We start from the raw sequence: 288,358 nt of genomic DNA, 5'->3' as shown, positions 1-288,358 counted from the left end.
TTTATAATGGGATTTAATTTCCCCTTCCCCCCAAGGTCATTCTAGCTCCCACTGATCTGATCAAATCTCTTTCAAACTTTCTTCTTGCCTGATTACCTTTTCAGCGTGTGGAATGAGTCTTTGTGTGGGTCGTTTCTCCAAAATCTGCTCTCTTTGGTTAATTTCTTTCTAGTACAACTCTTTCAGTCTCTGAAATGATATTCCTTGGCTCTTGTGGCAGAAACCTGAAATAGTCCTGTGACATTTTCTGGGTGACCCCATGGTATTCAGAACCATCTTCCAAACTTTATTCGGCCTGTTCTTTCCCATAACTCTGCCCACACCAAACAAAATACCTCTTCTAAAAGTTCACTGTTGGAATGTGCAAGAAACCTTTTACAAACTGAAAATATCTTCTTCAGCAGAAATGAGCATTTTTTTCAGTTTTGCCATGTAGAAGGCTTGTTCAAGATCCACATTTCTGTGTTTCTTTTCAGGAACCACATATGAGAATTTATGAAGGACCTGAGTTTACCTAGCACTTTGGAAAGTGTTGTGATATATTTCACTGTCTTTTTCAAGTGGTTTTGGGTTTTTTTCTATTCAAAGGAATGGAATATGCTGTTCACAGTCTATTTTGGGAGGTTTGATGCAGTAACCAGATGAACTGCTATTGAACCTTCCTATTACATGATCAGATTGCTGGTGCAGAGGCAGGTGGGGAATTTCTAGATACTCAGAGTGTAATAAACCAGACAAAACTCTTAGAATTCAAAGTTTAAAAGGCTTGGGGGCATCTCCAATGTTAGTGTACCTGTGTGTGCCTATTTCTTTCAGGGAGCACACATGCTAGTTCTTACAGTGTGAGGACAGTGTTCACATATGAAGAGGAAGGAATGGGAGCAGAATTTCTTGCAGGGAAATAAATTTCCCAAGGAGAACTTGTTACTTCACCTGGCAGTGCCAAAATCTGTATCACATTTTGTCTATGATTTGTATGTAAAACCCTGTGCAAGCAAAAACTCCACAGAAAAATTGTATGTTGAAAAACATTTATAGAGCTGAACCTTAAAGAGAACCTTCGTTTTCTTTCTGTAAGAGGAGATTTGTCCTTCCCACTGGATTTCATAGCAAATATCCCTTTAAACTAACTCACGTTTCTTTGCTTTCACTTTTCTATTGACAGGCCACTTGTTTGGCCATCAGAGAGCAACAGTGAAAATAGAAGTTCTGCTCAAGGACTTTAAAATGCTCTGTGGTGTTATTTGGATTAAAAAAAATATCCTGACTCTGGCAGGCTCAGCCATTTAAACCTGCCCCCTGGGCCTCCCAGATGGGACAGGTTCTTTACCCAGAGTTAAAAGTTGTTACTTTACATCACTACAGGTCTTGTTCTGGTGTATTTTATCCTCATTAGGGGCATTTTCCATTTTTAAGACCAACACATACAGACAGGGTGTACCCCATTCCTGAACATGAACAGGAATCCTGTACCATTCCCTAGGGTAGGGTGTCAGTGCTTCAGGCTGGATTGACCCCTCATGCCTGCTCAAGGCAGCTCCTTCCTGAAAGTTTGTTTTCCTCTGTCCAGCTCCCTGGGTAGAAGAGAAGCTTCTACTGAAGGCGCACGATGCTTTGTCTGGCCAGCCAGAGATATAATGGTCTTGGCCAAGAAACAAAGAAATTTCATAACAATAACTTCTATCTGGTCCATTTTCTGATTTTTCTGTGCTTGCCAGATTTTCTTTTCTCTCCTTCTCTCTCTTGCTTTAAAAAAAACAAAAAAAAAATAAAAGAACTGAGTTTCATTGTTTCCCTGTTAGCTCAGAAGAGCCATGAGCCAAGTTAGAGTCCCTGTGCTTTAGGCATGCCAGGGAACAAGCTGTCTGTCAGGGATCACAGATAACATCTTCCAGCCTCCTTCCTACAGTGGACCCTCCTCCTGCTAAGGGACTGTTGACTTGAAAGCCGGAGCACCACAGCAATTTCTTCTATGTCCTGAAGTATCTTAGGCCTTTCTTCTCTGATTTAAGAAGCGTGTTTGAGTTCAGGAAAGCATCCCTAAGTTAGTCTTTTATGCCTTGTAAGTCTTCATCTGAATCCAAGCCCATGTAAGCTGAGATTTCACAAGACTCCTTGGACTTTCTTCCTGTTGCTTAAGGTCTCCTCTTATGCTTCCCATCCAGCTGTAACCTGTTCTTTGTCCAGTTCGTATCTCAACCAGATTCAAATGAACTTACAGGTGTGTACACAGTCGCTGTGTACAACTTTGGAAGTGGGATGCTCAGGGTGATTCAGTTCAGACTAGCACATAAAACCCCCAATCAGCCTCAGATGTGAGATTGGCTGAGGTATGTATGCCTCCAGAGAAGCCTGACCCTGAGCTGACACATGCCTTCCACCCCATTTGATCTTCCCAAACAATCTGGAATAGAAAGAGCCACCAGCGGTGTCTCTGTGAAAGTCCTTTAGATGATCTGAGTCTACATTTTATTTATTTAGAAAGTAGGGTTTTTTTATTCTTATTGTTTCTTTTCAACTCCTAAAGCCCATGTGACACCCGAAATGCATTAATACATTCCAGTCGAAAAAGGTCTCTCATTTTTATGAGAAGCTTTGTGATCCATTGTACCTCATTGCTCTGCATTATGTTGACCCGTTACTGGGTGCAACTCAAAAGTCCCTCAACATCTGAGTGCCAGAATCTATGACAGCAGAGCACAGGTAGATGAATCACCTTACGGTTGTTTTTTTTTTTTCACACTTCTGCTGTAAACTTCTAATATTGGCTGTTGTCAAATAAAGGATACACAAATTGTTAGTTTGTCTTAGTGCAGTTTTACAAAGTTCTTTTTCATGTGCTGATCAAAACTGTATTTACATTAGCAGGGTTTTTCAATCTGCTCAGGCACACTTCATTCTACCCCCAAAGACTTGGTCGTATTTCTCTGTCTTTTCTGGGAAGCTACAGCATCTTGACTCAGATCAGGCTCCAACAATTGTTTAGATCTTGTTTTAATTATTTTCTGGCCATTGCTGAGCTTTGTGAGTACCTCCATTGTTTGTTCCAGGTTGATTGCAGATATCAACTCATCCTTTCTCTTCTGGGAAACTTGATTCCTCTGGTGATATTTGCCTGCCTCATAGCCAATACTTTTGGTGTGGAGATTGTTTTCACTGGAAGGAGAAATTGGTGACCTGTATTTCTTCAATACAATTATGTTTACTTATAGAGAATGATGGCAGAGACCCACAGCAATGAGCTAGGAGTCAGTGTCTTTGCTCATGAAGCCATGTTTCTTCTTACATAATTCTACTACTTTTTGGTGGTTTTATTTTATAGATACTCTTTGTGATGTGTTCTGCCTGCCACTAGTCATTTCTGTCGCTTGTGCAGACACATATAGGTCTGCCATGCCATGAGCAGTGTTTACAGTGTGTGTTCAGTTCCCAGCCAAACCACCAAAGACAGATCTATGTGTCATGTGGATTAGTTAGATGGACAGTAATTTCTCTTGTAAAACAACAGAGCCTCTTTTTTTGCTCTCCAATTTATCTTGAATAAAAGGCTGCTACCAAACCCATAAGCTTCAGAGAGGTTTGGAAATATCCATATGCCAAAGATAGTACTTTTGACACACTGAATCTTCCAGTTGAATAATGAGAGAGATTTGGGCTCCATCACAAGCCTTCATACAGACCTGTTGGTTAGTTGATAGTCCCTTAGACTTAATCTGCCTGACTTTTCCCTCTTGGAGGTACTGAAATAGCAGCAACTAATTATTCAATAGTCACAAAACTACAGTTATTAGTCTCTATGAAGTGTATTTGGATCTTATACTGTAATTAACCTAAACCGCAAAACTAAATTAATTAATCAGAATGGTGACAGGCACACTTTGTATGTTACAAACAGATACAGGCTTTCTGGTTTGTTTTTTTTTTTTTTTCCATTTTTATTTTTTATTTTATTTGAACTGGAGGAGGCATTGCAGCCTTCAGAGGTGGCTTCTTCTTCCTGAGCCTTTAAGTCTTTCCTCATTGAGCTTGTGGGAAATGAGTTCTGCAATGTTGCTTCACCTGGAAAAACTATTTGAGGAAGTCAGATTGGCCCTTGCATGCCATTCCCCCCTCCCCTCATATTGAGAAGTTTTGCTCTGTTCAGTATATGTAGGATAATTATGTAGCTACCAGAAGGAATGAGTTAAATCATTTTAGTTAGGCAACAGGGGAAAAGCAATACCCTTAAATGCACAACTGGAGAAATTTAGAAGTTTGCAGTAGCACATTTCCTTTAATAAAGTTGTGAATGTCTGTTTGTAAGGTAGAGAAACCAGGAGGTGCTTTCTCAGTAGTGTTTTCCCACATGCCAACAAGAATAAAAAGAACTAATATATGGCTTATTGTCTAATGGAAACATGAATTCTAATAAAGTTTCCATCTCTATGCTGACCTGAGGGTTTGGAGAGGTGAGTGCCGGTCCTTGGTACCCAGAGATTTTTGCAGAAAAGCTGTGGTGTGACTTCCCACCAGGTCAGTGGGATGTCTCTGCTGATGCAGCCAAGTGCCAGCTGCTCTTCCATTGTCATTGGCACCAGTGTGACCCCTCTGTGCCACTTCCCTGGGGTCAGTATGACCTGTGGCTGAAACAGCAACTTCTGCCCATCCCCACCCACTGGCCCCAGACAGGATATTTGTCACTACAACTCATATTTTTTCTGCTTTGGCCTGGCAGGTCCTTCTTGTGATGAATCTCTAATCTTGACCCTTGTTCTCTGCTTGATCTGAACAGATTTTTTTTGCACAGCTAGTGAATTATGGAGAATAGTGTTCTGCCTCCAGCTCACCAATAGTTCTGGTTCCACCCTTTATGCCCTGCTTGAGACTGAACTCCTTCTCTAACACCTCTCCTCTCTCTTGAATGTTATAGATATCCCTGCATTTTTTTTGTTTCAGATTTTCAGCTTTATGTCTTTTCCCTTTTCTATGATGTTCTTTTCGACAAACTGTGAACCCTTTCTTTAACTTTACTATTCTCTTTTCCTTCTTCGAGCCCACAGAGACTCACTCACTCCTCTACTCTGAAAAATCTTTCTTATCCAGAATTGTCTCTGAAGGAAACTGGCTCTGAACTAACACTTACGTTTTCCCAAGGGGCCAGGACACATTTTTGAATTTCATTTCCCTTATTTCTTTTTCTTTCAGTGACATTTTTTGTGGTAACATCTCCAAAACACAGATAAGTTTTTCTAAACTGCCACCCCTAATTGTTTTCAGATATAAATTATGCATCTTAAAACTCACAAGTCATTAGTAATTGAAGGAACTTTTGGCATGTGAAAAATGATGTTTAAATGCTGAGAGGAATCTGGCAGAACATTACTGTCCTACCTTTCCAAATGTTGCAAGATATTCTTGGCTTATTGCATATTATATAACAGAGCTTTTAAACACAGATTATCTTTAGAAAGAAAGTTAGTGATTATTGTCAAACCACAGTGATGAATTAGCTGAAGCTGATGAGATGCATTTGCAAAAGGAACTGACCAAGAGAAGTGAGAAGTAGCCAGCCTGTTTTGGGAATAACAATGTTCCTAAAGAAAGTAAATAATGCATGTGATTACACATTTATTGTTCTCTTGGAATGACTTTTCTGACTTCAGAGTAAACAGAAACTATTTACATTATGGCTGTCTGCTTTTCATAGGGCTAACTGAGGACTTCTGCCTGTCAGTATAGCAAAGCAATTGGCCAAAACTGGGGCCGTGGTGAGATAAAATCAGTTTCCTGTTGGAAGTCCTGCCATACAAGCAATTTCTGACTGATGGAATCACTGTGGCTGATGTTTTTTCTAGGACTCTTGCTGGCATTAGGAGAAGACCTGTACTGGGAGTAAAGTTAAAGGAATAGACTTTTTATGCCTTGGTTTGCTCATGTATTTTAAATAGATACTATCTCTGAGCGCTGAGATTTTAGGCTTCAAAAACAATAGAGGAATGTGCCTTGGATCTTGGATGAACATACTCATGCTTCTTGTAGGGGTATTTGTGCACCCTACTCAGACTTCAAAAAGTTCTTTTAAAACTGGTAATACTTTACCCAATTTTTCACTTGACATATCATTGCAGACTTATGGTTTCTGGAAGGAGTAAATTATAACCCACTTCTGTTTGCAAATATTTAATAATTTGACCTTTTTTGAACATTTAATGTGCAGATTAAATATGAGTCCAGACAAAACTCCCACTGTTGGTGAGGTTTTGCCCTATTTGTAACTAGCAGCTTGCCAGAGAATGTGGTGGATTCTCCATTGCTTATAGACTTTAAATCAGACTAAATATCTTTCCGAGAAAGATGCCCTGCATCAACCACAATTTATTGGAAATAATTTAGGAACTGCTGTACAGCCTCTGGGCTATGCAGATGTCAGAGAAGGTGACTGCAAAGTTTCCATAAGATCTTTAAATCTACAAATACATGGCTGATCTTTGAAATACCAGGGTCTTAAATAAGTTTTTCTTTTTTTCATTAGGGAGGTTTTGAGATCTTTGATGTGCTAATGATCCTAGTTGTCTGGCTAGATGATAAATCTCAGATGAAAGAAGTAGATGGTGAGTTAAGACTTCTTCCTCACCTCTGCCTGGGAGCTATGGCACATCTTAGTAACTTCCTTAATAAATAGTATGTGTGTTCAAGGGATTGGGCATGATTTTAATGGCAGCTCAGTAGGAAACTGTTTTCCTATTTTATGAAAGCTCTCTTGATTTTTCAAAAAAATGTTCTCATGCTCCATGGAGCTGAAATTGTACCAGTCTTACACCCCCTTCCAGCAGAAAGCCCAGGGTTTAAGGCTCTGGGATTATAATGCCGTGTCCTTGTTCTGGGTCAGGCAGAGCAGGAAACTTATATTTTGTCTTCCAAATCATTCTGAAAGAGTTGGGCTGGGGAATAGGGCCTGTTCTCCTGCAAAAGTCCTCCTCCTTGTTGTTTTGAATAGCAGCTCAATCCTGGACCCCGAAACTTCCCCAGGAAAACTGGCCAGTGCTTTCTGGTGAAAATGTCACGTCTCACAATTTGATATTTCTTGGCAGACACCTTCCTTCCCAAATAGTAAAATGTTTTGCCAGAAAATCCATGACCAAGTTCACTAGCAATTATCGCAAACAAAGTTACACTGGGATAAAGAGAGATCACTTAAAGCTGTGATGCTTTAAGAATCTCAGAAGCTCTGTGGATCATCAGAGATAGTAAATCATAGCAACTGTGAAGGCCAAGATGAAAACACTATCAAATAGAATACAAACTGTGTCTTCTCCTTTAAGTGTTCAGCAGTTTTTTAATGAGTATGTTTACATACTTTTAAATCAGAATTTTCTTTCAATGCTAGTGTATACATAAGAGGAGGAAAAAAAAAAAGAACAAAACCTTTTCTGCTCAAAATCAGATTTATTAAGTATAAACAAGTGTCCTTCCTAGTCTGTCTGAAGCCGACAGCTCTAAATTTTGCCTTTGCAGAAAGTATTAAACATAATGTGTGTAAATATTATGCTAAAGGTTTCATGTCCTGTTTCAAACAGTGGCAAAAAATTTCCTTTCAGGCTTTAGGTTTTCCACTAATTTATTTCATATTAAATCAGAGCAGGCTAAAAAAACTGCTGATCAGATCTTTACTGAGCTTCATTGTAATGCAGTTTAAGTGGATGCAGACGGCTGGTTTTTCTTTTTCTTTATTTCTTCATTTTTCCCTCCATGTCTGAAATATTATACAGGAGACTGAAGTTCTTGTGGCATTAACATGAGAGTCTCGAAATGGGCCAAAAAATAAATATTATAAAAATATATCATCCAAATCAAATACTGTGTGAATAAGGGAAACTGGAGAGGTTACAATTGTGGTTCAAGGTTTTACATGCAAGGTACCTCAAAAGTCAGCTAAATACGTTTCAGATGGATGTAAAATGCAGAGAAAATGTGTTAAGTATCTTCCCTTGGTGAGATCTCAAGCCTAGCTCAAATAACAACCTTGGAGGCCAAGCTTCTATGTGTACCTATGGAGTGATGGAAATAGTGTCTGATTCCCCTCTCCCTTTGACAACAGCATGTCCCTGGTAAAAAGGCAGAGGATCAGCTATGCCCTGACAGTGCACCATGAACAGCCTTATGCTCATCAGCAGTCAAAAGCCCGGGGGTGCCCAAGAACAGCATATGAAACCTTTAGGTTTCTTTACACTGGGCAAAAACTTTGGCTACTGACTGCCCATGGTGCTTAAATGTATAATTGTCTTAATTATGCTAAATTGCACTGTGTAGTCCCTTAACAATTATGTGGGTTGGCAACAGTATTAAATGACAAAAATGGCATTAATACAGTCATAGCAATGCCTAGCAGAAGCATGAAAGTCAGTAAATACCAGAGTCTGCACTGGTTTCCTGTGAGGAACCACTCTCAGCACTGCACACTCTGGCAGCTGCAGGAGACTTTAGCACAGGGGGCGATCATAATATCACTGATTATGTAAAAAAATCTTTGCTTATGGGGCAACTCTAAGAAAATGCTTACCTTGAAATGTTCAATAAATAGTGAATGTTTGGGGCAAACACTTTTTGCCCAGTGGTTCACGTCAAAGGGCTGATGTTGGCTATAAGAACTTGACTGAAGGTTTTTCAGCTGGAGTACAGCTGTGAAGTCTTACCATGGCTATCCAATGGTGGTGGCTGGTGGCTGGTCCAATCCAATATTCCAGGACTGTTTCCACGAGCAGATTATTTTCAGGGTGCAGTTCTGTTTGGCCATATTGCTTTGCCTGGAAGCCAGGGACACAAATCCCTGAAACGAGTCTCAGCAGTGAAAACTGAGGAAGAACTTGCTCAGGAATTCTGGGGACTAAAACCTCGATATTTTTTGCAAGTGTCTAGTTTGTGACTCTGCTAGACCTTCCTATTGACTCAGGTGCTGCAGACCATTTTCCTTCCACTCCTATCCAAGGCACCAGAGCTGTCTGTGGCAGCCCCCTGTACAGGTGGGTTCCTGCTCCCAGGAAAGGTGCAATTCTTCCTTCTTTTCCAGAAAGATCAACCTGCTGCAATACCTCCAGTGTGGTTAAGAGGTTCCTTCCCTCTTGCACTATGTGAAATATTATCTATTTTAATATAAACATAGCAATCATATTTAATAATTTAAATATTTTATATTTAGTGTTTTTACAAACTTAAAATATATTGCATTTGTGCAGCAATCTGTGAACTACAAATGTGGCTCCTCTGCCACCCACTACTTTCCATAAGACTTATCAGAGACCTGCCTTGTTTCAAACCCTGTGAACGGCACCAATAAATACAGTAGCTCAGGTGAGCAACCAGAGCTTCAGGGAGCCCCAGGAAGTTACAGAATTGAGTGCCATCTTTTGTGCTGAACTGCTTGAAGGAAAAGAAAAACAGGCTGTACATATTTGACCAGCTTTGCTTTGAAATAACATCAGGAATGAACAGAAAGGAGCTTGTTCTGATAGAGGTTTTGTGTTAGGATTTTTTAAGGGGTAATGTAGAATCCTCTTCAGTTAGCACACTTTTTATGTGTCTGTTTTTAAAGAGATGGTTAAAAGTTATGGGCATGAAATAGCATGGCCACATCAAGGAATCCCATCCTAAATATTAGTGAGGCATTTATGCTTGTTGTCCTAAAGTGCTGCTAAAATCCAGAGCAAGGCCTTTAAGCTAAGCTACCTGATTGACTGTCTCTGCCAGTGAACCCATTTGTAGAAGCCAGGAGTAATTTACATTATCTCAAAGTAATAACAACTTGTGCAGAAATATTTTTTCATATAACCATCTGTGGAAAAATCGGTGCATTCCTCTCTTCATACTCTGGGCTAACCTATAAATTAATTCCTTAGGTATTTATAAGGATAGCTCAGTGTGTGGGATTTGCTAACAAACCCTCCTGAATTCTAGTTTGGGTTTCCTCTGGTGAGGTGAACATACATATCCCCAAGTAAGCCATCTGGACAGACCTTGTTCAATCTGAAGAATTTGACACTCCTGTAAGGTTTAAGCATTCCTAAAAAACTTTGGATTCCCTTACTAATTATATTTACATTTTTTGATAGTGTGAGTGTAGCCAAGACGGACTTTATCTGGAAGAGGTCTCCTATTTATCAACTGAATACCTACTCTTTGAGCAGTGAAGAGGGTGAACCTTAGGAAAGCAAAGAAAATCTCTTTGAAAGAAGGAAAGAGAGGTATTTTATTAAGCTGGCATGCCTTCTTGCATTTGAAGTCGTATCTTATAGTATATATGGCCAAGGTTCAACATGATGTGGTTTGAAGTTGGTTTCCTTTAGCAAATAAAAGTATATATTCAGTGGATGAACCTTTCTTTCATTGCAAATTCAGACACAAACTCCCTCCAGATTTTGGGTAATTCTGCTCCCAGGGCTGTGAGCAATAAGATGAAAAAGATGAGAGCTGTATACAAGGCTTCAGGACCTGAGATTTTGGTTTAAGGACATCTCTAAAACTGACAAATCCCTCCACATACAATCTCCCCCACAAGTAACTATCTAATAATCTACAAAGATTTACAAAAATGTATTGAAAAATGAATGCTCTATTTGTATCTAGGTGTTAGCATTCTAAAAATAACCTCAGCCTGTCCTCCTGAACTCGCACTCAGTAGTGCTCCTAAAAGCACTCAAATAAAACTTTACAGTTAAAGAATTGCTTTATCAGCCAAAATTATCTATAAGAATCTTGAGGAATTTTCTGGTAAATAAAATATTGCACTGCAAATATTTGCTCTGCTTTAACCTGGCATTGTTCCTGTTCTGGTTCTATTGTCACTTTGAGGGGAAAGACACGTTATCATTTTGAGCTGTGTCTCAGTATTCCTGATCTAGTTTCTTTACTGAATATGTTACAGCACCAATTATCTAAAAAAATGACATTTGATACTTTGATACAAGTGTAACAGTGTGTCAGCTCTGTTTCTTTTCAAAACAACTTCGATGAGGACACAGAATTCAGCAAGTGCAGCTCATTTAAAGTCAGAAAGCTTTCACCAATCCCGGCATTATTCAGCTTCCACATTTATTGTGTCCATTGGTTTCACACTTGACAACTACTTCTGTCCATAGAGATATTATAGCAAAAAAGATAACTTACTTGTTGAAGGAATAGTTTACATCAAAGAACACATTCCTGCAGTGCATTATAGGTATAGCTGAGGAGGGTGTAGGGTTTAGGAGCCTTGCCAAGGTCCTGAATGGTGCAGCTCCGTGACTCATCTCACCTGCAGTTTTATCTCTTTGTTTTCTTCATTTTGGGCATCTGCTGCAGGCTGTGGTTCCCTCTGGGTTCGTGACAGTTTCAGAAGGATCATGGTCAGACTCAACACCTGAGGCAGTCGCTAGAGAGGTGCTCTTTGCTTTTTCCCCTCTGGAAGACACAACTTCCAGCCTGAAGTAGAGGGGAACTTTACAGTCCATGCTCCCTCTTGCCCTACCACTCTCAAAACTTAATTTTTAAGGGCTCCTAGGTTAATTTATTTGTTTACAAAAGACGTTCCCTTGAGAGAATGGGCTGGGTTCACATCTCACACCCGTGCAAATCTGGAGTAATGGCTTTCGTCCTGGAAATCACTTTAGTTTATGCCTCTGCAATAAACCAGGAGTTGGCTACTGTGTTCTTCCCTATCATCATTTTATTTCCAACACATACTTGTATATGCTCTGCAGTAAAAATTAGAGAAAGAAACATCTGGCAAACAAAACTATTACCAAATAAATGTTGCCCGTTGGCCCTGATTTCACACTCAGGATATTGAAAACAAATGTTCTGGTGCTATTGAGATCTTGACATGTTTGTGTTTAGCTTGTTGGGTCAGCTGAAATTGCCTGTGTTCACAGTGATCCCTGATGAGAGATGCTTTGAGTCATAGATTATTTAGACTATTCTCAGCATGGGGTACAACTCAAAGCTCCTTAGCAGCAGGACTCTCATAACAGTGATATAACCCAACAGCAGGTCCTCTGACCTGCCAACACACTCACCACTTCCAGGGAGTCTGTGTAGCTAAACAAAATATTTGTGAACTAGTGGGAACACAGGAGTCACCTGCTATGAATCTGTCTTTATTTTAAGGACAGACACCACTCTGTGGCCTGTTCTGATTTCCTGGAATACTGTACCAGGGTTTTGTGTGGAAATGGACCACATCTCAAGAGATGCCAACTGTTTTCTTTTCCTCTTGTCCACTCATTTGGAAAAGAGTCCATACACAGTTTGGCACCTTTTGTTCCAGTGCAGATTTTAAAGGTAGAATGGAACCAGCATCTCTGCTCAGATGTTAATTGAACAGTGATAAACTAGGCAACAGAGTCCACAGAAGAGACTCACAAGTAGTCCAAATTGGCATTTTTGCTGACTCAAGTCAACAAAGTCTGCGTGCAGGGACATGGGAGGGAGAAGAAAAGAGTAAGAGCAAATATTTGGGTGAGGGCTGATACCTCAAAATCTGAAGACCAGTGACTTCACCAGGAATACGCACCTGTGTGTGCTCCAACCTCCCTTAGACTTGTCCCTTGCAGCTGACTCCATCTCTTCCTTTCTTCCTCTTCCAGCACAGAACCTCACAGACAAATCCAGCTTCCCCAAACAGGACCATCCTTTCATCCCAACACAGTGTAGAAACTTGCTCTTCCCGCTTGCCCAGACTGAAATCAGCTTGTTGTTATTAACACAAACAGGAGTAGGGAGCTGATACATCCTGCAGAAAATGCTTGGTTTTTCCGTGCATGTGTCACAGAATCACAGAATATGCTGAGTTTGAAGAGACCTACAAAGATCATCGAGTCCAACTCTTAGTCCTGCACAGGACTGTCCCCAAGAGTCACACTATGTGCCTGAGGGTATCATCCAAAAGCTTCTTGGACTCTGTCAGGCTTGATGATGTGACTTCCCTGATGAGCCTGTTACAGTGCTCAACCACTCTCTGGGTGAAGAATTCCCCCTCAGAATATTCTGTGATTCTGTGAACCTTTTTCTAATATTTAACCTAAACCTCCCCTGACACAACCTCAGGCCATTCCCTTGGGTCCTGTCACTGGTCACCACAGCGACGAGAAACAATATCTGCCCCTCCTCTTCCCCTCAGGAGGAAGTTGTGGAATGTGATGAGGTCTTCCCTCAGCCTCCTCTTCTCCAGGCTGAACAGACTAAATATTCTCAGCTGCTCCTCTTACAGCTTCTCCTTAAGGCCCTTCACCATCCTCGTTGCCCTCCTTTGGATGCTCTCAATATCTTTCTTCTATTGTGGTGCCCAAAACAGCACACAAGATTCCAGGGGAGGCCACCCCAGTGCAGAGCAGATCGGGACAATCCCCTCCCTTGACCTGCTGGTGATGCTTTGTTCAACGCCCCCCAGGACACAGTTGGCTCTCCTGGCTGCCAAGGCACTGCTTATTCAACTGCCACTGACCAGGACTCCCAAGTCCCTTTCTGCAGCATTGCTTTCCAGTATTTCATTCCCCAGTCTCTATGTAAATCTGGGTTTGCCCCATCCCAGATCCAGAATCCAGCACTTTCCCTTATAGAAATTCATGGGGTTGGTGATTGCCCAGTCCTGTAATTTGTGGAGGTCTCACAGCAGGGCCTGCCTCTGAGGGAGACAAGAGCTCCTCCCAATTTTGCGTCACCTGCAAACTTGCTCAATGTCTCTTCCAGTCCTGCGTCCAAGTCATTTATCAAGACGTCAAAAAGCACAGGGCCTAAGAAGGAGACTTGTGCAACCCCACTAGTGACAGGTAAACAGTCTGATGTCACCCCATTCACTCTCATCCTCTGTGCCCAACCCATGAGCCAATTGCTCACCCACCACATGATGTGTCTATCCAGCTGTGTGATGGACATTTTGACCAGGAGGATCCTGTGAGAGACAGTATGGAAAGCTTTAGTGAAATCCAAGAAGATTACTTCAACTGCCTGCCCTTGATCAACTTTTTTTTTCATAAAAGGAAATCAGGTTTGATAAGCAGGACTTTCTTCTCATGAGACAATGCCTGGTGTGATCAATGACTACTTTGTCCATCAGGTGTTTTTCATACCTCCCAGAATAATCTTCTCCATAACTTTACCAGGCACTTAAGTGAGACTGGCAGACCTGGAGTTTCTGGGCTCCTCTTTCTTGTCCTTCTTGAAAATGGGGACAACATTCCAGTCAGCTTCCAGTCAGATAACTCATTCCTCATACACAGTATGCATCTTTGTCTCTAGACAGTCCACCTTTTCGTCCATTTCTATCCTTCTTATGGTGCTGTGGAGAATGCCAAATACACTGCCTGGTGTAGGCTGTATCCATTAACTTCTGGCTGTGTAACATGTTCTTACCAGATACCTCTCACCTTTCTGGATGACAGTTACAACAATGTTAGTGTTGTTTGGTTTGGGCTTTCTGTCTTTATTGGAATAATTTCTCTATTCAGGAAGGACTAAGTCAGTCTCAGTAGCCTTAGAAAAAACAAAGCATTCAGCCTCAGCCACTTATAATCACTTTAGTGGATCCATTATTCTACCAGCACATGCAAATTTGGTTAAAATGAAACACTTCAGAAAATGTATTGATTTTGTCAGCACTTTGGTTAAAGAAAATAAGAAGGGGAAAGGATTTCAGTCCTGTTGAAATGTGCTGTTTTTAAAATACTGCTATTTTAGGTTTGGGTTTGCTTCAGAGAAACTTTTATTTGGTATTTTAATATTGTGTTGTTTTTTAAATAAAATTAAAGTAAAAATCAGAAAATAAACTGTCTTTTGTCAAATTCTGAATGCAGAAGGTTTAATTTTAAAAGAGAATAAAATGAATATCTAGGTCAGCAGCAATCAGAACTTGTTTCAGCAGAGATGTGCACTAAGCCAAAAAAGCTTAAGCAATGTCCTTACCATCTCCTATCATCCAGCTCTATCTGGGGAAAGTGGAGCTGCAGGAGACTCAAATAACAAATTAACATGGAATCATTACAAGTAATTTAACTTCTGAAATGGGATATTTCTGCATGAACAATAGATACAGACTGAACCCCCTTCTTTCCCACAACTGTCAAACATGCTTGTTTTTATGAGGCCTGGGATAGAACTCAGTTTGACTTCTTGATAACATCTTCTTTGTATCCAAGCAAGTGAATGTGACATAGATTCTGAAAAATTCCTGTATACATGAAAAATCCAAAATGATTTTTATGTCAGTTTTTTACTTTCTGTCTGAATTTTTCTTTGCCTCCTCTTTATACAAAGATTTAAAGACTTTCAGTTTGAAAATTTTTATATAAAAAACACCTACTGAAGAAAACATGTTTTTATTTATGAAAATCTACTGATGTTGACAATATTTGATGATTGAGTGATAATTTCTAAGTGATCACTTTTAAATAAAGCATTTGATCATTTTTTCAGGCAGTCTTATCAGTAACAAGGGAGAGTACATGTCTAATTCTTCTTATGCCATCATGGTAAAATCTGTCCTTAATCATTTTATAATTCTTAGCAACATGGTAGAGTATGGGACAACAGAAAAAGCTGATTGAGTATGAGAAATGTCCGGTGACCTTACAGTTCAAAAATGTCATCATTAGGGAAGTCTGGCAAGAACAAGGTGGTTGTGTGTCATCCCATTAAGTCTGCCTGTATTAATGAGCAATTAAAGTGTAGTCACATGGATGTAAGTGAAAATGATTAGGAGTGAAAACTCACCCTGCCCCATAAAAGGAGCCAGTTGTTTAATTATGAACACACAGAGGATCAGACTTACAATCAGATCCACTATGTATTTTAATTCATGAATCAAGCTTTTGTGTAACTTAGAAAAAGAAAAGCTGTGATTTAATTAGTGGCATGAGAGTTGGACAACCCAATCTCATTAGGACTAATCACTTTCCAGGAAGTGCCGAGTGCCCTGTATCACACAGCATCTCCCAGAAATGATCACTATTTTGCAGGACTGAGCTCAGTGTTTAATACAACTGTTGCAAGAAGATGTCATTAGCTGTGTCAAGGAGGGCAAAACAGGGACAGAAGGCTGCTATTTTTGAAATGAGTATGGGAATCCAGGCTGTTCCAGCTTCCTTTTAAAGCTCATTAAACCCCACAGTTTGCCACCTACCCCCAGTACAGACTCGAAGAGCAAAGTGGATTTTATTATGAAGGGAAATAACAGAGGATAACTCCAAACAAACAAGGTAGTTAGGCAGGAAGAGGTCAGATTTGGGGAAGACGATGCACAGATGTTTTCAGGAGTTAATACATCCATTGTGGGAGCAGCCACCAAAGGAATCATGAAAGGCAACAGAGGGTGCCATTGTGCCACTGTGCTGATGGTGTCAGCCTTGGCAGAGATGGTTTCCCTCCGAGATCTAGTAGATAAAACACAATCAGATATGCATTTATTTATAAATCTTTGAGATATTGTTTGCATGCCAGTACTGACAGTGCAGGCAGGAGGGCATTGCACATGTTTTCATGTATAGATATATTTACACTAATAAATAAATATATTGTTGGGAGGGATGAATAATACAAAAAAAGCACATCTCCTAGGTAGGCTGTGGTAAACGTGTTCAGCACACATTCTTTCCTAGCTTCATCTGAAATCTATCCACTGATTTCTGGATCTGGCAACATAAAGGCTCCAAGTTAAGCCCTGTCTCTTCCTCCCTCCCCAGTGCTTTGTCATTGGAATATTTCCTTACAAATCTGCTCTGGTTCAGGGTCTAGCAGATCAAAGTACTCAGTCATTGGCAGCATGTGTTTATAGTAAAAAATGCCATAGCTTCATATCCAGATTTAGCTCTCGCCTCTCAGTGCTGTAGAAAAGGGACATTTTTAGATGTCGATGCTCATTCCTGGCTCTCAAGTTATCAGAATTTACAGTTGTAATGTTCTTATGAACAGAGTAACCTATTTTGGTCAGAATGAAAGCATGTGATGGACCAAAACTATTAAGGCCCCTTTGTTTATTAACAGGATGGTAAAAAAGTAGTCCTAATTAAATATTTTTCAGCTCTCCTAAACACTCCCAAAATAGCCCTGTCCGTAAGGGAAGGGGCATAAGCAGAGGGTGTGACGGGGCAGCACGACTCTCGTGGCGCTCCTTTGGCTGCCTGCATAATTCATACCACTTGTTATGTGCCCAGCCCAGCATTCATCTGACAAAAACCTCTCCCCCCTCTGTGGTGTGTTCCTTACCCGCGTCGCAGACAGGTGCTTGCACACTTCATGTGGCATTTGCTTCACAAGGCAGAAGACACTTAGTGAGTAAAATCACTGATGCCCTTTAAATCACTGCAAAGCAGGTCGAGGTCTTAAAAGCTTAAGGGGAGAAGCTGAGCCGTGCAAACGTAGGGTGTAAAAGCTCCGTTGTACAAACAAGAGCCGCGTTCCAAGGATGCTGCCACCTTGGATTTCACTAAAAACAACACCCCCCTCTACTAGTGCTGAACTATTTAGGCTGTGAATCCTCAGGACAGTCAACCTTTATTTTGAACCCGGTATTTTACAGTCCTGCAGGCTTGCAATCCTTTCTCCCATGGGACCACAGACTTAGGTACATGTTGTGTTTTTGCAATACGGATTTGAATACAAGATTTGGTTTCTTTCTGTGTTTGAAAGACAATAAAGACCTGGCTAATTACAGGTCCCACTTGGTGTCTGTAGAATATATATGTTCCATAGAGTTTGTTTGGCATTCAGAGGGAACAGGAAGACCAGTTAAGCTCCTGACTAGTTTAGGAGCATTGAAGCTTTGACCCTGGAAGACTTTATTTTGAGCAGAAGTGTGTGTTTAAGGAACAAAACCATATGACATGCAAATTATTCCTACTATAAACAGGGTATCTCATCACAGTGCATCAGTTACAATGGACTGAAAACTATGCACAGTGTTTCAGTGACAACCAACATGAAAAAAGACTTATGTCAGAAAATAAAATGACTCTTTTTGTGTAGACTCATCTGAAACTATTGTTTTCCCTCGAGTTTTGCTTTGAATGTGAAGAGGATCAGGTCTGAAATAAAAATGTCTCATGGAGAGAGAAGTAGAATGATTCAGACTGAAAAGGTCCAAAATATACACAAGAAGGACTCCAGATTGTCAATGGCTTGGAGGTAGAGGGGCATACTTCTCCTCCTATGGCGAGTGTCCCAAAGAAGACTGCAAATCTTTCAAACTTGAAAAATAGAGGTTTTGTTTGAACACAGATTAGAGTGATTAATTTCTAAGCAGTGAAAACTCAATGTGGTTAGGGTAACCAGAAGGGAAAGAACAAGGTTTCTGTGCCTACCATATGCCAAACAGCAGTACATGAACATGGAAGATGAACTGTAAGCTCAAACTATAAGCTTCTCTGGGGCAGTCTCTAATGGCCAGGGCAAATGAGAGAGCAGTATTTTGTTCCAATGATCTCCCTGGAAATGTTCAAGGCTGGGTTGGATGGGGCTTTGAGCAAAGCAATCTGGTGGAAGATGTCCCTGTCTGTGGCAGAGGGGTTAAAGTAGGTGGTCTTTAAGGTCCCAAACCATTCTGTGATTCTATTAACTTGGTTGTGGAGGATGTCCATCCACATGGCTTTCCTTGCCAGCAAGCACTAGTGTGTTGGGCCAACAAAGAAACCATTCGACTGACCACTGCCACACCACCATTGGCTGCCAAAAGAGCCCACAGTGCAAAGGAATAACTGTGTTTTCTCTGTTGATAGACCTGATTAAAACTCATGTTGCTGCGAGGAAGCCGTGAACCTTCACCTACTGTAAATTCGTAGGAGTTGCCATGATCAGCCAGATTTTTCTTTGGAACAAAGGGAACTCCCCCTTTCTGACCTTCAAAAGTTAGCCTGGTGTCTAATGTTGCCAGCCTCACCCTTCCTGTGCCCTCCTCACCCACCTTTGATGGTAAACCAGGTATTGTTTGGATGATTTATACACACAGGTTTGTTTCTTCACCACTGAAATGCCATCAGTTACAATAGATCAATTCTTTCTTTACCTGAGCACATTGTATGCATGAGGACTGATAATTTTAGTTGTTTTCTGTAAATCCCATGGAATTTATGTTCACAAGTGCTCTCTGAAAATGCAGTAGCAAAGCATCACCATGGTCCCTCTGAGTCAACTGCAGGGCCAATTAGTACTAGAGGAAAAAGTGGTATCCTCTTGGACATGCACCCTTGAAAGAGACCTGAGCACTTCTATGGTTTCCCCTTGTCCTAACAAATTGCTTCAGGTCTGAAGTGCCTAGATTTATCCTTTACAAGTGTTTACATTCTGTTTTACTGTAACTTTTCATCTTAATTTCTATCCCAGTACAGAGCCAAAACTGGAGCTTCTATCCCATGGAAAATTCTGATATATCATGTTCTGTTTCTATTCTCAGTCAGAATTAAAAGAATATGTTTAGAAATTCCAACTTGGAAAAACCCCCTACCTCTACTACCCATCACCTGAGTTGTCCCTATTTAGATATAGCTGAAATGTTTTTGGCAATCTGTTTGTTTTTTCTCTCGTTCTATCACAATAGATAAGAGATTTGAAAGTTTCCTATAATCTCTGTAAACAAGTTAGAATTGTCAGAAAGATTTTCATTTTGACAAAACAGTATAATTTTAACAAAAGAAGTTATTAGTTACATAAGTTATGTTAGATAAATATGTTATAATTCGTCTAGTCTTTTTCTTCCTTAACTTCTGTCAAGTTCATGAACACAGAGACACAGAGGAGACCCACACTCTTCTTCTAAAGTCCTTTTTGTCTCCACAAAACCTTTTCCCACAAAAATCTTTAGCTGTGAACGATGCCATTCACTGATTTGAGACATTGGCACTTATGCCCCAGTCCATAGAGAGTCCTTCCCAAACAGAGGGAAACAGCTGGCTGTGGGCAGGATGCTCAGACTTTCTCACTTTACACAATTACACCTTAACTTGAAACTCTAGCACTTAACACCACACTTAGTCTGCCTCACTACATTCATCCTGTGATCTGGAATACCACAAAAACCCAAACAAAATGGTGCATTGCCTCTTCTGTAACAAATGCTGTGTAATCATTTCCCAGAAAGGGCTGCTGTCATTCTGTGTAAAAGCACAGTCAGGATTGCTTTCTTAATCCCAGAGGTAGTCTTGCCCTTGCCCTCCCAGGAACGTTTGGAGAAGAAGAGTGGTAAGGAAAAACAGAGGCTATGGTATGAGACAATTGCACAGCACTACATTTATTGTAATTTTCAAATAGGATAACAGTAAATTACATGAACAACATGCTAAAATTACAAAACTGCAAACAGTCACCACTTGTTTTTTTATTGGCATACTCCACCCCTGAACATACATCTTGAATATACCCAGATCATGATGCTACTTCCACTAGCAAAATGATTTGGCCTTTTGCTTCCTAGAATTTGGAGAGAAGGCTTCAACCTGGGTAAAAGGGAGAAGACCCAGATAATTTTTCTTAAGGAAAAAATATTTAGGAAATCATCTACAAGCCATAATCATGAACTTTCTCCAGGACATTCAGGTTAAATATGAGACAACTGCCATCATTATTAAATAGTATAGAAAAAAGTGTATTTAACCTTGATGCCTCTGTGTATGTGCTCTTCCCACTGAAAAACCTGGAGGTGGAGGTGTGATGAAGTGATATCTCTCTGCCATGCTACATGTTCCTCTGGCAAGGGGCTCTGCTGGTGAACCTTACAGCCCAACCCTGCCACATCAACTTAGCCAAAGTGCCAAGGACAAACACTGGTGTGACCAGAACATGAGGTCACTGAAAGAGAAACACATTTGCTTCAGTTGGACAGTCCTTTAGATAATTATCTGTTAGATCTTGAAACTCTCAAATCCTGTGGGGCTGGCACACAACAGGAAGGTGGTACCCTTCCCATTCCATCTTTCAGCATGGGATTCATGTACTTTCTTTGGAAGATTATCCACATGCCGTTGTCCATCCCTGCATTAATCACGTGCCATTATTTAGTTGCCATTGGTTGGAGTCCTGTCTCCAGGGTCTTTGGTGGAAAAGGCCTCAAATGACCTGGGTCAGGATCCATGTAAGAAGATCTTATCTTACCATGTAAGAAAAGAGCTTCTCTCAATTCTTCTTGTTTCAGGCATAGTCCCTCACTAGACACACATGGAAGATATATTTTAGTAATAATTATCTCCTGATGCCAAAGATTGCTTTTTAAATTTCTCTGAATCAGCTTTTTAGCACACTGTCTCTGTAGCACTCTCTGTATATTTGTGTGCACACACAGTTACACGTAGCATGGGATTGCACACTATCTAAACAAGAGCGTGTTTTGTTTTTGTCAGAGCCCAACCATAACACAGTAAGAGTTAATCTCATCGTCCAAAACTCAGCACTTTATCCAGCTTTCTGTCCTGCACAGTTGCTTACATCACCTCCTGAGCTATGCAGGGCGGGTGATCGGCCACATCATTGCACCACGAGCTGCCAGGTACCAACCAGCCGCGGGAACGCGGTCGCCTGGGGTGGAGGGAGTTACTACTTGTTCCGTGGCATCTGTCAGCATATTGCCACGAGCTTGCATTCTGTATTTATGAAAAGGTACTGAGGCACAGCAGGCATTATGCATGATCTTCAGCATAAAAAAGGATCATGCCCTTATCAGTTTTCTGCAGTAATTCACTAAATGTCATTGCTGTTAACCAGGTCTCCCTGGCACGCTGTGGTCCTGCTGAAATGCAGTGCTGTCCTCACACCCCTGTGAGTGTTTGCTCTGTCATGAGATCTTCTGAATGCTGGATGTTTGATAGGCCAGTTAGCTGCCTGAAAAAATATTTTCACTTTCTCTTACTCAATGCTAGAGCCACTATTTCAACTGAAAATAGCTTGGAGTAAGTATCAGGTTTTTTAAAATAAATTTTATAATAGATTCTGTTTGTGGAATCACTGATTAGTGTTTCTGTGCTGGCTTTTAAAGTTCAGCATGGAATATTGCAGAGAAATGACATTTTTACCACGGAAGTATTATATTTTAGTTGTGTCTATTTTTGGAAGGCTATCCTAAACTGTACATGAAAAAGCAAAGCAAAACATTCTAGCTCAAAACCCGAGATATATGTCTACCTCTAACAGAGATCTGATTGTTTTACCTTAATGGTTCATTGTAGTTACTAGCTACTTTTTCTGAGGCTTAAAGACATTGCAAATAAAAAAAAAATTAAACTTCACCAGCTGCAGATTTAAGGAGAGTATTTAAAACCTCAGTAAAAATTCTAAAAATAAATAACAAAAAGGTAAGATTCTAGTTTGGACGGTGAGTTATTTTTGACATTATTTGATACAAGAACTCAACATGGATATTTTTGAAGTATGGTTCTCATTAACATTTGGATAGAGTACATTTCCTTTTCTTGATTCAATCACGAAAAAATTCCACTTACAGATAGCCCATATAATAGTGCAACCTCTTTCACACATTACTACATCGTAACCCACTTTGGCTGCACTTGCTTCAAACAGGTCCACTCTACCCATATGGCCTGGCTTTAGTATTTCTTGCTCCCATCTGTTTTAAGTTATCTTCTTTGGACTATGTTTTACTCAGAGATGCTCTTCAGCTACATATAGAAAGGCAGTTTTTGAGAGAAAATGTGAACAACAGAGGATCTTTATGCTCTTGCACCTGTGAGAGTTCATTGGAGTTGACTGATCCTACTGCTGTAGATTTTGGCTTTGCAGAGTTTGTTAAACTCCACTTTGTCTGCACGGTCTAAGTTTACATTACGAAACCCTAGGGGCCTGGTTTGGAAATCCGTGATTCATGTGAATATGAGATTCATGTGAGAGCAGTGTCTTGAAAAAAAATGTCTTTTATTTTCATTTTCCCAATCACCTCTTTCCCTCCTTGCCTCTCCCTCCAGGATGTGAGTACTGACCACATCCTCCACCCTGGAGAAGTAAAACAACAGTCCTTGGCCCAAGGCTTTTCCATCCTTAGTAGGCAGGTTAACTCAAAATCTAGAAGAGATTTCTACTGTCTTCCCCAACCTTTTGATGTGCCTCAGGATGGGCTGGGAAGCCAAGGGAAGCAAATCCAGCTCACAAGACCTTTTCCTACCATCCAGCCTCACTCCACGCTTATGAGATGGTTGGACCATTGAAGTCAGTGCCTTGTTAGGAAGTCCACAATCTTCTCCTTTCTTGTTCTCTCCTGAAACTCGATGTTCCCGACACAGTGATGCCACTTGACATTACTGATCCCTCCTAAACACCTGCTATCAAATGCATCAAATCTTTTCTTGTCAGCTTGCGTAATGCCCCAGGTCTTTGCAGCATCGAGCAAAACTGATACCACACAGCTGTTGTAGAGTCTTATTTTTTGTTTTGCGGACATGTCACTGCCCCATGCTTTTGCCCTTGAATTTATTCACATCGATATTCACCTTATACTGGTCAAGCTTAAAATGACATCAGATAAAATCCGGGCAGAGTGGTCCAGAGTACTGGGAATGGGAATAAAATACGAACGCGGCCATGACTGTAGCTGACCTCAAAGAGGAAGGACAAATCCACTGTTTCTTTTCCTCGATAGATGCAAAGCCATTATTTAACCAAAAGCTTTGTTGTTTGTTTCTACTGAAAGTTTCAATTTTTAGGATTTTTCTTTTAAGGTGATCACTGGCCTTATCATCATCATCATCCGAAGATGAGCCAGAGGATTTTCAATTCTTGTTATTAGCTGGAAATGCTGAATTTATGAGTCTCCTTAGAAAGGAGGGATAGAAGGCAACAGATCTTAAATAATCTACTAAGAATGAAGGATGAATTTTCTTTTTCAGAATGGAAAACTTGTGATGCTACTGAATTTATTGATGAAGTTCTGCACAAAAATGTAAAAAGGAAATAACACAGAGAAAAAAAATTGGAAGTAAGAGCTCTGTGTATAATTGTTTTCAGTTTTCCTGGGAGAAACACCATTTATAACAATTTTTAAAGAAGTTTCTGACTTTTTATAAACTTACATAAAGAATGTAAAAAAAAAGTTGATCCTCTTCATTTTTAAATTAACCTTTTCTGATTTGTTTTGTCTTCTGTCAAAACTTTCTTTATCGGTGTCAGTATGGAAGACTAGAAAAATGTGTGTGTATTTTTCCATAATGTGGAAATAATTTGTAATAATTAAAAAAAAAAAATCTGAAAAAGGCTATAGTTGTGGGAAATGTATTTTTTTTATACACAAATTCCAGGAAATATCCACATGACATACAATCAGACTATGCCAGCCCATATAGAACAACACATATATTCAGTAAATGTAACATTATGTCACAAAATAAAGATTCCTTCCTAGACTTACAGAATTTTATGAAAAAAAAAAATAATGCTGTATGACCTAGACATAGAAGCATATAGTAAGCATAAGCCATTAAAAAAAAATTAACCTATTCCCCAATACTGAAGTGGGCATTAACAATACAAAAAATATATGTTAAAATATTTATAAAATATAATTATTGAATATTGAAAAATATTGAAAAATATGTTAAAATATGTAATTTAAATTAAATTATGCAGTTACTTTATATTAATAAAGTATATGTTTTTATATACTTTATAAAGTATATATATTATATATAATACATATATTATAATTATAATATTATATTTTATAATAATAATATTATTCCAACATAATAATATTATAATATTAGAATTATAAATAATAGATCAATAATATGCTTTTGAAAAAAACTATTGAGACAAATATATATAAATATTTTTTAAGTAGCTGTTCTATATTATTAATTTTTAATTATATTTTTGCATAGTATAGTACTGCATACATTACAGATAATATTGTTAGCTATTACAGGTAGGAATAAACTCTACAGCTGACAATGTCACATTTCTGGTAATTAACATAAGACTGTATAAAACTTGGGTGTATTTTAATTTTTTTCCTGTTTATTAAAAATCATGTGAACATAGAATTATCCTTTCTCAGGTTGTAATTTTGTAACTTTCATGTAAGTTTTACTAACCTAGGCTAGGCTCACCTTTTATAAGAATAACAAAATATTTTTATCTTCCACAGGAATAACATTAGTACGGAAGTAAGGCACAAAACAACTACTCCATTCAACAGTTCAACGTGTGAACCTTTACTGTGACCATTTCTACACTGCTTGTTCCAAAGATTACTTTTATACTTTACATATCTAAATACCTAAAAATATAAATAAATATAAATGTAAATATAAAATACGTAAAGTCTACGTGCCATTAAAAAGCACATTTGAGAAGCTATTCCTTAACTATGAGGTAGTTAAACGAGTTTAAGCTGAAAAGAATTCCAGTCTGATCTACAAAACCTCTGTAGAGAAAAGATTTCCATTCACAGGAACAGATGTTATAAGTTCTGGGGTTTTAGGGTTGCTTTTAGATTTTGGTCCCAGTGAAGACAGGAGTAATAGACTCATCATTACTATAGGAATAAAATCTGATCATAAACAGATATCGCAATAGTTCTTATATTTATTTTTTTTTCCTGGAAAACAACTTTGCTATCCAAGATTCAAAAGTTCTATTCTTTTGAGGTTAATAACATGAATAATTTCAATCAGAATTTTTAAAAAAGTATTCAGACATTTGAGTTGCAGTTTTAAATAAGAATTTTTTAGGGGACAAACATTATTTTCAGTGCAAGTAATAATACGGATTACCACTACTGCAACTTTGGTTTTGCAAGTAAGTACACATTCTTTCTCTATGAAAAGCAAACTACTTTATAAAAGTGACAATTATTTTTCAACTCTATCATGTTTTCTTTAAAAATGGGACTTTTGTCTATTACATTTTTAAGTCCCTCTTTGGCCGAATTTGCTTTGAACCAAACAGTAGCACCATAATGACAAAGAACATTTTAAAATCTTTAAAATGTGTGCTGGACACTGTACAGAACATCTCCTTTAATAGCAACAGTGACAGGAGGTAGAGGTGCCTTTCAACTGTCTTTTTATTTTGCCAAGACCATGTCAAATGAGCTAAAAGAGGCCAAGTGACATTGAGCCTGTGTGTGTGTCTGAGGCCACCATTTCTGGGCAATGCACAAACAAATTCTGAGCAGGAGTTACCTGCAGAAACAGCAGTAAGCCAGATGATTTTAACTGGAGTGTCAACAACATGCAATGTGATATTTCTTCAGTGTAAATCATGAGGGTTCGGATTTTTTTACCCCTCTGTTTTATTTTTTTTACATTCGAGGTCTGTTTGGGTGTGGCCAAAAAGAGCAGCACATCCCTGGGCCATAACAGGCTGCGAACGACCCTTAGCCTGGAAAGAGGTCCCGGCATCCAGTGGAGCAGAGGACTAACTCAGCCTAGAAAAGGTTAGAGAATAAGAAGATAAATACCATACCAAAAGGAGGGAGAAACACAGTGAAGGTGATACAGAGGGTCAATGGAAAGACATCTCAGTCCCCAGCTCTGAAGGATGACCGAGCTGAAGTAACTGCTCCACCAGTGAGATGAAGATGTCAGACTTGGAAACATGATGCTCCATGAGACCAAGCATGGGCAGACCTGACTACCATCAGCAAAACTTTGATTTCTTGAAGAAATGAGTTTGGAAACACAGATACATAAGGACACTGTGCCCAGAGTGAAAGATTTGATCTAGAATAACACCAAAAGAATATCTCTGGGTGGGGAATGCAATGTTGTCCAGCTGAATTGTTTCTCAGGGCACAGGCAGTATGGGTAGGTGTCCTCTGTAGACACTGATGACCATAAGGGTGGTTGGCTGAATCACTGCCCTTCTCCTCATGGGATACCCTACCAGCTTTGATCTCTGGAGCCAATGCCCCCCTGGCTGAGCAGCTGCTCACAGGGGATTTTCCAAGAGGGCTCCTGTCTCTGTGCTTGTTAGCCCTTCTGAGCTCATTAGTCCCTCTTGGCCTAAAGCAGACAAGCCCCAGTGACATTTACTGCTGGATGAAAAGCCCCTCCCATTAGTTGGCTCTTCTAGTGAAGGATGAGATTAAGAAACTCATGGCATAATACAGCCATGTGGTGACTTTGGATAGCCAGCTGGAGTCATTTGGGGAATAATGCCATGTGCATTAATTTTGATTTTGTACTTTGCTCAAGAAGCCCGGTGAGCTAGAGGCAGACAAAGGGGTAATCAGCTATGACACCAAAACTTCAGTCTCAGAGTTGTTTTTTTCCATGTGAATCTGCCAGAACCCACAACAGCAAAATACAAAACTTCCCTAACTTTCAAACTGCTCAGACTTTGTCTTCTCTCTATCTCAAATAGGAATATCATTCTTTTTATGTGAGCCCCAAAGGGAGCTACTATGAAACCTCCCCCACAGGTGAGCATGGTTGGTGGATTGCAAAAGAAATACCTTAACAATTGGTCCTAAGGTACTGTAGTAGAGGGAAGGTCAATGAAAATTTAACTGCAGCAAGTGGAACAGAAGTTGCCAATGCACAAAATAAAATACCATCAAGATAAAGCAGCTTGGTATACCTTTACTCATAGCTACACCACAGATTAAACTACACAGGTATAGAGAGCTCCAGCTCAGCATGGAAACTCTCCTTTCCCTATTCAGTATCCCATAGCCCTGTACCCACCAGTGTCCTCTCCCTGTGCCAAGGGTGTCAGTAAGACTGAACCTTGTTATTACTCCTCTCCAGAAATCCCATGGGACTGGGACTGAGAAAGGAACAGAAATTGGCTACTATCTTGGATTGAAAAGAAAGCTCTGAGGTCTGAAGGAGCAGGTTTGGTACCATTGCTCTTAAATGCAAGAGACACCAGGATCAGCAGGGCGAACTCTGGAGACATTGTGGAGGAATTATGTTGTGAGTTCTGCCCTGTAGAGCTTATTCAGGTGGACAGACTCATTAACAACAATTAACATCCCATTTCCAGGCAAGGTTTGTAAAAGTACAAGGGTAAGCACTGACTCAAAGTTGAAGTAACATTTAAAAGTCAATTTTCCTGCACATCCAAGTCAAAAAATCCAGATCTGAGTTTCTGCAGACACCCAGCAGTCTCATGTGCTGTTTCTGGGCAACAGGGAGGCTGTTACACAAACAGCCTTGCTACAGCTTCCAGCAGGCTGAAAACAGGCTTTATTCACACCATTGCTGAATGCTGCCTAATTGCATTCTGTCTCCCTGCTTATTTATTGGTTTGCGTCAGGCGACCCTTTGGTGGTGCAGCTTTGCATGGAGAACATCAAAAGGAGGGTCAGAAGTTATCGTAGCTTTCTCATCTTGTAGCCAACATGTTTTTCCCAAGCAGCACACATCTGCCTTGCATTTTGTAAATTTTAGCACGTTGAAATCATTGTGGCTCAGAAAATCTTTTCTGGAGCCCACTTGGTTGGTGTACACTGAAATCACTGCAGCTTCAGGTCCTGCTCTCCAAATGCTCAAGTACTTGAGTTACTTTGCACATCTGAGGAGTCCCATTGACCCAGTGGGAATGTCTGGGGGGTAAGTGTCTGCCAGACCCAGACCCTAAAGCTGAAGTGAGGCTGAAAAGCGTGAGCAAAAAGGGGTCAGAGAGAAGGAAGGACATGATAAAACACAGTAAGCAGCGAACAAGCTTGGGCTGTGAAATCAGGTATTACTATTTAACTTCTCATAATAAAACAATAAGGAACTCCTTGCAGCACGGGTAAGATAACAAACTGAGAAAAAACAGAGGCAAATACTTTGAATCAGGTCACATAATTCTCTCTTGATCACAAAAAGTAGTTAATGTTGGAAATTAATAAAAAATGTAATAAGGGAATGATTATACTTCCTCCTAGCTATGGAATATGGATACATACATTGGATGTTTAAGGAACAAAAAGATATAATGACAATAATGGGACATTTCCGCAGCACAGACTGGAAGATATTGCTAAACTGATTGACACTGATTTTAGACACTAGCTAACACTTATCACAGGTTAAAAATAAAACATCACAAAGTTTGGTGGTTGGATAAGAGAGAACAGTGGCAGCTGACGCAAAAGTTTGTACACATTAGACTGAAAAGCAGTTTGGGGCAGGAATTTGTGTTGTGATATATTTCTACACCTGCAACCTATTGCCAAAAAGTATTATTAAGCCATAAAAAGTTGGTTAAAAAAATGAAATCAATTTTTTGTAAATAATACTGTTGAAGACCTGCATGTTCGGGAGCACCGTTGCTCATTCAGGGTTTAAACTGAGTTTCCAGGATTAGAGACACAGTAAAATAAGCCCTTCCATTACCCTGGACAGCCCGCTGCAGGATGCAAGGGTGACTTGCTCTTGACCTGGTCTCGATTTTGGAGTCATGCCCTGATTTGAGTAAAGTGACTCACTAGTGTACTACAAAAATACAGTTTCCTGGTTGTTGCATGATTAACTATTTGTCCTGTTGCAATCCTTTCCACTCACCCCCCCTTCACAGTGTGACAGGAGGGACGAACTGTAAATTTGCTGGAACAACACCACCAGCAAACACAGCACAAACACGCTGGAACTTGCATATCCTGAAACCCCAGTGACTTCAATTTAAATTGAAAAAACCCCACTTTCTCCCTCAATTTGAATAATTGCCGTAATAGAGACACTGAGGAGTTAATGCTGAATGTGGCTTTGGGTGGTGTCAGAGCCTTTGATATCCCATAGTTTGTCAGTTTGTGGTTGTTGCCGCGGAGTTCCCGCATTCGAGACCCCGTGGGGCTGGAGCTTGTGAGCACGGGCAGAGCCCGCTCCCGGCATTAGCAAATGCAATGAGAAACACAGACAGATAGGAATAGGGAGAGCAGCAGCCTCTCAGTGGGAAAAAAAAATGCCTGTTTGTCCCAGCTGAAATGCTTTGCGGCAGCTTTCAGACCTTGACAACCGCCTGGGGAAGCGTGGGGAGAGTTTGGGGGGGATCCAACCACTTCGCTTCTCTTCTGACCCCAAAATGTGGGTCAGATGTGCTTGTGTGTAACAGCCAGAACGAACCTGCTGCAATTTTGTAAGTTTTTTTTTCAAGAGGAGCAATAATCTGGGTGGCTCCGTGATCTGGGGATCACGTTTGGATGCCCCGAGGGGCTGAACATTGAATCTTTGAGTAATTGGGGCTCGGTAGAGTCAAGCAAATGCAAATCCTTTCGCTTATTTGTTTTTGAAAACCTTGGAGAACTCCCCTTTAACATGACACCAGGTTTAGGTGAGAAACTGCTAGTTTCTGTGCATTGGCATAGATTTTCAAAAACCTTATCAACACACCCAAGGTTTACTATTTTCTCATTATCACTTCTTTCCATCATGCGACTGGTTTTTGTTGTTTGTTTTTTTTTATGTCAGGATTTTTCTTCTGAAGGTCATACTGTCGTTTAACTATTTAAAACTGCTGCATACCAATGTATGCAAATTTCTCTTATCTATTTCCATGATGTCTGAGGTATTTAATAATTTTATAAATTTAAATTATCAATTACTTTGTCCACACACTATCTCAGACATGACTGATTAGGTGAAATGGAGCATTTTAAAATTAGGAGACCTCAGGGGTTTTTTTGCCCCTCTCTTGAGCTCTCTGACTTCTTTAGGTAAGGTGCTGGGCAACTCACTATAACTTTTTGCACCTCTTTTTTTAGATTTCATCTGTTTTGCAGAGCTCCAATAATTTATTTCTCAAAATGTTATTGTGCAACTAAACTAATTAACTTCCTTTTGGGTGACAGAACACAAACTGTGATCACTTATTGAGCCTGGTAATCGAAGATAATTTGAATATAATGTGGCCTTAAAATTAGTAGCCCTGAAACAAATAAGAATAACAGACTCTAAGGAAAATTACCAGAATAGGAGCACAGCAGGCTCTCTTTAAATGTGTCTTTAAAATTAAATTGCACACTAATAATCCTATTATTCAATGGAAAAAAAGAATATCTTTCTACGTTTATTAGATGCTCTGGAAAAGCCACAGACTTTTGTAATACTGCTTCTCACAAATCACTTCACTTCAATGACAACTTACTGTACGTTTCATCTCACATTTAAGTAAATATGTTTATTTCATCCCAGAGAGAGATTTTATTTTAACTTCAAGATTATAATTTCTCAGAAGCCTGTCAGAACCACATGAGCACTGCCAAATGGAAAGACATACCACCACCCCCCAGTATGTTTAAAAATTAAGGGTTTTTTCCTCCAGCAAAGAAAAATACTTATTTATTCTGACAAAGAAACAAAGAACAGTGATCAGGGACACCAAAGTTAACTGCTGCCTGAAGTCATAAACATCTGGTGGCTATTTTAATTGCATTGTGAACTAACCACAAAATCCTCCGCTAAAGAATAAAAATATTTCCCCTGTGCAATATTGTATTTTAGAATTCCTCTCTTCTGAATCAATGTCAGACGTGATTACAGCACAATGAAGTCTGTGTTTCATGCCTGCATCTTCTTGAAAACGCCACATACCCTCACTACAATTGCAGGGTTACTCAAAGATTCGCATATGGACAAATTTTTCGGGTTATTGCTGTAAACACTCAAAGATAGAACATAATGCTCACATCATTGTCATTTGTTTGAAAGTAAGTTAGATGGATTAGTATGTCTGCATACAAATACTGGACATTAGAAAGCACACAGATAATCACACAAGCACACAAATTCGTGTATATGAGGATGTATGTGTGTGTGTATATATATATATACACACGCACATACACAAAAATGCAGATATTCGTACATATATATGCATATACATGTATATATAAGATGCATTCAATAAGTAGTAATACAACCTACCTAAATGTGAATAGAAATTGCTGTTAATAAAATACTTGCATGAGTTGTACAGGGACCTTCTAAATGTCTGTGCTTCCTGGGGAGACCAAATGACCTCTTTTTTACAGATACCAAGATCAAAGCTCTTGGTTTAGATACTCCAGCTGTCCCTCTCGTTGGCATTTGACATGCAACCCGGTCCATTTAAAAACAGGGGGCATGTAAACATTTTAACCCTTGGCAGCAGTATCTGAGAAAGATGTTAGCAATAAATGGTCATAACTGCCTGGGCCAAATCACATTTGGTGTCCTTCCTTTGAAGTCCATGCAGGCACTGTACCCTATGGTTTTGACAAAGAGCCAAGTCCAAAAAAAGGATGTAGGCTCTCAAAGCTGTCCGGATGCGGACTCTGGGATCCAGAGTGGCTCCGTGCAGCTGAACAGTTGCCTCCGAGTTCGCTGCAGGCCTCCCTGCCTGACCTTGGAGGGCTTTTGCCAACGGCTCTGCCTTGGTGCGCTCCCTGCATCGCCCCAGCACTCAAGTGCCAATGTTTTTGCATAAGCAAAGGGGCACCTTCATCCCTTGTGAAACCTCCTTTAGTGGATGTACATTAGAGTAACACATGCTGATAGGATTAGGCCCTGCTCTTAATTTAGTCACAGCTATTTTCTTTTTTTAAACCATTGCCACAGGAGGGTGCCATTTTTCTGCTGAAGCCCCAGTTGGTCGGGTCCCTTGACCAGAACCGAGTCATGGGGTTCAAATACTTGAGCTCCATCATGCCCCAGGAGAGCAGGAGATGATGGATGTGAGCCCAGGACAGGTGTCCTTGCATGCTCACACCCTTTCCACCTAAGTCAAGGCAGGTCCCTAGGCATGCGTAAACAAATATCAACAAGATCCTGTGGGTATAAGTGCTACTTTTGGTCCTCACTGTCAGGTTGTTTTCTGCCACATTTTTGGAAGAGAGATAGCAGTGGAGAACCAGCACCTTTCTTTTCTGCAGCCATGCTTTAAAGAAAAGTGGTGAAGCCCACCTCATTTGATTCATGAAGGTACTTGGCTTTGGCACAAGGTACCCATGGTCTGGAGAAAGGATGAGCTACATACCTAAATAAAATATGACCCATGGGCTTGTGCGTGGCCTGAATGTCGTTCTCCCAGGTAGAGAGCCCAGCTGCTTGACTCACCTTCATTTTGGGTTTAGGTTTAGCTTAAATATGTTTAAATACGTTTTGCCTTAAAATACCAAAGTGCCCAAAGTGCCCCAGGACACCTGTGCTGGTGAAGCCAGGTGTGGTACAAAGGCAGCCTGATGTGACGCTGGTTATCAGAGGGGCAGAGCAGACCTGTGGCACAGGTCCATGGGGAAGAGGAGGAGGGTACTGCAGACCAGGGTACCTCCCTTCCCAGGGACACCTTCCTGGTAAGGTGGGTGCTGCAAAGCCAGCTCTGATGGTTGTTGTCTGGCAGTGGAATGGGGAGCTGGATGAGATGACAGGAACTGGTTCTCATGGGGAGACCCAAGAATCCATTTCCTTCTAGGAGAACAGTTGATGTAGTCAGCTGAAATGGTGGAAATAATCCCAGTGGCAGAACCCCAGGAATTTCCTTTCTCCAACTACCAGACAGTCTCTGCCTCATTCACCCATTTGGCTTCTCCAAACACCTGAGTTTCAGACTTGCCCCCCTTCTTGCTCCTCCTGGTGCCATTTTCTTTTTGGACAGCCACTTTCATGAAGGATTTATCTCCCCCATGCCAGGACAAGGAACAGCCCAGTTAGACACGTACCCCAGTGCTGTGACCGTCCCCCTCAGATCTCTGTGGGTAGCAGTCAGGCATCCTCATGAACACCCCTGCGCTTGAGTCTCACTGTCTCTGGGTAAATGTAGCTAAACACAGACATTTTACATAGCAATCCCTGAGTTTCAGGCCAAATAGAGCCAGCTGCTTTGTACCCACACTGCTCTCCTTCCTGTTCTTACTCTAAGGGATTCATGCAAGGTAGAAGTTGCTTCAGCCTTGTGCATCGCTCCCCTTGGCACGCTCACAACTGCTCAGGCTGTGATGGCTCCTCCATTATTAAGTTCATGAGTACATAAAACTACACTCAGAGATGAATTAGTAATATTTAAATCAAATTAACTGCAATTGACTTTCAGCATATTTGGGTATTTAAAGGCAATGGCAGTCACTATCCACTGCAAATAAAGTTATTAATGGCATTGTAAGTACTGGAGAATGTATTTGCATTCAACATCTATTGTCACTAGTCATGTGAGTCTTTTATACCAATAAATATCTCAGCAAACATGATCTAAAGGGGTCATTGAAAGGGAAAATGATAAAATAATGCTAACCTCTTAAGTTTTTTCCCCTATTATTCTTTCTTACAGAACAGCAGCTATTAAAGTGTCTTGTTAAATATGTGGCTTTTAAATAAGTGCCCACTTACACTAAAATCTACTGTGGATTAATATTCTTTTAAAAGTTAGGCTTCTACAAAGAGATAAAACAATCTAACTACAACATTTTAGAGTTTCAACACATACACTTGCAGCTGCAGTGGAAAGATTTGGTTGTTATTAACTGACAGTAGTTATACCAGTGCATTTATTTACACCAGTGCATTTATGTTAGAGAATGCTATTGGGGAAGGATTTCCTAATAGTGCAAACATAGGTGGAAATATTAAAAGAAACAATGTGCAGAATTTCTATAATTAATACAGAGTTGACTATAGGTATTGGTAGTCAAGAAATTGAAGACATTGACCAAACATCTTCCATATTGGTGTTGTTTGAGAATTGCTACCTAACCAGAAAGACTAAAACCTGGATTCCAAACATACCAATCCTGCACTTCCTATCAGTTGCTGATATGGATCACTGGTCACAGCTCTAATTGACTGATTACACAAAAGCTCTTTGCAAAATCAAGACTAAGTCTCTACAAAGTACAAGCTGCAGTTCCTACTGACTGGCTCCAACATAGCTTCAAAGTTTGCATAGAGCCACCCAAATTGAATTTGCTGTCTAAAAAGCAGAACTTGGGGGATTTGTCCTGTGCATTTACAGAGTCTGAGGGAATAATGAATAGAACTGGAACAACCAGATGAAACTTTAATAGCCAGGATATAAAATGAACAGCAGTGTTTAAAAATATAATTTGTGTCTGGCTTCAAGAGAAAAAAGGATTCAGATCAGAATTGATGTTAAGGCTGGAATGCCAGCTTTTGATTTGCTGATAACAAAATTCAGATGAATTTTGGGGAAAAATGATAGCACAAACTAGCATGCCTCTATAATATGATTTCAGTGATGGGGCTGTGAGCTTGTTTTCCTTTTACCTATTTCAAAACTAATTAAATTAACTGGTACCGTGTCTACCTACTTACACTGTAATCTCAAATCTAATTCTGCAGATGGCCTTGAGACATCTTTTCATCTGTTGCCTTGAAAACAGGAATAAAATAAAGGCAGAGAAAGGGAAGTGTAATCAAAATTCCTGGTAGCAACTGAAGATCTGCTTATCAAACTGCTTCATTGTCACAATTATGGAGAAACAAGCCATCTCACTTTCAGTGTGTGCTATGATCTTACGTGGCAAATGGTGGAATATCAGATCAGGAGTGCTGAATTTATGTAAAAAATACATCAAGCATAATAAGATTTTGTGTTCTATTTCTACAGCATCACACTTCCCATTTCATGAGGGCTAGGATATGTTTAAAAAGACTCTCAGAGTTTTTATGGACATTTCAACAGCTCAAGAATAGAAACCATTGTACCATTGCAACATAATAAGTTCTACCAAACCTATGGTTTTCTTCTTCTTCTTCTTCTTGCTCATCTTCTTCTTCTCCTTCTCCTTTCTTCCTTCTTCCCTTGAAATTCAGAGAGAAGATAAATGACTTAAAATAACAAGAAAGAAAATTACCTTCCTGTAAATCTTTGATGACTCCTAGTTTATGGAAAAAGACAGATGCAATCTGGGACAGTAGATTTGTGTTAAAACATGACCCTTTAGAACTGCAACGTCCATAATGGGTAGCAGTTGAAAGATCTGTTTTATAACCCTGTCACTTCTTTAACAGCCTTGCATGCAATAATTTCTGCATTCAATTTCCTGTACATGTGTACAACAGCTTGCTCAAGGGAATTGTGTTCCCCTACAATCCTCTTTTTCCAGACCATTTGCAATTTCCAGCCACTGGAGGAAAAAAGGAGGAAAAAGAAATCCCATTAAAAAACCCTCCCAATAACACTTACTGTAATTATGAACCAGTGAACAAATCTGTATTCCTTACTTCCAGGGAAATGGGAAAGGTCACAGCCTGATTGCACCAGGCTGTGCCACAGCTCCAATGGCTGGAGGACAAGCCTCTGTCTCTGCTCACTCACAATGGAAAACATCCTCCAGCTCACAGCTACAGACACATAGTCCAGCTTAACACTGTTCCAAGTCTCTGTAGCCCCCAACTGGGGCAGAGGGGCAGGCAGAGGGCTCCCCAGAGGGCTCCTGCCCTCTCCTTGTGGCTCCTACAACATGGCCACTTCTCCTCCTAACCAAACTACAACTCTTCTCTTCCGTTTGCTTGTGGTATGTTTACATTTCGCAAGAGTGCCCATTGGACAGAACCTCAAAACTTCCAGGGGTTTCCACCCCTTGGGGTTTTACCACTTTCTTAGCCTCTGGGGGAAAACAAGATTCAAACCACTACACCTCCTCACTGTGAGAGCAAAGCTGTCCCTTGTGGCAGCCATCAGATCTGGATACAAAATGTTGTATTCCCCTTTCCCCTTTCATCTCTTCCAGTTGAGAATGGAAGAGGAAGGGAAAGGGAAAGAGTTAAACTCAGTCTTGCACCTACTGGGGATTGTCTCGAGACAGTTATGAGAAGACATGGTGAAGATGTCATTCAGTCTTAATATTAATCTTCTTCACAGTAGTCCCTAACTGTCATGGCACACACTGTATAACTTAGAATTTATTGTTTGGTATGGGAAATCATAAGGAAATCCTTTACTTAACAATGGAAAGTGTTTTCAGCCCTTTTAATAACTGACACTTCCTTGTCTATTGTTGTTGGTTTTGATGCGGGAACTGTTGGAAGGAATTAGTAGCCCAGGCTATGCCCAGAGGACTGACTAGACAACTGATAAATCTCCTCTGACTGTGTAGTTCATTCAGTGCAATAAAAATAAATCAGCTACAGAACTACATAAGGAAATTTTATACACTTGGTTATCTCTGCTAACTGAAGCTCCAGGCTTTTGGAGCTGGCTTTTGGCAGATAAGGAGCCTTAGTGCTTTCAGGAAAACCATTTATGCCCTGCACTAGGCATGAGAGTCAGCGCTTGTGGGCTTGAGATCATCTATCTTGGATGATAGTACTTCCACCCAAACCACTGCCAACAGATGAAATGGTAGTCATTCCATGAACATAGGTCATCTATATTTAAAATCAGCATGTGCATATAGCTCCCGGTCTAATGCATGATGTCCATAATATTTAACAGGTCCTCAGCATAAAGTGTAATACTGGTGTTAAGGCTTTGAACTGACTAGATCCCTTTTGGGTTTTTTAACAGACATCAGCCCTGGTTTTGGCACAGTCACATTCTCCTGGAGAAATTTAAGGATCCTTTGCCTTTTGGGGAAAGAGGATGGTCCTCCTGGATGGCTAAGCATTGCACTGCAAGGGACTTGCAGACGTAATTGGAGCACAGATGGTGGTAATAGCTCCAGAAAATTAAACACTTTTTTTTTTTGCCTTTCCTCCTATTCTTTCAATAGACAACAACCACCTTAGAAATCATTTGGCCAAACAACGCTGCTCACTGCACCCAAATACAATAAGAAATCCAACAGAGCAGTCAAGATATCAATCAATGCTTCCAATTCTTTAAAAAAAAACATGGAGTGTTGTGGCAAAATAAATAAACTCCCATCTGGATAATTTTTGTTGCCACAAGCTGCCTTCTTTGATTTGTTTCATCCAGCAATGAGGTAAATGGGTCTTAGCTCTCCAGCTGCATTATCAGGGAGAGCATTAGCATGACTGGTGTGCCATTTATCTCCTGTGCTTCCTGACACGTCCTTCGTCCTCCTGTCACAACAGATATTTCTGCAGCTGCAGATACACTGCAGTGAGCGTGGTAGCCCAAACCAGGCACCTCTACAGCAAGAGGAAAGTGGGAGGCCTAGAATATCCATTAAAAAAAAAAAAAAGTTGTTGTTTTGCCTTTACCTCCTGGGAAGGCAAGAGCATTATGACAGCACCCTTTATATCACAGAAACTACGTGTGCACCCACGAAGGGCATTGCCCAAACACCTCTCCTCTGTCTGAGCCAGATGAGGAGCAGAATTATAAACAATTTTTTTTCAGCACTTTTGGCAGCTGTAAAATTGTGTAAGTCTTTTAGCAAGCCAGTCATAGAATCACAAACTGATTGAGGTTGGAAGGTACCTCAGTAGTTCATCTTGTTTGAGTTTCTTGCTAAAGCAGGGGCACCTGGAACTGGTTGCTCAGGATTGTGTCCAGGCAGATCTTGAATATCTCCAAGGATAGAGACTCCACAACCTCCCTGGGCAACATGTGCCAGTGTTCAGTTACCCTCACAGCAAAAAAGTGTTTCCTGATGTTCAGATGAAGCCTATTTCAGTTCATGCCTGTTGCCTCTGATGCTGATACCACTTAAAAGACTCCAGCTCTGTCTTCTTTGCACCCTCTCTTCAAGTATTTATATATACTGATAAGATCCCCTTGAGCCTTCTCTTCCTCAGTCTGAACAGTCCCAGCTCTTTCAGCCCTTCCTCAGGAGGGATACTTCAGTCCCTTAGGTATTTTCATGGCCCTTTGCTTGACTATCTCCAGTATGTCCCTGTCTCTCTTGTACTGAGGAACCCAGAACTGGACCCAGTATGCCAAGTGGGACCTCACCAGTGCTGAGTAGAGGAAAGTCCCTATGGGAATCAGATTGTCCTTTCTTTTCTTTATACAGGCTTTCATTTCGTGGACTGAAATAATGAAGAGGCCCCAGAATGCCGAAAACTTGTCCTTTCACCTCTGTCCATAACCCTTGCAAGCTGTCAGTCCTCTTGCTATGAGTTTGTTTTTCTTGTCAAGGACAGTGCTGAGCACTTTTGCTGGCTTAAGAACTGCAGCACTTGGTGCCAGAGGCAAACTTGCAACTGGACTAGTTACAGCTGTTGGGCCTTAACACCAAAAATCTCCCTTTGCAGAGGCACTGGCACGCAGCACATGTCCCTTTACCCTGCCCAACCCATACCATCACACAGGTCTGCATTTCCATGGTGGTTTCAGTGCAATGTTAGCCCCTGTGTTACTGGGCTCAGCATCACCCAAATCCCTCCAAAGCCCTGGCAGCAGGGAGGGAATCCAAATCTGGGCAAGATGGACAATTTTTGCCATTTTTTTCCCCTATCTAAAATGTGCCAATTAAAAGCTGCATTCAGATGACCAACACGCAGAGTCCCCAGGATGGACATGTGTAGGTGGTACAGTAGCACAGTTGGCTGCTGTCTCTCCACCAGATCTGGAGCTACCAAAGCACAGCGTGGCTGGCCTGAGGCTGCCACTCCATGAGGATTCAGCTGCTGTCTCTACAGTTTTCACAGTCACAGGTTAACGTGCACAGATTTTTTATACAATCGTATAAATAGAAGATGTCAAAGTCATAACTGCCAATTTTATGTCACCAGTCAGGTAGTGTAGCATGGGTAGAAATTGGACATACATTTACAGGCAGGTACCAGGTAGGTAAAAAAAAAAAAAAAAAAAAAAAAAAGGCAGTTTGATAAAAGTCTTTATTTCTGAATTTAAAAACCTCGATCCTGGTTATATATTGAACAGTCTACATCCTGCTTAGGAAAGCAGTAGGGATTAAAATGCCTGAACAAGTGACAGACACTAAGCACCTTTTTGCTCCTAGGCCTAAAATGTTATTATTACAAGGGATTGCCAGCAGACTTATTCTGAGAAACAATTTATTCAGTCTTTCCGAAGTCTTACAGTTTGTTCTGGTTGTGGATGCACTAGTGAAATCAGAAGGGACAACCTGCCCTTTCCACCATGAATTAAATACTAATGTCCTTTGGAAAGCAATAGGGAGGGATGGTGTGGGATTTAGCACAACTGGGTTTATTTCACATTCATTCTCAAATTCTTTATATATTTATGGGCAAACCATCCTATTAATATCAGTCTTTATTGCCTAAAGTATAAAAATATTTCCTTTCTCTGCAATCCTTTGTGTCTCTTGTCTGTTCAGCTTTTAAGCTTTCTCTGTATAAATGCAGTGTGCAGTACCCTTAACAGGACTCCGATATTGGATGCCAATTCTAACACTATTGCAACAATAACTGCAGCCATCTCACACTAAATCACCATTTATTTGATGCAGCAGTGACAGTTTCAGCAGAATTAGGCAAAAGAGATATTTATATAGGAGTCTTTAGCAATGGTTTGGACACAAATGCCCTTTTTATGTAAAGTGATAGGTGGAAGGATTAAGATTGGGAGGTTAATCTTTCCTAACGGCTAACTCATTGTTTTCTCATGATTCCAAAATTCTTTGGTAAGAGACATGGTCTGGACAGCTCACCATGAGCAATTTTGGAATGGAAAGTTAACCGCAAAACAGTCAGAGCTGGATATCTTGCAAAACTCGCTCAAATACTGATTTCCTTCTGAGTCTTTCTTCTAGAGATGCCAGACACATTCCTATCCATGTCCAACAACTCTGTTTTCTGAGGCAGGAGAGCTTACACATACACACATATCCACACAGAGACAGACACGCACTCAGAAGAGGCAAATTAAAGCCTCTGCCAAAGAACACGTATGCTGGAAAATATATTGATTAAATAACTTGTTTTCTTATCACAGGCTAAGAATGCTTGCCCTTTGTAAGAAAGGGTGCTGCTCATAGGGGAGGTTCATTAACAAAAGTTAACATCAAAGTTAATATTGACTCATTAGAAATTTTAATGATTTTTTTTTTTCCTTTGGTTTCAGAAATGGGAAGTCATTCCAACAAATATTTGGGACAGGAAGGAATTGTGCTGCTAGTCCTTCCCAAGAGGAGAAATGCTTTCTGTCAAAGAACTGGTAGAAAGCAAAGAGGGAAGGTGCCGTGAATACTTTTTGACTTAAATCCCAATGACTGGAATTTAGAACGAGGCCTCTTGGTGTTCTGCTAATACATATCCAGTTCAAATTCTCTTCCAAACTCTGTTTTTAAATTTTGTCCTTAAATCCAGCTATGGAACAAGTTAACAAACCTTTTTATTTCAAACAGATTTCTCCTTGGTCCTGCTGAGACAAATCTGTGGCGCAGTTCTGTGTCCATCAGACATCCTGTCCGTCTACATTCCCTCCAGGGCACTTTTATTATGGTCTTGCCATTTGGTGGTTGCATGGCTGTGAACTCAAGGAACCCTGGTCTTACCTGGGTAAACCTTCTCCATGAAGGTTCAAGCACTTATAGGCAAGTTTAGAGACATCTGTGTTTTTTTGGGGTATATCTTTCATATTTTGAGGGTCTGATGAATTCAGGGCATCTTGTGTTCAGCAGTGACCCAGTATAGAGGATGTTGTTCATCCCAGTGACCCAGTATAGAGGATGTTGCTCATCCTTTCACATAATCAGCTCAAACCATATGCAGAATACTATTAGGGGCAGTATTTATCAAACAGCCTTGTAGTAGGCAAAATCTGCTCCCATGGTCATATCCAAGTGGTACCACACACATAAATGGAACAATGCCAGGCCAGTGAAGGGCGCTTTTGGAAAACTGTCAGGCTACAGAGTTGTGGGATGACACTTCTCAGCCACGCTCTGAATTCTCATGTTCTTCCATCCTGTTAGAAGTGAAAGTCCTATTACTTGGAAATTGTTAGTTGGGCTTCCAGATTCTAAAAAACTATTTAAAAGGAGCTATCTTGGGTTTTTTATGGCACTGCTGCAGTTAGGAAAAAAAAATGGCTGTAAAAGTATAATGTTGGGTATCTGGTTCAGGAGCAGATTTCTTCACTCTGTTTATATGGGAGTTTGAGCTTCACAAACTAACCAGGGAGCAGAGGTTTAAACTGGGCAATTTCTGGCTCAATAATCATTAGCAGTACTGAACTTTCCACCAGATAGAGTCCTCCATTTAGGCACAGATTTATATCAGTAGGATCAGAGCCTCCAGCACATAAATTCTTTCGAGGCTAGTACTGCGTATATTTATGTTTTTAAAGTATCTCACTGAAAGGGGCCTCAGAGCCATATTATATTGGAATTAAATGTTATTTTTAAATCAATGTGTTCCTGAGTTTTTTATGCCATTTTGGCCAACCCCAGGCATCACTGTTGATAGAAAAACAATAATTTAATTTTACTGGCTAAATCATTCCAGACACCTTTAGATGAGGCAGTGACCTGATGTCCTCTGGAGAAACAGAGAAAATACAGCAGCAAAAAAATCTTTGAAGCTTCAACTAGGAAGGCCAAATTTGGAGGAACAGATTTTGTGCCATACAAATTTGGTTATTGCAAGTTTGTGACTGAACTGTATCATTATTTTTTATTAGTGCTATAAAATGAAAAACTGTTTTTAACGAATTCAGTTCTAGCTGTCCCTTCTGGCTTGTCAAGTCCAGGCGTGCTGTGCACAGGATATAATTAGCCTGATGCACAAGCTAGTGAAATAAATGGGCTTTTAATGAAGCTCAGGGTGCTCAAAGAAAAGAGTAGCCAAAGTAAAAAAAAAAAAAAAGGCGATAGAACTGGAAGTCAAACTTTTTTGCCTTTTTCTTTTCTCATTTTGTCAATGGATGTTTCTTCTTGTTTTCTTTCTTTTCCCCCACTTTTTCTTTGATTGCATTATTCTTCATAGCTTCCAGGAAGGCAAACCTGCTGCAGGCACAAATTTCCCTGACTAGGTGATCTTCTCATCATGTCCTAAAAAGCTACCATTTTCTATGTTCCCTCAAAAAAAAAAACCTTACTTGCTCTCCTCTGACCCACTGAGTTGCATCCCAGACTGCTTGGTGAGGGTGCCCCTGGGCCAAGTGGGCTCCAGGTTGAGGAGACTGAGCCTCAGCAGAGATGGGAGTCAGGACCTCTGAGCTGGCCCCCCTTCACTGTGCAGTATTGTCATTCAATTTTCTGCCTGCCCTTTTCCTTAGAAATGAAAAAACTTTTCTGAATCCTGCTGACTTCTGTTTCTGGCCCTTTGTCTTCAAGAAAGTGCAAGTTCGGTCCTGAACTTCATGAACCATTTTAAGAGGAACTTGTTTGACTTTAAGTGATTCAGTTCTTAAGTGCATATAATTTGTGAAGAGCATAAGTCCCATGCTAACTATACACATCCAGTGGATGTTCCTATTGAAAGGCTTTTCTTCTTCCACAATGTACCAAAAAAGGAAATGAGTCAGAGAACACACGTATGCATGAGTTGGACAGAGAGCAAGTTCCTCCTCATCTTGGTTCAAAGAAACTTTTGGCTCTGAGATCTAGATCCATCTGAGCTGGTGGCAACCTTTCCACAACCTCCAGTGGCACTGAATTTGGCCTTTGGATATTTATATTGTTACATGGAGTTAAGATCTTGGGTGAGCCAGGAGAAGGTTCTCCAGCCCACAGGGTCAAGGGGTCTGATTTTCACTTAGTTAAACACAGAAAACAACAGTATCAAAAGCTCATAACAGAGGCAAAGGTTAGAGGTTAAAAGAACTGTCTGCCTGCTTCACAGAAATCCCAAAAAGGTTGTGCAACTGCAAACACATTAAAGTGCGAGTCAGCCCAGCATTCGGAGGGAAAACATATCCCATGGTGGACAGACACAGCAAGTAGATGGACCACATGGCACACTACCATCCTAAACTATTGCCATTTTAGGTCTCTTATAATGTAATGTGCAAAACAACACTTTTAAACCAAGTTTTGTGCCATGAAGGGGAGTGTATGTGCCCTGTAGGTTGTGGTTTCACCCCAGATCTCATTATTTCTCCTGTTACACTTAGTTTTTCACTTTATTATAACTCTATTCCCATTTGTCTTAATGCTGCCTTCTTTTCCTCTTTTAAACTGCCTCTTCCTCTCTGCTCACATCTCCTGAATTCCAATGCTTGCAGTTACTCTCTAGTTAATTTTCCACCAGTGGGTATCCTTCTGACCAGTCCAACAAGTTAGTTAGGAGCTCTGTTTAAGTGTTGCTTTCTTCTTACCTGATCCCACACTCCCTAATTTCTTCGACTCTGTGCCAGTATTGATGCTCGTTTATTTGTATTTGTATTATCAGCTGCTGTGCTAGTTTTTTTCCAGTTCAATCACTACCCTCATCTAGCCAGTCTGATGAACCCTTCCTTTGTTTTTCAAAGGACCATCTTTCTTAAATGCCCTTTTCTTTAATGCATTTGTGCATTAAAGCATCCTGGTGGAAGCTCTGTTGTTAAAGATCTGCTTTCTTCACTGGAAAAGTGAAGGTGAGTCAAGACACAGATGCAAGATTGCTTTGCAGGAAGTATTAGGCTGGTCACCTACTGACAGGTGAAGTCAGCATCCCCTTGCTCACCTTGTCACGCAGCTGTAAACCTCATGCAGCTTGTGACAACGCCTACAGCAGTCAGTATCTGGGAGAAATATAATTTCAGCTCTAAAATTTTACACACTGCTGTTATGAACTGTGAAACTATGGCAGGTTTCCATCCGGAAACAGCTGGATGAAGTAAGCCCTGTATTTTACATCTGTACTTGTCTTATCTACCATAAGGTAAGGATTTCTGGAAAATGAATCAGTCACTGCATTAATACACAAAAGCATATTTCTATCCTCACAATAAGTTTCATAGAAAGTCATGAAATTATCACACATATCCCATGATCTGTTTGCATGTAGATTTTCAAACTTATCTTGGCACGTTTTCTTGGAAAATGTGAGGTTTCAGGTGAACGAGCCATTTAGTTGTTAAAATATTGCCTTTTTGCAGAGCATGATTAAACGTATCTTGGATGCCAATCAGCTCCCTCAGTGAAGAGAAAGAACAGACAAAGCTCTCGGAGTGTTAAAAAGCTCCTTAGCTGCTCTCCACCTTCCTGCTTTTCCTTGAGCAGCCAGCCTGGTGGGGAGCTGGCTTTTCTCTTAGTGCAAAAACACTTGGGCAAAGCAGGCTTCGGCAGAAGCAAGTTGCTTCTTACCTGTAAGCATGACTAAACTCTGTGGAGACAGAAATGAAAAATGAAAGGTTAATATTTTGGCTCCAAGGCCCTTTTGGCAGACTTGAGATTATCTTTGGATGTGTCAGTAAAAGCTTTCAGGACAGAGTCCAGAGCCAAACATTTCTCAAGTGGCGAGCGGTTTTGGGAAACGCAGCTGTGCTTGAGTTTCCCTTGAGAAAGAGGGATCTGATAACTCACCTTGTGAGTAATCAGGTCCCTTTGCAGGGATGGAAGGAGTTCACTCAGTCCCCCACTCTCCATAACTCCCTACACATAAAAGCAATGAGTGAATCCTTCTCAAAGGTGCCTCCATTTCTCCCCAGTAAGATATCTCTGCAAGATGATTCTTGTTTCAATATGAACGTCTGGGCCACTTTAGCATTTGAGGTGGTTTTGTATTTCTGTTACTGAGGTCTAATTGCTTTCAGTGAAATCACTCCTGGTAGAAAATCAATGGAACTTTTGTCATTTATTTCAATTGCTCTGAGATTTCTCGCAAGTGAGAGCTCAGATGTCAGCCTGTCTCTTCAGAAAGGCCTAGTAAACCACTGACCTGAGGACACACCATGCTTGAACATGTGTTCATTGGTCAGACCTCACAGTTGGCTTCATGTAGGAAAAAAGTATTCTCCCTTCCCCATAGAGCAAATGAGGAGTTCTTTGCTGAGATCAGTGTGGTAAAAACAGCGTAACTGAAGAGAAAGTCTGCTAAAAAAAATCAACCTTTAAAGCGTATTCTGATTTTATATACATTAGCTCGGATCTGGAGTGTGTCTGAGACAAGGACTGCACGGCTTAAAATTTGCACTTTAAAGTAAAGGGAGATCTTGGTAGTATGGGAGGTAAAACCAAAAAAGCAAATTAAACATTGCTGTGCAGTTAGGTACTAACCCAGTTGTGAATCCTCTGCTACTATAAGGTCTTCAAGTCTGGTCTGCCTTTCCTCCAACTCCCTTATATATCCATAGGGTGAAAAAACACCCCTGAAATGTAGGAGACTGAATCCAAGATTTGAAAACAATATTCCTCCTCCAGCTCATCTCTCTCTTTCTTCCCTGACCTGACGGATATTTGACTGCGTAGAGAAAGTGATAGAACTCCAATAGGGTGCATCTCTTCAATTACCTAAAGGCTATCTGACCTTGCAAACAAAGCATGAACTGACAGCCCAGCCTCAGATGAGCTGGAAGAGAGGTTCTCTGCCTGGCCACACAAGTCACACAGCTGATCTCAAAATGTCCCTGCATTATCTGAAAATCCCTTGCACTTTGGTCCATAGGCAGGAGAAGGAGAGGAGTGGCTGGTATGGAAATCCTTTGAGATTCATGCATGTCTCCAGGCATCTTAGCTCTGCCAAGTCTTGGAAGGTTTACTTAAATTTTCTAACAGAAAATTAGGCATCTGCTGTGTCAAGTGGCAGCTGAGATGAAGTTTGGAGCATCTCAGCGGAGCCTGTGTGCTGAATTCAGGCACCTCGTCATCCAAACCATTTCTCAAGGTCTATCTGAAATATAATTCCTTCATTTCCCGAAATGTTTCTCTGAGTTCAGACTTGCAAAGAGGCAGAGCTCAGATTCAGATGGTAAAACCCCAGGGAACTCTGCTGCACCACCACTTCCCACGTGCCATGGTCCAGAGGTGCACACCTCTTCAAAATGGTTGTGTTCTGCCCAGCACTGTACAAGCTAATTATAGTTATTTCACTGGAAAACATTCCCTCCACCAGCTAATCAGGGCAGGGATAGCTGCATCTGTCAATTAACATTTGATTATTGATCCTTTGTGGATGGATTGGAACAATAGCAACTCAGTTATTGCAGCTACAGACAAGCTTCAGACTCCAAGCTGTCACCTCACACTTCTCCTATACCCTCGACACTCAGTCTGTGTGAGCCTTTTTTCTCCCCCAGACATTGGCAGCAGAGCAATGGAAAACAGAACATGTTCAACATGTGGGAGTGTTTACTCTTGTCATGACACAATTTGGGATTTTCCATCTAAGCTTGAAAAACAAACCCTAAACAGAATTCATTAGGAAAATAGTAGCTATGTGGTAAACTTGCATCAATGAACGCCAAGAGGTCAAACAGACGACACATGACATTTTGGTTGAATATTCTGTGTGTTCCTAGAAGCAGTGTAAAAACTGGCTCACAAAGTATTTGCTGGAGAGTTATAGTGACTTGGTAATAGGGCAAGTCCAGAAAGTTCCTGAAAGCAAAGCCTTATTCTGCTTAGTTGGGACAGAGGATTTTTCTTTATACACCAAAACTGAGCGCTCCACACGCCAGGACTAGGGAATGGCAGGGGATGCAGACAGCGGCAGGGCCACGTCATCAGCAGGAACTAGAGGATGCAGGGCAGGCTGGTGCTGCAGACATCCCTGCTCCAACCTGGATGGAGAATAACTCTGGTTTTTCCCATGCTGGTCCCAAACTAAGCAGTCATAATTCCTCCAAAAAGTAGTCCTAACTACCCCACTAAAGTGAGGGATCCAGAGTTGCTTCTGGTGAAGGTGCTCTGCCCTCATTAACGAAGGCAGAAAACCATTCAGCCAGCAAGAGGGGAAGCAAGACTTATGCAGAAAGCTGAATATGAGGAAGAGGAGAGTAACCATCCATCCCTGCTTCAAGTAAGGTTCATATCACAGAATCGTAGAATCATTAATGTTGGAAATGGCCTAGAAGACCATTGAGTCCAACCATAAAGTCATTTAGTGGTTGTTGTCCTCAGTAATTATGAACCTGTATCATGTACGTTCCTCATTTTTACATCATACTCATTTTTACTACTGCCTTGGTTTTTTAACTCCATGAGTTCTGTTTCTACAAAGAATTTCACTTGTCTTTAGACTCATAATGATTATCCCAAATCAGGCCATTCCTTTATTCAGGCAGCATCTGGAGACTGGATAAATCCTACATTGTTAGAGCTCTGCATTCCTGGGTTATTAGCTGCCTACCAAAATCTTACCCTTGTCCATCTGCAGTATGCCTTGGAATAATCTGAATAGAAGTATTGAATACACAAAATATCACACATAGCAATATATTTTAATAGTTATTCTGATTTAACATATTCCCATAACTCTGCAAAATTAATGTTTATTCATTGTGTCCCCTTTCTTGCTGTTAATAATGTCATTTCCAGTTCTGCATTTCCAGAAATTATTCTCCCTGGTTTACATTGCAGCACAAGGTGTTTGCAGATGATGAATGAAATATACTGGGATTATGAGAGGGGAATTAGAAGAAAGTCACCAATCGAGAAAGGGCAAATTATATTCTCTGTTATCACTAGAGCACCCCAAAGAAGTTGAGGCTTAAGTGTTGTGTAGAAGTATTTTGCAGAGAGGCAAAACACTTCAAAATGCCTCTCCTCTCAGTAAACAGGGAAAATATTTATACAGACACATGCTGTTCACAGTTAAAACCCAGTGATTTAGGAGAGCTCACATACCACGATTAGGTGTGCTAGTTTTCATGGCTGTGATAACCACACTGGGAAGGGCATATCCCAACAGGTCTCTTGTAGGCTGCAAATACTACATAACATTGCAGAGTGCACAGGGGCCCCTGGAAGATGCCACTATGCAATTTAGCATTTTTTTGCATACCTCTCACATGCATTTTAAATTCATATGCTTTATGAGAGTTAATTTACACTGCTGAGAAAGTGGAAAATTAGGAGGAGGAGAAAGGTGGCAAAAATAAGATGTTTCAGATGATGGAAAAAATTTCCAGCTGTATCTGTGTGACCTTGGAGGGTAAAGGCCACAACTACACCAGCACGTTTCCATGGACAAGGCTATAAACAGAAGACTGGATGTACAGATTATGGGCCACATCATGATGGCTGACTGTGGGAATGCTCCAGTGTGACAGCTAACCCCAGCTGCCTTGATTACCTCACCCACTGTCACAGGTAAGAACAAACATTTACCCAGAGTCAGAGGTGAAATAAAGCCATTTCCTGGTTCACTCTGTGATAACCTATTTGTGCAGCCCTAAATCTCAAGTCACAAAACTTAAGTTAACTTAGAAAAATAGGACTTTGGGTAAGCTATAGTCTTTTTTTTTTCCCAACATCTGGTGTGTGGGTACCTTAAGATGCCCAGTAAGATTTCAAAGTTGAAATCCTGTTATGATCAGAGCATATTTGAGCTTCCAGCCTCCAAAAGAATGGAGGTGTCTGAGGTGTGCCTATGTGCAAAACTTAGGTGTACTGAGTCTTTCACCTGTAACTCTAAAGCTTTCCTCTAAACATTTTGACTAATACTATCAATTACATTTCCAACAACAGCCTTTGCCAGGCAACTAATTCAAACTAAGTCAACCACTGCTCTGAGCAGAGGTCCAGTAGCAAGCTCCCACTCAAACCTGTTGGGATGTAAAGATATAGCCAGCTTCCCCTGATATTCCAGTTGGCTGAAGAATAAACTTTTACGAGAAAAATAAGAAGTTTATATCCTGGGCTCTGGTAACTTTTTACACATATGTATGTCATACAGATTGAGATGCAAGGACCCCCATACTTCGATCAGCATGGAGCTGAGATACTTTAGTTACTAGGTCATCACTTTCCAAAATTTCAGGAGGTGCAGGTGTTAATAAGGATGGCCCCCCATATGTTGACCTGTCCACATCCTTTCTTAAGTTATCTGTGCAGTATATAATCCACAGCCCCCAGCTCACAGGTCAGGATCTGTCTCTAGAGGTTAAGCATTTAAGGCAGGTCCTTAACTGTCTGACCTTCTTCTGTCTAAATCCTTTATTAGTTCTATCTCTGAGTCTTCAAATTCACCTGAAAATTTGATAATTAAAGTCAGGGAAACTCTTACACTATCCCTGTGAACAGCTGCATCCACATCTCTGCAAAACCAGCACATCTTTCTTGCAGCGATGAAGTGTCTGTTTGAGGCATCTGTCAGTAGCAGAATCTGATTAAATTTTAACTATGGAGCATTTAGAGCTTTAAAAGGTCAATTTTGAGCAACTAGGTCTAGCAATTGCTGACATGGGGTAGCATGGAGCTCTAGGACTGAGATGAATAGGATAGCAGAATCCAGTTCTTTTTGATGCTTGGGAGCACAGAGCTTCTAGCAGAGGCCAAATCCTGCCTTGGGCACCCTGACCAGATCTGACTGGTGTGTGGAGACATTCCTAACAATCCCACAGCAGATCCCAACAAAAAGACAAATGGAGGTCAACACAGTACCCCACCCTCCCATTCTTTGATGCTAAAGCACCATCCCCCTCCCTTTCACCTACACCAACCCTTGATGCAAATGGGTCAAGACTCACTCTCCATATGGGGCAGTGAATGCTATTTTTAATTTTTGAAAGTTAAACCATCTCTGAAGCTGGATTAGTGATGGCAGATCCCCCTAAACTATAGGCACGTAAACTGAGGGTGGACAGCTGCTCCGACGTTCCTGGCTGGGAACCCAACCCCTAAACACACTGGATGCACATACATGGCTTCTTGGCTGCCCCTTTTATGCCCATCTGTTATGATGGCACCCTGCCTGCTCAGAAGTTGGTCAGATCTTTGCCCTTGGGTAATATACCAGGCAATGATGGATGAATAAGGACAGCCTGCATATGGTGGCAAGAGATCTCTTCCCCAGGAAGTGCCTTCTCCTGCTCTGCCTGAACCTTGCACAGATTGGTGTGGTGGTACATCCCTGCGCTCCAGGCACACCTGTTCCATTACTACCCTCCTAATAAGTAAGGAAGCCAATAAGAAGAAAAGGAGCCTGTGGACTTCATGGAAAGTTCTGGCTGCCAACAATGAGCCAGGTTGTATTACAGAGCATTCCCAAAATACATGTGGTCACCAATGGGGACATCAACATGACAGTCCCACCCACTGCCACTCTGCATAACAGGCAACAGGACCAGGGGACAAATCAAATTTCAAAGGATTGCTCACATTTGAGCCCAAGATACCACTTGTACATTTGCCTCAAGAAGAGAGCCAAGGGACACAATCCTTCCTCATCTTCAGTAGGGTACATGGTGCCCTTTCACAGGGGAGCATGATGACATGAATAACTGTGTCAGGTCAAAATCAAGGATTTTCTTATTTTCCTTTCATTGATGTCCATTTCCTTTTGCATAAAGTGGATCAACCCCCTTTGAAGACCAAGAATTTTAGGGATTTCCCTTTTTCCTTGCCTCAAAAATTTTTTTTCCAGAAGCAAAGATCTTGAGTCTGTAAGAGAAGTAATATCTGGCTTGATGTTGAAGAGGGCATGCAGTGATCTGCCTTTGTATTTGCAGTAACACTTACAGACCTCACCTGAGATAGAAGCCCTATCCAGCTTCTGTCCTGGGAAATACAAAATATAAGAACATTATATGGAAGAAGGCAAAAGAATAATATCTTGCAGCTGACTACCAAGAATTGGATAAAATGGCTTATTTGTACTCACAAAGAAGAGTTTAATTTTAGTAAAACCCCTATAATTCTTCACTCATGCTTTATCAGTGAGATAAATCCTCCTCAAACACATTTGCATCACTTCAGGTTTAGACAGACTTTCTGTCTAAACCTTTCCCACCACCTCATGATTATGTTTCAAGTTGATTTACTTCATTCAGCAAAAGCTTGAGGAAGAGAAAACTGTTTTGAAGTCACCTTGGAGTCTGCTGTCAGGGAAATGATCCCCCAAAGATCCGAGATCCTGACTCCGGAGACAAGGAGCATGTTGGAATCAATGCATGGTGCCACTGAGGATGCTACAACTCTCCCACCTATTCTAATCTCCCAGTAAATCTACTCTACATTATTCTGCACCTATTTCTACACTGTCTGCAAAGCAGTTCGAAGCCTTGTGTGAGCCCTGGTGCCCAAGTGACTGCAGCAAGTCAGTGCACTTTGGCTCCACCACCTCGTGGACAGGCGGCTGGCAGCCCTTCAGAGGCCATTCTTGCACAATGATGCACATGTCCCCAAGGGTAGGGCTTGGAAGGGTAACTGAATGTCTAGATCCCACTGAAATCCTATAGTCTCCTTGTCCCTCGGGCCTCCACATAAATTGGGAATAACAGGAAATCTCCAGCTTAGAGGAGCGCTGTGAGGCACTTAGATGCTGATGTAATCACGTCTATTTATGCACTTCAGGTGGAGGGATCTGATGTATTACCCGCGATGGCCCCCTCGCTGTCCAAACCAGCCTCCAGCCTGTGTGCACTTCTCTGCAACACACTGGCCCCTGTCCCACCACTGACAGCTCTTTAGAGCGCACTTTGAGACTTTCTGGTGAAACCTCTGTTGTTCCATCACCAGCATGGGAAAACATTCTGATGGAAGTCCGCAGTGTTCTCACCACCAGCAGTGAGAAGCCCTTGGTGTGAACTCCTGGCTCTGGGACTGCGGTGCAGGGCGCTGTCCCACTGACCTCTGAGTCTGGCTCAGCCCCAGAAGCCAGGAGTGGACAATGTGTGCAGTTTCTGACCGTAGGCCATTTCTCTCACTCTAATTAAGTCTGACAAGCCTAGTTTCTCCTTGCGCGTTGAGCTCACATGTTCCCATATGAGAAAATTTTATTCCAGCTGCCATTGTATAATCAGAAGTATTATAGGTTTTGGTTCTTTCTTGCCAGATAGTGTTTTTTCTCTAATTAGATCCATAAGAATGCCCTTACCTCTGAGATGAGTCAGGCTTTTGCCAAGTTTAATGTCTGCAGAAGGGACCTAACCTCATTTATACCTTACAAAGCCATGCTTTTAATCCAAGAAAATGATTTTAACATTGTGTTACTTGGATGAGTGACATGGGGTAGAAGCCACCTAAGTGACCTCACAACTCTTAAGTAGTTAATGACATAAATCCTTCTCCCTAGAAAAATCTTCCTTCAGTTTTGTGTCTGCTGACTGCGTTTTGAAAAAGGCCAGTCCTAACAGATGTCTAAACAGCAGTGGGTGCACACCTTGCTGGTGAAACAGCTAGAGAAATGCCTCTCCTGTGCAGTCTGGCAGGATTTAGCTGTAGGTGAGATGTGTTGGTGTCCATCAAGTTCAAAGGTTAGCTGGATGTGCTAAATATATATATATATCAAAGTTTAGCTGGATGTGCTACTGATATATATATATATATATCAGTATCCAGCAAACCATGTTCCAGGTAGTTCACAACACCTACTGTCCCAGCTCTCCAGTCTCTCTGTGTCCTTAGGCACAAGAAATATTTATGTAAAGGACCCTTTCTTCCCTGTGGTGGTACCTCTCTGTATGTCTGGACCACTGTGAAACTCATACCATGGGGTGAAATATGAGGTCTTTCACACATCTGAGCTCCTGAAGGTCCAAGTCCCCACGCAAATCATATTCTGAGGCTTCAGCAGCACACACAGACAGCAGCTGAGCCAGGGCTGGAGGATCTCAGTTTTGCACTTAGGACCACAGGGAGTTTCCTGTTCATTTTGTGAAGCTAAGTTGAGAACACAGATGCTTCTTTTTCAAAACGCTATTCCTACTTGTTAAATTATATTTCTGTTGGCAAATGAAGGCCTTTGACCTCTCCAGCAGCATGTTCTTTCCAGAAGAAAGTTTATATGTAGACTGGTTAGTACATTACCAAATGAAGATCATTTCATTGTTAAGAATAGATGGTACTTGAGCACGGTTAGAAACAAAAACATAAAGAAAACTTGTCCTTTTTGGGCAGAAAATCATGGAAATTCAGCTCTGAGTGAAGTCACTGAACTCCTACTCTTTACAGTGACATGAGACAGGAAAGGTATGATACAAGGCTGCAATGTGATGTTGCCAGGTAATTGCTGGGGTTGAAATCACTCTTGAACCAAAGACCCAGAGAATCAAAGGACTGCCAGTGTTTTCTGAACTATTTCTTAAAGATTTAAATGCCAAACAGATCTAGCAAAGCTTTTTAAGTTAATGTAGGTTTGAGAAGCTCTACCCTACAGAATACTTGAATGCAGCTATACTACAACTTCAGGCTGACTACAGGGATGATGCAGAAGGGAAGGGGGAAAACACAGGGATATGTCCAGGATGTCTGCCTTACACAATACCTTCCAGAAGAAAGGCCAAGATTTCTAACTTCTTGGACATACTCACCCAAAGATTTGCCAAAGCTTTTCATTCTCTGTGCTGTGAACAGGAATAAGGTAATGGTAATGGGAGGTGAAATTCAATTAGGTGGAACAAAAGGGACCTTTTATGAATTTTCCATCATAAATCCTTTACTCAGATTTTTATTTTTTGGGGGGGTGGGTGTGGAATCATACTGTTTAAAGAAATGAGGCATAACATATAAACCAGTAATAGTGATTAAATAAACATAAATCAGCACTTAGTGAAAAGTTGGTGTAAATGCAATAGTGGCACAATGTGCTGTTGTCCTTTTGCCAGGAAGATTGTTTAAAAGTAAAGGGTAAGAAACTGTTCTTATTTAGGCATCATCTAGACACCAGATGGATGCCAAATGGTATTTGGGATTTTAAATCACAGCCTATGCACTAAGTTCAATGAATCTCAAGCAAGGGACCACCTGATTCCTTAGAAGCTCTACACTTAATTTAGGCTGACTTCCATCTTTTCCTGTCCCAATAGGATGAGGAATTACAAGGCATAAATCTGGGCTTTGTCCACTAATATTGAGGGCATGGACTGAAATCCTACTGATGTCAGAACAGCTGCTTTAAATTTAGACCCTAAATACCCTCTTCATTATATTAGTTTGAAATTTTCCCTGGCACATCTCAAAACCCTCTAATGATATAAATTTTGTCACACTGATGTTTTTATACCACTGTGTAAATAAGTGGTACTTCTACATCACAAAAACTGTTTTCCCCAACCCTTAGAAAAACCCAAATAATAAAATGAGGAAAGTGAGCAAGCAGGATCTCTGTTTTCTCTCCTTTCCTCATCCTTGGATGGTAGATCCAGGAAGAAAAGGGTCATGATCCCACAAAGATTTCTGACAGGTGCCCCTACCTGGGAGTGTGTCTAAGGCAATGTGAGAAGTCTATGGGCTTTGGAGCTGCCAATACTGGAGAGTTTTTTGCCCCTCTCTACTGGACCAGGGAGGAGGATGACACTATCATCTCCTACATCCCACCATCCAGTTTTACATTACTCCAAGAGCAATAATGCTTCTCCACTAAAATTTTGTCAGAGCTGTGGTGTCCATGCCACCCTTGGGAACCTTCATGGCCTTTGGGTCACAGATTTTCCACTTCAGCCACTGTCAAAGAAGTGGATCACTACTCAGGATCTTTTGCATAACCAAGGCCTGCCAGATCCCCTGGCACTGTAGTCAGACATGGAGGTGATATGGACGTTGGATCTGTTTCTTCAGGTGGTGGATGAACCAAAGCCATGGCCCCCAAGAGCCATGCAGGAGTGAGGGTGGTGGTCCAGGAGGTGGAGCATCCAGATATGATGAGGATGAGAGTGTCAGTTCCATCACCAATAACCAGCTCCTCTGCCGAGGTTTGCAGAGGCAGGTAGAACTAGAGTTTGCAGGTGTATCCCAGTGTCTTTGGCACCTAAAGAAACATTGAACAGTGCTGTCAGGAAGAGCTGTTTGCATGGTTAGAGTGTTCTACTTCATGGGGTGGACCTACCTTAAGTGATCTTCCAGTTTTCCTCTGGGAGAGTGGTTGCCAGCAGGAAAGAAGATATTTTGAGCTTAATGAGGAAGAGCCCAGGTCAGTGTTATGTGGATCCAGACACTAGATCATGGGAGTGAAGTGCCTTTGACTCCATCAATAGCAGAAACTGGCCCAAGGAGCACTTCTACTCTTTCGAGTTCAGTTGTCTTTACTGTGCATTGCTAGAACAACCACTGATGTGGTTTTGTCTGGGACTAGCATTGCCACAGACAACTTCTGGGCATAGATCAGGAATCAGCAATTCCCAGTGATCCAGAGACTGTAGAGAAAGAAGGGCTCTCTACACTGTCTCTGCTTTTAGCCGTATGATTTAGTTATAGGCAGTCCTGAGAGGAGCAGGGAGTTGGAACTGATGATTCTTTGCTTTCACCCTTATTGCCATGCAGGGTCATGATAATTCCTATCTCTCTCAGGAGAAAAGAAAATAGGTCCTGCTGCGATCATTTAGCTTAAATTTCTCTTCCCTAAAGAAGCACATACTGCAACAAGAATGTCTGTCTTCTTGTAGGGTCCAAATCCCTTAGGTAGAGCAGTTTTTGTACACAAAAATAACATGTACACTCTATTACAGAAAATCACACTCCACAGACATCAGAAGAGGGAACCACATATTTTGCCTCTCCTCCAGAAGCCCACAGTAACCCAGTCCTTGCATGGAGGGGATGTGACCATGGCAGTCACCCATCATCAAGCAGCATTTACTGGTCCTGCCCACAGACATGTTGGTCACAGGTATGCAAGAGCTCAGAGAACGGCCCATGCCAAAGTGTACAATTTAAAACCCATCCAGTTACATTCTTGGAAACATTCTCCCCCAAGTCAAACCGAGGAAAACATGTATTCCAAACACAAACAAGAGGCACAAGGAATTGCATCACTCTCCTCTGGCTTCAGAGTTGCAGTGTGGGCAAAAAAAAAGGAGATACGGGAAGGGAAGGATGAAAAACTGCAGCCCTTACTGTTACCCTGTAGGAGGCTTGAGGGTCCTTGGGTTCAAGGAGGAGAGGTTACAGCAGCAGAGCTCTTCTCAGCGTATGACCCATAAAGCTGGCAGGATGATTTCATACAGGACTCTGTCTTGCTCTTAGTGAAATCAATGTCAAGACTTCTCCCAACTTACTTAATTACAGGCTCATGCAGTGATGCCTGAGTACAACTGGACTTCAGTGTGTCCACAGTGCTGATCTCTCCTCAGAGCACCACACCTATGCACTGGTGACACAGTGAGCCCACCACAGACACACAGTTACCTATCCATGTATTCACACATTCAGAGGAGTCACATCTGTAAATGATCTGCTTTTAAACATGATGACATGATGATGGAAATGAGACATATCTTTAAAAAGGTGGGGGCTTCTTTTAGACAATCAAGGATTTTTTTGCATCTTTTCAATGCGTAAGCAAAAGAGGGGTAGGTTGAATTAATGTTCTTTTTTTTTTTTTTTTTGCAGGCGTCATTATTTGCAATTTCAAGAATAGAGATCTTAAAACAAAATCAAATTCAACCTGTTCTTTAGTCATCCTTTCTTTGAATCTCTCCTTTCTTTGTAGACATGTCCACTAGTCTATAACCTAATTTATGTGATTGGTCAATTGTGAGTTAACGAAGGGAATAAAATGTTTTCTGGAATGCTGGGATAATCGACAAATAGCAATGACCAGTAACTGGACCATGTCCAAGACAGGAACTTAATCCCCTGAAGTCCAAGGGTATTGTGAATTTGCATTGAAGTGGGAACTGAAAGAAACCAGTTACATCATTCCATTTGTTTCTTTAGATTGGGACAAATGTGCTCCCTCCAGAAAGCATATTTGAAGACTAATTATGTAGGGACAAAACAAGTTAGGAAGGAATTTCTCTACTTCTAGGCATATGTGGTTTCAAGTGCAGTTTAAGTGTTTTAATCCTCCTCATTCCTGGCAACATTTTGCTGTTTGATGCATTCAGTGCAGGTTGTTTCTCTCAGAGGTCACACACTCTTGTCCCATACCTCTGCCTTCCTTAATGATGCAGAGCAGCTCCTTCTCCCTCTTTCAAACTTTTCGCCTGAATTCTCAGTGGCAACACAGCAGCTGAATGGTTCAGCTGCAAGGATTGAAAAGGTAGGTTTAAAATGTATTTATATCTTTCAAGTGTAAAATTTAGATTAGAACACAGAGGTACCCTTGCTTGCTCTGCCATGAATTTCATGCAAAGGTCAGAATTCATCACTGCTGGAGCCTCACCGAATTAAGCAGGGATGAACTTGTGGCTGCTCATTCAAGCCAAAGCTTGGATCTTTTTGATTTTGAACACAGACCTCAGGACACATTGTGGGGGAGAAAGGGGAGAGAGGATTTTTAGGTGGTTGGTACACAGTCACTGAATTTAAAAGTTGAAACTATGCACAGGAAGCCCTGATCAAAGCTCACAAGTTCAGCACCTACACAGGGACTGAAGCACAGCACCAGGACAAAGGGTGGGATATGGGCAACCCACTAGTGGCAGTGAGAGGACAAGTGGGACACTAAAATATCCCCTCTGCCTGTGATGGTTATCACCAGCACTGAGCAGCTTGCCAGGAGTAGAGGGAAGACAATCTAATTTGCCCCAGGACTCCAGTTTGGGAAGTTATACCAGTTTCCCAGTGAGTTACAATATATATGTCTGTACGAAGAGGTTCATTGACTCAGTCCTTGTACTTAGACTGTGCAACACATTTCCCAGAGGGTATTCTGGGTATACTGCAGGATGACCCCTGCAGTATCTAGTCAACAACCAGATGCTCAGTAATGTTTTCTCAATTACACATCATCTTCACAGATTTTAGAACTTGCTGGAATGAAAAAAAAACCCTACAAACAAACTGAAGTGACAGAAACTCTTCATGGACTTCCAAGCTAACACCCTCCCATGTGTTTCTGTGCTGCTTAAGCTCACTTTTCTTTCAATGAGTGGTTAATTTTTATAGCATTTTAAGGATATTTTTCTGACAAGAGGCCCTCGAGGGCCCATGTTGCGCATGCAGGTGGATTGTGAATTCACTGGGGAGAGGACTGAGGTTTATTTGCCTCATTTGCACCTCAGACAGTGGGTCCTGATTTCACTGCTATGCCTAATTCATGTAATTGATGGACAAATAATTGAACAGCTTAAAATGCCTGGGAAGGCCCAGGAGAAGGTTCATATGGAGCCATTGCTTTCCTTACAAGAACAGTTGGGGTCTGTAATGATGTGAGCTTCGAAGGGAGCAGGAGATGATGTTTGTGGTAATGAGATTTCCAGAGTCAGAGGCCCACAGGGAATCGTAAAGGAGAGAGTGAAGTGAGACATGAGGAGTGAGGAGAGATTAATTAGTGGTAAAAAACATCCTCTTGGTACATTTTAATAAGCCAAAACACTCATATATGTAAGAACTGTGTTAATAGCCCATGACAAAGCACTGGATGGGCCAGCATCAAGGTTCTACATCCAAATGTAGAAGCTCTTGGTCAGTCCTGCTGCTCCTCTCCCTGTCTGGCTCTGATCCGAATTTGTGGACTCCTCACCACCCCGAGCTGACTGGCCATGATGGAGGCAGGTTCCCCTTCCCTATCCCCCTGGCTCCTCAGCACCAGTTTCTTTATGCCTTGCTCTGTGTATTGCTTCAGCAATTTTGCCTCTTCATTAGCATTTCAGCAAGCTAATTGCTGTTCTCCCACAAGCTGGCTGGAGAACTGTATCCGTCAGGCAGCTGCATCTCTCCTGTGTTTAGGGATTTGTTGATTAAAACAGTTACCTCATCCAGTGTGACCCTGTGAGCTCCAGCTTCCCCTGCTGCTGATGAGAAGCACATGTTGGTGGGTCTGGAGCATTTCACAGCAGAGCTCATCCACAAGACAAAGGGACGGACAACAAGCAGGTGGGCCCTGGCAGTGTAAATTCCTCCTTGCCATGGGTTCAGGATGGATCTGTGGGGACTGATGGTCATCACCAGTATAGAAAACACTGTCAGTAGCCCAGGATCCCATTTAAACAAAATTCAGCAACAGTTGGCTTCAGAAGACAAGGTCCTTCAGGAGAAAGACTGAAAAAGGTGTTGTTGTGTTGGTTGGGTGAGGTCTGGGAAGTTAAGGGAGAAGAGGTGGCATTTAGCTCTATTTTGCTAAAAAACACTTAAAAGAATTATTGTAGAAATGCCTGGGGAAGAAGCAGAAATTATTCTTATCGGGTTTGTATATGGTGTACTAAGACATCTACTAATGTATTGCACAAATTTGGGAGAGCTCTGTCTGTTTGGTGTGTCAGAGGTTTCAGATGAAGCTTTTGTTACTTGTCAGCTTTCCAATGCTCTGAACAAAGCTAGAACTGATTTGGTTACAGCCCAAAGTGCTAAATCTCATCCCTACACACTTTTAATCACAGAAAAGGCTTGGAGGAGAAATTCAGAAAGGTTTTAATTATTTGTTTGCCTTCAATCCTTAAATGCCATATTAAGGTACAGACTATTAAGGTCTAATCTGAATAAAGTGTAAATCAGCAAGAAAATTGGCCTCAATTATACCAGGGGAGGTTTAGATTAGATATTAGTAAAAATTTACTCATGGAAAGGATAGTCAAGGCTGCCCAGGGTAGTGGTAGAGTCACCATTCCTAGAAGTGTTCAAAACCCATGTGGATGTGTCACCTGAGGACATGGTTTACTACTGGACTTGGCAGTATTAGGCTATTGGTTGGACTCAATGACCTTAGAGGTCTTTTCCAACCTTAAAAACTCTATGATTCTATTAATTTCTCTTAAAGACAACAAAAAAAAGCTGTCTAGCAATGAGTGTCTACAGTAGCTCAGTTCAAAGCCTGAGTCACCTATTTCAGGTCTCTCAAAAAACTCCCATCTATGATTTTTTCATCTATTTTCTCTCCTGTGTTTTGGATCTCTTGTGTCTGGAATACATATTACTAAGATTGTAGAACCTGAAGCTGAACAAAATGCTCCACATGTCTCAGATATGCCTCTCTCAATTAACCATAAACTAGAACTACCAAGTAGTGACTTAATAACGTATCTATTAATAGTGACTGCTATCGGTGAAACTGGAAGAACAGCAGACTGATAAAAGGAGAAAAACAGTATCAAATGAGACATTTCTCTGAAAATACACTCCAACTTAACCACAGATATAGTCAGATAACCTACAGAGTTACGGCTACAGTTACATGGGTGATAAGTCTCTCTTCAATTTTTGCACAGGAAACTGTGTTTCAAATTAACTTTTCAGAAGTGATAACAAAAGTGATTTATTCCTACATGCACAAAACCCCACACTAGCATGCTTATGCACTGCCATGGGCAAAGTGCCTTCCAAACACTCAAAATCATTCTCTTTTCTAAGTACTGGGCAAATCAAAATCTGGTTTTTTTTGCTTACTGAACTATAGCAGAGCTGATTATTAAGTTTGAAACAAAATCTCAGGTAACATGAATATTTAGAAAGAGCAATCCAGAGGGATTAAACCAACAGAGAGCCTAATTCTGACAGGATTTACCCAGTGCTGTTATTTAACTTGCAGAGATAGGAAAACCAAACTCTGTGGCGCTCTGTTAATTACTGCCAAAGACTAAATGCCCATATGTATGGTACTAGATTCACTGGAAGGGTTTAAGGATCAGTACTGGACCCTGTTCCTAAATCCTGACAAAGCAATTCCCGAAGAAGGTAGTTCACAAACCCCAGTGCCCTGAGCATGACTCTGCCTCTATAAAAAAAAAGTAAAATCCTGGGGAAGATAAATTTCATGTGGGATTAACATCTGGAGGTTTTTTGTTAAATCTAAGGAGTGAATCAGGTCAGCAATTCCTCTCCCTTCTTTTAAAGAATACTAGAATTGAAGTATCCTGTGCAGAGCTCTCGTGCCCCAAACAGTAGCAGCCTACTCATTTCAGACATGAGGGAGCCCCTTCAGTCTCCACATCCGCTCTAGAAGACCATCTTAGAGTTGGATCATTACATTTTGTGGTATAATTATTAAGGGTTTTTCATGCAGAGGGGATGGGCTTTTGGTGTGGTGAGGATTGCAGGGAGAGGGGAACAGCGTCTCTGCAATAGCCCGTGGAATATGCCCTTCATTCCTCACATGCTTCTCCCATCCACAGCCTGAAGAAAACCTCAAACCCAGCTCAGAGTGGGGGGAGGCAGCTTTACATGGTGAGCCACTGGGTTTATACACAATGAACACTATTTTGGATGGAAAAGTTTCAGCTCCAGCTCCAGAAACATGCTGTCATCAGGGGACTGACCAAGTTATAATTGAATATCTTTGTGCTATTGGTCCCTTGGCCTCCCTAAGCTGAAGCAAGCTACATTTGATTTCTTTGGCATTGTCCAGCATGTGTTCTGCCAGCACTTTGCCCTTGGTGTCTTGTGTAAGCCAAACTGGCCACTTGTGTGACCTCTTGTTCCTTCTATACATGGAACATATTTCAATGAATTTATAACTCCTCAAATAAAGCCTCTTTTATTCTAATCTGAATGCCCTGTTAACTTGGGCTTGGATCCTCTCCCAGTCTCCAGAATACCTGATGCTTTATATTTTGGATATGCCAGACTGCCTGTTGCTCCAGGTTGTGACAGGGGGGTTGTGGTTCCTATACTTCTACCTTTAGATGTTAGACTGTTTATTCCAGTTCCCCAACAAAGCTTTAAAAGAAAAAGAAGTAGGGGTGGAGGGGGTGGGAGGAAGAGCATGAAGTCCCTGCAAAAGTTGCCCAGCAGGTCACATATGTTACCTCATCACCTAGCAAAGCAAAAAGTCCCTCTTGCTGATCAGGTCACCTTGTCCAGCCCATGTAAGTGGACAGATTTTGAATCAAGAAAGCTTAGTGTGGCTTGCTTCCACACAGGTCTGAGGGCAATGTCTCAGGCACAGGGCTACCTACAGAGATGAGGATCTCCCAAGCAATGCAGGAAACTGGCACAAGAAAAGCCACATTTCCTGGAAACTGGTTTGTCAGAAGCCAACCTGCTTGCAGGAACATTTTCAACTTGCCATAACATTCTCTCTCTCCTTTTTTTTTTTTTTTTGCTTAAACGAAGAATTTCTTTTGATTTTAAACTACCTTTGAAATTACAGTGTACTTAAACTTTTCAAAAGTTTTTCATTATCTTTAGATATTGAATTGAAATAAACTGAGATCATATGCTTCAGATTAAAAGTTGCAGTGGAACAAATCTGAAATTGGAGGGGGAAAGTTTGGCATGCAGAGTTTTACTCGTTCTTCTTTTTTATTACAGGAGGGGAAAAACAAAAGTTCTGAAACCTCTCAGAGGGCAGGAAACAAGTTTTCTATTCACTTGTGGGGGCTAAGTTCCCCAGGCAGAGTGTCTCTCACAGCAAACCAGCCCTGGTGAAGGTTTCTTTCCACCAACAAATGGAGAGAAAATATTTCTCTCTCAATTGAAAAATGGTCATAGAGTGTATAATGAAAATCATAGGGTAGATTAAGCCAAATGATTGACCCTTTCTCTCATTCTCAATTCAGCTTCATCCTCTTCTTCTGAATTAATTTGGTTTTTTGTAACTCTCCTGCTTAGTATTAAGCATGAAAACTGTAGCTCCTACGGTGGTCGAAGAGAAGGGTGCAGTTATATTAAATTGTAGCAATTGACCCCCAACTTCCCCTGCTTCTTATGTTCTTATGGTTCCTTTTGACTTCTCCCACTGTCCCTGGCCTTGGCCATGTATTTCTTGAACTTCACCCTAAAAAGGCCTCTCAATTCCTGAAACAGCTTCTTGTGTCTCCCTCGTCTGCAGATTTTCCAGTTGAAGTATCCCAGACCATGTCAAAGTGAATGTTTTAGAAAAGCCTCCTAGAGGGGAGATTCAAGTGCTTCCCTATGCTCTCCCCCCATTCCTATTCACACCTTTTTTTTTCTATGGTTTGAACTCTGGGCTGCATCATCTCTGCAGCCAGTAAATTATCCAGGAATTCAGCATAAATACATTCAGCATGTGGGTTCCTATCAGTTTCTGTGTCATGCTCTACTGCAGCAGTAGAAAAGAGGAGAAAACAGTGATTTCAGCAGAAAAAAAAAGTAGGATGAGCAGCCCTGAGTGCCTTGCTGGTTGTCTTCTCGTCTTCTGTGATGTTGTGAGGTGCTTAGCAAAGGCTACTGGACACCTAAGCCTTCAGCTTCATTATGGACATGACTGATGAGTTTACAAAGGGTCATGAGGTCTTGGAAGTGCGGACAAGACTGCCATCCTCAAAAGCTTTTACAAAACCAATGTCAGCCTCTCTTCAGGATTTACCATGAAAATATATGGTTACTTTAGTAATTTCTTGTCCCTCATGAACTTCCTTTTGCACTCAGATTACTGCATTTGTGCTTCTTATTGCCTGTCCCAAGCTTTCAGTCAGAAAGAAAGTGATGGCTGAGAGCAAAGGACACACTGCCAAGAGATCACACCACTCACCATCCCAGAAAGAGCAGCTGAGGCAAAACGGAGCCCAGGCTGATTGTCCCCACATCTGTCAGGACAGTAAACATGGAAAATTTCTCCAGATAGCAGATATGACTGGACAACTTGAGGCTGTGCTCCAAAAGTCATGACATATTGGTAGAGGAGGACTCAATGCCATGTAAAGTGCCATCCAGTGCACTGAAAGCAGGTGCTGCTCACAGAAATGCCATGACTGACATCCATAATCAGCCAAAATTACAGCAATGAAGAATGCTGAATGACCAGGACAGGTCAAGTAAGACTTCAGCGAGTAGTACTACGAGCAGTAAGACAATATTTGTAAAAGTATCTCTAAAATCCCATTTGCCTTTTCAGCTCTACACCCTTCTCTTTTCAGAGAGGCCCTGTTGCGAGGACAATCCCAAAGGGCCAGGGAAGTGTGAAAGGCTAAGAGGAAACCATGGACACAAAGAGGACTAGTCTGGACTGGAAATACAAGTCAACTTGGAATGCAACCTTACCCTAATCTCTCTGGTAAGGATAACATCCAGGTTTTCCAAGTAATCTCCATTCAGAAATAAGAAAATCAGAGATTTGCAATCAATCTATGTCTACATGGCACTGATGTTCTGGCTTAAAACAATAGCCTGTAGTCTCAAGTGAGAAAGCAATTAGTAATTATAAATGTAATATAGAAAACATGTTTAAAAAGAAATCCCAGTTCCTTTCTTCTTTTCTCACAAATCATTCCTTGAATTTTGTACGTGTGGTTTCTATTTGTAAACCCTCAATAAAGACTTTGAGAAATAACTATTAGGCAGAGGGATACCTCTGAATTACCCTGTTAGATTAGTATATGTCATTTCTCAGCAAGAGATGACCTGATACTGGTGGCCTTTGCAGTGTCAGAGTGGCTGCTAAACCTCCCAGCAGTATCTGCACAGGAGTACAGGGTACTGCTGTAGAATGAACTACAGCATGAGGTGTGCTAAAGGCTGAAGGAAATTATTCTCAGAAATGAGTGGTCAAGAAGATAAGAATATTTTAAGAAATCCCCAGTGGCTGCCACATGTGTTTGCAAATATGATGTTTAATTATTTGATGGGCTCTGGGTTGCTATGGAAACTTGATGAATTTGGAGAGAAACAGCAAAACAATGCCCCTCCACTTGGGATCACGATGCCTTTGGTCCCGAATACTTCACGGTGCATTGTAATTACTTGAATACCAGCAGAGCAGTGATATCATGCAAAGACATGACAGATCACACTTTTCTCATATTAGGAGAAGGAGCTGGAACATGTGAGTATGTGTACAGGAGTCTGTTTGTAATGAAACTGCCGTTATGAGGCCCTTGGGTGCTCACAGTCTCATTTCATCGAGTTAGGAGTGCTCACTTTTCTTAATGCTTGCTTAATGTGTTTACTTAAATATATTTAATAGCCCATTGAGTCCATTTCCATTTACTGTCGGAGCTTTTTTAGAGCATCATAGTGGCAAGGCTGAATAAGACACCTGTAAAACACATAAGAAATTAAAACATATTGAAAGTGCTGAGAAGTGCAGGTTCAGGATGTAAGAGGGCAATATTCAGTTTTGTAATGAAAATAAGTAAATGAGGAAAACTGTGGGGACATATTAAAATAGAGCAACCAGATAGGAAGGCAACAACTTACACTATGTACCCAATGGGAAACAGTGAAGAAAACCAGTTTCTTTTCTTCTGATGTTGCTCATTGTGGACATAATAGATGCCCAGTTTGGAAAAAAAACATAATAGTAGTACAAGATATTGCTCTCTATGTTTCTAGTTTGCCATCTGACCTCATCATAGTTGCATTCCTGGCTGTAAAACAGCTCAGCTTCAAGGTAAAGACTGGGCAGCTCTCAAGAAACCTTATGACCTGGTGGTTAGGACACTTGCTTAATCTGAAAGAGAGAAAGATTCAGTGGTCTCAAAAATCACCTGAAATCACCTCTTTCTCCTAGATGAAGTCAGTAGCATGCAAACAGCAGCCACCACAAGAGCAAAAGGTAGTGGCTGTCCTGACCATGCTCTGGGATCTTCTCTGAGAGGCCTTGGTTTGGTGTGTTTGACTGGTTGAGGCTGCAGTGGAGCTCTAGCTGGGAGATCATCCCCTGGTTTTACTATGACAGGTTCTTCTGACCCTGTCTGAGAACTAAAGCTGAACATCTAGGGAAATTTCAGGTGAAGTTCCTGCAGCCATTCTCATTTCCAGGTCACTATACAGGAAACTCCTTGCTCAGTGATCTGCAGGAAGAGAGGCAGTGGAAGAGGCTAACAGCAATGAGGCAGAGATACCAAGAAATTGAGAATCCACCCTTAAATTGCAGGAATGGCAAGGGGATTTTGCACTCACCCCTCCTGTGTTGCTCTACTGGGAGTCCTGATATTTCTGTTAGAGATATCTCTATGCTGGAAAAGCAGGCTGTGGTGGCAAGGGACACAATGATCTCTTCAGAAGGGTCCCAGCTGCCTTTCCCTGTTCAGTGTCACTCATACCACTGGGCCTGGGGAGCCAGTGCTCATGCATGTAAAATCCCCCTTTTTAATTTTCTGTTTCTGTAACATGACCTATTACTGTACTACATCTTCATGAGGCAGAGCTGTCTGGAGAACATCTGTTGCAGTCCCAGCTGTTCGGGTACTTCCTCTGTCTGATGTTTCAGCCCTGATATGTGCAAATCACTGACAGTAATACATCCCCCAGTTCCTCCTACAAATCCCATTTTCTCTGTTCTCACAGGGAGAGGGGGAGAAAAAAAAGAAAAAGACACTTTGCGTGGTTAAATATGGGATAGACTCTTTATTCTCACCAAATCGCACCAGTAGGGTCATTGTGGACTGACTCATACCAGACAGACAGTAAAAACCATCCCAGTGTTTATTCCCTTTGGAGCCTATATAATTAAAGCTGCCCACCTGCTGCTGAATTTTGCTGTCATTTTTTGATGCTATGGGCAATGTGATACTCGGTTATTATCATAAACTATGTTAAGCTCTACCCACTATGGGGTTTATGACAACAATCCTTGAGAAAACTGTAATCCTCTGTGCTCAAGTATATCTCCTTGTTATAATGCTTATGATTCTTGGCTTGAGATGATGGCAGATGATGGCCATGAAAGACTTCCAAATATGGGTCCTGGCAACTTGCTCTGTCCCCAGCATGCCTGTGTTAGATATGTTAGATGAAGCCATTTCCAGCCCATCTCCTCCAGCCCTAGAGCACAGCCGTCATTCCTGTTCAGAGATGCATGGCTGAGAGGTGACAGGCTGCCCCAGGCTAATAGTGCCCCTCTCATCCCCAAAACCACCTCACACGTATCTGCTGAGGGTTCAGGGGGAACCAAGGTGGCTGTAGTGTCATCTGAACAGCTTCACCCTGGACTTTGAAAGTCACTTGTCTCCTTTCCCTGCCTGGTCCACAACTCTTGTTTTTATCCCCACACAAGAGCAAGCTTCGGGACGCCTAAGTCAAGATTTGGGCCAGTTTACAGGACTTTGGCTGGAAAATTTGCAAAGACTGCAATATGCAGTCCTTCTCCCACACCTTGAGTGAGCATTACAGCCACATGATTGTCACATTAAAGGGTGGCAAATCTTCTGGGTGTGTCTTAAAAGAAAACACTGACTGAATTTTGAGAGAAGGGTTGTACAGAAGAGCACTCCAGGCTGTGGTTCCCATGCAGACTGATGGATTTTGGGTGCTTCCAGTTTTGATATTTTGCCTTGGAAAAATGGGAATTATTGACTAGTCCTCCTTATATACTGCACAGGCATTGCCAGAGGCAAAGACCAAAATACATCTCTAATGCTAAACATTTAATCTGCTACATTTAAAAAAAAAAAAAAAAAGTCTAGCTTCTGAATTCCAAATTCTGTGAAATAACTGAGGGACAATAACACACAGTATGAAAAATACTACCATTGGACTGCTCAAATATCCAAGAGGGTTAGAAACAATAAAATTACTTTCCCTGTTGACCAGTACTGGTGACACATATATTAACCATCATAAAATTATAACTTTATCATTGAATATGTTTTGTCTCTGTAAACTCCCTTTATTGGTTTCCGTAAAATTAAAAAAAGCATCAAGGTTATTTTTAAGTACTGCTTTGACCTTGATTTGCCCATGTGATTTTCTGCCTCTTGATTTCTAGGTCCTAGTTCCAACAAAGATGGCAAATTGGACCAGCACTTTGAATGCTGACTGCAGAGTCATGTTTGCACAGAGGCCCCAGCAGCACTGTCAAAGAACCAAAAAGCAAGTGCAAACAGAGCTGTACTGACTTTATGGCCCCTTACAAATCTTTTCTGGCATATGGGAGTATAAGGCCTTAAGAACCAAAATGAGAGGAAAGTGTTTTATCACCTCTCTGTGATAGAGGGTTGAACCTGCCCTTACACGCAGCCTCTATCACACGCACACTTGGAAGGGAGTTTCAGATAAACATCAAAACGCCTCTTCTGATGTCAAGTGGGAGAGCTCTTTGCTCTTACTGAACCATGGCAGAGGGTAGTTCAGGTTCCCCTGGCAGCCCAGAGCTGGGGCCAGCACACAGCAGCTGGAGCCGAGCGATGAAAGCTGGATCTTGTACCAGCAAGCAATCCCACCCTGCAAGCCTCTCCCCTCTCATCATCTCCTTTTGTTTCCTATTCCTGTGGGCAGGGACCACCAGCCTCCCAGGCCCAGAGGGATGCTGCAGAACACAGCAGCATAAGGAAAGTAACCACTATTTGCTGACATCTCTCTACCAGATTTGGGCAAATGTAACGTAGATAGACACTTCACCTATTTTCTCTTATTTTTTTATTTTTCTGGTGGTGTATTTCACCAGGTTCATACTTCTGTTTGATGGTAGCTGGATAAAAACTTCAGCTTATCTTGTCTTTAGAGGAACAGGAAACAACATTGGGGGTCTTTCTCTCCACCCAGGAACCAAACCACCTTCAAGAAGTGCCAGTTCCTCTTCCCTATTTAAGGAAGCTCATGATTACTCAGTCCCTAATTTGGCTAATTTGCTTAAGAAATATGAATCTAGGTCTTAAAACATTCATATTTGTCTTTGAAAGGCAGGCAAGACAAGAACACACTTAAAATGAAAGATGATCTGCAGAGATGTGCTCAAGGGAACTTGCATGTTACATAGTGGGCATTGACTGCTCTGGTTTGTCCTGCGTCTGAGGAAGTCTCCCAAAGCTGCTCCAGCTGCCTCCTGGGCTCCAACACACATGGAGTGACCAAAGTAATAACTTTATCCTGGAAACCTCTGGTGACATGATACTGCTCCTTCTCTTTTTTAATTGCCCCTCCCTACCATTCACAATTCCTTTTTTTCACATTTGTCTCCTGTCTTAGACAGCATTAGTGAATATATTAGTATTTTCAATTTTCAATATTAATAACATTAATATTAATACTGGGTTGAACTTGTCCTTACATGCAGCATAACATTAATATTGAAATAACTCATCAAAATTCGCCTTAAACCCTTACCCAGGTCCTCAACAATATTTCAGACCCCAGCTCCCAGATGGTTTCATCATCTGGACCTCCATCTTTATCTTTTTGATTAAATCATTAGCTTTAAAATCCTTCATCATTCTCAATCCTTCACCATTCTCAACCCTATAATAAAGCACAGGAAAAGGTGGCTGTAAGCTTCATGAATATTTATTTATTCAGCAATGAAGGAGCAAGTTTACCTAACAGCTTTTCTAACTGATTGTCTGCAGAACAAGGAAGTTATGGCCACGTTAACGCAAGCAGTAGTAGTTTCTTGTTTTAGTAGACACTTCTTTTTCCTTCCTTTCGAATAAATACACCGCAGGGTCTGAGAGGACGTGTGCCAAGAGCATTACTGAGCGCAGCAACAGCCGAACAAAGCGCAATCCTAATCATAACAGAGCGAGCAAGTATTGTTACAAATGTTCTCTTTAGTATGGAAATGAGCCAGGGGTAATAAAAACACCATAAAAACGTCAAAATGACCGATCACCATGAAGCACTGGCCTTTTTATAACCAAAACTTGCAGTGAACTTAAAAAATTCCTGTGTTAAGAGAAATGCCATTTTTACTTAACGTTATTGTTTGACTTATCCTCAGCTGGCTTCACAGTTAAATGACTGCAGAAGAGAACAACTTCAGAAGGGCATCAGTAAAGACAAGACCTGATTGATATTAAATGGCATTCGAGAATGATGGTAGACTCTGGATGGAAACAAACTGTTAACCAGGGCATTAGCATTAACACTGCTACTGCCTCTTTATGAGAATATGGGGCATATTTAGGTGCTAATTGTTTGAACAGCATCAATAAAACATAATGCTTAATAAGATACAAATGAAGGGCCGTGTAACTTGTGTAATTCCATCAGAAAATGCTCAGGAACAGCAGTTTGACTTTAATTACTCAGATCAAAAGAAAAAAGGCATTTTGAAGTCTGGTCTAAAGTGTTATTTATTACTCCTTTCACTTGAGCATAGACAAGCTTGGATAGAAACAGCACTTTGTACTGGATGTGGTTAGTGAAAATGGGAAACAAAGAATATTCATTGCTTTGCTGATGTCCATGTATATTGGAGGATATGTTAAATCCTAATTACAGCAGACTGGCAGAAAGGAAAAGAGAAAAGAAAGAAAAAGTGTATAAGCTAAAATAAGGACAAATAAAGGTCACAACTCTGTGTATTGCTCTCAGGGACCTGAAGCTGGTAAGCAAAGTGCCTTGGCTAAACAAAAATTTAAAATGGGCATCCTCTTTCCTCTGGGCTCTACTCTGGACAACATATATGTGCCACTTAACAGTCAATATAGCACCAGCATTTTAAACGTGGTTTTATCAGTCATTACTTCCTATTTTTTATTACAATAATTCACACTTCTGGTGCTGGCATTTATTGTTTTTCTTTTATGTTTGTAGTAAACTTTTAAAAGATGAGAATCTTGGGCCAAGAAATGCTTTCTGGTAAGATAAGGTGAAGGGAAAGTCTGCAACACCTACAGTCTCCTAATTATTAGCACCTTCTGCTAGGTCCAGAACACAGAACTGATCTGGCAGGTGGCCTAGATGCATCCCAGCACAGTTGGATGACTGACCTTAACCCATCCCAGCACATTTGGATCAGAGAAGCAAAGAATGGTTTGGTTGGAAGGGACCTCTAAAGGTCTTCTAGTCTCATTCCCTGCAATGAGGAGGGACATCTTCAACTAGATCAGGTCGCTTAGAGACCCATCCAACCTGGCGTTGAATGTTTCCAGGGATGGGGCATCTACCACCTCTCCGGGCAACCTGTGCCACGTTTCACCACCCTCATTGTAAAAGAATTTCTTCCTTATATCTATCCTGAGATTTAGAGATTTAAAGATTTAAAGGGTAATAAGTAACTGGAGGATGTTCAGAGGATATGCTTGATCAGTGGTCTTACATAATTTAACTCATTGGTTTGGTTCTGTGTCCTGGTGCTCTCTGCAGTTACAGGATCGTCAAGGTTGGAAGAGACCTTCAAGATCATCTGGTCCAACAGTCAACCCAACACCACCATAATCACTTCTAAACCCAAGTGCCACATCCAGATAATTCTTGAACATTTCCAGAGACAGTGACTACACCACCTCCCTCAACTTATTCCAATGCCTAACTGCTCTTTCAGTGAATTATTTTTTTTCACAGATCTAGTCTGAACTGCCACTGGTGGAGTTTAATGCCATTTCCTCTCATCCTTTGACTTGAGACCGATCCCCCCTCACTACAATCTCCTTTCAGGTAGTTGTATAGAGCAATGAGGTCCCCCTGAGCCTCCTCTTCTCCAGACTAAGCAACTCCGTTCCCTCAGTTGTTCCTCATAAGGTAAGTAGAATGACAGACCATGATCCATCCCAGCACACTTTAATTACAGACTATAACCCTGGCCAGTCTCTTCATGCCTCATCTCTTCCTCTGTGAAATCATTGCTGAGATCGACAGGTGAAACCCATCCCCTAAAGTTTGGCATTTTTGTTACTATGCTGCTCACACCCTCACCACACCCATCAACCCACAAGCAGAGAAAGGCACACAACTGCTCCCTCTGTGGGCTATCACCCACTGGGATCCCATGGACATAGGAAACCTGCAGGGTCACTTTGGCCAACCTGTACAACCCAACATACAACCCCTCATGTCTGAATGTGAGGAGGGATCTGTGTCCACCCTCGGGGATGGGCAATGACAGGATCCTGGCTGGCTCCCACACATGGCAAAAAGGGAATAGGAGATACTTACACCAATAATGAGTTTGTGCAACTGAGCAGGTCATTACATTCAAATTCCCATGTAAATCCTCCATGGCACTAACTGTAGGCACTGCAGTGAGATTTTCTGCAATGCTGATCACAGAGAGAAGGGGTGTGAGTACACAGGGGGCTGCGCCACTGTTTACACAAAGCGGCAGTAAATGTTGATGCAGAGCCCCAGTTTGTGTAAATAATGCCATCACTGCAGCAATAAGCTGGGAAGTGCTGAGATCGTACAGTCTGGTGGCAAGTGGAGCTGGGTGTGCAGCCTGAACAAGGCAGCCGTGCGCCCAGTGGTGCCGTAAGGTCTGTGGTGCAGCTACGGCGCTCGCCAGGAGCTGGGACACACTCTTGTGTCTCCTTTTCTCTGCATCTCAACTGCATTTCTTTAGGGCCAGAAGGGCCTACCAGATGACCTCATCTAGGCTAGAGGTATCCCTCTATCCTAATCGCATTCCCAAAATCTTCAATTCAACCAAACACACTGTCCGCAAAGCACCCAGCCTTGTTTTGAAGATTTTGAGAAATGCATTGTCTATGTCTTCCTTTGGTAACTCCTTCCAAAATGTGTGCATTTCCCATTTATATGTGTCTGGCTTCACACTCAGACCATTGACTCTTGTCACGTCTTTCTCTGCCAACGAGCCAGCCAGCACAAAGATGTAAAAACCTTGCAATGACTTCATATGTCCCATTGATTTCCCAGTGGACATTGCAGGGATTTTTTCCCACTGGCATCTGCATGAGCTGGAATAAGCTCTGCATGGGGAATAATTCAATGACCTTGGGAGTCTTTTCCAAGCTAAATGGGTCCATGTTAATCATTGAATTTGGATGATCTGGAGTCCTGGGCATGCTCAACATACCTCATGTAGGCAGAGGTGTTGCCCAGATAGGAAAGCCATGATAAATTCCCCATTAATATTTGACCACCTCCTAGGTTTAACTCACTGATACATCTTCCCCAGATCTTTATTCCAGTATTTCAAAAATCTGAAGAGTTTTGGATAGGCACAGAAATGGAGTCAACACAGAAATATTTTTCCCACCCCAAGTGTGCAATTTCTGCACAGGGCTCTTTGGGTCAGAGGTCCAGGTCAGGTCAAGATGAAGTTTGTGTGAGGGCCAGCTTTCCTGAGCTTCACATGTCACAGTTTCGACATTTGCTGTCTCTAGTGTGAGTGGTGAGACACTCACAGGTTTGACTCGAAAGGGGGAAAGTGCTGGGCTTGACCTTGAAATTGCTGCCCCACTCCAGGTACCCCAAAATTTCATCTTGCTAATTGCATCTTGGCTCCTGGTGCAGCTACAGCATTTGGCTCTAGAAGTGAAGAGATCAAAAATTGCCCCTTTTCACTAAAAACCAGAAACCTTTTCCAACCATTTAAGAAATAATACCTCTGCTAGTTTCACAGAACCTACACAAAATATCAGACCAAGTTGTGGTACCAAAGTAATTTTGTAATATTGTCTGCTTTGCCCTGCCAGCACATATTCTTGATGTGTGCTATTACATACACACACACACACACACTCACAAGCACAGGGAGACATCCTTTCCTTCCAAACACAGCAGGTTTGCAGAACTCAAACATCTATTAACACAATTTCAGGCTTTTATTCCATTTCTTCTGTAACTTTTATTACAAAGCCACAGACGCAGACATGCTGTGCCATTCTGTCTCCTTTTGATGTGTTCAGTTACTGTATTTGTCACCAACTGAAAATCACAGAACACTTTAACACTTTTTATTTTCAATGTCTGATAAGTTTTCAGTTTGAAAGGGGCCAACCATAGAAATATTGTCCATATAAAGTTTAAAAAAACCACACACAAACTGGCAGGTAAGGCCATGTTTGATCTCTAATGCAAATAAAATTAACAAAGATAGTGAGTTTTAAGCCTAAAATTCCTTTGATCTTTGAAGCTCCATGGGTTTAAAAGTACAACTGCCTTCTGTATCACAGCCTGGTATGTACATCTATATGCCTATATGTATATGTATACAAATACATGAAATAAAAACTTTTGTGTTCAAAATAGAGTCCTTAAACACCCTATATTCAGGAATGAAGATGCATCCAAATCTTTCTCCACTGAAAAAAAAAATTCATACACAAGCACAACCTGGCTGAATTTCTTTGAACTAAGCAAGACTTTGCAATATATGCAAGGCACAACCAAGCCCAAAAAATCAATGGCATGCAGTAGGGCATGGGACAGAGTGACTCGAAAGAGCCCTTACAGGTACCCTGTGGAGGTAAAATAATTCCTCAAAAGCATGAACCTCCCTAGGCACAGCAAGCCAGCAAAAGGCCCAGACAATACCTACAGCCCCTCTTAAACAGGGCATATGACGATATTTTCCTGGGGGGAAATTTCACACCAGTTTTGGTGCACAACAGGAGATGCTCATGAGGGAGTAGATACCCAAGGCAGGATGAAATCCCCATGCTTTCTGCAAATCAAGACCTTCACAGCATCTCTCATGGCACGTCCAAAACCAGAGCTGCCTTCTTGGTGTTGTGGTTGGGAGCTGCAGCTGTGCTGGGCTGATGCTTCATCCACACTGGGTAGTTCACTGCAGCCTTGCTTTTGGAGAGCTCTGCCAGCATCACTAGAGATTTATCTCTAATGCAGGAGCTTTAAGGGGCAGGAAGAAAACACTCCTTCCACTTGAGCCATGTGGCAAAATGTGGAGTTTTTGACTGGATGATAAAAGACTATGGAGCTGGATCACAAAGGGCAGAAGGCACTGGTGGAGAGTGCTACACACAGCCTGGAAGACTGTGCTGCGTGGAAAATGCAGGACTGTCTCTTTTAACCCACTAACCCTCTCTCTGAGGGTCAGAGATATAGCTGCCATTTGAAAAAGTGCTGTAAGATAATCTCTCGGGGTTTGCTCAGCTGAACCATACAAGCCCAGTGTTCACCTCCACCTTTGAAGCTGGTATCAGTACCACTAACACAGCATGTGTTAGAAGTGTCCCCTTGCTGCAGCACTGGCCTAGAGAGCAGAGAAGGGCCACGGCCTTACAGGGGAATCCTGCCCTTTGCCATGCCTCTAATGTTGCTGGAATGTGCAGTGGCTTGGGATGTACCATGGTGCAGTAAGGAGCTTCCCAGGTATTACATATGAGATGTAGCCCTTAGTATCTCTCATACACTTACTGTCTTCTTGAAATAGAGGTGATGCACTTAGTGTATAAAGCCTTTTTTTTTTAATGAAATTACTCAGTATACTAGAGCCATTAAAAACTCCTGACTAAATCATGCCTTATATCCAAACAGAGTTCTCAGTCCTCAAATTTAAGTTTCCCTGAAATTGAGAGGATGCATATGAAGGTACCCTTAATCTGAATTTAGCTTTTAGGGACCTCGTCAATTTGTGTTAACAAAGTTTAACTGAACCCTCCTGCTGAAAAAGAAACAATGGTTAGCGATGGGTTGCTTTATTATAACCTCTGTAGGAACACTATGGTGAGGAATGGTCTTCCTGTAGAGGTTATTACATGGATATCCCACTACTAAAGCAAAAAAGGGACCTTTTGGAGCAGCATGTATTGATGAAGAAAAGCAGGAGCTGATGTATTTCACTGAATCGGGGCCCCATCTCACAGCACTGTGGCTGAGCAAACAGGGAACTGTTTGGTTTGCTGGTGATTCAAACAAACCACCAGAAAAATCACTGCAGGTCAACACAGAGCAAATACCTTCAGAAATGTTCAGAGAAAAGCAAAGCCTAAAGCACTGCTTTGTTTCAGATTAAATAAAGTGTTTCACTATTAAACAGAACAGCTGGTTTGGTGGGGATCTCTTTCACAGAACAGGCTTGAGAAGGAAGTAATTTCAAACTTAAAAACTCTCATTTTCAAATTTTCAGGTTTGTTTGGTTTTTTTTACCAGCAAACTTTAAATGAAACTCAAGAGAAGAGCATTGCTGAAGCATGCAGCGTTGCTGAAGCTGCCTCCTCTAAAGAAAATTTTGGCCACTGAGGAGTTGGGTGCCTCTTGTTAGTGTGCAGAAGAATGAAGGTTCAAACCCCACTGGAGGGGAGCAGCTCCAGTTCTTCTCATTGCTCCCAGCTCAGCCTCCACTGCCTCCTGAAGCTACAAATTGTTTCACCTGCATTCCATAATTTCCCCTTCCAGGCACCCACCCGGAGGCCAAGGTTCCTTTTACAGCCTCACAAATCTTACGTTTTGATTTACAAAATTTTCTTTCAAGAAGAAGACCCACTGCAGATTTGTGCTTAAAAATCTAACGAAACCTCCCCAACTCCCCCAAAAATGCATAGTGTGAGCACAGAGCTCTGCTACTGAAGATGAATGGGGTCCATGAGTAGTGAACTGGCCATTGCAGACCCTCACAGTCAGAATATAAGCTGATGAAAAGGATGGCACCAGCAGTACTTGAGGTGATAGGAGATTACACGTGGTTAGTGTACAAAGGCATAGAGACAGGTGACCAACAGGTTACGAGAAGCACAGTTGGTCACAAGCTACATGGAGCATACTCTGAGCATGGTATCTACAGAACCTGGAAAAAAAAAAAATCTTTATTTTCTTTGATCAAAAATACGTATAGAAATGCCTGTTTCGAGGAAAATATCATACATTTTTTTTCTTGTTTAACAAAATAAATTAAATATACATGACTTCTGTTTAAACTCTATATAGAATTACAAAGGTTTTATATTTTGCAATTGGATTCATTCCCAGTCCATATAGGTATTTAATATGGTCCTTATTTATTTTCTCTTCTTTCTGTTTTTACTGTTGAACTGCAATGAAGTTTTATCATTTCCAAAATGATATCTGAGGGGATGGGGCAACCACACACAACCTAGCTGAGTATTTCTCAAATGCATTTTTTCCTACAAGATTATTATTTCATTCTCTTTGTTTCTTACACTTTTTTCTAATGCTTTCATGTATTTTGCATTGATGTAGAAAATCCAGTAGCTTGTCGCCGTAAGCCATCAGAGAAGGACAGTGTGTTTTGCTTTCTTCACCTTCAGCAGTTCAATTATTATTATTATTATTATTTATTATTATTTCTTAAATATAAATATAAAGGTGTTCTGTACAATGTTCCTCATTCCTTCTCTCCTTTTTCCTGGCAGTGGCACTGAGTCCTAGGACCAGAGGAGTGGCGCTCTTGTGGCTTGATCTGCAGAACATCCCATGGGAAACAAGATGTCTTCACCTTGCAGAAATAGAACCAACCAGCTCGGTTAGCTGGTTGTGCTGACTGTGACTGAGAAGCATTCAGTATTTCACCTTGTGAATGGAAATTGGTTTTTCCAGACCCTCTTGTGTTATTTTTTCCCCCTGGAAGAGATGAATTGGTCATGTCTCCTGGTGCTTTGGCTCTAAACCTCAAGTACTTGAGAGCTCGGGTCACTCAGAGCAGGACAGGTCTGGGGACTTCCCACCAAAACAAGTGATGTGTAGCTGGCACAGGAACAGCATTGTGCATCCAGAAAAGTACCACACACACCTCTTGCTCTACTTGCTCCTCTTAGTAACACAAGGAAGGAGGTGGTGGTTCACATCCCTCTGTCCTGTCTCACTTGTTGCCACCTTGATTAAAATATCCAGGAAGGCTTTGCTGTTGGAGATGGCTGCCTCTCTGCTGTGATTTGGAGATCCTTCATTATTCCTCAGCTACATCCTGATTGCAATAATTAAAAAAAAAAGAAATCTCTTTTCTCTGTCTTTCTCTATTATATATATATTTATATAGATAGATATAGATATATACACATATATATATACACACATACACACACGCATATACAATTATATATATATGTATATATATATTTAAAATTATATATAAAATCTTTTCTGTCTGCTTTGCCTGTTGCTGGCAGTGAGAGCTGACTTGGAGCAGTCTCTTCTGAGGTACCACGAGGGAAAGCCCAAAAACGAGCTACTGTACAGGGCCAGCTCTTAGCACTGGTACTGGATGTGTTGGTGCTGGTGGACTTTGCCTTCCACATGCGAGTGGGTGTGGGTGTGGATGTCCGTGTAAATCTTTGGGTACATTTTGGATGCCATGGCTGGGGCGAGCGCAGGCCCTTGGGACAGCAAATGCTGCTGCTGGGCCACATATTCCTCATAGTTTATGGAGGAGATGCAGTCTTTGTCCGGGACCTGGGAGACACAGATCCTGTCCCGGGGCTGCGGCCGATGCACAGGGGCAGCAGCTGGAGGGGAGCAGGGTTTCTTCTTGGACTGGCAAAGCCACAGGAGGATCGTCCCAAAGATGAAGACAGCTCCGGCGGGGATGCCGATGATCACAGGCCAGGGCAGGCTGCTGGCCGAGGAAGGGGGCACAGGTGCACTCGGAGGCTTGGGATCTGGACATTATGGCAGGAGAGAGACAGAAAGAGTTAATTAAATGCAGGCAAAGTGGATTCAAAACAGATGTCACACTTGGGCTGGCTGTTGTACAGGCTGTCTGGCAACCCTGCCAGACCAAGTAACGAGGGAGAAATCAAGCCAGCACATGATGTTTGGTAACTGCTTTGCTTTTCAGTGCTCCTGGAAGGACAAGCAACTCATTTTCTCTGGTTTAGGGGTCAGGAGGGGAGCCTTTGGAGGATTTTTTAACTTTCTTATCCAACCTTTAATGGATGCACTACAGCCAGCCCGAGACAGTTTCCTAACACTCTCACTCTGTCATGGAGTGAGCTTTGCTGCCCAGATTGGAGGACACAACACAGGACATGTCAGTAATACCTCCATGTCAGCAGCCCAGGAGGCATGATGGGGTTGTGCAGAGACACAGCACATTGCCCACCTGCCTCTGCCAGGTGTAGCTCTGTCTGCTGGGCTTTAGACACTCTTTAGTAACACCGTCTAGCAACACTGGAGCTACTTAGCAATGCTCTGCCATGGCAGGGAGCATGGATGTTGGATTTTAGAGGTGTTTTCTTGAGTTTCTTGTGTGGCTGGGAGGAAGTCTGAAGGATGGGGAAAACGTAGGCGAGCTGGTGTCCCCTCACTGGTGCCCAAGCCATGGAGAGCTGAAAGTTCACACAGCATTAAAGTGTGTCCACAGCTCCCTACACCAAATGGGCACTACCCCCACCAGTCTGTTTGGAGCTGCTGTCGGCTTTTCAAAGGCAGTAAATTCAACTATTGTGGAGGAGACAAGATGCTTCAGACATCATCTTTCACACCTACCTCCTCTTCACCCCTCTCTGCTGTTAGCAGCCTGTACATCCCTGAGTAGCCACTCTGGTTTCTCAGCCTGATCTCTTGATTTATATACCCAAAAGGAGCCTTGGGGTAGGATTCTAGCTATGAAAATCCTTGTATAGATAGCTACCAGCTGGGAATTCCAAAGCTTGGAAACATACCTAGGCACAGAATTCAGCTTGCAGGGAGACACTCAAGAATTTCAAAAACCACAGGCTATCTAAATCGCTCAATATGTTATATTCAAACATATATCACTTAACTTTCAAGCCAAACATCTTTTATGACACTAATGTCTTTTTCTCTCTTTGACAAATAATCCTACGGCTGGACTGAAATGTTAAATATATACCATGTGGTCTCTTTGAAGTTAGAAGGACCTATACTGTTGACCTCCATAGACAAAACTTTGATTCACTAACATTGGAAATTACAGAATAATTTAGGCTGGGAGGGGAGTCTGGAGGTCATCTGGTCCACCCTCCTGCTAAAAGCATGACAGGATCATAGAACTGACCCGTCAGCTGACCATGAAAACAAGAGTCTTCATGTTGGTTGGCAGAAATCCTTTGCTAGGCTGAAATGAAAGTGTTTTGATATTCATCCATGCTGTTCCTCAGAGCTGTCTACGTCAAAACTGATAGATTAACAAGAAAAATGATGTTTTTAACTCATGGCCTTACAACCACAACTTTGCCTCTTAGGGCAAGCTGGGCTCTCCTTCTCCATCCTTGCCAATAACAACAGGCCTGCAGGTGCTGGATCTGGCATTAGGGCTCATTACAGTCCCATTTAAATCAATGGAAAGTCTTTCACTGATTTCAGTGGGAGCTGGATCAGTCTCCTATAGTTCAGAAAGTCCCAGAGGCTTTGAGTTATATCCCACCCATGCAGCCTTTTCCTTGGGATTGATCAGCTTTTCAGTTAGAGTTTAGTCCTAAATCCAAGTGATGCAGAGGACAGTGCCAAGAGCATTCTCCTACTTGGCAACTTGCTGTCAGTATCTAAGTTCAAGCCAGTGACCCTCGACGGCTGCTGAGACGCAGAGCTTTGGCAATCAGGGAGTAGAAGAGGCCATGCTGCCTTAGTTACAGGATTCATGAGCATTTCCCCCGCTATCTACAGAGAAAACCAGTTCATGATCGCTGCCTCTCACTGGTGTCTTGACTGGAGACACTCCATTGCACCTGGGAGCTAAAATGTTCTGATATTGGCTCCAGCTCCTGCACTCTCTTAGCTGTGTTGGCTTTGTGGTGACAAATGGAAGAAAAAGCAGTACGATTTATTTTTGTCATAAAACTGGTGGATCCGAAGCAAGATTCACAAGGCAAGATGAGGCAGAAAAAACCGCTTTTTTCAATAAAAAAAAAATTATCAGGGTAGAATTGGACAGTCAAGAGGCAAAGGAGAAAACGGCCAAGCAAAGATGGTGTGTCTCAAACACAGTCTCAGCCAGATGTGGTCACCAGCTCTGAGGTCTGGGGAGAGAAGGCAGCAGCTGTGAGTTTGTCACAGGGACCCCAGGGGACCATTGGGTAAGAATTCAACTAATCAATCATTCTGTTTTTCACACTCATTCTTTTCATTTCCTTGTGACCAGAACAGTTTTTATTCTTCTCTCATTTTATGGGCCTGTATAATTGTTTCCTTTTACCAGCAAAAGCAATATAAATAAGGGCAAAAGAAAGGAGAAATGTAAGGGAATGGGTTTGCAAACTGCACTGTTATTCAGTTCCCCTCTCCTGTCCTGCACCCAAACCTGAAGTAATGTAGTGTCTGAAACTGTAGCATCCGTTCTCAGCTCCTCTTCCATATAGGAGCAGATAATTCATTTTATTCCACCCAGACAACTGAGAGGAGACCTCATCAATGTCCATCAGTATCTGAAGGGAGGATGCCAAGAGGATGAAGCCAGGCTCTGTTTGGTGCTCAGCAGTAGGACAAGAGACAATGAGCAGAAACTGATGTATGGGAAGGTCAGCCTTAATATGAGGAAGAACTTTACTTTGTGGGTACTGGAACAGGTTGCCCAGAGAAGTTGTGGAATGTCCCTCACTGGAGATATTCAAGAACCTTCTGGACATAATCCTGTGCAACATGCTTTGGGACGACCCTGCTTGAGCAGGGAGGTTGGACCAGATGACCCATTGTGGTCCCTTCCAATCTCACTTATTCTGTGCTTCTGTGATCATTTCCCATGAAGGGAGAAAAGGAAACACCTTCAACAAGATTTCAGCAGGGAATGTTTTAAATCAGGGCTGATTTAGTCCCCCATTCATTCTTACCAGAACTGAACAAGCGTAAATCAGCATGGCATCACAGAGGGTCAGGGAGCCCAATGGGCATCAGTAGTTGTATAATTAATACCATGAGGCAGACTGTTGGTACAAATGGGGGCAAAAAAGTGAAAACTCACCTGGCAGGACTGTGAGAAAAGCGCTGCGAAAGCTGTAGCCCATGGTGTTTGCCCCCAGGCAAATGTACATCCCTGCGTCCTCCTCCTTGGCTCGAGTAATCATCAGTTTGTTCAGGTAGGAACCATCTGGGCGGGACCAGACCTCCCCCGTGGGCAGCACAACGAACTTCTGCCCCCCGACATCGATGGTGGAGTTGTACTTGCTCTCTGTGCCATATTCAACCCTTTTCAGCCACTGGATGACGGGTTTGACGTCGCTGCGGACTTTGCACTGGAAGGATGTGGTCCCACCATAGTCCACCGTTGTGTTGACAGGGTGTGTCCCTGTCAGGATGGGCTTGGACCTTGTCCTCTCTGCACAGAAACATAGGGTAAAAGGTGTTTGTCAATCTCAGTAACTTGCAACTGCAGAAACATAGGAAAAAGGTGTAGGAAGGACGCAAAACGACAGTGTAGTCCAACTCCCTGCCCCAAGGCAGGCTGAGACTGCTGCAAACCTCCACTGATACAAATTTGCCCAGCCTCTGCCAAAGCCTCCAATGGTAGATGCTCTCTAGTCTCTCCAGACAACTCTTCCATTGTCTGAGGCTTAGCAAGTCTGTTTTCATGCTCAACCTGAATTTCACTGTTTCTAACAAGGAAGTTACTTTTCTACCCACAATCAGACCTGGAGAAAAGTATGATCTCCCTCTGAGTCTCCTTTTTTTGGAAGATTTTCTTCATCCCTCTCTTCTGTATGCTGAACAACTCTCCTATCTGTGATTCTGTGATGTTGTGTCTTACCACCACCTCCAGTAGGGTGCAACTTAAAGGTGAATAAGACAGAACTTTATGTCTTCTCAGACACAACCTCATGTTTTTACCAGATTATTTATAAGTACTTATCTATTAAGACACCACACCGTAACCACTGTGGCTGCCCCCAGTTCAGAGACAGTGAGGGGTAGGGTATTTCTTTCTTCAGTCTGATCATCACCACACTCACTATGGAGAAAATTTTTATGGAGGAATAGCTCAGAAGACATTTGATTTTCTAGCCAATAACAAAATCTTTGTTTTCTCACAATGTTTTTTTGCCTCAAGTCTCAGGTGAGGAAAGAAAGAAGATGGTAGGAAAGGAAATCAAACAGAAGAGGTTCACAAGAACACTCTTTCCAGCATGACCGTAAGCCTTAGGTTGTGTCAACACCACATAAAGCAAAAAGAAAAATATCTGCCTCATTCTGAGGAATGTTTGGATTTTTTTTAGTGTTAGAATCAGATAAATCAGTCACAGTTTCCAGACAAGGAGGTACTTCAAACCTCTATCCCAGGCACAGAGAGAAATTATGGTATCACAGTGGGTGGTAACTGCTGGCAATCATCATCTCCTTTTGATGGCAAACACTGTTGGTTTGAGCATGTAACAAAACAGCTCCCACCAGCACTGGCTTTGGGGTGAGAGGAAGGAACAATGGACCCTTCTTCAAAAACTCAGGATACGTTCAATAATGAGGGCTATAAAGATGTGCTTGGGAAACAAAAATACCCTAGCGGTCTCTGTAGGCCTTGCCTTGGGACTACGAGCAGCAATCACAGCTGGGGAGACTGAGATTCAGATAAGCAGGACTTAGGAGCAGAGGCTCAAGGGGAAAAAAAAAGAAGGAAATTGAATAAAACCTGTAATGTTTCACAGAATGATGTTAAAAATAGAAAGATGTCTGAAAACTGCTTAATGCCCTTATCTCCTTGACTCTGGTTCCAGCTTTGGTTACTGTTTTCACTCCTGGCCAGCAAAAGCTAATGAAAACAAAGGTTACATACATCTTTAAGTTGATAAAAACCAAGATAAACAGGGACACAGAAAGGGGTTTGTTCCTGGTGCTGTCTGGTTTTGATGAAGTGAAAATGCCACAGCTGCCATTAGGATGGGGCTTGATTCATTTCCCTGCCTCTGCTCCTGGTTTTAGTGTAAACACATGTTTTTACTGTCTCCACACAGCTGCATCTTTATCAATCCCAGATGTCCAGCAGGTTTGTGCCTTCAGAGCCCAACAGAGCTTCCCACATGTGCTTTTAATTCCTGTGATTCTAGAGAAAGGACTTATCAGAGAACAGATCTTTACCTTTGAGAACAATCGCACTGGGATAAACTTTCTCATGCTAAAATGTATGCACAGACAAACAACATGCTTTCAAAGTGGCTGGAAATAGCCCTCCATGCCCCTGCTCCTCATTAATGAAGGCTATTCAATCTTCCCTCCACTCAGCTCATCTTCTCCTCTTTCTTGAGTTGGCTGCTCTGTAATCATTTCCATGACAACTTATGATGATGTCATAGACAAAGCACAATGATTTAAGAATAAGAGCTCTTCTCTGTTAAACTTAGGTAGGATTTGAGTATAATTATCTTTGGTAATAATAGGGGAAAGAGGAGATTAGAGAGCAAGCATCAGAATAGCTAAATAGTAAGAAGAACAATTTACCTCACCACAGTGCAGGGTAATCCCCCACATCTCATCTTCTAAGGATTGAATCTTTAAAGCTATGTGGGCATCTAAAGATACAGACAGGACCCTAATGGGAATTTTTCAGGTTTGTTTGTGGGTTTTTTTAAGTATCTCATTTGTACCCACCTGGACCTTCAGATGGCCAAATGTTTTTTAGAATCTGGCCCTAAAGCCTTGTCTGGCTAATCACTCCAGACATAAGATTTCTGCTAATTCCCTTTGGAGTCTTCTAGATTAAATTTTCAATTGATTGGTTTCACCCATTCTGACAGAGTAATCTGGGCTATCCTAAATATTTTCACTCCTCCTCTATGGTACTTGAAAGGCTTTCTCAGCTAGTTCTCAGTCTGTCCTTGAATTGACCCTCTTGGTAGAATACAATTGAACTGGGCAATGGTAAAATTTTACCATGCAGGTGCCCTTAGAGATGACTATTTCCCAAGTACCCATCCTCATTTCAGCTACTAAATTGTGCTGTTGCTCCTCTGTCTTGCCCAGGGGCCAGGTTAATTCTAGAGTTTCAGTAATGCTTTCTTTGTCTCTGCTGATGTTTTTAACACTTCCCCATTTCTGCTTCCAGCCACCAGCACTGCACATTTGCCATCATGATCTTTTTACCCAGCCAGCCCCCTTCTCAAAGGTCCCTCCCTGCCTTTCCACCCCAGAGGCTGCACTTACGGATCACTTCAACTTTGTACGTTGCATTGATTTCTCCAACTTTGTTAAACACCCGGCAGGTGTATTTCCCACTGTCCTCCGGCTTCAGGTTCTTCAGGTTCAATGTCCACTTCTTCTTCTTGTTCTCCCCAATCTCTTGGGGAGTGAGGGGCTTATTGTCCTTCAGCCACGTGATGTCAGGCCTTGGGTTCCCGCTGGCCACGCACTTGAGGCGGATGGAGCTGCCGACAGGACGGGCGATCACCCTCCGTCTCATCTTGGCAGGCTGTGTGAACCTGGGCCGGGCTGCAAGAGGCATGAAAAATTGACTGTGGTGAGCAAAGAACACGTAGAAAAGGATAATGTTGTCAAGTGTTGTGGGCAAATTTGCTTGAGAGGCACCTGGCAGCCCCATACACATCAGTGCATCACTCTCCCCTCATATCAGCTCAAACCGATTTCCTTGGAAAGGAGACACTACCCAGCCTGATGCATTTGAAAGTCTACTGGACTGCTATGGCCACTGTATCAGCCTTCTGCATAGCACAACCCCAGAATTTCTGTGTCTGTAAGGCAACTGCACCAGACCACCTCACAGAATAATACCAAAATCACACTGTTTCAGCTGTAGGCAAAATGTGGCTCCATAATCACACTGTAATTGTTACCATATTTCATGCCACAGAGGCAAGTCCTTAGCCAAGACCAAAGGAAAAAGCTCAGATTCCTGTCAGGCTGACCATTTTCTCAATTTTTTGCTTGTCACATGAAGCTTCATTCTCCAAAGATGTTTTGCCCCTCAGTTCTCACTGGCTTTAAAGGGACTTAAGAAGAGTCAACATCCTTTCAATACATAGGAAAGTCTCAGAAGTGTGTCAGACTTCTGCACATTGATCTGAACTTAAATGTGTGCAGTTCATTCAACTTCAATTTACAAAGCATTCGTGTTGAAAGGCCCGAAGAAGCAAACAAAGAAATGGAAAGACATAGTAAAAACCCCTAGAGTTTGTTATTAGAAGGTATTCAATGCCAGTCCATCCCAAAAATGGAGAATCTGAAACAATAGCTGCTGGTGGACAGAACCACGGGATAAGCTACTCATCTTGTCTTAGCAAAGAAATCACCTGTATTTTCAACAGCAGTGACAAGAACATTAGGGAAATGCAAGGTCCCTACCTGTAAAATCTGAACCTTAATGAAAAATCCAAAAGAAATTACAAATTTCTCACAGTTACTTTAACTACACAATGCCAGTCCAGGGGCACTTCTAGTTGCAGGCTCCTGCTTAGATTAATACCACTTCTGACGCCCACTTGACACTCTCCCCTGCATCCAAAATGCTCCTGCCAATTTCACCTATCTTCTTTTTTTTTATTTTGGCAAAACCAGTTTCTCCTCCAAGTCTGTTCAGAATTTCCACAACAGGTTTTTACCCCTGCTTTTGAACCCTACTTCTTGATTACTGTGGTGTTACTCCTCAGCCCCAAAGGACAGTCACCCTGCACTTTTGCATGCTCCTGGTAAATATTCCCTGACTCTTTTCTTGGGAAATATGAGAAACAGGTAATGAGTGGCCAGCTTTGTGGCACAGTGTTGAATTATGCCCATCATAAAATCATTAAAGTTGGAAAAGACTTCTAAGATCATTGAGTACAACCATTTATCTAACACTGCCAGCTCCACCACTAAACCATGTCCCCAAGAAGCATACCTACATGCTTTTTTGAACACTTCCAGGGATGGTGATTCCACCACTTCCTTGGGCAGCCACTGGCCTTCACCAATAGCAACTGGAAAGCCACAACCTCAGTAGCATGCAACACACCAAAACAAGCTAAGAAAGTCGTGCTTCAGGTATCAGGGAATTCAGCTTCAGGATGGTGGGACTCTCTACCAGCCAGCCCGCCCTGCTGCTCAGGGCTGAGGGCCAGAAGCTCCAGGATGTGCACTGTCGTGGGGCTTTCCTGAATGGAGGAGGCAGGTCTGCAGCTTCCTGTCTCCAAACACTGGGGAATGGCAGCCACTGCCCTCTGAGGTTCGTGAACATATCCCTTAGTCCTCACCCCCCTGCAGCTTTGGCCAACATCCCTCCCTCTTGGAAGAGGACACCCTTTGGCATACCCCTCTCTGCAAAGTTCTTTTCCGCAGGGGAAACCATCTGTCTCCACAGCCTTCCCTCGCCCCCCTTGGCTGTCATTTTGGGTCCCAGCCACTTCATGTTATTCCAAACTCTTGCTCAGAAATGCTTTACTCTCCATACAGAGTCTTTCATGTGTAATCCAATGAACCGGAGTAACTCCGGCACTGGAAGCCTTTGCCGTGACAGCTGAGCAACAAGTGTGACATACTAACCCACTCCACAGGTCGTGGCGCCTAAATTACTGGGTGTCCCCTTTGGGGTCTGCTGCAGGAGGCCCCCTCCCAGCAAAAACAATCACCCTCCCTGACAATGAACCCTGTCAAAGCTGCAGGCTGTGGGGCAGGACATTCCGAAGTCTGAGTCTGAGCCGAGGGAGACGTGCTGATAAGGGCTGTCATTGTGGAAATTGAGTAAATGTCTGCAAGGTGCACGGAAAGGTCAGGAATCAGCTGTGAAATGGGTTCATTTGCAGTTATCCTCTAATATGGCAGTAATTTACCCCAAGACCAGCAACTCCAGGTCCAGGTAGGGGAAGATGGGATTCCTGGACTGGGACTAACATATCAAAGAGCAGGCTGGAGCCAGGACAGTCACACTTCCCCAGCAGACTGAAGAGTCAAGGCAGTGTTTCTGAGCTCTCAGAAGGACTTGGCGGTGTCCCTGCTCAGTAAGGGCACTGTAAGACAGAAACTTTCTTTCCACCCAAAAAAGCCAGGCTTCAACAATTCTGATTTTCCTCCCACTGTGACTCCCATGAATCTGTCTGGAGATTTGCATTCACTCCTTGCACACGGTCGCACAAATTCACACCAAACTACAGGTAAAGCTACACTTCTTAGGCTCTTTCTGCCTTTTTTTCTTCCCCTGTTCAGGAAAGGTTAAGTGACTATGTGGTCTCAAGAGCTACTCCAGGCTATGTGCAATATGCTGAAACCAGATCCCATTTACACAGTTCTGAATGTTTCCTTGACAAAAGCCTGAATTGGACAAGTTTAGAAAGGCCAGTTAACAAAAAAGGAGAAAGAGAGAGAGAGATACACACATAAGAGAGTAAAAGAGACCCAGCAAGCACAAAGGCGAAAGAGGAGAAGCAGCAATGTGAGAGAGAGGCAGAAAAAAAAAAATCTCTTTTGAGTTGGTTCTAGTAAATGTCTGTCCCCAAATCTGTACTGTTTACAGACATTTTGCTTGTTGGAGTGCCAGCAAAGGCCATTACAAAGTGCCTCTGTGTTATTTATGCTTCATACGCTTGTTCTCCTCTTCATCATTTGGCATTTGCTTCATAAACATGAACCACACATTTATACAGTGTAAATTATGTCATACTCAAGAGCAAGGGAAAACACAAGTGGATGGGGACAAAGAGACAGTGTTGTGCATGGGTTCCTGGCTGAAATGCTGTTTGCCATGAAGATTTACTCAAGCTAACAAAAATTAAATGAAATTGAAGCCTGTCAGCACGAAGATCTGTGATGGAATTCTGTGGTCTCCTCTCCCTGTGGGGCACGGATCAGTCCCAGAGGCTCCTGTCAGGTGTTGCTCATATGAAGTGTGGTGATTATCTGAAATATGTTGTCTGCTGTGATCCACCACAATTACTTCCATGTAGTGACAGTCACTACGACTTTCAGCTTTAATGATACTTACAAAAAAAGCATCATGATGTGACCAAGTATTGAAATACTTCCAAGTCTTTTGGGTAAGAGCTCAATCAGTTGTGGAAAGATGTGGATGGGGGTATCTATCTTTCCTCACATCAGTTCCCTGCTCTTGATGGGGACAGGACCTCTCCCCAGTGATACCATGGTGGTACATGGCAAGCAAAGTGGACCTTTTTTTATCATGCTTCTCCTCTTACACTTCTCCAGGGCCCAGGACTGTGACAACACAAACTGCTTCTTCACCCATCACCCTCCAGAGACATGCAGACACAAACTGACCCTCCCTTCACACCAGCTCCCACCAGCAATTTGCTGGTGAACACTGCTGGATGGAAAGGGCTTTGGTAGGTGTGTGCCTGCCCCAGGCATTTCTCTGCTTGGGGAGAGGAGATAGCAGGGAGGGAAGGGAGGAAAAGGAGAGATTCAGGAACACTCTGCAGCACAAAGAAGGACTGGGCCAGGGCAGCACAGAGCGACACTATAATATGACATTGTCAATGCATAATCCTTTTAGTAGGGCTTACATCTTCTTTCATAATATTATTGTTGTATTGATCCATCACCCAGCAGCTCTACCAGCAGCGCATCTGCCCCGTCTGCTCCTGTCTCCACCATGGTAATGAAGAGTGGAGAGATGGCAGCTTTTCTTAGTAGCTGCTGAATCCCTTCTTGAAGTACTCCTGACCTGTAGTTTACGACACTCCTTCTCTAACTCTAGAATGTCGTCATCCTTTTTCAGAGTGAGTGAAGGTTACCTTCCTCTCCCTAAGCAAGCTCAGTCTCAGACAAATCTGTAATTCAGGTGTAACCTGGACTACACCACAGCACTTGTTTGCCAGCTCCTGAAGAAAACTGGCCTCATCTTAAGTGGTGGGGACTCATATGGCAAAAGCCTGTCAGGTTCCACCCCTACCACTGCTACAAGGTTTCTCCTTGGCCACAAATGTGGTACAAAGCCATCTCTATATTAAGGAGAAGGATGTACTGTATGAGCAAAATAGAAATGCTGTTCTTCATCCATCAAGCTCATAAACTCACATCACACTCCTGTCAGTAATGGTCAAAAGCTGTTTGGCATCAGCTCCTTACTGTCGTTCAAGGAGTGCCTGGACCAAACTTTGGACCTGCAAGTCTTGCAGTGATTCTTTCCAAGTCAGATTTTAGCAGTTCCCCAAAGCTCTGCAACAGCAACAAAATCTTATGCCTGAACAGTCCAGGGCTTAGAAAAGTTCAGGCAGGTGTGTAAAAGAAAGGGAGATTTTAAAAAATACTCAGCTTGGCCTAGTGCTAATTCTCCTGAAGTGAAGTCAGACCTCCCATTTGCCCTCAGTGGGAGCAGTGTTATGTTGGCACTGAAGACTTTTGGAAATACTGCTGTAAAAGTCAATATGCTTTTTATAGGGAGTCTATGAAAGCTATAATAGCTGCACATGCAAAAGAAAGTCCCTGCCCAGAAAAACAAATACAAGGGAGAACCATGCTGGGCTATATGGCAGGGGGCCCTAGGGCCGACCACAGGCTGCATTTCGCAGGACCCTTGGATGCAATCCATCCACACCAACATGTTCAGCTGACACTCTGTTTATTATTTGACCATATGTAGGGAGAACTCCCTCCAGTTGCTCTGCCTTTCCTCTCCTTCAGCGACTGAGAAATGTGCCACATGAACAGCAACGAACCAAGAACTGAGGAAAACCAATAAACATACACTGCTCCTTACCCCATTGCTTCCCAGAATGATCTTCATATTCTCCGTTGGAGCCTTCAGGTACCTGGCTATCCTTTCCTGAGCTGGCATCATCTGCAAAGGAAAGGAGAGGGAAGATGTTAGGAAGGTCTCCTGCAGTGCAACAGTACAAGAGTTTGCATTTCCTCCTGGAGGCACCATGCAGCTGAAACACACTCAACACACATCAGGCATGCGCAGCCTGGCCAGTTTAATGAACAGTTTAGTTTAGTGCTTTATGAGCTTTTCAGCAGGCTGCCAAAGCAATGGGAGATTAATCAATGTTTGCATTAATATCTCAGAAAAGCCTTTTTGTTTATTTTTACAGGTTGCTGTTCCCTAGGAGGAGCTGATCTGTTGTACCTTCTATGCAAATAGTGGTATAAATCAAAATTAAAGATAAGTAAACCTTGGAGGTGGGGGAAGACCTATGTGATCAGTCATACAGAGCACAAGCAGTGGAATTACAGCCACTAATTCACCTTTCAGCTTCCATGCAAAATCAGAAAAGCAAGCAGTTCTGGGGTTAAATGAGTTCTCAGGGGATACTGAATGTAAAGTTATGGCTGGTGAAAAGAATATTGAATTGAAAAGCTGTTTATGGGTATTCTTTTCTAATTGAGACCACCTCATCCACCTGCATCAACACACCACTTTGTCCCTTATCACTCTAGTTGCCTATACCACTACCACAGAGCAGCACTAAAATTTCGACTTTGTGCCCTGTCCTCCTAGGAGAAATAGAAATCTCAAGGTAAAACCCCCTTGTTTCCAACAGTCTCTACCTCAAATTGCCACTGTGATATGGTCGCCTGGAAGGTCTCCCTGAGGGCCAAGGGAGAAGGAGAGTACCCTGAACGTCCTTCTGCAAGCTGGGTGATGTTGGTGGCCTCACACCTCTGGAGTGCCCAGATGTGAAGTCTTTTTCCTCCTCCAGTAACAGCTCAACTTCTACTGCACAAGTTCTCAGCTCCAAGCAACCTCTTATAGCAATGCATCACACCAGGAGGAAGGTCCACCTGAGGGACTTTGGGCACCTACAAGTGATGGTGTAGCAAAATATGGCTCTTCTAAGGTTATTTCTGTGCTCTACAGGTGGCACAGCCCTATACAGTAGCTGGAGGTGGTGATCTTGATCAAGAGCTCTGCAGGTCCTACCCGAAGTGCACTGAAGTGGGTGAAACTCGATTTTCAGAGACAGGTCAGATGAAGGTTGGGAAAAAGTTCACCTCTATGAGGAACACAATGGTGTAAAAAAAAAGAGAGGTGGAAACATCTGATCTAAGGAATGAATCCCTCTAAATGTCCAAATCCTAAAAGCCATTAAAAAACAGTCTCATGAGTGAAAAAGAAGAAAATTCTTTCTGTAGTGTTTGTGACAGAGAGGACTTATCTGAGCTTATAGATGAGCATGCCCTCCCCAGAAGGTATAAATAATAAAACTGCTCTTGACAGTTGCTTTAGAAGTTGGGTTGCTCTTAAACAGTGTTTAGTGTGTAAACTTGTGTCTTTGTGAGACAGGAATGTGTGTTTAACCCCATCCTCACCTCAGGTTCTGCTATTTTGGAAACTCATCCCATCTCTTCAGTAAGGGGCATTATATGCCAACAGATGCTCTGCTCTCTTTTGCCTCTGTCCCTTGAGCAGAGAGGCTGCAATGCCATATGGGTTTGTCCCCTCTTGACCTGACACATTTTTCTCTTCTGCTTTTGGTTACTTCAGGGCAGTTTTCCCTGGAGGTATGTACAGCTGTCACTCTGAGGGGAAAAGAAAACTTTTGGGGCAGCAGGTCCCTGAAGCAGCTCCATTATATATGATGGGTTGCATGTGACAGATTGTCTCCCTTCAGTCAAAATACAACATCAATTTTCTCCTGGCACTTACATAATTTTTCCCATAAATATCAGTAGTGCTACAAATGAAATCTTGGATGCTCTCTGAGAGAGAACTTATTAAATCCCTCTGCACAATCAGACAAATGTATTGGGCAATGGAGAATAAAGAAAAACTGCAGAGAGATGTAGGATTCCTGTCCATTGTTAACTGCTGAATATCTTAAAAGTGGTTATGGCATTTAAGTGGCAATGTTCTGTCAATTGTATCTTAATCCTGCTCAGCTTGATGTACAAAGGGCAGTATATCTCCCTTGCCTGCTGCCTCATGTTACAGTATGTCAGCCCATGTACACTCCTCCTGCTGATACACATGGACTGACTGGCAGTCTCCACACCTCTTGACATACTGCCAAGCTTTTGATGTAAGGAAAATTGCTCAGAATCTGTTTGATCCTTTGAAGATGCTTCTTCAGTTTTTATCCTACCAAAACACAAACCTGTGGAATAACCTACCAAACCCAGCAAAAAATGTTTTGGGTGAAAGAGATCAGGATAACTAATGCCATCGTGCTGAGCTGATGGAATAGTTAATTTGATGGAGGAGCAACACTGAAATAAATAACTGCATGCATTTAGGCACATTGGTTTAGATATATTGGAACTTGTTTCATGTGTGCTAGGAATGTGGAAACGTTAACAACAATAGCAGAAGTCTTGAGGCGGGGAAACGTCATAAACATGGAAACTCTTGCAGAGCAAGAGTTCCTGCTCCTTCCCATCCCTAGAGCCACACAAGGGGTGAGAGACGTTACAGCAGTCTCTACCTTCAGCATGACTGTGTCTGAAAAAACTCACACTTGAGAACTGTACCAAAAAGAGTTGATTCATGAGATCCAGAAATTGGGTGAAACTCATTTTGGGAAGATTCCCTGAAGTGTGTGAATCTCCAGTTGAATTTAAAAGCGTGAGTGAGGCAGCAGAGTAGCCAGTGATATAATGATGAAGTGTTAACCTGTGATGTGAGTGACCCAGGGTCAGGTCCCTCTTCTGCTGAATTCAGAGAGGGATTTGAATCTCCATTCTTGTACCTTGGGTGTGTGTCTTAAGCTCTGACCTGTGGTCTCAGAGAGCCAAAAAAGACCTTAATATTACATAAAGTAGAGTAGCACTTCAGGAGACAGATATTTCAGGAATACCCTGAGGATGAGAGACCCCTGTCTAAGTCAGATATCACCAATATTTGACTTCCACCTGTCTTATCCAAAGTCAGTACTGTGGCTGCATTGAAAGAATATATCTCTCCCTGTTTTGAAGAACTTTCTTATTTTTCCAATTTTAATACTCAGTGGCTTCCTAGGATAGAGAAACACTTTTACAGTTGTTCTAATCCCTGTGCTGGGAAGGAAGTGTATCTTTCTGTAGCACAAATACACTTTGCTCTCTTCTGCGGAGGGGTCTGTGACACTGACAACAAAGCCAAATATCCTGCAAATTCAGAAGCATCTGGTGCAGCCCAAACCTTTAGTCTGAAGCCTGGTTAATAGTGTCAGATCTGAAGACCTGCTGTTTGCATTTCACCCTGAGTTTCACAAATGTAATTGGCCTGGCAATATTCTTATAAGACAGAGAGAGGAACTTAAAAAACAAGTCACATATGACCAGTATACAAAAGGATAAGATAGTAGCAGAAATCACATGAGTCTTAGTTATATTCGAAAATTACCTAATAAGCCACTTACTTGATCATGCTCTTGTCACCTCCCCCCCAGAGTTGGGTAGGTTGGGGTGATAAGTACATACAAAAAAATCAGCCTACAGTCTAAGGGCAGTAGGGACCAGCCATGTAACACTGCCCACTTTGCTGCCAGCACATTACTGTGAAAGGCAGTGCTAAGAAGGATGAACTGCTGAAGTCTCCTACAAGCTCTCATTTCTGTGACCTATATTGGGAGGTCATCTTGTACTGGACTTCTTGGACAGTATCACAGGCTTAGGATAGCAGCCAGTTGGAAGATGAAGTGGAAAACCTGCCTTGAAAAGCAATCACTGACTAATTTTATGTCACGAGTATCTGATGCTAAGAAAACATACACATGGTTTAGGTGTCCTCACAGTACAGTTTGGCTCCACAGTGCTACAAAGCAGGCTGGCTGGTCGAGAAACCTGAAGGGCAAGGCTCCAATATCATGTCAGGTGATAGACTTGGAGATATGGGAGAAACTCGTGTAACCCCTTCCCCCCCTAAATACAGCACATGGCAATACAAGACAGAGCCAGGATGGACACAGAGGCATCAGCCCATTGTTCAGGAGTGTCACCCCACTGGCATCATCCCCAGACATCACCTCTCTCTTGCTTCAGGATCTCATTCCAAACTGGCTTTTAGGTCTGAGATGCCACAGGACTGAGATGCTGCTGATGTTGGGGATGTGTGTGGTGGACCTGAAAGGGACAGTCACGGATTTGTATGAGACTGGACACGTCTGAGTGTATGAGGCCATGATTATCAGTGCTGATGTCATGGGACAAATTACCCTTTCTGACCCCAGAAACCACGATGCTCTATGCATATTGCCTGCCATGTGTTTTTTTGGTCTACCCCCTGTCCCAAAGCAGGCTGGATTTCTGCAGAGAAGGGATTTCTGTATATAACTCCATCAACTGACAAAGCCCATTGAGGATCCTATGGGACAAGATTGCCACATCAGTGGGGTATAGTTACTGTTTATTACCATAGCAGAATTGTTCCATTCCCTCTTGAAAGTTAAAACAAATGGAAAATTCTGCATAACAGTCAAGCTTGAGAGAAACTGATGGGAAATATTCAGACTGTTACTGAGTCAGGATCAAATTTTCTTTACCCACAGACTCTTTATGAAGGTTTCGTGTTTTAACCATGACTGGTTTTCAGGCCAATACCATGTGCTGAGTCCAACCACAAGTCAAGAAAACAGTCCAGTTTGTGAAGCAAAAATTTAACCATCATATTTCTCTATGATTCACAAAGTTGCTTTAATTTGTTATAATGCAAGGCCCGTCCCTGCTCTGACTTGATGGGACCAGCTTTGGAGTCTTTGATGTCAGAGGCCTTGAAAGCCCCATTTCACAGATGAGCCAGCTTTGCATAAATAAACAAAGTGACCTCTGAACTGGAGCCTGAGACCTGAGCACACTTCAAAGCACTGGGGGAGGTGATGGGGGGGCAATGGGGAATGAAGCGATCAGCATCCATCATTAAGGCAGCCCCAGCTCAACACTGCACTGAACAAGGGGTGTAAATAAAAGGAGGGAGGCAAGTGGGGAGGGAGTGAAATGAGGGGGAAAGTGATGTAATCCAGTCAGGCTTGAACAATTATAATGAGGCCTTCTCCCGTGGATGAATGAAAGAGATCTCTCTGAACTCCAGCTTTAAGAGCTGACTTTCGCATCATATCTGCACATCATATTTGCTCACCAATGTCCCTCACTGCTGCAGATGTCTAGGGAGTGGCAAAACACAAGTTGCTTGTGGGAGGCAGGTCTTGGGCATACCTAGGAGTTAAACTAGAATTTTTTCTGTTGATCTAACCAATAAAACTTGGACCACGAACTTTGAAGAGGAGGTGATTGTACCTATTTTTCACTAGCCTTAATGGTGCAGTAGGTAGCAGATAAACACATGCAAAAGCATGTACTATCTGAAAAAGTAGGTCTCTGCAGTTTATCTCGGATACATTCAGGTTTTCCTGTAATACTGACTGGAATTTAAAGGAAAACACAAGGCAAAGATCATTCAGTATTTTGTTTTAGGGACTCTTCTGCTATGCTTGTTGGTTCATCTGCTGCCCAGATGAATGGTCCATGAGGGGTATGTGGAGGACGGCAGCAACAACTTCACCTCTGGGTTTATGGGGATTAAGGCACTTGCTTTCCCCAGATCTCCTTAATGTGGATTAACACTCCAGGTTTCACTAGAATTTCAGCTGATGTTAACCCCCAATGGCCAGGAAAACAGCCCCACTGGCTAGCATGATTCCCATCTGACAGCTACCACTGCCAGCTGATGGGGGTTTATTGTTCATGTTGTGATATTTGGGATGTTTCTGGAAGTCCTTGATCATGATCTTGACCTTGAAGTGACTACTTTAGAATCTAGGCTTTTTTGTTATTGAATAACAATTCTTAACATGTCTGATTCTGAAGAAGAACTCTCTAAAAATACACTCTAAAAACTTGGAGGGAAAGGAAAGAAAAAAACCACTATTTTTTGAGATTTTTGTGATTTTTCAGCTTGTTTTGTGGTTTTTGCAAGGTCTGAATTATGGCTTCAGGACCCTTGGGACTGGTGATTCATAGATGAATCCCAAAGGCGATTTGAAATAATGAAGATTAACATGCAAAGTCTTCATTTTGACTAATTCTGAATTTTCTCCCATCATTGAGATCTAATTTAGCAAACCTCCTCTCTGAGCTCTTCTTTCTGCTAGAGGCAGACAGGACAAAACTCCAAGGAACTCATCTCACTAATGCAAACCTGGTGCAAATCTCAGAAAGTACTATTTTGAATATTTTTCACAGATCTTCCATTAACCCTTCATCTCATGCTCACTACTCCTTGACCTGCTACTATAGTAACAGTGTCACCTACTGTATTAACAGTGCAGATGCTATAAAAAGACAGGAAATGTGCTCAGCATTTATTTGGAAGGGCTCAGTAAAACAAAGGTATCAGGAATATTTGGAGATAAGAAAAAAGACCTCATGGAAGAAACACCTCCCCTTGGGCCCAGTCAGACAAAACCTCTCAGGATGAAAAAGCAGAAACCCACCTAGAGGAGGGCATAGCCAATGATGACTCTACTTTTCTCTCTCTCTGAAAAAACCCAAACAACAAAACCACTTAAAACCAAAAAATCCCCACGATAAAAACCAACAGAAAGTAACAGGTTACTGACAGAGATTTTCCCTCTGTGACAGGCACTGAAGACTTTACTGTTTATTGATTTTGACTCCAGTTGGGCCAAAAATAACCAGAGGTATTGATACTGGAATTTCCTGACAACAAAAATAAAAAGAAATTCGTGTTGGTGGCTTTTTTGGTATTTTAAGTTCAGGCCATTTTCATGAGAATTTCCATGCAAAAATTTTCATGGATTTCAGTTCAGGCCAAGCACTGGGAAACTCTTGGTAAGCAAGATGCTTTGCAAAAGAAATATTTGCAGCCCATCTGCCTCCTGAAACACTGAAGAGGCTCCACAGTCTACAGACAAAAGCCCTGGCTGGGTAATGAAGAAACAAGACCTCTGTCCATAGCTGGATCAGTAACTCACATCTTTAAGTTATGATGATATACAGGCCCATTCTATCACCTGCAGATGGTAAAGCTCTAAACTGATGGTTATTGCTGCATCCCACATCTCAACACACAGAAATGACTGCTTTAAGACCAAGGAAGACGTAACTCCTTTCCAGAGAATGAGAAAAAGAGTGACTATGGAGCAGCATAGACATTTCAGAGCCAGTTTATTTTACTGGTTGGTACCAATCTAGCTCTAACACACAAACCAGTCCTACATCTATGGAAAGTTTTAGCAGTCCAGAGAGAATCTAGCACTGCTGTGCATAAGCTGCTACCAGCACCTGAACTAACTCTTTTACCACCAATTCCTTCTTAATACTTCATTCTCTGCTGGGAGAACAACATGAATGTATCCCTGTTCTGTACTGTTGCAGACCCCTAAAGGATGCTGTGGTTTTTTGCTTGGGCTTGATTTAAAAACTTTGGTATGGAAGGAGATCACATATTTCCTTAAAGAGGTAAACGTGTAAGGTGGAGAGATGTAACTTCAGAAAAGGGGTATTTTAAGCATATAAAGGGCTTAACACAAAAAAAAATGAGATACAAAATAAAAGCATTTAAATTGAAGATGTGTGAAAGCTTCATCTTTGGACTATGGAATAGTCATGCAGAAGAAGAGAAAGAAGTTCTATTTCACAGAATCATAGAATCACTGAGTTCAACTGTAAACCTAACACTGCCAACTCCCTCTAAACCACGTCCTTGAGGGCTATATCCACATCTTTTAAACACCTCCAGGGATGGTGACTCAACCATTTCCCTGGGCAGCCTGTTGCAATGCCTGAGAAACATTTCCGTGAAGAAGTTTTTCCTAATATCCAATCTAAACCTCCCCTGGTGCAACTTGAGGCCATTTCCTCTCATCCTACCACTTGTTACTTGTAGACAGGGAGAAGGTCTCCCCTGAGCCTCCTTTTCTCCAGGCTAAAAACCCCCAGCTCCCTCAGCCACTCCTCATCAGGCTTGTACTCCAGACCCTTCCCCAGCTCCATCGCTCTTCTCTGGACACGCTCCAGCACCTCAACGTCTTTCTTGTAGTGAGGGGCCCAGAACTGAACACAGGATTTGAGTACAGGGGGACGATCACTGCCCTTGTCCCGCTGGCCACACTATTGCTGACACAGGCCAGGATCCCACTGGCCTTCTTAGCCACCTGGGCACACTGCTGGCTCATGTTCAGCTGGTTCTCAAACAACACCCTCAGGTCCTTTTCTGCCAGGCAGCTTTCCAGCCTCAGACTTTGGAACATATAAAATTGTAATGGTCTAACCATGGCTGAACTATAGATTTCATAAATCCATTTGCTAAAGTTGGCTCATGTAGTTCTCAAAGAGAGCTTTAGTGACTCCTTTAATGTTACTGTGAATACAGGAAGATTGATAAGAAAGAAAAAGCACAACAGAAAAGAGTGTTAATGAAATAGGAGACTTTGAAGACCATGAAGAATTATCTATTGGCTAAATCTATGCAGAGGAATTCTGGAGGTCTTCTGAGTCCATGCAGAATGAGACCTGTGCATAAAACGTTCATCTCTCTCTTCCCTTTTTTTTGTGCCCATGACTCTCTATCTGGTTCAGATCTGCATCTGGTTTATAACTTTCTTCCCCTCCTTCCCCAACCACTTTCCATAATGCTGTGGAAGGAGAAGCCTTTCTGAAGGTTTAGCTCTTGCCTTGCTTTTTGTGGTCTCCCCTTACCCACAGAGCTCACAAAGTCATCTGAGGCACATCCTCAGTCGTGGCTCCATCTGCTCATAGGGATGCTCCAGCTCCTGCTGTAACCACACAAAGAACCACAAGAAGAAACAGCTGGAGCTTTTCAGTCCACCACTGCAATTCCCTGGCCTGCCATTATAACAATTACATTACAAAGGCAATCACAGCCCTTCCGCCACGCTGACTCCTCCAGACACCAGGACCTCCCGCCTGACTTCAGGTCTCCATTCCATAGGGGGCAAGAAAACAACTCTTCCTTCTTTGTTGTTGTTGTTGAGGTTACTTTTTTTATCAGCGTGCCCCAGCACACAGAGACAGCAGCCCTGAGAGCTCTGTACCACAGGTACCAGTCTATGGTAACAGTCTTGATCTGGTAGTGGAGAGGACGAAAGGGAGAAGAAATCAGAGAACAAGACGAGTGGTTAGGCTTCTGCCTTGTCCCCAGCACTTTCTGAGCATGAAATAGCAGCCCCAAAAAGGCAGCAATTACCAACCAGCTGTTCCAGACCCAGAACAAATTGATAATATTTCCCAGTATTTTTTACTACGATAGCATCAAGGTTTTCTTAGAGACAGGGTCCCACTATATTAGACATTGCTCATAGATAGCAGAAAAGATAGACCCTGTTTACAGAGTCTACTGCCTGAGTAGTGCAGGCACAGAGTGGATGTCACATGTATTAAGGTTCCTCAAAAACCATATTTTTAGCATCCACCCATTTTGACCTGGCGGGGGAATGATGGAGGTCTTGTATTTTTATAGAGTTGAGAAGAAAAGGTTTATTTATAACACCAATCAGCTTATCTGAATAACAAAAATTTCATTTGCATTTATTATTTATAATAATGAATCATTAGTTACTTACAGAAAGTTTATAAACATTGGGAAGGATTCTGTGACTTTAAGTGTTATCTGACAAATAAGCTTAAACAGTCCTTACTTTAGAAACCTAACTCCAGTGGCCAAGTTCAGAATAAGAATGAAAAGAAGGTCAGGTTGACATCTACCTCTCTTCCTTGACTGCAGAAGAGATGATGGCCACACACATTGGATGCCAAAAGCGAGGCAGTGTGAACACTCCACCCAAGAACATAGGACAAAATTCCATCTTCAACAACCCTAAATTGCTTAGGGCTAGGGGAGGGAGGCATGCCACCAAAAGGACTAACACAAGGTTAATGATAAGAAGAAGATTACAGCAGAGACGAGGATAAATGGATAAGACTTGGCTCTCAGCCTTCTATTTTAGCTACTATACAGCTGCTGTTTCCTATAAAGTTATACCTCTATCGCTCCCCTTCCCAGTAGCACTGATCAATGTTTATTATTTTCTTCACCAAAAGTGTAGAAACATCAATGATACATGTTCTATCTCCCCGAAAATTCACATGGCCAGAATAGTCAGCACAAAGAAATTTCCAGAGCAGCTAGAAGGAAAGAGAGGTCATACATGACAGTGACTGAGCACAGGCATTATTTTTGGATGGCATTTATAATCAAACAAAAATAATCAATTGTACAGTCCTGTCGCATCCAAACACTGAGATAATTCCTTAGTGTGGAATTACCCAATCCATCATGATGAACTGGGAATTGCAATATCAGGCTTTACAGCCAGGAATGTGGATCCAGCTGTTTCTTCCACACCAGTATGAAAACTATTGAAACATTCTCTGTGGGCTTACATATTTCACAGTCTTCTGGTAGAAAAGTAAAAATAACTCCAATGGAAGAAAATGAAACATCCTATGACAATTACCAAATGAAGCAAACTCACAGAGAGGACTGCTGCTCAACATCTTTAACGGGAAAAGTGTGTCCCATGTGTGCTTGTTTGAGGTGAAAAATCTCACCTCCCCAGGATACATCGTTAGTCTATTATGTTTTAACTTTGACTTCAAGAAATAAGAGGCAATAGTGCTAAGACAGAGTGCTAAGAAATTAACAGATGATGATAGCTTTTAACTGGACGTTGCAGAACATCTAAAAATCTCAGTGTCTAAGATGCTCATTATATTCAGTGAGACACAAAATGTTGTTAGGGAATCCTTCCTCTCAGATTTCAGAAGAGAACTATTTCAGCAGTCCATATATGTAATAAACATGGATTGTAATATGTCATTGGCAGCAGTCAGCTCCTCCTCAGTCACCAACACCCAAATATCTTTTGATAAATGGACTTTCCAAAGGACAGGTAAACCACTAAATCAGAAAGTCCAGAAAAGACACTTGAAAGAATGAAAAACAAAAACTCTTTTTAGAGAGAGAAAAAACGCTCTCTTTTTAGGGAGAAAAAACAAATTTTAGCTTTTTTAACTTAGATTCAACTGTTATAAGCAAACTGATATACAGCTGTGCAATAGCAATATTAGGCAGTGGTGTAATCTCTCTGACCACTATATTTTACAGCATGACAAGAAGCGAAAGAAATTGAGATTTTGGGGTCTGGTCATGAAAGAGAGAAAATAGCCTTGGTGTCTGGTATTAAAACTTGCAACATTGCCCCCATATAATTTTATTAGAGAAGTGCCATATACCTTCTGCATAATGTTCAATACATACATCTCTGGGTCACTGTCAGACCAATAATAAACTGGTTAAAGTAGCAAAATGTTACCACTTTTACAATTCTGTCCAAGAACAACCCTGGACAAGTGGCAATTTTGTTGGCTCCCAAAACAAATGGAATACTTGGCACCCTACCTAACGTGAGGATTACAGTATATTACACAGGATAATACGGGCCTATGTCTCGCCGAAATTAAACCTAACCTAATTACTTGGAGTAAATCATAGCTTTCCATGTGGGGTAAAACACAAATTGTAAAAATGGTTGCTCCACAATTAACTATATAATCCCAGTGCTGTCATTACAGATTTCTAAAACATGCTTCAAAACAATGACTAGTGTAGTACAGTCATTCCTGTGGGATGGAATTTAATTCCTTCGTGGTTTTTTGCATTTTCTTTTTATGCCTGTCCTAGCACATGACCAGCAGTGCATAAGAACAACCACCATCACAGGACCAGAAAGGACCAGAAAGGACCAGAAAGACAGAAACTACCTAAGAAAACATACAATCACAAAATCATTGAATAGCCTGGGTTGGAAGGAGCCTTTAAAACATATGAAATCCAAGTTTATTTTAGGTAGAACTCAACAGATTTTGGGTGCTCACTGGCAGAGTTACTGCATATCTTTGAAAGTGAGGGTACAGCTTTCCCCAATACTCAGAACTCTCTACAGTTAGAGACACAACACATTCCATGTTAGTGCACTTCATACCTTGAACCTCATTTAAAGGTTTCACTGAGATGAAGAAAGAGGGACAGAGAGTCTGCAGGAGTAATACTGGTTTGCAGACAGGGAAATGCACTGAGGAGACAGACTAGGGCTGCAGTTGGAATTCAGTGCTTGTCAGTGAACCAGAGCTAGCTAACACCTAACCAGAGTTAGCTGTCACCTAGGACCTCGCCTAGATGACCCATAAACAACATCTTCCATGAGGTATTTCACCCTCTGATATTTAGAAGCTAAAGCAGGTGCAGTTTATTAGCTTCCTATGCAAGTTATCCCATATGGACTGCTCTTGGAGAGCACTGGAAGCCACAGTGTGCACCAAGGGGGCAACTAGGAACATTTAAGTCCTGTATTCAAGATATAGAGAACATCTCAGTATTATCCGTGGAGAAGAAGTATTGATTTTTTTACTAGTAAACAGTGCTTTCTCCAAAACCTCTAAATATTTACTCTAACGAGCACTGCTGTTACACACCTCATTTTTTACTGTGATAATGTGTATTTTTATTAACATACTCATATGAATATTGCACACTGAATGTATTCCACACGCTGTTGGCTATTTTAAACAACAGATGTGAGAGGGATTTAAATGCCAATTTTAAAACTGTGCAGTTGATTGAAATCCTGTGAGCCATTCATAGATTGCCAGATATTCTATTTACATGATTCCTCCCATGTAAAATATTTCAGGGAATACTCTAGACTCTGGCATATGGTTTAGAATGATGATAACTGATGTTGGAGATGCCACACAGACAACAGGACATATTATCTGGTTACATCTGTGCGTAAAATGCTTTGAGATTTTTTGATGGAAGGGGTTATGAATGTGTAAGGCTGAGATGCTACATTTATGTCCCTCTAAATCATGCTCAGAGATAACAAGCAGTTAGAGACCCATCAATGCAAAAACAAGCACTTTTATGAATGCATTTCATTGCAGCCATGTGCTGTTATCCCCTTGGGTAATTATGACTTGTGGGTGAACCTTGAAAAATTGCAGAGGATAGGCTTAAAAGGAGAACTCCGATGCCAAAACACATCCAAACCTTGAAAACGGAAACCTTGTGAGAATAGCCTGTGCACAGTCGGATTGCAGCACACTCAGGGCAATCTCCAACACTCTCCCTTCTTCCAACACTGGGGAAACCCCTCTCCACGCCACAAATCTGACTGACTTCCACTTCTGCATCTGCAGCCTCACAAATCCCACAGGCCTGAAACTCCCACGCTCTATAGCAGAGGCCCTGCCTGACAGATTACATGCAAATGTTACAAATACATCATAGGTTATGGTGGAGGAATGTTCACAGCACTCAGACTCACTCGGGGAAAAGGATTCAGCAAGACCCCTTGGTGAAGTCCCCACGGAAATACATCCTGAATGAGGAACTCTGTCGTGTGAAAACATTCCTAATAATTCCTCCTGTTTTCATTAATAATATTAAATTTCCTGCTTCTGGGGTATCCTTTGTTTTAACAAGCACAGCTTTTTGTCTCGTCTTCTGAAACACTGCGCCACTGTAAGTCTATTATTACTATTTATGCTGAAGTCGTTTAAATGGACCAGCCATCCATATCCAAAATCAGCAATTTGCAAGCCATAATCTCATACCAACCAGATTAATGTGACACCTGAGATGTGTTTTCTTTCAAGACATAGGAGTCTGAATGGCTGAAAGTATCAGAAATGCACGAAGAAATAGTCTTTCTGCTTCAGAAATGTATAACACAGTTGTGCTTGTGAACAACCCTTGGTGATTTTTTTCTTGACAAAAAGTCAACTAAAAATTGAATCAAATTCTAACAGGCCAATGGTTCGAAATCACTAAGGGGAAAAAAAAAGAGTTGCTTTCTTACTATCTGAAATACCTCATTCTGGCCCAGAAATAATTAGGGGTGGATAAATTATCTGGGCTACGATTTTCTCTGGCATATTATTTTACCCATGTCTTTCTTCTTCCTCTGCAGGGGGTGCTTGTGGTCATATTGTTCTTTTATTTATGGCTCACAGCCTTTTCAGCGGCAGCACGCACACCAAAGTGCAGGCACAGAGCAGGAATGCAAATTCCTTGCGAGGTAACTGGGAAGGGAAAAATGTCCCTCACCACGCCAAATCTTTACAAGGATGGCAGTTAAACAAAAAATTATACCCTTAAAACCCGAAACCTGTGAAACAGCAATGCTTAATCATAGTATCATGATTTGTGTGTTTACGAGCTTTACGTGTAAGACCCGTCTCCCTGCTGAAGCCTAACTGGTTCTTTTGAAATTCTGCTATAAAACAGCGCCCCTTTTACCCAGCTGATGCATTCCCCTATTTATTTTTGCTCGACGGTGCCTTGCTTCCACTTTGAATCGGTCGCTCCCAGGGCCGCTCTCTGGCTCAGCTTTCAAGCTGATTTCTCTGACAAGCTGGCAGCAATAAAATAATTCATTGCAGGGGCCGGGAGAATCACCCGCAGCATACACTGCGAGTATCGTCTGGCAGCAGTACAGAGGCCTACGCAATGGGAAGCCTGGGGTAAACCCTGCCCTGGGACTCCTGAATGCCACGGGAGGAGGGAAAGGCTTCGGTAATTCGACTAGGAATAAAGGCAGCCTCACGGCAGTGGGATGGGAGGAACGCCAGAGAGGGGTTGCTCTGAAGAAGATTCACTGAAAGGAAGAAGGAGCAGCCAAGGAGAGGAACATTTTGAATAAAATCAGAATTCTGAAGAGAAGAAGCAATGAGATGAGTCAATGTGGTGCAGGTCTGCATATCCATGACTCCTTGTGAAAGACCCAGGGAAGATATCTGAGGACAAGTCAGCCGGTCATAACCGTGCTTTTGCAGTGATTTGATATAGTTTTGTCTGTATGGAAATGCCAGGGATCCACAAGCTGGAAAAAAATAATCCTCTTGCTAAACAATATGATGTAGGAAATCTAGTAACTATGAAAATCCAGAGGAGAAAAAACAGCAGATCTAATTCTGCTTGAAAAAATAAGATAAACTCAGAATGCAGGAAAAGCACATGGTTTTGGATCACATCTAAGGCTAGGGTTTCTGTAAGAAAAAATAGACTTGAGTTACTGCATCTCCCTGTGGAAGCTACTGAATCTCTGAATATTCAAGGCAATCAGGACTTTCCTGTATCAGCATGGCCCAATATCTCACTGAACAATCACCAGCCTGTTGCAAGGAAGTCTGATTACACATCCCTGTGTACTTACAAACCAACCACAACTGGGTGGAGATTAGTCACTGTTTTTTTAGGAAACTCCTGCTGTCTCATGTGTTTCTGAGGGCTAGAGACCCCACTACCTGTATGGCCTGACATCAGCACAGCACCAGCTGACTCCCACGTTCTGCACTGAAGTCCCATGTAGGGGGAGGCAAGTAAGGGGGATTTGGCAAGTCCTCTTTGAGACAACACAGCAGGAAAACAGGGTTTGACTGTGCTGGCTTTGCTCTTTGAGCATTCACAAAATTATACTGTTGGAAAACTATCCCAGCCTCTGAATAAATCTTATTAATTTGACTTCTGGCTGTTGTAATCATAATATACCAGCATTTCACACTTGTAACAGAGGGAGGCGGCCCTCCTGCACAACCCAGTTTGTTCAGCTCAGACGGTAGATTTCCATTGCCTCCGTTCAAACTTGCCCACATCATCCTGGCCCAGTTTACACAAAGTTTATTTGATCCCTAAGGATAGCCTGGTCAAGGTCAACTGCCCAGCCTGCAGCCAGGATGGACCTCCACAGAAGCTGGAAGGTGATGCACCACATTGCCCCTTCCCAAGTAAGAGGCAATGCAACCACACTGTCAGTACAGCAGAGATGCAGAACTGGCTTCAAAACATGACACTCAATCCCATACTGAAATCTTTTCATTGAATTGCCAGGCTGAAGCTGGCAGAATTTGGGATTGTGTTTCTAATTAAGCAGAAAATTGCTTCTATTTTATTTCTAAGCTACGTGTTACTCAAGTGACCAGCTATTCCAAATGAAAACTGCACTGGAAAATTCCCAGAAACCGAGGTGTGGCATTAATTCTCTATAAAGCAGAGCAGAAGGCAGCTGTCTCCTTTCTATAGCATGAGCAGTTAGTTGGTGCCCAGCAGTCTTAAGAAGATTAAATATCACCTTAATTTCAGAAGCCTCCTGCTCTGGCTATAAAAATGCTACAACTGCAATAATAATACAACCAATTGTAAAACTTCAATGTTTGCCTTGGATTAATACCACTGCTACTTTATTCCACAGGGAAAGTAGTGCAGTGAGTCTTATGTGTTATCTTCTCCACAGAAGAAGGGTTAATTACCCAATATTCATTACAGTAATTGTGGTTTTGCTTGCTCAGTGGAAAAGACCACGTTTTCTGCTTTACAAACAATGGGTTAATCTTATCAAAAGAAAAAAAATTCCTCTGAAAGCAAATTTTGGTTTTTTTCCCATTAGTTGTTTTTAAAAAGAAAAAAGTGAAAAAGCATTTTTGGCTACTGATTAGAAAAAAAAAAGTTAAATAGTTAATCTGGAGACAGTAAAGCTGGGGAACACATGTCCATCTCCATAGGTAAATACACCATATGACTGTTGTTCAGGGAACAACTCAGAAGAGGCTTTCAGGAGATGTTATCTCAAAGCTATCAAAGCCCCTTTCCCTTCCTCACCTTCAAAGGAGAAACGTGGAGCAGACAGCACAGCACTATCCAGGCTCCAGGCTCTTCTCTACCACTGGAGAGGTGACCTTCCCTGCCGATGGCCCAGGACCTCATCTTTGAATCCGGGAGCAATGAGTTCCCACCAACTGGGAGTAATATGAGGATAAATACAGCCCAGTTGTGAGCTTCTCTGGTACGAGCATTGATGCAGAGAGAGAAGCATGTTGTTTTAGTGTGTATAACTCACTTAAATTTGCCATGCAGTTTCAACTTGCAATCCCCTATTTCCTGTCCTAATCTCATACACAATGTGGGTTTTGTACTGTTAAACAGTTTCTCTGTGGTTGCTCCACAGCGATGGGCAGATTGATTCTTATATGAAAGGCCAGACTCTGCTGTCAGACACACATACTGCTTCCACTGGTCTGAAATGGGAATAGCTCATGAACAACTGGTAGAAGGATAAGGCCTAGGTATAAGGCATAGAGGAACTGATTGCTCCTCAGCTCTCCCCAATGCCCCTGAGTAAAAATGAGCAACCTATTTACCCTCTTACTGCCTCAAATTTTTAGCCACGTTAATATTAATTCTGCCTTTTCTGTTGGTACTAAAATTACCTATTAATGGGGCAAGGATTGCACAACTGTCCACAACCAGTTCTGCAACAGGACCCCTTCAGGAGCTAGAACTAAGAGCAACATTAACACTCCTTTAGAGGAAAGGCTAAATACAAACTCCTTTTAACAACTTGTACAGCATGACAGCAGCCTTACACAACCATCACAGGCCTGATCAAAGGACACTAAAGCCAATTAAAATGTTTCATTGGCTTCAAAGAATATTAATGTTCAAGGATGCATGCGAACAACACTGAAAGACCCACTAACTTGAAACTGGTCTCCAAAGACATCTCCCTAAAAGGCTAAAGTGTTCTCCATCATATATTAAGGGATTATATCAAGACTGAATCAATCCCCCCCCCAAAACAAAAAAAGGCCATGGAAAGCATAAGCTGTAGAAGGTCCCAATAAAAGGAACAATACAAATTACCACCTTCGCTCTTCAAAGTTTCTGCCTGAAACCAAATCTAAATCACACCTTTTCTGCACAGGGGTATTACTGGATGGGAAGGTGAAATACCCAGTTAGCAGCTGCAATGCAAAGAGCAGCACTGAAAGGTGCAAACCCATCTGTTTAGTAACATGTTGCCTTAGGACAACATATGTTATGTAGGTTATTTGTGCGAGTTCTTTCATACCTGATTTGATCTACACCTTGGGGTTTTTTTTTTTTGAGCTTAACAAGTAGTAGGCCTTATGATAAATCCTGATCTGTACATACAGTCAATGGGCCCACAGGTAATTTGTGGTTAGAACTTAGGGAACATGGTTTTTACAACTATTGCTTCAAAAGGAATCTATTTTTTCCAAATATGTTATTGCTTGTCTGCACATAGTAGATAAGCAGACATAGGTCTGTGCTTCTGTCATTTAATCAAAGGACGAGCTTCCAGCATCATCCACCAAATCAGACAGTACATAAGCACCTTCCTATGTGTTACTGGGAAAGAGACGTAAGAGAAACACCACCTGGCCCTAAGTGCTTCTCTGAGCTTGTGATTCTTAAAACAAGTCAATCATCCTCACTTTGCCATGGTCACAAAGCATATTTCTCAGGAATCTATCCAACCCTTCCTGCCTTCCAGAGCTGGAGAAGTGACAAGTGCTATGTGTTCAGCAACAAATATCCTGTGGGAATAGTGGACAGTGTGAAGCCACTCCAGCACTAACAATTCAGCTGATAAAAGGGTGACGATCCTGCAAGAGGGACAAGGAGACAAGCTTCTCCAGGAACAGATGAAATCCTGTCAGATTGTAACTGAGCAGGCACCGACTAGTGAGAATTCAGTTGTTTAGACAGCCTCACTCCACGCAAGGAGAGAGACTGGACACTTAGTGTAACACCTCCCACCTTTGCCATTCCCCTAAGATGAAAGAGAAGTTGAAGGGTTGCCTTTTCCAGCAAAATCACTGCACTCCACTGCGGGTCCCAGGTGCTGGATTTTTTTATCACACATCCTGAAGATCTAAGAGCAGGAACTGGTTATTAAAACGGCAGCAGCTATGAGTGAACACAAGTGACAAGTTGACAAGTGCAGCCAGAGAGGGAGGGGAGACCTGGCTTTTATGTCATACATTACTGCTTCTGAGCAAGGAAAACACAACTGGCAATAAATTAAAAGAAACAAGCTGATCAAATGCTAAAATTGTCATTAAGAAGGAACTGATTTAACCAGCCACAGTGCAGTGCATTGTGACACATGAGCTTTGCCCTGTGAAAAGGAAAGGAAAAGGAGCTAAATGTCTCACAACTTACAGACACCTGTAGTGTAAAGTCACAGCTGAGAACATTTTCAGTAGCAAAGCCAGGCTCACAAATAGCAGGACAGAATAGAGCTTTCTTCTTATGTCTCAACTGTTGCATACTCAGAATGAGAAGTTGGTACCTGCCTCCTTCACTCCAGCCCAGCCAACCTCAGAGCCAAGCAAATGCTCAGAGAGAAGTGGGGCATCAATGGGAAATTAACTACACTAAGACTTGCCTTAAATCCTCTGGGATAATCTAGCAGGTCTAAATGCTCTGATTTACAGTACAAGCAAGGGAAGATTAGACAAATTTGACAGAAGCCAAAACACTAGAAAAAGAACCCAAAAGCCAGTGCAGTTGCTCTGAAGAAAGGCTGCTGCATTGGCTGCCTACAAAAGCAGTCCCTTTATCCAAAAATTGTTCGGTAATAACTTTTTAATACTGCAGAAAGGATTATTCTCTGATATGGCAGAAAGTATTGGCAAGGTAAAGAATTTCAAGACAAACCTTCCCCCCAAAAATCCCTAGCCTTTACTATTAATAATTTCTTATCTTTCAAGAAGATAACCCTGGAGTCTGGGAACATTCAAATCTGTCTGAAATCAGACATATCAGACCTGCCTGCCTGCCTGCCTGTATCAGACTTAAAGCTCAAACAGTAATTATCTGCCACTGTCTGCAGATAAAGCACCTATTGCAATTTTTCTCTCTGGAGTTATGTGTGTGGTGGGCTCCATCTGCACAAGTGTCTGTTAGCACAACATGCAGAGTGCTCCGGGAGAAAAGCGGAAGGATTATGCTACAAACAGTTCAGCAGCCTTCAAAAGCCTTCACTATGTTAATAGCCTTTAAAGGGACATTTCACAGCACCAGTGGCACCTGGTCCAGCTGCTCGCGGCTCCGCTTCCATCTAAACCCCTCACTGCTCATCTCCCAACCCCACGGGCCAAGGTGAGGAGGGCTTGTGCCTGCCTACTCAGTGCTAAAATTTATTGGTTAGGCAAGAGGAGAGGACACAGGATTCTCCTTCGGTTTCTTGTGCACATTCTCCTCTACAGCTGCTGAACGTAACTTTAGCAAACATCAAGGAGAACAGGAGGCTTTACTGAATTAAAATATTTAGCATACTGGCTAGTCATCGTTCCCTTTGAAACCAATACCCATCTGGGATTTGACTTCATGAAGACTGCTACAGTCTTTCCATGCCATGTCCCAAAAAAGTTCAGAAGGGAAGCACATTGTTGTATACTTTATGTAGGCCCACAGAAAGATTTGGTTTGGAGTGCACATGGACACAAAAGCTTTTTATCTCCAGGGACCTAACCTTTGATAACTGTCATTGCAAGCATTTTATTTTGCTCACTTAAGTAGCACTATCAATAACTGCCTTTTGCTCTAAAGGCAAACGTGGCCTGCTTTTCCAAGCAAATGAAAACAAATTAAAGACTTAAAACACCCATCAGTTGTTCACTTCAGCAATTTGATCGCTATCTCTTTTTTTTTATTTATTTCCAGAAGGCCCTTCAGGCCAAATAATAGTCACTCGCTGCCTGCAACGCTGCACTGCAGCCCACAGCATGTGTATTTTTTGAGAGCTTCAGTGAAATATGAGCAAGAAGCACAGATTAGAATCTGGCCTGGAATTACGGTTTGAACTCTGCAAAAAACGGATACAGCAGGTCAAGTTCCCTCTCAGTTACACCAGAGTAGCATTCCAACAAAGAACAGAAAATCCATGTTTTTTGCCCTCATTTTTTAGGTTATTTATACAACCCGGAATGATGGGGGGGTTTCAGAAGGATTAAAATAATTTGTAAGAAATTCATGGCAAACTGCATGTATACAGCTCACTGGTGCATCAGCTGAATGCTTGCCTGAAGAATAAAAAAGTGAGACTCTATGTCATTTGGGAAAAGGCAGGCAGGTCTTAGTGCCTTGCAAGTCCTGTGCTTCTCTCTGGCAATTCCTGGACCCTGGCTGAGTGTAGAGAAAGATCTCCAGGGAGCAGCAGAAATTTAGTTACAGCAGCACAGAGCCCAGCAGAGGTGATTTTACTCAAATACCCAAAATTCCTCAGTTATTCTGATTTACTCTGCCTAACAATATGATAAGACAGGCAGACTTTCACACCACCATGGCTACGTGGATGCTGCTCCCCATGGTATCTGGTCTAATTGCATCTGTCAACACTGAAGACAGTTGTGGATGCATATTCAAAAAACAGTGAGAGGAATTTGACATTTTCCTTTTCAAAGGAAAGAATCAACATAAACATGGTGGCAAAAAACACCAACAAGAGAGTCCTGTGCAATACAGGCTGGGGAGAGCTCACATGGGAACAATACTTCTGATTTCTGAGTGTGCGCTCAGTAAAAACAGCATTTGGGGCCACAAACACATGAGGACACGAGTGGGTTGCAAGTGTGAGTGGCACCCACGTGTATGTGAGAAAGGGAATGGGGCACATGCACCTCTGGAGTTATTCAAGAGACAGAATTTATTGGCCCTGTTCCTCCACTTGCTTACAGGGGGGACACATCAGGGATAAATTTCATCCTGTGATTCCAAGCAGCTGGCCAAAACAATAAAAATGCAATCTGCAAACTTGCTCAGACTTTTTTTTTCCTCCCCCAAAAGGTAGTAACTTCCCTTTACATACACAGATGCACATTGTTCAGAAATATTAGCCATTTCTCCCCTGCTTCAGCTCTGGTAAGTCAGGTAATTGAAGCTTCAAAGGAGAATCACGGTTTAATGGAGTTGTGCTTGCCAAAGAAGACAAAGAACTTTGATTAGATTTCTTCCAGCTTATTTACATGACTTATCTTTTTATAAATTCAACTTCCTTCCAAAGTTGATAATGAGATGCCTTGGAAAAAAGAAAGAAATGGAATGGTTTGTTTTGTCATAAGACAAGTGATTATTTTTGTGATAGACTATGTCTGGTGTAAAGTTCAAAAACAATGGAAGTAATAGTCTTTAGGCAAAACACATAACTGTTCCTGATAACAGTCTACAAGGAAAAAATGGCATTTTTCAGAATTCTGTATAATAGCATGGACAAATACCTTCCAGGAGCAGCTGTCATGGTTAATTTCTGCTCTAAGACCTAAAACCAGGGATGGCTTTTTGATTAGATGTTATTCATAACTTTTTTTTGCATTTAATTTCTTTTACCAGAATAGAGAATGGACATTTCCGAGACAGGAAAAGAACCATTAACATACTAGATTAAAATGTTTCCATGCATTTCAGCCCTTGTCATTCTGACTTGGACACAAGTCTATCCAATTTCTCCACCGTGGAATCCTCAGAAAATCACAGGCATGTTGGTATTTTCCTAAACTGGCCTCTGAAGTGTGGCAATGAGCCTTGTAAACATTGAAATTTTAGTGAAGGAAAAAGAGAGTAATTGCATAATTTGAAAAAACAATGGAAGTTTCTTTCCAGGCAATAAGTAACCAAAAAATAGACAAGGTGATTTGCCCTGCTTTGCCATTCAGCAGCTGGGATGCATGGAGATTTACCCAAAAGAACAGAAGGATGAGGACAGATGATCAGAGAAAGGATGGAGCAAAGCATCCCTCTCTGCAGGGAGTCAGCTTTAACACTTAAACTATCTGCCTCTTTATAGTTTGCATAAAACCTGACAATTAAGTACTCACCCATGGCATCTGACAAAATAATCTGGGGGTCTACCCATGTGAATTTATCCTAAATAACTACCGCAGTTAAATCATGCCTTAGCTGAATCTAAACTCACTTGAGAAGCACTGAATTCTGGCCCCAAACTTTTTCAATATTTACATCAGCAAAAGAAAGGCTTGTATGTTTGAGCTTCACTCAAAAAATACATATATCCTGTGTCATGAAATAAAAACAACATTAAAGGAAAACTATGTGTGCAATAATTAAACAAAAATAAAAAGCTCCAGTATACTTGAGCAGCAAACCTATAAATAGTTTCCAAAGAGATACTCAACATTTCTAAAAATAAAAGCTGTCATAATAAGAGCATATTGCAATAGAAAATCTTGCTGGAAAAAGTTCTGAACCTTATGTCTGTGAACTAAGAGAAACTAAAAGAAGAATTTTTACAAGTCACTTGACTCAATATTATGGTACATTAACCTTGATTTTTATTACCGCTCAGCATTTTTGCTTTTGAACAAGACCAACCCCCAGAAATACTGATGAATACACAAATGGGGGTGGGGAGGGGAGAAATGGGAAGATTCGGGTTGAAGTCAGTGAAAAATTGCAGCATGAGTTCTGTGCTAAAAACCCGAGTGGGTTTTCATTCTATTTAACTGATTAGCTCCATCCATAATTAAGCCCCCACTTTTCTCCCTACAGGCCATGAATCAAAACATGTGTCTGTGAACTGTGCGGGAGGCACACCCCAGGATGGGATGTGGGCTCAGCCTCACTCCATTGAGACTGGAGTCCAGGAGGAAAGTAACTTGCCAAAACATCCATTTAACTGACCACCTCTTATTCAGTGGGATATCACATGTTTGCAAATAAAGTTGCTAAAAATAAAAAGTGCAACTGCTCTGCCTTTCCACTGATGGGAGAGGCAGATGTTGCCTGTAGCTCTAACCCACCACAATTTTATTCCCAATTTACCCACCATCCCCTGTTTTATGGCTCACCCTGTGCTAAGATACTGGAAGTCAGGGCTGCTGATTGCCAGTACCTTGTGCTGGTGTTTATAGTGCCTTGTACCGACTGCCTTTGCTGGAAAACAGTTTGGAAAATATTGGGAAACATTCTCCAGTCATTCCAGTGAAACCTCATAAGAGCTCTGAATTAACCTTGGCCAAAAAGGAAGCAAAAAAGGGAAATGAAGAAAACGAGTGAAGATAGCATTCCTGATAATGCATTTAGTTTACATGCCTGAATCCTGCCCTCTGACAGAAATAGGCGACTCAGTTGCTAAACAAATGCACAAACGCTTGAGCAAAGAATTTGGCACCCACATTTCTAACCACAGGTCATGCCCTTCGCAGCACTGGAAAAGGTGATTTCCCAGGGGTGTTCTGAGCGGGCCAGGACACCCCAGAAGCACTGTAGCAGAGCATGAAAGGCAGTATGAAGTAGCAGCAAAGTTAATTCATCTCAATCTTTTCATAAGGCAACTGTGTCTTTCTGTATCCTGCCAGGTATGACTAAGAGCTGTTTGTGTGTGACAGACTGGGATGCCAGTGGTGTGTTCCGACCTTTCCAGGCTTTCTCTCACCTTCCTCATTAGAAGTCTACTGATATCATGATCACCCCAGATTCATTCCATTTCACAGATTTTAAGCCATGCCAACATAGTTTCAGGTGCCCTTTCCCACCCTCTGTTTGCATCCCTCCTGACTCAGACACACCTTTACACTTGTCTGCAATCAAATGTCAGGGTGTTACCGTGGGACCTTTCTAAAATAAATATTTGAATTATGATTTCTCCCAGTAACAGAAAGCTCCTGCACTGATTTGTGAACACTGTTCTTCTACAACATGTAAGATCAGGAGTCAATGGGCAGACGGGTCTGAGGAAGCCAAACAGACTGCAGCAAACACACTGGCGCTCCAAAGGAGGAGACAACACAGCAAAAAATGAGACCAGACTTCTTTAGTCAAACTGTCATGTGAGTGGTTCAGCTGTGGCTCACCTTAAGAGGAAACGCAGCATATGCTGAGTATTTCAGAGATGTGGTGAATGCAGAGAAATGCAAGCCCAGAGAAACACATGGCTGGGTTTACAGGAGACGCAACACAGTCTCATCTCAGTCAGACTCCCTCATTCTCAACCCACCTCCACCTATTCAAATATTTTAAAAAAATGCCTAAACTGCCTAACGGTCAGCTGTAAATCCCCTGATGTGCCTTTACTGGTTAGGAAATCACAGGAGGGTGTACACAGGTGAAAAGAAACAATTGCAAATTCTAACTTTTTTTTTTTTTTTGCTCTTAGTTGGAGGTATTTTTTTGTATTACTCATTTGTGGCTCTTTCATTAAGCTAAATTATTTGGATGCCTTTATGTACGCAGGCTGGCAATGTGAGGCAGCAAGACCGGACCTCCAGGCCCACCAAAACTCCCACTGCTCCAGAGGAAATAGCTTTGAGAGCATCTGTGCTTGAAGCTGGTTCCAGAAAAACTGTTCTGCCGCCAGTCCCATGGCAATATACTTATTCCCAAGCTCTCAATCCAGACGAGGAATGAGTGGTGAGCTCAGACCCTGGAAAGATGGGTTTCCACTCCAGAATCAATGTTTAACAATTAATTTATGCCACAATATCTTTTCCAGAATTTCCGAGCAAGGGAAGCAAAGCGGGCTCCCCAGATGGCTCTCTGTGCCAGTGAGACCCGCAGTAATTCTGCATTTGATCGTATCCACCTGAAAGAACAAGAACTGTTTTGATTGAAAAAGGAATTTTCCACAGGAACAGCAGGAGGCAAATCATGGAGCCTGGATTTGCCTGTTATAGTGGACGATACCTATTCGAGGTTCTCAGCAAGGACAGAGAGAATTCACCTGCACAAAAGCTTCACATTTTGGCCCCAAGGGACTATTGATACCTAAAAAACAAAACCCTTTCTGCCTCCAAAGCAGAGGCATTTGGAAATCAAGGGCAAGTCTGAAAGCTCCTAACGAAGGGAAACATTTCTATGGAGAAACTTCTCGGTGTGAGCAAATTAGAAGTGGAAAAATATCAAAGCTCCGGAGGGTTTTATGCAACAGTAGCCAAAACCTTGAAAGAAAACATTGTTAAAGGTTCGTATTTTCTCTTTTCTTTGGGGGGACTGTTTCTTCTGGAGTGGCCTACATTCTCAGGCCTGAATGCTCCCAAATTAATTGCTTTGCGTCTTCTTTCCCCCCCCCCCATCCTTTTCTTTCTCTCTCTTTAGCTTAGTCCCAAGCCAATGAAGTCTTGGCTGGGGCTTGTAATGAACTGGCAGAATGATAAAGAGATGCTGTGTTGGAGGGAGGTGGGGGACCCAAAGCCCACTAATAAGACCAGGATCCCCTACTTACACCGTGCCCCACCGCGGGGAAGCCATTAAGGACCCGCAGAATAGAAGAGAAAAGGAAGAAAGTTCTTACAGGGAGCCCTCCCCTCCCCGGGCCCTCTCCAGTGCTCTTTCAGAGCAGAGCTCTCGACATGGCTAATCCCTCCACCGCTTAATGAACTACAAGCTTCCCTTTCACTCGGACAAAAGTTTCTTTCCTTTCTCGGGCCTAATCGCAGACAAATGGTCCCCCCACCATGATGCCTGTTAAAAACCCATTCCCTTTTTTGAGGCTGCGAGGCAGGAGGAATGCCACTGGCAAGAATAGGTACCCTTGAAATGAGGTCCTTCTGCACTTCTGTGAGAGATAAGTGGGAGATGACATTGGAGCCATAATGGAAAAAATATTTTCACAAGGCAGCATCTGTTGTTTCAGTGGATGTAGCCCCATTTTTGTTCCAGAATGCTTCTGTGCATCTGTCTATATCTTTTCTGTCAGTGAAACAATTACTGCCTGCCCGCCCTCTCTCTACACACACATATATTACTGGTAGGAATGTTGCATGGCTGCACAATAAAGCTGCCACAGCCTGTACCGAGTTTTGTATGGACAACAACTTACTGCAAGGAGGAGTTATCAGTTCCCTTCCAAAATGAAATAGTAGGCTTGACTTGTACAATTTATTACTTCACAATGCAGGGCATGAGCTCAAATATTGCCAGTTCCATACAGAAACAGGAAGATATGCTGTCTAGTTGTGTATAAAATCCTCGAGCGTCCAAATTTTACTTTGGTATGTAAATAATTATCCTTATTCCAGGATAATAAAGAGGCAAAGTGTTTTCAGCTCTCACTTCTGCTAAGCAACAACGAAACCAGGCCACTTATTTTAGTGTTTGATGTTCCAAATGTAGTATGAATATTTTGTCTTGGATGTGTTTTTAGATGACCATTCAAGGTTGTTTTCTGCAGGTTTACACAACACATCAGTATTAGACCTGGGAATGTACCAGGTCTGCCAAGCCTCCTTCCAGAGCTATGTTTCACACTCCTGTGTGACAAGAAGATGTATAGGCTTTAAACAAGTAGGGTCTGTTTGAACATCTAATCTGAACTCCCATCTAGTCAGTGCTGCTGTATTTGGCAAAAGCATTTTCCAGGAAAGCTTCCAGAAATAAGCTGAAGACATCAAAAGATGGAAAATCCATCCTTTCCCTCAGCAGTTTGTCCCAGAGGCTTTCCACCTCCACTGCCTGGCTAGATTCTGCCTTGCTTTTGTCCAGACTCACCTTTCAGCTCTGCTATCGGCTGATGCCTTTCTTTTCCTAAATTAAAGAGCTGTTTAATATCCTGTATCTTCAGCCCATGAAATACTTGTACACTGCAATTAAGTCACCTCTCAATCTTCCTGTTGATAAGGTTTACAGCTGAAGGTCTTTAAATCTCTTTCTTCAATGCCCTATCCTCATCCTGTCAACATTTTGGTGACTTTTTACATAAGCCCCATGGTATGTCAATGTGGTTTATAATGCATGGGCCCCTTGTTGTGTGCAACATCCCTCTGTCTCACCACTGCTGTTCACATGGTAAAACAACCTCCCACTCCTAACAAATGAGACACACTAGCCCTTTTGCAATGGCACCACTTATGTCAACATACAATCATATTTAACAGACAGAGAGAGGTATTTAGCATATAGAAATGCTTTTCTGGGCTTTCTGTGGTAATGGATACTGCTTCTTTTCTGCACCTGAACCGAGGGAAAAGGTAGACTTCAATTTGTTTGCAAGACAATATGTAGTTATTGGATTTGACTTAGAAGGGCAGGGAGAAAGAAAAATTCCAAAAACGATTCCAGCACAGAGCCTTGGGACAAAGGCTTCTCTTCTGCTTCCACAATAAAGAAATGCTGGAGTTTGAATCCATATTTCAGTAGATTTATTATCCAGTTATTTTATATTTTTAAAAGGGAAAATAAAATCATTGTGTTGATTAAATGACCAGCTGTTAATCAATTAAGACCAAACGCTCACAACAGATTAGTTTACATCAATAAGCAGGTCAAATAAGACCTGAAGCATGGCTCTGGGGCATCACACATTCAGTGTTTCCTTTCCTATTACAAACCATCCCAGCAATAGTAACTGCAGTTTCCTAACAGGCCCCTGAGTAGATACCCAGAACTTTGGATAAGTCACCAGCAGCCCAGAGCCTGTCTGGCAACACATAGATGCATTTTCCCCTGCAGGATTCCCAGCAGCTCTTGCTCCTGCTCTTCTCTCCTACAAGTATGCTCCTGTCTGTGCTCTGCATAGAGCAAAAAAAAAAAATGCAGAGGCAATTGAGGACAGTACAAAGAAGACCCGTAACACCTTCAAAGCTGCATAAAGCAATTTCACATCACCATGTACTGCAGAGGAGAGAGAAGCGGAAACCCTCTGGTGTGAATAGAAGCTTTGTGGCTCTGAGCCCACCTTGAACAACCACATTTATCTAAAACAAGGGTGATGACACACAGTTGGACCAATGAGGCTTTAAACTGAACTAGTAACAGCTATACAGAATCAGGAAAATGTATTTTTGATAGAAGAGGTCTTTTCTAAGGGTATTTCCCTCTATGACAACATTGAATTATGGCTGTCTTAGGAGAGGATCTCCCTGTTCTAGTGGCAGAGCCCCCTGATATTCATGTTACTCCGGTAGCACAGATCTTATCATCACCAACTTGCAGCTGGATTCACAACACAGTCTGGGTGAATCTTTGCCAATGTCTGCAAAGCACCTAGGATGTGAGAAGTGACAAGTAGTAGTACTTTCAACCACGCATTTCTGACTCTCTGGAGTAGGCTCAGTTTCAAAGGGTTGGATTTGATTCTTATTTCTCCAAGCTTGTCTGCCCATCAGTACTTGCAGGGTCAGGCATGGGAGGAGGGGACTTCTACTCAGAAAATCAAGCAGATACAAAACAAAAGGAATCCCATTCAATTATTCCCAGCAAGCGGATTAAGCAATGAAAGCGACATACGAGTCTTTTGTGTGGTATTTTTGCAATTATGTTCATTTTTCCTACATTACTAACATGCTACTAGAAACCAGACACCATGCCCAATAATGTGAAAACAAGACAAAAGAATAGAGCCAAGAAGGGGAAGAAACAGAGTGGAAAATGCAATACAGTAAACTATTCCTCTTAGCATTTATTAAGTATCAGCAAGGGCACATTATAGCTGGGTCCCCAGGCTCACACAGCAGTGAACTAAAAGCAGAGCAGCAGATGGTGATGCAGAAGATTAGAAATTGCTAACAACTGCCTGCCTGGAGAGCTTTGCTTGGGATTATGAATTTGAGGATAGAGTAAAAACCTGTAGTGACAGTCATCAAAATGTAGGCATCCTTGAAATGGGAAGGGTCCAGGCTTCATGGAGATTTAATCTGCCTGTGTGTACTCTGCCCTGCCAGTGTTGGAGAAAGCAGATAGAAAGGGTTTGTGAATGTGTTACTAGAAAAAGTAACTAGATCATGTTACTGTTGTGAATCAGTGCAGCTGTGCTGGCACCAGCAGATCTGAGTCAAAATGTACTATCTGAGATTCTGGCTTCAGAGCCCAGGCAAAAACTGATGAAGGTAACTGTCTTGTAATGGGTTTACAAAGGATTGGGAATGAAAAAAACCACCATGGTCTATGCATGCCCTAGAAGGAAAAATTAAAAACAGATTGACTGCTTATGTTTGTAATTTTTTTTTTAAGACCACTTGTAAACTCTGACCAGGTAGAATTGAAGCAGCTCTGACAGGTCTCGTAGACCTTCTCTGCCCTTTCAGAGAGCCTGGTGTGCAGTGTGCTGAACTTTCCATGTATCCTTCTGGTTTCTTGCCACAAGGATTCAACACTTTTTTCCTAAAGTGTTGATAAAATTATGTACAGGATTAGAGAGATGATCATCTGTACTGCTGACTGCTTGGAATAGCGGCTGCAGCACAGCGAGGGAGAGCAGAGAGCACTGCAGCACTCTTTAGTGTGTGCTAAGTGTCTAATAAACTATTTCATTCAGAATTTCATTCACAAGGTCACCCTCATGCTAAATGGTTCTCAATTAAATTCCTGTTAACTACCAGCAGCCACTAGTTTATCAGTCTATCTCTAACTACAAGGTGACAGACAACACACCTAAGCTTGAACTAAAGAGAGTAAAGGAACTGGCCTCCCACTTCACTGGGTATGGCCTTTCCCTTGTGCCACTAGAGGTATTTTACAGAGCAACAGTTTGCCGAAAGCCTGGGAGGAGAGCTACTGTATTAGGATGGGCAAATGTGCATATATGCATATATTTATCACCACAGTCCTCCCAAGGACTCAAAGCCCCTTCTGCAGAGGGATACAGTTTCTTTACTGGGTGATGTCCAAGCATCTTCTGCATTGGTTTTAACTAATGAAACATTCTGACAATAAACTGCAGCAACCCACATGCCACATCCATCGTGTTGAACAGTGTGTGTTTGCACATGCATTTTTGAAAGCACATTTTCCTTGATGAGCCTGTAATTTGACTCAGTGGATCAGTGCAATGTGCACTAGATGAGATGGGAGAGTCCTTCATGGTATCACTCACATGGCCAAAGATCTGAAGCAAATCTATTAAACACATTATGTTATTCCAGATATTTAGCTGTGGAAACAAGATCAGGACCTGGCTTATGATCACAAGAAAAATGTTCCTTATGACCTTTGTCTTTTAAGAGTGAAGGGGAAAATCTGTCACTTGAACATATATAAGGTTTACTGATATAGATTTCAACCTGGAGCAAAGAGAACCTAATAAGTGGGCCAAATGTTAAATCAAAATAAGTATTTTACAATAGTTCAGATTTGGAGTTACAGTTGTCAGTTCAACCACATGTTGACCTCTTTCTATTCCAACATCTTCCAATCAAAGAAGTACAGGATTTCCAGTCTCTCTTGAAAATTTAAAGCTCCAAATGACCTTTTAGTTTTACTATAAAATACCTACATATATATATATATTTTAGAATTGCACCTTTGCCTCAGCATAACCCCTGTTTATGAGAAAGTATCTTCACAAAATTATTTTTTAAGAAGTGTGATAAAGGGAATCTTCTCCCATAAGTACTGCTCCACAGTCATGAAGGAAGCCCAGTCCCCATCAAGGTAGATGGGGAGTTGTAGAGGGCAACTATAAGGAGGTGAAACAACTGTCTAGTTCAGCAGTATTTAATGCAGTATATATACATATATATAAATATACATATAGCCAAAAGTTGGACTTGATGATCCTTGTGGGTCCCTTCCAACTCAGTATATTCTGTGATACTGTGAGATATATATATATATACATAAAAATAATGGTGTATGTGTATGTGTATATATATATATATATAAAATGTTTTCATTGTATATATATAACACACAAACAAAACCATTTTCCCTCAGTACAGGTGCTCCAAAAGCTTGGCTGACAAACACTATTTTCACATGGTGTTTGTCAGCCAAGTAACACTTCACTGGGCAATAAATAAAACACACAGGCTACCCCACACTAAGGCTTTTTCTAAGAAGACTGGTGACGAGAGCAGCAAGACCTGTCACCAGTTGCAGCCATGGGGGACAGTTAGTGCATCAGATCCTGCCAACAATGCCATGCAGTGTACCCCACCAGTGCACACTGGGAGCTGTGGGAAAGGAGTAGTTGGAGTTTATTTCCATTTCTATGAGGAATAAACCCTGGCTCTACTGGCCAAGGTAAACACTGGCCTTCCCTCCCACCTGCCACAAAGGTCAGGGCTGGTGGGGCCCAGCCAAGTGCTGGCCGTCATCTGCTGAACGGGTGCCATCCCACATGCAGACGAGGCTTTTCCAACACACAGCTGCAGCCAGGCCTGGCAGATGCTCTGCGCTGGTGATGCCAGCACTTTTGCCTTGGCTTGGCTTCTCCCCTTTGGATGGGAGTCATCTTTAGCAGTAGACAGACGGACGCCTGACGAGGGTCTGCCCTGCAGGCAGGATGCGACCCATCGGTGATGGCCGAGGGCTCCCTTTTCTGTGGCCTCCGAGTCCACACTCCAACTAAAGAGGTAGAAAAGGGACAAGGCTGTGGTGCACAAGGGTGCTGGATCTACCTCTCGCTATTCAGCAGATGAAGGCATGAAATGTGGTCACTTCACTCACTGCAGAGAACTCAAGACTGTAACACAGCAGAGCTGGCAAAGTTCCTCTTAAAGCTGGTGCTCTTTGCAATGAATGCAAAAGAAATCCGCTAAATGAAACCCCCAATTATAATGGTACTTTTACATCAAAAGAAAATGTAGTAACTTTGTTGCTTCCACAATAATAATAGAGAAAGAAGCACTTATCAGGAGACACAAATTAAATATTTGTCTTCTTTGCTGATAGAAAGGGTGAGGTTTCTCTCATCTGCTGCACGAGTAATTTGCGTGTGCTCCCCTGGTGTAACACTACCCCTCTCCGCCATCAAAGGAGTGTGAGTAGATTCTAATCACTGCCCCTACTTGCTCTGCTTACAAGCCTTGCCTTAGAAGACAAGTCTCCCTTTGGAGATGGATTTTACTGTCAAATCCCTCTTTTCAGTGCCACACCCACAGCACAAGATCACAAAGAAAGGGGATTGTTTAAACACAAAACCACAACTGTTTGATCACAGCAGTGTTATCACTTATAAACACTGCAGAATCTTTCAAATCTCCAGGTATTTATCTAAGAAATTTCTGTTTTATGTCTTAAAGACTTTATTCCCTCTTCTCCAAAGAGAGTTGACTTAAACTCAGAAAATTACAACAGCCCTTATATACATAACACATATAAATATATTATACTGCCCTTTCCGTGCATTACAGATCTATTCAAAGATCAGCCCAAGTCCAAAGTCAGGATCTAAACAATCTCAGGCTGGGAAAACACATGGATCCAACAGAATTTATGCCAGTCTCCAGTAACACATCAAGGGGATACACTTCAGCAGTGAGAGAGGGACCCCTTCCTCCTCTGAACTAGGCATAAATTTTAGCTGGCCTTAGAGTTCTTCCTTCAGGCTAAATGGTTTTCTAGAATATCAGTACTTGTGTGTTATATTTCACGCAAGAACTATGTAAACCTTTCAGTTAACTGAACTAAACAAGGAAAATGGAAAAATTTAAGGAAGAAATATACAAAATATCTTGAAATAAATGACTGTAAGGCTAGAGCCTCGTGACATTACGAAGATATAGGTTAAAAGTATGAAAAAGTAATACCACGGAGCTTTTGAGACAGCTTTGAGAATTGAATAAATCCTCAAAGAGCATAGAAATATGCAGAATTTTGACATTTGTTTTCTATTCTGCATCTAAAATGTTGACACCTCTTAACATTTGTCTAATGGACCAAAACATCAAACTGTTTCATTTTCATGTTGCCAAATCAAAACAAAACATCCTAATATTCTCAAAAGTTCAACACTCCATTTTGATGCATTCAAAGAGCCTGAAATGCTTCATTGTCCAGCAGGCCTAGGGAACTGATTGTCTCCCTGTACTTGGCACCGGTGAGGCCATACCTTGAATCCTGTGTTCAGTTTTGGGCCCCTCTCTACAAGAAGGACATTGAGGTGCTGGAGTGCCTCCAGAGAAGGGTAACGGAGCTCGAGGAGGGTCTAGAATGCAAGTCTGATGAGGAGCAGCTGAGGGAGCTGGGGGTGTTTAGCCTGGAGAAAAGATGCTCAGGGGAGACCTTCTTGCTCTCTACAATCTTAAAGGAGGTGCAGGTTGGTCTCTTCTCGCAAGTAACAACTGACAGGACAAGAGGGAATGGCTTGAAGTTGTGTCAGGTGAGGTTTAGATCAGATATTGGAAAAATGTTCTTCAAGGAAAGTGTTATCAAGCATTGGAACAGGCTTCCCAGGGAAGTGTTTTGACTCAACCACTTCTCTGGGCAGCCTCCATCCCTGGAGGTATTTAAAGATGTGTGGATGTGGCACTTAGTGACACGGTTTAGTGGTGGAATTGGCAGTTCTTGGTTAAGGGTTGGACTTGATGACCTTAGAGGTCCTTTCCAACCTAAATAATTCCATCATTCTGTGATTTCTCACTATGTTGACATTAGACACTTCTCCACATTGCCTTATGGGAGCTGTACCTCCTGACCATACTTCATCTTCTAATAGGTCTGCAGATTACTGATTCTTGCAATGGATCAAACAAGAGACACAGGTATTGTATTACAAAAATAGCCCATGGTAAAGAATGTAAGAGTGCCGTATAACTGGCAGAAGGTGCTTGCTGCATTATTGGAAGCAACTTAATACCTTATTCAACTGACTCAAAAGTAAGTCAGTTGAGCCAGATTCAGCAAAACAACATAATTTGAATCACATACACTCTTAATTTTGTCGGGATTTTCCCAATATTCTTAGCATAATTAGAGGTTTTCTGAATTAATATATTTTTAATGTTATGGAAATTCCATTTTTCCATTAGAAAATGTTGCCAGGAAAAGTTTCCAAATAAGTTTCATAAACTTTGTTGGTTGAAGCAGCAACTATCTTTCTGTTCACTGTACACCAGGTCCTAGTTTGCACTGGGGCTCTTAGATGTTACCTTTTTGCCAATATAATTAAATACTAGAAAAAATATACTCCCATTGCCTTGCTTTGTGACAGCTTTTTAGGTTTATCGTGGCATATTTCTTTCACCTCCAAGCCATAAGTCAGTTTTACATTCATGAAGTTTCTTGCATTGCCAGATAAAGAACTTGTCCTTGGATCACAAAAAAAGCTGGCAAGGCTTACTACCCCTGGCAAAACTTTACTAAACATGGCTCAAATGCCAAATTTACTACGAAAACACCCAGAAGAGAAGACTCATTGATTTCTTATATTTCAACCATACACCATCAAACAGGTCTTCTGTGGCGAGCAATTCACAGGCAAGTGAATAAGGGATATATTTTATGCTGGGCTTCATTCTCACAGCACACACCTACTCCTCCAGGCAAGAGAAGTTATTTTCTGGGCCTGGGGGAAAGTATTTGACAGTAACTGATCAGGACGAATGGCTGCTGAGTGCCTCCCCAAGCCAGTGAAACATGGTAACGCGCCATCCAGAACCCGTAATACCGCAGCTTAAAACACATTAGGAAAATGGCCCGATCAATAAATCCTCAATGAATGCACCAGCACATTGCTGCGTTATCACACAAGTGGAAACAACAAATGTGTCACTCCAGTGACTGTTTGATGTGAAATCATGTGGAACGCCTCATTTGGAGAGCGGCCCAGTCGGCCTCTCTGAAACCGATCCCCCTCGCGCCATGTTAACGAACGCCGGAGCGTGAAATTCAACCTCCCATCTGCGCTGCCCCAACCTCATTCTGTGCCCGCTACGTGTCAGCGTCTGTTTTTATTTTCTGGCACCTTGAGCAAGTGTTGGCGACTCTAAATAATAAGTGACATAGAGACACTTTGCTGGAAACAAGCACCTGGGCTGGAGCACGGCGTTCATTAAAGCTTGACACATTCACCCTCTGCACTCTTTTTGGTGCCTTCCTTTCTTTCCCTTACCACACGATTACTCATGTGCCTGCTGGCAATGTGAGAAATGGAAAATACAGCATGCCCCACTGGCCTAACAACTGGACCATGATTCCAGCAAAACTCTCCTCTTCTACGGTCCCTTTCATCCTTTCTGCACAGCATATTGAATAAAACCAGAGGCACACCTTGGTCAGCTTCCTCATTAGAGAAAATTAGGCACTTGTGTTTTCTTCACTGCATCAAAACCAGGGATGCCATATGCAGGTGCACTCAAGCTACTGTTCTGCTTTAGATGAGAAAACAAATTTCTGGGGAGGTTAACTCCATCTCCACGGCTTTGTAACATGCAAAGGGTCTGAATTTTTGATGCATGTCCTCAATGAAGTTGAACTTCAGAGAAAATAATAACAGTGTGCACTATGATGTTTTTCAGACTTGTTTGTGCTCTCTCACCCTGTGCAACTAACTGCTCACTCACCACCACAGCATGAAGGAAAGGGGAAGGAAAGGAGAAGGCATACTGGTCAATCATTTAACAAACTTGAGGAGGTGAATTAACACTGAAATTTGTATTCTTGTAGAAAACAAAACAAATGTACCTTGTCAGCTTGACTGGTCTAGCCTAGGGCATCCTAGTTTCCAGTAAAACCCAGACAAACTAAATCTAAAGGGGTTTTCACATTTAGCTTGAGATCCCAGTTTCTACAGCTGACGAGGCAACAGAAAGGAAGATGCAGAAGATGTGTGTTGAGTAACTTGTGGGTGATCAGGACGTTGTCAGCAGTAACACTCTCCATAGGAGTTCCTCAATTAAACATCTGCTGTCCTCCAAAGAGAAAGAAGTGCCTGGAAAGCTTTAGGGATTGCAATGGCCGTGTCATACTGCACTAGGTAATGCAGGACAAACTAAACATTTCCAGACCATGTGAAGGAGGAAAAAAGGCTTATAACCTTTACCTACAGCAAGCTCAGCCCAATGAGCTAAGGATGTGACAATCCTGATGATTTTTCACAGAGCATCTACTTGGCAGACCATCCACTGCCATTAGCAAAGACAATGACTGCTCCTTAGACTTCTAATCATAACATGTGTGGGTTTAGTTTTTTGGGAGACTTGTTTGTTTTTAAGAAAATAATCTTTCCAGGGATAACTTGGAGTATTTACCTGGGCAACCTTCCTAGGGGCAAAAAACTGTCTTGGCTGAAATGATGTGTGAAAATACTAAACCATTAAGATAAAGCATTTATACACACACACACACACACACACACACACATATATATAGGTTTCCTGAAAAACAGGGAGAAGAGAAGATTGATGACAAAGAATGTCATTAGTCTTTAAAAAACACAGCCTGCAAAAAAGTCAAGTTAAAGGAGTGAAACACCAGAGACTCATCAAGCCAAAATCAATAAAGCAGCAGTTAAAAATCCATTTCCAGTTCAGGATAAGCCTGTTGCTGTGTGGGGAAGGAAAAACCATCAGTGGTAACACAGAAAAGAGAGAAGTAAAAGCAAACTGTGGAGAATGCATTATAGCCTGAGGAAAGAGATGACTGTTAGAGCATAAACTGCATCTCTCACTGAATAGGTAACCATTCAGCAGGGTGATGCAGGGAACATGTATGTGAGGTTGCAAGAGTGCAAAGCTTCAGGTTGTGAGACTCAGACTTCAAAAGCAGAGACTGTAGGATAACCAGCTCAACTTGGAATTCTCAGGCAAAATCTGTGGCAAAAACAGCTAATGCATTATTTGGACACAAAAAGAATACTACACAGAAGGGGGTAGGTGATCTGACTTTATGCACAATAGTATCTGAGATAGCATCTGGGTCCAGACTCGATGCCATGGCTCAAAAATTATATGGGAAGAATGAATTTAAGAAAGAGTACAACAGTGAGACAAAAAAAATTAAGAGAGCAGGAGAAAACACTTGTAAATGTTAAAGTATTCAACACTTTCCAATAGTCAGAAAAAAGGCTGAGAAGTGAGTTAAGTTTCCTTAAAAGACAATACTACCTAAGAAACATAGAAAATTGTTGTCTCTGCAGTCTTGGTGAACCAGGCAAAATATAAGGCAGTGGCTGGTGGTGGAAGTCAGCATATGGCAAGGAGCATTTGCAACAGTACAATTCTTTACATTTCATTCATGCCCTGAAGTAAAGAATTTTCCAGCCTTTTCCCAGACACATAAATGGATGTAGAGTTATAATATGGGACCAAAGAAGTCAACTGTTTTTTACAGCAAATCTTTCATGGATTCCTAGACCTGACATTTTTCATTAATCTCTGCAGGTAGAAATGTTTAACACTATCTTCTTAAAAAAAAAAAAAAAGAGAGAGAGAGAAAACCAAATAAACAAAATCTAATCTTTCACTATTTTTCAAACAAAAGGAGCTAAGGCAGCATAGGTAGCAATTGTGATGACATTTGAGATTATCCCATAATCCACTTTCAATCTTCCAGCTGGATGAGTGGAGACGGGATGGTTTGAAATCTGTGAATCTATTTGATTTTAAGGCTTCACGGGCAAAATAAAAGGCAGTGTAGGCCAATGAAATAAAATTTGCTGAACAACATGTACTATGCTGTATCCAGATTTATACATGTCCTCTGTGTGCTTACTCTGATATAAACAGTTACAGCAAACCAGAAATACGTGCTGTCCTGTGGCAAGATGCACTGGAATTCTGTCCTTGCTTGTGTCTGATCTGTTCACAGAGAAGTCAGAAGGATCAGCCAAAGGAAGAGAAGTTCTCAAGACAGAAGGTATTCAAAAACAACAAAAAACCCTAAAAAATTTGATCATGAAGGAAGAAAGGTCATGGAGAGCAGAGTATGCATCTTTATATTCTTTGTATCATATTGTTGTGTGTGACTAGCTCTTGTCCACTAACTTAATCAGGAAGACATATTTTAGACAGTGACAAGCAGGAATGAATACAGTCAGTCTTGTTTTCACTGCAGGATACAGAGATTGCCTTGGATGTCTTTCTGAAACATTCATTTGCCAGGCAGAATGGGAGCCTGAGGGCAGAAGACTTCAAAAAAGAAAAATATATACATCCCAAAAGTCATGTAAAATACAGGCTACACTGTCACTAGTGTAAATGAATGTAACCTCCACTAATGAGAAGGAGCATCTACAGTAAAAACCAGAGAAAATCTGTCCATGACAAACTGAAATTGTGCCCTTGGTCCACTCCTGATCTATTCACAAAAATATGCATGCCTTATGGGGTAAATTTACTATGTGTCAAGTTTGTTTGGGGACTATGCGCAGCTATGTCTGCTGGGAGAACCAAGAGGGGCAGAGGGAGTGCTCTGGCATAAAAAGCACTACATCATTAAACATCTCGAGAAGCAAATTTCCCCCTTCAGCTGCACACAGGGACAATCAACCCCTCCAGAGCTCTGCTCCAGATGATCATTCCAATGTCCTGTTCTCACCCTCTTGTAGCTAAACTCACATTAGAGCCATGCTCTCCAAACACTGTGTTGGCACAAAACACGAGCAACTTTGCTGAAATAACCATCATATCCATTCTACCATAAAGCTGAGCTGCCTGCAAGGGGAATACAATTAGAAATAAGAGAGAATTTATCTGTCATGAGTGGCAGCATGCTACAGTTCAGAGCAAATTCCTTGTCATTTACACATGCAGCTCTGTGTGGTTTTAACCTTAGCACAGTCACTGGTAAGTCAATAGTAACAGAAGGGGTGGAGGGGGGAGGATGATTTATTTTTCCTTCCTGCTGCTGCAGAGCAACTGCATATTTTCCTCGTCAACAGCTGTGGTTCATATACACTAAAGAGATAGGCAGAAAGAGGGGAAAAACCCCACCCAACAAACAAGATGTAGGACTCCAAGGAATCATTATTACATGCTGAGCATGCCAATATAATGCTATTCACAGTGTCCTCTCTAGGTCACTAGAGATTCCAGCATCCTTTGTCCAAAACAGTTGCTCTTCCCTAGAATCATGTCCAAACCCCTTTCTGCCATACTGCCAAACCTGATGCAGGTTTTAACCAAGCAAGGGTGAACAAGTCTCACTTGTGCACCCAGCTGAAATGCCTCTGGCTCTTCACATTAGATTACTATGTGCCTTTTCTGCTTCTTTTCTGCTGCCTTCCACGTGACTGCTCGTGCCTATAATCATTTCCGAGTCCCAGTTCTCTAATGCCTTCCACACACTTCTGCTGGGAGGTTTTATTGATGTTAAAGTCCACAGGAACATGTAATCTGAACACTGACAGGCATTGGACACTTTTACTTGCTTTGCACCCTCTGCATACACAGTGTTTTCTTATGGCTTACAGTATTGGAAGCTCCAAGAGCATAACTCTGGCTACGCTCTCTTTTTGCGTAAAGGCTCACAACCAAAGAGAGCAGAGTTGCCAAGTTATCCCTGCCACCTCTTTATCACAGTAAATAAACACTCAGCCTCTGTCCAAATGGCAAATTAAACATGGAAATCAGTGTGAGGGTGGGGAGGCACGATAATCACATCTGCATTGTTCAACAAAAGCCTGGGATTTTAGGTTTCTTGAATTTAGCTGTAGATTCACTACCACCTTACTGATATGAAAATACAAGTGCATTCAGACTCAGCCCTCTGCCTCAGCTTTCATCTGGGTAGGACAGCAAATACCATCAGCTGTCTGTGAGCACAGAACACAAGTGGTGACCTAAACCTTTACACACCATCTGAGACAAACTGAAATTGTATTCAAAGAGCTATGAAGTCCTTGCTTTACTCTAAAAAACTGTCTTGAATTCCTTCGGCACTTTCCAAGAAAGCTGATGTCACAGTTTCATGATAGAGGCTGATCACTGAAATGTTGATTCACATTTACATTGTGACAGTGCCTCAGAAAAACCTCTGTCATGTCCCCACTGTCTGCATCCCTCTCTCTAAAATCATTCAGCCTACTGAAACACCAAACCATTTTAGCAGGCTGGAGAGGGGGAGGACAAGAAATTTTCATCAATTATTTAGAATTCCAGTGAAATCCAAGCAAATCCAATACATGCAGTCTTAAGCTGGAGGAGCTCAGCAGAAGTTGAGGACAGTAGAAAGAACAAAATTCAATTTTCCACTGTCTTGCTGTCACAAGAAAGAAGATTTCTTAGGGAAAAATAACACAGCGCCGAGTGTCTCACAGCAAGCATGTTATCCAAGTTTTTGAGATCTCATTCATATTTGTAATACTGGCTCTGCGAATGGCTCTTGGAGAAAATCACGTTACAAACGTATCAGGAACAGATGCTGTCCTGCAGGAAATTAGCTGTTCCAGGTGGAGCAGTAAGCACCTAGAAGCACCCAAACCAATTTTAATATTCATCGTCAAAAATAATAATATAGTTAGTGATAGTCACAGTGGTCCTGCAGCCAGGCTGAAACCTTATTTCAAACTAAACACTATGGAAAAGTGAGCAGCATTGCTGGCATTTCCACAGCTCAGGTTGGAAGGAACTCCATAACCACTTACTGATACTTGACTCCTTCCCAATAACCTTCACAAGTCTCACAAAAACAACATCTCCCTGCACCCACTTGCCTTCCACTCCTGCTCCCTAGAGAAGAGCATTGCATCCTCCCAGATGGACTGAAGTTTGACACTGGCAGCTGCACGGACCAGAACAACAAAACACAACAAAATCTTGCTCTCCTGGGCTAGGCGCTGGGCTGTGCCTACGTGTCTGGAGCCAGATAGTTCCTGCCTGGCTTTCACAATGCCAGCTACTCTTTTGTTGTGCAGCACATCTTACACAAGGAGCCGCATATCTGCTTTCACTCGCAAAGAAAGATCACCCACCGAGCGGGACCTCCGTGTGCCTGGGGGGGAGTCCTTCTCTTTCACTTGGTGGGGTTTATGAGGGCTATCTTCCAGTTTGCACAGCAAACATATGTCCCGATCCAAAGACCATTCAAGTCAACAGAAAGGCTTCTCTTGACTTCTATAGGCTTTGGCTCTTGCTGCCCTGGGGAGTGAGGAACTGTCGTCTTCACTCTGGGCCAAAATAGGTCATGCAGATGACACGACTCTCACCCCCAGCCCCCATTCTCATCCCCCACCTGCTTCTACAGGTCACAGCTTTGTAGCCACAGGAAGATGTTTACATCATGGTCCTATTGACACAGGTCAGAGTTCAAGGAAGCTCAGTAAATCATGAGTCTAAATAGGGTAGGGCTGGAGCCGGGTGGAGGAGAGAGGGGAAGTAATGAGAGCAGAACCATCTCTTTGAAGAAGAACAAATGTGAATGTTTACAGTCCCCCTGCTGCATTCTCCCTGTGCTGAAAACATGTTCAGGCGCTGGTTGGTTAATCTGCCTTCTGAGAAGTTGTGTTGAATGGCAAGGAGCCCTGTTCATGCCACCAACATGATCTTTGCCTATGCTTCAGTTTACTCTGAAAACTCCTAGTGGCGTGGAAGGGAGCCAGTGCATTAGTCCTGTATTTTCATATGTGCTGTACCAAAGAGGCTGAACTATGCATTGTGTATTCCCAAAAGGTTGGTGAAATCAGACTTAGCCCTGGCACACAGTGGGATTCTTCTCAAAAAGGAGAAAGGAAAAAAAAAATACAACCAAAAACCCAGTTAGCAAACAAGACGTGGCATGTTTCAGCACTAAACCACAGTACATAGTTTAACAATGTTTCACAAATCTTCTTCATTTATCGTTAATCTGAAGGCATCATCTTTTTCCCCAGCAGAGGATGTCACATCCAGCTCCATTTCTGAAGTTACAACATTTCTGGGTTTCCTATGCAGTTCAGAGGATCTCAAAGATATTCCCACTGTCTGTAATTACTGCACAGTGCATTAGGACTTCACTCTGTCACTTACGAATTTCCTCTGCCTCATTAAGACTTCAGGAGTGTGTGATGAGTGCATTTAATTAAAGTGAGTGCAAACTGATAACAAGGCCTTGTGATTCTTTCATCCATCTCTTGTTGATCAGTAATTAGTAATGAGTAAACTCAAGGGACTGAAGGGGACAGTGCAGGACAAAAGGAATGGAGGGAAGTAAAAACGGAGACTCAAAGTCCAGGTGTGGGACATCGACTCAGCAAAAGTCGATTTAAGTTTCCTTTAAATCAAATCTTCACGCTGACATCCACATAACGAGGGTGGACACAGTAATAGAAATGCCTGACCTTTCTTCCTTCTAAAAACAGTCCATGTTTGAAAGACATCTGAAAAGCATTTGCAAGACAGGACAGAGCTGTGCACAGGGATAGGCTTCTAAAGGGAGGAGTGATCTCCCTGATGGGTTCCATCCACTTAGCAAACATAATCCAGCCTGTCTTCAGCACAGCCTCTTTACTGATGCCTCATCTACACTAGAAACATTATACTTGCATAGCTTTATTGCCAGACCATTCCTTGCTCAAACAAGCACAGAAAATTATCATATGGACAAAATCCTGCCATTGCTAGTAAAATTGATTCTTAGGTTTCATTTTCTCTGCAAGAAAGTCCAAACAGAGATTCACACAAAGAAAATGATGTTCAGGTAATGCATCACAAGAACATTCATTTGGCTCTCTGGCCACAGCCTTGGCTGGTATCACTGTTATTAGAAGGTTGTTTTGGTGAAGAAACCATGCGGGCAGTCAGACTCCCACTTCTGCAGCTTTCAGTGAAATCTCCAACTTGTCTTCAGCCCTTTTAAGCCACAATATTGTTCCTGATCAAGTTTCTTTATAAATTGCAAAGGCAGCGTACTACATTTTGCAGCAGACAGCGGTTGGCCTCACTTTGCTGCTCCACAGACAGACAAATGCTCACCCACAGGAGCTGAAAGGCTCCTCTCTTGAGGCAACCACAGAGAAGTCTGTGGGATGAGACTGGCCTTTCCTACATAACCTCTACATTTAGATGTTGTAACAGAAGGTCAAAAGAGATCCCAAACACATCTACACTGACCACCGACCTGCCACGTGGCATGACACATTGCCTATACTCTTCATCGGAAGTGAAAAAATCCTAGTTAACATAGCTTCAGATTTTCAGACAACTACAACCCTGAGATTAGTTCAGTTGGTTAGAACATGGTGCTAATAATGACAGCTTTTGGGTTTAATCCCCATATGGGCCTAAGAATTGGACTCGATGATCCTTGTGGGGTCCCTTCCACTCAGAATATTCTGTGAACAGGGAAGGCCAACCACTGACTCCAGACCCTGATGAAGAAGAGGGTTATTGCCCGAGGTAATCCCAGTCCTAGCAATATGCCTGACTGCAAACACACACAAAAATAACGTGAGAGGTCCTTGTGAAAAGCTCAAGAGAAAAAAAATTGCTGGCTTCTATTCTGGCAATGAAAAGTCCTTGCTATGTGAGAAATACGCACAAGGCAGTCATTGAAATTGTTGTAAGGTCTCAGAAATAGGACAAAAGGCCTCTATCCTTTTGGTAAGGTCTACTGGATTCGGCTAGAAAACAGAGTAATATGAATTCCGGAGAAGTAATAGTTTTCCTTGTTCTTTCCTGAATTTCTTTCGTGTAACCTGTGAATTTTAACAATATAGGACCACAGCCTTTGAAATGACTGCTGGTTTTGTATTTATTATTTATTCTGTAGCTATTTCTCAGAGACTCCATTCAGGCCATGAGAAAACAGACCAGGAGCACAAAGCACAAGGTGACATGGTTATGCAAACAAGTCTTGTGTCTGGCTTGCAGGTTTTGAGTTGTTATTTATTATTTTGTTGTTAGGTAACTAACCATAAGATGCAATGGTATCAGTCATCCTTCCTGGCACCTGCCTGGCCACATGAGTGATAAGCACAGCCTACAGTTTCGCTTTTAGTAGGGGACATGCACAGTTCTCTCCTCTGGCTACCTGGAACAAAATACTTCAGCCCTATCTGCACAGCAGAAAAACCCTGTGTTAGCAAACATACTTGTCAGCACAAGGTTCAACATAATTTGCCCTTCTGAATAATGATTATTGCTTTAAAAAAACATATTAAGTGATCTCAGGTATTTCACAGAAACCCAACCGAGTGACTTTACAATATGTTTACCTGTGTCTTGGCTCATGCCCTCTGGAAAGTCAAGGACAAGCTTATCTCTCTACCTGTAAACTACTTAACTACCTTTACTTTTTTAAAAAGAGTTGGTTGTAAAATTTGGTTGTTGAAGTCTCTGCCGCTTTCCATTCCATGTATTCTGAGGCTCTGAACTGCTGCAGATATTCTTCAGGCAAAATACTCTTTTCAGAGGCAACCCAACACAGGTCTTCTGGGTGAGCACCCAGCACACGGTGCTGCCCACTCTGCCAAGAATGAAGTTCACCAGCTGCAGCTGTGCAGACAACTTTCCTAACACCATCCCATGATGCAACGTCTTCTGCTCAGAAATTACTCAGAAATCCCCACTTACAAAACAGGACACAGGAAGAGTGTTTTTAGGACACCCAGGACAGCCTGGCATAACCACAGCTCTGTCAAAATATGTGTCCCTCTGTGGGCATAGTAACAGTCCTGCATGGTTAAGTGAAACAACCTGCCATATTCCAAATAGGCACCAGCTGCAATTTTCTCCATATTTTTAAAATTACATGTGGCTCTCAAGCGCCTGGCAAATTGTCAACACAGCCCCTAGTCTGATGCAATTTAAGTGCCCTTAATCCAAATGGTATAAAAGGAAACAGTTTCAGAAACTCTGAAAATAAAGGATGATATCAGTTTGATGGCTTTCTAAATATTTCTTAAAATCCTGGGGGTTCTTTCTGTAGACACTTATTTTCAGGCAAAACTCAAAAAACCTGAGTTGCCATCACTTTCCAGAGGAGCTAGTTTAAAGGTTATATTTAGAAGATCTTGTCAAAAAAGTTTTCTTTAAATCAGGCTTAGTCCTACCTAGAAAAGGATGTCATTTTTTACTCATTTGCTTAACTTTCAGTTATTTCCATACACATACATTTTTTAAAGGAGAGAGATGACAGAGCTACCTCCTAAACTTAAATTAAACCGTCATAAAAAGACTGCAGAGAAAATGCCAGCTTTGTGACTAGTAAAACCAACACAGTATTTTCCTGGCACTGTGCAAATGACTGATCCAGTGTTTGTTATCTTTGAAAAATGCTCAAACTATGAAATTCTTCGTTGGTTGGCAGTTACCAAAAACTTGTGGGCAGAACCTGGCTTATGTGATTTAAGCACTGCTTAGCATCTGTCATGAGAAAGGCTGAGTTTTTTTGTTTTGCAGAAACGCCATGGAACTGAAGGAAAACCTGAAAGCTCAAGGAAAGAAGCATGTGAACACAACAGCTAAGACACTACTACTGAAGTGTTCTTCAAGTGTCTTTAACCATCACAAATTAATATGATCCTGTCTTCTTCGGGATGATTAGATAACCTCTTTCTCTAAGACTTTTCCAGCTCTTACATCTATGATTCATCCCTCTTGGGCAAAATATAAAACCAGTGTGCTGATCATCCATCATCTTTAAAAATCTCACTGCAGTTTTCAAAAAAAGCAAAGATGTTTGTTCTAGACAAAATTCCAATTTGTGTAATTACTGTACACTGCCTACCTAAAATCTCACTTTGGTTTGAATCACAGAGGCATTACTCTAGAATATTTTCTAATCATAGAAAATGACTGTCATTCCTCACTTTCTTGAAGACTGTGCAGTCATTTACCCAAAGTGGATATAAAGCCCTATTTACACACATTTGAGTCCCACCAGGTAAAGCGTCACACAAGATACTGTGCAGAGGAAAACTGAGCTTTATATGCGGGGCAAGTCATGAGAGTGTAGGAAGAAGGACAGAAAAACATTTTGCAAGTTTTCAGGATATGAATTCCTTCTTGCTGCAAAGCTAAAAGCCTCCATGGAGAGTATGGGGCACAGCCCTCCCAGGAGACATCGCCCTACACTGATCCCTCACAGATCTCAGCTTTTCGGCCCCTCCTTCGAGCTGGATCAGAAAGACCTTGCAGACATTATACACTCTGTTCAATATGACATTGACTATGCATGTAAAATAAATTTGGACCAAAAAAAAATCCCACCAAAACAAAATACAAATTAAAGTGGAGAATATCCACTTTAGTCAGGGTTTAGGTTACACAAAAGAACATTCTAAATTGTCAAAAGATGGAGTATGTCTGTGAAGGTAGCCTCGTCCCATGTATTCTCCTTTTCACACTGAGACACTATAGATTGCTTTAATACACTTTATAAGCTTGTCTGATTGGCAAACTTTAACACACAATACCTTCCGTGTGTGTAAGAGAAGTTTTCTGATGCACCAGCAGACCTTACATTTGTGTGCTGGAGCAAACATGACAGTCACTGTCCTCTATCAGATATGTGCATAGTAAATATTAGAAAGCCAGATCAAAAGGGGATACTGAATTTTTCACAGTGTGTCTACCTCAAAGTAGCAGAATGAAATTCAAAATCAAAATATTTAGGTTCTACATCAGGAAATAATAAAAAAATCAAGCTCTCTGGAGAAAAATAATATCTCTTAATAAGTTTTGGAAAAGAAGGACAGACTTCTGATTATGGCACCTGGATTTGTAACACAGATGCTTAGTTCCTAGTTCCTGTATAAACTTCCTTTGGGACTTCAGGCAAGTTCCCTCACTCAGTAAAATGGGACAAGGTCTGTCACTCATTTGTCTATGTGTTTGACTTACTCTGTAAGATCATAGGGGTGAGGTCTATTTGTTACTACATGTAAGAAGAAAAATGACCAGCACAACATGGCTTTGCTTTCAATTTGCACCTCTGAGCACTATCATATAAATAAGGAATAACCCCAACCTATCTAAAGCTGCTTGGGACAGAAAAAAAAATAGGCTGAGAGGGACGAAACAGTAATTATAAAAAGAAAAAAAGCCAAAAGGCAGAGTTCATAGTTGGGAATGGGCAGTAGTCTCCTGGGACCTGCCAGATAGATGTTGCTGCCTCAATATCCAGGACAGCAAGATGGGAGCTGACAGTAACTCTGAATTTCTGTTGGGCTGCTCCTATTTCAGTTTCTGTCTGAAACCACTCTGAGATGCTGCTGGGGGCTGTCTCCAGCTCCTGCTCTGCCCTGCAGAACGTGGCACGTCAGGGGACTGTGATGCACCACTGTACCTTCTATCCTGGCAGATACCCTTTTCTCAATCTCAATCTCAACCTCTCACTAAAGGTCTATCACATAACCTGCCCTTTCACCCAATGGATGCAATAATCTGTTGGTGTTTCCTCTGCCGCTGGCCACCGCGGGAGAGGCATGAGAGGACATGGAGAATATAATTCCATAAGCCCTTTTCTCCCATGGTGTAAATCTTGGATCCTGAAAAACACATGCGAGGTTTTTTCCCGCAGACAGAAAGTAGATTTCAAAACCGGAGAATCAAACTCAGCCTTGGCACATTCTCAAGCAAATGGACAACTCAGGCTAGAGTGAAGCCCAAGGGGCTGCACAAGGCAGCATCCTGCTTTTTATCAATGCACTTCTGGCCATCACACCACCACACTTCAAATTAAAGGTCTGCAAAAGCCTCCACTTCATAAACCTCTAAAATGGTTGTCCCATGTCATCCCAAACTGTAAGTGACAGAGAGAGGTAAGTGGAGAGGGAGGGAGGGGAACCAATGCACTAAGGAAATCAAATGCTGTGCACAACTGACATAAGCACTAAATATTTACCTCCACTTAAAAACCTGAGCTATTTTCCTTTTCAGTCCTATCAAATCACCTTCCTAATCATACGCACTTGTTATTTTTCCCCAAGGACGTGAACTCAGCTTGTAAAACATCTACTTGAGGAAAAGCAAAGTGTTGCTGGTGTGACGTGAATTGCTGAGGAAGTGCTGCTGAGGGGCTGACCCAAAGGCAAGCCTGAGCCATGGGCTCCCAGCGATGCTGCAGACACAAGTCTGAAAATCACTCCTCTCTCTCCCTTTACATCTTTTGATTCAGTCCCAATCTTTCCAATTATCAGAACCCACATTTCACTTAATTCCTAAAACAGAAGAATCCTAATGAAAACCTGAGTTCAGCTGCTTTTGCCTGAGCCTGATATGCCACTTGAAATAAAGAGACTACTTTTTCAATTTCTATTTTTTTTTTTTTTTGCAAAGAAATTGTTTTAGCAGAAGCCATGCAAGTGATAAACCTTTTGCAAGCTGTGAAGATCCACAGGAACTGAAGAACTTTTCTCCCATGACTGTTGCATTGTTTTACACAAGGAAGGATAACAGGAGGTCAAAAGCAATGCAGGAACAGGAGCCTTTGGTCAATTTCGTGTGCTGTGGACTAGGAAGTCCCACTACAATTTGCTCAGCATTATACAAAGCACTATGATTTCTTTTCAGTGTCCAAAAATCCTGTTCCACCTCCTCAACAGCGCTACATAGGCCCTAGAGCAAGCAAAAATTGCTTTAAAATATTTCATCCTGTGCTCTGGCTGAAGTGTTAAACCAGGCTTCCTTCCATCACTCAAAGCTCATTGAAAAAAAAGCCCCAAGCTCTCTGCAAAGACAATATCCAGAATTAGGTCTTTGAATTCTTTAACATCTAGTAAAGAAACAAGCAGAAATAAACTGCTCTGTCTCAAGAATTAAACATAGAATTAGAAGAAAAATACTTTAAAACAGTCTTAAGTGATTTAAGTGTGACCCTGCATTTAATGACGTTCTTTGAAACCTCATTAAAGAACTGCAAAGTATTATTGTTGTAGCATTAATAGCTCCATTGTTGTAGCATAAATAACTGTGTGAAATAATTCCAGATGTAATGAGGACGGGAAGGAACAGGGTGCCTCACACTCCTTCAGAACTATATCTTCAGATGGCTCTTTCCAGCTGAAATTTCCCACTCCGTGTCCCAGCAGTGGAGGTCTGCAGTGCCTTACACACTGGAGTTGCTAAATTGAAGCCCATGATGAATAATAGCACTTTTGTTTCAAACATTCCCATGGTTTCTTTTGAGATCTCTCTCCCCCTTCACAGATTCTATATTTTGCTGACTTTTCCTTATATTTAAGTGTCAGCCAGCAAGGAATTGGCAACAATTGCGGGACAATTGCTTCTTCTCATCTCCCTCTTGTAGGGGAAAAAAAAAGAGAAAAAGGAATTTAAAGAGATAGTCTGAGTGAAGTGGGGAAGCTAAAACAGTAAGCTGCATATTTTTGGAAAGCATGAATCATAGAATCATAGAATGGCCCAGTTTGGAAGATCAAGGGCATCTGTCAGCCCTATTCAGCCCTCCTAGCATCTTCTGTGGGCACAGAAAAGACATGGCCAGAGAAAAATCACCCTTCTGCTCTGGATGGAGCCACCCTGGTTAGATGTCCCTCCTCCCTCTGTACATGGTCAGAGGTGATGCTTCATCTCCATGATGCACACGGGACTTGGAACAGCATGAAGGAAGAAGACAGGATGAGGACAAATAGGCTCAAACCTGGGAGCCACACTAGCAGGACACATTCAATGCCTGGGAGACTGGGGAAAAGCTGGCTTAGGGATCTCTACTGCCTTAGACTCTATGGACATGAACTTGGTCCCTTTCTAATCCTTCACACAAGACTCCCTGGGACAAATTGTCTGGCTTATTCACCTTCCTAACTTATTCTCTTCCATCTTCCCTAATGCCAATGAAAGCCCAAGAGTCCCAAGAAACAGCTTTGTCATTTCTCCAGCATGAATGCTCTGGTTGCGCACAGGAATGAGAATTTAGCCTGGAGACATAAACCCAAATATACAGCTGTGCATGGTATGCTGAAAACTAACCCAGTACAGAGAGCTGCTTTTATGGGCAGGATTTGTTTTTCCAAATGGGATTTATTTAAAAGAAAATTGAATGGTTATAAAGAGCTCACTCTAACAATAACACAGAAAATGAATCCAGTGTTCACTGCCGGCTTTGCCTCGCAGTACAATCCAGACAGAGAAATCTTCTTTAGAGGGTCCTGGCAGCAAATGACCTGCCCTGCAGAGCAATCCATGGGGAAACAGCTGGCTGAAAACTGGGACTCTGCTAATGACTGAAGTAAGGGCAGGAATTTCACTGGGGGAGGGTGTTGCAATGCCAGTGTGAGGAAGTGACTATGGGAACACTCTGTTTCAATAACCCTGTTTCGTATCGATAGCATGGCAAGGTTCTAGGAGACAAAAGAGGACTTTCCCCTCCAGGAAATAATCAGCAGTCCCCATTCCCTATTACATCATCTTCATCATCAGGACCCCTTAAGTCCAAAGGTCTCTTAACTTCCCCTGATGCTCCAGTCAGCTGTATAAAACTTCCTCTATACAACTTTGTTTCAATTTTCATGGCATTTGGGAATTATGGGTACCACAGAAGTAGGTATCAATAAACCTCTGATGGTGTTTCAGCATAAGGTATCCATAACCTGCCCTCGGAGTTCCCTAAAACAAAGCACCTAGGACCTTCAACCCTCTTCCTTTGCCCTGTTTATCTCCTTCAATATGTGTCCCAACAGGCCAGTACACCCAGTCAGAGCAGTTTATCTGACTATCTGAAGAACAGAAACAAAAGTGGTTCAGAGAGAAGGCTTAGCCTGGACATTAAGGAGCATTTCCTTACTGAGAGGGCGGTCGCAGACTGGGACAGGCTTCCCAGAAAGGTGATCAATGTCCCAAGCCTGCCAATATTTCATGAGGCATTTGACAATGCTCTTAACATTTAACTTTTGGTCAGTCCTGAATTGGTCAGGCACTTGGACTAGATGGTCACTGTAGGTCCCTTCCAATCAAAATAGTCTATTCTATTCTAAAAATCATTAGCCATGACCATTAATGCTTCTGATACAATTTGATTCAGAACCACAAATCTACTTCAGAGACTAATTAGGGAGAGCATCTGATGTCTTTAATCTGGAGCACATCAAAGATTTTCCTTCTGTAATTAGGCACTGGGCTTCATTCATTCCTGCCCAGGACAGTGAGCCATGCACTGTTGCACAGATGTTTTCAAGTCACAAAGCAGAGCGGTGTGGGGACAATTTTTACAGCTCTTACTGGAAACCTATTAAGGTCATGATATTGAGAAAGAGCACAGTATGGCCTTCATATTTTAAGCTTTGGAAATATCAACCCCAGAGCTGAAAGATTATTTATACTGGAAGCTGGCTATTGGGCAGCTGCCAGAGCAGAGCTAATCAAGGGACTGACTGGTCTATTAACCCTGACATATTCCCCAGCCCATAGTCTCCTCACAGCCTTCCATGGCTGCTTCACAGATAACCCAAGAAGTTCTGACAAAACCCCAAACACAACTAATTTTTTTTAACCTGTCCCAACTAAATCCATGCAGGGAAGACACAGCTGATTATTTAGCTATTATGGAGGGATACCATGAAACTTGCATTAGCCCTGGGAGAATCCTTCCAGATCCTCCAAGAGCTTCACTGGCTTTTCCTTTCTAGAGAGACATCACCTGTTCAGTCCTCCCCAGAGATGTTCTAGTTTTAATCCAAATTAGCTCCCATCTCCTTGCCCCAGTGCTCCATCACTGCCCCAGACTTAACTCACCAACAGCCTGGGATAACACCTCCAAATATATTGGAGCATCCTTTCCTTCTCCCACACTCCAAGTTCAACACTCAGCAACTCAGCAAACTCAGCAACTCAGCAAAGCTCCATATTTTTTCCAGCAAAGCTTGAGGAAAGATGACCTCATAAAAAAGTGAGCCTGATGCTTCATGCCAGCACAGAATCTACCAGACCCCACACTCCTTTACAATTATCCAGATTTCAGCAGTAATTCCAAATGTATCTGCCTTCCCTGAAGCAAAGTAGTTTTTTCCTGCATGAATTGACTGTGCTGATATCCCAAGCTCCATCTTGCCATCAAAAATGTCCTTAGTTGATTCCCACATGGGTTATTTGAGTATTAATTCACTCGAAATTGTGTAACACCTCGAAGAGACAAGACACCTGTGCAAGTCCTAAATTGCAAGACACGGCATACTCAGATGGTCAAAGAAGTGATGATCCTGCTGTATTTGGTGTTGTTGTCACCCCATCTTGAGTCATGCGTGCAGTTCTGGGCACCACAATTTAAGAAATATGTTGAGGTGTTCAAATGTATTCAGACAAGGGCAACAAAGCTGGTGAAAAGGCTGGAAGAACATCCTACGAGGAGGACTTTGGGTTTGTCTGCTTGTTCTAGTTTGTCAAGCTGGTGAAGGGTCTAGAGAATAAGACCTATGAGGAACAGCTAGGGGATCTGGAGGTGTTCAGCCTGGAGAAAAGGAGGGTCAGGGGAGAACTTACCACTCTCTACAACTACCTAAAAGGAGGCTGTACTGAGGTGGCGGTTAGTCTCTCCTCCCAAGCAACAAGCAATAGGACAAGAGGAAATGGCCTCAAGTTGTGTTAGGGGAGGTTTAGATTGGATATTGGGAAAAATTTCTTCACCACAAGGGTTGTCAAGCATTGGAACAGGCTGCCCAAGGAAGGATTTGAGTCACTATCCCTGGAGGTATTTAAAAGATGTGCAGATGTGGCACCTGTGGACATGGTTTAGTGTTGGACTTGGCAGAGATGGATTAATGTTTGGACTCAATACTCTTAGACTTTTTTTCAACCTAAATGATTCTATGACTCCAGTTTGGAGAAAAAGAGGCTGAGGGGCAACTCATCTCTCTCTCCCGCTTCCTGAGGAGGGGAAGTTGAAAGGGAAGTGTTGAGCTTTTTCTCCCTGGTATCCAGTGCCAGGATGTGTGGGAATAGACCAAAGCTGCACGAGGGGAAGTTTAGACTGGACATTAGGAAGCATTTTTTTACCCAGATGGTGGTTGAACACTGGAACAGGCTTTCTGGAGTGGTGGTTGATGCTCTGAGCCTGTCAGTGTTTGAGACATTTGTACAATGCCCTTAACAGTATGCTTTAACTTGGTCATCCCTGAACTGATGAACAGTTGGACTAAATTATCATTGTAGGTCTCTTCCAACTGAAACAATCTGTTCTAGTCTGTGCTATTCTATTCTGGTACATTAAGCAATAGTGAAAATTAAATGGGGTATATGAATTATATGACACAAGCAGTTTTCTAAGACCTCTGTAGAAAACTTGCAAGTAAATGTTTCTTTTACCCTTATGTTGGCTCATTTTCTGAGAAATCCGGTGTTACCCAGTGCTAAGGAAACCTTGTCAAATAGCTACCAGTGTTAAAAAGAGGAATTTCCCTTACTTAACCTTTTGAGGAACAAGAGGTTAACAGAAAAAGGTAAATTGTAAATCTTTCCAATTTAGAAAGTGGGACCTTTTCAGCAGCATTTTCAAGGAAATCTACTGCCACAGTGTTCCCAGAATTAAAATGGAAAACCTGACACCTTTAACGATTTCCTGCCACTGTATAACTGTCAGCGTTGCATGGATTTTATCCCAAACGTTAAGTTTCAATGTTAGGAAACCTTTGCATTCACATGTTTTGGGTTGGTTTTGTACAGTTTTCTTTCCTCTGCAGCCTGAAGATGCTTGGCTGAGGAAAGGTAGCACTGTGGGTTTTTTACAGGTTCTTCCTTTCCCCGTGAAACATCATGTACTAAAGATCTGAACAAGAGAGGTTTGGACCACTCCCATGATCCAAAACAGCTCCAATATGTTGCCCTTCATGTCATGTCACTTTCACGAGGGCTGGTGAAGAAGCATCGGTGTGGCTACTATTTGTCATGCAATGAATCCATACCAAACAAAATTAGAACCCCTCAAAATGAACATTGTCCTTCTAGGAGTATACAAGTGCCATAAGACCCATGTAGAAAGGAAAAACCAGTGGCACCCAGTGGTTAAATGCCAGAACCAGGACTAAAATCACAGTTTCTTAACTCCTTGCCTCACGTCCAGTATGCTGTGCTACCCCTGTCTCTGGGGAAAAGTGGAAATTTGGCTTAGCTGCCTGTGCTGAATGTAATTCAAGTTAGAGAGGACTGAGGTGAAGTTACATCATGTTGGGTTGATCCAACACATGGATGCACACAACTTTTACAAGCTTATCAGCCTAGATAAACTTCTTAAAATTGCAATTTCTCTATTTCTTGGCCTCTCTCACATGTCAAAGTCAAATCATCATCACTGAGACCACAAGGAACATTGAGAGTCACCTGCATGGAAAAAGGTCTCAATATTTTATTTCTCCATCCTGTTTATTACAGAAAAAAAAGCTGGCTTTCTTCTCCAGAGGTGTTCTATGGTATATTATTAGTTTTCTTTAATCACTGTGAAGACACTCACATGCCTGTGTCTCAGCCAGAGATGCTCAGTACACTGAGAGCACTACGTGTTATGATTTAATCAGTTTTAATAACAAAAGCAGCGTAAACATCATAAACTCAACCCACAATGCACCCCAAAGCACATAGATCACTGAGAGTAGAAAAGTAGATCTAGGGGAAAGGAAGATCACATGGAAGAAAGAGACTACGATTACCAAAAATGTTTCCACGGCGCTGTTAATTATTTTATCCTCACCATCCCCTACAATATGCTGCCTTTAATTTTTTTTTTTTTTCCACAACAGAAAGAGCATTTGAGACAGGAGAAGGCATTTGGTTCAGCTGTCCGCTCTCAGCCCTGCAAAACCACAGGGCACCCTCTGTGTTTCCACCTCCACCGAGCCGGGGAATGACATCACCTCTGCTTGAGGGGGCTGGCGGGCCAACAAAAATAACTGTTACTGACCAAGAGCGCTGTTGCAGGGAATATTTTTGGAACCATACTCTGCATTCCTCCGAGTCCCCTGCTTCCTAGTCCAAACATATCATGGCCTAAAAATTCCTCACATTTTCTATGCAGTGTTTCCTTTGGGCTCACACAATGGGGCAGTTCTTCTGCTCAGCAGCACTAGTGTTCTGGAAAGGGAAGGGGGAAAAAAAAAAGGCTGTCGCACTAAATAACCCTAATGGCAACCACAAGGGCCACAGTGTTATTTTTAGGTCAGAAAAATGATGCAGAAGGCAACAGAGTCACCTCAGATTTACCTTCCCTCCCTTTACTGAACAAAAGGTCAAAGAATTCGGTTATTTCTTCCATGAGGTGGTAAGAGGGACTCACCTATGTTTGTGGTGAAGCCCCAGCTATTTAGTGGGTTTTTGCATGGAAGGAGGAGGCCGGGAGGATGCGGCATCTCCCTCTGACAGCACCTCTGGGACTGTGCAGAGGTAACATAGACCCAAAGCCTCCTCACCTCTATGCTCAGCTGCCTTTCACCGCTAGAGGCACAAAACAACAGAGGCAAGTTCTAGGTTGTGTCTAGGCTGTGCAGATGCCATAGTTTTCCCAGAAGAAAGAGCAGGAGGCCCCCTAACATCCCACCCAGGTGACATTATACCAATCCCTTCCACTCCCATATCTGTCGGTGTAGTGACATAAGGTCATTTTGGAGGCTTTCTACTAGCCAACAAAGGTCTTGGGCAAAATGTGTACACCTAAAAATATTCCAGCCTAGGCTAAGCAATGGAAAAAAACTCTTATTCCTTCCTCATATGCATTTCTACCTTTTTTTTTTCTCCTTCATTGGAAGAAAGCCATTTTCCTTACTATCAAGGTAAAAGTCATGGCTAATCTTGCAGGGAGAAGTTACATGTGCCTTCCAGTTCCTGTTCCACTTCTCTGTCCCAAGCAGCACTTGTACCCAGTCTTCATACAAATTTCTATTTGCATAGAAACAGAGGCTATCAAACAACACATGCTTCACTGGACAATACTTTGTTTCCTTTTTTAGCTGCCCAGATAAGAAAAAAATGCAGAGAAGAAACTAATAGGGAGCAAAAGAGGCCACTTATTCTACCAAAGCTCAGCACAAGGTTTAGAAACTCCCCTTTCATTTTTTTACCTCTGTTGCTCCACCAGTCCTTGATCAACTTCATCTGTACAGAGTCTGGGTCTTGCTTTCTGCTGTGCCCTACTCTCCCCATTCACAGTTGGGCCTGGAAGCACGTGTTTTTTAAAAATCCTTATATTTTTAAAGGTATTTAGATTCACTGCACGCCCAAAAACAGAACAGTTGCCATAAAACTGTTTTCAAACACAGGAAGAGTAAAAGAAAATTCACTCTTTGGGGTGTTATAATTGAGAGACGAGGAATGGGCTGGGGAAATCAGTATTTAGGTGGAACTAATTAGCAACGACTAAAAGCTAAATGACAATGTAACCCATAGCCCCCTTGTGGGATATTCTAAAATGGCTGTGCATGTCTGAAGCTTTTCAAGGATTTGCATTATCTGCTTGGTCTACTGCTTTCACAGCTCAGATAAATCAGTATTTTCCACCACAGCACTGAGCTTGTTGCTCTGCAAAATAATTCCCCAGCCATACGTTCCAGAGATACAGAAGCACACAAAAATGATCTCTTTTACTAGGCTAATAAAAATCAGAAAGTGTACTATATACATTTTAGACCTCAAAGGTAGGTCTTCTGTAGGAAGAAACTGGGACTCCAGGCTACTGTCGGCACCATAACAGAGAGAAAAATATTTATCAGCTGCTTTGGAAAACCCACCAGGCAGAAGTCACCAGGGAAGCAAAATAACGTAACCGTAAACTTACCTGAATCTTTCCTCTCTGAGGAGCTCTTTCACGTTACGGTTTCAACTTCCAGATTAACGCCTGCAGAGCCACAAGGGGAAAAGGGCCAACCAGCAAGGAAAAATAATTCTCCCCCTTCGAGCCTACCCCGAGCAGGCAACTCTATACGATCAGAATGCAAAGTGCAAGGGGTCCACACCGCTGTGCTGAGCCTGCTCTGCGCCGTGCGTGGGGTCACCGGCCCCTCCAGCTAAGCCGGGCTGGGGGCGTTCAAGGGAGTGAAGGCGCCTGCTCTGTGCAGAAGGTCCTGCTGATTCACTAGGATGATCCAGGGAACCTATCTATGATCCGCTGCTGAAATGCACTGGCCCTTGAGGTATTGCTGTGACACTGAGCGCTCTGAGGTATGTCAAGCACAGCCCTCATGGCTGTGTTGCTCCTTGCTGAGCTGGAGATGAGAGATCAGAAACCCAAATACCTTCCGAAAGCTCACAGGAGCTACGTCCCAGGCCAAGAAGATCTCCACATGTATTCAGCTTCTCCACAAAGTGTGGGGAGGCACAGTGTGAAAACACAGCAGGGAAGGAAACTGAAAGATTAATGCAATTTTCCTCAAGGAAACCAAGGTGTTGAGCCAATGGTTTTATAAAGCTGAATGACTAGGCAAGAGGTGGGAAGGAGGACCCATTGATTATCAGATTGATGAAAGCGGGAAGAAGCTGAATACTGGAGTTCCACGGGGGAGGGAGACTGTGCTTCAAGCAGAAGTTGAGCCCCACAGAAGGGGAGCCCAGCAGAGGAAACCCAGAGGTTCAGAGGGGCAGCACTATCAGAGATTTTAAAGATCACCTCAAGGTTGGAAGGAAGACCCCTGCACCAACAATGTGTTTACTTCATTCAACATAGCTCCTGTGTGGTACAAAGCAGAAAGCGACTTCTTCAAAGAGCTTTCTGCAAAATCCAAGTCTGTTTGCTTGTGGACAAAACCTCAAGCCTCACATAGGCACTTCAGTAAATGCCCTGCATTCTCAAAAAGTTTCTAAAGATACCTGATCCAGTTTGAGATCAGAAGCAAGAATGATGTCATGAGCACAGAACTGAGCAAATGTGTTTTCATGTGCCTTTGCTGAAGGTTCTGAAGGCCTCCTAGGGTTGTTTGGGTCCAGAGTGTTTGGCCACATGGAAACACCTCTCCCCAGCTTCATTTCAGTGATCCAGGACTGAGCAGTTTCAGAGGGAGGACACAATGGTTATGCGAATAAAGCCATCCAGAGACCATCACATTTTTTGCTTCTCTAATGACCAAGGAGGTCAGAGACTACGGGGCCAAATGACCATGAGTTTAAGCCAAAAGGTGCTTTTTACTTCCCCCAGGATGACACTTAGTTCAGATTGCACAAAGAAATATGATTCTTGCCAAGATAAGAAAGCTCTTCTTGGCCCTGAGATAAAACCCCAGGGCTTTCAATCTCACCCACCATGGATGTGGACAGCACTCACCACTCACCCCTTCAGCCAAGCCTCAGGGAAGAGATCTGCTGCAAAGGAAGACATATGAGTGTTTGTTGTTGATATGGTTTGAAGCTGGCTCCCTGCCAAGTCTCCAAACCTTACCACCAGAAGCCCCCCCCCCCCCAAAAACCTCAGGGAGAAGAGGGAGAGGAAAAAAACCAACCAACTAAGAAAACCCGAAACAGAGAGAGACAGCTAAAGTGATATATATATATATTTACACTTATGTTACAATTGAAATATACACAATTTAAAAATATAGAATTTCACAAGGGAAGGGGAAGGGGGAAGGGAAAGGGAACAAAACCAAAATATATATATATATATAATATATAATATATATATATATATATATATATCCCAATCAGTAGCCCGAGATCTAGTAACTAAGAGTTAGCAAAGAAAATATCCCACCACTCTCCTTGGGACAACCGAGAGTCGCTCCGGTACGATCGCCGGCAACCTCCGCCTCCCAAGGTCGACAAGGCCCTACCAGGCCTCGCTCCCCAACACGGCAGACTCAACAGCAGGGAACCTGCACCTCCAAGCTGCCGGAAGGAAAGAGAGCGAAGGCCTCTCCTCCTTTCTTCTTATAATCTGGCTTACGTAAAAATCGTAGGGAATACTGGGTAAATCTGGACCCTTCCTTGGTTACAAACTGGTCACCAAGGAAGGCCTAGCCCAAACCACCACAGTTGTGAATGGTTTCCACTTACGTAACTTGCGACTAGTTTGGGAGTTAGTCCCAAATTCATTAGCTGATTTTCTCTGTTTCTAACAAATGAACAAACAAAATCTCTCCCTGGATTTGTAGAGTGGAAGGAGATTCCAGTAACCTTGAAAGGATTGTGGGAAACAGAGAGAGGATAAAGTACTGAGACAAAGTTCCCCAAGTGAGATTAACGTAACAAATCAGTATTCTGTCTTCATAGGAGAGAAAGGGAGTCACACAACCAGTTTAACTCAGGTTAATGAGATGAGGAACCCATTCCCACAGTCTAGTGATAAAAAATAGTGGGTGTCTTCAGCCCAGCTCTAGTCCTAGTTTCAGTGCTAAAAGATGGAACAAATTGATCTGGCTCATGACTTTGACATTTGCTCTGCTATCATCATCAGCTCTATCTGATAGGATGACACTGCTTAAGCTATGGTAGCCAGAGGAAATCCAATGCTAAGGAAATGGACATTCATTTAATGTTTATCTAGGATCAGCTCCACCAATGAATTCCAGATGTTGGCTTTAATTGTCGCATTCTGGTATGTTTAAGCAGCAGGGGTTCGTAAGGCCGATTTGTAAATCAATCTGGCAGACTCATACTGAATCCCATCTCTGCCAGCTTTTCGAAGTCAGAAGATGCTCTTAAAATGTTAAGTACTTAATGTGTCTGCAGTGGAAAAGGAAAGATTTTTTTTAAAAAAAAAAAAAACAAACTCCCCCAATGTTTTTCTCCTTTTGCTCCTTCTGTCCTTCATTTCCTCCCTGTAGAACTGCAAGACAGACCATTCCCTTCAGATGAGTCCAATGAATTTTAGCAGCCCTAAAGCTAAGGAGGGCAGGTATCGGGATGCAGCCTTGCAACGTGGGTGGGGAACCCTGCTCATCATTCACATACATTCCTTCTGACTAACTCCATCAATTTCCCAGCAGAACCAATGGTATCTGCGTGCAGGGACTACATCCAGCAACAGTGTTCCTGATATTTGAACCTCAAATTTTCATTAAGTGGGGAAAAAAAATTGATTACTGCAACCTTGGGACTCTCTCAGTCCTCAGCTTCCATATTCCTATTAGTTTTTATTTAACTGGTACAGCAGTTACAGCTCATATCCAGAGGAGGTACAGAAATGGCTTTCCTTATTCTGAATCCCAAAGTATTGTACAAGCTCTGAGTCAGACACCAGCAAACGTTGCAAAGGTTTTGTGCTCAACATGACTTCACACATCAGCTGAATGTGTTGGACCAGTATCAGGGGATTGCTTATTGCCACAGCCAACTTATCAGTCAGGCCTTGCTAACAGGAGAGAAAACTATGCTAAAACATAGCTTCAGCCTAAGTATTCTGTTCTGCTGACCAGGGTAGACACCATAGCTCATTAAAATTGTTTTAGAAACCCGTTTTCTCAATTTCTTTTCAAAACACCTGCTTCTGAGAAAGCACCTCAGTATTCAACACATGTGAACCCTACTTACATTTTCCCAGGAACGTGTGCTTAGTACACACATTTTTCAAGAAGTGTCACTGGATGGTTAGGTAAGGTTTCAAAAGCTTTCAGCAGTGGCAATACTCAACCCATGGAAGTTCATGGGAATTGTTCAGAAGCGGTTGACTCAGCCTCGGCTGACTGCTCTTGAAAAACTCCCCTTCATCCTCCATCTTTAATGGTCCCAGAGATAAAGTGCTGTAAGTTCAGCTTACCATCCTCCTTTAACACTACAGGCCTCTAAGTGGGATCTACATTTTCTCTCACTGAGAACATGTAAAGTATTTCACTCGTGGCCTGAGTCATGCCACATTTGAAGACAGGCCTGAGAAAAGCAGTGGTTAAAAATCCACCCACTACTTTACACTCTGAGCAGAGACCAAGGTATCAAAAAAGAACTGGCTGTATCATCTCACTTTAGTAGTGGTTTAGCATTTGAGGCTGGAAAAGAAACCCCACTGCATTAGAATAGAAAATCCCCAAAACAGGCAGGATGAAGTAAGCAGTCTTTGAAAATACCTTCCAAGTTCATTGGATCATAACTAAGCAAGGCCCAAAAGCAATGTGCTCCCCAAAAGTTAAATCATAATCATTGCACATCCTGCAGAGTGCTGGGGTGGCACCAGGTGTCCATGACACATCTGAAATATAAAAAGGCAAATCAGAACTCCATAAGGTAATAAACAAACTGGTTATTCCCCCACAGCAAACGTGCTCCCTGTGCTAAGAGTCAAAAAAGCTGGTACAGTGCTCCAGGGATGTAGCTGTCAATAAGAAAAGCAATAAAATACTCTTAAAAAAAGGCTGCAGTGAAAGAACAGGAATGACATGCAGATAACTCGTTGACTTTTATTCCTCACATCTGAAACTACTTCTGTGGTCCATAGCATATGAGTGAGGACGAACAGATTTGGCCCAAAACACAGAAGAGTGCTTTCTCCAAGTACCAGATAGGAAGAATCTAGGGAAACTTTTAAAGGGTTTCCCCCTCAGGATATGCCAACATGGCCTTGGAAGAACAGAGATGTTGTCACAGGATCTGCAGTATTTCCTCCCTTGCTGCAGATGCTAAAGGGTGGCAAAATGTCACTTGTGAGCAGTCAGTCCAGCATGCAGCCTGTCCTCCTGTTAAGTGTGGAGCTTTGAACACAAGCAGGGCCAAAAATTCCTAAGAAAAAGCTAACACAGGTCAAACAAAACGAATAGCAATAACCACATATAAGGCATAATTTCTGATATTAAGGTTTAACAGTTAATTTATAGTTGAGTATGCCATGACCTGGTTTTGCCTAGAAAGGGTAAAACATATCCAAATCATTCCTGGCAAAGGATCTGAAATACGGATGAGTGCTGACAGTACTGAGATTGTTGAGTGGCCAAATCCTTTCTGATGCAATTCCCCCCATCTAGCCCTGAAAGCTGTTGCCCTTTGTCTGTTTATCAGGGCAAGGTCTCAAGGGGTTACCACAAAATTCTCCATAATTATCCAAGGACAGAGCACCCAGTGAACCACTTCATTTTTTTGAAGGTCACATAGACGTGTTTTTACAATGGCCATGATTAGAGCTTCTCAGACACCTCCCTAGAGGCTCTGAAAACCATCCCAGAGGAAATAGGGTGAGGGAGTTCCTACAGACAAAGCCAATCAGTCCACTAATGTGAGCAGGACATGGTTTGCATGTCAGGAGCAAGTCTGTCAGGGTGGGAGGAGCACACCCAGCACCTTGCTGGCATTTCAAGCCAAAGATACAGACCAGCTTTTTAAAATTCAACACTATTCACTTCCCAGAAGTAACAGTACTGCATCTTCCAAGCCTCCTTGAAGGAAAGGGATTAACAAAACCACACTCAAAACAAAGCAGCTCACAAGAGACCTTGGCTGACACAACCCTCTGGATGTCCAGTTCCCACAACTTTCTCCTGGGTTGGAGTTTCTCCTGCCAAAGCACACGCCAGAGCTACCAGGAGAAGCTGAAGTGGGCTTGCAGTTGTCAGGAGACACTGCAAACAGAGCACAAACACTGGGCTGGGCTGTGGGGAGGTGCCATCCCTCTCCTCCATGAGATTCCTGGGATTGTTAGCCGTGAATCCCAGCCCACATCTGAAGTGGGTCCAACTCCCCCAGTTCCCTGCCAGTGATCAAGGAGGACTGTCACCAGCTCTTCCCTCTCCTGCCAGCTGCACATTCAACAAAGGTGAGATGAAGATCCTTGTCTACTTCAGTGGAAAGGTCACCATAAGTTATTCTAGTTTGAAAAAAAAACCCCACAAAACCAACATGCCAACTCACATGGCTTCTCTTTAAGAGGAGAAACATCTAACGCTGGACTGAAAAAACTCAACAAATAATTTGGTGGTGATGCTTTTTCCAAGTCAAAACAGTTTTGCAATGGAGGATTCAATCCCAAATATTTCAAAGCCCTTTGTTGACAACCAAGCAGAAAACTGACTCAACTCAATAGTTCAACTGATTTGACAACATTTTTCAGGGAAACAATGACTTGGAAGTAAAAAAAAAAAAAGCAGTAAAAGTCCTATGTATAATTTCAATTGTGTGACAAACTCAGATTTAGTGGCTTGGTTGGCATGAAGAGATCAAAAAAAATCCATATTTTGCATTTTTGCCCTATAACCTTTGTAATGTGTCTGTAAGAAATTAATATACGCGCACAGGAACAAACATTTCTGTAGCAAGATCAAAGAAAAGAAGAAAAGAAGAAAGACATCAACTGCCTTTGTTGCACTGGATCATTGCAATGGAAAATAAAATAATTTGTTTCCCTTTAATTTACATGAAATATTTTCTGTACAGGCCTGTTAATAATTTAGCTTGTTATTAAACAACAGCATTGTTCTTACTGTTTGTCTCCGTACTGTTTTGCCACTTGCAGTAATTTAAAACAACCCAGAAGAAATCACAGACAGATGCATTGTGCAGAGGACAGATGTGCTGACCCATTACAGCACTTTAACAGCTACACTTGCAAGGTATGTTTATGTTCTCTGCTTTTGCCGCACATTAAAAGAGGGTTCTCTTTAAAACACTAACTTGAGAGCTGCAAAATACATCACGGGAGTAGAAAGTGAAGGGATAAATTCTGTGTTATCTGATTCCTTTTACTGCTTATTTCTCCCCTCTTTCCCTTGGCTTCAGTGAGAGGAGCAGGTTCCACGCCCCCAGCGCGACCAGCGTAAAACTGACATTTTATGGGTGGAAACAGTCCAAGGATGGTGGCTTATGCTCTTAACATCCTGACATCTCAACCTCTGAAAGCAGCAGCGGCGCTGCTTCCAGTGGCTGCAGAACACCTTAAAAAGCAGCACAAACTGACAATGAAAATAAACTACGGTTGCAGCACTGCTGGAGTCTGGCAGCCCTTAACAAATACGGCAGCGTCTGGGTGTTAAAATACATAAATCTGTCATCATTACCAGGCTAAGGGGTCGTCATCCTATTCACAAAATAAAAGAACTGTGCATAATCAGTAGGGCAGGGAGTTCAGAACAAAGTACGCCTTTTACAAACTCTCAACTGCTGATAGATGGATGTTTGCAAGGGACTTAATGTCTTTAGCAGGGTACGTTTAAGAAGGAGTGTAGGTTTCAGAACTCCTGGGATTAGTACTATTTTTTCTCTCCTTTTCCTATTTTGTTGCCAAAAAGTGTATAATGTAAACACTCAGGCCTTCTGACTGTGAAACCCACATTATTATAAAGAAAGAAGAATCAAAGCATTCTAGCACAATGATATTATTCATCAAGCACAACACAGAATATGTTCTTCCTCTCATCAAACAATAATAAATTGGATTTAAAAATAGGTTTATACACTAATTTTCAGAAGTTTTGTTGGGTTTTATTTTCCTTTTTTTCATCTTTTTCTTAATGTGGATGCCAAAGACAGCACAGGAAAGGTAGAGAAGCAGACCCTACAGGAATGTAAAAATACACCTCCTCAACAATCATACATTTTAACAGGCAACATACCCACATGTATGGATCAAGAAGAAGCACATGAGCAATTGGTGCTGTGTACGTGCACTTACACATAAAGAAGCAGTCTCCAAAATCAACATTCCAGCTACACCTTATAAACTAGTCCAACTTGGCGCTGCTCTCTCTACAATAAATATTCTTCACTGTGCCTTAATTTACAAGTGTGCCTTTTGTGTATTTCTGAGTTAACTGATACCAAAGGGACTAAAATTTGGCTAAAAACCCACCATCTGTGGTATTTACTGGGCAAACTGAGGACAGCAGAGCTGTGACCAGCAAATGGGGCACAGTGCTCTGGCACAGACCTCCTGGAGACACTGTGCCCATGGAACTCACCCAGCTTCAGTGGTCCTCTGAGTCCAATGAGGCCACGCTAAATCCTTCATCCTCAGCCTGTAGCAAGAAGCAGAGGGATGGAGCACAACTTCCAAGGAAAAACTGCCAGGAGCGGGGGAGGACAGTAGTAGTTGTAGGGAAGTTAACAGAAAGATCCTGCTACTTGGAGAAGATAGTCATCTTGGATGGTTGGCAAGATGGTAGATATCTCAAAACTGCTTATGCCCAAGTCTGCAATTAGCTTGATGGCTTCTCATTACTTGGGGTGCTAGTAAAAGACTCTTAACTACTATTCTGCAGTCACAGCAGACCTCGACTGGGAATCTACATCATCTTCTGCAAGCCTGCCTTCCACACACATACGTATCACCTGCTTGGACTAGGGACTGTCCTGGCTTTACTCGAAAATGCAGCCATTTCTAAGCATTATGGATACGTAGATGTGGGCAAATTGTTGGCGGTGCACATCAGCATTGCACTGTCAACAGGATAATTCTGCCCATTGGCTGTAACAAAGACAGCTCTGATTAATAAAGTCAGAGGCAAAAGACGTTTTTAGCCTCAGACAAGCTGACGAGAAAAAGCCGGCATGTACACCACAAACTCGTTGGGATCAGAGGCTAATTCTATTAATATCGTTTAACAGAAGGAAGCCATAAATTTCTCAGATCAAACACAGTTTTAATGTCAGCCTGCCTGGTATTGTGTGTTGCTTTCATTCCCAAACAATATTCGTGCAGCAAACGGAGCTGCAGCTCTCTATTTGCATGGGTGTAGCAGCCACTACACACTCCAAAGCATCTGCAAAGGATTGTGGGCTAAATGCATCCATATGTCCTGCATGCCTCGAATTTACACTGGCTGCAGCTCTGGTTTGCTGCAGTCTGCCACAGGATGGAGTACGGGGGGAAATTATATATCCATACACATATGTATGAATTTCATGCTTACATCCATGGAAAAAAATCTTTTCATTTCCTTTAAATTGTGAACAGGTGTTGTCACCTTCTTAACTTGGCTTCTATGTTACAGCTTCACGAAGGGAAAACAGAGATCTACCCGAAACAGTGAGGCTTTTGTTAGCCAGAAAATGATGTATTGATAAGCATATTGTAAAGTTTGTTATAAAATCAAATGAAACTAATAAAACCTAACAAAGATCTAGTAAAAACTGTGGACATTATACAGCATTAGCACTGAGTTACATTATAGATCTGGACTTGGAAGAAACAAGACTGCTGCCCAGTTGTGATATTTTCCAGGTTTTTGCACCCATTCACCAAGACCATCAGTCAAACCACTCAGTGTTACATTTTTGATCAGTCATTTTTAGGATAGTTACAGTTAATACTGCCACTCACATCATCACCTTTTTATAGAGAAATCTTTTCAAGAACAAAATTGTTATGAGCTGTTGTGACATCAGTCTAGTGTAGCATTCATCAAAATTATGAAAACCATTGAAATTGTTTCTCTGCAGCAATCCAGCAATAGCCACCTTTTCATTTTGGTGTATTTCTTTTTCTTCCTTTCCTCTCCCAGGACAGAGGACATTTTACAGGACTCAACATGCTTTTATATAGGGACAAGGAGTCTGTTGGACTCGGAGTGATCCCCCCAAATAAGGAGGAAATTAAGCACCCCTGAAATTCAGGGGGTAGGAATGCCTGGTTGCATTTAGATTTCTTTTAACATGTTTGTGCTGTCCCTGAGCAACATCAAGCTTGGTCAGGGTGTGTGTCTTTATGCCTACGCTAATAAACACTTGGAAGAAAGAGCCCTTGCTTGGGTGAGGGCATCATTAATCAACCATGAGTCACTTCCAGTGGAAAAGGAGCTTCGTTTCCAAGTGAAGAGTTTTTAGTTATGAGTTTGCAGCAAGATATAAAAATACATTTTATGTACCAAGCATTTCACTGACTCTCATGCCCAGTGCCAGTCTCTTCCCACAGGCTGACACACAGGACCCTCACTTGGCAACACCACTAAGACAGGTCTTGTTATGAACCAAAACCATATCTGCACCTCCACAGAGGGTGACCCAGTGGCACCACATCACAAGCTGACAAGGAGTCCTTGTGCAATGATTGCCCTGGGTAGGCCTTGGGTAGGCTCCCCTTTTCTGCTCAGCTCCCAAAGGCCCAAACCAATCTGAGCTTTAATTAGCAACATAACCATTACTAAGCACCAGTGACTATGGCCAGATCCTCATCTGGTGTTAATCACACTGCGTGTGCACAGGAGGCCACCAACGTAGATCCAGCTGCTGGATTGGGGCCTTAACAAATTAAACACGAGAACTTTGTTACTGTTTATTGTCACAAGGAACTCTTCATTTCCATATAACAACTGACTAATCATCATTAGTCATGATTATGTGTCCTATGATTGTGTTAACGGTCCCACACTGGATGGACTGCCCTTTGCACTTTGTATTGAGGTAAATGCACTTAAGACATTTTGCTAACTCTATACCATGACCAGCACAAGCTCTACCACCTTATTCTCAAATGCAAAAACTGCACCTTTTAGTTCTTTTTTTCAAGTGTTGACTCATTTCAGTTTTTGCTTAGCATTAGCAGACCCTTGGTGCACACATTGCTGACTCAACATTGATTCACATCTTGCTGAGCACATCCCTCTCTGGTCCCCAGAGTTTATTACGAGGCCAAAACCCAAACATAAATGAATTTGTCATGCTTTTCCAAGATGGCTGGTGGCACCTGACTGGGCTAGAAATGTTTTCTCAGCTTTTGCACTGTAAATGAGTTCTGAGACACGGATTGATGACTTCATTGGAGAAGTGTAATGCAAACCATATTTTACTGTACTTGAATTTTTTTCACACAATATTTTCTACTACTATGAGCAGAAAAAAGGACATTAGAATAAATATCCATTCACACATGGCCATGATTTTTTTTCAGGATACTTATGCTGACTGTTTAAAAAAAAATGGTTATTTTAATGCAAATTTTTCACACATGCCTGTTATCAAAGAGAGCTGTCTTTGGACAAGCTGTAAAAAAAGCACAAAATAGCAGCTGGCTCAGCAGGAAAAAGCTACTTTAAAGATAAATCATCTGATGTCAGGGCAGATTCGCAAAGCAATCTATTGCAACAGACAGACAGCAGACATTAAATAGCAAATTAGTTTGAGATGTCGTTCAAATTCTGAACAGGCCACCAGAGGTTTAGGACAACAAGATGCACTCTTCCTCCTGCTCTCTGCATCAAGACTTTGCTACTCTACAGCCCAAATGGAGGGTCACTCAGAGGGCCAGGTACCAGAGAGAGATATGAACTGGATAGATGATGGATTCTTCCCCAAAATCTTCCTCCAAAAACACAAGAAGAAGAGAATAAACAACTGCAGCAGTCAGAGATATAGGGCAAGAAAAAGAAATACTGAAGAAGCTGTTCCTTGGATTTATACGTTATCTTTCATTTTTTCATTATTTACACATTATTTTACATTTATTTTTTGTGCTGAGATGCACCCAAGCGAGATGTGTCCTTGGCAGTTTACAAACACCAAGTGAAGCAAGAAGGCTACAGTGCAGAGACAATCCCAAACCCTGCTCTTGTTGCTGGTTTGTTGGTTTGGGTTTTTTTGTGCTACAGAAGGTAATAAGAGTCATGGATGCAGATGTGAAAACAGAGACAGTTTGATCTTTCATCACTTGGTTGAGCAACTGATGCAAGATGAAGTATTTACCAGCAGCACCTGTAGCAATAGCCCTGCATGTTGTAATGCTGGCACACCTTGCAGGATTTGGCCCATAACACTTCTGCAAGTGAAAAGTCCTCTGTGTTATGCATTACTGAAAGAGGTCATTGTGCTACAGCATAAATTTTACCTATAGTCCTTCCTACAGCTGTTCACCAACAATTTTCCCTTCAGAGAATGTCCAGACCTCTGGAACTAGGAATACTGTTTATTATTGCGGAAGGAGACGGTCATAGACATTCTCGAGCACTTCCATGTTAGAATACTTTGTTTTCTAAGTTATTTATAAGTCAGGAAAATCTCACCCATTTGGGCTAAGATTTCCCAGGAGGGCCTGACGGCTGGAGTGTGTGATGGCTCCATGTGTGCAATCTCACAGTTTCTCCAAGCTGGCCACAGCTCGACAGAGGCTTCAGTTACACCACCACCTGCTATTTTTTTTCCTGCAGAACATGCCTCCATTCAGCACACAAGGTGGATAGTTTTCAAATAAGGAGCAGCTATTCAACACTTTGTTTCTTCCTCTTTGGCCTTAGGTTTCCTTTTAGAACACTCTGGCAAGGAATTTTTAATTCTGCAGTAAAGAAACCGCAGGTTTCAACCAAGTATAAATGAAATGATGTTACTTTTCACACCTTTAGGTTATAAATCAGTTCTTCTGAATTGATTCAGCTGCAGAAAAAACCCTTAAAAATAAGATATTCATGGGCATCATTGTACATATAATTTTTTGGGAAGGTACAGCACATTTGTTTTGATGAGCTACACATAATTCCCTAAATAAGGAACCATTGTACTTAATAACTGCAATGTGATTTAATAGTGATTAAAGTTACTCTTCCAGCATTTGTATGTTGCCTGCAGTGTAATTGGCATCTCAAATCTTGCGGTGAGCCACAAAAACTATAAGGATAGCTAAGAGAGGAAATTGTAGTTTTGACTTATACTGGTAATCTGCTTTTACTGGCTTACATTTCATGCAGGGGTGTATTAGAGCAGGATCCTTGGATCTTTGGGATCCAGGCCCTGCAGCCTGAGAAGATGGGGAATAAGCAGGGCAGAAACCAAATTGCTACCATCTGGGTTGGCAAAACCTATGTCTGAGAAGGAAGATCAAAACGTAATATAAGAGAAGACTCCCTTCCAACAGAGCAGTAGGAAGATGCTAAATTAGAGAAGAAAAGGCTTTAGTAAGTGTTTAAGAAGGAATAGTCTCTTATGCATTTACGCGGTTGATTCCTTGCCATTGTAGGTGAGATAAGAGGTTTGACACAACTCAGGAGCCACAGCTCGTATTTTATGTGGTCTTGGTCTAATCACCTGGTCTCTCTTTGTCCTAGTACCATCTGTAAAAATCACTGCAATCCGTCTCACCCGCACTTGCAGACTGAGAAGTTCTCCAGCCAGGCAATGGTAGGCACATCTACCAGACATGTAGAGGCAGACCTAAGTCTGCTCTGCTCGTGCACTCAGCTGGCTGGTTGCAAGCAAGATCTGTCCTGAAAGCCTCAAAGCAAATCCAAACAGGCTTCTACCTAAATATTACATCTCACAGAGTCCAACCATGGAGCTCACCTCTGCCGTGTCTGCTCCCCCTCAACAATGTTGGTGGATCCACTGCCCTTTTTACTCTTTTGTAAAATGTCCCAATATTTTTGGGGTTTCCTTACCACAATGGAATACAGATGTTAATAGAGTTAAGATTAATAAGAGTTACACAGCACCAAATGCAGGCAGAGAGGCTGAAGACTGGTGAATTTAGTCTCACCTCTCTGTAGGATCTTGGGTAAACCATCACCTTATCCTGCTGCAGCCCACATGTATATAGCACAGGGGTGACAATTCCTTACTTGCCCGTGGTGTGGCATAGCTCACTTAAAAGCATACAGCATAACTCCAAAATCTTTCAACAAGCTACTGTATATTTTCCAGATATTATTGATTAAATTTCCAGAATGTTTCATGTCAATATGAATTTTATTTTTTCAAGTCCCAATGTTTAATGAATCCTTTAATGCTATTCTAGATTTAATATCTTAACCACCTTGCCCATGTCTGACACCTGTGTGGTTTTACATGTTTGCTGTTAGCAGTAAAGCTGGAATAAGAGGGTTTTTTCTCCTTTGAAGGAGTGGGAGAATAGAGAGGCCATATGGTTCAAAAAGCCACTCTGTCTAATGAAGTTTGTGCTTTCTGGAGCACAAACAAAAAAGCATCCAATTTGATCTTCATTGTCAAAACTGACATGCAGTTGGTTTTAAAACACTACCTCCTTCTCAAAAATCAACAAGGGATTGATTTTCTCTCAACCAAAAGCATTTTCACCAAGATGAACACAAGCATCTGGTCAGTGCATTAAATGTCTGGGTCCTTTGAAAGAATAAGTCAGTGATACCTTGTGTTACTTGCAGAGCTTGACAAGAAAGACACAAGGGGAACATTTGTTTTCAGGGGAAACTGTTCTAGTGAAAAGCAACTGGTTTGAAAAACCACATGAACACAACTGTACCACTGGAGATGAGGGATGTAAGTAATCCATCAAAAATGGTCTGAGCAAGAAGAAATGCACAATGGCACACTGTGAGACGAGGAAGGAAGGTGCAAAAGAGTCTTGGAAGTACTGTTTTTAACAAGAAGGATGCATGGAGATGAACGATACCTCAGCCCATATGTCTGCCACACTTTTAGGTTAAAGTTATCCTTCTCTTGGCACTTGGTGATCAATATTTGTTTGCATAGGGCTCAATCTCACACCCACAGAGGCCAGTGGGAGTTTGCCATTTCCTTCCACAGCTGCCCAATGAGGCTCTAAATAACTAGTGTTTGTGCCCAGGGTTTTTCAGTGCCAAATAATGAACACTATTGTTCTTAAAACAATTAAATTTGATAATCCAATTTCCCTGAGCAACTGAATTGGAGTTTTTGTCTCAATCTTTCCTGAATTCTAGTCCAACTTTTACCCTGTGCCTCCTGGCTTTTCCCTTTCATTTGCTTCGGTTGTGCTACCAGGAATAAGGCAGAGCCTTCTTTGACTCACAGATGTCTTGATGCCTCTGCCTTGGAATAATGGGATCTGGCTTGGCCCCTGAGCTTCACAGAAGATACAGCATGACACAGAAGATCAAAGACTTTGGCAACCTCCACATACTGCAAAAGCACAAGCTGGACTGAAACAGGCTCCTATACCATTCCTTTCTCCCACCAAAAAGTCTGGAAAGCATGTCCAAAAGGAGTCTGTATAGACATGATTCTGTATGACTATTTCCACTTCACCATTTTTGTTCAGTGTAGCATAAAGAAATGGATGAATGTGGCTAAGAAAAAGGTGGACAAGGAAAATAAAATCCCCAAACTATGTAAACAATAAGACTTTTGCAGCTCTGTCCCACTGATGCTGCAGGAGTCATATCACCAGAGGGTTTCCCTCATCTAGGCATCTCATTCCAGATAAGATATTTACATTCTGTTTTTTTCCTATACTGGCTGTGCAGCAAAGTGCATTCTCCAGGAATCACCTTGTTATCGGGTGATAATCCTTCATCAAGCAGCACCAAGTGTTTGCTACATGCTCTGAATCCACAGCAGCCCTACTTCTGCAGAGGTGAAGAAGAAGAAATAGAAAAAAACCAGGCCAACTGCCAACCAGTAGCCAGCTGGAAACTACCCTGAACTCTGTCCTCATTTCCACTGTCTCACAAAAACGAACTTTGTAGACCAGACACTTGGAGTGCTAATCATGCAATAGGGTGAGCAAGACACCTGATCTCACGGCCTGCTTTGTAACCCTCCCCACTGCTCCCTAAGCATCCTCTAGCATGCTGATTTTCACCCAGCTCTTTCCTTTCTCACAGACAAGGATCAACGAACCTATTTTGTGGCACCTTCAGCAGAGGAATCTCTGATTACCCTGAAAAGTGTCTTTGGGAGTCTTCAGGAATGCTCAGTCCAGCAAGCGACCCAAAATCTCACTGCTGGGCCAAGCAAGCCCTTTGAAGATGGCCAAAAGCATTGCCAGTGAACCCATGGTCACTGAGACAGCACCTGAAGCTTTTTTAATCCTGCCTCCATCAAGAGGATTTCTCAAGGCTGAGCATCCCTGAGTTACATGTCAGCTCTGAGCTTTGTTTTCAAACCAAATAATATTATTCCTGAAGACACTATCCTTTGCAAAAGCTCAGTACATGGATCTCCCCGCTGTGCATTTTTATACGGGTGCCTCAACATTTGTTTTGAGAACTATCCTGTTCCAACAGCAAACATAAAGATCAGTGTGACTCTCCTTATCGCACAGCCTTTCCTGTGTGGAATTCATTGTGATCTGGGCCCTAGTGACTATTGCATCATTTCTGCTTATTTGTAACCTTTGGCACTGCACAATCTTATCTGCCTGCAGCTGGCTGCAGCAGAAGATGTGCAGCAACACAGCCAGCTCTGGCAATCCTCAAACACTGGAAAGGGCCAGTTAAGAGTGGAGGTCAATAAATGATTAGCAAAGCAAATCTGCAATCACTGACAGCTACGCAGCCATCAGCTCGCTCACTCCCCCACAGCAGGTGAGGCCTGGCTTTTCTCCAGCTCTACTCACCAATTACGATCAGGGTGTAGTTCACATTGGTGCTGCCGAAGCCGTTGGTGGCTTTGCAAATGTAGGTTCCCGCATCTTCGCTTTCCACCTCCTTGATTTTCAGCCCTTGCTGAAGGATCCGGAACCTTGTCCAGCCGCTGTGGATAGTCCGTCCATCCTTCATCCACATGGTGAGGGGAGGGGGGTCGCCTTCCACTGGGCACAGGAGCTTGATGGTCCTCCCCAGCCTCACGGACTGGCGGTGAATCACTTTATCGGCAATCCTTGGGGGGCCTAAGAAAGAACAGAGAGAGGAGGAGCTGTCATTACTTTTGCCAGTGATACAGAACTGATTCAAAGCCAAGTCATCCATCAGGCCACTGGTGGCTGTACAGAGATATAGTAAGAGGTGCTAACTGAAAATCACTTACAACCAAGGCTAAAAATGCAGGCAATTACAGAGGGATACAATAGAGATACTGGTTTGTGCAAGACCTGAAGCTGCAGCCTTGCCATCAGCAGCAGCTCAAGCTAACCACCCAAGGAAGCCTGATTCTCAGGGTCTCTTGCTTTTCCAAAATTTCCAGCATTTTCCTATCACAAGAAGGAGTCCAATACACAAACTGTTCCGCTGTATTTGGTAAAGAAATTGTAGTTGTTTCAAATTTAACACCTATCCTGAAGGCAAAATTAGTAACAGGACTGGTACTTAAAACAAAACACTGCCCTCCCTCCAAATGTTATAATCCTTTCATGTTGTATGTACAGTAATTCCCTTTAATAGTCACCAGATGGGCTTTATCTGAGACACATAAGCCTGCAGTTGTTGGACACAGAGCATTCAGTGGGTAGTGCTTCACTCAAAGATCCAGTTTAGCCTGACGTGTTAACATTGCTTATAGTCCAAAAGAGGATATTTTTATAAATGGCCTTAGCACCCTGCTCATTTGACCTGCCTGGCAAATATTTGCTTTGTGAAAGGTGATAATTTCATGCAAAGCAGAGTGTCCCTGGAATGCCACAGAGTGAACACACTGCCACATGATAACAGGATGCACTTGGACAGGCCAACACTCAGAAAAGAGAAGTGATAAAGATTCCAACAGTGGGATGGTCCCATAGCTGAATTCCAACCAGAATTTCTTCCTAAGGCTCTGAAAAGTTGAAACAGAGAGCCTTTTTCCTGCATCTGCCTTTTCTGCTGTTTTATTAATTGCACAAGTTCCCCACACAGACTGCAATAGCAATGCTCTTCCCAGAATAGTCTATTAATGGGTGTGATAATAAGTGTCCTGTTCTTGCATAAGGACAAAATGTTTTGCTAAGGATTGCTGATGCTGAGTTGCACCCAAAACCCACAAGATGTTTGTGGGATTTGGAACTGTTCCCTCATATTTTACTCCTGTTTCTAGTTTTTTGCAGGATTGGACCCGCAGGGGATAAGCTACAGAGCTCATATTTGCACTTCCTCATGACTAATTCCTATTATTCCAAAGTCTGCCTGATTTTTCCCCAGCATGACTAAGGCAGTACATACAGTACAGCTCATGAATGACTGCAGAGCTGCTGTTGCAGTTACTCATGTTGAATCGCACCCATGAACTTCACAGCTTTGCTGCTGAACAGAAATGCTGCTCAAGCTGAGAAAAGAGTTGTGAACTAGATTGAAACTCATTAATGAGTTTAATTAAGTCTGGTTAAATCAATGGGTCTTAGAAACACACAGATTCTGATGAACTTCTGATGACCCAAAGTGGGGATCTGCAGAGCACTTTTTCTGAAAAAGTCAGTCCCTGGCAAAGAGAACACCCATCCCTGCACATCTTCTGCAGGGCCCTGTGGGACATCATCTGAGCCAATGGTGTCTTCCCAGACTCCAAGGGAACTGGCAAAACAACCATGAGAAATCCAATCCTGCCTTTCCAGGTCTTTCGAAGCAGTCCAAACCACACTGTTAATGTTCTTCACCTTGGGAGACCTCCAACCAACTCTGTGGTTGGAGAGATAATCCCAAGATCCTTCGAATGCTGGTCTGACACAAGTCACACTGCTGAATTTTTTAAAGTGGAAATCCACCCATCAGGAGGGGCTGTGTGTGTTTGCTTGGATAAGGCAGAATTCACCACATTGGGTGAGGATCCAGCTCCAAACACAGCTACATTTCCCTACAGGGTGCAGTGTCTTGCTCAGTGCACAGGAGCTGAAATGTCCACAGACTTGTTGAAATTCTGGGTTGGCCCTTGAAGACGTCCTTTCTGACCCAGAGCCCTACCAAGCCACGTCAAATTTTAAGAGTAGCTTCACTGCAATATGCTTGTGAGCCAGGATACTACTCCATGCATATTCAAATGACAAAAACAGATCTATAATTAGTGCTGGGGAAAATGTTTGGTGCAGGGCAAGCAGTGACAGTGAGAAAGAGCACCCTCCTCACAGCTTGGAAACCTGCTGTAGCTCCTTCAAAATCCCTTTCCTTCCGACATTCAGGTTGACTCCTGATGAATTTTGAGACCTGGAGGAATCAGATAGTTTCCCAGTCACGTCATGTGCGCTCTGGGTCAGGCTGCACGAGCAGCACTCCTGATGGCACCAGAGTTGCCTCTGGATTGTCACATGTTTGGGTCAGCAGTAAGCTTGGTCCTCCTAAATGCCATTTTCCTTTGATTGACCTTTCGTTCTGAGGAATTGTTGGATCACTCTGTGTCACAGGATCTATTCGCAGACCTTTATGACATTTAGAAAAGGGTGCGTTTCTTAGAGCCTTTCTGCCTGAAAAGAAAAACACTAGTGCAGCTCTTCATTAGCTCCTTCAGCAACTTTCTTGGTAACGAATAAAAGTCTCCCCCCACTGTTCTTTCTGCTGTGAATTTTGCCAGATACAGCATGCACTTCTCAGTAGGGTACAGCCCCAGGACAAAGATGCTAAAGCCTTGCTTCTGTTCATTTAGTGCTGTAAATACTCCCATTTTATTATCTATCATCTTTGCATTAATAACTTTCTGCTCAAGCAGTACTGTCTGGAATCAGCACCTTCACATGTGCCAGAGGCTTCAAAGGCCCTGGCAAGCCAATGGTAGCTGGACCTCCTGAAGCTGGGCTACAGCAAGAATAAAACATATCATCACAGATCTCTGTCTCTCTTTCTCATATACAGGCATTCATTGGGTCTTATTTCACTACATATCTGTAGAGCCCTGTCTCAGGACTGCAGCAGTGATGAATGAATGCTTTTCCAGTCAAGACACACTTGGCATCTTGCCACTCTGTGCTGTCTGTTTTTGTAGTGGAGGCAGGGGAGAGGGGGAAGTGTGTTTTTGCAGAAAGGTCCTTCTCCAATATCCCCTGGGCAGCGGGTGCTACACAGAGCTGCCTTGCATGAGGTACCACGGAAAATCCCACACTATCCAGGCAACAACATCTTCCCCCTCTGAATCCATACACTGAGCTGCTCAGCATCGCTCAGGTTACTCCTGGAGATTAATGTCCAGGGTTTCTCTATGCCAGTTCCATCTTTTGCTATATGAACAGAGCAAAAAAGGTGTAGTAAAAACATGCTGAGGCCCCTAGTTTCCCACATGCAGCACTGGTACTGATGGGAGCTCCCCAGCTTCCAGAACTGCCCATATATATGCCAGAGGAAGGCCAGGAGAGCAGAGTGCCCAGTTAGCTCTCCCAGGCGCTGATTTGGGAATGTCCCTGGGGTCTGATCCTGCAGGGCTTGGGCACTCACTGTGTGTTCTCACAGCTGAGTGGTGGCAGTGCGGAGCAGAGCCCAGGGCACGCCGCGGGCGCCGGCTGGATACATTTCTACAGCTGCTTAGAGAGGCAGAATCCCAGGAAAGCACCTGCTGCTTCACCTACAGCTGGCCAGTGAGGTAAAAACAGACTGAACCCTGGCTGCTGCTGACTTCCCATCCCTCTCTGCTCTAACACCAGCAGTAAAAGACAGATGAAATTACTCCTTGAGCAGCACTGTTATGAACTCTGCTGTCCTAGACTCCAGCTTTGTGTTGTGTGTGAGGCAGAAAAGATCTAACGCATTTTGAGAGCAATACCCTCTGGTTTGCTCCCTATAGCGCTGCCCTTGCCTTCTTTGTGGGCAGGGCAATGCCACAAGAACTAGAGAGGCAACAGCATAATGGGATCGTTCTGAAACCTGAAAACATTTTGTTAAATCAGACTGTTAAGATTGTGACTTTGTATATTTACCAATGCAAAATTAATGCTAATATATACCATCTCTCTGGCTGGGGTGGGGATCCTGTGAATTGTCATGTGCTTGCAGCTGTGGGCCAAAGCTCCAGACTGGATCCTTTCAAGACAGAGTAGCAGAAAGCAGTGCTCTCTGGTCCTGGTGTAAATCCTGGGGAAGGAGTCCCTACGTCATGCTCCCCCTCATTTCTTAACCTTTAGGCAGCAATTCTTGAAAACATCAGCCTTTTTAAGTGCTGAGAATCGCAATCTGTGATGCTCTTGGACATAGAAATTACTTCTTCCGTCATTTTTTCCATAGGATGTGGGAGAAGGGGACAAAACCAAGGCCCTAGGTAGATATTTCATCCAAATTACTGACACATACATTTTCATAGTCAGGGAGGGAGGGGGGAATGGCAAGGAGAGAAAACAGTCACCATTCCTTGCTTCCACTCTTGCAGTTTTTCACCAGGCAAAGGCAGCTCTATAGCCACAGGGCACTGCTTTTAAGCCTCACCACGGAGGAGAGGGCGCAGCTGGCTCCGCAGCCTGTGCGAACAGAAGGATCTCTTACAGTAAGTTAAGCCCCACTTCGACACAAGCCCAGTGGGGGCAGGTTTTCTTCAGTCCCCCTTGTCCTCAACCCAATAGTCTGAGGGAATCATTCCTTATACTCTGGCTGAGGGGGAAGGGTGGGGTTTGACATCCGCGGATGTGACTTGGGAAGAAGTGACGAGAATGCAGCTGCCTCCCCCCCCCGTGCTTGGTTGTTATTCTTTCTCCAAACACAAACTAAATATAACTTTGCCCCATAACATTCAAATCATTTAGTTACTAGAAGGGAATCGTGCCTGGAGTTCCAAGGGCCAGGGTGCAATCAGGCTTAAAATATATTTAAACAACCCAGAACCTACATTTTCCACCAAGTTATTTTCTTGCTTGTACTTTCCCATCTGCAAATACTATAAACACACCCGAAAGAAACCAACAAGCCCATCCAGATGCCAAGTTTTCTGCTCAAGATCATACAAACTCAGTCAAACATTAACAGGAAATGCCATGATCACTTCATTTGTTTTAAATATTTCTGCTCATATACATGGAGACATGTTGCAGATTTATTTGCCTCATTTACGAATACAAGCAACTGGAATCTCCATTCTGTTCCATTAATAAGAAGACAGATCCCACACCTGTCTTACTGAACAGCTGGGTAATTTTCAATTTATATCCACTATCCTACACCACAGAAAAGTCCCACTTGCTGCTCTGCTGCTGACACTGGGCTTTACTACATTCCTGCTCTCTTCCCCAGTGCCTTGGAAGGGATGGTGGTTGCCATTGCTTGCAAGAGGAGTTATGTAAAACCCAAGGAAAGCCTCTTTGCTTTAGAAAGATAGCTATTTCCGGGAACAGCAAAAACAATTTCTAGAAGTGTATTTAAGGCACAACAGTGGAATAGCCTGGGAGCTTCCTGTCCATATTTCTCAAAGTCAAAAAACACACACACATATAATTATATTTCCTGGACTGCATTGCAAAGTTCATGCACTCGTTCAACTCATACATGTAGTAAACATGATTTACAGCTCTGTGTGAAAACCCTCTAGATATATGGTGTTTTGATAGTGACTCAAACCTAGCACTATAATTTAGTAACACCTAGCAGTGAAAGCTAAATGATTTCCCACTCCACATTCCTAACTTTCCATGAACCCCTTTTAAGTGCTAACCTGGGAGGAGATACTGCTTCTACAATTGTTTGGACTTTGCCTTGCTATTCCTTCAACTAAACTGCACACTAACGTCAGGCTTCACATATGGTGAACGCACCAACACTGACCCACGTCTATGAGAACCATTTGCCATCATACAGTTCAAAGTGAACTTATTAACACATTAAACATAATTACAAAGAGGAAATTCCAAGGAAGGTCAACAAGCTCGGACAGTTCTTGGAATGGAAAGTATTTATAATATCCACATACTGTATTGTAAAGTTTATAAAGAAGTTAAATAAGTTTTAAGAGCCCCATGGGTTATGTATATTTTATTATTTAATACCAAACACATTCACTTTCCATGTCGATAAGATTTCTTTGAAGTGCTGTGTTAGCAAATTAGCAAAGTCATTTACCAAGAAGCACCCAAACAACCCATCAACACATGCATGGAATTAGCATCACGGGCTGAGGTACCACAGGCAGTGTGTGTCCTACAAGGAGAATATAGCCAAGCAGAGAATCTTTCATTACAATAGTGAGATGAAGGAATTGGACAAGCATCACCAACCAAAGTGCTCGTTTAGTGTGAACATAATCTCTTACAACCAACACTTGAGGCAACATTTGACCTCACCACACTCATCACTTAAAATCCGAACCTCGAAAGTCCTTAGTGCAAGGGTGGTTCACAGCAAAGTTGACTTCTTTCATCTTTCCATGCTTCAAAATGACATAGCTGGAAAGGACCACCTAAAAGCCATGCTTGAAACATGCAGCCAGAGGTTACCTAACTGGGGTATTCATTACTACAAAGCTGGGCTGGACAACTCCCGCTTACAGTGGGGGTTTAACCCTTCTACAACAGTTTAAACCCTCTCTTCAAGACCAACATGAGGATTATACACTCACACTCCCTGCACATTATTATTACCATTATTTGTATTGGCATTCCAGCTGTAACGATGGATCATGGATGGAGGCCTCTCTACGCTAAGGGCTGGACAAGACACTACTAAGGAGCAAATCCCACAGGGAGGGCTTACAAAGCAAGGATGGCACATAGTAGGTGTTCCTGAAAGAGGGGAATTCTTGGCTCTCTGCACAGTTGGAAGCCATTACATGAGAGCAGAACTGATAAAAATGCTTTTTGAGAGAGATAAAAGGATGAATGTGTTGCCCATGTATCCCATTAACTAATGGAATAAGCAGTTCAAAGCACTGGTGAATCCAACCTCTTTTCATATTTCAAAACAAAACAGTCTGCATTTGCAAAAGGTATGCATTAGCCAAGTGAAGTAGGGGTCAGCGTGGGGGTAACTGGTCCAAATGCTTGGTATGTGACATGAGGAGATGAGATTAGATAGCTAATGGGTCCTGCTTGGCTTGAAAACATAGGCGCCCACAGACAAAAACATGCTTATCAAAAACAATCAAAAGATTAAAGAAAAAACCAACAGCATCTCTGTAGAAACAAAGACTCCTAGCGAGGAACACAAAAACACCACAAGTATTTGCTGACCAGCCCCGACGGCTGGTCAGCTTAGATTTTGAAGCAGCGGACTGTTTGCAGGAGCATCTCTAGTCTTGGGCTGCGTGGCTGAGCCAGACAAACTGATGGAGAAAACAGCCTTGTGGATCCATTTTACAGCAAGTGAAGTGCCATATTTTCTCTTTCTTCCCTACCTCTGTGGTAGGAGCTGCTTTCCTGATGAAATGGTTATTTATTGATAGCACAAGAAGTGCTTGCCATAGTTTTACATGAGTAAATAACTAGCCCCTGGGTGAAGGCTGCCAGTAAATTCCTACTCTAGATGTTCCAAAACTAAGAAAAATAGAATTTTGGGAACATGTTCCATTTAATTAAGTGCCCTGCATACACATTTCACTGACATTTAATAAAATAGTTATTGTATGTTAAACAATTGGCACTTGATATTGCGTAGATTTATTGCAGTTCAACAACAGCAGATGAGATACATATCTCTTACATGGTTTTTAAATCCTTTGAGCATATGTTTTCAATAATCAGTTGGTATTTATTTAACATGAAATTACCATCTTATTAAATTAAATGTGTATGGGTGACATTCAATTTCATTGTTGCCGAACATTTTTTCAGCAGCAAAAAGAGTAACGTTATCCCTTAGGTTTTGAGGTAGCAAACGCAAAGAAGAGTTAGGATTACTTCAAATTACTTTTGAAGAAACAGACTTCATATGCTAGAAAGGTTTCTCCTCTAGTGTGGAAGAAAAGATATTATTTATTGTTTCTTAAGTGCTGCCAGTGGCTTAGCGTGAGCCAAAAAAAGAGGACTAACATTTCTGCTCTAAGGCTAAAATTATCCTGATGGTGTAGTTCAGGTATGCAGTTCAGCAGGTAACCAGAAGACTTTCTTAGAGAAAAAGTACAACGAAGGTGTGTTGGCACAAGTACCCACACAATCTACCTTTTCCGTTCCCATTCGAGAAGGCAAGCCCATCTGAATAACGGCATTCCCAATTGAAGAGCATTTTTTTCAAAAGAAATGGCCTTAAAATATGTTTTCAAGGTTCTAAATTTATTTTTTTTTTTTTTTAGCCTCCTGCTTCCAGGAAGAACAAACTGCCTAATTCTGGAAGAACGCTAGAAATCCTCTGGCTTGAGGGAGGGGAAGAGACTCCAGAACCCAACTGAAAATCCTGCCCCATAACCCCGACCTGCTCCTCTCCAAAACTACCCCAAACCCCCGAGCATCTCCACCACAGGTCACACAGGGACCATTCCTGCCAACATAAGGCATTTGTTTGCTTCCCATAATGTCTGGGAAACAATCCAGTCAGGCAGCCCTCAATTACCTTCTGGGGTGAATCTACCATAATTTTAACATAAATATGATTGTACTATGCACTTCCAACTGCTTCCCAATCATGCAAATCCTGCTTCACAACCCCAGTGGATTTCCCAGCCAAATTGCTTACCATCTCCAAGAGTTTCAGTAAAAAGAAACCAGACACTCTGCAAATCTCAGTTTAATGCACTTCTTGTGTATCAGAACTCCCCTTCGAGCCGCCGATTGCAATCACACTCCAAACCCCAAAGCTCCAAAGACAGGCATTTAGTCTGAGCCAACCTGCTCCAATTTTGTCCCCTTCTTTTCCCTCCTGCCTGCATGCAGTATTTTGTCACCTATCCATTTATTTGAACAGTTCCTAGAAAACAAGACGCCCAAGTTCACATTTGGTGACACAGATTCCCCTTGAACTTTGGTTGTCAATATTTAACCCAGTCTAAGCGCTGTGCAAGGTTTAATAAGTAATTAGCCATTTCCCTTACAGACAGATGCTTGTGTGAGCACTGTGCAGACAGGAAATTGTAAGTGTCATTGTTTATGTCTGCAGGAAAACAGAAACCACGATGGTTGACTCCGTGCCATATGCAGGAACGATGTGAACGAAGACCTTTAAACAGTTGGTTTGCCTTCCTGCTGGTCCACAGCGGCAACTTCAGCTGTACACTGAGACAGGAGCATTCTCATTTGTATCCAAGGATTCAGATTTCCTCAAAATACTCTTAAAAATATTTTTAAACAGATTTTTCTCTGAGGGATGAAACTGGAGAAGACTTTAAACTCCTCCATCCAGTGCTGGTTCCTACTGGCCTTTGCCAATACCCAGGATGGAAAAGGTGTGATTAAGTGCACTGATGGCTCAGAAAAAAACCAACATCTCGAACACTCACTCTCGAACACAAGACACGGCCAAAATATCCATAAGCCTTCTGCTGTTGGGAAATCATCAGTGCCCTGCATGGGGAAGCTGCTCTCAGCCCTCCCTTGGCTCTGGCTTTGTCACTGAGGGCTTCTAAGTTTGGCCACCACAAAAGCATGGTAACAACTGTTTGAGGGTGACCACAAAGAGATAAACATTGTGGTATTTAAGAACTGAGGATATTTTTGGAGGCTTCTCTAGAACAGAAGGCATTTCTAGCTGAATGGCTGCAGAGCAGGCTTGGTATGGAGTGGTATAAATGTTTTTCTATCAGAAAATTACATTTCTGTCAAGAACTAAGACTTTACCTGGTGAGTTTTTTTCAATACTCCCCCTTTCAGCTTGAAAAAACCTTTTGTGTAATAATTTTGCCAAATCAAAATGAAACATGCAAACTAAAAGTTGTGATTTTAAAAGTGTCTTGATTAAGCAATAGTAATTTTTTTTTAATTGGTTGCTGTATCCCTAAAATGTGAAAACAGTTTTGAATTTGAGCAGAAATAAACTAACATACAAATACATATACACATATGCATATATATATAGGTACACACACACACACACACACACACACATATATATATATAACTTGTCTTGCTCCAAAAGAAAAATGCAGTGAGGCACCTTCTAAGACAGCAGCATTTTAAAGTTCTGCCTGAAACCCTTTACTATTGCCCTACCAAAACCTCCAATTCATGGTAGGTGTGATGAGAGCTGGCTCTTTCCAGTTCTCTCCAAATTAACTGTCGTCATAAAGGTCTACCTTAAATTTGCCCACATCAGTGTCTTAATTAATTTGGACCAGAGGTGTGCTTTAAGATGAATTTTTTGATCTTCCCCACCAATTATACTTTGCTTCACATCATGAAGCTGTTTTGATGCACATGGGCTGAGTGGCTTTTGTATGAAATTGAGCTGCAAGGGGCGTTCCAGTTCAGATGAGCATTTAGTTCACAGGACCAAACAAAAGCTATTATGAAGTGAAATACTCCTCTGAAATGGGGGTGCCAGGTCCTTAACACCAAATACTTTGCTTTACAGATCCAGTCTTACCAAAGCCCATCAGCTGCTAATGCAGACAGTCAGCAATTAATTGCTAGCTGGGTCCCTGGTAAAACAGCAGAAGCTGTGCTCTTGCATTTCCATTAATGACCATTCAATCTACATGACCAGACTGGAGTTGATCCAGAATAAACTCCCAAAATGCCTTTAGTGTGAACATCACCTCCTCAGCACTAAATATTTCACTTTAAAGATTTTTTCCTGTTGTGCCATTCGACAGGCTAACTTGGACACACCTGTACATCTCTTCCAGGAAGGGAAAAGCCCTAAATGCACTTTAAAATAAAGTTTTTACAAGGTTGAGTCAGTGAAAACTTACATTTAAACTCAAGAGACACCATGTCTCCTGCATATAAAAACAGGGAAACCATCACTGAATTCTTATAGCATTCACATCTGGTTCCTGCTCCCCAGACACTGAAGCACACATTACCTGATGTAAAAACAAAAGATACCTGTGTGTATTGGCAGGAGACAGGACTTCTTAATGCATGAAACCCTCACACCTGCACAATATTGTCAGATCTTGCATACGAAACAGCTCCAGGCCATACCCAAAGGAAAGTAGTAACACCTTCTTCAAATGGATGGACTCTGAATGCCACAGCACAGCATTAAAACGTGCAATGATGCCTGCACAAGTCTGTGCACAAGTGACCTTCTGGCTGTGAAACTTATTTTGTCTCTGGCACAGTCCAAAGGCTGAGTTGGTGCCTTGGACAAGGGGTAATGCAGGTTTCTGCAGCCTGCCTGCACCTGGGACAGCTTCAAACAGATCCACTTCCTCTGCTCCTCTTCTACATGATGGTTTGCTCACAACAACAATAGTGCACTCTTATGTGGCTTTATTAGTTTTCCTGTCAAGAGAGAGTGAAGACTTGTTTTTCTGTTAGACTTACTATGTCCCATTGCACCACCTGGGATTGCCAGAGGCTTTGCTGTAAAGTTCTAGGACTGTTCAGCTACTGAAATCAGATAGAACCAGTGCATTTAATCTGCTATGTCCAAAGCTTTGCTGCACCCCTTGATGCTCAAAAGCTGCTTCACTTCATATGGAAGAAGGTATTCCTCCTGTACCTCTACTGCACACCAGTGTGGCATGTCTCAGGATGAGTGATATTCCCAAACCAGCACCTAACAGTGGGTCTATTCTGCCAACAGCATTGAAAATAAATATCTAAAATATAAACCAATTTAAACTCCCCAAGCTATTAAAAGGATTTGGAAATATTTCTCCTTTGCTGAAGATCCCATTATTGCCTGTCTTTGATCTGCATGAGCACATCATGATGGTGCTAATTATTATTTGATACACAAGTAAACTACCAATACCCTGTTCGTAGCACAGCCTGTTGCTTTATTCGAGCTGCCCAAACCTCAGCAGCTACAGAGCCTATGGGAGTTCTGCTGACACCGACTGCTCCGCGATTTCAAATGACGCCATTCCACTGGCGGGCTACGCACTGGTATGTAACATCATATCCATCAGGTAGATAGAGCTACACTGGAATATCAATTAATGTGCAATCCTATTACCTCAGTGTCTGGTAATGTACAGCCCCAGCTACCCTCCTGCAAGTGCGCACAGGGGGAGAAATCTGGAGAGCACAGCAGCTCTCCAGGAAAAGCCGTGCATGGAGAAATGTTGTCTCGTTGCGTGATTACAGAGCTGCTGCACATCCCTCCGCGCACGTGTGGGTACCAGCACACACACAGAGCATCAGCTGTCAGCAGGAATTCCTGACTGCAGACTAAACCATTGCCACAGTCTGTCTGCTCAGCCTGTCCTGGTTGATGCACATCTGAGCAACTTGTCCACTCGCATAAACGTTTCTGAGCTTCTCCGCTCATGGAAATAGGAGGTTTTACTGTTGCAGTGATCTGAACTTGTTCTTGAGGGAAGCCATGTCAGAAATCACTCTGTGCTGCTCACTGGCCTTTCCAAGAGAGGAGTCAAGAGGTCAAAACCCAAGGTCAGAAAAAAGCAGACACACAGGCTGTACCTGAGGCTGGAGAAATCAGCACACTCCTAATCAGTCACTAATCCCCTAATCTTTATTGCATGTAAATTCCAGTCCCTTCCCAATGGCTGTGCCATGGTATTCTCCAATCTGATTACAGTGAAACTCCATTGGAAGACTCATCGATACAAGATGGAAATGTGTAAAATCAATTTGCTGTATATCACAAACAGCACTGCACACCCCTTCAGGGATCAAAGAACTGCCATCAAATAGCAACAAATAAGGGGCTGTTAAAAACGCTTTTTATCTAATAGTGAATGTGATTATTTGACAAAAGACAAAATTCACTTCCGAAGGGAGAACAGTACTGTATTGTTTTACAGACAGTAGAGGATCAGTTGGTGAGTAAGGCAGAAAAGGCAACGTACAAAAGGCCGTCATTTAAGGCCATGCTTTAAAAGCGAGAGGGCAGAAGACAAGAGAAACTAGATGCACTCAGACTCACAATTTACTGGCAGGAGTTCAAACTCAGCCAGCAATCTCAGCTTTACCTCCAGAAGGTACAGCAGGAGAACTGTTGGCATGGAACAGCTGGTCAATGAATTTGTCATTTGGCATTTATCTTTATATGAAGCAATAATCATTGGTAAGACTGAGCAAAACTCTCCAGATTTTGGTCCTGAGCTCAATCAAGCTTTGCCTGAAGTGCCTTCATCCATAGGATCCACAGCTCTGGTCCCCTGGGAACAGCCTCCATTATTGCTAACTACAGCAGTTCTTGGTGCTGAAAACAATGAAAAACTGATAACACTTATAAAAAATAAAATAACTTGGCAGGATCTCACTCTCATGTCACTTTCCTACAGTGAGTAGAAAGGAAGCCAAAGCATCCTTCGTGTAATTCACCAGAAGACAGAGAAAAATACTAATTTAAAACAAAGTAGAGGCCAATCTGACTCCTGTGTTTCATCCATTGAAGGGAATTTGCCAGCATTCATAATTCTATTTTTCAAATCTTATGATATTAGGTGCTTTTTTCTTACTGTCTCTTTTCTGAGGGCATAATCCTGAAGGAGACTCTCCTGTTTATTTGAACATGAAAGGAAATTTGTGACCTTTGCGATCGTGGGGAATCACTAAATGCTCTAAAACCAGGAAGCAAATAAATAAAATCCAATTTGTTGTAACATTCATGCTATTTAAGCCAGACTACTGATTTTCTGGGGTTTGACCCGGGAGTGTTGAACATGCAGGATTAGTAATGTGAGTGTTTCCCACGGAAGTGTCCCATGTTATTTATTTGAGCATCTTTATGACATGCATTTACAAAAAGTTACACTGGCTGTGAGATCCAATAACTGTAGGATCTAAAATAGCTTATGTTCCATTCACCCTAGAGAAGATTATAAGCAGGTGTCTCTCCTAGAAAAACTGGCACAGTACAATCAACAGGGAGCTGGCTCATATTCCCAGATGTTTGTCATTATGGGAAGGAGGGAGAAAAAGGGATGTTTGGGTCAATAAAACCACACTGCTACTCCTGCAGCACCTACAGTCCAGGAGGGACTTCAGTAGCTCAGTTCTGCCATTGATAAAAGTTTTACAAGACCTCTGCTCCAAACAGCCCTGAAATCAAAGGTCTGTTTACTTAGCCTTTGCTTGCTGGGCTTTAGGATAGTGCAAGGAAGATCAAAGGAGGGACCTCATTTAACATGTCCAAGTACACAACCAGCAAGACTGTTTATGTTGGATTCCTACACACTGAGAGTGCCGCTGTCTGTCAACACTTCAGGCTCATTTTCAGTAATATTGGGTGAGGAGGGAAATATTCAGAAAGGCCCCACAGATTTCGGTCCTGCTGAAACAGAAGTGAAAGTCAGAGCAGGGAGTTCTACTTGTAACAGTGACTGCCGAGGTCAAACACAAACTCCTTGAAGGGAAAAAGAAACCTTCACAGGTCAGAGACCTCTGGTCTCTGCTGAAGTGTTACACCATTAAAATGTGGCTAAAGTCTGCATGAAAAGCTGGAAAAGACAATTTTGGTTCTGCATTATTTGGGTGCCACCTATTTTTATTGCCAATGCATAGCGAGGCTGAGGTACTTGGTTTGGCACTGGTAAAGGATGACACCTTGAGCACCTAACACACAGAAAGAGGTGCAACAGCAATTCACGTCTTCCTGCAGTCTCCCACTGACACCTGTACAAGCCCACACTGGGGATGGGGCAGTGTGCAATGACAGACCATTTATTAGCAAAGCTTAGTTTTCAATGGCCTTGCATTCTGTAGCTTTATTTCCCAGGGTCTATTAGGGGGCAAGAAGCTAATGACTTATTCATTTATTTATTTGCTTGTTTGTTGCTTCTGCATTAATTGTCTCTCTATTTAGAAAATTCATCCAGGTATTTAGAAGAGGCTGAAGCCATGGCCTTTGCCCCATGCATGGTGGCAGTGGGATTTTTTTTTTTTTTTTTTTTGCAGCCCTATTACAATCCCTCCCTTCTACATGACTTCTCACTTCCAAAAATTTTGAACTCAGTATCTCTCATATCACTCCTTCTCAAACAATATGTGTGAAATTGGCTTATAGGCTTAAAAGCTATTGGAAAGGATGGAGATGGATCAACCCTCAAAAAATGTCACCACATGAATCTCATCTCTTTAGGAAACCAGTGTAAAGACCCCAGACACAGACAGGTATGGAAAGAGCTCTCAAACAGGAGACAGGTGGTATTTAACTTTGGAAATAGAGCTCTTTCTTTGAAAGATTTATCTGAAGACATAACCCCCATCTGATATCACAGCAGAACAGCAGAACCTCCATTAGTCAATCAAATGACAAAAGTTGGGATGGATCCACTTTATGCTGATTTCTTTAATTTTTTTTTTTTGTGCTTCTGTAAAAGTTTCCTAGAAAAACCCTCTCATGTTCTGATCAGTGTTACTCAGAAGAAATAGAAATCCAGGACATGCAGAAGTCTGTAACCAGTGTTAGGAAACCAAGTCTCCCGACAGCCAGCTGGTTCTGGAGGTGCCTCCTGCAGATGCCCTGCATCTCCCTCTGAAATACCCAAAAAGACTACGGGCAACATCAAGGCACTGCATTGTGGAGCCCATAGATGAGCCCAGTAGAGGACTGTGATTCAAAATAGATGATATATATACATTATTCCTCCATCTCCCACATGCTTTGACCTCAGATCACCTTTAATTCACCAGATGAGAAATTGAGACATTTTTTGAAAAGCATTGCATACATGCTTTGAGATTCTCAGCTGATGGAACCCAGAGTGGCACTCCTGGGGCAGAAATGGAGCCATTTGGTCTGAATTAGACCAGTCTGTTATTTGCTCACAACCAAACCAACAGTTACTACAGCTGTGACCAGACAGGAACCAGCAACATCATTCCCACAGCAACACAGTGTACACGCACCTTATTGCCACTGCTGTCCAGGCTTAGGGCAAAATTGCTTCAGCCCTAACTCCCCATCTGAGCATGCCATTTCCAGTGGTTCCCTCCCAGGCTTGCTCTCTTGCACTGATGGGAGGAGCTCATGTAGGAATGACAGACAAATTAACACCTGCTGCTTCTTCCCTTGGCTTCAAAGAGGAGTAAAACTTCATAAGGTAAAAATATGTACGGAGCACGTGGAGAAACCCACATGAACTGTGGGCTCGAGGAATCCCATTAAGTCTTGTTCCCATCTTGAAAACAGAGACAAATAAAAGGAAAGATTAAGATAGTCTCTTAGGTCCTTGATAGTCAGATAGCAAGGGCCACACAAGGTACCAAAGTGCCACAACTGCACAAAGTTGGGGACGTCTTCCTTTTTGGGGTGCTGTGAAGACACACATCAGATTGCCAGGCCCCCTGCAATCACAGGGGTGCAGATGGAGACCTAGATGGATATGCAAGTCCCAAGACTCACCAAAGAATCTTCACTGTTTTGCAGGGGAGATATCTTCCCTAACAAGACAATATAGCCGGCTTTGCTCCACTTTATTCCACTGCCTCTAGTCAAAATCCTCATCTATACTCCTAAACTGTTCCCTCCCCCTCCTCCTGGCTCCAGTATCCAATCCCTTCATACACTTGCAGACAGTTATTGTCCCCTCAGGTGTCACTTAGCCGAGCTACACACATATTTAACAAGCAGCTCTTTTAATCTTCTCACATAAATCAGTCCCCTCAGTTGTCTGATCCGATCATCCAGGCCTGTCTCTCTCTGTCCGGACGAAAACCTTGTCTGTCTCCCTGACATCTCCTGGATGTTGAGCTGTCAACTCAAGCTCAGAGCTCTTAATCTTCCTCCCCCTTCCCACCTCCTTCCTTAATTGTTGCGGACACCACTACTGTCCCGCCTGTCGCTCAGGCCCACAGCCCAAGTGTTATGTTTTACTCTGCTCTCCCTCTAGATCTTCCCATCCCGGCTCAGACCTTGAGCCAGAGTCTTTCTGCAGCTCGTTGATAAGCCCAGCCCTGACTGTCCATCCACTCACTTGCAGTTTGCATCCAGACTCCCGTCATATTTCATCATGACTCCTCTGCTCCAGCCTTGGCGAAACACACTCTTGCCTCATCCATATTAATCTTTTTCCAGGCACTGGTCTGGCCACCTCCACTTCTCTTTGCATCTACCTCTCCCTTTCCCTGCCACACCAAACAGCTGCTACTTCTCTTCACTTGTCAAGGCTCCTCCTGGTCTCTTCCCACTCACTGTTCTATCACCTCTTCCCTACCAGAGGTCCACCCTCTTCCAGCTGTACCAGAATCTAGGCTCTCTCCTCACTTTTTACATTTTTCAAAGAAAATGTAAGTGCTTTCTGCCAGGCTGCCTGCCTCGTGTGGGAGCAGCTCCCCCTTGGCACTGGCTGAGGCACTCAGCTCTCTCCCTGCACATGCCCCCTTAAAGCTTTCCTGTACCGGGTACCCACCGTGAGCAGCTAAGCCTGGCACCTCTGCAGGTCCTCATGGACAGCACCATCAAAAAGCTTTAAACTAAAAGAGGAGAGATTTAGATTAGATGTTAGGAAGAACTTCTTTGCTCAGAGGGTAGGGATGCACTGCAACAGGTTGCTCAGAGAAGCTGTGGATGCCCCATCCTGTGTTCAAGGCCAAGTTGGACAGGGCTTGGAGCAACCTGATCTAGTGGAAGGTGTCCCTGTCCATGGCAGGGGCATTGGAACTAAATGGCCTTTGAGGTTCCTTCCAACCCAAATAATTTTCTGATTCTGTGATTCTATGCTGCTTTGCTCCACCCATCTCTCTTTCTTCCTGCCATCAACCTTCATCTCACACCCCCAGGTAGCTCTTTGGCCACAGCCTTCTTGCTGTGTCCAAACACTTTGCACAGTGGGGTGAAGGTCCTGAGCACAGCAGTGACACACACAAATCATGCTAATCACAACAGCCTCACTAGCACCTCTCTGCTGATTATCCTCATTTCTGCATCCACAGCATTAACATATAATTGCATTTTAACAAGCTTCATTAGCACACTGCTTTGGTAAAGCTTAACACAGCCCAAGCACCCAAAGAAACCTCACGGTGCTTTTTTCTGCTCAATATAATTTTCAAGGCTTCTGTAACCTGATTTGTTAGGAATAACCTCAGGGTTGTAAAGCTTTTCTTCTGCCATCCAGCAATTAAGGAATAATTTGTCACGGAGCAAGTCAAGCTGCAGGGCAGGAAAGCCCTGTGCAATACAATGAAGCTGTGTAAACCCTAGCCCCTAGTGCAGGAATGAAGTGAGCATCCCTCCTCTCCTTCTTCATTAGCTGGGAGCTGGTGCTCAGGTCCTGTAAATTCTGCATAGTAATGCAGCAAGTAATGCAACTCTGGATGCAGGCAGAGAAATGCCTGTATGCACCCTGCCGGGGTACACTAGCTGTGGCTCTGCCCCTCCTGCACTTTTTTTGGACATTGTGCAGAAAGGTGAAGAGCCAGCTGTCAACCTATACTATTGGCATGAGTCATATAATGGAATAGGATTAAAAAATGGGCTGCAAAGGTTTTTTAAACAAGTTTTATGAAGCTCCAAAGGATAACTGAAACTCCATCATTTCTTAAAAGATATTTACCCTGGGAAGAAAAATGTTAGTAACTTAAGAATACGACAAAAGGAGCAAAGGTAGGTGATGAATTTGCAACACTCTGGATGCCTTGAACTGACCTAATTTGTGCACACTGGCATCCATAACAGGCATGAAACACAGAACCTTGGACAGACCAGGGCAAACTGTGCTGCATCCAGGACTGGATCAGGATGTGACCTTGGGCAGCAGCTCCCAAGGGACACACTCCACATTTCAAACAGTTTATGGTCTCCTAATTGGTCATGTACCCATTGACAGATGCAAACACATACATGGAGGAGAAATCGGTCTCACATTAGAAAGAAAGAAGGGAAAGCTCATACATCTATTGAGTATGATAAGTATTTCTGTCTGGCTAAACCTTTGCTAGTTTTAATACTTTCTCCAGTTATCTGAGTCACATAAAAGTCAAACTCTTTCTCAAGCATTCCTGGAAAGATGCTTCCTGTTTTGGTGATGGAGGGAGGGTATTTTTAAATAAAAAATGATCTGACTATGCTGACTGCGTATAATGCCCAGTCACAAAACCAGAAGTAGTTTTGCAGATGGAATTTGTTACCTGATTTTTTTTTCCTTAACATCCATAGTAGCCAGATTAAGGAACTGCTTGCGAACCTCAGTCATTGTTTCCAAAACCATAGGTATGAACAGCGTGGCAGGAATAGAAAGCTCTAGAATATCAACTGTTACACAGCCCCAGACAGCTGTATGTGAAAGCAGAAAACATGGGGTTAATGGTTCTTTTATACTTTTCTTTTAGGACTTGAAGACAACTGAGGACTGGTATGGAGATCATTGATCACTGCTGGAAATTCTCCATGCAAAGAGACACTCTGATCTTATGAACTGTGAGCAACACTCAAATCCAATTTATTTAAAGGGAGATCAAAGTTGTCCAGCATTTTGTCAGATATTCTAAATCTATGGACAGACAGGCTCCCACCTCACTATAAAAGGGGTTCTCCTCCAGCAAACCCATCTCATATCTCTATTTGTCCATGCTTTGCAATTTTCCAGCTTATGCACATAAAGAAGAAAGAAAAACCCAGTTGCTAACTATCTGATATTACAATACTACATTCTTTAGGGATACGTACTTTTCACATCCTACTACCATTATTTTAACGTTCAGAGGTAGAGGAAAAACTTTCACCCATCCGCACCTTCCTCCCCCTTAACCAGACAAATAAGGCATTCAGCTTGTCTGAATTTAAATTTTTATTGGAGTTGATCCAGCAACCAGAGCGCATTGCTAGAAGCCAAGGTCCCGCTTCCTTCAATACACCTCCTTCATTCCGACTCCCTGCTTTTGTACAGCTTTGGTAATCTCAATCTGTGGTCAGGGATAGGATAAAATTTCAGCTATTTCCCCCCTCAACTGCACAGAACAGGGCTTGCTCTTAAATCAAAAGCCCTGCACCCTAAACCTCTGGTTAAGTACTTAACTATAGGCAAGCCTTTGAAATCATCACAGGCTTTTTTTTTTTTTTTCGCTTAGATATATCTTGAAAACCACAGAAGTAAACCAAGTTCTTGGGAATATCAAAGGTATTCACAGGAAACTGGGGGAAGGGGACACATAGGGTGGCTCCCCAATGCTTTCTTGTCCTGATCCTCTGAAGTAGATGGCATTACCAGTCCTCATCAAGAATGTAAAATTTCCTCCCTTATCCTCCAGGGCATGAGAGAATATTGCTAACTTTTCTGGAAGCATTAGGAGCAGACAGCAACTGGAATCTAAGCCGAAGTCACATTTCTGTCATTGCCTTGGTAAATGACCTCCACCTTTCTGCACAGGATGGTGTGGGTTCCCACATACCTTCTACCAATGTTTAGATTTTCCTCTCTCAGTGTTTTTCCTTTTTTTTTCCCCGTATTCCCTCTCCTCTATACAAATAGTAATTCAAGAACCATGATCAACCCTTCACTTGGCTTCAGGTCTCTTGCATGGGCTAAAGTTACCTCCAATTCTCCAGCATGGTTTGGGGAATTTATTTATATTCCATGTTGTAGAGATAGACCCAGTGTCTTGCCAAGGGCTCGCATGGGTCTTACAAAAGGAACACTGACAAATATTTATGGAACCTAAAGTGAAATTCAAGACACTGTTAAAATAAAGTTTGCTTTAGTTTTTTTATTTTCCTGAAGAATTGACCTGGCTTTCTTGGCAAAAAGACTAATCCAAATGCTATTGGTATCTTAACAGCTCATAAGAACCACATGCTTCAAATAAAGCCATTACTATCAGACACGCTGAGTGGTTCAATTAAACAAATATGAAAATAGACACTTCATCCTGCTTTAACTAAGTGGGATCATTTCACTCCTGAATCCAGACTGACAATGAAAATGATATAGTATTTATAGAGTAGCTTTTTATCCTGAAAGATCCCAAAGGATTACACAGACCCTGCTTCACACACTACCGAGATGCTGCCACTTCCAGAGAGGAACACATGAGCTGTCCCACAGCCCCGAGGAATGGCACATGGCAATTTAGACAGAGAAGCAGAAAAGAATTTCACATTCAGCTGAAACTACAGAAGGGAATTTAGGCAAGTAGAATGGAGATTGTTTGGACTGGAGCACATCCAGCACAGAGGAGGTATAGTAATCTGGTGTTTTAAATATAGAAGTTAAGGCAAAACAATAAAGGAGTTCTTTTAAACTATCCAAAAAACCAGAATTTAGGGCAGAAAGAGAAATGCCATCTTGATGATGAACAGTTTCATTCCTTCCCCTTCAGTTGTGCATGGGAAATTCTCTAGAAGATGCTCTTGCTCACTATTCCCTTCAGAAATGCAATAACCTGAATGGGAATTGTCCAGAAGATGTTCTTGCTCACTATTCCCTTCAGGAATATAAGAACCAGGACTAATAATACTTTCCATAGCTGCCTGTTCACATAAGGATGACATAGGATACATTATGAATTAAAGGCTTCAAGAAGCTTTGTCTGGCAGTCTCACACACACTGTAGGGAGGGAAAAAACAAGTCCATCTACATCACAGATTGACTGCTACCTTGATCCCTGCTGGATCTCTGCCCCATTTCACATCAGTTGCATTGCAAAAGTAATCCAGCCCAGCATGGAGAGAGTGAGAGTCTTGCCCAAGGCTGCCCTGTGAGTCTGTGGTGGCAACATCAGGAATCCAGTTTTGAACCCCAGTGCTCTACTGTGACAACCAGGGGATGCTTCCTCACTCCAGGACATGCTCACTCCTGTGAAACCTTGGCCATGCATGAAGAGCTCAGCAGGCCTCAGAGTATTATGTTAATACATGGCCAAAATATTTCCAGTGAGAAGCTTTTGTGAAAGAAAGAAAATTAAACTACTGATTTGTGGAGCAGCAGTGTGGCAGATCATGGTAAAACAGGGAAAATGCATTATTTTAAGAAGTTAGGGACATGGAGACATGACATGAAGTCATGTAGGCATGCACTAAGGGTCAGCTGCAACTCTAGTTGTTACAGCAAGGACTGGAACAGCTCAGCATGAAGAGTTCAGCCTCTGGATGTGTTCATAATGACACATCTGTGAAGAATCATAGAATCATTTAGGTTGGAAAAGACCTTTTGAGATCATCAAGTCTAACCATTAAACCAGCGCTGCCAAGTCCACCACTAAACCATGTCCCTACATGCCACATCTACACATCCTTTAAACCCATTCAGGTATGGTGAAGATAAGCAGCCCTGACATTATTACTGCAAACATCCCCCCAGTACAGAAGGGTGAAAGAAATACACCTGTGCCATGAGAGCTTTTTACCTAGCACACAGACTAGCACTAGCAGAAGCATTTCTTCAGAACAATTAGCAAAAAGCATCAATCTTAAAAAGCTTCTTTCTTTTTTCCAGTTCATTTAGCCCAAAGTAGAGCAATCAAGGCTCTTCTGGCAGGATATCACATTCTCAATATGTAACCACTTAAAGGAAGAGGACAGCTATTGCAAAGAGGTGTCCCAGGAGAAGAAATCATTGTACAAGTGAAAGGGATTTCTTTGGAGTGACTTTTAGAGTAATGTGAAGCTGCCTTTTTATTTATTTATTTATTTATTTGCTTCCCCACCCTCCCCACCCCGACTGGACTATGAATCTTTCTTTTTCTAGTCAGCAGTTGTTCACACACCTAATTTTCTGTGGTTTAAATGAAGCCCCTCAGGCAGATAATCAGGAGAAAGGGGCTAATTCTGTGGCCCTACAACCTTCAGGCAGCATTTATCCCCCTGGAGGGGAATGGAATGAGCAAAAGGAAAATACTCAGACTTAAGAGATGAGCAAACAAGAAGGAAGAAGTTGTATGTTCTGTAAAGGAGAAAACTTCCAGTGGCTCTATGAACTGCCAAGAGCTAAGTCTATTCTCCTATTTATATGTATTTTAGGGTGGTTTCAGTACTCACAGAACTCACATCACTGACAGCAGAGGGAAAAGCGCATCTATACAGAGATTGTGCATTTCCCTGCAGTGACAGGGAACCTGTCCTCAGGTATGACAGAGGAGGAGGATGCAGAGAGGTCAGCCCTGTCCTGCTCAGGGTTCCACAATACACAGGACAGCAGAACTCCAGACCCACATGACAGTGCAGAAGGAGACTGCAGGATATGTCAGGGCTAAACAGGTAAGGAAAGTAGGTGCTAACTCTGGTGGGGTGGTTTGGGAGGTGCATTGGACTGAGGCCACCAGTTCTGCTGCTGTTCTGGAACAAGAAACCCCCTATTTTCATTTCTTCTGAGCAAGAGCCAGATCGTACTAAAGGGCAGAAGTCTGACCTACGAGAAACTCTGTGCAGCAACCTTAAGGCAAAGCAGCCCACATAACCCACGGGACTCAGGATTTCATACACAAGTGACTCCGTCCCTCCGTTCCTGTGTGAACACGCTGTTGGTGGTGAGTAAGCCTGTGTCATCCTGCAAGCCCGGGACGTTAGAAACACGCCCAGCTCCAAAACCTGGTGGATGGTGAACCTTTGCAATGCCAGTCTTTGAACTGCAGTGCAGGGCTGTGCAGAAAAAACACACATCTGCAAGATATGGCACCCATGGAGGCGTGGTGGTAAGGGCTTCTGTACAGATTAGCAGCCCAAATGCATGCCTTGGAGAACCTCTGGCTGGTGTTCAAGGTAAGAAACCAAGCCTTGCAGAGAGTTCACCTTCTCCTAGTGCCTTTAGGACAGTACATTGCGCTCTGGCTGTTGTTGGTGCTGATACACCTTTGCTGATACATCCATGCAGCAACAGCACCACTGCTGCCTGCACAGCCCGAGTGCTCCTGCTAATGCCCCCACTAAACTTCTCTGACCCTGAAAATGCCCAGTGAGCCATCCATGCTGTGGAAAAAAGTAGTGACTGTTGCTGGGAACAGAGGCGAGGTGGAAAGGGCAGAGGCAAAAGGGGATGTTTAAGTAATGCAACAAATGACTGAAGATACTCAAAATTATTTAAAATCTATTTTTTTATAAATAAAAAAAATATTATTGCGAAACTTAGCAGCTTATAATTGGCTCCTCTGCATGTGTATGTACATGCACACATGAACACCACAGATGACCTACATGTAGAAATGCTGCGTTTTATCACAGGCTCTGCAGGTCAGGACATGACATCACCCCACATACAAAAAATGCCATGGGTGAATATTGCCACATATTTCATGGAAGTAGAACTGGGATTGCACTGTATTAATGAAATGCATGATGTTACTCCACAACCACGAGGGCTCTCTCTCTCTATCCTGAAATACATGGCTATTTTAGCACATGCAGAGCCTACTTTCTGCAACAGCATGACATCACCCACCCCACATTCAGAGAATAATTATGGCCTTGTCTGCACTAAAAACTGGCCCCATAATTCCAAAAAAAAAAAAAAAGTGCAGTTCAGCCAGTAGCAGCAAGAGCAGTGCTCTAATGCACTGGACTCAGCTGTTTTTAGTATTGGATCATCTAACTCTGCTCAGACTGGGGTTAGAAAAACCACAGGGAGAAACTCCTACACCCTGACACCCCCCTACCATAGCCTAATTGCAGCAGCCATGAAGAAAGCAAGTGGGAAATGGTTTTCCAGTCCCCAGATATTTTTATGAAATGTCTAAAGGAAAATCCTGTTTCAAAGATGGGTCACAAAAAACCAATAAAATGTAAGAACCTTGGTGTTTTCTCAAAATATTAATCTATGAACATTGTCCTATCTGGTCAAATGTTCTATCAGTAGTTTGGGAGTATTTCATTTCAATCCTGGCAGTTGCTAGGATTTTTAATCTTTTCAAGTTTTTTGGTAAAAAGTGACCTAAATCACAGATAAAACCCAAACTATGCCAAATCCGAACATGTTGCTTTTCATTTGAAGAAAATAAACGGCAATCACAACCTCCCTGGGAGACAATTTTATTCCTACCATTATTTATTTGTACAACAATTAGCCTTTTTCTGATCCAAGATAAAGTCCCCCAGGCACAGTTGTGAAACAGATGATAACAGTAATGTGTTAGCATTTTTAAATGAACCTGATAAATGACCAAAATTAACCATTCCCTCAAAATCTGAGTTACGATGAGCTGACATCTTGCACCCCAAAAGTGTTACCTCCAAAAATTCTCAGCTAGACCCAAGGGTGATACAGGAGCATCCTAAACTTCCATGTCTTGCAGCAGTTCACGGGTGTTATGTTATTCCACAGTGCGTCCGCAGCTGTGCATTGGCACAGTCACTAGTCACTCTTCTTAAGCACGGAATACATAAGATTTCATGCACATCAGACTTTAAAAAACAAAAGTAAACCCCTCCCCTACATGGCAATGTCAATGAGAGATGAAATTAATTGAATTCTTTCACACACGGAGCCAATGAGCCGTAACGCAGGGCAGCACACCAGCTCACCCTGTCAGCCGGCGAGGAAGAAATGCACTGAGACCTTGTGCCAGATGCACCTTATCATTTCACTCACATGCAGCGACAGACAAACGCATCAGTAACACACCCCTTCCCTCTGGTACGTCCTTATCCCTCAATTCCCTGCCAGGGAAAGCGAAGCCATTGCAAAGTGACCTCCTCTCTGCAAGCACCTGGGAGGCCGCCCTGCGCAGCGAGCTATCGGCACGGCCTTCAAGATGGTCCATCCCTCTGCACAGATTGCTTCAGTCACTCAGATAAAAGCAGAGGGAGATGAAGAAGCACTAGTGTCTGGAATTCCCTGAGTTTCATTACCAACCACCAAGGAATCAGCCAGGGCCAAGCCCTGTGGTTATTGCACAGCCAGGCTCTGATTGCAGGGTGATAAAGGTCCATTCACTACCACCATCAGGCCTTGAGAGGTGTGGTACAGATGCAATGAGGGACAAGGAAACAGCCTCCACAGTGACACTGGGTTGAACACATGCAAATGGCTGTCACATTTGGTACTTCTGCTGCTCTTGCAGTGCTTAACCTATGTCAACTGCCTTCTGAGCCGTCCCTTCAGGACCTGACAGTGACAGACACGTAATTTGGTTTGGGAAGGCGTGAGACCCGACGCTTGCTCTCCCTTACCACCTCCCTCCCACGTCTATCCACTTTCCCTGCTGCTGGTTTGTGTCAGCCCAAAAGCTTCTCTGGGGAGGAGGAGAACAGCTGGCTCTCTCCAAACCATCTCACCCAACTAAAGAAAAATCTGCAATCAATGCTTACATGCTTTTATTGTTGACAAGGAGGAGGAGGAGCGACCTCACCCTCTCTCAGTTGTGCTGTCTTTAAAAAATTCCTGAAAAAAGTCATCTGAACAAGAAGGCACCACTTGTAGCCCATAGTTTACAAGAGCAGAACCAGGCTTGTAATGTTAAGGTTCATGTAAAACTGCCCAAGATGCCAACTGTGCTGTTTTCATCCTGAGCTAATGATAATTAGTATGTTTTCATGTAGACCCAAGCTTTAGAGTCATGGGATAACACAAAAGGATGAACCTTAAGGAATTTTTTAGCTGTTGTGGTGACAAGCTTGTGGAAAGCTTGAGAATTTGAACCCTCAGCCAGAAAACAAGCAACAAGTGCCTAAATGGGAATTTTAAAATACCTTAATATCCTCTTGAGTACCAGAGACTGAGTCATGGTTCTGGGAAGGGCAACTTTACAGCTTTATGGTCTGCTGCAAGACTTGGCTAGGATGAAATCAGAGGTTTTCTGTAATAATTTTGAGCCTCTGTTCCTTCTGTGGAGGGGATGGTCCTCAGCAAGCAGCAGAGGATGCCTGCCTGTTAAACTGGTATTCAATTAATAGAATTATAACCACTTAGCAGACTTCACGGATCAGGACAAGGCAACACACTGAGATGTCTGTACAGATTTAAGTTAAGTCTAAATCTAAATCCTTCTCTCTATCTCACCACTGCATCATGAGATTATTCTAGTGCCTGGAAAGTAACCTGAGATTGAATGAGAGGGGCAATGGAAGAAGGCTTTTGCAGTAGGGACAAAACAAGGTAATGTCAGAAGAGCAATTCTGAACAATTCCTAGGCAATCCCAAGTGCAACTCCTCCAGCAAGAGGCCAGCTACACTGACATGGCCACTGCAGTGTGAATCCAAGATCAACAAACAGGCACTTGGGCAGGTCATGGCTTTAGTGGCTAAAGCTGTCACAGGTCACATTTTACTGCTTCCTGACCCTCCCATCCCCACCCTCTCCTCCCCTCTCAAAACATAAGGAAGCAGTACTTCTGGAGGAACTCATGGAACAATTTTCTGATAAAGTACAATGTGCTGAGGGATATGGCAGCAATCCACCTCCCTCTATGAGCCCTTTTGCACATGGATCTGCAGAGCCCAGGCTCCCATGGCTCCAAGTGATGTGTGTATTTGTACCATTCTCCTTCAGAGTCAGCTCAGCAATCCTCACAACCATCAGCTTTTAACCAAGACCTTATACATTTTGATAAACTCCTTTATCACCATGCCACACAAAAGCCCCCCTTCTCTTGGAACAGAACCCTCAAGTCTGTGTCCACACTGCCTGGCTCTGCTGTAGACCCCTACAGAGCATTCACATAATCCTTGTTATTTATTAACAGAGCCATATATTTCCTGCCAAATATGTTTCTCCTTCATACAGATCATGGGGCCATTCAGCGCTTTGCCAAGCAGACCTTTCAAATACATGGTGTTAAAACTAAAAAGGGCCCTTGTAGTTGTGCAGTGTTGTGCAGAGAAATGTTTCTTCCCTGATCTATGTTGTACTCTAGGTACAGTTACGACCTTATTCAGGGGAGCCAAGGACCACGTGGTGACATCGCTGCTATTACCCCAATGCACATGGAGCAGGGTGGGGGCACAGGTCCATTCCCAAGAGGTAACCAATGGTTTGTATGTGGCAGGACACAGTTCACCCCTATCAGCTAACAGTGAAGAGACAACAGGGTTTTTTAGGCCTGTATTCATCACACCAGATTTTGGATTTTGCAGGAGACATTGCCCTCAGCTCTGCAGAGTCTCTGTTCTTGGATGTGAAACTGCTCCCAAGGAAGGGCCATAATTTGACCAAGCTGGCATGCAGTGCTCCACAAAATTCAGAACTTCAAGCATTAGTCACCTGCAAGCCCTCACACGACAGCAGTTCAGCGCAGGTAGGAAGGGAATCCTTTCCTGTAAAAGTCCACAGTAATCATCACCAGCCTAAAAAGCCCTTACATGGGTAGGAATCTCAGCAGGACCAACCAGGTTCCTTCCATTGTTCACGTAGAGCAGGAGGCAAACAGCACTTTGATTATCAGTCATCTTCGTTACGTTCACAGTCAAGAGCAGGGAAGGGGATTTTCAGTAGCGCCGGATGGCCTGGCAAGTGCGACTGGTGCTGAAAGACGAAGGGACTTTTGCTCCTCAGCCAGCCAGGAACTTCAAAGCCTTTTTCATTCAGTTGCTGTTACGGCGGTACACACATACACAACTGCTGTTAAGGTATCACAAGCCTTGGCGGAGGTCAGAGCTGCCTGACTCACGCTACAACTGCCTGCTGCAAACACAAAGTAGACAGCTTTCTAAAAGGTTTTTTTATCTACATACAACCAGTGTTCTGTGCCCAACAGAAACGCTGCAGAAAGGACCATGTGAGAGTTTGTGAAGTGCGTTATGCAAGAGGTCGGACAGGATTACAGCACAACCATTTTCCACCTGCCTGCATTTCAGTCAGAAGATGCCAATTTAAAGAACAGTACAAATTAGGGATGAAAGCATATAAAAATTGATATACTATAAAAAACTTCTTAGGTTCAGGATGGAAATTTATGTTTCCCAGAACAGCCACAGCCTAGATCACAAAAATCTCATTTCAAGCCATGTAATAAATCAGTAACAATAGCACTTACATATTCTCTCACAGCTCTAGTGCACACACAGATGCACCTGTACAGCTTTTCTCTCTTTTTGCCCTGAGGAATATTGACTTTACAATAATAATAAAGAGCTCCAAGAAGCGAGACTGGGAGAGTGTCACCTCAAACTAGCTTGTCCAGTGAGAACCAGCTTCCCACCCACCTCGCTGATTTCCCTCCCACAGAAGAGGTTGACCCACCTTCCTGTCTCTTGGATTTTGCATTTCCATAACACCACCCAACTGCAAAATACAAATCTCCAAAGGAGAAGGGGTGAGACAGGAAGAAGGCTACTATAACTTTGTACCATGAAACAAACAGAATAAACAAAGCAAAACACTTCAAAACTCTTCCTAAGTTGGTTGTTTTGTTGGTTGTTTTTCCCTGAAGTGTTAATAAGAAGAGGAATGAAGATATGTTGTCATGAGGTTTAAGTCCATGGTTCCTTTTAAAAAGAAATATTCAGCCTCCTCTGCTCTCAGTAGGTTTTTATTGAGCAATTGAAAGATGCTATTTTCAAAGCCAGGACTCAAGTCGGTTAATTGTTACACCTCTTTGTCTTGCCTTTTCTTTCAGTGAGAACCAGCTAAAGGTTTGCAGGAAGGAGCCTCAGGGCTGCAACAGATGTCATGAGCCACTTCCTACAAATTAGAAAAGGAAAGTAACCCCCTCAGGTTAATTATGGGGAGAGGCCACACACAGAGCTGTGTAATGAGCCTGTGGGATGGAGAGAAGGCAACTGCTTCATATTGGATTTCAAGAGACAGAGCATGAAATCTCTTGTGCTGACTACAAGCTTTCACACTCCAAGGGCAATGCCTCCTGCTCGGGGAGGACACAAGCCACACTGTCCGGGGCAGGCAGCAGAGGTGGGGAAGGACGTACTGACATTGTTCAACCACCCTTGGACGACACCTCTGCGCGTACTTGCCTTCCTGACGGACGGCTACCACAGCACACCGGGACTTTGCACCTGCCTCCCTATTTACACAGGTGCAAGGCAGTTAGAAAGCCAAGGCCTAAGGACCAAAGTGTAAAGACAGGGACTTGGCTGACCTGGATGTTGTTTTTTTTCCTGGTGGGTTGAATAGGCCAAAGTCCTTTCATCTTTCTCTGCCTCATTTCCCCATCTATATAATGGAGATGGTGGAATTTATCTCTTTTTCTCTTTTTCTTTTTAATTTTTTAAATACAGTGGTTAAATTTTCAGCAGGGCAAAGCACCAGAACAGTCCTAGGTAACATCATTACCAGAGAGTCCTATGAGAGCACAGGTTATGCCTTTTTTCCCTCTTCATTTCCATTCCCCCCACCTCAATAGGTTGGTCCAGGCTTTTTTTTTTTTTCTTGAAACTGTTTCCTCAGGGATCAGGGCACTTTAAAAACTCACAGAAGCTTGTTTAAAGTAAATTGGTGCAGCTATGCAATTGTAGCTCAGCCATGAACCTCAGCTGAAGAATCGGCCCCACGTTTCCTTCAACTAAAATATACATCTATGGTCAGGTTAGCATGACCTGACAACAAAACCAGCAATGACAAAAACAACCCTGAACGTGCCAGCTACAGTACCTAGAAGATTTATTTTAGTGGAGGGGGGGGAATAGCTTGATGTTTAGTTAAACTGTGATTTGCAGATGGGGGGGGGTTACGTGACACTTAATGGGTTGATCTGCAAACAGGGAGAATCCTGGCAAAATTGAGCTACAGCTTCACGAGGGAAGGCATTGCTGTCACAGGAGGAGAGATCACTGGGATTCAAGCAACACAGCACAGGCATAGCTGAACCTCCTACTGCCAGGATGGCCTCAGGTAATTGTTCCTGAAGAAGTAGGGATAAGTAACTGCGTGTTTCAGTGAACTTGTGCAGTGGCCAAGAGGAATGGAAAAGGTCAAGATTTTCAATCCAAAAGGGACATTTTGTTGACATTCCATCCTGTGGGAGAAAATAAAGTGAAACATTTTGGGTTTGTTCCAGTGCAGAACAGTAGTTTTGGTTTTTCATCTCAGGAAAGCAACAGAAGATAGATCTGCCATCCTTTGGGCAGCCACAATAACAACTCCTCCTGTATCATCTTCCCAGTTGTGTGCACATCACTTCCAACACTCTTGTTTGACACTATCCTCAAAAGAGAAGCCAAGAAGCAAAGAATTTCAAACTTCTTATAAAGCAAGACCAGTGCAGAATAATACACAGTGCCCTCACTGACAAAGGCACAAAGCAGTGCTTGTGGCAGTGAATTTTCATCAACACCCATCTTTTCCGAGTGCACAGGAGGATATTCACTCCAAAAATGACTACTGGGCAATGAATATTAAATGTCTTCCAATTTTTCCACACCCAATGACAAACAAACAATCTCCAGACTTGAACTGCCAGTTTGCATGTCATCTTACTTCCCACTTCTTCCAAAACAAGGCACACCAAATCCACCCTAGTTTCAGCAGGTAGATTAGAGGCTAAGAAAAACTGGTTTTCTTGAGGAGGATTAGCTTGAGGTGCTTCTGAGATAATCTATCTGCCTTCCAGGCACCCTCTAAATACTTAGAGGCACCCATTTGTCATCACTGCTGCATTATCCTTGCAAAATGCATCATCCTTGCAGGATGGAGCTACCTGATCTGCAGGGTGGGAGTGTGCATGCCTGTTACCTTGCGTGTGTATCTTGTGTATCTACTGGGGAGGAAAAAAAAAAGTCTGTGGTCTGCATATTTCAAGCTGCTCAGATATTACAGGGAGACACATTGCTGAACTCTGATCACTCTGTCCCAGCAGCCCAGGACAGCACCCAGCTGAGCTACAGGAATGCAGGAAAGCAGCAGTTTCAGTTTCTTGCAGCAGATACAGGGGGCAAAAACAGTCCACCTGGGCAGTTATCAGTGTCCTGTTAAGTGCAACAGGATGGCAAGGCAGCCTGGAAAACTGAAAAAAACACAGTAAGTCCTGTTCGTACTTGTAGCAAATTTTCTTGGGCTCAAAGGATTTCTCTAAGATTTAAACAAATAAAAGGATCAGAAGGTTTTAAGAAGCTCCCATGGGCTTGTAAGGGGCTCGATCCAGCCCCCAGCACAGTCAATAACTTTTTAAAAAAGAAATCTCTAAATCATACACAGCTATTGTGATTTACACCAGCTAAGGATCTCTCAGCCTGCCTGTAATGGGACCAAGACCAGGCTGCTTGCCAGCACTTTTGGCTTTGCTGCAGTAGGAGTGACGTTCAGGTATGCGTGACCACTCGCCATCAGATTTCTTTACAATGACAAGCTTTGAAGTCAGAGCACTTTGCTCTCCTTCCACAAACCATTTTCACTCAAAACAATAACTATTTAAATGGGAGTCTCACCAAAGCCATTTCAGATTTCTTTTTTTTTTTTGCTCCTTTGTCAGTGACAAAATACAGTTAAATTACAGAGAGACCTGTGTGCTCCATGGTACCTATTCATCATAGGCTGGATATCCCAATGCTAAACCACCTCCATTAATTTTCAGTGCTGGGAGAGAAGGCACCAAGGGCTTCACCCGATATTATACCCAAACCTAGAAAGAATAAAATTGAGCAAATGACTCTTTTTGCTGAAAATCTTGCTAAGCTCCTCCCTACAAAACCCACTAAAAGTTGTCTTTTCATAGCCAGCGGGGCTGCTAGAGGCTTGAATGAGATTTGTGGACCTCATCCTGCCTATTCAGAGCAAAAGATAACACCTGCGGGAAGCAGGCGAAAGGTTAAAACCTGGTACCTCTGTGTTTTCCTAAGTGCAGAGCTTGGCACCAGAACAGAGACTGGGAACAATGGCAGGAGCATTGTGCCTGTTTTCTTTTCCCTTAAAGTAACATTTTTGCTGCAGTGTCATCTTTCTGCTCAGCCAAGCAGGCGCTCTGGGTCAAATCAGCTGCGTGAGCCGTCAGCAGATTTTTCTGGCCCTTTCAAAAGATCTTCAGGCATTGTATTAAGAAGCCAAATCGGTGAAAAAACAGGAAAAAAAAAAAAAGTGGACAGACTGCCCACACGTTTTACCGGTCAGGCGCTCGCATGACTGTGAAATAATCAGCATTCTTTTGGTGAAATGTAGCAGCTTTAAACCAGCAATCTGGCTTCACTCTCTGGAAAACAGTGTGCTTTCTCGAAAAAGCTAAACCCAGGGTATTACAGCCTGACAGCTTCAAAATTCCTCAGACCTCCCGTAGGAATCGCTCACAAAAGAGCAGGCTGTTCCCCAGGGCTGGATGTCAGGGAAACAGACCCTCTGATGGAAAACCCTAAGGGAAGGCATACTTCCATTTACACCATCTTTTATGTTTTGGCTAAGTGGCTTGTTTATAATTGCTGGGTTTAGGCGAGAAAGGCTCCACCTCTCCTCACAGTTCCTGTAATGCAGCAGTAAGAGCTTTAGGGCCTGTTGGGTCACTTCCCAAATACAGAAGGCAGGAGAAAACTTCCTAGAGCTATTTCACGTATTTTGGCAAGCATCCTTCAGCAGACACAGGCACAAACAGCACAGAGGACAGGCCCACTTTCACAGCCCTTTGCACAAACCATACCCATTTCTAGGAGCTGCCACGTACCAACCTTGCAGAGGGACAAGAGGCGCTGAACAAACTTCATCACTATTTGCTAGGACTTCCACAAGTCCATAAAAAAGAACTGGCATTTTTAAAAAGTATTTTTAAAAAACCCCACCCTTCCTATACAGAATTTCTTGAAGGGCTATTGCTATCCCAAACAAAAGAAATTGAGGAGTTACATATGGGACTCCCATACATAATAACTACCACAAGTCCCTGTGGTTGTGGTGAGAATGAACAGGTTGCTGAAACTGATGAAGACAAAAGTTTAATTGCTCATAATTATGCCACACAGAGTCGTTTTGGCTAAGACTTCCCAATGCTTGGGACATATAACTACATCCTTATGAGAGAAAAATAATAGGAGAACATCTAATTAGAAATTCTATGATTTGGCATATTCACACATGAGCTGAATTAAGGAAGAAAAGGACATTTTCTTCAATTTTTTGTTTTGCAACCTTAATAACTTGTTCGATTTAGTTTTATGTATTTGTAAATTTATTTAATTTGGTAATGTGATGGTAAGTGAATGCTAATTTCTAGTACTTGTGGAGCAGAGGAGTTGAACTAATCATTGCAGCACACTAAATAGCAGGTTATGGCCTTGATTTCTATTTGTATGGTACTACAGGAATGGCCTTCAAGCTTATGTTCTCCCTGCTGCCTCTTCTCATGTGAACTTCCTCCAGTTTGCACTATAGTGAAAGTCAGATAAAATCATTTCTAAAATGAGATGGAGGCCTGAAATGCAAATCAGGGGAAGAAGTCATCAGAAAGGGGTCTTCATACAGATTTAGTAGGTTATCGGGTCTTTACCTGCCTGGTAATCAATCCCAGTGCCTGATCAGCTTCAGGGGATGGACTCAGGAGGAGCACAAAGGCTCTTTATTCCCTCTGCTCGTGTTGTGACTCTGCTATAAAGCCTGGTTCACCAGGAAGGGCAAGGTGGAGGTGGACATAGGGCCTATCAGGTAACGTTAATGTTCAGTCAAGATATGGACCTTGTGTTTGAACGAGACAGACAGGCTTTGAAGAACATAATCTGTGTTGCCAACAATGGCTGGAGTGAAAGGAGCTCGCTCTGGTTACCCTATAGGATGGCCCAGTAAAGCAAAGTTGGATTCTTATCAAGATATTGGGTTTGGGTTTTTTTAATCATTGATTCATATGGTAATGGCTGTGAATACACAATGCAAGGTCTTCAAAGGGAGGAAATATAAGAAGGGTTTAGTTTCACCCAGTTCATGTTAAGGTTCTACACTTTTGTTCTGTGTGATTTTTTTTAATTTTTTTTTTTTTTTAAATACATATACCCTGCTATCCTCACAGGGATTAATCCTATCCAGGTCTTTTCAGATTCCCTCCAATTCCAGTAGGATGCAGGCTCGTCAGCAGCACTGAAAAGCAGCAGCTCTCCTGGAGTGCTGTGTTTCTCAGATTGACTTTAGCTCTGTTTACCCTTGCTTGAAAGTTTGGGCCAACATCTGCTAAATAAACTGTTGAGTGCCGGGGTGACAGGGACAGGGAGGGGGAGTTAAAAACAAATGAGATTGTTCTGAAATGAGAGAGTAGCAAGAGGAGCTCTAGGGAGACTATTCTGGGTCAGAATACAGAGGCAAATCCCTTTAAATCAATAGAAAACCTTCTTCAGACATCTCTGACCCAGTTTTGAAGCATGTAGTACATACCTATCCAGCAGTCATGTTTCCAATTCAGATTGAAACACTCATCTAAATATCCAGCCAAGCCATACTTCTATTTCATCTGTTTCATCTTCATTTTCAGCACACTGGAAATATCCAGGTACTTCACCCGTGCAGACAGTAGTGGTTTTGCCCACACAGTGTGGTTAAGAAGGGCAGTAGCTTGTATCTAAGATAGCAGAATCTGTTTTCTCTTCTGCCTAAATTCGAGTTATGCATCCCAACAGCACCCAGCCACAGACATGGGGGCTAGAAAGGTGTTTTCAAAGCTGATGGTGTGTTCATTCCAACACATTATGGCTTAGACCCTCACTACCACCAACCACAGCATTTCATAAGCCATCACAGTTCCTCCATGACACAGGAGGTGCCTGACTCTCACACTTAGGACTTTAGGTTTGGTACCCAGGTCAGTGGCCTGTACAACATTATTGAAATAGGCTTCCCAAGGAAGTGGTGGAATCACCATCCCTGGAAGTGTTCAAAAGGTGTATGGATGTGGCACTTGGGGACATGGTTTAGTGGTCATCCAGTGCTGGATTAACAGAGAGAGGTCTTTTACAACCTTAATGATCCTATCATGTGGTCATGCTTCCTAAGGTGTTTGGCAGGGGCACACTAATGAAAGCTCACTCACTCTTGGGGAGTGGGAGGATGCTTGACAGATCAGACATGTAGGTATTGTCTCACATCCTTCCCAATTTGAAGGTCTTGCCAGCTAGATTATCATCTAGGCACTGATTCTGAAAGGTGCTGTGGGCTAAAGCATGGTTTTCTTGTAGCAGCTAGGAAGTCACTGACTGCATAGCACTCCTTAAATAACTGTATCCTCAGTATTCAGTATGTGCCTTTAAAGCATCAGGATTAACATCCCTTAAAAAAGAAAAACTGGGTAATACGAGAGCAGACATTCCCATTATCAACATATCGACATATTTTTTAATCCCAACCAGCACGTGCCCCTGGTATTATCTCATGGCAGTATGTTCCAGAGCTTATCTAGAATAACTTTGCTTTTCATCACCTTCAAAGTTCTCTGAATATTTCCTTGTTTATCTGTCAGGCTGCCTTTGGCTTTCTGGACAGCTCTGTTCATAGTCAAGGCATCCGAGAAACAGATTCCAGCTGACTCTAAGACACTGTCTAGAAAAAAAAAGGCAAATGAGGCTCTCCTGGACAGCAAGCTGTCTGATACACAGCATTAGTGAAACCAGCACAGTGTCATCTGAGGTGAGTTCAAGCCCAAGAATACCATCTCAGCACTATACAGGGCTTTACAGCAAATCTTGAAGCCCTGAGCAATCAAAGATGTCTGAGTAGCCAAGAAAACTGGGTAAAATGCAACATTTCTTAATCAAAGATGTCAACTAACTGAGAATCTGCTTTAGATATGAAAACTGATTGTCTACTGACAAAACTGATGAAAAGTTGATGCTGAGTTTGAACAAAGCTTCACTGGCTCGTGCCAACCACTCAGAGAAATTAAGTGGAACTCATCTTGTCTGAAAGCACATTTCTGAGCCATGCTGGAAATTATCAGTGAGCATGAACAGATGGGAACCAATAAAGTGAGTTGGTCAGTCACTGACCAAGAAACCACCCAGTGCCATGTTAAAAAGCTCAGCCTCCAGGAACTTTCCTAGCAGAGTTCTTCCAAAAGAGACCACAGGGTAAATCTTGCTAAAGGGTATCACTAACAGTTTTGGCACAAGAGCATAACATGGTGTTTAGAGGCTGGAAGACTCCATCTCAGGGTCTCCAATCCATTCACCACTCGAAGAGCAGAGCTGGATGCCATGTCTCTCCAGAGCAAGCTGATTACAGGCATTTTCCAGTTGAAATATTTCTGTGAAGCATCATTATCCTTGTTTCACACCTGGGAAACTCATCCACATACTGGTGATGGCAAAGACAAGAGGAATTTCTCTCAGATCAGTCAGGAAGGTAACTGATTCAGAAAGATTTAAACAATGGTTTGTTAAGCACCAAACAAGAACAGTAACAACCAAACCAGTCTTTCCCTCCTTGAGGTTACAAGTCCTTGAATTCCTCTACTAGAACAGATCTCAAGTACAACAATCCTACATTGGGATATTTAAGGGTTAAATAGGGATTACAAAGCATTTTCTCTGCTGATGGTAAAGCATTTGAAATATGTTACAAATAGAAACAATAAAAATGGCAAAGGAAGCTCTATTGATAACTGTCACAGTGGGATTCCCTGAACTACATTTGTAGTCAAAAGCAGCAAAACAGTAATCTAAACCTGTTCAGTTCACCTTTAAAAGAAGAAAACTAGAAGAAGCAGGGAGTTGGAATCTGTGTCACTCAATAGCTCCTGGCAAACTTTTCTTGGCTTTATGGTTATGCTTCTAAATCCTCTCAATTTATTGGTGTAGGTTTCCCTATTTTTAGATCACAAACTAAGGCAGCTCTGTTTTTTTCCCTGCATTATTTTTTAACCAGACCATGGTTATTAAACTTAGCAGCAAAGAAGCAGGAACGTCCTTTAAATGAAAAAAAAAAAAAAACCCACTGTACATGCAAAATAACCACATGGCTGGAGAAAGAAAATCGCTCCCAGGGGCTGACAGACCTCTTGAGTTTCCACTTCACTGGCCCACGAGGCAGGTCTGTTGCTGGGACTCCCGAGACCCCGGAGGTGCCAGGACGCTTGGCGGCCGACGGAGAAGCTGCCTTGGCACAAGTCTCCCATCGAGCACAGGTCACCAGCAGGTCTGCAGCAAGTGTCAGCCCACAACACTCGGGCTGGACTGTAACCAAATAACCCCCAGCATAGTGCAATAATCAGGGTGAATTTGGCACCTTGCTGCCTCCCCTCTGCCCAGCTGTGGTCGAGCCGGGGGGGTGCCTGCACAGGGAGGGCACGCTGTCCTCCAGATTGTTTTGAAACAACAAGAAAAACGCTTATCGTAATCCTCCTGGCAATTAGAGCCTGGCTGGCTGTAAACTGTAATGCATTTATCAAAACCTCCTTTGAAGGCGCTGAGGGAAGTGAATTTGAAGCTGTTGGGGACTGCAGGAGTAAGAGAGCCCAGCTGCTCCCAGGGAGCCTGAACTGTGGTGAGGGGGCAGAGGGAGGAGGGAGAATTCCCTTGTCTGGGACATGCACATTTTCCATCAGCCTGTTTGTTCAAGGATAAATAAAACATTATCTCTCTCAGTGTATCTCTCGAAAGCTTGGCCGATTACAGCTGGCATGCTTTGGGGGCTCTTCCTGCAAGGTTTGCCAAAAAATTAGCCATTCCTGAAGCCATAAATCATCTCAAATCAGGCTTCTTCTCCCCTCATCCCCATCACCGTGAGAGAAACCCAAACTTTAAAAAAAAAAAAAAAAAAGAAAGAAAATGACAGGAGGACAAAACTAGTAGCTTTTGCCATTTTTCCAACAACCATCAGCCCAAGCTTCCCAGAGGCAATTCATACACAGCAACATGTTGAAGGGGCTCATCTCCCCTTGCCACACAACAAGGCTCTGGTCCCAGTGTGAGGTGGGATTACAACAGTGCAGTCTTATAAAAACCATCTAAAGTAACAGGCTGGAGCACTGTTCCCAGACCTCTACCACCACAGACTGGGTACTGGCATCTGATTAAATTCTGCAGATCCCTTTAATTTCCAACCTAGGGCCCACTGCCCTCTCTGCAGCCCTGCAGACCTCTGGACATCGTTTTCCCTCTCCCTGATACTCCCAATTACAAGTCTTTTCCTTAGAGGGCAGAGGGAAGAAAATTGCTCATGATGCTCTCTCTTCTCACCTGCTTCCCTCTGTCCAGTGTGGACATGTAAGCTTTGGCCACAGGACACTCTCCTTCTCTTGGAGCAAAGACCATCTTTGAGCAAAGACCATATCCCTGGATTTTTATGCTGTAATATATGTGGTCTCCCTACAGCAACCAGGGAGGTTGATCAGGACACCATGCCTCTCCTACTTCAGGGAAAGGAGCTGCCCATGGTGCAGCCATCCAAAATTGCTAGGGCTCTTTGCAGAAGCTTGTTGGCACATGTGAGCCCTCACCAAGAAAAAGGGTGTCAGAGGAGGGAGTGCAAGCCACAGAAGGGTGGGAATAAGCAGATGGGAAAGTAAATATGAATTAAAGATTAATTAAATTGCCCTGAGTAAACTGTCTGCAGAGAGCAGGACCCTTGTGTCACCTCCCTGCATCTCCACATCCCTTTCCAAAACAGCTTCTTTCCTCTGCAAGGTTTTGTTCATCCAAAACCACTGAACAATCGTTGCCTTTTGTATTATTTTAATCATTCCCAAATGCCTTTCCTTCAGGGAATTCCTGCTGAGATCCCAAGCTGGGTTCTCCACTGGAGTAAATCAGCCTAGCTACTCAAACTGGGTTGCTGATTTACATCTACTAGAGATCTACCCTCCTCCCAGCCAACTCCACTCCCTACGCTCACCCCTGTACAAGCCTTGTCTGAAAAACTGGCGATACCTTGCAGTGCATCCTCTCCTGCACAGGGCTATTCTTGGGATTTAAGGAATGTGGGCATTATACTGCTATGAAAAGGGGCACTGTACCGAATTTATACACGGGAAGGTTGCGGGGATGAGAGCCAGGGTGCAGTAGCCTTACATCTGTGACAATCTTACAGGGGTGACAACAGCAAAAAAACTTTGATCAATCCCAGAGTACAAACGCAGGTTTATATTCTTGCCATCTGGCAGAGTATCATGTTAAGAGCTGAGCAGACAACAGTGGCTGCTACCACACACTGTACTATATACCAATAAAAGCTGAATGGATCTACAATAAAGCAGACTTTCGAAATAGCTGTGAAAGGAAAATCTAGGCCACTAAGTGCTGTTAGAAACAATGTCCTTATATTTTTTCCCTTCCTTTACTATTCTCTTCTGTCTTGCTTCTGCTCTTGGGATTCCTCTTCCCTCCCTTTTCCCAGCCCCAGTGGCTGCACAGAGAGCTATCAAGTGAAATGCTGAACCTAAACTAAAGGTTGTGTTCATTTAACAAGCATTAAATAACGGTCAGGAGGGGCAGACTGGCAGCTGCCTTCACAGCTGAAGCCAATCCCCCTCCATAAATGGTGAAGCACAGCATCCCCTCGGCTGGAGGAGGTGGCTGCAGTCTCTTCTTTCCTCCTTATTCCTCCCCTACTCAGCACAAAGGCATACAAGACGCATTCTGAGCCAGAGACCTGTGGATAAAATCCTGGACTAGTGTAATCATTGTCTTTTGCACTTCTCCAGAGTTTCTTTGGCACAAGATGCTCCCATCATTCCCTGGACCTTGCCCGTAGCAGCTACAAACTCCCAAATATGATTAAGCCACCACTTAGTGGTCAACAGAGCTCCGCATACATTCTCAAATGCAAATGTCTTTTATTAAAAACTAAATGGACACACTCTGCCCTGCACTTTCCACATGCCAAGAGCACATTTGCTCAGAGACACACTGTAGTGCCTTACACGTTGTTATTTAGGCTGCCAAGAGACTGAGTATCCCTCTGATGGGGACCAGGAAGAACAAACCCTTATTTCACTCAGGAGTTCACTGTAGGCTAAAGATATTTGCCCAAGTTAGCAGCAAAGTCAGGAAGAGACTCTGCTCATCCTGGTTCCCAGAAATCGGTTTCAACACCAAGACCACCACTCCTACGTTATTCAACTTCACAGGCCATAGACCTCAGTGCAAAACCTACTCAGTATCATTCTTCACACCAAGCTGTATAAAGTGTCTCGGCTACCAAATTATCACACCCACTGGACATGGACAGACACAAACACAGAAATGCCAAGATATACTCTCCAGTGACGTGCTGGTGAAAATACCATGGACAATGGCACGCCACCTAAGGGACCCCATGGGATCCCTTCTCTCTGAGTGTGTATTTCCCGTGAAATGAATAAGAATAATAGCCAGCAATTAGACAGAAGAAAAATTTAGCCTGGTAGTTAGGTTTCATTGTTACTTAATTTTCCTATCAGGAAACACAAGGGTCTCAGAAGGGAAGCAATGGAAACGATCACTCGAAACAACCGAACAGGTTGCTAGACTAGACACTACAGGGAACAGTCCTGACCTGGCAGGAAGACCCAATAGCTCTATTCTTCCTCTTTGGCACCTGTGATCCTACAGTCACTCAGTCATTTCAATAAATCCTTCAGCCCCTCTATCTAATTTCATTTTTTTATGGGCTTAATTCTCAAGAGAAGTTACTGCCCATCATTCAGGCCAGCTTTTCATCTTCAATTACAATTCTGAGCTTCCCAAACATGCTCAGCACTCAAGAGGCCATCTTCAGAAAGTCACAGTGGAGGTGTCATTGTCTTGCCAAGACTCTGAAGCACTAAGGGCATATTTGATGGCTGCCTGACTCTTCAACAGGAAGAAATGTTTGCATGATGTTCTTATGGATGTTCACACTGTCAAAAGGGCTAGATACTATTTTCCCAAAGTAACTTGACCCATTTGAAGAACTTCTCTGGGAAAGCCAGTTGAGTATCTCTGACATCTGCATTACCACAGCCACCCTTGTTTTAACCATCCCCTTTATCTCACTATATTTTTGTTGATAGCTGAACTATGCAATGCAGTGGTTCTGGCATCTCAGCAATGGCTAGTTATCAGGAGCAAGAAAGCACGAGGTCTGGGAACTCATTGAAAACATTCAGAGGCGATACGTGAGGGACTGGGAGAGATTAGACAGGGTTTGCTGGGACTCCAGGAATTCCTGCAATTCAGGAGTTACATGGCAGGATTTCTTTCTTTTGCATGGGACAGCAGCAAGCAGGAAGATGGAGTTTCCATTTCTCTTTAAAGTTTTTTCTCCAAACTGTCACACATATACAGCTTCTCCTGTTTTTCCTCCGCTGTTTCAACCAGCTGGGGTACCCAGGGTAAGTCCTTGGAGTAACAACCCTCATGTTCACTGGAGAGGCTCAACTAAGCTCTCATTTCACCAGGAGCTAGACTTTGCAGCCTGACTGACAACATCCACACAGCTGCCTCCCCAGCAATTCACCACTCAGAAAGGGCTCATTAGTATGAGGTAACTAGTTTCAGGCAAAGAATGTTTCAAAAATAATCTGTGTGTGTAAGGTCTGCCATCCTACACTTTGTTCAATACACTTTTTTTTTTCCTCTGCTGCTGAAAGAGATCCCAGAAAGATGATGTAAGACACCCAAACTAGGTAGATTTTGGAGATGCAGAGAATCAAGTGTTAAACACACTAAAATGCCTCAGGATGCAACTTCATCCCTAAAGGCTTCTGATGTAACAGGCATAAAAAATGTGGCAGTTTCATGGATGATGCTAATTATCCTAAAAGCTCATCTCCCTTTCTCATCATACATCTCCACACTTAGGTCCCTGCTTTTCCCAAGGAAACCAACAAGACAACACAAAAGTGATCCAGCAGAAGACAGATGTGCTGACAATGAGGTCTTGCCAGAGTTGTGGCTACGTTCCTTTGCCACTCGGCTCCTGCCTGGTCATGGGGCAGCTGTGAAAACAAGGCCACTGGGAAAGCACCTCGTGAAGTCAGAATGGAAATGCCGACACAGCCCCCAAGTAACAGCAGCCAACCTCAACCACAGTCACTGCAGTGGGAGCTCTCTTGCATTGTTGTTGTTTTTCCCTAAAATAGCCTGTAAGATAAAAGAGAGCCAGTGATTAGCTAAGTGCCATCCTCCCTGATATGTGTTTGCCCATTATCTGCTCCTGACACCTAATATCTAATTGCCCTGAAACGCCCCAGCAGGACAGCTTGTTCTAAGAGGGACTCAATGGACTGACTGGGGGAGGAAAAAAAAAAAAAGGGAAAATAAAGCTTGCTGTCACAACCAAGAAATGAAAAGGCTGCACTCCAGCAGGGTTAGGATGTTAGTATGGAGACTTCAACAGCAGTAGTGCAAAAGGTTACTTCTAGAAATGGCTGGCTATCTCTCAGAAGCACATCCAGGTTCCAAACTATCAGGTCTGGAAAGGTTTCCCACCCACAAAAATAGCCACATGCTGCCTGTCAATGAGCCCTGGGTTCTTCCCTCTTTCCTGCCTGTTCCATCTCTCCAAGCAGACTCTCAGTGCTCTAGAGAGAGATACAGCCCCTGCCTCCCCATGCTTAAAATCTCCACAGAAAAAGCAACAGGGGAGAGGAAGCATTATCAGCTCTCAAGAACCTTTATGTTGCCTTTGTTTTTTATTGCTTTTTTTTTGTTTTAATGGTTCATTTCAGTGAATGCCAAGCAAGCACATGAACAACCTGATCAGTACAGTGGATGGTCAATAGACCAAGCCCTGTGGTATTGTCTCCCCAACATCCTCATTGATAAATTGATTAAGTATGGACTAGAGAAATGGACAGCAAGGTGAAAGCCGACTGAACTACCAGACATAACAGGCTGTGATCAGAAGCATGAAGTCCAACTGCAGGCCAGTCACTACCCAGGGGTCAATACTGGGGCTGGTACTGTTTAAAATCTTCATCAATGACCTGGAGAATAGGACCGAGTGAAACCTCAACAAGTTTGCAGAGGATACAAAACTGGGAGCAGTGACTTGTACCAGATGGTCATGCTGCCATTCAGAGGGACCTCAACAGGTTGGAGAAATGGGGAAACTGAAGCCTCATAGAATCCAACAATGGAATATGCAAGATCCAACAGCTGGGGAGGAACCATGCACCAGGACAGACTGGAGATATCTCCACCTTGGAGGTATTAAAAACCAGACTGGTCATGGCCTCTCCAGCTGCCTCTTTTGTGAGCAGGGCATTTGGACTACATGGTCTCCTGAGGTCCCTTCCCACCTCAGCTATTCTCTGATTCTGTAAAGTTCTCACAGAATCTATGGAGAGTATGCAAACACTCTGGCTTTACAACACATGAATAAACAGTTACTGAGACTGCCCAATAGCTATTGTACCTTCAAGTAAAGGTGACTATGAAAGCTGTCCAAGTGATGAAGGCTGTCACAAAGGTCACCAGAGGAAAAGCTGTGTATCTCCACAAGCATAGCAAGCAATGAACAAAAACACTGCACCAGCTACGGCTAAATATGAAGTCCCTTCCTTCTCTTGCTTTTCTGATTTTACTCTTATTTAAGCTTTTACTCAGGAATGAGGTTACAGTTTACCACCTGTCAGAGATGTAGGGTCAAGTTTCTCTCATTCTCTCTCTTTTAAAAGTACATTTCATTTCAGATCAGAGATTTGATCAGGGAGTTCCATATCCTGAGCCAACAACCTGAACTGAAGATGAGGAGCACCACGCTGCCTTGCTCTTCCTTTGTCTTGGCCTTTCTTGAGATATTCCTATTTACATTTTCTTCTTTCTATGTTGGTCTCAACAAAAGTACAAAAACAATTCCAGGAAAGCTTCATTTCCCAAAAATATCCCCATTACCTCTAGTGGGGACTTAACTAAGTATGCACAACAGGAGCCCAGCTGCAATATGAGTGTGGTGTAAACCTGGCGTGACTCTGCTGAAGTCAGCAGATGTGGTGTGGATTTGCAGTGCTTCCTTGGAATGAAGAACTTTGCCTTCTATTTATCACTCACTTCCTTGCTAAAGAAACACCCTTAAAATGGCATTCACATTTTCAGTAAATGCTTTAGAAAAAGAAACAAAAAAGACCAAAAATTACCAAAAAAACAATCCCTTCCTATGCAATGGCAAAAAATAGCCTGTATTAAAAGTTTTGCTGTTACACTGACACAAAGTTGGACTCATTCTGATCTTGTCCTTAACAACACTGCACAGTCACTCTAATTTAAACAGGCAGCAATAATGCTGTTTTCATGCAAATAATACACAAATCTGCCATGAATTGGTAATACTTAGCTCAATTTGATAGCTATTCATACCATCAGACAAGTATTGATGAAAAATAAAGATAATGAATGAGAAACTCGTGTTTAAATCCTGAGCAATTAATAACTAAAGACAGACAGACAGATGAAATCTGTCAGCATATGGAAAGGTTTCACTAACTGCATTGCATATAAGCTGCAAAAATGTACAGTTTTTAATGTTTTCTTTTTCAGAAGGACAAATTTATAAGAAAATTTAAAATGATGATGCTTATTCGTGACAGCAGCTCCACCCCGAACAGGGAGATGCCATATCTGCCAGACACCTTTCAGGTGCCCTACCTCAGCATTTCTGCTCCACAAGGGAAGTGGGACAACAAGAGCACCTACCTCAGATTTTCCTCCTATTAGTCAGACTTTCCTGTTACTTTAACTCCCTTTTCTTTAAAGTCTCTAAGGTTGAGCTTTCCAACATAAGTCCCATTCATATTTAATCTCTACCTCTATTTAACTTGTCAAGGCTCTAATAAATGAGGAGAGCCGAAGGTGTTCCTCTTGGCCGAAGGTGTTCCTCTGATCTGCTTGGTCCGAACAGGCACAAGGAACTGGAAATACTTCACATGATACAGCTCACATCTGGGAGGATGCAGCCAGCAGCAGGGTATGCAGACACCCCAGCCACACAGCAGACCCACCACAGAATCAATTAGGTTGGAAAAGACCTCTGAGATCATCAACTCCAAATTATGATCGAACACCACAGTCCTAAGTGGCACATCCAGTCTTTCCCTAAACACCTCCAGGGACAGCAACTCCACCACTGCACTCCTTCAGTTTGAGACAGATACCAGTCTCCAGCTCCCACCTTAGCCTTGCTTCCATGTCCCAGTTAGTCCCTGGAAGAATGAAGAGAACATCCACATGGTGAAAATGGCCACTAAGTAGGTTAAGCAAAAGCAATTTTGAGGACTGCAGGAGGCTGGGATGATGGGTTCATCATGGTCTCCTCCCACCTTGGAAAGTGACAACTTTCAAGGGTCCCTCCTGCATTTTTTTCAGGAGCAGGGACTGATCCCAATCCCTTGGCCCCAGGGAGCCACTTTAGCTCTGAGGTCTCATTCATTAGTGCAACTTCTGCTGAAGAAATGGGACAAATCCCGTAAACAACCTCTAAATGAAAGTGTAGGACACCTGATGAGACAAGAGCTGGTCCTGGCCAGAAACATCAGAAAACAAGGCTGTAACTGCTGTGGTTCAGAAATCTTGCTCCTATTTGACCACAATTTCATCCCCTGTCCCCCGAACACCTTGGTGCCCTTGTTGCTCACAGCCCTGGAGCTGGATCCCATTGTCACCAGGACTTTCCTCACTCTTCCTTCTATCATCCACTGCTGCAATCCCCCATCCTCACTCACCAGCACTGGCCCTGCCCACACACACACAGGGCATGTCATTTCAATAAATAAACCAGCCCTACCCATCATGTAGTGTTACATCCACCACGTGTGTTCCATCTGCCATGTGACGCCCTATGCACTGCCCCAGCCCAGCCAGCTCCTCATGGCACCCATTGCAGCAGGTCTGCACCACGACCTCAGCCACCAGAACAAAGCACAAGCCCTTCTCTGCCTCAGCTGCCAGTTTTTCCTCTCCCAACCTCCACATCAGTAGACATTTATCTGAAAAAAAGTCACCTTTGAAGCCAAAACTCATGCGGGGGCTGGGATGCCAGGAAGCGGGAGCCCTTTCCATCCACGCTGCCCAGACACTCTGGCAAGCGGCACTATCTCAGCTTGGCTCCCTCCTCAGACCCAGACAAACATGGTTTCCCTCTTGACTTGCTATTTAAAAACTGTCCCAAGATTGGCACACGGCGGTTTCAGATTAATGGGCTGGAGCCATCAGCAGGCAGGCGGTGTCCCTGTCCCCTGCACTGTGCCAGGTGCCCCCCCAGCAGAGCTCCTGCCTCCTCCATGTCAGACCAGTCCATTTATTTACTGGTGGCTTTGTATTATTTTTTAATTTAAGGAGGATCACTTCCTAAAACAGTTTAGAAGCTCCAACCACAGGGGAGAGAAGGCTCAGTCACGGGAATATATTGCATATTTCATGCAAATTATTGCATTTACACATCCCCTCTTAGTGCACTTTACCAGAATAGCTCTTTATCTGCAGACACAGCTCATTGACCCAGGCTGAATGTGGAGCCCATACCAAGGTGAACAGGACAACAGAAACCACTTGGCTCCCTGAGTTGTGTCCCTTTAGCAAGCCTCTCCCCTCAAAGGCCCACAGCTGCCCAACCCACAGTACTGAAAGCCTCCTCCATGCAGAGTTTGGCAGAAGGTGGATATTTGGTTTCATGTACAATTTCAGAGATTTTGAAATCCTAATTGATGTGGAGCAGCAGCCACACAGCAATGGCAGCACAGCAATGAGGTGACAAAGGTCTCGAGAAATGCCATCAAGTCACAGCACACAAAGAGAGGGGCTGGAAGCTGCAGAAACAATTTGCGAGGCTGCACCAACTTTGTTACCCCAGAAAAGTTGTTGGTGCATGCTAAAAAAATAGTGGCTGCTGTGGAAGACATCTGAATAAAAAAGAACAGGAATTGTATTCTAACCCTGAGAGTTGCATGGTCAAAGTTCATGGAAAATCTCATCTAGGATCCCTAGAAGACAAGCCTCATCCTAGGCTAAAAAGCCATCTTGGTGAGTCCTTACTGGACAGTATTTTGTTTCCAGTCAGCACCCATCATCTTTAAATAACCCCGTCAAACAGCAACCTCATCCACACCATCCTCCAAGAGCAGTATTGAGAACAGTCACTCACATGACCTCCTCCATCTCCCACCAGTGCCCACCCAGCAGCACAAGGACCATAGAGAAGCTCTGCCAGCTTCAGCCCAGGCTGGAACAGGGTTTGGAGATGGCTGGTTTGGAGGTCAGCAGCAAGGTTGCCCACTCCAAACAGCACAGACACACATGTGGCTCGTGTATTTACTGTGACCATTTCTGCCTTGCAATTTCTTAAAGCAGTTTTTAGGGGCCAGCATAAGAAAGGAACCACAAGATTGCAAAGGGCTCATGGAAAGCCAGAGCCAGCCTCAGCACAGCTGAAACTGTGGGCACCCCAAACAAGGGACAGAAAATCTCCATGACCCTCAAGCCTATCACCAGGTGCCGACTCTTTTGTATCCCTCCGATTCAGATGAGGAGAACAGGCATTAAATCCACAGCAGATCTGTGGTTTAGGACTCCAGCCCTAAAAGGGAGGCTTTGCCTTACTTATTTTTATATTCCAGTTGTGCATAAACAAAGAATATAATCTGCTTTTGAGGATTTGAAGTCTGTGGATCTCACTGTCAATGTTAAGAGGCTTGGCTGGTGCCATCATTGGGTCTGATGTGTTAGGTTGATTTTTTTTTTTCTGCCTTAATGTTTTAAAAAGGGAGGAAGCACAAGAGAAGGAAAAATTGAGGTTGCTTTTGAAGGATTTGTTGCTGTTAGGGAAGGCAAAGAAACGCTTTAGGTTCAGATCAGCAGGGCTGGGTAATGACTGAGGAGACCTTATGTTTCATCAGCACATGAGCTCTTCCCTGGTGCACTGTCCAGCCCAGTTCCAACCATTAAAGCAATGGCATTTTCAGCACTGTTTCCCTCCAGAGGCTGTCCTGTAAGTTCAAATATCTGGAGCTATTTTCACTGCCTATCTTTACCCTCCTGTGTGGCTAAAAGAGTAGACACCACACTTAGATACCCAAATTAGATGCCTACAGTTAGATGATACCCCCACTTTCTCACACACTCCCTTTCACATCTGTCTCACACTGTCAGATTGGTGCTAACAAACCCGAGCATCCACAAAACTAAGTGTCTCTCCTTCTATGATTACATTACCTCAGGAATAACATGCAGCCCCTGCTTGGGAGCTGTGGTTCAACTGGTTGTTGGCTGTTGGTTGGGGCAGAGTACAAAAGAAGGCTCCATCAACTTTCCTGCACAATAAAGAGAAACCACAGATAAAATGCAGGACCTACCTCCTGCACTCAGACACCTGTCTACTGAGGCAGTGCCTTGCGCTCAGGGGTTGGTTTGTAAGGGGAAGGGGAAGGAGAGAAACCTTTCTCTAAACTCACACTCCACCTGTACAAGTGGTCAGCTTGCCTCCAGTGGTCTCGCTTTGACACATTACACACTGGATTTGGGCTGTGAAACCTTGAGTTGCAATACATCTGTAAAACTAACAGCCACCATAAAAGAGGGGGGGAGGGGGGGAAACTCCGGGAATCCTGCAAAATGTAACTAGCAGGAATTAAAATGTAAAAGAAACACCCTCCAGGGTCTTCACAGAAGCTATAAATGCAAGCAACTGTTTTGCCAGGTGTTACTGTGCAGCGCCCGCTGTTAAAGCGACTCTTTGCTGGCATCTCTCCTGTCTCATCTTCCCAGTACCCCTGAGCCCACTGGGCAGGCAGTGCTGAGCGGGGCAGCCGGGGAAGTTATTAGCCAGCCCTGCTCGGCAAGGGCTGAACCGGCGCCGGGCTTTGAGCAGCTGAATGAAGTGTTGTCATTTCCCAGCTGGGAGCGGGAAAGAGCACGGTGCCGCTTCCTGATGCTGTTATTTTATTTTGCAGCAGCTTCCCCTTCCCGCTGTCTGAATGTCACAGATTATTTCACTGCTGTGCGAGCCTTGGAGGGGGGGGAGAAGAGGGGGATGTGAAAAATCTGGCAAGAGGTTCCCAAAGTGCCGGCATCCTCGGTGCCCCAGCTGCTGCAAAGAAACCAGGGGTTGGAAGGGATGGGTGGCAAATTCACCTTTTGGGAAGCAAGAGCCACGCACAGGGCAGTAACACACATGCCGTGGTCCGCAAGCACCGGAGGATCCCTTCTCACTCCCATCTATTTAACCCCTCTGTGCTAAGGCTGGGGATGTCCTGCTGGCTCAGGAAATATAAGCCCTGGGCTGCTTTTTGGAGCCTGTCAGTAGTGCTCTTTTGTCAAGCAGAGGCCTTCCTGTCAAGTGATACAAAGTGCTCGCTCTCCTTTTCCCCTTGGGATCTGCACACGCTTCCTCCCGCAGCAGCCCCAGCCTTTGTCAGCCCAAGGGAGCGGGGTAGCTGGCAGGACGCCCGCGCGTCTGGCAGGGAGACCACTCTGCACAGCCCTGGAGCTCACAACACGCTGCATGCAAAGGGCCTGGGCAGGGGAGGCAGCGGGGAATTCGGGGGACCAGGCTAGAGAATGGTAGAGATCACCAGCCTGGGTGAACACAAGGATCGTTGCTTCAGAGCAAAGTATCTTGGCCGATCCCGCCTGCAGCCTCTCTGGACTGATGTCCCAGTGATAGGGACTGGCCCACTGCACAGCTGTTGGGAGACAGCACAGCAGAATGGGAAAAGCAGCAGTGAGGGCTGCATCCAAAGGTCCTGTATGAACCTTTCCAACCTGCCTGGCTTCAAACTAGAGGCAGACGGCAAAGCAGAGGGCCTACTTGATCAAATCAGAATGAGTGCAGCAGCCCCATGATTTCATGCAGCTTACAGAAACTCCTTCCCACAGCAGGAGTAAGCTATCCAACCAAGGCTGGACTGGAGCACTCCGACAACTAACAAGAATAACTAAGAAACAAAAGAGCCATGACATGATTTCCTCAATGATGCTACACAGCTACAGCAGCAGCTGTGAGAACATCAGCAGCTGTGAGAACATCAAATTCTCCAGCATCCAGGAGAAGCCTCTTTCACCAGAGCATCCTTGTCTTCACTTATCTCTGAAATTTAGGTGCCCAGTTTTGGGGAATTGGCTCCATATCTGCAAATATACATCGACCTACAATGCTGCCACTATTGGGTAGGTCATATTCTCTTTCCCTTGCTGCTTAGTTTAGTGAAAGCTCTTCCCTCTGCCTTGGATTTGTAAAGCAGGGACAAGTGTGCCAACTGCCTCTGCGAGGCGTTTTCTATTCTCCTTAATTTGTTCACTCTAAACAAGATGGAAAGTGCTTTCTTCAGTATGCAAACACAGGGAGGACAATTAAACAGCAGAGATCAGGGCAGCATGGCAGGCCATCGTGACAGTCTTGTTTGCAGGTTCCCGTATAATTGTCCTATCAGAAACAACTGTCATATCTGTAACATCTAGTAAAAGTTGTGTATTGTCAGCAGCAATTCAATTTTCTACATTTTCAATTTTTAGGCATAAAGAGCACAGTAAAATCACTGCAGAAAATGCAAAAAGTCAAGACTTGATGGCAAAATTAGTGTCTCAGGAAAGCCTTCTCCCCCAGTTGCAAGAGAGGTCCCGAATCAAATTCTCCTCTAAATAATTTTTCCTTTTGCTTCCACAGTCTTAAAGACACTTCATTTTCATAGACAACACCAACTGAAAATCCTATGGCTCATGTGCATCATGGCATCAAGAGAGGAAGACCACAACAGTAGCCTGGAGCTCTCTTTCTTCTGTGTAAAGCTTCTAGCCATCTATCCTGAGGTTCTGCAGGCATTAATCTGTTCCAACTTCTTGGTGAATTCCCTCAAACTAGGCAAAGAGGACTGTGTTAGTGTATCAGCACTTGGTAGGAAAGGGCTGAGCTCCCAGACTGTTAACTCATCAAGCCTCATCCTGCATCCATGAGAGACAGCCATGAGAGGAAATCAGGCCTGTAGCTGCACAACTTATGCTGGCCTAAATCACTGCTGTGGCTGAAGTCGGCTGTTAAGTCAGGTCAGTTTGTTACAACTGCTTCCAGCAGCACTATGGGAGGGGTAGAGCAGGGCTGGCAGGCGGTCAGGGCAGCAAGCAGGTGGGACCACTCCTCAGTAGTGGTACCAGCTGGTGAAGGCTGAAAGTACTAGTTTTAAACACTGCCAGCTCCAGGCTGAAGGATAGATAATATTTGGTAGTGCACAGCACTGCTTCACAGTAATTCAGGCTAAGAAAAACCACCACACAGCCCCATGGCTTCAAGAAGAATTTAGGCAGAGAGGTTGCATTAAATCCCATGTCAACATGCAGCCTCCAGCTCTGATGTCTGGATTGAGCACTTGCAACTCTCCACTGATCTCTGGAGTATTGGGGAAAACACTATCCTCTCATCCCTCAAGGCACAAAGAAAATCTTTTCGTTCTCACTTCTTTTTTCACCCCTCCTAAAGCGATGGCATTCCTCACCAGCTGTAATCAGCACACACACCCTCCCAAAGTGCCATTTAATACCGTCACACAAAACTGCTGCGTGACCCACTTTGGGTTATTATGTGCAATAATTACAAGACACCACAGTCCCGGACTGCCAGGCTCCAAGAGGCTTTCTGCAAGGGCACTCACTCAATTCCCCCTTCCTGTGGACTCTCAGCTACATGCCTGGGAGATGGACAGTATTTCTCTCCATCGCATCCACCCCCACCTCCACTTAATTTCATGCTTGGACTGTGACTACACTAACAGAGCATATCGAGTTTCTCCCTCGTACACTGATTAAACCGACATGGTGCTTTGCACAGTCTTTCACGGACTCCTTATCTCAGTAACAAGAGGGAGGAAAAAGCACAAGGACAACTCTGAGCAAAGCAACACTGTCTCCTTTCCTGGCACTGGCAGAAGTCTCTTTGGGAAATGGTGTGCACCCTCTGTCAGGAAGCTGAGAGAGAAAAGTTTCGACGGCTCAAGGGCTTGTCAGGGCAGGCCAGGCCTGGTAAATGGGTAATTCTGGAGGTCTATTTCACAACAACATTTTCCAAGCTTTTCACAGGATTATTCAACTATCACATTGAGGAGGTGGGTAGAGATCATGGCTATGGATGCACAGCACTGAAGTCACAGCTGAGTGCTATTACTTTCCATCAGTCCACAACTCACTAGTCCAGTTTTAACTGAACTGGCTTTCTCAATACTGCCTTCTTGTCCTCCAGGCTTCGGTGTTGTTGAATGTAATCTAGTGAGCGTCCAAAGGTTTTCTGGACAAACATCTTGCTTTAGGACTAAAAAATACTTAAAAATATGAAATGGGAGATTTTTAACCTAATTCAATTTATTTGATTTTTCAAAAGGTCATAAAAGAAGGCAATATTCCAAGGCCCACAATAGTTATGAAGGCAACTGCCACCATAGCAGGATAAATCAGTGGTAGATAGAGGCACGGATGGGAGACAGCTCCCTTGCCTTCAGGGCTTGAGTCACTCTGGACATAAGATATCCAGAGCAGCACAAGACACACCAGGCCATCCATGTGGAGCTGGCATATAGGACACTGAACCTATGGGATGCCTATATTCTTGCAGAGTAACAGAGCCTTAGGTAAGAGTGCCCATGTACCAGTTATCTGTGTTTGGGAAAGCAAACAACAGGCCAGATTTCCACAGTGCAGCTGTCCACACTTTGAAGCTAGTTCCCTTCAGCTCCATGTACCACAAGTATAGAGATACTCTATTTCATCATAGTGCAGGCACTGAAAACAAGTCCCACATCAGGCTTCCTAGCCCACAGCCCAGCACACTCAGCAAAGACTCTGTTTGACAGGCTCTTCAGGCCGCAACAGAGCAACAAGTGCACAGGCTGTAAAATAAGGAGGGCCCCAAATCAAAGACTTCATCAATCCTAGGATTTGAAGCTCTAAGAGAGCTTTGGAAAAATGCAAAGGCATAAACTTGCTTTTCTCTCCTGTCTTGTTCTTGGCAGCTACAAAAATGCTTTGGTACCATAAGACAGACTTTTCACTCCTCATGGGCTTGTGAAGCACTCACAGCTCCTTTCAGCTCCTACTAGAACCATTCAACACCTTTGCAAGTTCCTTGTTTTCTCAAAGGAGCCAGCCCAGCATCTGCAGAGCCAGTTAGAGGAGAGCACAATGCAAATATAAAGGAAGTGACTCTGTTTCCAACATATACATTAGAGGCTTTGCTTAGAGAACTTCCAAACCCATCACAAGCATATTCATTGCTCTCAAATCCCCTTGCAAGACCCTTGCAGTTCCCAGAAGAGTAATGAGAACAGCTCATTTCAGAGGCAGATTTCTTTACCTGGGACACGCCTCACTGATGCAAAGGTACCAGCTCAGACCTCAGCTTTCCCAGCAGTTCCTTTGTTTGTCACATAAAACTACATTTTGAGAGAGACTTGTTCTACTCACAAAGACCTACAGGTGACATGTGCAGTTTAAAACAGGCTATTTTCCAGAGGAATTTTCTTTTTTTTTGCTTGAGTTTCTTCATGGGACCAGAGAATTGCAGCAGACATCACTATTGAATGGAGCTAGGTTATCATTCCAGATAGATGGTCTGCTGGAAAGTGCTTTCACACATGCACATACACAAACATGTGCACACAGACTTTGGCTGGGCTGGTTAAAACACCACAGCACTTATTGCTCCTTGAGGCCTATGAGTTCACTTCTAGGCTCCCAGCCAGCTTGGAAATCACATAACCCATGTGAGCAGCAAGGTTGTAAGGAGACGTTTGTCAAGAAAAAAGACAGTTCCTGAGTGCTGTTCCCGCAGGATGTATCTCAGCAACCCTGAAACCAAGATAGTAACTAGTCAACACTTTGGGGACTATCCTTGGCGAGGTCAGCCCACCACCAGGAGTAAAGGCTGCCATGCTGAGGGATAAAGGAGAAAGCTCCTCCTAGGCCTGGCTCCTTTATGCAGAGAAGCACAGAAATTTTTAGTCATGTCCTAGTGCTTTTATAGCAAGCAATAGGGCCAAAGAGGCACAAAAGCACATAAATCATTTGTGCTGTCTAGAAAAGACAGTAGAGCATGGAGCACCTTTTAAGGACCTCCTTGCAAGCACCAGGGACAAGGGGAGGATGCCTGGTAACCAGGGGATGGCACACTGAAGGGGCATAGAGCAATAGTGGATGGCCTTACATGGCCCACAGGGCACCTCATTTATAGACATCCTCCTAAGGAAGACTGCAAACCACCACGGGTCTCTCTCCCCCACCAGAGCAACACATGAAGGGCAGGCGGCAAGGCAGAGAAACACATCTCAGAACTACTGATCTACCAACAGAACAAGGTCCTTTTCCCCAAATAGTGCTGGCCCTCCAAAAACCCTTCCCATTGTGTCCTTTCTCTCCATCAGCTTCAGCTGGATCACAATGTGGTGAGAACTGGTTCTGAGACATAAGGGGGGATTAGGCCACCTTCTCAGGCCAAATTCAGATACCTCACAAGCACATGTCAGGCCTAGAAAGGGAACAGGGGTTTGGTCCATCATATGGGGATGAAATTTATGCTAAAGACAAGCTAAAGTAAGGGCAGAACCCACTTGCATCATGCAGTAACAATTTGCATGAAAACACAGCTACTGACATCATCAGGTTTCCCATCCCTAACATTCATCTTTTTCTTCTTTTGTTTTAATTTTTGCTGATAAGAGGTAGCTCATTATTTGGGGGGAAGGGGAGGCTGATTATGTTTTTTTCAAATTAAATTGTGGCAGCGGTGCGCAGAGAAGCACAGCACTTCCCCTCTCTCACCGGGTAAGCTGCAGCACAAAGGCTCAGGGCTGATCTCACATCCTCTTCAACAATTAAAAGTCAAGGCCAGCAGCACAGCCAAAACTTGACACGCTCTTTAGAGAACAAAGGTCATTAGATTGAAGTCTTCACTCCCTGCTTTGGCTGAAGCAGCATGAAACATCCTCTTCAAAACCTAAGGCAGTTGAATCTTTATCAGGTGATGATGGCTTTTTGGAGAATAAAGACAACTGACCTCTGTGTCTTGCCTCCTACTGTTCCATAAGAAACCTTCAAGCCACCTAATTAGTATAAATCATTTTCCAGTAGGTGCTTCTGCCCCATGACGGCCCCATCAGACACCAGGTCCGGAGATAAAGCTGCTGATGGCTGTGACAGCAGCTGGGCGAACACTGGGTACGAAGGAAGCCAGAAACCAGGCGGTCACAGCTCTGGTTGGCCCCAGCTCTCTGAGGAGCTGAGGTGGTCACTGCAGATGTGCAGGTGTGACCTCTGTACAGCTGAAGGCCACATCACTGCCCAGCCAGGAGACAGGGGCTGGAGCAGACAACAGCTGGGCAGGAAATGAGCCAGAGAAATGCTGTATCAGAAACCCCAGCACTCCTAGTGCTTTTGTATAAATAGCATTTTTGGAAGATTAAATAAAATAAAAAGTCATGACATGGTTAAATGGTTAATTTCACGGCCACAGTCATAAAGTTGTCGGAAGTCAGGACAGCGACAGGGAGGCCCTGTCCAAGCTTGACAGCATCAACATCCTCTAAAGAATGAGGGTTCACTAAGTAATTTGGGTTTGGCTAATTTAAAATTAATCCTGAGAGCACGTTGGTTGGTCAGCCCAGGAATCTCACTCTTGGAAGAGTCCAAAAGAGACTCACAGAACAATAGTCATTCACCTTCTTGCCCATCATGGCATAGGAATAAAATCCATCCCAGAGTGTTCAGAGGCCCTTCCCACCTGCTGTCGCTTCTTAATGCTCCCTGCTTCACACAGCACACTGAAATCCTTACCCATTCAAAGATCCAATTTGAGGAAACTTTTTGTGACTGGTGAACAAGGCCTACTATGGTCCAAACTCCACCTTATTTGGTCAAGGCAAGGATAACACAAGAGGAAAACCTACAGCTGTGGACTGAAATTGCCATGGGTTTCATCTTACTCTTTTCCACAGCCTTAGATAAGACTGTGGGAGTGCAAACTGACTGTATTTCTCCACACACTTCAATTTGCTTCTAGTTTAGCTCTTGTTCCAGCAGAGAACCTTCCCGACACCTCTCCAGCAGACAGGGAAAACCCTCACAAAAAGGGTATTTTTAGGAGCTGTTTTGTTCTAATCAATCTGAAGAGCAAGTGGCATTTCCCTATCATTAGCCCAACAAAAATAGAAAGTGCAAGGCACCACAGCATCAGACCTCTCACTTCCATGAAGAATTCAAATACCTAAACCTGGGCTCTTCCAAACTTAGGCTCAAATTGTAAAGATGAAACCAAGTAACTCCTACCAGCACTGGGAAAGCATTTGGATTCCCCTATGAACTTGGAGAGATCTAAGTCCAAAGCAACACTAAAGCAAAATTCAAACTGACTCCTTCCTCTCCTCAGAGTGTGGTCACTCCCTAGGTACTGATGGGGTAAGAAGGAAGACTCAGGTCATTAAATCATCGGAAAATGTTTTGTTGCATTAGTTTTTAGTCATGTTATGAGTCCAACAGGTCCAGTGCAGGCAGGGAAGTGTGAGCTGGCAGCAGGGAACCAGCAGCAGGGCAGGACACAGGGAAAGGAGGGCCTCCAAAATGAAACTCCCCCGAAAATACCATTTTTATATAAAACAGCCTCTGCAGACAAGTAGTTCTTTGTCCCAACACAAAGAGCATGCTTCAGGCATGACTTGCTAAGGCAGAATTTCCATCATGCAATTCCCTGCTCAAGATACGCTGCAAAAGCCAGTACTGCCTCCATGTGCCCTGCCTGCTCTGGGGTTAAGGCAAAACATTTCCAGCCATGTCCTTACATAAATAAGTTATCCACATCATGTACTGATCTCCTTCGCTTTTGCTAAGACTAAACTCAAAACCTTCCTCCAGTCCCACTGAAGTCAGTGGGGCTGCACTGCTGGGGCCTGGGCAGAACCACTCCTCTCCCCAAAGCCTCATCTGTGTTAACTGAGGCTCAGAAAACAAGACACTAGATAAAACATGCTGTAGCTTCAATCAGGCTACACTAATTGATACCTTATATTCCAGCATGTAATTTTAGTTTTAAAAAAATGTGTCTCCAAAAAAAAAAATCTAAGAGGGAAGAAAAAATCCCAAATTTTCTTCAGTTTTCTTTCATGGGATACTGAAGAAATTCTAAAAGCTGGATGGATAGAATAGAATACATTGTATCTTAACTCTGGAATCAACTTACTTAATACTGTTAGGAACCTCCATCAAAGTTTATCCCAAGAAAACTGGATTCAGCTTTATCAGATATTGATTACCTATATTAAAAAAAATAATTCCGCCTCTTCCTAAAAACTAGTGATTAAAAAGATAAAATTGATAAAGAAGTCATAATGGATGAACACACACATGCATTCACCCTGCTCCTTACTAACCACAGCCCCTAACAGGAGATAATGGAAGCTGCTTTCAAATGAAATGTCTAAATGGGCCTAGAGCTTGTTTTCTCCAAACTCAGCCAGGCATTACTGCTGCCACAGCCACTTTCAATCAAGCTTTTACTGCAAAGGAAAACAAAGGAAGAAGTTAAATCCATGGGAGATTTCCAATGAATACTTAAAAATCTTTTCATGGGACAGAGTGAGGGAACTCTGTACCAGTAATGACCTCAGAAATCTTGTGAGTTCACTCCATTGCAGACTGTTCTCTCTCTCCACTAGATTTTAATTAGCTAATTCAAGGCCTTGTATGGAGGAGGAAAGAGTACTGCTTAAGCAGCAGAAAGTTCAGCTAAATTTGCTGTGTGCTTGGAATTTAATATACCAAGATCCTTTTGGGACTGTCATTTCCCACAGTTAAAGGTAGACACACGGCCATTTGGAGCCTTTCAAAGGACCATAGACACAGACAGTGTGCCCATGTATGCTCACAGCTATTCTTATATATCAAGTATAGGCCCAGATTTGTGTGCCATTGTACATCTTCTGATGTGGTGAGGATGCAGGCGTGGGGAGAGGTGCTGCTGTGCTGTACCCATGCAAATTTGTGACTGTGCAGACACACAGCACACACCAGAGGCATTTTCCCTGCCTGCCTGTTTCTCCCCCTTAAGCTCTTTTCACCCGTCTGAGGAACAAAGCCAGCGGCTGAAAGATCCAGTGAAAGTGCCTTGTTACGCAGAAGAAAGAGATACTTTAACCCAGCTGTCAATAAGTTTTGCCCATTTACATGTGTGCGGAACACTTTGAATAAATTACGTTTCCAGGATTTAGCTCCGCGACACTGGCCTAACAAAAGCGGACTTACAGCTCCCGGGGGGGAAAGGAGGGGGCCAAGGGGGAAACACATTCTGCACAAGACAAAATCCCTTCCAGAACCATGAGGGCAAACTGGGTTGGCGTTTCTCTTTGACAAGCATGGCTTTTACATCACTTGCAATCTATTTTCAGACACATTTTCTGTATTTGCATCAACCATACAAATGTCACTTCTACATATGGTCTCTGTGGGGGTGAGGATGGGATGGTTTTGCTTTTTTAATTACAGACCCAGCAAAAGTAAAAACAATGGGGGGAACGTTGGGGTGCTGCTGATGTCAGGTGGAGAGGTGCCCCTTGGGGCATTGAGCTTTCCTGGAGAGTGAAATCTGCTGTTCCAGCTTTTAGTAGAACCAGCACCCAACAGAAGCGCTTACAAGACACTGGTTGGGGTTTTTATCTTATTTTAAATATGCACACATATGTCCCCAGGTGACTACTCTGAAGAAAATTTACCTGTGGGGAGTGAAGGAGAGGAGAATTCAGTCTGTCACATCACTGTGGGGTAGGAAAAGCAGCTTTCTGATGGACCAGTCTTACACTAGGCGAATCACTTCAGCATTTTGTTAAGCAAGAGATCCTAAAGAGAAAAAACTCACTGGGGTAAAGTCAATGGGATTTGCTAAGAAAAAAAATGGGAAATCAGGTTTCCTGCTTGTTGAAAGGAGACTACCAGATATTGGAGTCTCACCTCTATCCTTTACTTGCCTGCAGGGAAATAATCACAGAGAGAGTGGTAAAATGGATTTAATCAAACACAAGTTTGTGCCCCCATTAAGAGACTCGGTAGATGAAGCTCCCAGCTCTGTGCCAGGCAGGACAGACCAGCTACTCTAATGGTACTCACTGATCTTCACATCCTTCAAATTGTAATGCCATGATATAAAGCCTGGCTGCCTTCCAGGGTTGCACTGGTCACTGACTTTAATAAAAATAAGTGAAGTAAAATAGATCCACGAGGCTGAAAGCTCAGGTAGGTTCCCCACAAAAACAGCAACTAAAAAATATCCCCAGCTGACAGGCTCTACAGTGCTTCGATGACAGCAGTTTGGGATGGGCAGCCAGAAAGAGCTAAAGACTACTCAAACCCTTCCTCCTCCAAGGCAGCAAACATGAATTCCTGACCTCCTTGATATGAAAACCAAATACACTGAAAGCAAGAGAAAAGGAAACCACCGGCATCACAGCTTCGTGTTTAATATCAGTGGCAACACGCAGAACCTTTCTTCACTGCCTCAAACAAACGAGTGACTCATTCCCTTCGCAGCAGCAACCCTCATGGCCACTGCCAGCCAAAGAAACAACGTGGAGAAAGAAAAATCCATCTCAATTAGGCGAGTTCTCTGACCCCCAGCACCCACCAGTGAACGGTGCTTAACAAGTGATACAGGAACACTTTTGAAAAATTTCTCATCGCCCAAAACAGCCTCTCTGCAATTACCACCCTGAGCCAGTAAAAACCACTGCCAGAAGCGTGCCGACTTCCACGCTCTTAATCTTATCTGCGGAAGAGGATCCAGGGCATCAACTTCATTGATGTTTCCAGGAAGAGGAGCCCTAATCAAGCATTTCTGCCCATGAATAACAGACAAGGAATGTCTCCGCTTGGCCAGCAGTAGCCTGTGAAAAATTAAAAAAAACATTGTAAAATCCGCTTTGGAAGCAGGGAGGGCTTGCAGAGCGTGTGATTGTTGTCTTATCTCCACCAGTACAGATGCTGCAAGGGCAAAGCTGACCCACGGACGGCCTGTTGCTCCGAGACAGCCTCACCAAATCCACAAGGGAACTGGCCTACAATGCTGGATGGCCATCACCCAAAATGGAATTCTCTGCCCAACAGATGCTGGGTTTTTTATTAAGAGACTTGTAACAATCACTGATTTTCTTAAAGCTTCAGCTTTTCAGCTGCGGGTTTGCAGCAATGCAAAAGTTGCAGTCAAAAATCGCCCATGTTTTTTAGAGAACTCTGAACATGCTCCAACAACACTCAACGAATCACAAACTACTTCAGTTATGAATCTGAGACTAACCAGACCCGGACTGGGGACTTGACCCACCACTCAGGAAGGCATCAAGTGGGCCATGTTGACTTTTTACTAGAGGATACCCTGAAAAAGAAAAGCAAATGTTTACAAGCTGTCTTTCATGCCAACTGGGCCTGCCCATTCCCAACCAAACCCAACGACCCCACATGGTTAGCAGATGGTATTGCATTTGCCAGGAATAATTGCTGATGTTGGGGTGGCTGCTGGCTGCTCCTAAGCAAGTAAAAGTACTTCCAAGTACATATGTGCATGCAGATCTGCCATGGCAGTTCTTACAGATCTGACAACATGCAGCAAAGGGTCAACAGTTCTCTCTGGAAGGCTGTGCTGATATCTGCTGCGAGATAACGCACCCTGAAGTCAGAGGGACTTGCTTATTTTCTAGGCTCGTTATCAGTTGTTATTGTAAGTAAAGCAGTACTATGTCAAATGCCCCTTCGTTCTGACCTTACCATGGGCAGGACCCACTAAGATCTCATGGAATGTGAAATAATCATTAATACAGTCTCCATGGCAGTGCTAATAAATCATATAGCTCAACATCTTTTAACAAAGCCATAAAATTCTACCAAAGACACACCAATAAACTGCACATACAAGAACCATTCCACTCCCAGTCTCTTTCCTTGCATTCCAAAAATGCAGGAAAGCAGCAGTGATGTTGGCTCCATCCTCTAAATCCCCAAATCCCCAATTACACCGAGGGAGCTGAACATAACAAAGATTTAAGACCTAGAAGGAAGCTTCTTTCAGAGGTAGAAGAAAGGTGTTATATCAACAATCCTGGGTAATGGATTCATTTACCATGGCACTTCTCTGTGTGCAGACAGACAGGTAGCATAATGTCTATAGACCTCTGACCTTCCATGCAGGCCCTTAAGACAAGGGTTTGGTGGTACCTGAGCCTTCTGCAATGAGCTGAACTTCATGCCATAAGGAAAAGCTTTGCCTGTGTAAGGAAATGGGCTGGCTCACATATTAATCCTTCTAACTCTCACTGAAGCCTGAGGGTGAATTCACATTTATTGGCTTTAAATTAGCCTTTCCTTTTCCATTTCAAAGAAGTCGCTCCCGATTTACACCAGGACATGCTCAAAAACAGATCCCATTAGGCTTCCTTCACCTCTAAGTTCAGACACACACAGCACATCTCTCTTTACAGGAGGAAAAGGTGTTCTAAAGCATGACGCATCTCAATCCCATGCAGGTAAAGACTGGGATAAATCCTGCTCCTGTGGCATAGCAGGGGCTGGATGCGCTTCCCTCCTTCCCACTACCAAAGGGACTATCAAGGCTCTGCACAGAACACTTTCTGTTGGTGGCTTTTCCCAACCATGTTTTCATGCTCCCTGTCATGACTGTGGGGCTCTGAGCCATCGTGTCCATCTTTTCCGGTTCACACGGAGCAGGAGCTGCTGTATCAACCCTGTATCCAGCCATGGCGAAGGCCACCAAGTCCTCTGCGTGCGTCACCAGCCTTGTCTGCAAGGGTAGGATCTGCAGCAGTAACTCAGGGAGGAAAGTTTTGCTTCCAGCTCCTGAGCCACCACCCACAACTCCTCCTCCTGAATCCAGCTACAGTCTCTCTGCTAGGACTCTAAAACAAATGTTGTTTTCAGGGTCACTGTGAAATGATTTTGTTTTCAGCAAGCAGAACTGCCTGAACCTAATTTACTGTACATCCTGTCTGTGCTTCTCAATGAAAACACCACACAAGGTTGCAGGTCAGACCTCTGAGCCCCTTCTACTTGGGATGCTAATTCCTGCATGGCGATGAGAAAGCCCTAAGGGCTATTAAGCCTTCCCACTCTGGGGTATAAACTGATCACCAGGAGGGAGGAAAACCACCTCTTCCCTTAAATACATATAATATTACACACTCGGGAGCAACGAGCCTGTGTGTGAAGCTCCCAGACGCAGCTACTTTGCCGACAACGACCAAAACATACCATGGGAATGTCCTTGGATGTTTAACTGTGTTGTGTCCTCAGGCAGCATCACCCGGCAGGGAGGAGCTGGGGGCTCTGGGTAAGAGTGGCTCAGGATATTAGGTAGCTATAGAGTGAGCTACAGCTCATTTAGGCTCAAACTCAGGGGAAAAAACCTCAGTGAGGACTTGCCTGTGATTTATCTGGAGGCTTTAACCACTGGCACTGCATGCAGATACATATGAGAAGTGACCACAGCAGCATCACCACTAGCTATCCCAGGAACTTAAGTGTGGCCAGGACTCACCTAAATTTAGATGTCTAACTCCCATTACAGTCTGCAGAGAGATGGTCAATACTGGCTCAATGCCCTACTTACTAACATCTCCATCAGCCTTGAGGGCAGCTCAGACACCGACACATAAATCACTTCATCTACGAGCTGAACACCCCTCGCGGTGCCTCAGCTTCATGACACAGGACAGCATTCCCATGCCTGGTGGGGTGAGCCCCATGGAGAGGGCCAAGGGGTCCCCTGGAGCACCTTCCTCACATGCACCCACCTTCTCACATTCCTCAGCGGTATGGAGGCTCCTTGCCCACCCACAGACTCAATGCACCAGCACAGCTGGATCGGAAAATAATGTGCAGACCTGCAGATGCAACGGGATTAGTCCTACCTGAGCAGGAGCACATGGAGGGAGCCAAGTGCATGCATGGGTCCCTCTGGCCTGTCCTGGTGCTCCTTACAGGCAGAAGGCAGTGTGAGAGGGGAGGCAGTAAGGGGAGCCCCACGGGCAGGCAGTAGTTTTCAGAAATGCTTTTTCATTCTCACTAAATCCTCAATCCAAACCTTCCCCTTTTGCTAAAAGTCTTTGCAAACACCAGCAAAACCTTTCCCGTTAATCTTTCTTCATCTTGCTAAAACAACACAGACTGTCTGTCTCCAGGGAAGGCTGTCACAGGATATGGGGGAGGAATCTATCATTTGTAATGCACGGAAATATAACTTACATATATCAAAGGCATGTGCTGTAAAAAAAAAACAACAAATACGCATCAGAGATTGGGAGGCCAAACCCTCGCTGCCTTCAAGCTACTGTGCTTAGTAATCGTGTGAGCAACAGCCTGAGCAAACCCAATTAATTTGATTTGTAGATGGCACAGATTAGCAATTGTGTTCCAATGGTAAATCCCACAAGGAGCCCCTCTCGCTTAAGTTTCTGTACAGCTCCTCATTTGTTACCCTAATATGTGAGGGCACCTATCTAAATTCCTGCAATTTATGTACTGATAGGTATGCAGCCCTGGCTTCCAACAGCACCTTCCCACCAAGATTTGTGGAGATCTCTGCAAATTTTAGTTCTGAAAACTCTCCAATGTCTACATCAGGAATATAAGCAAAAACCCTGACCCTGAGGCATCTACTGGCTCAATTTAGCTGTTTACGCAAACAGTTTGGTACACAACTAAACTGTCTTTAGGACACTATTTCTGATGGGCTTCACACTTCACACCAGCCATACCAGGCCTTCTACACCCTCCAACACCTCTGGCTTGATCCAAATTTAATGCTCAGTGAGTTCAGATTCAAATGTGAGACCCTCTGTGTGGTAACAACCCAAATGAGGGGCATCTAAGCAAAAATAAAACCACCTCACTCTGAAAACTGAAAAAAGTTGTATGAACTACTCTGAGAGTAAAAATTGTTCTTTCAGATTTATGAACAGTTATCTCTCAAGTAAAAATGCCTGATGCAGCAGTATATAGTCAAAGTTGCATTACATTCTAGTGAAGTCTGTTTAAAGCCAGAGATGGCCCTCTAAAATGAGGTCTGTGAAGCTGGGGAAAAAAAAAAAGAAAGAAACCAGTGAGGACAGACGGGTGGGGAAAGCTTTTTTCTAGTTTTTTTGGTGCAGCATCAACTAAAGGAACATGTTCTGCTGGTTAAAATAAGAACAGCAAGATTCTACTGATATTGACTGGATTTCTGTATTTCTAAAAACATGAGCACTTCATAAATACACTGAAATATTCTGTCATCACTAGAAAGAACATGCAAGTTTTCTATAAATATAGACATCTGGCAGTGTTTTCTTCTACTGTTATGGATTTCTGGTGTGAAGAACGCTATTTTGTAAGCAAATGCATGTTGGAAATTAATTTCATATGCAATAGGTTACATTAAAGAGCAAGAAGGATTTGCTAGGCAGAAGCATGTAACAAAAACAGTGTTCCCATACTGCTCCTGACCCTCTGTATAAGGCTGCCTGCATGATACTTTAGGCATAGAATATCTTCCTCCAAACAGTGCTGTGGTGCTTAATTAAAGCGTGCCCACAAATTGCATTGAAATTTGAAAAGGGGACTTGGTGTTTGGCATTGTAATTCCAGCCATGGTGAAACATCACTGACAAAACAATGAATATTAAATATCAGTGAATAACAGCCTGCTTGGTACAAAACACCTGAGGAGTGCCACAAGCAACTGCCAGATATATAAAATCCAGTGCTATAAGGCTGTGTCATGACTTTCTGCCCTATTTTTTTTTTTTGTGGGATTTCCAGCCAGATCTATGTCCTAATCTGGCCCATGGTACAATCACCCAGAACTGGATCAGACAGGGGGCAAGATATTAGGATGAAATTCTTTCCTGTGAGGGTAGTGAGGCATTGGAAGAGGTTGCCCAAAGAAGCTGTGGATGCCCCATCCCTGGAAGTGTTCAAGATAAGGTTGGATGGGGCTTTGAGCAACCTGGCCTAGTGGAAGGTGTTCCTGCCCAGGGCAAGGGATTGGAACAAGAAGATCTTTGAGGTGCCTTCCAACCCAATCAGTCTACAACTCCATGATTCTATGACACTGGGGACACACAGGGTCACTACAAAGATGTGAGTACGGAGGGACACCTTACTTCACTAAGGGCTCACTGAGGATAAAAATGAATACTAATCTCACACTCCCAGGGTGACAGAAAACATCTTCGTCTAAGGGTATGGGCTAAGTTTTCTATCCACATCTGCCTTGCTCACCAAGCTCCCCATAACGAAGTCATTACCATGTGCAGATAGATCAATTTTTTACTGGAAAATTTTCCCTTCTGGTTAACATAAGCCAAGCGTAAACACTCCCTCAGAGGTTAACTAAAGCCAGCAGCCTAAACAGGGATAACACTGCAAGAAAAGGGGAGCGGGAGTCAGGGGGGAGTTGAAAAGACAATTAATCACAAGTTTTCATATACCATAACACATTTTTGCCAGTGATCAGGCATTTACAGAGACTGTGTTTCTCCTCATCCCCTTTAAACTCTGTTTGGGGGGAGTATATTCCAGGTGGAGATATCAAAACAGCAAAGCACATGAGCTAACCTCACTATCCAGCCCCCACTGCCCACCTTCCCCACTCCCTTCAGTAAACACCACTAATTCCCCAACTACATTAGAATTCTTTTTTTTTTTTTTCTCTTCCAAATCACCCTAAAAGCATTTTGGTAGCATAGACAAAGAGAAAGCTGGGGGGATCCACTAAACCCAAAGTCTCCAGACAGCTCTCAGCGTCTGTCAAATACTTGCTAAAAAAGCCAACCAAAGACAAACCCGAGAAGCCTTGATACCTTGTGTTATCTTTGCAGGCTGCCTGCTGCCTTATCAGCTCTGACAGAACCCAGCATTTAAGAAAAATTCAGTAGACTTTGGGTGGAAGTTGGTTCCTAAGAAAACACGCAGCCGAATTGCTGGAAGTCGGTAAAAGAGGAGAGGGTGAGCGGGTTAGAGACGGCCTGAAAGCCTCCACCATCGTCTTGCTGTTCCCTCTCAGGAAATACACTGCCATGTACGATTTTTAATTCTTTGTTCATAATTCACTCCTCACATTTCACACCCATTGCACATGCCAAGAGCTACAAGGGTGAACAATGGCTCAAAACGCTGCTTGCTCTTATTAGGAATGAGAATGGAATGGAACTAGGATGGAATCCGGGCAAAGCCACCAGCCCTTACTACCAGGTCTCGAAACTCATCAGAAATGGATCATGTGATCATGTCCAATGCTGGTGTTAAGTGCTGCTGTCCTTATGGGGAAGGATAAAGACATCTTTTACCTATCACTTATAACAAAGCTGCTCCTTTTGGATAAATTCTCCATGGAAGAATTTGGATGTTAAGGAGCATTTCTTTCACGAAAAGCAAAAGTTCTGTTTGCTCTCGCACATAACTAACTACACACAGATTTTGGCAGCCACTTCACACAGGAGTTGGACTTTCCCTTTGCAAAGGCATGAGGGTCCTGCTATGGAAAAAGTTATAAAAGAGTTATAAAACACCTTTGCTTGACATTAATTGATGGGTAGAACAAGTTAGCAAGAGAAGAGCTGTCTCAAGGCCAAGGGCTGCTTTTCAGCGTCTCAATTGTAATGTGACAGAGGGAACAGCTGGGGGGAGACTGTCTGCCTCTTGTCAACCCCAGAGGGAAGGACGGACAGACAGACGCTCCCCAGGGAGCTGCCCTGACATTATAACTGCCTCTTGTAGAGGGTGAGCCAGCTTTCTACCTCTGACCTGACCCTTCCTCCCCCAGAGAGTCCTCACAAATCTTCCTCAACAGCTAACAAAATCTGAAGTGACACAGCTGGTCCCCCAATATGTCCTCTTTTCTTTGGTTTATTTTCAAGTTTTGCCTGAGATAATGTAGCAGGGGAGGCAGAGGATCAAAGCAAAGGGAGCTGCAAGTATGGAAGGTCCTCAGCAAGCATTTCTTTAAATACAAGCAATCCTCAGGTGTTTGAAGTAAGTATGTGCCTAAATACTTCGTAAAAATGGTGTCTGAGAACAGAGACTTCTGTAGTTGCAAAAGTGCATTGAAATTCTTGGGTTTATACTTCCCCTTGTGTGCCTCCAGTGTCATGCTACATGGGTTTCAGTGGATTCAAACTGGGATGAATTCAAATGGTTGTGTCATACATTATTTTTCGTGTTTTATTTGACTTTAATTACTTCTTAACAGTACTGCTGTTTGAAAAATCTTTCTCAATTGAGGGTGTTGGTTTTGCCTAGGGCTGCTTGGCCCTTTTCCACTGAAATGCCCTTTCAACAACCACCACGAGCCTTTCAAAGCAAAACAAAATCTTTTGGAAGAACCTCTTTTTTCGTTTCTGTGTGAAAATTTGCCTTGCTCAACTCTCTTTCCTTCACTCAGATTTTAGATTGGTTGTTCTTTCCACCTTTCTAGAAGTTGGAAACCTATGGTGGGCTCCAGTAGGATGCGGAGCAACACGTGGGAGCAATCAGACCTTGTTGGTAGCACAGATGAAGACACCTTGATGATGATGATGACAATAATAGTAATAATGCTTGAATAATCTCTGTAATTTTTTTTTCATTCCAGGACTTTTGATGGTCGTTTATGTAAAAAATAAGCACTGTGTAATGCCCACCCTTCCCTAAAGTCAATGCTGACTTGTACCCAGCAGAGAAGGGTCAACTGGATTTGTGATTCACGCACATGAACCGTGGTGGATGAGCAGTGCCAGACTCCAGCCTGTGCATGAACACTATGTTTGCATCTGTTTCACCTTGGGTACTTACACAGGGCTTGGGCACAGGATTATTGGCCTTGTGGGTCTGTACGGTAGCAGCAGCAAGAAATCTTTATCAGGGCAACATCTGCGTTGCATGGGGCACTGCCAGCAAATACGAGATCTCAGCTTTCTCAGGGGTACGTGGGTAAATAAAACTCAGCTGACCAATGGGTCTGGTTTGGAGGGGGCCTTTGTCAGAGTCAAACAAAGTCACTATACAAAGACCTGTTAGTAACTTGAATTTAAGTCTGTAGCTGCCTGCTGCTTGTTCTGGGTTTAACAGCCCTTAACACAACAACAGGGCTTTGCTACAACGAGGACTTCCAGGTACTAACCCCAACCTAACTATAATACCAAATTTGCCTTGCACTGTGTTCATCATATCAACCAAACCCACTGTTTAGATGTTGACCTACTCTCCAAGAGCAATATTAAATATTTCAGATGTTGCAGTCCTCCTTGAGCTCTGCTTTAATATCTGTCTTGTAGCAAAATAACCTCCAACACATGACACAGATGGAAGGTCCTGCCTCAGTTTTAAGGCTGGGATAATTATAGCTGAAAACTTACTCAATTACTTTGGAGTATTTTTCATCTCCCTCAGACAACTTATTGGGTTTGCTGGTTGGGGTTATTTTGCATTTTAGAGTATGTGCATTACTTGCAGAGGTAAAAGGGAAAGTGCCTGTAAGTATGCAAACAAAAAGATCCAAATCAAGAGGCCATTAAAATGCATTCAGGTTTATTCCTCTTTGCTGTTATGTCAATTAGTGTCTGATAACTAAGCAGTTCCCTTTTAATTCTGCATTGCACATTTTTTTCTTTCAAATGCTTGTCTCAGTGAAAGTTTGATGCTGTTTTTCCTCCTGGAGAAAGAAATCCCAAAGTTGTATTTTCAACCTCCCAGCTCAGTGTTTCCCAGATATTTTGAATCAGGGACTGTTGCCAAGATTCAGATTTTCCCCAGATCACTGCACACCCTCACACTCTCAGCTTAAAGCCATCACAGATGTAGGGATGGACCCTGGAGTGGTTCTTATTGCCCTGTTCCTGTTGTCCTTTCTGCGGTCCATGAGCCAGCATGGGAAACAGCAGTTGTCCCTCTGACATCTACTGGCATGAGAAGATTTGGCAGATTTTAAAACACATTTAAAAAAAAAAAAAATCTTTTCCTTGCAATAAGTATAGTTACTTAGTACCAAGTTCTGATTTTCACGCCTGTACCAGAGTTTAGTCTTCCAAGGCAGAGCAACCCCAGCAGTCTCCATGTAGATACTGATACACATACTGGGATCTTCCCCTCTTTACAAAAAATTGGATCAAGAGGCAAAAGCGACAGTTTCTCCGGGGTGCCGGGTCATGTTTCAAAATGTTAGACATGTGTCAATCATCCCTGGACAGAATTCATGCACCACATCTCACAGGCCAACATAAATACCCCCTTCCAGAAATCCCCTGAAAGCGTTGTTCATGCAGCCCTGCAGCATTACCTCTATTAGCCTACTGAAAAAATATTTTCCCCTGGAAAAATATTTTCACCCACAAGGAGTATTTTTCACAAGTTGTTTTCTCTGCCTTATTTTTGCAACCGCCTGAAGCAGTGTCAGTAGTCAAAAGTCCATGTAGATACAGAGCCAAGGTTGGGGGGGGGAACTTCCTGGTGACATACCACCTTCACCTTGATACCAGGGTCAGTGCAATACTGTGCCTGGACCAGAGGGAACACAAGGTCACCAGTAGCACTGGTTGCAGCCCACGTCTGCTGCCAGCTGTGTTCCTGATGGAGTAGCCCTTTCCTTACAGCAGCCCTAGGAGGGCCAGCAAATGCTGACAGCATTAACTTGCCATTTTCCGGCTCCCCAAAATGATCCTTCTACCCCAGAAGCCAAAAACAGAGACAGAGGAAGGAAGATACCCATTCCCCCTATAAAGTACTCCAAAATTCAAGGGAACTCTGAGACAAACAGAAAATTGTCATGATACAGAGTGTGAAAGCCAGAATCTCCCAATGCAGTCTGGTCAGCGATGCTCTACCCTCTGACTGAGCTGAACCAAGACCCAAAGTCAACAAGGAATAACTACTGCCTGTTCAGAATGGCCCAAACCATCTTCTGGGTGAGATGTTTCTACCATCTTTTTCCAGTAAGATCCACAGAGCACTCAGGATCCAAATCTGATTTTTTTTCAGTCTTCACATACACTGCCCCGAGGCAATGGTACATTTTGCAGTGGGGACCTGGTTGTACTCCTAATGAGTAATTTTATAAATGTTCCCATAAATACCCAGTCCTTCAAAGTACTAAGCCTTCCTGCCATAAGTGGGAATGGAAAGGACTTGCTGCCTATGGAGGCCCCGTGATATTCCACAAGCTCAGCCCATGCTCCCCTAAGAATTTAAACCATCACATTTTTTGCCAGGTTGGCTTTCTGCCCTAGTTTCCTCCCCAAAACACCCATAGCAAGGTCAGAAGAGCTCTCATGATGGCACAAGGGAGTTCCAGGCTGGGAGCAGCGCGGGACAAGGACGGGAAAGTGATGGGGTAAAGTTCAGTCATCTTCAGTTGCCATGAAATCACACCTGAGAAGGATTTACTGCCGGGATCCAAGTGGCTGCAGCTGGGCAAAAGAAGGGGGGGGTCCTATTTGTGCCTCTAATGAGCCAACTTAGAAGGACAGAAATCAAGTGCTTGACCTTTCTCAACATCATGTGAAGCAAATACTCCATATGACACAGCTCCAGCATTATCTACCAGGCACAGGTGCATGACTGCAATTAGAAATGACCGGCATTTCATACATAACAGCACCTTTCAACCCAACTCAGCCCGTCCAAAACCACCCGGAGACTCGGCTACCATCTTCTTCCCACCCAACCTCCCCAGCTCCCTTGCCAGCTCAGGCAGCATCAAATAATTCCCCGTGAAGTCTCACAGCTGTTATTTGAAAATTAAACTGCAAGTCGCAACACCTTTCTGCACGCTGGTAGATCCTGCACTTGGCATTTGGTTTATCCCCACACCATTTCTCACCCCCACCCCTAAACCAACTTCCCTGGAGTACAATGCTGCTGGTTTGTGTCCACAACAGATTTATTCCCTCCCTTCCAGCAGCGCACTACGACTGTACCTTCAAGGGGGCAGTAGCTGCTTGAAGCCAATGGTTCCTTGTGGTTTCTGGGAAGAAAAGGCTGCCCTCCATAATCAGGGTATTGTTCTCCCTAAATGGACCCAGACTCTGTAAACACACTCCTCTGCACAGCCTGGGAGGGTGAATGCCAGCGTGTGTATACATACATGCAGGGAATGTGTCTTGTTCTAAAAAACAGTAAATTATGTTAATTCATTTCCTCTGCCTAAACAGTGGTAATAAGCTTCGGGAAGGGAGGAGGAAAAAGTAAACAAGAGTCAATTACAAAAAGGTGGGGGGAGAGGTAACCAAATAACTCCACCAAATGTCTCCTTTGGGGAAGGACATTCACGTTACAGCTCAGATGGGCTCCACACCGCCCTCCCTCCGACCTGCTGGAGGTAGAAATGTAACTGTAACAGTTTCTTTCATTTCTTTTATAAGGTTTCAGCCTGTTTGCCCGAGTGAACTGGAAAATGAGCCCCCACCAGTGCCCTGATCCATGGCGAGTACATCCCTGGGGGCTTTGCTCTGCATGTGATGTTAGTGCTCCGGTGACTGAAGCCAACACGAATAGTCAGACCCTATTTGTAATTTTCTAACAGGAAAATAATTTCACTGAGCAAACTGCCATGCTTTGACTCAAAACCCTGATTAGCACAGTTTGAAAACAGGGCAGCATACTGTTCTGGGAATTAACTTGCTTGACCCCTAGTCTATAATGGCACTCAAATAATCTGTGAGTCAGACGAAGTTAAAAAACTCTTGGAAGACCACACTGAAAGAATTTACTGGATTTATTGGATTTTCTAGGATAAAAGAAAAATAAGCCTCAAACTCCACCTAGTTAGACTGTGGCCTTGAGGTAGACAAACTTTTTCTCCTGACAGTATCTAGAAGAGGAACACTGGCCTACACTAAGCAGCACTTTTTGTGCCTCTTTTTTACATATATTTTGGTTTCTTTACTGGAAACTCTCAATAAATAGTCACAGTGATTAAAAATATGCAGGTCTATTGCTATGATTACTTTTGAGTAGCATCTTGCTGTTTTCTTCTTTGGTATTACTGGTAAAGCAAGAGCCAGATTCCCATCCCTGCGAATCTGCAATTCTCCTCCCAACAGGAGAAGAGCCCTGAAATTAACTGCAAATGAAATATCCAGAGTCTACTTTGCCAATTGCATACAAGGACTAGTCTGGTGTTTCCAATGAATTTCTAAGGACATATCACCATCACAAAGTACTGTTTTAAATCCTTCATATTCTCTGGTCTATCCCTGTTTGAGCAAGCAGGGAATCAGGAAAAGCATTCTGCCTTAGGGATACAAGCAGGACCTTGCTCTAGTCTAGAGGAAACATTGACCCACCTCTACCTTATGGTTTCTGCAGCTCCTGAGCAAAATGCTCTGACTAGCGTCTACTACTTCTTTGTGTCTCTTTGTATCCCAGAAGCAATAGCTGTGCGCTGAGAGCAGTGACAAACACCTTCAGATAGCAAATCCAGCTATTAGAAATCGAGTGTCCAAAGCCAGTTTCCCTGCATATGCAAATATCTCCCTAACAGGTTTACAATCCTTGTCAATCAAACAAGGAAAAGTAAATACCAGTCCTGGACATGATTAAGTTGAAAGTTTCACTCTCATTAGCCCTTAACGAAATGAACCCCAGCAATACTGCATGTCTGATTGGTTGGGAATACCAAGAGGAGGAAAGATACTCATCAGCTCCGATCTGTTATTCTAGTTTTATATTAACTATTGCAGATCATGATGAACCCTCCCATGGCGTGGTGCCACACTGTGCAGAACTGAAACTCAGCCCGGTCTTACGAGGCTCCAGTTTCTGCTCTCTGGTAGGATTACATATTTAAATCCTACTCACACCTACTCAGCCACAACCCACTGAACCTAAGGGGACTATCACCTTTGTAATGCAACCCTGAACATTAAAATATGAAATGACTTATCAGAGCACAGAGCCTGATCTCCGTATGCTGGAGGAGCTGGCAACTCTTCTCCAGTTTCCCATTTTAAACTGCCCAAAAATATACATTAAACACTTCCTAATATTACTTGTCTGGATAAAGAGACAGTGTTATTTCCACTAAAATGTAGTGTTAGTCTGCAGAAGAACAGGAAAGATTTTGATTCACCCAGAGGGTGAGCAAGGTGGCTCAGAGCACCCTCTCTCAGAAGCACATCCACACTCTGAAGGAGTTATAGCCACCAGTTTTACATCGACTGGTCAATAACAACCAACTATTCTTCCTTACACAGAGAGTCTGCAGTATCCCTGGGGAGATATTCCACAATGTTCAGAGGTTCATCCTGTTATTCATTAACTCTTTCATCCTTGACATGCCGTTCGTACACCTGTAACTCGTCTGACATTTGTCATTGCTTAACCAGCAGTTACAGATCTGTTACAGATCTGTGTTAACAGATCTGAGAACAGCCACCTAGAAAAACAGCTTCCTCTATTACTCCAACTCCCACAAATCTATTAAAGAAGGGGAAGGAGGGAAAGAAACCAGGTTACAGTGCTCCAGCATCTGCAGCAGCCTAACTCCAGTACTTTGGCTTGTGCAGCTTTGAGAGGCTGGTGGGGCTGAATACCTTTCCCTTCTCCCTCCTTTGTGGTCGATTTAGCCTCACCCCATCCACCTCTGTTTAGAAAAAGGAAGATTTAAATCCATACAAAGCAATAATAAAATAGTAGTTAGCACAATGAAAGCAACCCTTTTACATTAGAACGTTTTTACTCAGAATCACATGTTGGTCAAAAGCCAATCAAGTCTCACACCTGTATGTGGGGGCACCTGGGAGGACACAGGAAAAAACAGAACTATAGCACAGATTTCGGAAAGCTGAATCTCAACCTCCTCTTTAGAGCCACACACTGCCCATTCAAGATCCTCTCCCGAGGACCACCAGGCCTCAAAAGCAGCAGTACATTAACTAATCTGGCCTAAATTTACTCTTGAAGGTTGGCTAATGTTTACATTTCCCTCCATGTCCTCCTCCAGCTTTTTCTTTCTGCCCCTGTTCTGGGCAGAACTAGCAAGCCCACAGGTACCACAAAGATGTTGTGCCACTGCACAAAAACTAGTACCTAACTCTTACAGTCATCAATTCATGGGGCATGTGGAGCAAACTCAGCAAGGAGAATATGAATTTAAAAAAAACAAAGCCTATTGCACAATTTAAGTCTGCATTTCCATATTTGTCTGCTGTTTTTATCTAACATGCACAAATACTGATGGCTCCTAAAACTCCCACCAAAGTCAATACCACTTATGTGGCCTCTAAGGTATGACATCTCTTGAATTACCCTCTTGACTGGATACACAAAATTGTGTAAATCTTTCATGAAATAAATCTACCAGACATCAGAAGAAATTTCTTGGGTCCCATCAAGCTAGAAGCCACTTGGAGAGAGGCTGAGAATAGAGGTGTAGCCATCCTGAGAAACATTAACCTGCTCCAAGAAGTCTCTGTTCCCAATTTACATTTTTCTCCTTCCCTTAGTGAAGCTCAAAATTAAGTTTGAACACTTAATGGAAGAAGTAGCCTGGAGTTATTGGCTGGAATTCTTCATGAAAATTGGAGTGGTTGGGATGAAATAAAATGTTAGGTTGTTCACAGCACTGCAGGATGCTGTGTTTCTACTGCGATACAATGGGGAGACTGTGCAATCAGGGCAACCAACCAAACTTCATGCAGCCCATGTTTATTTGACTGGGAAGTGGGGGGAAAAAGAAATAAAAATCAGAGCTGTGAATGGATTCGGCGGCACACATTAACTTATTTAATAACACACAGGCCAGTCTTCAACCCCTCCACACCCAGAACACTGCCCGCAGAACAGCACCCTTCCTTTGGGGATAAATCTCTCTGCGGCAGCCCAAAGTGTAAGCAATGAATTTCCAAATTGTTCTCAGCCCCAGCAGTGCACGCTCCACCCACCAGCCAGAGCTCACAGTGGCAGCAGCAACATGCTTCTAGAATTAAAAAAAGTGAGTTCCAAGCTCTCCAGTCAAGCAGGCGGATAGCAGGATCCAAACTGCCACACTTAGCCCACATCTCCTCTGCTGTCATACATGAGGGATCCATATGGAGGTAGATATCACAGATACCCTGGGTAAGCTACCCTTCAGGGATGGATCCAAAGCCCATGGGAGTGAGTAGGAGTCACAGCACCAACACTCACTGGCTCTGAATCAGGTCCTAACGTGTTAAAACTGGCATGGGCTGCATCTGCCTATCTCATACGACATCGGGACAGCAGGATCAGATTATTCAAGCTTGCTTTTGGAAATATTTTTGTTTTACCATAGTACCACAGTTGCTATGAATGAGCAGCAAATTCAGTGGGCTTGCATCAGACTGTGGTCTCTGCAACGTCTGCAACCACACTGGCTCCACTCTCAAAAAAGTCCCTTATATGACTAAAAATGTTCTACCTTGGTGCAAAAGATTAGAACAGGTCAACACAGCTAAACATGTACGGGGGTGTTATTATTACAGAAAACTCCAAGTCAAGGTTGATTACAGAGAACAAGATAAGGAACAGAAATCCAAATTAAATGTTCAAAACAAGATCAAATGCATTTCAGCTCAAGCAGCCCATCAGAAAACATAGGAAGAGTTCAGATGTAAGACAAATTGAGCAGGTTAATGAAAGAAAGGGGAGAAAAGAAAATTTCCACCAACCCCTGTAATGCTGGGTTACATTTGCACAGACCTTTAGCTCAGCATGATTTTACAAGTCACTGCAGACACAAGTAGGAGCTTCACGTCTTACGAAAATCAGCTACTCTGGTTCTACTCCCACTGAACAAATAAAGCTATGCCTAAAGGTTGTTGGAGTTTTTTGTAATTTAAACTAGACACAAGAGGACTTCTGTATTATTATTTTCCCCTTTCAGTGGAAATTTTTATCTCTTCCAATAATTAATCCAAAAAGGCACATCCAGACTCCACTGTATTCACACTATTCCATAAGGATTGTTCTGCACCCAGATGTACCAGCGTTGCTCACGGTGAGACAGACGCTCAAAAAGGAATTATCAGACAGGCCATTGGAAAGGATCAGCTCTATCAGCTAATTCATGTCTAAAGACAAACTTCATCTTCAGTTAATAAATTAGCACCAATGGTCCCAAATCTTGAAAAAGGGGTTCTTATTTGCTAGCAAGTGTCACTTCTACTTTTTTTTTATTTTGAATGACTTTTTTTCCTGGAAGAACCACTGTTGTATAATATCTCAAGAACCATATCATAGCAGATGAAAGTTTCTTCTGTGGCTAAGAGTCAGGCTTTGGAGTCCAGCCTTTGCTGTGTACAAGTTCAACCCAAAAAACACATGTTTTAATTTGCTGCTTGCGTCTTTTAGTGAAGGTCAAAGAAACATATGGACTCTGGAAAACAGAGTTATAAAAACTTTAAGGAAAATCTAAATGTATCTGAGCAATTTGCTGAGTTTTTTAATATTCCTAATTAAAAACAAATAAAATCAACCCTAATTTTCCAGTATGACGCACACTACATTTTAAGTTTAAACTCAGCCACAATTTAAAGCGGCCGACAGCCTCAGAAGAAGGGAGGAACCAGCATTTAAAAAAATAACCAGGATTTTCTTAGATCGTTGTGTTGACTCTAGGTACAAGTCATTCTGGCAGATTATTCATGAGGAAGTTCCCCAAAAGAATGATCCAAAAAATACCCCAAACTTCACCAGAAGATGTGCTGTGTCTTACATAAAATCTGAATTGGGCTGTTAGATCTGAACATGCTTCTCTTCCAGAAGCGAGAAATTACCTAATCATTATCTGGTAGCAACCACTCAACAAGAATAAAGGAGTAAAACAGAAGCCAACAACCATCTCTCTCATATTATCGTTATTTATCTTTCCTAATTTTACTACCATTCACTCTTATAAACCTCAAAATTACAGAATGGGAATTCTGTTCATCACAATGAAGAATTCAACTCCCAAGAAATAAAAAACACTTCCAACATCCCACTCCCTTTTCTTCAATATTAAGAGAAACAAAAATGGCACATAACACTATTTCTGCGTGAAGCCATCGGATTTTGAGGTGGCCCCATCAGCAAATTCCCCGTAAAGCAGGCACCAAGCAGGTTTGCAAGCCAAGGTCGCACAGAGAAGTGCCAGAACAGAAAGCAATTAAGGTCCCGTTCTTCCCCTCCCTACGCAATGCACCGAAAATGAAATCAACATCCAAACTAATTAGTTTCCAGCAGAATATCAGTTTACTCGCTAACAAGAGGGTGGTTACTGCTCTTACCAAAACCTTCTAAACATACCATACAAAATCTTGTTTAAGCCACGGGACCAAGCCAAACACATCCCAATGTTACCATATACGGTCACCAACGTGAATATGATGGCAACTTGACAGATTTGGAACAAATATTGCGTTGTCTGTCACTGAGATAACATAAGCAGGAAAATATCAGATTATATTACCTGTGTCCAACAGGAGGTGAGGAGTGGCAGGAGCTACACTGCTGCAGGACATAGTCTCTAAAGGTTAGTGACCCAAGATGGCATTCGTCCTTGTAGGGGAGGGCTGGGGCTGGACACTGAGGACTTTTATGCCCAGTATGGGGCTGCTTGGAGAGAACAGGAATGGAGTGAGATGAGGGACGAGCCACTGGACCTGCGCTGTTATCCCAGGTTCAGGGCTGACATTATCCTGTGTGGCTGGAAACCAGGCTGAAGCTGCTGCCTCACACCTTGGCTGTCAGCCGGGAGGCACAATCCTTCTAAAAAACCACAGCACGGGTTTTGTTCTCAAAGAGCGGGTTTTGTGCACACAGACGTTCTAGTCTTCATCCACAAGGGAAAGCAAGCTACCAAAATAGCTCCTGAGAAAGACTTTTTGGTACAGGCTCCCTCTAGGAGATCCTTAGCCTGGAATAAGATTGGTCGCTGAGGAAGTTATTCCAGATTAAGTTTTTTGAAAGAGTTATTCCAATGCATTTGCAGGTGTAGACAAGCCCGTAACCAGACTCTTTAAGTTTCGACCCCAAAAGCATTGGTTCAAACTTATACAGAGTTAGCCCATCCTTATCCCTCCAAACACAGCCAGTTCTGCACTTGGACCTCTAAAATCAGACCTGTCCTCTGCTTTGCCTGGATACTTCAAAGGTATTGCCGCTTTCTTAAGAGCTTTCTTATCTTGGTTTGCTAAGATATCCCCCTTTTTTGCAGCGTCTTCTACCTCACCGATGAGACACATTGGGTCACAAGAAGGGACAGAGCCAGTAGGCAAAGATCTGAACCTGGAAAAACACCTCCTTTTGCTAGTGGAGGTGGAAAAAAATAATTGCCGCATTAGCCCAATCAATCATCCCTGTGGGGCCCTTTGCCTTAAAAGGCATCACCTAAATAAAGATTTAAAAATAATACAACGTAACATTTAATGCAAGATTGCAGCTGAGTATTCAACTGTCAGGAAATATCAAAGCCGGAGCGCGTGGGCAACTTAACTCTGCCCCCTTGTGCAGATGCACTATGGCACAGCCCTTCCCCGAGCACGGGCACGACATCGGTCACCTCCAAATTAACATCCTAACTCTAGCATAACCTACTTTTGCCTAATATGAGTAGAAAAGAAGGACCACCGCTTTCCCAGAGAGCCTCCTCAGCCGCTTCCCTCACTTGAACACAAGCCAGTGAGCACCTATTTAACTTCCAGTGCCTCGGATCAGGAGGTGTTGGCACACTTTGGGCCACACACATCTAATTTGCAATCAGGATACAGATATTAAATGCCGTTTGGCCAAAACAAAGAGCCCTTCTTCCTCCAGAGAAGAGCCTCATGACCTCAGGCTGAGATTTGGCTGAGGAACTGTCTATAAAACCTGAGTGACTGAAACAGGTAACATTTACACATCTCCAGTGGCCAAACCCGTTGTATGAGATGTTCAGAAAAAATCTCCAGGCACGTTAACAGTCTGGCACATTTTTCAGAGAATCTGAAATTATCCCAATGTAAATGCCTAATAATTGGAGATATTTGTCAGGACAGAATAATGTTTCAAAGTTCTGGAGAGTGCCTCACTCTGCTTATATACGAATTTCATCTTCCATCTACGTCCTCCAGTACCAAAAATGTTCTCAACCTTAAGGATGTCCAAAGTAGGATTTAAATGTCAGGATACTGTCTATATTTTTACAGCAGTAAATCTTGAAATCAGCACATGAATGAATGACATTTTTCATGGGTTTGGCCCTGGTTTTTAAACTCTGTTTCTAGATAATTTTAAACAACCAGAACCATCTCTCCATACACTTACAGGATGGGTTTTTCCAGCTCTGAAAAGGGTTCAAATAACCTAAGTACCAATAGGATCCTATCAAAGTTTTATTAAAAAGACATTCCCACAGGAAAAATTATGATGGTCTGAAATTACCACGGTTAATTTTCTGTCACTTCTTCACACGACAACAGCCCACAGCACTTCACTTTCCAGGGGCAACAAAAGTATGAGCAAGACAAGTGCAAACCAAATTTAAACAGGGTCACCCAGTAAAGCAGTCGACACTCAGCTCACAACAGAGACAAAAATCTTTTTGTCTTCTCCTGCCCACTTCAGATCTTTTCCGGAACTCCACCAACTTCTCAGGTCCATTGCAAAAACATACATCCATGAGGTCATCCCAATTCCTACGCTGCTGCCCATTGCCTACAACTTAAACTGAGTCTCCATTGTAAACCTTGCCGGGAACTCAGACTTGCAGAACTTACAGCCTATATACTGTTTTCTTTTTCATCCAGCTTCCAGCCAAATCATTTTATAGTGCTTTTGCCTCCATAAAATATTTGCTTGGGAGCCAATGCCAAGAAGAAAAAAAAAAGCACAGTGCACTAACCAAACCTTGGGGTTTCAGAGTAACGTTCCCTCTCTTCTTTCTCACCCTACCCTCGAGGTTTATTTTTGGTGAGTTATGGCCCAAGTGAAGGACAAGTTTAAACCTTTTAATTCACAACTTCATCACGCTGGGTGATTTAAAGGTCTTACAACAGTTCATGAAACTCTGATACTGTTGGGAATTGCAGCTGAAGCAATCTGCATCCTAAAGTCATACTCCCATTTTTCTGGAACAATGCAGCCCCTTACACTGTGACCAGAGGTGGGGAAGCTGAAAGCATGAATTCCCATTCAGACTTTCCAAGGACAGCACCCACCAAGGTATAACACAGGCGAGAGCGGAGGAAAAGCCACTGTTCCTTGCACTCTGACCCCAGAGCTTTGCTCAAAGCACCTTTCCATACAGACACTTTTTTTTTCCTACCCCCATCACTCCTAGGTCAATGTATTTCAATTTGCCTCTGGTAAGGAAACCTGTTTATTGAAATCTGATCAACTGCTGGAGCCTCAGTGTTAAAATACGCTCTCGCTGTTGGGAACTGTCATTTGTCTGTCACCGAGCAAGTTAATGGATGTGTTTGTTTAGTTTGTAAGTGGGAATACATGGGGCAGGGGCTGGAGGGATTACAGGAGGGGAGAGGTATTTCTGATCCACAGAGGAATGCAGATGCTTTTCTTCAAAATTGTCTGTGTACTTTTACACAGGCACAACAAAAGCCCCTGGAAGTTCACCTGCGCCTCAGAGATCTGAGCAAAAGCCGGAGTGACCACGCTCCATCCAAAAGGATGGCTCTGAAACCACGCAGGTGAGGAGGCACCACACGTGGGCACGAGCCTGAACCCCTGAGCAGATAAGTAACAAGCCTGTGCCAACAGCAACTCCCCTACAGGGTCCCTCCGAGGGCACCGTTTGCGGAGCAGGAGCCCAGCTGAGCAGAGGGAAGGGTGTGAGTCACAAAGTGTTTGCACCCAGCGCGGTCTCCTTACCTCTCGCCGAGTCCGAAAATGCAATTATCCCTGCGAAAAGGAGCGCGAGCTGCAATTCCATTTTGAAAACCAGATCCCACCGTATCGTACAGGCTACTGTCCTCTCAGACCTGGAGGCAGGGAAAAGGAGAGCAAAATAATTACTGGGGGGGAAACCCCAGACAACCCTCAACCTTGCAGAGTTTTAAATCCTGTTGCGAAGACTTGTGAGCAGAAAAAGCAAATGAAAGTGCAACGTACTTGTAATTCATTCCTTGGTGCTCAGCGAGTAAAACTTTGCCCTCTTCTCTGCTCTAGCCTGATATAAATCAAGAACCCACTGAGGTCAGTAAGCTCCTCTAAGTTTACAGTTAATGCATAATTCTTTCGTATCCTGTACAGAACCAGTCTGGAAGGCAAACAAAACACTAGCAAGTGGCCATAAAACAAGATTTCAGGTTAACAATTTGTGGAGGAACTTGGGGAAGGGAGAGGAGGAATGTTACCTCTCCCATCAGCAGCCCAGAAAACTTTGTGTTGCTGCTCCAGTGCCCCTCAGCCAGGCTCCGCTCTGGGTACGCGCCTTCCTCCACTCCGAGACTTCTCTGCACAGCACTGATTCCTCCTTTCCTCTTCTTCGCCCCCGCCCCCCCCCCCCCAGCCCCACTTGTTTCCGTGGGCTCCAGAGGTGCTTCCCAAAGCAAAACCACGTTCAATTACTCAGATTCTTGAAGATGCCTTCCCTGTGATACGCACACCCGGTGTAGATCAGGTTTACATTAATTACACCCTGTTCTCCTCCTAAAACTCTCACTCTCTAAACACTGTCTGGATTCCTCACCCTTGTAAAACTCCCCGGTTTAAACACCCCGTGCCCCCAGGACACACAACAACCCGCGTACAGCATCCAGCAAAGCAAACACGGCCGCTTCGCCCTTCGCTTCCCCGTTTTTGCGGCGGGGACCGGGACACGGGGAGCGGGGCATGGGGGGCTCCCCCGGGGCAGCCCCGGGGGCGCAGCGCGGCTCAGCCCCGCGGCGGCCGCTAACGGGATATTCGCAGCCGGGAACTGGGGTCGGAAGGGAGGGACCCACGGAGTGGGGGGGACACCCGGCGCGATGCCACCTGGTGCTGCCCCCCCAGCCCTCGGCGGCTCCCAGCTGTGCGTTTGTGTCTCCCGGGACCCCGCGGGGTGTCCCGGGCGGGGGCGTCGGCGCGGGGGGCACTTACCTCGGGTGCTGCCGGGGCTCTAACACCGCGCTCTGGTGCTGGAGCCCATCCCCGCCGCTCGCCGCCTCATGCCCTCCGCGGCCACGGCGCCCGGTGGGCGCTCCGCCGCCGGCCTCTACCTCATCCCCCCCTCCCCGGGCGGGCGGGGGCTGCCCGGGGCTGCCCTCCCCACGGAGCGGCTCTGCCCCTTCACCGGCTTTCTACCGACAACCCCCCCCTCCCCCGCCGCCCTTCGCCCCGGGGGCGTTTTTTTCCACTCGAGAGTCACGGAGCGAGGAGCTCGGGGAAAGGGGGGAAACCTTGTAATTTTTTTTTTTTCCCTGCTTTCCGGGCTGGGCTGAGTGTGTGTGTGTGCGGGGAGGGACAGTGGGGACCTGCCAGAGCCGCCGTGGCTCCGCGCCGCGGGATGCCCGGTGATGCCGTCCTGCGGCTCGCCCAGCCGGAATCCCGTTTAAGGAGCGAGGGGAGGAGGGGTAAGGGGCTGGGGAAGGGGAGGGGAAGGGACGGGGGGGGGGAGAACCGGGGCGAGAGAAACCGGCGATAAAGCAACTTTCCCTGCAGGGCTTTGTGGCGGTGGGGGCCGAGCCGCCGCGGAGGGCGGCGCGGGGCCGCCCCGCTCCAAACTTCGCACCAATCCCCGGGAGCCCCCGGCAGCCCCCGCCCTCCGCCGGCCCCGCTCCCCTTAACCCTTTGCGGGAGCGGCCGCGGCGGCACCGCCGGCTCCTTGAGCGCCGGGAGTGGGTGGGAGCGCCCCGCAGCCCCCTCTGCAGCGGAGCCCCGCAACGCTCCGCACCCCACCACCGCCACCCCTCCGGGCTCTGGGAGCCCCCGCGATGCTGTGCCACCCCGCTGCCTCTCTGTGCCCCAGAACATCCCCCTCCCCGCACACCCTGGAGCCCCCGTGAGCCCAGCGGCGGTGGAGACCTCCCACCCCACAGCAACCCCCTCTCCGCACCCCAGAACCCGCCCCTGACAAAGCACCCCTCTCCCCACGGCCAGGAGAGAACCCCGGCCGTGGGAACCCACCGCGAAGGCAGCGAGGGAGAGTTGGGGGGGCGGCTGCGCCGTTTTGATCTCTCGGCTTGGATGCAAATGATGCCAGAAAGAAACTGGCCTGAACTAAACTAAGCCAACAGGAAAATAAACTGTGGAGATGTCAGTTTCTTATATTAACTGTTACAATTATTTATTATTTACTTTCAAACAGGGCTCGGCTGATGCATCCGCTCTTACAGCAAATCACTCTCGCACAGGATCAAAACCAACCTGGCAGAATTCACTAAACAGACTAAACAAATGACAAGAGAAAAAGTGGCCTCAATAGCTAAACTTTTTGTATATTGAGAGAAACCGTTACTGTTGATGTTATTGTTTCTTAGATCTCTTACTTGATATGCTCCAGCATGAAGACCTCCTTGAAAATGGAGCTGTCTCAATACTAATTGAATGTGATAGGCACCAGGACAACCCCTAAACCCAAGCCAAGAAGTAATTTGAACATCCATCTTATCTATTCTGTTAGGATTATCAAATCACACCCTCAATTATTATTGTTATTACTAAATATTTTTACTCAGTTCATGATAGCATTAAATTTTGATACACAAAATCAATACGAAAAAACATCCAAGACTAAACATATAAGCTAGAAACAAAGTGGCTGACAATACTGTTTTTATATTTTGCATATTTATGTCAACATTTTTATCATTAAAGTTAATTCAGCTGAGAAATCCCAGACAGACTACTCCTTCTATCAGGCAATAACTTCAGCCTCATTGACTTCAAAGACAGTGCTGACTGAGGGAAACCTTCAGGGCTTAGCCTATGTGGTCATGTTCATGCCATGCCTTCTGATAAAATCACCCCAACTTGCACCAGAATGAGAGCCCAACTCCAGGCTAAATCTTGGGGGATGATGTGTGAAACACCTCTTTGTAACATTTCCCTGCTATTTCATCACAAAGGATTCAAGGTCTTTGTCCCAAGGACATCACCACACAGGTGACCCAGTCCTAAAATTATCTCCACGACCTCTGTTCCCCTGCAGACCAAGGTCTAAAGCAGCCTCAGTTATGGCTCGGATGTGGGACACCAGCTCACAGGCAGGTTTCCCACCAGGTTGGAGGGACCTGACTGAGCTCCTACTCCTCATCTTGTTTTTGAGTCATGCACCAAGATCGAGGTTTAATTCCCAGGTACACCATCACTGTCTTGTCTCAGACTGTCTAGAGACTTGGGTGAACTCTCTCTGGGCCTGAATCAGCTCCAGTCAAGAAGAAGAGACCTTCTTCCAATCCAGGCTGTGCCCAAGCCCAGCACCGAGCATCCAGCTCAGGTTGGACACAGCAGATAAAAACCTTCTGATGGACCCACTCCTTACATCCTCACTTCCTTACTGAAAATCACATGTGCCTTTGTAGACTCCAACATCTCCCAGACTCTTTCTCCTCCCAGTACAACTATAAAGCAGCAAAATCTTTTCTGCAGCCTTTCACCAGTGTGAAGTTCTGGGAGATGGAGGATTACAGAAGTGGTACACAAAATGATCAAAATTATTCAGGTGACTGAACACCTTCAGATGTCCCTAAACCTCTGTCTTCAGGCATTCAGAAACTTTTTAAGAACCTGACTCCAAGTGATGTTGCAAAAAGATTACATGGGGCAGGGAATGGAGCCCACAGCTTCCATACCCCAGGCTAAAATAACCAGAAAATAAACCCTACTGACTCCAAAATGTCAGCACAATTTCTTTTAATTTTTTTTCATAGGCTCGAGTGCCTGACAGAAAGTCTGAAACTATTCTGTAGACTTCATCCATCTCATTCCCAATGCTGCAGTGGATGAATAAATGTAAAACACTGATACAAGAAAAATAATTAATATTCCTGAAACAGCTCCTACTTTATCAGAAACAAAATCTCATGCTGTTTTCCCAACACTTCTACCTAAATAAGGAAACATGCAGAGCTGTGTTTTTTCTGGGCTGGCTGTAATTTGCAGGATGATTGAGTAGTCTGAAAGTCAACAGCCCCAGTTTGCTCATGCACCCCACGATCCTGAGACAAGGCTGTGGGAAAACAGCTTTCTGGAGCTGACAAACAAAAACGAATGCTAAGCAACGAAATACATGTCTCCACATGGCCTGAGAAGCAGCCTAACAGTCCATTTGTATCCCAGTTGTCCCCAAAGCCCAGTTTCCAGAGCATGGCTTTTCAGATTTCACATAGTTGTGATGGTCTAGTGAACATCCATCCCCAGAACGACTTTTCTCATGTCTCCAAAACCACAAATTGGACTTTTTCCAGCTTTCTTACCTCTTTTCTCCCAGGAACTGCTCACCTCCATCATCACAGAACTCCATTTCCCCCCCGTTTTCTCCCTTCCATCTTGATTGTTTTGCCTTTTTTTTCCCCCCTACAGATGACCTGGGAGACACAACACCTCCAGACTGTAATTCCTAACCTCTTTCAGTGATTTTTTTTCAAACTGACGGTGGCAGCCATGCAGTTGAATTTCCCATCACACCCAGCACCCCAGGGGAGCTCTGGTCATCCAAGTGACCTGGGTTGGCAACAGTGCCTTGCAGGAGCACGAGGTCCCATGGCACAGATCCACAAGGACATGCCACCGGGGCGGAGGGTGTGCAGGACAGGGTGGCTCCATGCAGCTGACGGAGCACGTGAAGGTGATGGAAGGGCATGGCCAGGATTAGCACATTCCTTCCACCTGCCACCCTGTTTTTGCAGCCCTCCTCTGGTTACCCAGGGCAGAGCAACCACGTGGTGTCAACCTGAGCATTCCTCTAGGGATGCCTGGAAAAGGGGATTGCTCCAGATGCCGGGAAAGGTAAGCAACGTGATTGATGTGGCAGAGGGCAGGTTTCCCTGGGTAGATCAGTTCTGATAAAGTATTTGGCATGTGACAAGACAGCACAGAAAATGTCACAGCTGGGCAGACAAGGAGCACAACAGACACTTTTCCATTTGCACAAGAGCAGAGTCACTGTGCTCTGTTTGGGTTTACAGTTGAAACTGAAATGGTGTTTTTCAGAGAAAGCAGTGTTTTGTGAGAGTGGAATCACTATATTTCCTATATGTGGTAACTGAGACTCAGCTATAACCTTAGGTAATATTCAGAGGGGATGTACAGGAAGATGGAAAGATCAAACAGGGTGATACAGTCCTGAAATCTGTATTTTCGTCTTAATAAAAAGATACCATCTCTTCTCCCCACATATACATTTATTACCTCAGACTATGCTTTGCTCTAAGCAGTGTTGCAAAGAAACAAATGATTCCTCATACGCATACAGTTCACTTTTATATATGAAACACAAATGCCATTGTCCAACAGAGAAGAAAGGATGGTAACAGGTTTAAATGTCCTATAATCCAAACCTTGGGTCCTGTGCAGAATGCTGTGAGGTCCCGATTCCCCATGGCCCTTGCATCAGGGCTTTCAAGGTTTTTACAGGCACAAGTGATCCCTCTGGTACCTTGTGGTCTCTGTCTTGGTCTGAAGTACCACCAGGACAGAGTTCCCAGCCCCCTTTCACCAAGGACTGGTCACACATGCTGCCCAGCACACTGTGTCTGGAGAATGTGCTTGGATTTCTCACTGTTGCTAAATTTGCACATGATGGCATCTGCAGGAAATCATTTCCACCATCCCCAGTTGGCAGGGAGACCCTATCTGTCTTGGCCAGGTTAGGCACGCTGTGTCAGCGCTCCCTGGCACTGGGGAAACGTGACAGCCCTGATCAGGGCCCAGGCAGTGCTCAGGGAATGCCAGCCAGCCAAGCCCAGCCCAACCCAGCCCAGGAGGATGCATCCTGTTGGCAGCGCGAGTCCCTCACACTGCCTTCCCAGGGGCTGCCAAATGAATTTCAAGGTCTCCGTGACTAGGACACACTACTCAGCAGCTTAGTTCGTGTTTCCAAGATGGATGACAGCTGAAGAAAACTCCTCACTCCAGGCTAAGCTGAACGCTCCTCTCAAAGGGGAAGTTTGCTTACACAGGAGAAACAGGGCATCCCAAATCAGCACCGGGAAGTACAGACCAGCATTCCCTGGGTGACAGCTTCAAACAGCCTTCTCTGCTCCAAAAGTGTGTATAAGAAAACACTACAATCCACACAAAATTATCCTTCCTTGCATGAAAGGTAGGAACAAGGAAGGGGTTTAGATCCAGCAATCCGGACAGAAGAACACAGAAAAAGTTTTGGACCCACAAGGCCCAGATCTCACCTGCTTTTTGCCTGACTTCTCTCAGTAGACCTAAGATACTACATCTCCCAACAAAATCTGCTTCCCTTCCACCCAATAACTACACCACTGTGACTGCTATCACAGGAATAAACCTAATCTGACACTCAGGGCACCATTTCTACACTCCTAGAAGGTGCTCAGCTGTTTGGATTAGGAATATGTAATATGGTACAAAAAGATTATGAAAGAATAGGTTGCTATTTGGTTAAAAGAGCTGTATTCTTGCATTCTTTAATTGTATCTCATTCCTCTTTTTCATATCCCTTTGCATCACTCCCTACTTTTTTCCACTCTTAAATATTTGCAGGCAGTTCCCTAACTCAGCGGTTGCTCAAACTACAAGTAGTTAAAGTTTCCAAATGTTCTCCATAAACACATCCTTCCTCAGGCCCCTTATCCTTTATATCACTCAACACTGGTTTCTTGGAGTCAGTCTGACACTGATGTATGAAGGATTTGATTTTGCTTTCCTTTTACATCTGGCTAGTACAAGAATAATCCCACTGGAGCCATTGGAATCATTCTAAGTGAGAAAAAAAACCTGATCAAGCCAACACTCATACGTGCAGCCACTATTCAGTACAGGTAGGCTGAGCTGAAGACTCTGAATCTAAAGGCCTTTGAATCTAAATATCTCATCTCAGGAGGAGACCACAGTTTCGGAGACCTAAATCTCCTCTCGCTGCTCCCTTGCATCATCATCCTGTGCAAGGAAGTTTCTCTGTACACATTGATGCTGTGTTTAGCAAATAGATGCAGCAAACATGAAAGGAGAGTTGCAATAAATAACAAAAAAAAAAAAATGCCCAAGATCAACAGACAGAGTGAAAAACAGAAATGTCAAGTATTAATTGCTGGACAGACGTGAGGAATGTTAAAGGAAACTGTTTCGGGATTTATGTTCAAAAAAATAAGACAACTTCCCCAACTATTTCCTTTCAAATCTCTCAGCATTTTCCATAAATTCCATGTGCATGTGTGGTGCTCTCTGATAACATACAAATCTGCATGCATAAACTGTTTTGAAATGTTTGTACAGTTTCATCCAAAAATATGACTATATGTTTGTGTTTTAATTGTCAGCAATAGGAGATTAGGCAAGAGCCACATGCATCATGTCAGGGGCACTGACTAAGTTTAGGTGGTATGAGCACAACCTTCCCCTTTCTGGCTGGACCTTGATAACAAAGAGAAACCAAATTATCTGAAGGACGAACCTGTAATAAAGCAGCAGCACAGCCCCTGCTCTCAGTGACCGGGGTGCTGGCCCAGACAAACCCCCTGAAACCAATAAAGCCATTTCAGATTCATACAAGTGTAACCAGGAGCAGAAATTTGCTGATTTCCAGGTCAGGCGTCAGAGTTTTTGCAACTCTGCGAAAAAATAAAGATAAAGCCCTTGGAGGGAAGGGGAGGGGGGGAAAGAGAGACTGACACTTTGCCTCAATCAGTGTTGTTTGAAATGTCTTTCATTTATTAACATTTCTTGCTGAAGCCAAACTTTAGTTCCACTTTATCAGGAATACAATGCAGCTGCATTTTCTGGATGGGAACACCACCAAAAATATGGTAACTATATAGTCGACAGCTATGTCTTGTTTACTCTCATGCGTAAAAACCATACGGAAACGATCCTCATAGGAAATCTCTATCTGTATGCAAATAGAAACAATAGGAGAAGATGGAATGGGATGCTTGCTGAGAAATGGGGCGGGAGAGCTGTGCTGCCCTCTCCCCAGTGAGTATCTTGCTCCATCCTACCTGGACTGGAAGTAGCTTGATTTTGCCCAGGGTTTGCCTGAGAAAGTCTCCTTGACTCCCCGAAGTGCAGATCCAGCCAGGTCAGGTAGCTCTGGTACAGCAATAGGGTTTTCAGGGAATATGCACCATCTCCTCAATGTTTTCACTGTAGGACATTCCTCTTAGAGATGCATTATTCCTGAAGCAAATGCTGAGGGCAGGGTGCTGGCTTGTGGATGGCTCTCAGCCCATGCAACTGCAACACCACAGCGGCTCAGCCTTGGCATTATTTCTTGCAGGGCATGAGCTGCCCATGGGGGAAACCATGGCACAGTGCATGAGGGCTGCAATGAAAGAGGCATCTCCAGAGAGGTATCCCCTGAGCTCAGTGGGGACTTCTCAGCCCTTCAGCTGCTCAAATGCTCCTCAGATTCTCCTTATCCTAGTGCTGCACCCACGGGCTTATCCTGCAGGTGCAGGGCAAGTCTGGGGGGGAGGACACTGACACCACGGGGACAAATCTTGGTGGACCTGAGGAGCGCTGCCAGCTTGCCCACAGCTCAAGGAAGATGGATACAAAATCCACCATGATATGACCCACCAGAGACTACATGGTGGAACACCTGTCCCACCCTCTCCAGGCATGGGGAGTGTTCAATATTAACCACGCCAGGTCTGCTCAGGCTAGGGGGCTGCAAGACAGCCCCTTGGGTTGGGCAGCTGCCCCTTTAGCCATCGCCACTGAAGGGAACAGCAGAGAGCAGGCTAAGGAGCCCTGGAAATATGCAAGGACCTGCCAACATTTGCTGCCAAACACTTTTATCTCTTGACAAAGATAAATCTGTTGCTTACTTAACACAGCCTTCATGAAACTCACAGCTCCAGGTTTCCAAAATAACAGGAGCAGAGTAGGCTGGCTGCTGTCCTGGTGAGCAGCAGATATATACAGGGTAGCTAGAAGGTGACACTGTATCTCACGAGAAAAATGGCTGGATAGTAAATCATATATGATAGAAATAAATAAGAACTTAACCTCCACGGGCCAGAGAACTTATCTTCTCATGTTTCTGTAAAGTGCAGGTGTCTGTTTTCTTAAGAGAGCTATTAAGGTACAGCGTTAATAATGAGGAACAAAAAAATCTGCTACTCAAAAAGAATAATGAAGAACATAAAAATCTTGCATGGCAAGGCAGATGTAATGCAATAGTAAAAGAGCAGAAAGGTACCATAAATACATAAGAGGGTATCCTCAGCTGTCACACGGCTTGTAACCCAAAGCCAGAGGGAAGACAGATGCTGGGATACAAAAGACACAGCCCTCACAGCAGTGCTGGCTCTGAACTCCAGGGTCTGCTCACCCAGGTGCTTTTATCCGTGTTATACACCACTGTGAGTTCAAACAGAGTAATGTCATCCCAGGGTTTGGGTGTGGAGCTTTGGTGGGAATGTGGAGTCTGCCTTCTCCACAAGGCCCCACATCTGTCTGACCAGGCATTGCTCGTTTGCCAAAGCTTTTGTCAAACCTCAGGCTTCCTGCAAAAACGAGCTGTACTCCACTCATTTTCAGGTCATTTGCTCCTTTTTGACAGGGATAGGTGTTTCAAAACCATTACAAATACTGGGACTAGAAACTCCCTTTCTAGCTATAAATCTCACCAGTCTCAGTAAATACTATTTTTTTTTAATACTAAAGTTATTATCTGACAAGAATATAGCCTCTTACTCTGCCACCCGTGACCCAGGCTGAACCTGTTTGGCCTGCGTTATTGTGCTAGTGTAATTCAGTGGAAAAGAGATTGGATTAAACAGGCAGCTCTGGAGGAGTAAATAAAAGGAACATGCTTTAAAGAGTAAATAGACAAGTCTGGGTATAATGTTGTGCTAAATCAAAGAGAAAATAATGCCCTTACTAAAATCTGAACATGGATGTTTGTCTCTGCCAGAACAAGAACCAACAAAACCCAGAGGGGAGCAGGGGATGCTCTGGGGGTCTCTGCAAATCCACACTAGAAACAGTACCCAAAAAAAATAATGTATAATAATAATAATAATAATAATAAAGAGGCAAGATCTCTGTAACAGCCAGGCAAGTGCTGGGGAAGAAATCAAATTTCTGAATTATCTGCACAGGTTTTCTAAGATGAGTGTAGAGAAAGCCAGGTTGGCTCCAGTTAGTTCTTCACTGATTCCAGACCAAATTTGTTTAGCAGCAGAAATATTATTTTTTCCTCACTGCCAGCCCTGCAGTTCAACGTGGACTGGGGGGTTGCGTCCTCAGCTTCACCTCCTCTCTTTCTTTTATGCTGCTCCAGCAAAGCCAGGAGCATGTTTGATGTTTGAAGGCAGTAATCCCCTAGCACAGGGGATCCTATATGAGTAGCCAGTAGCTTCTGTCTGAGCCAGCAGCATGATGTCTTAAGGCAGGAGAGGGCTGGGAGGATTCAACACTCTCTGGCAGCCTCAGCATGCAGATTCCAACTTTGGGAATGGTGAACTGCCGTCATCAATCAGCCCAGCTGTAAAGTCAATTGATTTGTCTCCCTTCAAAGGCTGTTTTACCCCCAGCAAAAATGTGAGAAGCTGATGATACAAAGCTCACTGCATTTCCTCCCCTTGCTCACCAGGGATTTGTACCTCAGGATTTGTACCTGCAAGAGAAAGAGGGCGCTCACCCTTCTGGGACCAAAACAAGAAAAAATATTTGTTTTTTTAACCAAGGGCTAATTCTGGTTATGTTCATTCCTGTATAATCCATGGTGTATCCTGGTCTGTCCCCATTCCTGTGCTGGCCTGCAGAGAGCAGGGGAAAAGATTTAAAACTCTTTTTTAAAATTTTGTCATACTGCTTATATGAGCAACAAATATCCAAGTAGGATAAAGCATATGTGGAGTTGCATTTCTGAGCTGACATTCTCATTTCATGCAGTGGCATCAGAAAAAGGACATTGTAAATTACTCGAGAACATTTGTTTCCCATCAGCTGCAGAGGAAATTCTCTGCACTTTAGAGGTGCGAGAGTTCTTCCCATGGGAAAATAGGACAGTGAATCTGGGAGCCAAAAATGAAGTTCTCTTCCTCATTTCTACAGTGACTTCAGTGACAGAGCTTTAGCAAAGAGTTTTGACAATACACAACATTGTTATATGTTGCTTCAGCTTTATGGATGTATTGCCTCTCCTCTACTAACAAGGGAATAAGGATTAGGAGATAACAATGTAACTCACATTTTACACGGGTACAATCCTGTAAGGGAGTGCAAGTTCTTGAAGGAGGTGCTGTGTTGCTTCCATCACTTTGAGGACCCTTTGGTACCACTCTTCACATCGATCTTCTGGATTTAATTGGAAGGAAAGACCCTGTTGCACTGTGCAGGAAGGCACATCGTGGCTGTGCTGGAGAACAGTTTGCAGGTGTGATTCAGCAGAAATCCATCCAGGGTGCAGCTGTCTCTCCAACTGGTTTTCTAAGAGGAGTCACTGGAGTCCTACGCATCAGAACAGTGAACCTTTGGCTTGGGTAGGTTGGACGACACAGTATTATAGCCCTGACAAAACTAGATGCCAAATTGCTTCAGAGTTAAACACAAACTTGAATGCTGGCATAGCTCAAATTTTTCTAGGAATAAACCACATCCTTTAGAAGTTTAGCTCTGTTTTCCCAACCAAGATTTTCTTAAAACAATCTGAGGTGTGAAAAGACAGTCAAATCAACAACTCCTTATTCTGGGAAAACTGGTAAAGACACAAGGAAGTTAAGATGCTTGGAGCTGCCAGCTGAAATACCACGTGTATAATGTTGGAATGTCTTCAGCCTTACATGTGTGTTCTCTCCATAGACCTGGGGTTATCTTTGGATGCATAAGGACACCAGTATAGCAAATAGCCCAGTCAGTTCTTAGGCTTGTGTAAGAAGCTATTTGGTTGCTCTATTGATAGCCACTGATCTGGTCACTCAGGCTTCTCTAAGCATTTTACTAGCATTCATAAAGTAAATGTCAGTGAAGCCTCCCCTCCACTGATCTGGGAACACCTACACTGACAGGAGATGCAAGATGCATCAGCCAAATTCAGTCAGTCGGCTGAGCTCTCCCACTTAGCTGCAGCTCTGAAACTCAGACTCCCAGTCACCTAATAAACATTAGTTTTTCATTATGGACAAATCCCATTTCAAACAAGAGCAATGTAAGATGTGAGAACAGATTTGCCTGCAGCACACATACTGCAAGAGGGACCTCGTGGTCCCAAAGCAAGGTAGCTGAAGGGCTTTCACTGGAGGAGGGTTTGCCACCAAGGACATACCCAAGCTGCAGCACAGAGCATGGATAAGCCAGATACCAGCCCTTTTCCTCTCACTGCCAGTTCAAATGTCAATTGCATGCAGGCTCCTGATTTACAGCAAGTCATGCCATCGCTCTCGTGAGCTGGAAGTGAGAATGCCTGCATGAAGCCCCAGATGCCACCACAGAGGGCAGGACACATCGTGTAAAAGTGTCTCTTAATGAAGAAGTAGGGGTAGGTGTAGGGCAAGCAGCTGACACCATCGTTCCCTAACAAGGGGAGTTTGCCCAAAGAGCAAACATGAGCATTTTGGCCAAGGTTAACAAAATAGTGGTCAGAGATGAGCCACAGACACGGATTTCATCTCCGAGTCCAAGTCTTTTCCAAAGCTCAGGAGGATTTGGGCCTGGAGCTGTTGTTCAGCCTGTCAGAGACAGACAGTCTCGTAGATACAGCGTGAGACACGTGCTGCTTGTGTTTCTGGAGCCTGATCCCAATACCTACATGAGCCCATGGCACTCCCAGCATCTTCCTCTTCCCCTCCCATTGTCCTGACATGTTCTCGTCAACTCACTTCAGTTTGTATCATATTTAGGGAAGCTTTGGAAGCACTTCTCAGCTTTGCCAGGAATTTATCTCCTTGTCCCAGTTTGTCCTGAAGATAGCCTAGACCAGGTTTGTCTGGGCTATAGGAACTATCCTTAGCTAATCATTCCACGTCCTCACCCCAGTATTGAGATAAAAGAGAAAGGGAGAAATAAATGTTGTCAAGCCTCAGTTATGGGTGAGTACCAGAGGGGAGGTTTATTCCCCTGCTGCTAAACCCTTCTGGTGGTGCAGAGACATCCATCTGAACTCCATCAGAACTAGAATGTCACCACTTTGCTCCCTACCTCTGATACCACGTGAACTGAATTATGTGATTTCCAGGGCCATATCAAAAGTTATTGGTAAGATCTTACATGTGAATAAACCCTCTGAGACCCAGGAGTGTTAGGGAGCAAAAGGAAGAAACAGGTAAGATGCTCCACACAGTCTTCCAGACCTGCTAAGACGGGTATTGATGATCATTGGAAGGCCTGCATGGCTCTGTGCAGGCACGTCTCCATTGTGTTCCCAGGGCATTCCAGAGCTACCTCAATTTCTGTCAATGTCTGATTATCCCTCCCTTCCCTTCACAGCTAAAGGAAACATTGAAAATGCCAGCACTTATTTTTGTTTATTCTTTTTTTATCCATGTCTCCCTCTTAGCTGGTAAGTACTGCACAGCCTCTGTTCTGCCATGTACAGCAGTAGTGTGTGAATAATAAATAACAATGATATGCTTTCAGCCAGAAAATAAACCCCATATGTATCCTCAAGTATCTCTTTTCTCTTGAAGTATTCATGCAAACATTGGTTCCAGAGACTGTTATAATCCTGTTTACTTGTCAATGCTTGGAGTGAGCATGTAATTACAGTTCCACTGTAAGATACTTAACATGTAATTCAATGGCAAAGAGCTGTCATGTTATTATAGTCTTCTAAGGTTGGATTTATGCCCTGAAACCTAAATTAGTCCCAATAATTTCTGTTTAGAGGAGGATAATTTAATGCAAATATTATCAAGCACACCAAAGAGCAAATTTCACCAACACAAGAAAAAATGCAAGCAAGTAATTTTTTTAATTTTTCTTTTTAAGCTTTCCGTGCCACCACAGTTTCCTCGTATCTCCCCAGACAGGAAAAGGGTTTGTGTTTGAGTAGGGTGCAAAAGTGAAATGAAAAATGTCAGTGGCAATCAAAGAAACCTTGGGAATCAGTTCTGTCCTTGGAGACAGACACAAAACCTCTGAGACACATCTCTTTATGTGAGACCCAGTGTATGATCGTGGTATCAGTACTGAGCTAAAAGGACAAGGATGTTATAGGTGTACCTGGCCTTTGCTCACTCATTCATGCTGGTGTAGCTCTGTCTCTAGGATCTGTTGTTAAGCTACTGCCTGTCATACCATCATCATCAACTTCATTAATTGGGCCCTGCCTTTAAAATAATCCATCCTCAGCACCACAACAGTTTGCACTCCTACAGACCTGTTCATTCAAGACTCTCAGAGGGCTTTACATGTTCCAACTGCTCAAGCAATACAATGTGCCCAAGAATTTGGTCAGAGGCACAACAGGGGGTAGCTGTGTTTGCCACACGTTTTCCTACAGCCACAGCCAAGGCTGTTCAAGGAACAAGGGAGAACTGCAGGTCCCAGCTGCATTACTATTTACATGCCCAGTCCCATGTTTTGTTGTGAGCCTCAGTTTCCCATTGTAAAAGGAACTTTAGGATTTCAGCCTTTTCAAGAGCAAGGTGACATCAATCATGGGACCCCTCAAGAGTAAGTGAGTTATCTGTGGCCATGGAGACACCTGGTTCTCCTTCACCACCTTTCAGCAAGGTTGCCCTTCCCGAGCCATTCCCTGACTCCTGAAGCTCATTGCCTACCCTTTCAGTACAAAAATAAGGCAGGCAGTTCTGTTACAAGGCGTAGAGGCCACAGCAAGGCTGAGGGTCCACAGGAGTCATGGGAATGTGGGCAGAAATTCCCCAAAGCTCAGAGGAAGGAGAGGAGAGGAATGCAGCCCTGGAGCACCTGGGACCTCTGGATGCTGCCAGCAAGCCCAGGTGTGCTCCACACCGGTGGGGGAGCTGTGGCTTGAGCCAGTGATGACAGCCCAGGGTCCCTGGTACATCAGCTCCTGGGGTCTCTCATGCATCTGCTGGAGGGTTTGAGATACGCCGGGGGCCGAGAGGATCTTTAAGCAGGTGGGCTGTTGGCTGTCCAGAACGGCTGCCAGACTCCAGGCAAGCTGGAAGGGGATGTAACCCCATGGAAATCATGCAGCCATGTGGATGAATGTGCAGTATCCTCACCCATACAGGCACACGAACACATGGGGAGAGGGAAGAGGGGAGTGCATGTGCTGGCTTGGATACATTTGCTGAAGCACAAGAAGACCCCAGAAGAGAGATGAGTGACCAGCAATGCAGAAGCCATCATTTGAGAGCCACCATATTCCCCTTTGAAATTGTCTGGCTGTTTATCTCTCCTCTTAGCAACTCTCCACTCTCTTATTTAGGGAGAGTTCCTGCTTGTCCAGGTTCATACAGCAGTTACATTGTGCCATCTTCTGGTTAAAGGCTGTGGACTCCCTCTCTGGGAGTCCTGCTTCCCTCCAGCACGTAAGAAAAGCTTTTTTATTACGCCTTCAAGGAGTGAGATCTGGAGATACTGGGGCAACTCGGTTGTTGTGGTGTAACAGCAGTACCTGCAGAAAGGAGCCCCAAGCCCAGGGCAGGGTTTGTGAGGATCACGGTAGAGGAGCTGCCAAACACAGCTCTGGTCTGCCAAGCCTGCTGTTCTTGCCTCCAGGAGAAATAACACTTCAGCATATCTTTTCAACGAGACATTGAGATACCCTTATAACCCATTTGGCCAGCTGTGCAGCTATGAACCACCTGTAGGTGACGAGCAAACCCGCAGGAAAGTGAAAAAGAAAGTAGACTCAGCGGGGACCTCAGAGACAAAACATGTTCATCTCTCTAGCAAGGAAGATCATAAATATCCATAAATGCATGAGGACACATGTTCAGAGACACTGCCAATTACTCATCTGGATCATGAATATGGGGAACTGGATGTTCCCAACCCACCCTTTGCTGCAGAAAAATGAAGACACAAAACTGCATAGGGATATGTGATTTTGGAAAGAGCTCTCCGTGGAGAAATAACTGGTCTGAATGTGCAAGCCTAGACTTGATGCAAAAGAATCAACTGACAAATCCTCTTGATTTTCAGCAGCACAGTTTATTATGTAAGTTTTAAAACATAGCTCCTGAAAGTAAAGCAATTTCCAGCACTGCCGCATCATGCCCAACTCTGACCTCACTTGCACCAACACAGCTTGCTTGATTTCAACAGCAGCATTTCTCCACCTACCAGGATTATTTTGCAGAAGTAGGTGTGCAGGATGATGAGTTCAAAAGGAGCTAATTAGGCACATATTAGAGAGACAAATTAGAAACAACGACTTCACTAAATACTGGTTAAGCAGGCACAGCTTCAGGGAAGATATATGTCGGGGATTGTCATCAGCAGTACTAGTGTGAGCTGCATGAATTAGGTGCACAGCAGTCCCTACCAAAAAGCTGGCATATAATGATGTTGCTACAGGAAACAGTATGAAAGGATGAAATCATATCCTCCTCCAAGAAAGGGAAATAGCCACTACATTTCAGACACCGCAGAGCATGGGACCTGACAGACCTGTGGCTGCAAGTGTAGCAATATTTAATTATTTGGCTGCAATGAGCTCTGAAAATGAGTTTAGCCTCAAAATGTCTTTTTATAGTGTTCTGAAGTTTCAAGTGGATCAGGATGGTTCTGAAAGCAGACTGGTGATGTTACACACTGGTATCAGCCAGTGCCAAGGTACCATTTCATTCTTAGCTTAACTAAAGCAGAAGCAGAGACAAAGAATTTTACAAGATTTACATGACTTCAGCCTAGTCTGCCCGTTTATAATCTGCCTACAATTCCTAACATGCTGGCTACTTCCTTGCACAAGTCTGTCATCAGGAGGAGATATGAGAACATGTCCAGATTGTGAAGTAATTCAGGTCTGTGCCCTCAGTGATTTGGCACACGAGCAGTTGGGAGCTTGGCTTCCAGCATCCTGCAGCCCAGTCGTGCGTGAGGTCTCTGTGCCTTACAGGGACAGCAGGAAAATGCTTTCCGAGGCTAAGCTCACACTTACATCAGGATCACCAACAGCAGAAGAAGGATTTTGAACCTGAAGTGGGATGCTTGGTGGGTAGAAATGAGAAGTGAAGCACGTAACCATCTCCCAGCAAGGCATGAGCTTTGCTAGCATCTGACCACTGCTGTTATCTAGTCATCTCCCAAGAATGAGTAAGTCCCTCCCTACAGTTGCATCATTGCTTGAATGTATTGGTAATAAAATATGAAGAGCTTTTGTTTCCTGCAAGTAAACCAAATATCAGTCTCCCTTATGTATCAGCGTTTAAACCTTGCAGCGTTTTTCTTTTGATCCTCTCTGTGCCTACGTTTAGGTTTTACAGGCTAAGACTGATTCACATATTCATTACAGGGTCTTTCAGGGCTGTGGCTTCTGCAAGCAGCAATCTGTACTTGTATTTTTTTTATTTGCTACAACTTTCAAACTTCCTTTGAACTCATTTCTTTTCCCGGGATCTGCTTATGGGTTGCTGTCCATTCACTGCTGCCACAGTTTTCCTCCTCTCCACTGCAGTTTGGCTCTGTCTTCCTCCACTTTTGGCATCACAAGCTGAAAGTTAAATTAAGGTTTTCTGCCAGGTCCTCAGTGCTTGATAAACACACCCACCCTCGGTGCATTTTACAGGATCCTGTGGCCCATGGCCTTGCTCTCCCTTCCTAGAGGACTATCCCATTTCATCCCATCTCAATTATCTAATCTAATTGCAACTGGAGTTTTTGGCCTTGCCCTTTTGCTGCTTATTACCTGCAGCACTCCAGTTTTTCACCACAGGGGAGTTCGTGCCACCACCTCACATCCCTAGTGAGTCCCCCTTCACCATCCCCTGCTCTCAACATTCCTTTGTCTGGAGGACCTGGCAGCTGGCTCTTGCTGGAAGCATCGCAGATGGTGCCCACAGCCCTTGAATCTCCTGATACTCTCTGGGACCAAGAGAAGGAGCGAGTCCCCAGGCGACCAGGAACTGGCCTGGTCTTGAAGACATGAAATAAGAGTCACCTCCAGTACTGACCTCCTTGGCACCCTGTTGTGCCCTGGGGAGCTCACCAACTGCAACAGCTCTCTGCTCTGGATAATAAATAGTCTGAACAAGAGTATTTTTACACTTAGTATTTTTATCCAGTTTCTAGCACAGTGCAATATCAAATGCCCTGCTGAATCCCAAATACATCATGACTGCACTAGATTCACTGCATCTACTGAATCAGGAAGGCAACTGTATATTTTTTGGCATGACCTGTTTCTAAAGTGCCCATGTTGTCTGCTGGCCATTGGATAATTTGCTGCCAAATGTTGTTGCACAATCTCCTTCAGCAGACTGTGAAGTCTGGACCCTAAAACAGACAACAAGCTAGTAACACAGGAGATGCCAAGACCTGATTTCATGATCTTCCTAAAGACAGGCACCATATTTGTTTACTGCCAGTCTTCAGATGTCTCTGACCTGGAGGTTCATTGACTTAATTTTTTCTGGCATTTTTTTTTTCTCACTAGATGCCTGATCCTTTCATGTCATCCAATTCCCACTGACACCAGACAGAATTTCAGCTGATCCAGGGCTAGAGGACACAGCCCTGGCTTTTTTCAGCTCCCCTGGGTGCATTACATCTGTTGATTTATGTGAGAAATAGTTACTTTGCCTTGGTGGAGAAACAAAAACACCCAAGTGTGAAAAGAAAAGGCAACCAAAGGCACAATCATCATGTCATTCCTGAAATGTTCGTCTCACTTCAGAAACAACATGCTGCGCTCAGACTAAGTGATAAGTGGGGACAGAGATTAAGCCAAAATAAACCTCCTTATCTTAAAAAAATTCAGCTTCCTAAAGCCAACCTGGATCTCATCTGTGTGAACAACAAGAGAAAGTGCAAGAAAGCTGAGATATTTCTTAAAATAATATTACTGTAAGACCAAACAAAATGTAAACTCTGCTCGTGGGACAAAAGCTATCTGCAATTAGCACTGACACGATGCCCATGAGAGGTCAGATGGAGAGCAGGGCACTAACCCTTCTATGTCTTGCACATTTAATTTACAAACATAGGCAATGATCCTGTTGGGAGATACCTTGGCTGGACATCAGACACCAAGTGGTTCTCATTGTCTGTGAACTTCCCTCTAAAAGCAACAGGACTCCTCCCAGCACATAAGGTTAGAGGCCTTTGGTTAAAAACTCTGTATCAGACTTGTTTCACCAACTCCACTGAGTCAAGAAGGATGCTTCTTAGTGTGTGGTTAAGGGGCTTCATTACAAACCCTGGCCCTGTGAAAAAATCCTTGGGTAACTTTCCCCAGCAAATTTACCTTCCTCTTTTAGTCTCATTCCTTGAGGTTTAATTAAAATTTAAAAACATAACTCCTTGATGTTAGGACATCAAGTCAAGCCCTCAGGTGCTGTAAACAGGCATAACACAGAAAACTACATTTTAGGCTCAATAAGGTCACTGAGCGTACGGCAAGGGAGACGTCCCGTGCCATGCCTTGAACTCATTCCTCCTTAGTCACCTGATCCAACACCATAGGTGTCAACCAGGGGGCTTTGTCTTCACTGCACAGTGAAAACCCCTCCAGCATCAAACGCATCTGCCTCAACCCCTCTTCCCACCTACAGCACACAGATCAGCCCTGGGCTGGGACATCCCCTCCCCGCTCCTGCCTTGCTGAGAATTGTCACTTAAGATCTGCTTTGCTTGCCTGTTGTGCAGATTTCTTTCCTTTATGCGTAAAATATAAATGCACATACATTTTTAGATGCTCGTACACCAGCCTATGTGTACAGGATACATCTTTGTCTTTTAGTTAATATAACCTAATAATAAAAAAAGGGAAGTAAGAGATGTCATGTCATGAGACCTCCAGGTCCTCTGTGACTTCTACACGTGAAAAGCCATCCGGTTGCCACCATGGGTCACCAACCTTCAGCCAACCTGACTTTCGTTTTTCAGGTTAGTAACACACACACTGGTCCACCTCAGGGTTTTTCCTAATGAATGTGCTGTAAACAGAAATGTCTGGTTAGTGGTTCATGCAGACCCTGAAGCACTTTTAGGATGACATTATCACACAACCCCAAGGGAGGGCTGTGCCAGATGTGAGGCCCCCAGCAGGCCCACCACCCTCTTCCACTCCAGGTTCACAGCAGCACAAGCTCCAACTGAGCGATGCTGCAGGGGCACCACAACACACCTGAAGGAAACTGACTGTTTGACAAAGGTTATTGTCCACGCGGCACTGGCAGTGGGCAAACTGACACCTCCAGATGGTAAACGTAGGGCTATGGATGTCCAGAGGGGGATAACAGTCCAGTGCAATCCCACAGGAGCCAAGTCCATCCCTGAACTCAGACCAAGAAAAATCTGTGAATTTGCCAAGTATTTTGCAGAGAGAGAAGAAGATCTGCTGGGACACTGTTTCCCAGCAGAGCAGAAGAGAAAGGACACTTCAGGTGTTCCCACTAAAGCCCATATCCAACTGGTATGGGTGCTGGAAGAAGTCCAGCTCCACCATCAAACCATCCACGAAGGGAAGACACTAATGAAGCAGAGGACCCCCTGTGAAAGACTGTTTGTCCTTTTTCGCCTTGTGGAGAATCTCTCAACACAGTTTCAATCATATGACACACTCAGCAGTAATGTGGACTGAATTGTTGTTCCTCAGGGGTCTGTCTGCCAAGAAAACAGGAATTACTCATATCGTGGCATTCAGAGTGAGGGGAGGGAAGGATCCAGAGGTGACTAATGATTCGACGGCACAGAGGTTTAATTCCAAGGGAGGACAGGCCAGTCCTACACACGATGCAGGAAAATGCCTTGCAGCACATCGGGATGATGGAGCAGAGCAGTGGGTATGTGAATGGTGAAGTGTATCCCTCTCCTAAGTCAGAGACAGCATTGCCATGAAGAGGCAAGTGATACACATCTGATCCACCATAAACTGGGAGATCGGAGGATATGGCTGGTTCAAAGCTGAATCAGATCATTAGAAAATAGATGAGTCCTGTTTGGTGGCAACCTGAAGTGGGGATTGGAAGTTTCTTCTGAATTCCTTTCTAAATCACAGGAAAGACTCAGTAGGAACATTCAAGAAAAGGGTCAAGATGGTCTTTCCTCAGTCAGAGGAGGAAAATGTGTTAGATCCGTGTCATTTTCACTCCACTGTGACCTGTGCAACCAATATCCATGTTAGAGAGAACCAGATCTGCTCTAGTGATATTTTCGGGGTATGCATTCAATGATCCCCTGAAAGCAGGCTGCAGAAGGGAGAGAATATATCCTCTTTGCTTCCAGAAATCCTTGCTTTGCATCCATCACTTTACTCATAACAACCCTCTCATTTAGAGAGCCCAAGTGGCCCGTCTTTGTGCTTCTTGCTGCTTTAACAAATCACATGTAAGCAAGCTGTTCCTTCTTTCCCATCCACTGTCCAAAGCGGGGAGTCAAGCAGGGGGAGTTGGAAAACTGTTATAAAATCACTGGCTCCTTGTTACGTCTCTGCTCCTCTGCTTTCTTGCATATCTTTGTTCATAAAAATCCCTCCCTGCTACACATACCAGCCTCCTCAAACCCAGGCTGGGCATCTCGCAGGAGGCAACAGCACCTTGGGGGCCAGGAAGGGCCATGTCAATTTTACAGAAAAATGGGCAAGTTCTGGAGAAATAATTACCAAAGAGGCAGTTTTCCCTTGAAACTATTATGGAATACATGGCTGTGCTTATCTGACACTTGACACTGCCAAAAGGAGCTTGGAGTGGGAAAATAAGTCAGCCCCCACCCCTACACTTGCTGCCAGCACCAAAGTGTGCCCAGCTGCTAAAATGGAGAGAGCCCACCAGCCGTGGGGCACTGGGCCAGGCTGCAGATCCCTTGTTGCTGGTGAGCATCAGGAAAAGCAAGAGGGGGCAGGTTGCCCGACAGTCCCAGGGCTGAGCGGCAGCCAAGCACAGCCCCATCTGGGCACTGGGCTGATGTGCAGAGGTTGGGGATGGCTCCTGGAGTCACTAAAGCAGGGATGGGGTTTGCATTTGGCAGGGGGTGGAGGGGCTGCTGCGCCGTGGCGTCGTGGCCCAGCTGCTGAGACGATGTCTGGACCCAGGCACTGATTAGAAGTTATCCCAGACAGAGCAGGGTGAGGGCAAGGGGGGAGAGTGAGTGATGGATTAACCCGTTTTGAGTCACACTCTCTATAAAGAGCAGGTTACTTTCTGCTCCAACACTGAGTTATGCTAACAGGCATTGCTGAGACGGGGCCTGGGTGAGATTTATTTATCTTGAATCCCTTTAAACATTTCAACACCCTGTGGCTGTGCATCCAGCAAGCCTGTGAAACCACATGCCTCACAGTTTCTACAGTTCCTACCCTCTCTCTGCTATTCTCTCCTGGTTGTTTCACTCCCTCCGTGCTTCAAGCCAGATTGCTTGTGAAAAAAACAAAGGCACAGGAGGCACGCACTTGGCTTTCCCCTATATCCATCTGGTAGGGCCTGGTCCTGCCTGGGGATGGTGGGACCTCTCATCAGCACACAATCAGTGCTAGAGGACCCCACGGCCTCTTCTTTTCTTTACAGTCCAAGGCAATATGGATACTGGGGAGCAGCACAGCATGGGTCACTTCTTTGAATTCATGTTAACTTTGGAGTGCCTCGTGCCTCATACGAGATGTGTTTTGGGAAGAGCTCCTACATCTGCAATCCATCACCCAAATATCCAGTAGAGAAGCTGAGGTGATACAGCCCATTTGTTAACTTTGCTGTCCTGCTGAGTAATGAAATGCATGGGGTTTGTTTATGGGCTAGCACTGAATGGCACAGGAGCCCCAGCACTCTTGTTTCAGTCCTCCACCTTTGTTTGGAGGACGCACTGGAAATATCTGGGCTCTCTTTGTGAACAGGGAGCTGTTGGTTATGCATAAGGTCCTCTGCCCATTTCAGGAGGGTTGCAAAAATGGAAAAGGACAGCAGTTTATCCCAAAGATTTCTTTGCAAAGGTAACAGCCAAAGCGCACAAATTTGCCCTACTCTTGCACTACTGAATGAATTCTTCCTGTTGAACCTGAGTTGAAGGGCTTGCTGCTCAGCCTTACTATTCTAAGCTGCCCTCTATTCAAAAAACATCTTCCCCCCACCTCCAAAAACATGACAGTCATCACACTGACTGTGACAAGAATTCCTTGTCAACACAGGTGGACATTTCAGGCTCCTTCCTCCCAAGCATCCTCAGTACCTTCACTGTGTGGCAGACTCTTTTGCCACATCAGCTGGTGAATTCTGTGCTTTTCTATCTTGCTGTTTCTACCATTTCAACATTCTAACACCATTTAGAACAACTTCATCCAAAGATCTCAAAGAGCTTTATGAGATTAAGTTAATTAAGCCACTGAAGTATTATTACATCTCTTGTACAGAAGAGAAAGCCAAGCAAAGATGTTAAATGACTTGCCAAACATAATATGAGTCAGTAGCTAAGTTGGGAAAAGAACCCAGGAGTCCTGACTCTTAACCCATGGCTGTAAACCATTTTTCTCTATAAAATAAAAATGAAGCAAGCAGAAGGGTGACAGCACAGCTTTTCCTTTTACTTGAGCTGCCATAAAATTAGGACAGCAAGAAAAATATTGATTCTTAATCTTGAAATTTGGCACATTTGTTTGAAATGGACTGTGTGGGCATTTTGAGGGGCTTGCTGTCTTTTGAAGTTCTCACATCATGGTCATATTTGAAGAAGCTATTATATGGGCTTGTTCGTGTGTTATCTGGGAAGTAAGAGCAGATCACTGAAACTACACTTCAAAACAATCTGGCAAATTTATGACATATTCCTGCTAACAAAACACATAAACCCCATCAGAACAGGTTACCCTTTGTTTTCCCTTTTACCAAAGAAGTAAAAGTGGGAATATAAAGGTGAATTCTCTTGCAAATAAGGACTCCTCTTCCTCTAGGCCAGCACAGGATCTGCAAGAGGAACTGCTCCAAGCCTAAAGATAAACACAGCGATAGCAAGGGCATTTCCACAAGCAGGCCAAGGAATTTGAAAGAGGAAGGAGCAACTGGGACCCCAATGAGCCATTTGCCTGTATCCTGCTGTCCAGAAGTTTTATAAATTATGGGAGAAAAAATGCTGTGCATAACTGAAAGCTGCCCCCAGGCACCAATAATTTGTCTGACCTGCGTTTAGATGGCCAATCCGCTCAGCTCTAACCAGTGTTGGCAGCCTCGCGCCGGCCGTATTTTTACATGGATGAACTGTTCTTCGACAATTTCCTCCAGTGTGCTCGCAGCACAAACAGGCTTTTCTTTGCAAGCAGGCATATGTGTGTGCCTTCCTTTTCCAGTTATTTCTTTTCTCACGCATGTGATTCAAGCGGCCGTTTGAGAAGAAAAAACACTCAGCCCCCGCTCTCATTCCTACTGACGGTGTTGCTACGAGCCCTGCTGCAGTTTTATGGGACAGGGATGGAGGTCTGCTTAGTTTTGGACTCCCCTGTTTAAGGAGGTAACAGCATCACCTTTTTCTTCCATTTCTCCAAATCCTGTTTCTATCTTTCCCTAACATTTGCCGGCAGTATCATGTTTTATTACTCAAGTAATAGTACAATCATAGTGAGAGCCAGAATCTACAGTTGCAAAATAACCATTGCTTTCCAGGGTAATTCTGAGGCAGAACTGGACATCCTGAAGAAATCACTGTGAAGAAGGGGACGAAAAAGCTGTGCCACCACCTCTCTAAATACAGGGTTCTCATCCTATGAGTTTGCTCATCATGGCCAAACCTTTAGTCCCTTGGCACTATGGGATTGATGATGTGGTGAAAAAAGTAATAAAGAAAGCAAGCAGGAGACAAGGGCACTGTCAGATATACAAATATACATATATTTGCTCTTTCTGTGAAGGAATTCGTCATATGCCCCATGACCTCAGGGTGTAAGTGCAGGATTTAGGGCCTTGTAGGAATGTGCCCTCGTTCTTTATTTAACACCGAGTAGGATTGTGCCTGTATGAATTCAACACATCCAGTGGTTTCCCGCAGACATTTTGATGATGGATTGCTGGCATCACTTGTTTTCTTTTGAAGGCAATTCATTTATCAGAGACAATTACTCAACTGATAAGTTCAGTGTGTTCAGCTGTTCGTGGCTACACAGCAGCTACGGGCCAATAAATATGAGCTGCAATTAGCTTGATTAATGATTTCAGATCACTAAACTGCAGCTTTGTTTAAGATAAGGCTCTAATAAGCTTTTCTGCTGAATCTGGCAAGTTTACCAGCATCGGTGACACTACCTTCATTGTCAGAGGCCCAAGCCCAGCAGCTCCTTCAGTCTGACTTTGTGATAAAGCGAGTCCCAGTCCTCAGGACCCTTGAAGAGCTCAGCAGGTGTTTGGAGGGTGGAGTACAGCGAACGGGAACCCCCTCCCATCTGCCACATTGCAGAGTGCTAAGGAAATTGTTTCCAAATGTCCCTTAATTTAGAAGTTTACTCCCGACTCCAGCCCCCCATCCAGCCTCCTGTTTTACTCCTCTGGGCTGCTGACCTCCACCTCTTCTGCCATCCTTCAGCCATCGTGCAAAACCTGATGGTGAGCCAGTGTCCTGGAGCATAGAGCAAGGGAAGAGAAAGGCGAGCAATAGAGAGCAGGTTTTAGGAGGACCACGTTTGCTTTAACATGTTGGCTGTCACCAACAGTGGGAGCATTCACAGAGCACAGTGTGCTGACAGCAATCCCTTCAGATCAGTGTCATTTGCCTTTCATTCATTTTCAGTGTGTAAAGAACGAGTGTGAATGCATGTGTGCATATGCATGTACCTACAAGCTCTTCCCTTGCTACCCTCTGCTAAAGGAATCAACATCACTGATTTTTGTGCCCCAAGCCCAGACTGGTCAGGACTGTGCTTGTGGAGCAGCAGTTTTGGAGTTACAGCCCTCGCTAAGCTCCAAGCCACAAAATGAGCTGGGGTTCACCCCACTGTATCCAGCATGTTTTACACAAACTCAGTCCTACCTCTCACTCCTCCCAGCAAAGCATTTCCAGGCTGAAGAACATCTGGGCAGAGACCTCTGCAGATTTGATTTCAGTGGTCTGGGAAACGATGCAATTGGCATTTTGCTTTGGATGGACTTCAGGTGAAATTCAAACCATTGCTATCAGGCATTCCAGTTATAACACAGGCACCTGCCTCCACCAGCTCACTCAGAGGCTCTAAGTGGGGTGTCCTCCCTGAAGTCGAGGGAGAGAAACAGACAATTTGGTGCTAGTAAGAATCTGCTATTTCTGGGCTCAAGGTAACACCATGCACAGGGACACTGCTGCAGTCACAGTCCTTTCTCGAGTTTAGGTGCTAAATTATCTCTGCAGTTATTTCATTCCAAGCTGAGTCTCACATCTCCTTCCAAGGAAGAAATATTGGGAGAAGGCATCCACCGCTAGGGCAAGGGTCCTGCAGCTGTGGCATTTGCTTGTGCAGTGCAAGATTTTTGGCTCAGTTCCTGCATCAGGATGGGGAAAAACAGTGCAACAACTGCTGCATTTCACCTCCACATCTTCAAACTGTGTCTCTACATGGGCACAAGGAGCAGGAAGGAGAGCCATGGAGCGTGAAGTGAACACAACCAGGAGGAGGAGAAGTCTCTCGTTTGCTCCATCTTCAGGGCCCTTCATGCATTTTACATGACACTTCAGAGGAAAATATGTTGCAGCTGTTAATGTTATGCCCCTCTCATTTCTTGAGAATACATTTAAAACATGGCATAAATATTTGGAAATCAATACATTTCCCTGGGAAGTTTCCTCACAAAAGACAAGTAGCAGGTATGTTTTATTAGCTTAATTGGAATTGCTCTCTTCCATACCAGTAATCCAGTAATCTATTTGTCAGCCACAGCCAAGCACTGAAGTCTTTGCCCAGATGTCTCCAGGGACTCAATAAAGGAAAAAACCAAAACAAACCCACCGCAAACTGTAGGGACACAGGGCTGTGTACCCAGGTACTTGGATGTGCTCATTTTGCAAACAAGCCTGAGGCCAGGAAGGCTCTAATGAACCCCTCAGGAGAAGTCTTTGTCCTGAGCCATCCACTCATCTGCTGGTCTGAAGGATGGCAAGGATGACAGGAAAAGAGGAGACCAGGAAAGGAGGAATTGATGATCCAGAGATTTGATACAGCCCATCTTCTCATCTTTGTTTTAGAGAGAGGGGAGATTTTGGTGTAATTTTTTTGTAACCTATGGCTGTTTGATTACACCGTGAAAAGGAAATATGCCCATCAGAAACTTGACTTATAGTTCTGGGAGTGGTTCAGATGAAATCTCATGGTTGGCCAGACCTGTGGCTTTCCCTTGCTGGAGGGATTTATCTACTGAACCCAAATTGGAAACCAACTGCATTCCGATAAAAACCAGATAATGTGATTAAAACTGTAGAATTGCCATGAGAATGCCCCAAAAGTGGGACAAGAATTCCTGTACAGTTTTGAGGACCATAAAGCCTTAACCCAGCCTTTACGCAGAAATTAAACCCATTTCATCCCCTTCTCAAGGCTGCTTATCTATTGATTTCAAAATTGCCCACCTTTCTTTGGGGTGATGCTGGCACATTGATACCCCAAAGAACCCAGAAGCATACTAAGAGTTGGAAAAGGGATATTTATATTTTCCACAGACCTCAAAAAGACAGTCTGTGTCTGACTGGGTTCCTATGGATTCAAGACTTGGATTTAATTTGCTAAAACCTCACATTCTTCTCCTACAGCAAACCATCAGCAAACTGCTTGGAGCCAGTCAAATCATAAAAGGAACTACCAAGAGAAAACAAGGTGAAGACCATGTATATATAGTTTTAGCTTCCACAGAAAATCTACTGGTCTTATGCTGTAGCAGGGACCAAGTCCAATATTACTACAGTACCACAGGGAAAAATGGCAAAGGAACACAGGTTACATTGAAGGCTGGTATAAAAACATGAGAACAATGTTATCATGACACCAGTTTTACAGGGTCCTACACTGGTGACATTTTTGGGGAAATATTTCTAACATCCACTGTGACAAATGTGCTCAGAAAGTGGCCAAGAGGTGAATGAAGCCAAATCAATCGAAGAGACACATGGAGCCCAGATCCTGGGCTTGGCTACACCAGAGTAATTTCCAGCTGATCAGCATTGCTCTCCCTGGCTTCAGACCTGCAAAGCTAAAGGTGGTCCCTTCAGCTGCACACAGAAAACATCTGAAGCAGCAGGAAGATGGACCAAGTGGGAGGATGAGATGAAAAGAGAAGGAAGGCTTCACTGAGATGAGAGACAAGAGCAGCAACAGTCAGGAGAAGACAATTTCTGAACCAATTTCTGCAGCCTGGTTTCTAGAAAAACACAGTTTTGGCCCATGTTTTATAGTCCATCCCTTGCCAGCCCAACTGGAATTTTAGCAGAATGATGACAACAATCCCCTGTGAAAAGAGAGTTATGCCAACACGTACCTCACCATCTGGAGCATAGTCAGGATTCAGGGGAAATAGCAAAGGTGGCATGATGAGGTACCAAATCAAGCAATTGAAGAGGTCTCAGCCTAAGGCAGAGAAGTAGAAAACTATGGCCAGTCATGCTCCCAATGTAACCAACTCCAATGGCAGAGAGAATGGTTTGGTTCAGTACAGAGGGAAAAATGGAGTAACAAGAGCAGGGAATACTCAGCTGCCCATGGGCTGCACCACATGGTGCAGCAGACTGGACAGGGAAAGGAGAAATCCACCAGTATGGAAAGCCCTATTGGAAGCCCTCCCTGATGAATGTTATCCTGAAGGAAAGGTTGAAGTGTTGCTCGGGGAGCGATGAGGCTTTCCCTGTTTTGACCTAGACTCAGGGAGAGTCCAGACCCACAGGAATGTGGGTCTAGCCTGTGATTTGGGTTTCAAGAACAGAGCATGACAGCTTCAGTCCAGTACTTGGAAGATTCATCACCAGAACCATAAGCTAAGAACAAAATAAGTTTTACCAACTGTGTCAAATGAAAAAGTCTTTCCCAATCACCTTGCTCCATAAAGAAGGCACTGAGCCTCAAAGGCCATATTGTTTCTTTTCAGCAATTTGTTTTTTTGGGAAAGCTGAAAATAATTGTGTCTTTAACCGAACATTTACTTTTAGTCAAGGCCCCATTTTCCCTTGCTAAAAAAAGTAGCTTGAAAAACTTTTGCTAAATATTAGACTCAGTCTTGTGACTAAGGAGTGAACAGACCAACATAGTTTAATTTTAGTCCAGTTCACAACCTTACATTTCTCTCCAGTCAGTGTAGGGCAGGATCGGAAAGCAGATGGTGAAGGATTTCCCTTACTTCTACCCTTATTCCCTCTTAAAGTGACTGGTCTTTCACCTTTCCCAGGCACTTTATTCACACCAGTTTAAAATAATAACACAAGCCTAGTGATTACACCAGCAAAATACCCCCTGGGTACAGGAGGCTGTTGAAACAGCACTGAAAGTTTCTGAGTCTGCAAATGCCAAGATCTTCCAGAACACTGGAGGGGTGGTGCAAAGGGGTTAAAGAGACAAAATTGCCCCATTCTCATGTGGAGGGACAGATCCTGGCCATACTGTCACAGCCAGCTGGATCACAGTTGTAATCAAGCAATGCCTTTTGTGAAGGGAGCTGGGACCATAGACAGTCCCAATTATTATAGAATCATCGAATGGTTTGGGTTGAAAGGGACCTTAAAGAGCATCTAGTTCCAACCTCCCTGCCATGGGCAGGGACACCTCCACTAGGCCAGGTTGCTCCAAGACCCATCCAATCTGTCCTTGAACACTGCTAGGGATAGGGCATCCACAGCTTCTCTGGGTAACCTTGTCCAGTGCCTCACTACTGTCTGAGTAAAGAATTTCTTCCTAGCATCTAACCTAAACCTCTCCTCTTTCAGTTTAAAGCCACTGCTCCTTGTCCTATCACTATCTATCCACGTAAAAAAGTCACCCTCCCCATTTTTTATAAGACCTATTTGAGTACTGAAAGATCTCAGTGAAGTTTCCCTGGATTCTTCTCTTCTCCAGGCTGAACAACCCCAGCTTTCTCAGCCTGTCTCCATAGCAGAGGTGCTCCAGCCTTCTGAGCGTCTTCATGTCCCTCCTCTGGACTCGCTCCAACAGGTCCACATCCTTCTTATGTTGGGCACCTCAGTACTCTAGGTGGGGTCTCACAAGGGAAAGATGAGGAGAATCACCTCCCTGGACCTGCTGGTCACACTTCTTTGGACACAGCCCAGGATGCACTTGGCTTTCTGGGCTGCACGTTAACAACCCACAGGGAAGCGCACAACAGGGGGATAACAAATGGCCACAAGTATTTTTTCCGAGCAATCAAGAGCAGGGGTAGGAGCCTCCCAGCTATGCTGGGCAGGGGGGGTGTATTTAATCTATCCAGTCCCCTCTGCTGACCCCAGATCATTTCCTCCTTCAACAGCTGCAGCTGTGGGGGACGGCAGAGCACAGAGACACACAGCTGTCCCTTGCTGATTGCCACACATCCTTGTCAAGGCTTGCTGGATCCAGCTCTGGGACCAGCTCCCCAAGCCTCTCCTCAAACCTCAGTCCTTGTGAGCTGTTCAGGACAAACTGCAAATGTTCTTTTTTTGTTGCCTCAACCTCATCAGTTTGGAGAAAAAAAGATGCAGCTGCTCCTTGCAAACTTTGCCCGTTTTACGGCTTTCAACTGGCAAAGCCACGGTGTGATGGTGGAAATACACTGCATTTCCAAGGTATATTTTGTATTTTAGGTATCGCACATAAACATGTTTCTCCTTGACCAGTACATCAGATGAGATGGTTCCAGCACGTGCTGCTCTTGATCTGTATCCCCAGCATGTGAACAGGAATTATAGTGTTTGCAGAATTCAGCTGTCATGAAGCTCTTAGAGCAGTTTGTTAAATCTCCACTCCAAGGTTTACAGTCCTGAGGGGAAAGGTTTGGGTTGTCTGCATCAGTCTTTTAGCATTTGGGGGAAAGGGGATTGTTTCTGCCAATTAGCTGAAGGGGATTTCAGAACACGAGGACTCTCACGGCAGTGAATGTCACTTCTCACAGGGAGGGCTTTTTCCATGGCAAGATTTGCACAGTTGGAATCTGAACAGAATAAACCTACAGACTGACCAAACACAAATGAGCCTTTTAAAAGGTCTGTGTCAGATTTGTTAACAGTGGTCCACAAAGACCTGGCTGCAGTCGTGAGGACAAAGGCTTCAAAAGAAGACTCATCCTCAAACTGGGTTGGATTCACCAATACAAAGGGGACCAGAACAAGGGCACTAACTGCATTTCTCCTGCATTTTCTGTCCTATTTAATTTGACCCTGCCCATAGCACAGTTTCCTGGCCTGGCTCTATATAAATGACAACTTTATAAAGTTGAACTGGTCTTTTTCTAACATAAAATTTGGGAGGTTTTTTTGGACACAGAAAGTTCAGTATTAGATGTAATCACTTTTTGGCATGCCATATAAATATACATTTTGTTAGATTGATTTGGTCTGTGTAAAGGCCTAAAAGGAATAAAGTTCTGCTATTCACCATTGTCAAAGCAATACCCCAGACTCCTAATCAAATCTGCTGCTCCAAAGGTAGGAAAAAAATAATAACCCTGCCATAATTACCTTGCCTGGAGCCACTGCTCTGACACCACAAACAGAGTTTTTCTGTGCTGTGTAGGGACTCAACTGATACATTTTTTCCTAATTCATAATCACTTTCTCGATGGCACAGTAGTTTCTCCCAAGGGACATCAGAAGATGCTCAGGTTACAGAGGGTTAGATCTCAATGCTGTTAGAGAAAAAGCACAACTATCTCATTGTACACAGGTTAAAGGCAGTCCACAAACTGCCCAAAATTGCAGCCACATCCACATTAATGGTCCTCATAGCAAACTTAAACCATCTCATGTTTGGACCACTGAATTTGGAAAAAAATCAGTATCATCACTGTTCAGCTACTTTATACTTGCTATCAGTAACAGACCTGTTCATGCAGTCAGTTCTATCCTGAAAGATTCAATGCTGATGCTTTGAGATCTGGGCAGGAGTTTTGACTAGAGGATCTAGTTGGAGGGTTGGAACTAGATCATCTTTAAGGTCCCTTCCAACCCAAACCATTCTCTGATTCTATCTCCAGAGATCCCCTCTCCTAGCCCCTGTTTCTCAGTGGCTGTGTGGGTCTATTCTTTCCTTTACCACCCGTAGGACTTCAGCCTTTCATTTATAGATAAAAAAATCTGCCTGAAAGGGATCACTGGACTCAGGGGGAAAAAAACCCAACAAACCACAAACCATTTTCATACTACTGTTTACATGTTTTGGAGTATCAAAAGAAATAAAACTACTAATTGGCATAATTGCACAGACTCTTGATTTATACACTGTTTTGGCCAAAGGTGTACATATTCATAAGGTCTCATGCAGACACCATGCAGACAGCCTGGAGCATTTCAAGGAAAAGTAAGCACTGAGAAACAAGATTTTTTTCAGAGATTAGTGATGTCAAGGCTTCCATTTGCATTTTTATGGAGTAACAGAGTCTAATTTTATCTTTGTACATAACACAACACTTGGGGTCAAGAGACTAGTGTCTGGATCTATTATGAATTTCTGTTTTTGAAAACCATGGCAATAAACATATGCCTGACCTGCCAGGCTGCTCCATTCTTTCCTCATTCTCCAAGAGACATAAAGAGTTTCTTAATTAGATTATTAATTCTTGAGCCACCAGACCAGCCTCACAGCAAACTGCATAAAACCAGCTTTACCAGTTGCATCAACAGCACTGTCACTTCCAGGAAGAATACAGGAAACCAGATTTTGCACCTGACCCTGCTGAATAGCAACAGTCAACTGTTTTACCTTACCTTTCTAACTCTTCCTTTCAAACAAAAGCTGGTTCCTTGTATTTCTGATCAGCCTCATATATGTTGTCCCCATTTCACACCAAAAACCTTCTGTGATTCTGTGATATCATTTAAGATCAAGGGAGCAACAAAGCAACGTGCCCATGAGCAACAGCTTAGCTAAGCCCTGGGCCTGCAGTCCTGTCCAAAAGAAAAACTGAAATCAGAAACAAATATTTTGGAGGGCTTTCATAGGAGTACGTCTCTGAAAAAGTTCCCACTCACCAAAGCCACTCTTTGTCCACAGGATGTGGAAGCAGGAGAGGACATACAGGTAGGTATTAGCAAGGCTGGATATCTTCCCCAAACTGTTACAAAACTTCCCAAAACAATTTTGTGTTCCTGTTAAGGCAGGGTATTTCCAAAATACTGATACCCCCTGTCATGGAGGGATATGGGCTAAGTCCAGTTTTGATTTTAATCTCAGCCAAAGTACTACTGCAGCTTTTCATCAGAGAAAAATACATATTAAACTGATTAAAACCACTTCTTATTGCTAACAGGAGGTAAAGGGCAGGGAGGAAATGATGGTCCTCATTGCTCCAGTGCAGCCCTCATGCTGTTGGCTCGGATACTTGCAGGGAAGCTGAAATTATCCATAGAAGCCCTGGCCTCCTCTGCAGTTCAGTTATTGGGACCTGGAGGAGAAAAGGAACGTGGGTGAATGACCATGAAACTTATCACACAAGCAGAACCCAATGTTCCTGCCCATTTCCAAAGGGGTGAGGGGAGCCAGCCAGGAAACAGAGTGAGACTTAAAAAACACACAACCAAATTTGATTAAATGAAGAGGAGGAAGAACGGCAAGTTAGTCTCACTTGGAGGGTTTTATACCAATGCACAAAACCATGTTTGTATTTAAGCTTCCAAGCCTAAAGTAGTTGTGGGAAGGAAGAGGGGGCTCTTTTCATCAAAAAAAAAAATTTATTAAAGCTTTATTTTAAAGAAGACCTAGTACTCTTCAAAACATAGTTCTGATAGTGTAGTCTCCAGGTAGAGAGGAGATCACATCTTATTGGCATGATGAGGATGGAGGGATGAAAGCAATCAACATACACAGAACCTAGAAAGAACATATTGGCAAAGGGTCTGTAATACCCGTGGATGAGCTTTTCAGGCACTTTAGCACCAAAGCAAGATGAACCCATGTGCACCAGGCAGTGAAGAGCCATAAAATTATCCCTGCTAGTATCCAGGCTACTGAGACGCCCTTGGTCACTGGTAAATGAGTGTTCATTGGGTGATTCACACTATCTCTTAGACTAGCAAGGTGATAAGGCCACAATCTACACTTATTCTTTGGGTTGTCAAGGAGGCACAGCCAAAAAGCACCAGCCCTCTAAGTGTTTCCTACACTTGTGAATGTACAACATCCCTCATACTATGCAGTCAGGCATCCCCCACACAACTGAAAATGGCCTTTGTTCCTCTGTGAAGGAGCACATGTTCCCCCTGAGCAATCCACAGCTTTGCTGAAAATTCATGTCATCATTCCCATGGTTGCTGCACGCGGTCTCCCAAACCGTATCCCAGGTAAAATGCACATTGGGCCAGACCCATGCCCTCTCCCTGCTGCACCCAGACCACTGTCCCAGCAGCAGGCCTGACCTTTAGATGAGAAAGTGAGGGTCCTGCCTGCACCACACTTTTCAAAGAGCACATTAACCCTGATTGTCTTGGCTAACTCTCTGGAATTTCCTTCCTTGCCCCGGAGACAGAGCATTCTGTGGAAATGAAAATTAATACTTACAGGCGACTTGAGTTTGGGTGTGTTTTCAATTATATATTCAAAAAAATAAAAAGTGGAAATTCAGTGGCTGTTACAAATAAGCCCATTTTAATTGTAAATTTATTTAGCAGGAGGTGGAATTAATCACCAAAAAGAGAGCGGGGGGAGAGCCCCGAAGTTGCACACAACGCAAGGAGAGTGCGAATCACACAGTTGGCATGAGATCCCCTTTCATATTTGTTAAGTGCAGGGGTTTTAAGATCCTGAATATCTCACTGTTCTTTCCCTCCTGTTCTCCAGAGGGAGAACAAATGCAAACGGTGTCGAGTTAGAAGGGGCTAAAAGGGCACCCTGTAATAATCCAGTGCGCGAAACCCCATGGATTCATCAAGGAGGGAAGGTGTAACAGCCCTCAGGAAGCCTGCAATAGCCTCTGTGTACACATAACACCTCCAAAGGAATTTTCTGCAGCTATTCAAAAACAGACTCAGGTCTATTTACCCCGGCTTCACCCCATAGCTCACTTGCACATGCCTCAGCAGCACATGGGGGAGCACAGCAGAGGGCTGTGACACACCGAAATAACCCCAGCCAGATGAAAAATAGGCTCTGTTGTTTCTCCCATGGTGCCTGTGTTGGGGTTTGACAGGCAAGGGGAAAGATAGTGTGTACCCCACAGCACAGAGTAGCAAGAGCACAGTAAGCCCCCAGCAGTAGCTGGTTACATTATACCACTTCCCCACATCATACTCTGACAGCTCCTTTTCCACCCCAAGCAAGGACACGAGAGGCCAGGCAAGATGCTGGCACCCACAATTCTCTACCACAGCAAGTCCCAACAAATGTGGCCATGGCACAGCAGGCTGCATGCAGGATGAAGATCCCATTTATGGAGTGGCAGCTGAGATGTGAGTCAGCTCCAACAGGTTTCCCATGCCCATTTCCCTTGAAGGCTGTGAATTAATTCAGCTTGGACAACCTTGCCTTCCTGTGAGATTCCTGCTCCACAAACATTCAAGCTTTAGCTGTACAAATAGAGAAAATATATTCCATGTTTCCAGCCAGTGCTTGCCACTTTGCACATCAGTGAGCACTGAATCCTTTTACTGTTGATGAATTCGTTCAGCTCTTCCTTGGACCTGCTGATGCTGTCTCTACAACCTCCTGTGGCAGCACAGCCCCACCATTTGCTTCCTCTGCCCAAAAAAGCTCTTTCTAAAGAGAAAGAGCTGGTCTTCTACTAGTTTTACCCTCCAGCTTTCGTATTAAGAGATCTGGTGAAGAACAGGATCAGAGAATCAATCAGTAAGACTGGAAAGGACCACAGTGGGTCTTCACTGTTGAACTTCAAACAGTTCAGCTTATGCATTACCAAGAAGCTTTTGAAAACCTGAATTGCACTCTACAACCAGTACCCTCCTCCTCCCCAGGTGTTGTTTATAAAATATTGCCATTTTCTGCAATGACTCAATTCAGAGATCCCAGTCTCTGACCCAGAGGAGAGGGATCATCAGCCCACTTAGTCACCTCCAGTGAGCAATATAACACTTAACTCCCCAGCTAGCCGATTTTTTTTTAATTATTACTGTTGCAAACTGGCTCTGTGTAATGTACTGAGAACAGCGTGTTGCACAAGTTTTTGTAGGAACCAAATTTTGAAACTGCTACATGCAAGAACAGATATCAGCTGTGACTGTGAGAAAAACCATGAGTCTCATCCAGCTGACCACATCTCGCACACAGAGTACGAGCAATCAGTCAGTTTGACTCTTGGAAAACACACACATCTCTCAGTCACAGGGTTTATCTTACAGGGGGAAAAATAAATCTCTTTTCAGTACACAAGGCTGAGAATCATTAATCAATCAGTTTGGCCATCAAGCCAAAAACATTTTGTTTGTGTGGATTGAAGCTATAGTTTTGCCTAGCCTTCCTTAAAACATGAGCAAGATATCAATCCCCCAAAACAAGGCATGGACAACCTCACACAAGAGCACTTATTTAGTTTTCAAAACGGCAAAACTGATCTTCTAAACCACTTTGTAGGAAAGACTCTGTGAGCCCTGAAGCGCAAAGAGCTGAGCAGAGGGTTTGTGACACTAAGGAAAAGCTCCAGTTGCCCCGGATTTGCTGCACAGTCCGACAGCTCACAGCCTTTCAAGCACTAGTTCTTCTGACACCCTCCACACCAGGGAAATGGTATTTTCCCCACTGCATGGAGCAGACCTTAGATCCCCAAAGGACACCAAAGCAAAACAAGGTCAGCACCACATGATGCATGCCCCATCACAGGAGAGAGGAAGCGGGAGCCTGCAAGGGAGACAGGCAGCAAAGAAAGAAAAAAGTAAGGGAAAGGCAACAATTGCAGTTACATTGTGCAGCTGCTAGAAAGGCTGAGGGACAGAACATGACACCTGCTATAGAATTATAGTCTATAGCATTGCAGTATGGTGACAGGTCCCTGCACCATGAAGGCACAGGCTGCATTCAAAGATTGAACTTGGTGCTCTCCCTAGGACTCCAGCAGCCTGATAGTGTTATTACAAACTCATTTTTTGATAGAATAAAGTAAGCTTTCAAGCATCCAGCTACAGGAAAATGTCCTGATGGGCACTATGTCCAGGAAAGTGATGAAATCACTGCCCCTGAAAGTATTCAAAAAACATGTAGATGTGGTGCTTAGGGACATGGTTTCATGCCAGATGTGGCAGTATTAGGTTAATGGTTGGAGTCAATAATCTTAGAGGTCTTTTCCAAACTTAATGATTCTATGATTCTATATATGCATACACAGTACATTCAGATAATAGAGCTGGTTGACTGATAACTCTCATTTTAAAAGACAGATTCATATTGATGGAAGTGACCTGTGAAGTTCAAATGTTCAAATTATTTGGCTTAAACATGAGGTCTGGGGGCGGGATGTATGGAAAAGCTCATGACTTTTGAGAGATGGACAAGCAATTTCTGAAAGCAGTGTCTGGCCATACTTTATCTAATGACACGTGGTAGACTTCCTCTCTCCATTAAAATTCTGTCATTACTATACCAAATGCTTAATGTTTTCCAGTCAAGGTAGTGGCCAATTCTGCAGGCTATTTGCAAGCAGAGGATAACCGGTTCCTAAACATTATAAGGAATTACAGAACTTGGGAGCATTGGCAGAATCTTCCTCCAGCTGTCTACATTTGCTGTAGGCTAGGTTCCTTCAAACTAGCCTCATGACTTCTGCACAGTCAGTTACCACCCCTGTGCTGGCCAATGCACCCATGAGCCTGCCAAGAACTAGAGATGTTCATGAAACTTTCCTACCCACACCCCCTTTATCCCTTCACCCTCCCCACACATCACCATTTCAAGGCCAGCATGGCCACAAACAAGCTCAACCTCAAACTACTGGCATTGATGCAACAGTGGTTTCATTTCCCTGTCAAATCAGGTAAAAATGGTTCCCATGCACTTTCTTGAGAGGATTAGGCTGAAATAGAATCATAGAATAGGTTGGATTAGAAGGGACCTTAAAGACCATATAGTTCCAACCTTCCCACCAGGGGTAGGGACACCTTTCACTGGCCCAGGTTGCTCACAGCCCCATCCAGCCTGGCCTGGGACACTGCCAGGGGTGGGGCATCCACAGCTTCTCTGGGCAACCTGTTCCAGTGCCTCACCACCCTCACAGTAAAGAATTTATTCCATAACATACCAAGCTCCATATCTCCTACAGGCAGGACAAGGCTTTAAATTAAGTGGTTTTTTAGGGACTATCAGTGGCACTTATTTACATGCTATTTGATAGAGATGTGTGGGTGCATTTGTTACCAAACCCCAGTAATCAGATGTTAAAGGTGTGCACTGCACAGAGCCCACTGGGGCTTTGCACAATGTTCTGAGTACTCAAAGCCAGACAAGATGCTGGTAATGCCTTCCTGTCTGTTGTGCAAGTGCACTGAAGAAATATGAGCTCTTTTTTCAATTTTTAAGAAAAGAAATAGGGAAAAAAAAAGGACAAAAGGGATGATATGGATCACCTGCTATATCTGGGGGAAATTCACAGTAAAAGAGGCATGATAAACCCTTTGCTTGAAAATGAACATTTCAGCTGAAAGGAATTTTTTGGTGCTGCTTTTCAAGCACTAAGAAGAACTATAACCAAACACAAAAATATGATTACACTGAGAAGTGCTGCAGGTAGATGTTATTAAAACAATGTTCACAAGGAATAGAAATATAAGAGGAGAGCAAAAGAACTGGTACAAAAGAGTCCCAAAGACAAAAACAACCCATGACCCCACCGCTTGCAACACAGATATCAATACGTGGGAACCAAATCCCTTTGGCACATCAACATTATGCAGCCGGAAACTTGTGAAACTCGTTCCACAGGTCCACAAAGATACAGAGGAGATACAGTCAGAGCACAGAAGACAGAGAAATGACACCAGGGAAAAGGAAGGTTATGGACAGGGCATCAGCAAATTAAGCTAGGAAGAAATTAAATTGAGAGGAAGCAGGAATGGGCAGTTATAGATGACATCGCAGCTCCTTCTGCAAACTCTCTGCCCCAAGAGGACTCTCAGCCTTCAGCAACTGTCTTTCTGCAGATTTCTGTGCTCTGCTTCAGGAGGGGACACTCTGTGCAGAACCAGAGAAGGAGCTCAGCATCCAGCATGATGCTACATTTTAAAAAAAATACAATCCGAATTAACTTGGGATGTATCAAGATCTGACAAACTGCTAGAGATGGAGGAAAGGAAGTTTCCCTCATCTGTACATTGGAAAAGCATTCCCAGTAATTGCCACTGCTCCTCCATCAATGTCCCCTTTTCCCTGGCATCTCCTCATACAGCAGACCCCGTTCTCCTTCCTCCACAGCCCAACATCATCACACAAAGTCACACAACCACAGAGCACCACTGCCAATGGCAAAAACAGAGTATTCAAACATAAGTAGCAACAGATGCCTTGTTTACAAATTAGCACAATTTCCCAAGACAGCAGGAAAAGATTACCAATTTTGAGATTCTCAATAAAGTATTTAATTCCCCTATCTGTTGATTCACCAGCCTAAATATTACAGTGCTTGCTTGGGGAGACAAAAGGAGACAAAAGGGACTAACTCTCTTTACCTCATCCATCATTTTAAGGATGCAAGACCATCCATGATGCTTTATGACAAGGTTCACTAGGCTTTGCAAGCAGCTTTTTTTAATTTGCCTGGCTGATAACGTGAAGGGAAAAAACACCACTTCAGCTTCTCAGCCCTGCACCGTATAGATTCATGTTACGGTATCTGGATTCTTAGGGTAACCTAGTGCATTAAGCCAGCACTTGGTCGAATTTGTAGGAGTTTTTCCATGCTCAGCAGAACTGCTTTACAGCAGGGTTTGTTCTTCAAAGCCCCCCGTGCTGCCCTTCCGATTGCAGGGGGTTTCTGTGAGTGTCAGTGAATGTCACAGTGGTATAAACATCATGTGATAGTGGGTGGCTCATAAAACAAGGTCTTCCCAGAGCTGCAACTCTCCAAAAGCAGCTGCTGACAATACTCCAACCATCCCAATTCTGCCAGCCAGCTAGTTTTGCCCTGGAAAGCACCTGATCTTCCAGTTTAAGTGTCTTTTCATCATCCCAGTGGCCTATGACCTTCAGCTCTAGAAACAGCACCAGCCTCAAAGCACAAACCCTGCATGAGCCTGTCACAGCACATGCAAAGAGCTTTTGTTAAGAAGAAAAGCCATGGACCAGAGAAGTGCTCAAAGGGCATGTGTGGACAGTCAGCAGTAGATAAGGACTGTGTTCACTCAGACACACAGAAATTCATGGCTGACTAAACACAGAAAAAAAATAAGAAAACCTTTATCATGCTTACATGGGCAAGTCTATAAATAATCCCAATGGATGGAGCACGCTGCTGACAATTTCCTTGTCAGAGCTGCAGAAGTGAGAGCTGCAGTATCTACCAGACAAGTTAATGCCCTCAGATTTTAAGGGGTTATTAGAGTCTCCAGGGATATCAATGACTGCATTGCTCCTGTGGCATTTTAATACCTCCATAGCAGAGAGGCAGCTGCCTCTCCATGTACCTGCATCCTCTTCCCTCCCTGGTGAACAATACCAACACTAAATCTGACCTCAATGCAACCTGGCAGAATTGTTGTGCAAGAGAGATGGCTCTCAAGTGCCTCTGGCTTTTTGCACAGAGCTATGTAAGGCTGGCACATGCCCTGTGGCTGTGCCTGGAAGCTCAGGATATATGGCAGCTACAGCCACTCTGCCATTACAGGGGTTAAATTCATAGAAACACTTTCAAGAGTCTTCCTGGACAACAATACTAGGAAGGAGGAAAGGCTCACTGAGAATATATGGACAGACATCAGCCCTGCACGGGAGAACCCCAGGAACCCTAATGGGACCTCAGCATCCCTTCCCATTACTGCAGGCAGAGCCCAAACACAGGAAAGCTGCACATCAGATTAGGAACACAAACTCTGCTGTGTCCGTGGGCACATTAAAGCTAAAGCATCTTCCACATCTGCTGGGGGGTTACACAGCTCTCATAGAAAACACCTTCATGAAAGCAACGATCCCAAATGCACACTGCGAGTATGGGCTCAGCAGAAGATCCCAGACCACTCCTCTCATCAGGGATGGGGGAAAAAAACAGATCCTATTTGATCTGCAGTGGGAAAGGGAACAGAGTATGAATGCCCTCATTCAGCTGGTGCCCTTGCAATTAATTAACAGTGCACCAAGAGGGAAAAGCTTTCGAAAGCCCCAGCCGACGGGGTTAACGGGATGGGTTTGGGATGGAGGGAGCAAATCTTCCCCCAACGACAGCTTAACAGTACCACCTGGTGGAGAAAGCTAAATTTGCTCTGCTGCCTCGGAGTGAGGCTGTAGAGGGATGCAAAGAAACGCAGAGAAAGAAGATAAAAATGTAACAGGACTATTCAGGCTTATTTTTCCAAAGAAACTGAATTTACCACCCCTTCTCAACAGGCGCTCAGTGAGGGTGAAAAACACATTGAGACTGAGTTGTTTAGTTCATGTGTCCCACTACAAACCCAGCCACACAGCCAGCAAAGAGGCCCTTGGTGTGGAGCATCCAGCAGCCTCCTCCCAAGCTGCTTCGTTTAATATATCCCAAAAAAAAATTAAGCAACAGCCTTCGAGGATTGTCAGGAGGCAACCAGGCAGCTAACATCAGCCTATGTGGTACAAACAATTATCTCTCAGTGATACCCATCTCCAATTAAAGATATTTCATAACTAGGTATTTAAAGAAAAAAAATCAAGCTTCCCAATATTTGTATTAACAAAGGAATTATTTGGAGAAGCCCTGGATGAGAAAGGAAATACAAAAAACTACAGAACCAGAGGACTAAATAAATTCCTAAATCTGCACGTATCTAAC

At 43.3% G+C, this 288,358-nt stretch overlaps 1 protein-coding gene across 2 annotated transcripts; it reads right to left on the bottom strand.

Annotated features, from left to right (window-relative positions):
• Positions 1-75,606: 75,606 nt before the first annotated feature.
• On the bottom strand, positions 75,607-246,618 carry FGFRL1 (fibroblast growth factor receptor like 1). 2 transcript variants are annotated; one of them, XM_032685997.1, is made up of 7 exons: positions 246,509-246,618; positions 246,024-246,133; positions 164,322-164,594; positions 90,678-90,758; positions 85,178-85,462; positions 82,011-82,364; positions 75,607-78,750 (listed from the first exon to the last, which is right to left on the bottom strand). In XM_032685997.1, the coding sequence occupies exons 2-7, from the start codon at positions 246,082-246,084 to the stop codon at positions 78,341-78,343; spliced, it is 1,464 nt and encodes a 487-aa protein (XP_032541888.1). In that variant the 5' UTR covers positions 246,085-246,133; positions 246,509-246,618; the 3' UTR covers positions 75,607-78,340. The 2 variants fall into 2 exon arrangements, with proteins under 2 accessions (XP_032541888.1, XP_032541886.1); XM_032685995.1 differs by lacking the exon at positions 246,509-246,618 and adding an exon at positions 246,264-246,400.
• Between the last annotated feature and the right edge of the window lie 41,740 nt (positions 246,619-288,358).

The sequence above is a fragment of the Chiroxiphia lanceolata genome, chromosome 4 (genome assembly GCF_009829145.1).
Source record: "Chiroxiphia lanceolata isolate bChiLan1 chromosome 4, bChiLan1.pri, whole genome shotgun sequence".
Taxonomy (NCBI): Eukaryota; Metazoa; Chordata; class Aves; order Passeriformes; family Pipridae; genus Chiroxiphia; species Chiroxiphia lanceolata.
The sequence above is the reverse complement of the archived record's forward strand: the minus strand, read 5'-3'. Positions and strand labels throughout refer to the sequence as shown.

Coding starts and splice junctions, on each gene's coding strand:
- FGFRL1 (XM_032685995.1), bottom strand. Junction 90,759..164,321: donor CTACACCCTGATCGTAATTG/GTGAGTAGAGCT, acceptor TTTCCTTTGCAG/ATGATGCCAGCTCAGGAAAG. Junction 82,365..85,177: donor GTACAAAGTTGAAGTGATCC/GTAAGTGCAGCC, acceptor GTTTCTGTGCAG/AGAGGACAAGGTCCAAGCCC.